Source organism: Epinephelus lanceolatus, chromosome 22 (genome assembly GCF_041903045.1).
Source record: "Epinephelus lanceolatus isolate andai-2023 chromosome 22, ASM4190304v1, whole genome shotgun sequence".
Taxonomy (NCBI): Eukaryota; Metazoa; Chordata; class Actinopteri; order Perciformes; family Serranidae; genus Epinephelus; species Epinephelus lanceolatus.
The window spans coordinates 16,985,351-17,228,448 of NC_135755.1; the positions used below are offsets into that span (position 1 = coordinate 16,985,351).

The 243,098-nt window shown below is 40.8% G+C and overlaps 14 protein-coding genes and 1 pseudogene across 27 annotated transcripts; 7 read left to right on the forward strand and 8 right to left on the reverse strand.

The window, feature by feature from the left end:
* Positions 1-487: 487 nt before the first annotated feature.
* LOC144459757 (macrophage mannose receptor 1-like) lies at positions 488-7,857 on the reverse strand. Of its 3 annotated transcripts, none has more exons than XM_078164356.1 (6): positions 4,309-7,857; positions 3,244-3,284; positions 2,791-2,980; positions 2,314-2,504; positions 1,709-2,041; positions 488-1,497 (listed from the first exon to the last, which is right to left on the reverse strand). In XM_078164356.1, the coding sequence occupies exons 2-6, from the start codon at positions 3,275-3,277 to the stop codon at positions 1,136-1,138; spliced, it is 1,110 nt and encodes a 369-aa protein (XP_078020482.1). In that variant the 5' UTR covers positions 3,278-3,284; positions 4,309-7,857; the 3' UTR covers positions 488-1,135. The 3 variants fall into 3 exon arrangements, with proteins under 3 accessions (XP_078020482.1, XP_078020483.1, XP_078020481.1); XM_078164357.1 differs by having other exon boundaries at positions 488-1,482; positions 3,244-3,313; XM_078164355.1 differs by having other exon boundaries at positions 3,244-3,313.
* A 151-nt stretch (positions 7,858-8,008) lies between these two features.
* LOC117246171 (cerebellin-1-like) lies at positions 8,009-11,279 on the reverse strand. Its single transcript, XM_033609929.2, has 3 exons — positions 10,860-11,279; positions 8,583-8,711; positions 8,009-8,416 (listed from the first exon to the last, which is right to left on the reverse strand). Exons 1-3 carry the CDS (start codon positions 11,227-11,229, stop codon positions 8,136-8,138), a joined length of 780 nt encoding a protein of 259 aa, XP_033465820.1. The 5' UTR covers positions 11,230-11,279; the 3' UTR covers positions 8,009-8,135.
* Positions 11,280-14,118: 2,839 nt separating this feature from the next.
* LOC117246155 (kelch-like protein 33) lies at positions 14,119-18,962 on the forward strand. The gene is made up of 4 exons (XM_033609907.2): positions 14,119-15,225; positions 15,318-16,266; positions 16,393-16,563; positions 18,083-18,962. The coding sequence occupies exons 1-4, from the start codon at positions 14,397-14,399 to the stop codon at positions 18,600-18,602; spliced, it is 2,469 nt and encodes an 822-aa protein (XP_033465798.2). The 5' UTR covers positions 14,119-14,396; the 3' UTR covers positions 18,603-18,962.
* Positions 18,963-20,660: 1,698 nt separating this feature from the next.
* On the reverse strand, positions 20,661-28,571 carry LOC117246162 (uncharacterized). The gene is made up of 5 exons (XM_033609915.2): positions 25,702-28,571; positions 25,405-25,563; positions 25,115-25,201; positions 23,202-23,342; positions 20,661-22,883 (listed from the first exon to the last, which is right to left on the reverse strand). Exons 1-5 carry the CDS (start codon positions 26,384-26,386, stop codon positions 22,615-22,617), a joined length of 1,341 nt encoding a protein of 446 aa, XP_033465806.1. The 5' UTR covers positions 26,387-28,571; the 3' UTR covers positions 20,661-22,614.
* A 1,396-nt stretch (positions 28,572-29,967) lies between these two features.
* On the forward strand, positions 29,968-34,077 carry LOC117246172 (cerebellin-1-like). The gene is made up of 4 exons (XM_033609930.2): positions 29,968-30,631; positions 30,736-30,801; positions 30,960-31,091; positions 33,531-34,077. The coding sequence occupies exons 1-4, from the start codon at positions 30,373-30,375 to the stop codon at positions 33,809-33,811; spliced, it is 738 nt and encodes a 245-aa protein (XP_033465821.1). The 5' UTR covers positions 29,968-30,372; the 3' UTR covers positions 33,812-34,077.
* Positions 34,078-35,742: 1,665 nt separating this feature from the next.
* On the reverse strand, positions 35,743-42,441 carry LOC117246154 (uncharacterized). The gene is made up of 4 exons (XM_033609906.2): positions 40,300-42,441; positions 38,322-39,249; positions 38,073-38,240; positions 35,743-36,421 (listed from the first exon to the last, which is right to left on the reverse strand). The coding sequence occupies exons 1-4, from the start codon at positions 42,158-42,160 to the stop codon at positions 35,899-35,901; spliced, it is 3,480 nt and encodes a 1,159-aa protein (XP_033465797.2). The 5' UTR covers positions 42,161-42,441; the 3' UTR covers positions 35,743-35,898.
* A 7,535-nt stretch (positions 42,442-49,976) lies between these two features.
* On the reverse strand, positions 49,977-61,958 carry LOC117246173 (uncharacterized). 2 transcript variants are annotated; one of them, XM_033609931.2, is made up of 7 exons: positions 61,705-61,953; positions 60,849-60,950; positions 57,685-57,774; positions 57,386-57,460; positions 53,913-53,983; positions 53,651-53,822; positions 49,977-51,430 (listed from the first exon to the last, which is right to left on the reverse strand). In XM_033609931.2, exons 2-7 carry the CDS (start codon positions 60,915-60,917, stop codon positions 51,218-51,220), a joined length of 690 nt encoding a protein of 229 aa, XP_033465822.1. In that variant the 5' UTR covers positions 60,918-60,950; positions 61,705-61,953; the 3' UTR covers positions 49,977-51,217. The 2 variants fall into 2 exon arrangements, with proteins under 2 accessions (XP_033465822.1, XP_033465823.1); XM_033609932.2 differs by lacking the exon at positions 57,685-57,774 and having other exon boundaries at positions 61,705-61,958.
* Positions 61,959-66,647: 4,689 nt separating this feature from the next.
* Positions 66,648-74,682, forward strand: LOC117246163 (FH1/FH2 domain-containing protein 1). Its single transcript, XM_078164385.1, has 9 exons — positions 66,648-67,623; positions 69,541-69,681; positions 69,872-70,054; positions 70,401-70,520; positions 70,615-70,776; positions 70,957-71,207; positions 73,935-74,157; positions 74,248-74,356; positions 74,436-74,682. Exons 1-9 carry the CDS (start codon positions 67,168-67,170, stop codon positions 74,462-74,464), a joined length of 1,674 nt encoding a protein of 557 aa, XP_078020511.1. The 5' UTR covers positions 66,648-67,167; the 3' UTR covers positions 74,465-74,682.
* A 3,046-nt stretch (positions 74,683-77,728) lies between these two features.
* hnrnpcb (heterogeneous nuclear ribonucleoprotein C b) lies at positions 77,729-98,897 on the forward strand. 5 transcript variants are annotated; one of them, XM_078164488.1, is made up of 10 exons: positions 77,729-78,578; positions 81,463-81,496; positions 91,107-91,160; positions 91,880-92,127; positions 93,440-93,512; positions 93,639-93,686; positions 95,237-95,400; positions 95,491-95,604; positions 97,671-97,807; positions 97,942-98,897. In XM_078164488.1, the coding sequence occupies exons 3-10, from the start codon at positions 91,156-91,158 to the stop codon at positions 98,038-98,040; spliced, it is 888 nt and encodes a 295-aa protein (XP_078020614.1). In that variant the 5' UTR covers positions 77,729-78,578; positions 81,463-81,496; positions 91,107-91,155; the 3' UTR covers positions 98,041-98,897. The 5 variants fall into 5 exon arrangements, with proteins under 5 accessions (XP_078020614.1, XP_033465817.1, XP_033465815.1 ...); XM_033609924.2 differs by having other exon boundaries at positions 77,763-77,898; XM_033609926.2 differs by lacking the exon at positions 91,107-91,160.
* Positions 98,898-132,966: 34,069 nt separating this feature from the next.
* On the forward strand, positions 132,967-191,135 carry ndrg2 (NDRG family member 2). Its single transcript, XM_033609921.2, has 16 exons — positions 132,967-133,280; positions 171,130-171,212; positions 176,801-176,842; positions 177,952-178,057; positions 178,165-178,285; positions 178,868-178,930; positions 180,826-180,886; positions 182,589-182,675; positions 182,915-182,971; positions 183,137-183,240; positions 183,328-183,366; positions 183,476-183,527; positions 183,689-183,736; positions 183,828-183,863; positions 187,909-187,960; positions 188,055-191,135. Exons 2-16 carry the CDS (start codon positions 171,141-171,143, stop codon positions 188,216-188,218), a joined length of 1,104 nt encoding a protein of 367 aa, XP_033465812.1. The 5' UTR covers positions 132,967-133,280; positions 171,130-171,140; the 3' UTR covers positions 188,219-191,135.
* A 2,607-nt stretch (positions 191,136-193,742) lies between these two features.
* On the forward strand, positions 193,743-211,072 carry LOC117245670 (C-type mannose receptor 2-like). 7 transcript variants are annotated; one of them, XM_078164450.1, is made up of 9 exons: positions 193,743-193,874; positions 194,143-194,184; positions 203,069-203,135; positions 206,375-206,540; positions 207,537-207,606; positions 207,849-208,235; positions 208,687-209,028; positions 209,532-209,600; positions 209,774-211,072. In XM_078164450.1, the coding sequence occupies exons 5-9, from the start codon at positions 207,573-207,575 to the stop codon at positions 210,133-210,135; spliced, it is 1,194 nt and encodes a 397-aa protein (XP_078020576.1). In that variant the 5' UTR covers positions 193,743-193,874; positions 194,143-194,184; positions 203,069-203,135; positions 206,375-206,540; positions 207,537-207,572; the 3' UTR covers positions 210,136-211,072. The 7 variants fall into 7 exon arrangements, with proteins under 7 accessions (XP_078020576.1, XP_078020580.1, XP_078020579.1 ...); XM_078164454.1 differs by having other exon boundaries at positions 209,789-211,072; XM_078164453.1 differs by having other exon boundaries at positions 207,566-207,606.
* Positions 195,542-199,688, reverse strand: LOC144459794 (uncharacterized). The gene has a single exon (XM_078164449.1). It carries the CDS (start codon positions 199,120-199,122, stop codon positions 195,619-195,621), a length of 3,504 nt encoding a protein of 1,167 aa, XP_078020575.1. The 5' UTR covers positions 199,123-199,688; the 3' UTR covers positions 195,542-195,618.
* Positions 211,073-211,674: 602 nt separating the features above from the next.
* On the reverse strand, positions 211,675-217,721 carry LOC144459675 (uncharacterized; annotated as a pseudogene).
* Positions 217,722-225,297: 7,576 nt separating this feature from the next.
* On the forward strand, positions 225,298-229,521 carry LOC144459769 (C-type mannose receptor 2-like). The gene is made up of 5 exons (XM_078164384.1): positions 225,298-225,505; positions 226,503-226,572; positions 226,830-227,219; positions 227,671-228,012; positions 228,223-229,521. Exons 2-5 carry the CDS (start codon positions 226,539-226,541, stop codon positions 228,582-228,584), a joined length of 1,128 nt encoding a protein of 375 aa, XP_078020510.1. The 5' UTR covers positions 225,298-225,505; positions 226,503-226,538; the 3' UTR covers positions 228,585-229,521.
* A 3,535-nt stretch (positions 229,522-233,056) lies between these two features.
* LOC144459676 (uncharacterized) lies at positions 233,057-237,296 on the reverse strand. The gene has a single exon (XM_078164108.1). The coding sequence runs from the start codon at positions 237,294-237,296 to the stop codon at positions 233,712-233,714; it is 3,585 nt and encodes a 1,194-aa protein (XP_078020234.1). The 3' UTR covers positions 233,057-233,711.
* Positions 237,297-243,098: the final 5,802 nt, after the last annotated feature.

Sequence of the window (243,098 nt, forward strand, 5' to 3'; positions counted from 1 at the left end):
AGCCACCAGATGGCGCTGTCTGTTCAGCAAAGGTTTGAAAGCACACTTCATTGCCAGTCCTTCAGCCTTTATCTTTAAACCAAGAGTGCCATATGGTGGGGTCAGAAACTAAAGAAATTGGTTTGTGAGGCTTCATTTGGCCATCACTAGGTGTATGGTATAATAATAATCATGAATTATACATATTATACACATTATAATGTGAACATCCAGAGTCTGCTGGGTCTCTTCTTGTAAAATAAACAACAGGAAGTGATTGTTTTATGAAACAAACATCATCAACAGCAGTTTGTTTAAAAGTGTTTTCTGATCTGATGCTGTTTTTGGCAGGACGACATCATTCTGTTACAAATCACTGTTAAAATACCAATCAGTTTTATAATGTAGTTAAAGTTCGGTTACGTTAAAGCACAAAAACAATGTTTAGGTAAAGAATAGTTTGGGTTAAATAAACTTTTGTTCAAGTTAAAAAAAGAGAGGACCACTCTGTCTTTTAACACTTTATTCAGCTTCAGAGAGAGAAATTATCTGTTTACATCAAACTCCAAAAATGTGATAATCAAAGACAAAGATTTTACATAATATAACCATCACCAGATCTTTATCAAAACCTGAAAATATAGTAAAATGTTCCATATTTGAATACATAAAGCAAAATCAAACCAGTACACTGTAGACTGGTGTATTCATTCCAGTTCCTACCATAAAGATGTCGACCATACACACTGTGAATTATACAGAAAACTAAATACAACCTCAAAAGATGAATTAAATATTCACACTTTAAGAGAAATAAAATATAACAACAAGCTCAGAAAATGACAAATATTGATAACTCAGGTGTTGTTGAATCAGAATAAAGAGACAGAAAAACCCATCACAGGGTCACATCCTCAGTAATCTGATGCTGCTTTGAAACTGACTTCAATGTAGCTACTTTCTCTCTATTTAAATCTGCTGTTAAAAAGTCTGCTGGTGATTTCACATCTCTCCCCCTCAGGTTGGGATTACTACATGTCCCAGAATGCCGTTCAACAAACACATGTTATAGTGTAAATGTTTCCAAAAGTAACACAGCACTGCAAACAAAGTGAGTAAATGAATCAAAGGCCTGCTAACAGTGAGTATAGAGGGTTTAGCACGTAGAACAGATGAAATTAAACTTCTCATTGTCATTCTTTTTGAACCACTTATGTTCTCCTCCTCTGTCCATGGCTCCAGACATGTCACAGTCATCCGCTGGTACACCTGTGACCCAGTTCTTATAAGTGACCATCTCTTCATTGACCCAGAACCAGAAACCCAGAGTGCAGGTGTAGCGCAGTCCCAGCCAGACGTAGGGACTGTTGGCCTTCTTGGCTTTCTCTTGGACCCATCGCTGCTCGTCAGGGTTGGTGATGGAGACCAGGTCACAGTGGTTCATTCTGCAGTACTTCAAGGCATCGTCCCAGGTCATGTTCTCCTTGATTAGGATCATTTTATCTGCCATGGAAGAAACTGAAAGTTTGTGGACACTTTAGTCGGACAGTTAAAGTAAATATACATCTGTTTTTATGAACCAAAAATAGATGTATATTTCCTTGAAGTGAGAATACAGACAGAATCCAAATGTGAAATCCTGTGTGGAATATATTAAAGGAATTCAACATACATACACAAATATGTAGCACAAAACAAATACTGTTAGACAGACTCTTGCAAAACTCACCACCATAGCAGAAGAAGGGTTTTGTTTTATTACACTCGTCGGAGCTCCATTTTCCATCCAGCAGAGTCACAGCACATTTCTTACTGCTGTCTTCATCTCTGAATAACTCCAGATCCCAGTATCTGAAAGAGAAACTGCTCCCATCTGACCACCTCCAGGAGTCTCTGAACAGGCCGATCCACACGTCTTGATTAGAGCCCATGTTCTTGAGGCCCTCTAACTGTTGGTCTCCACTGACCAGGTCAGTGTGATGTTCTCTGCAGTAGCTCTGAGCCTGTGGCCAGCTCATCTTGTCTTCAATCAGATGGAATGTCTTGTTGGATTGCTTCCTTTCTGTGGGATAAACAGACAAAACTTACATCACCATGTCTTAAGGAAATACACATTTTGTCAAGTGGTATAGTTTCATAAAAGACTGTTTGATAATTATTCTTATTATTATTATTACTAATTACCTGTGAAACATTAACTAATTTATTTGTATTCCAGTCAAGATATTGGCAGCATTTTGGCAAAATATGGTGGATAACTCAATATTATGAATAGCATTAGTATGTATATATGTGATTCAGTGAGTAGTTGGGTTATAAGAAACATATTCTCACCATCGTAGCAGATGAAGGCATGCTTATGCTCTGTACAGTGGAAGTCCAGCCATGAGTTATTATGTATACGCACACAGTTTTCAGGAGATTCCTGATCATTTGGTTCACCTGGAGCCCATTTTGTATTAGTAACATTGAACTCCACTCCTGGCAGAGACCAGTGCCACATCCTGTTGTCTTCTCCTGCGGTGCTGCAAGGAGGTTAAAAAGAGGACAAATCACAGTGTCATATCACGTCATATCATTGGCTACAACCCTCTGCAGTGAAATCTGGTCTGCACTTGTCAAAAGGCTCAGTAGCTGGCACACTATCATACAACATGGGGATGATTGGTTAGTTGCACTGAGGTGTCCACAGTCGGCCTTGAGTCACAATTGATCTTATATGAAGACACCAAAGATAAGGGTGAGAATTACAATTCTGCCATTATTGTAACACACACATCACAGTTCAGTTACACTGAGTATGTGTAATACCTGTAAAGCCCAATCCAGGCTCCATCTTGATTCTGTGCAGAGTCACGGAGTCTCTTCATGTCTGTCATGTCAGACACTGTGGCCAGGTCAGTGTGATGCTCTCTGCAGTACTGCTGGGCTTCAGTCCAGGTCTTTGTCTGGTTAACAAAGTGGTACTCATGGAGGTGACACATGAAGAAGGAACACTGACCTAATAACAGAGGAAATACTGCAGTGATGGAGCAGACAGCATTAAATCAACATCATGAGTACACAGCTACTACTTACTCCACGCCTCTTTATTCACTTAGATTTCTGAGTTTCTGGATGATTTGCTCTTTATTTCATGATAAGAATGAGCTTTAAGTGAAATCATTTCATGGCAGCAGCAGCAGCAGCAGCAGCAGCAGCAGCAGCAGCAGCAGCAGCAGCAGCAGCAGCACTGCTGTATATGTGATAAGATGATCCACTTACCCATCAGAAGGAGCAGAAACAGACTCCACTGCATCTTTGCTCTGTTAGATGAAACTGATATTTCAGTGTGCTGTGAACCAAACACAATGGATTTAACAAATATTGTCAGTAAAATAAAAAATAAACATTTTAACTCTTAACTGTGTGTCCATTAAAAACAAGAAATACACACACAAACAAAGGTCACCACCCCCTCCAGTTTATGAGGAAGCAGAATGATGTTTAGCAGCTAATATGCAAATTAGGATGAAACCTGCATGAACAGACTCACACTGTGAAACTGTCACTGTTTTACAGCTCATTAAAATTTCTTATTTGAATAAAACACAAATAATGTAATGCATCAGGCTGAGCCAATAACAAACAAACACCTGTACAGTATAGTGCGACGCAACAACCCTGCATATTGTTTATTATCATGCTCTGGTTTTCATATATTCACCTTACAATACACTGCTACTATCAAAAACATATTGTGTTTCAGGAGTGCGTGAGACACGATGACGTCACAGGTTCTTTAACCAGAATGAGAAACAAAATAGAGGATAATGCAGAATTAAATTGTTTACTGTTTCTTCAATATATAGATTTAACACCCAAAAGCATGCAGAAGAAGATACGTAGTGTTTTCTCAGCCCTGAGTCTGCAGAGCAGGCTGCATGCATCCCAAAAAAAGCTCCATAAACCAAATCCTGAGCCTGAGAGGTAAAACCCAGGGCAAGAAGACGTCCACTGGCCTCACAAAGCTTCACAGTATTGAAGCATTGTTGGATTTCTTTGCATTATAATGTCAGGTGTTCTTGTTATTGTGTCCACTCTTTGTAAAACACGCTGAACTTTGCATGAAATTAAAACTTTAAAATGATAAACTGTGATTATAAAACATGTCACAAATGAGCTGAGCTGTTTGCTAAATCTGGCAAATACAAAAAGACAAAGTGCAAATCTGATTTGATTTGAAATGATGTGAAATATATACTGAAAAAAAGACATTACTGTTCTGTCCACCTCTGCACACACACAATAAATAATATATCAAAGTGACACAACAGAATCATAACTTACATCTTCTGTCCTCCTCTCAGCCGCTTCACTCTGGTGTCTCTCCTTGTGTGCTGATGAAGACTAAAATGTCCCCCAGGTAGATGCTCTCTTTGAGCCGCCTTCACCTGACGTCAGCATTTGAATATCAAAATACTCAAGTCAAAAATGTCCAAAGTCCAGAAAGGATCTATTGATGACAACAAGACATTTACATGATGCACCAGGAAATAAAAAGAGGAACACAATTTCCTGTTTTCTGTCCAACGAGCAGAAAACAAGGTGTCATACCTAAATATCCACTAATAAGGAGAATAAACTGAACTCATGTTTGTTACTCTGAAAATACAGATTTTCTGTAAATGCATGTTTCTCAGTTATTTGCTTCAACAGTAATTTAATTTGTATGTGTTTCAATAGGTTTGTGGTGTCAAACTCAGCTTAAAGGAACAGTGTGTAAGACTTAGGGGGATTTAGTGGTGTCTAGCAGTGAGGATTGCAGATTCCAGAGCAGAGAATCAACCTAAAATCATGCTTCTTGTTAAAACAGGAGCAGAGAAACTTTCCATGACGAGGAGTACTTGAAAAGACAAGTACAAAGCCGTGGGTTCAGAGGTCACTGGTGAGTGAGTCAGTTACAGAGAAATGAGTGGACTCTATGCTGTGGTCAGTCTGCTGCCATCTGCTGGACATAATGAAGTACAACATGGGAAGCCATTCACACGTCCACGTCTACAAAACAATTTAGACTGGGATCAGAGGAGAGGTGGATGGGATGATCAAATTCATGTCTTACATATACTTAATTTACTTGCACATGCATTTTTTAAAAGTCGTCTCCCTAACCTGCCTTCATGGACAGCCAGGTAATGAGGGTGTTCGCCCTAAGCTGCGGCATTGTTTGTCATTGTTGCGAAATTAAACCACGATTCAAACCTCTGAGTACAGCCAGGCTAACAATAAAACACCAGTGAGCTTAACAACAAGTAACCTAGTCTGGCATAAAATCACACTGCCTCCCCCCAGCTCTCAGATTATCAGTTTTGGGTTTAACAACCGCCCCATGTGAGCGTAGACAGACACTGAATTACTTTACAACCTCAAACACACATTAAACACACATTAAACATGGCTTAACAGAGACAATTTCAAACACAAGTACACAAATCAGTTTCACTATAACTCGCAGCATTCACAGGCAAACACTTGTCTTTATCTGGATTTTCCCCACAAATACAACATGCTAATGTTTTAGCACAAGCCTATGGCATTTTACGTTGTATAAGTTAGCCTAGCAGCTAGTGGACTTTTCCTCTGCTCATATGAAGCCAGGGACAACAGCAACATTTAACAAAGGTAACGTTACAAAATTTGGCTCCATTACAACTCACAGGGTTCACTGACAAAACAACTGTCTTATACTAAACACGTTTTCCAAACAAATACAACATGCTAACGTTATATGCACAAACCTATGGCATTTTACATTGTATAAATTAGCCTTGTGCCTAGAGGACTTTTCCTCTACTCATATGAAGCCAGGGACAACAGCAACATTTAAAGGAGCTATATGTAAGAAATCTAAAGCAAATAGTCATAAAATCCTCCTAATATGTCACAGAGACTAAGGAATAATGTTCATATAACATACTGATCTCACCGACAACAATAGTACAGCCAGGATATTTGCATTTAAAAAACACTTTTACGGTCCGCAAATCATGTTTATGTTTTGAATTTGTGTTTTGGCCTGTTGCGCCACCCACCACCGTCTACCAGTCACGCAGTCAGTAGAATCTCAGCATCAGTTACAGTTACGACTGAGCTACAGCAGCACGGCAAGCAGCATTAGCAGTGTCCCGGTACATAGCATTAGCAGCCAGCTCCTCCTCAGCTGTATCCCGGCAGCAGCATTAGCAGCAGAGAAGCCGAACTTGCTCTTTTCCGCTGGAAAACCGAAGATCAAGGACGCGGCGACGCAGCCCTGCCACGGCAGCCAAATCAGTCTCCAGCGTGCCGCTGTCCAGCAACCTCGAATCTGTAGGGGAGGGGGGGCGGACACGACTCGCGGCAGTATTTTGAATTTGAGTGCAGTAACTGTTTTGGCCACATTCTTACATACAGCGCCTTTAACAAAACGTTACAAAATTTGGCTCTATTACAACTCACAAGGTTCACTGACAAAACAACTGTCTTATACTAAACATGTTTTCCAAACAAATATGGGTCCATGTCATTGGTCCGACAGCCCATTGGTCCGACATCACATTAGTCCGACGTCCCGTTGTTCCGATATGTGATTATACTAGGCTATACTGTATTTGTGTACCATAGAGGATCAGCAACGCAACAAAAGTAGGCTACTGGTCGAGATACAAGTGTCATAGAGAGAACAGAATGAAACACCATAACCTCCTGTTATTAACTCTGGGGTCGGGGTTGTGTGGGGAGCTCTCCGCGGTGCTGAACGGCTCCTGGCGGGCGTATTTCTACCTTGATGGTGCGCCACGACCGGCTCTGGGTCAGGTGGGAAAGGCTTGAGGTGAAGCAGGCTCACGGCTTATGTGTTTGTCACTTTCTTTTTCATTTTAACCCACACCATGATCTTTTCCTAACCCTAACCAAGTGGTTTTTGTGCCTAAACCTAACCAGACCTTAACCACAGGGCATCATGATGATTTCAGAACAACGAGACTTCGGAACAATGGGTTTAATATGGTCGGAACAATGGGATGTCGGACCAATGGGCTGTCGGACCAATGGGCAGACCCCACAAATATAACATGCTAACGTTATTAGCACAAGCCTATGGCATTTTACATTATATAAATTAGCCTAGTGATGAGCGGAGAGTTCCTCTGCTCATATGACGCTAGGATAAATCACACACAAGACTCAAAAAGCTATTTTGTGGAGGCTTTATTGTCTTAACAATTTATTGTTTCTTATCCATGAAATTAATGTAAATAAAAGCTTAGTTTAAAAAAAAAAAAAAAAATTGGCACAAACGTCCACTTGGCCTGAACAATGATCTAATTAGACGTTGATGGTTAAAGGTCGAAGTCACCATGGCCTTGTATCCGTCTCATTCTCATGAACACGATATCTCAAAAACACCTTGAGGGAATGTCTTCAAATTTGGCACAAACATTAGAAACACAGTGATGACTCGCTAAGAAGAAACTGGTTTTGTTGTCTGTTGGTCTGCAGTGATCTGCATATTAGCAGGCGTCTTGCCTAGGTGTCACGACATCCACCATCCCCTCTACGTCAGGATAACAAAGTCTCATACACTACCTCACATTAGAAACGTTGACCTATAGGTGAATGTAAGACTAACTTGTGCTGTGCTGCTCCTCAGCCTTTCTGGGCCTCAACCTAAGCTCCTCCTCCCCTGTTTTGCACCATTGACTAGGGACCAGTCGCCAATCAGACCATCTGGGGTATGTAAAGGCTGAGGAGCTGCTCATTTGGCTGCCATGTGTTGCCCTGCTGGTGTGTTGGTGGGCCACTTTGTAAAAACAGTCCAGAGCTCTTTGTGACTTTTGTATTGTACTTTTTTTCTGACAGTTAGTCAGCGCCGTGGTTTTGTTTGTATTCAGGGCTATTTTATTCATTATTTTGGCCTGGGCTCTCTCTGATATTCTTTTGTATGCTTTTTTATGCTACTGTCAATGTGTTTCAACATACGGCAGATCAGCTGAGTATAAAAAAGAAAACACAATAACATTCTCATCTTTATTTTATAAACAGAACATGAAGTGTTTACAGCCGCAGAAAGTCACATCACATTGTGTGATCTTTTCACCTCTATTAAAGGTTTGATCTGTATGAAATCACATTAATGCACCTCACACAGGGAAAATCAAAAATCCACTGAATGAGCAGTACCTTGATCCATTATCACTGATCTTATAATTTGCCCAAAGACGAACATTGACTTTGTCTCCAACATGTAGCTGCAAGATGGCACTGTTAGATCCAGGGATGGCCTTAGTTTGAGTAGAAGCATACCATGACACTATGTGGTTTCCATTTCGGTACAAACTTCCACCAGAGGCTCCATCATTTGCCCAGTTAAAGGAAGTGAAGGTGAAATAATAGACACCTCGCACTGGTGCCGTAAAATAACCTGCACCAACGACAAAATATAGTCATAATTAAATGAGTAACCAGGCAACAGGAAGAGATGGAGGGGAAAAGAATGAAAGATCACTTTAATACTTAGAGTTATCTCTGGTACTTTGGTACATCCAATCTAGAGGTGGTGGAATAGCAGAGGAAGACTGAGTACTGACCTGTGACTGGGCTGTAATGTCCTCCAATGTTGGACAGAACATTATCGTACACCAGACCATGATGAACATTTACAGGACCGATGGTGCCCTGTACTGGATGTGCAGCAGAAAATGCAACCCGATTCTGCCCTGAGAGATGTAAACATGAACACATCAGTATTCTGAAATTTGTCCTTTTATTTAATTCAGAAGTTCAAGATAAACGGCAAGATTCAGGGGGATTTAGCGGCATCAAGTGGTGAGGACTGCAGATTGCAAACAGCTGAAACTTCTGGTGAGAATTCCTTCAGAGTTCATTTTCCAGGGTTTTTTGTTGATTTAGCCGCAGAGGTATTTTCCTCTCCTGAACCGGGTGATTAAAACCTGTATAAGCAAAAGCGGTTTCACGCTACAAATCAGTGTTCCTCCTACCCTGTTGGGCTCATCAGAGACAGGCCGCTAGCCCAGCACCTGCTAAAGTATGCTCACATCTTTTTTTGATAACTTAAGATCCGGATATTACCCGCAGAGGTCTCCTCTCCAAAACAAACGGACCAGGTGAGTTAATCCAACCTGGTCTCGCTCCGAAGTCATCGAAATCCAGCGCTAAGGCAGTGACTTGCGGTGACAGACACTGACGAATAAAGCCATCCTTTAACGTCGGCATAATACTCGGCAGGACAAGAACAAAAGTTAAGGTGGCAGAAGTCCGAGTAGAGTGGGTGGTACGGGTGGTGGATGGGTCCAACAAACACTGACTTTCACCCAGGACAGCAGTGTTTGCATCCCATGAGATTACAAAGCCAGACCCTGTTCTTTTTTCTGAAACCTAACCATGTGCTGTTGTTGAAGGGAAAAAAATGTCAGTTTGGGGTGTTGCTTCAACATAGTGCTTTTGTTTTGAAAGAAATGGCAGTCTCCGTGGACAAAGACCGGCTCCCTATGTAGATGGAAACGGCTCATTCTAAGGTAAGGAAAACACAATGATTCTTTTTTTTCAGGTGATTATAGAGTTAAGAACATCATTGCATTTCTGCCAATATATCCCCCTAAATCTTACCCACTGTACCTTTAAGCCAGAGCTGTTCATGGGAAAGAAAAGGAAAGTGACCATGGACCTTTTCTTGGCAGTTGGTCTGACAGTGTTTAACCTTCCTATTGCATGCTGAACTGAACTTCCTGTTCCTTCATCTGGCCACATTTCCACTCCCCCAGCCCCCTCATTGCCATTCTCTACCTGTCCACCAGATGCCCTCAGACTTTCAACCTCACTCCCAAATCTGCCCTGCAGTAACCCCTTTCCTGCCACTCCCATCAGCCGGGGTACGTTCAGTCTCTTAGTGATCACCATTTTGCTTTGGTGTCTGGGTTGAACAGCATGTTTCTTGAAACAGTGTGAAACGGTGTGTAAGGGGCTTTTCTGTAGCCCACATTTTCTCTTGTTGGTGGGTGTGTTCGTGGTGTTACCCAATCAGCAACAACATGGATATGAATAAATGCCAAGTAGATCCTTATTGTACTTAGATTTCAGTGTTTCCCATGCCAACAAAGCCCTTTTGTAAATAAACTGAGTGAAACCCCAGCATACTATAAGGCAGTGCGCTTGCATAACAAAACCAGGTTTCAGCACACCACCTTTGAATCAACATTTTGCTACATTTTATCGGGGCTGAACGCAACCCTGATCTTCTCTCCCCACCTGCTCCCCATTTTCCTCATTCAGTCCATACCTGCCCCTTTTCACAAGTCAGTTGTCAGACTGCCCGTGTTGCTCCATGCCATGCCTTATAGAGCCACATGAACTCTGACACCTGTGAACCTAACTGCCTGCACCTCTTTCCTGCTCCCATTCCTGTCTAGCTGTGGACTCAGTTACTCCTGTTTGCACTTCTCTACCCATGCCAGTAAGCTCATCTACCTTCATTTAATCAATAAATCACTAAACTGGCCTGTTTTCACCAACTGTGAAACTTACGCATACAAAACTGTGAAATTGACGCATACAAGCAATGTTTGTATAGAAAAGGTGGAAATGCCTCTCAAAAGTGCCTCTCAAAAGAAAATTTTGCTTATGGCTATCAGGGGAGCTGCACCAAGCAAGAGTGTAAAAGAGAAGGTTGCTCATATTTTTAAGCGTAGATATGTTGCTATTATCTGATGTCATCAGAACACTGTTAAATCAATACATTCTTTTATTTTTTTTTTAAGTAATTATCTCAGCTTAGCTCATAACAGAATCATTTAGTCCTCAGCAGCAACTATGGCTTAGCGTAACCATTGTTTGGTATTTTTTATTACCTTGATCCACTGTACCGAGTTCAATCACCTTGCTGTCAAGTGCAGACAGCTTCCTCTCACTGGCCTCCAGCTTTTTGTTTGTCTCCTCCAGGGCTCTCACAGTAGCTGCAAGCCTTTCTTCCAGAGCCCCCAGCTCCTTCAGCACTGTGTAGATGGGTGGTTCACAGGTCAGCTGGGTTGTTGAGTTTTTTTTCAAAGTGGCTGGTGTCTCTAGCTCTTGGTTTAGATTTTGGAGAGCATCCTTCTCTACCCAAGTATCATTCAGGTCTTCATGTGTCAGCTCAGTGACTTGGGTCTCCGCTCCTCTGGTCTGACAATCAGATAGAGCGGCAAGCAAACACACAACCATCATCAGTGAAAGTCTCTCCATTCTTCAGCTTAGAAGGCACTCGAAATGACTGTTTACTGACAGCAAGAAGGAACGTATTTATAAGAAAGTCAAAGTCAAAGCTGCTGTAAAAACATCAGATAAGCTAATAAACTTTACCCTATTTCCTCATGGCATTTTGACAGTTGTTTATTACAGGTCAATCATCAGTCAACATCAATGTGAAAGTCCTTGATTTGTGTTGTTGTTGTCCAGTATCATGTGCCCTAACTCCGGATTGAAAGTTAATCTCAATTTCCTTCTTGATAAATAAAGTGCATGCCAGAAGTCTGTTGACACAAGCCAGGTTTCTATCCAAATTTAGTGCAAATTTTAACCAAGTTTCTTGAAAATTGGCACAAGAAAATCCCAATGACTGCATGTTTCCATGAGGTCACGCATATAAAGAAACACTTGGTGTTTGAACCATTAAACCTGTTTTTTTTCCACTCTCTGGTAGCTATTAAAAGCTAGAGGGAGAAGATTTAGGGATGTGTTTTTGTGTGTATGGTGGAGGTGGTGGTGGTGGGGACATTCAGGGTACATTGAATGTCAGTAGTAATTGTAGCACCATTAAAAAAAACAACTACGGGAGGAAGATAGAGGATCAGCTGCAGCAGAACAATGTCAGCGGAGTCTGGGAGGGCCTCAAACCATCACTGGTCTTAAGGATTCAAACTCCCAGCCTGTAGGGGACCAGAAGTGGGTAAATAATCTGACTGTATTCTTTATCAGATTTGATCAAACATCAGCTCTATGCAGAGGCTATCCCCTAGCCTACAGATGTGGCCTAGGCCGTTCTGAGCATCTTTCGCTCTGCAGTTACACCTCCAAAACACTAGTCGGCTGCAGGGTTTCTGTGAAGTGCTGTAACGTTTAGTTGATTCAAAACACACATTAAACACACATTAAACATGGCTTAATAGCGACAATTTCAAACACAAGTTCACGAATCAGCTTCACTATAACTCGCAGCATTCACAGAAAAAGCATTTGTCTTTTGCTGGACACATTTTCCCCACAAATACAACATGCTAATGTTTTTTTACATTTTACATTGTATAAATTAGCCTAGCAGCTAGTGGAGTTTCCTCTACTCACATAAAACCAGGGACAACAGCAACATTTAACAAAGGTAATGTTACAAAATTTGACTCCATTACAGCTCACAAGGTTCACGACAAAACAACTGTCTTATACTAAACACGTTTTCCATACAAAAATAGGATGCTAACATTATTAGCACAAGCCTATGGCATTTTACATTGTATAAATTAGCCTAGCAACAAGTTGAGATTTCCTCTACTCATATAAAGCCAGGATAAATCACACACAAGACTTAAAATGCTGTTTTTGTGGAGGCTTTATTGTCTTCGCAATTTATTGTTTCTTATCTGTGAAATTAAAGTAAATTAAAGTTTTGTTTCCACTGAGGGAAATGGTTTCAGCTTGCCAAAACAGACAGAAGGTCTGCTTCACCATGATGCGTAGTTAAGTTTCTGGGGGGGTGCACGTCAGGCTACGGCGTAGGGTACAGTGAGGTTCTACATTGACACAAAGGGTAGGTACGGTGTCGATTTGATGCAAACGTATAAATTCTGCCTTAGCTTTCACAGGTGCATCACTATTAGGTGAGCAAAGTCATCCAGTGGGCCTGATTAGACCCTTTGGCCAACCAGGTCTGGCCCCCCCAGCCAAATGTTTGACACCCCTGTTCTAAACCATCAGTCAGACAATCAGACTTTCGCTTTAATGTATTTTGCTTCTTTTTGCTGCCTTCTCATTATATTACTTTGTTTTTATACTCTTTCCTTATCATATTGCTCCTTGTTTTGTACAGTTTACTTATTACACCAACCTGCATTTTTCTTTTTTATCTAATGTTAAGCTTATCTTGGAGCATACAAGGTGTCCCATGGCCATGGAGTGGGAAGAGTAATAAAGTGAGAGTAATGAGGAAGAGATGAAACAAGTCAAGTACACAGAGATCACACCAGAGGGTCACTACAAAGTTTCTACTTTAGGTGTGACAGGCGTGACAGGCGTGACAGTGTGACGCCTAACACAACAGCCTTGGCTTCTAGTGTGACAATGTGACGGCAGTGCTTTCTAAACAATAAAAATGGCATTAATGTGGCAAAAATAGTCATTTATAATCCCTGTTACATTGCAGCTGATCTTGTCCTCTGCTCTGACATAAGAAGCTAGCAGACCTTACTGTTTTCCTAATTTGTGGACATTTTCGGCTGCTGTACTTCTTTGAGTTAGCTGTTAAATGCTATCAGCTGTTTTTTAAATCTCTCAACAGTGGGCTGGACACACAATATGTTGTCAGAACTTTACACCCTTCCTGTCTATGGCCCTGTCCTGCCAGCAATCCCTTTTACACAGCAGCGCTCTGCTACCTCCACTGCCGGCTTATAGGTGAGACAACTCTGTCCTCCCATTGCACGACTGTATCTTTTATGCAGAATGGAAAGGTGGCACAACAGCGTGAAATTCCTGCCTTAAAGAGGCAGTGGTAAAAGGGCTTATAAACTACTAGATCCTCTTTTTTTCTTATACTAAAAAATACAATACACTCTAACAGAATTGGCACAGTTTACATAGCATTCAGAGTTGTGCACCTCACGTGACTAAAACGTGACCCTTGACAATTAGCAATAATCATTAACAGAATCTACAGCATAGGCATTTCGTTGTCATAAAATAACTTTAACATTAACCAGTTTCCGTCTGGCTTCTTGAGTTGTTTGTTTTTCAGGACTTTTTATTTAACTTCTGCTATTAACAATTAAAGTTATACTAGGCACATAAAGGGGAAATATTAACTGGCTCTTTATTGACTCAGACATTGAAGTTCATTTCTATTTTCTTCCTTGATGAGCATTGTATTGGAGTGAGTGCCAAGGTTCAGTTGAAACTGAGTCTCTCTGACCCAGTTGCTATGAATAGCTGCTTGTTTATGCAGCGAGGAAAGTTGGGTCTGAGAAATAGAGAGGATCTGAGAGGGCAAGAAAGATCTCTGAGGGCAGAAAAAGTAAACATAAGAGAGAAGAAATTTCATCAAGACAACAGCATTAGGTTTTGTTTTGGATGTCATAAGTAATTCTCTTTGAACCTACAGTGGCCTCTCTCTGGTATTTATAAAGTTAAACCTAGCCACTGACATGGAGTTTACCAGGCATTACCTGCCACTGGAATGGGAAGAGCGATGGAGGAGAGAGAAGGAGAGGAGGAAAAGAGTGATTGAAGAAAGTGGTGAAGAAGGGATAGAACAGGACAAACGCGAACTGAGGAGGATCGTTGCTTACAATGACTCCAGGATGGGGCTGACGAGTGGGAGGAGTAAAAAGGAGGGGTCACAGGTCAGGATGAGTGGTAGCGGTCAGGAAAGAATTGGGGAGCATATAAAAGAGGAGGCAACTGGGGATGAGGAACTTTGTAATAATATCCACACATACCACAGCGAAACCTATCCCAAAGAGGTATTTGTGGCCCTGAAGGAATTCCGGGATTCATCTGTTCTCACAGACCTGACCCTGGCCACCGATAATGGGAACACCTTTGACGTACACTCCCCTATCCTTGCAGCTGTCAGCTCCTTCATTCGAGAGAGGCTGAGGGATGGAAATGGACAACAATCAGACGATAATGAGGAAGCAGGAGTCCAAAGGCAGTTAGTGTCTCTGGGTCCTGAGGTTGATCATGTAGGGCTACAGGCAGTTGTGGAGTTTGCCTACACTGGAGCTGTATTGTCTTTGAACAAAAGCAGCATGGCCTCGATTATGGCTGCCGCTCAAGCACTGGGAGTACCCAGAGTGCTGGATCTCTGCAACAAAGAGGAGAGCATGAAGGAAGGTGGAAATCCTAAGAAGGAAGAGCAAAAGATTTCTGCTCTAGAACAGATGAAGATTACTCTTCAGTCCATTAAACAGTTGTGGGCAGACAGAGTTGGGTGTGATGTGGTTTTGGATACAGATGGAGCTTTATTCCATGGTAAGTACACATCCTTATGACTGCAATCTTTAAGTATCTTGATAATTATTTGATAGTAGTCAAAATACGAAATTTTGGTTGTCTCTCTCCAGTCCACAGAGTTATTCTGGCGGCAAGCAGTGACTACTTCCGTGGTATGTTCACCTCGGGGATGAGGGAATCCCGACAGACCTGTGTTGCCCTTCCTTTTCTGGTAGCTTCTGAATTAGAGGTTCTGATTGACTGCTCCTACAGTGGGACCCTTTGGCTTAGCTGGGACTGTGTCTTCGAGATAACCTGCACGGCCCTCCAGCTTCAGTTCCAGCCTGCCCTCTCACTTTGCCTTGACTTCATGCAAAAGGAAATGGAGGCAAGCTCCTGCCTGGATGTGATATCATTTGCGGAAGCCTACGAGATGTCAGAGTTGCTTGAGGAAGCCAATGACTTTGTACTGAGAAACTTCTGGGATGTTTCAGCCACGTTGAAGTTTCAGGACCTGCCAGCAGAGAAGCTTCTAGACATCCTCCGCAGTGATGGTCTGTGTGTGCCCTCAGAGTTGGCTGTATTTCGAGCTGTAATCTCCTGGATTGAGGCTGATCCTGAGGAGAGATTGGACCAGGCAGGCATACTGATGACCGGAGTCCGGTTCCCTCTCATGACCTTTCGAGAGTTCAGGGAGGTAAGGGCCATTAACCTGCGCATGGAGTGCTTTGGAAACAGAGAGGTGGAACTCTACGGTTCAGCACTCAAGGAATTTGGTTTCAGCCTTCCAAAAACCGAGGATCTGTGCCGTATTCGGCGTCCCAAAGATGCTCTGGTTGTGGTTGGGGGAGACCATTTGAGCCCAGATGGCGGTCAGCGTTCACCAAGCAAGGAACTATGGTTTGCAAACTCTCTACGCAGTGGTACAGGTTTGGTGAAGGAGATAGAGTGGAGGAGGCTGGGTGAGATACCAGACAATCCAAAGTTCAGGCACGGCGTAGCATCAATGCTGGGAAGGTTGTATGTTGTTGGAGGATGTTACTTCTACACCAAGGATGACGTGATGAAGTCTGCCTACAGGTAAAAAAAAAAACGGGGCGCAAATTTCGTCCTGTCATTTTAAAAAAACCTAGATTGTCACACAGGTCCACAACTGTGGTCTCACCTTCTCTATCTTTACCTTTACCTTTATCTCACAAATTCTAGTTATGATCCCTTGAAGAACAGCTGGAAGAGACTTGCTGACATGCATGAGTTTAGAAGCAACTTCTCAGTGGTGGTACACGAGGAGCGTCTTTATGCCATTGGTGGAGATAAAGAGATCAACACCAACGTAGACAGTGTGGAGATGTACAACCCAGACACTGACTCCTGGAGGTAAAATTGGTGATGTAACACTTGAAGTCGACTACTCGACACAGTATCAACCCTCGAAAGCATAAGTTTTGGGGCAAGATGTATCAATGCCCAGCTTAACTGTGCTCTAAATCACACATATGAAGGATTTGTCATATGCCTGATATCAGTAAAAATTGTCATCCCAGTGTCTTCAGTTTGCCATTGCTTCCACTCTAACTGATCTCTGTGGGGGACTGAGATTCGATTTGTCCCAACCAGTCAGTAGAAATCAACATATCTGCCTGAATCTAACGTCATTCCAAGTCCACACTGATGCATAGCCATGCCAACATACCGGTTTTGCTGGGGTTTTAGGAGTGGAGCAGAGTGAAGTAGATGCAAACTATGATTCAGGGCGATATTGAGAAGACGTGCCTGGTAGGGCAGCGTCTATATTGTCTATAGCAGTAGCCGTTGTTGCCATTGTTACCTTGGCAAACCTTGACAACAGCTTGACTACCCTGTCCATGATGCTAATTGGCTAGTTGTTAATCCCCCTGCGGTGCTCAATGTGTTGACTGATGTCATGATGCCACATATATCAGTCAACTGGTGGAGTGGGTGAATTCATAGGTGTGGACCAATATAATTTCGTTAAAACTATGACAAAAAAACTTTTATTGCATGACAAAGACGAAGATGTTGAGGAGGTAAAAGATAGAGCTTGATAATAAAAACTATGATGAAATGTATGTTTAATTTTTGTTGACAAGACGGGATGAAAAGATTAATGGTGAACTGTCGGACATTCAAAATGAGTCGAGAGGAGAACTGAATGATAGATCATTTTATTAAACATTAAAAAAAACCTTTAAAACCCTTTAACGTTCTGCTCAGCTGTCTGATAAAGCACATTTTGAGTCACTATATCTTAATGAAAAATGTGTTGAACTTCACTCAACCTGATTGGGCTATCTCTACAGTTCGGATTAGATATGTAATGATATTGCGCTAAAAAAATCCAAGAGACATTGCTGTGTCTTTGAACAGTATGCCTTTTTAGTTCGCCTCCTTCAGCAAGTTAGTTGGATTTATTTTTTCGAGGTATCATACACTCAGAGGTCTTACTGAACAGATTTATGTAACTTTATATAAAAAAGTCAAGGATCAAATAATTAAAAATAAAAGCACCACCAAACAGTTAATTTGTCCTTATATGGTAAAGGTAGTGAAGCTAGGATTTTTTTTTGCTTCCAAGACAGAGCATTTCTGGTCTAAATGCTGTCGCACTACAAAATAAAAAAAAACTCCCAACGGTCACACTGAGGCTGACTGAATTATACTATTCCACCAAACAGTATAACAGTATAAGGTTTCATAATAAATTATTTAGTCAAATGTCAGTGATTAGTCTGATAGATGTTTAAAGTCTGGCTTCCAAACTGCCCATCCTGTCTAGTCTAGTTTGGACTGAAGATTCAGGGACATAAATGCCAGATTGATTTGTGTTACCCTTTCACTACATTCCCATCTGACGCCTTGTATGTCATATTCTCAGCTTTGTCCAGCCCCTGGACCAGGCTCTGAGTGGCTATGCTGTAACTGTCATAGACGGAGGATTCTTCATCTCTGGAGGATTCAATTGTAAGTATGTGTGTCTGGTTTCCATGTTCCTACACCACCCAGAGAGAGGAACCACCTACCTGGCAGACATGACCCATGACCGGGCCCAGCACTGCATGGAGCCCCTGCGAGGCCATCTGTACGTCGCTGGAGGTGTGTGTAACCTGAGGAAGTTTTACACTGACCAATTAGCCTGTGAGGTGTATGATCCTGTGGCAGATTCCTGGACTGCTTTCACCTCGCTGCCTGTCCCCCATGTGGGTGCAGCCTCAGCCGTCCTGGAGGGGAAGGTCTATGTACTGGGAGGATACTGCCAGGAAGATTACAGTGAGTCTGGACTGGTCCATCGGTTGGATCCTAGCACACAGCGATGGGAGAACATGGGTAAAGTGCCTGGGCCTGTTACAGACATACGGGCCTGTTTGCTCCGACTGCCCCAACACTTAAGGCTGTAGTAACAGTCTGGTCAAAATGATTATCTTTAGAAACTGACAGATATTTTTGATGTGATGTGCTCCCAAAATTCAATGTATTATCAGTGTGTGGTTCAGCTAAAAAACCTGTTGTATTGTCAGAGATGTGGTATAAATGACAAAAATCTACGTCCAGAATGACTATTTTGTAAATAGATATATTTTTTGTCTCTACATCTTTTTGAAAAATATAGTTGGAGTAGGATCAAGTGTACAATCCTAACATAATATTACTCAAATAATTTAACTATAACCCACAATTACCATGTGACAATATGATGTTATGAATCTCTGCATGTACCTTATTTTTGAGTGACAAAATTAAAATTTAATGCATGTGTATGAATCAGAGTTAAATATAATTAGTGACTGCATAGACATAACGTTTTTTATATATATATATATATATATATATATATATATATATATATATACAGTACAGGCCAAAAGTTTGGACACACCTTCTCATTCAATGCGTTTTCTTTATTTTCATGACTATTTACATTGTAGATTCTCACTGAAGGCATCAAAACTATGAATGAACACATGTGGAGTTATGTACTTAACAAAAAAAGGTGAAATAACTGAAAACATGTTTTATATTCTAGTTTCTTCAAAATAGCCACCCTTTGCTCTGATTACTGCTTTGCACACTCTTGGCATTCTCTCCATGAGCTTCAAGAGGTAGTCACCTGAAATGGTTTCCACTTCACAGGTGTGCCTTATCAGGGTTAATTAGTGGAATTTCTTGCTTTATCAATGGGGTTGGGACCATCAGTTGTGTTGTGCAGAAGTCAGGTTAATACATAGCCGACAGCCCTATTGGACAACTGTTAAAATTCATATTATGGCAAGAACCAATCAGCTAACTAAAGAAAAACGAGTGGCCATCATTACTTTAAGAAATGAAGGTCAGTCAGTCCGGAAAATTGCAAAAACTTTAAATGTGTCCCCAAGTGGAGTCACAAAAACCATCAAGCGCTACAACGAAACTGGCACACATGAGGACCGACCCAGGAAAGGAAGACCAAGAGTCACCTCTGCTTCTGAGGATAAGTTCATCCGAGTCACCAGCCTCAGAAATCGCAAGTTAACAGCAGCTCAGATCAGAGACCAGATGAATGCCACACAGAGTTCTAGCAGCAGACCCATCTCTAGAACAACTGTTAAGAGGAGACTGCGTGAATCAGGCCTTCATGGTCAAATAGCTGCTAGGAAACCACTGCTAAGGAGAGGCAACAAGCAGAAGAGATTTCTTTGGGCCAAGAAACACAAGGAATGGACATTAGACCAGTGGAAATCTGTGCTTTGGTCTGATGAGTCCAAATTTGAGATCTTTGGTTCTAACCGCCGTGTCTTTGTGAGATGCAGAAAAGGTGAACGGATGGATTCCACATGCCTGGTTCCCACTGTGAAGCATGGAGGAGGAGGTGTGATGGTGTGGGGGTGTTTTGCTGGTGACACTGTTGGGGATTTATTCAAAATTGAAGGCACACTGAACCAGCATGGCTACCACAGCATCCTGCAGCGACATGCCATCCCATCCGGTTTGCGTTTAGTTGGACGATCATTTATTTTTCAACAGGACAATGACCCCAAACACACCTCCAGGCTATGTAAGGGCTATTTGACCAAGAAGGAGAGTGATGGAGTGCTGCGGCAGATGACCTGGCCTCCACAGTCACCGGACCTGAACCCAATCCAGATGGTTTGGGGTGAGCTGGACCGCAGAGTGAAGGCAAAGGGGCCAACAAGTGCTAAACACCTCTGGGAACTCCTTCAAGACTGTTGGAAAACCATTTCAGGTGACTACCTCTTGAAGCTCATGGAGAGAATGCCAAGAGTGTGCAAAGCAGTAATCAGAGCAAAGGGTGGCTATTTTGAAGAAACTAGAATATAAAACATGTTTTCAGTTATTTCACCTTTTTTTGTTAAGTACATAACTCCACATGTGTTCATTCATAGTTTTGATGCCTTCAGTGAGAATCTACAATGTAAATAGTCAAACGCATTGAATGAGAAGGTGTGTCCAAACTTTTGGCCTGTACTGTATATATACACATATATATATAGACATATGTATGTCTATATATATATATATATATATATATATATATATATGTGTGTGTGTGTGTGTGTGTGTATATTTTTAAAAAAATCACAATGTTACAGACCTTTTAAATTGTTGGTGTTTAATGCAGAATCAGAATCATTAGCAAAAGAATTTAAAGAACCCAGAATTTACAAAGGAGCTGATAATGATACATTTTACACACCGTGTGAAATGCAGTCATAACATACAGTCAGTGCCTTTTAAGGGTTACTGATGATTGTTGAGAGTAAATCATTCTTATATGAATTTTAAAAAATATTTCTAACCATAAGTGATAACTGTTTGTCTGATGCATCAAGCACTAAAACAAATAATCACTGCTGTTAGTTAATCATTTACATGACATAACATTCTTATTTTTTTTATTTTATTTGTTATGCATTTATTTTTAGTTTCCACAAGGTATCTCAACAGTTGATATCAGTCTCAGGATGATGAATTGCTCAAAAGAACAAGAAAAAAAATAAATGAAAAGCATGATTCCCTAAATAAAAACATAGATTCTTGGGGGTTTGGAATGTAAATTTCTATGATGTTGGGAAGACAAGGTTTACTTGCCTAAAGCTAATCTACGTAACTTTATTTGCCTAAAGCTAACATGGGTAACTTTACTTGCCAAAGCTAACATTTTATTTGCCTAAAGCTAATGTACATAACTTTATCTGCCTAAAGCTAACATATGTGACTTTACTTGCCCAAACCCAATGAACATAACTTTACTTGCCTAAAGCTAACCTCCATAACTTTATTTGCCTAAAGCTAACATGCGTAACTTTGTTTGCCTAAATTTAAGGTACGTAACTTTATTTGCCTAAAGCTAATGTACGTGACTTCACATGCCCAATCCCAATGAACATAACTTTACTTGCCTAAAGCTAACATACGTATGTGACTTTTCCCTTCTAAAGCTAATGTATGTAACTTTACTTGCCTAACCTACAAAACTTTACGTGCCAAAGCGAATATATGTAACTTTACTCTCCGAAGCCTAACCTGCATAACTTTATTTGCTTAAAGCTAACATACGTAACTTTCCTTACCAAAGCTAACGTAGGTAACTTTACTTGCCTAAAGCTAATACACATAACTTTAATTGCCTAAAGCTAACATGCATAACTTTACTTGTCTTCTTGCCTAAATGTAACCTACTAAACTTTGCTTGCCAAAGCTAATGTATGTAACTTTATTTGCCTGAAGCTAACCTACATAACTTTATTTGGCTAACGCTAACGTACATGAGCTTAACTTACTTGCCCAATCCCCATGAACATAACTTTACTTGCCAAAAGCTAACCTACATAACTTTATTTGCCTAAAGCTAACATGCGTAACTTTATTTGCCTAAAGCTAAGGTACGTAACTTCATTTGCCTAAAACTAATATATGTAACTTTACTTGCCTAAAGCTAACGTACATAACTTTACTTGCTAAAGCGAACGCACATAACTTTACTTGCCTATACCTAACCTATCTAACTTTATTGGACTAAACCTAACCTATGTAACTTTATTTTCCTAAAGCTAAGGTATGTAACTATATTTGCCTAAAGCTAACATACATAACTTTATTTGCCTAAAGCTAAGGTATGTAACTTTATTTGCTAAAGCAAACATATGTGACTTTACTTGCCCAAACCCAATATCCTTAACTTTACTTGCTTGAAGCTAGTGTATGTAAGTTCACTTGCCTAATCTAACCTACATAACTTTGCTTGTCAAAGTTAACTTAAGTAACATCACTTGCCTAACCCTAACATAGCCTAAAGCTAGCGTACATTATTTTCCTAATGTTAAATACGTGACTTTACATGCCCAAACCCAACGAATGTAACTTTACTTGCCGAAATAACCCACAGAAATTTACATTCTTTATCCTAAACATCTAAGATGTTGGGAAGATGAGGAATCCAGTGAAGACACTTGTATGTATTTTTCCACCGTCCCACAGGATGACATTGACGGTGTCTCTGACATTCAGTTCAAGGATTACTGTGTTGCTGGTGGTGTCGCTGGTATCTGGTCCTGTGAACTCCCACGTACTCACTTGGTATTGCCCGTTTTTCACCAGGATGGCTCCTGAAGTGTGGCTGTTGTAGCCAAAAGTCATGAATGAAAAGTGGTAAACTCCCTTCAGGGAAGCAGTGAAGATGCCTGTAGAAGAAGAAAATGCAAAGACTTAGAAGACAGGTATGAAAAAGCTTTTGCTGTCCTTGTTGAATGGATTTTTTTTTTCTAACCGATGAAAACTCAAATAACCACTTTCCTTTAAGTTAGAGAAGAAAATCATTATTTTTTTCTGGTTTTGTATGCTAAATATGAAGATAAAGCCTGCAGCTGGTTAGCTTATGGGCTAAAGACAAAAAACTGAGGAAAACAACTAGCCAGCCTCTGTCCAGAAGTAAAATGCCCACCTACCAGCACCTCTAAATGCCTTCAGGCTTCTGAAAGTAAACCAGTGTCAGAACATACCTGTTGTACCATTGTAAGCGTTGCCAATGTTGGTGAAGACTCTGTTAAAGATCAGAATTCTGCTAGTGCCAGCAGTGTAGGGTCCAGTGAACACATCATGAGATTCGATTACAGTGGCAGAAAATGCCACCTTGGCATTGACTAAAGAAAATAAAAGAATCAGTTTTACATACATTAGTGTGCGTATGGCATCGTGAACTAGCTCTCATTAGTTGTGGCACGTAATGCGTTAAAATAAAACGCCGGGCACTGTGGAAACAATGCCAATAGAAAGTCAATTGGTATCTTTTATTATGGAAGACACACAAATTCCCATAACGTTAATATATTACAAAAAGTAATGCACCACAATTCATGTATAATTCATAATGAACAAGCAATTCGTGTATAACCTGCGTAACTGTCAAGGCTGCAATCCCCTGACCAATGTGCTGACAGGGGTAAAGTAGTACAAACAGAGAAAGTCCATATCTAAAGGCATGAGAATTTCCCCTGGTAGACCAGTGTTTGGAACCATGTGAAATTTTGGTAGTTTTAAGGTATGTAATCACCATGGTTCTTTTCTTTAACCCAACCTATGTAAATTTACTTGCCTAAAGCTAACGTGTGTAATTTTTACTAGCCTAAAGCTAACGTATAACTTTACTTGCTTAATCTAACTTCCATAACTTTACTTGCCAAAGCTAACGTACATAACATTACTTGCTTTAAAGCTAACCTATGTAATTTTACTAGCCTAAAGCTAACGTGTGTAATTTTTACTAGCCTAAAGCTAACGTATAACTTTACTTGCTTAACCTAACTTCCATAACTTTACTTGCCAAAGCTAACGTACATAACATTACTTGCTTTAAAGCTAACCTATGTAATTTTACTAGCCTAAAGCTAACATCTGTCATTTTTACTAGCCTAAAGCTAACGTATAACTTTATTTGCCAAAGCTAACATACATAACATTAATTGCTTTAAAGCTAACCTACGCAACATTACTTGCCAAAGCTAACATACATAACATTATTTGCTTTAAAGCTAACCTATGCAACATTACTTGCCTAAAGCTAACGTACGTAACTTTTCTTCTCTATGCCTAACTTATGTAACTTGTCTAAACCTAACATGCGTAATTTAACTTGCCTAAACCTAACCTATGTAACTTTACTTGCTGAAGCTAAGGTATGTAACTTTACTTGCCCAAACCTATTATACATACTTTACTTGCCCAAACCTAACCAACTTTACTTGTCTAAATCTAATCTATGTAACTTTATTTGTCTGAACTTAACATGCGTAATTTAACTTGCCTATACCTAACCTATGTAAATTTACTTGCCAAACCTACATAACTCTACTTGCCTAAACCTTTCCAATGTAATTTTACTTGCCTGAACTTAACCTATGTTACTTTACTTGCCTAAAGCTAACATACATAACTAAATTTGCCTAAGCCTAACCTGCATAACTTCACATTAACATTTGTTTGTTAAATTGTTGTCGCTTGTTCTTTGTTATAACCATAGTTGTCTATTGTCTTTTATTATGTACTAATTGTGATATTTGGCTTATTAAAGTGTCCTTAGGTGACTTGAAAGGCACTTGTGAATAAAATGCGATAGTATTATGTGAATCTAAAAGTCAGCACTGACCTTTTTTAGTTTTTACAAACCTACATCCTTTATTGCATAAAGTTACATCACATACTTTTGTCACTTTACGGCATACTAATTGACAGTATGAAACTAATTCAGTTTTAGCTGAAATCACAATATTTTTAGTTTTGGTGCCTAATTCCAACCATGCCACCACCAATTTAACACAATACGTGCCACCACCATGTAATGCGTTGTTCATGTCATCATTCAGGTCATGGTCATTTCATGTATTTCTGTGAGATCACGTTGCACAGTTGCACTTACCTTCTGCTTTAATGCTGTTCACCTCAAGTTTGAGTTTACCTAGTTCACCAACTTTTTCTTCAGTTGACCCCAGTCTGTATTTTAATCCTATAAACAGAAGCAGTATTTTAAAAAGGTGTATTTTTTTACATACAGTTTTACATTCCACAGTTCTGGTAATAAAAACAGCAACACAATACATCTTTATTATCAGGATGCAAGTTGCAAAGCATTTATTAAGGGATTAGACTCTATCAGGAAGTAAGGATGTAATTAGGGCTTATGGGGTATTTGATAACTTTTACATGTACCTGCCGTGTCGTTCCTGAGAGTGTCAATTTCAGCCTTCTGCCGGGCCACTGTAGTTTTTTGTGTTTTCAGCTGTAAATCAACATTCCTCAATATAATTTCAGTTTCTTCCTTAAATTCATCAACTTCAGCCTTTTGGTCGTTCAGTTTTGCGCTGAAAGCTTGAATCAAAATTAAAGTCATTATCAGGACATCGTCACATCCAATTCATGAAAACAGTTTCATTAAATGTTGTCAGATCAGTTGGTAGCATTTAACATATTTGTTAAATGTTGGGATAATACTGATTTTAAAATTACCTGTACTGTTGTTTTGAAATTTCTCCACTTTAGCTTGCAGTTCCATCTCTGTGGCCTCCAGACGGGCTTTGACTTTGACTTCAAGCTCCAGGGCCGTTGAGTTAAGGTGGGAAAGTTCATTCTTATACAGATTCAGAAGTCTCTGTGTGTCACTAAACCTAGCCTCAGTTTCTGTCTCCAGATTTTCAAGCTTGGCTTTCTTCTCCCTTAACTGCCTTTCAGTTGTATGGAGTCTCTCTTCAATGTCACTTAAGTTTCCCTTCATTCTTTCCCCACGGTTGACCAGTTGTTGAATTTCTCTCTTCAGACTGACTATGCCAACTTGGTGTTTCTCCAGCTGTGTCTTTGCCTCTCTGAATTCCCTCTCAGTTTGTGACTTAATCTTTTCAAGTTCATTTACTGCACTTGAAAGGTTTGTCACTAATCTTTTGAGCGCACTGATGTTACTGTTTGCAGCCTCGAGCTGAAGTCTTGTCCTACCTTCCATGGCATCCATTCTTTGTTGCAGCATCATTTGTTTCTCTTCGAGTTTTGTCTGGACATCATCAAGGTGTAAAATGTTTTTGTAATTTGAGCAAAGAGTTGGTGTCTCTTGTATTTCCTCTGGATCACATCTCCTCCTGTGTGGGAGTTTGGAAGATGCAACTCCAAATAATGCAAGAAGGAAAACTGCCTTGGTGATCATTTTCAGAGAAAAGATCGGTTCTTTACTTAACAGTTCCTATGAGCTTGAGACAACGAGTCTCATGAGGCAGCACCTTTTACCTTTCATGGGACAGCCCATTTGTGATAAGCAGGGTGCGGCAAGAGTTTTCTTACATTTCGGGAATGTCCCTTGCCACTGAAAACAAACAACCAGGAAATGTCAGAAATTAAATCTGTTTGATTTTCTGTCTTGTGTAGTCTACTCTTACTCTGACATGTGACATGAACAGAAATCGAAATTTGTACAGGGTCCATTAGGAAACACATGTGTACTTCAGTGACGGAAATACAACGCAACATATAAGAAAAACTATCTTAGGATAATTTTTTTTAAGGCATTTCCTAAATTAAAAAGCTGCCCTCACAATAGGGGTTCCTGCACAAAAAATAGGGTGTGAAGCCGTGGTTTTAAGGCTTATTATCTTCAGTGGATCTCTGATTTCTTTTATGATGATCATTTTTAGGACCCTGACTGACCAAGGCGATGGTGGGCCCTTATGTCGGGCCGTTGGTGAGCATCTGATGCCCAAGTTATTGCGATGATTCTCACACCGTTGGCACTAGTTGGCCCTTGCTTTACTGTGGCTGATTCAGCACGTTGAATTGGTGTCAGAGACAATAGAGCCCATCTTTGAATGAAATCACTCTGATTGGCAGTTTAGGTCAGTGAATGATAAGAAATGTTAGGAAAGCATACAAACTACTAAAGTCAAGAGGGAGTGAGATCAAAACAAACTTTTTATATGAGGTAACATCATCTTTTTAGTCATTAAGCTTTTTAGCAGAAAGATTTCGTAATTGTTATTTATCGTTACAGTGTGCGGTAAATATCTTTTGCTCTTTCAACATCTGATTGTGTCATTATTGTGCTAACTAGCATCTTGAATTCATCCTGTCAGTCTTCCAGTTTTAGGGTGACCATATTTTGATTTCTAAAAAAGAGGACACTCGGCCGGCCACGACATAGCCTACTTAAATGATACTTGCAGTTTACTCAAAGATGCCTTATAATTTTAATATATTTAAAATTTATATGTATGGATAGAAAATTCAGTTATATTACAAAATAATATCTCTCAAAGACAGAAATTCAGATAGGCCTCTATAGGGGACACACACTAGAGTGTGGCGATCCGAGCCCGGCAGTAGGCTACCCGACAGGTCGGGCCGGGTTTGGTCAGAAAAGTAGCTATAAATTGTATTCGGGCTCGGGTTGGATTCGGTCAGCTTTCAGTGAAAATATAGTGTAACAATAAATAAAATCCTACTGTCTGTCCTGTTTATTGCTTGGGCACTGTTATTTACGTGACAACACCTGAACATAACACACACAGACACACATTGGCTGTTTGTTTCTACCTCTCTCCTGTCTGGAAGTCTCGGACCTCCAGCCGTCCGCCTCCGCCTTGATTAAACACTGAAAATAAAATAAAAGAGGGAGACAGGTTTTTCCTATTTTATCTTATTTTGTTTTATTTCTCCCTCTCCTCTCGCTGGAAGCGTCGGACCTCCCGCCTCCCGCTCCCGTCTCAAACACGGAGGTCTCCCTCTCCGCAGCTGAGCACCCACAGCGCACGCCCAGCCTGTTAAATAGCCTGTAACCACTGTGTGACACAAACTCAGTGCTTTGGTCATTAAATAATGTCGGGCTCGGTTCGGGTTCGGACAGAAATATGGTGCCCGTGCTGCACTCTAACACACACACACAAACACACGAAAAACCGGACATTATCATCAGTTTATAAAAAAACCCCGGACGCCCCGGACGGGACGTGAAAAGTGGACATGTCCGGGCAAAAGAGGACGTTTGGTCAGCCTATCCAGTTTCCCTTTTTGAATGAAGAATACAAAGTGCCACTGACTTGGCAGAAAAATACCAAACCATTAATTCATATATGTGTGGAACACTTCATTTGACACTTGTCATCCAGGTTGATAATCGTGATACGAACAGGTTAACAGTACAATCCAGTCCAGATAATGGAAATATTATACTGTGCCAATCACTGAGGTTTTTTATGAACAAGGAAAACATTGGATATCACATATGTCACATGTCATGTCAGCTGTAAAAATGATACAATAATGAAATGAAGAAAAACAATGGCTACATTTCATGTTGGAACAAAGATGCAGACTAGAAAAATGCTAATGACACTATACCATCCTGAGTTGGTATAGTAACACAGACCATTTCAACCAAGTGATGTCAAGTCAAACCTGCCTGTTCACTTGATGGGATTGATTAAAAGGACAGTTACCCCCAAAATAAAAAATACATATTTCTCTCTTACCTGTTGTGCTTTTATCAGTCCAGGTTGTTTTGTTGTGAGTTGCATAGTGCTGTAGATATCAGCCGTGGAGATGCCTCAACTACACCCGCCTACTGTGTCACTGCGCAGAAGTGTGCATCTACTCACGGACAGGAGACTCGTGCGCATGGCAGTGTAAGATGTAAACATTAATGGGGTCCTCCTTGGCTGAGCTGTAACATTATGCCAACGTTTACACTACACAAAATTTTTGTCCATTCTGACAGTCACTGTGTCAGATTGGGCGATACTGGAGTCATGAAATCGTTCTGTGACTTGGCCAACAGATGTGACACACTACACGATGGTCCATGACCAATCATCCCCGGTCGTCTTTCATGTTGTGCATGATGTCATCAGGTTATTCTTGTCCTATTTTTGTTATTATTACTATTATTTCAGTCACTGTGTCTGTTCATGTGCCAGCTGAAATGTTATTGTAGTAACATAAAAAGTGCCAGCAGATGGCAGGAGCTACATTTGAAGTACCGCATGCAAACTATGAAAATCACTGAATCCTCCACAAGAAGTTCCTGCAAATGTTTCACAAGAAAAACCTGTTAAGATAATAAAGGGATTCTCTCTACCTAAATTATATAGGGCTTTTAACTGCACAGATGAAGGAAGTGTTGAGTTTGACTTCACTTGGTTCTGACCCCTGGTCTCCTATGGGAAAGGGGGAGAGTTCTGTGTTTTGAGACCCACCCACTGCCCAGACTGATTCCTTATTGGGATCTCTTCCTTGTTTTTTCCTGTAAGTGCATAAGTCATGTATTTGTAGCCTTCCAAAATATATGGGTTATGCACAAATTATTGCCTCATGATTATGTGAGATATGTACAAATTTTGGTGCATTAGTTTTCATAGGAAAATATACGCACAGGGCATGAGAACAGCCTAATCTAGAATGATAAATTGCACTATACGGGCAAGAGTAAAAATGTGTATCTTTGATTTGGGGGTTAACTGTCCCTTTAAGTGACACTCTGTTGATACAGCTTATTTTGAATCGGGAAGACTCTGACTAGTCTAAAACACACCAAAGTCCTTTATCCTTTTAAAAATGTTGTTCTGAAACATTCTAAAATAAGTTATATGTGTTTTTAAAATATGATAAATACATACATGCCTTTTACACCATAGGACATCACATATACTCATGCATGCACATCTTTCTTTGCTTAAAGCAACACTGCCCTCTGCTGCTTTGCAGAGATACAGTACAAAGAAAACTGTAATTTGTCAGTCACTTGCTTTTTTTGTTTCATCATTTGCTTCTTGAGGCTCAAGTCGATGCCAAAATTTGAACGCTGCATAACAAAGTCTCCAAACTGAGCTATACAGTTATTTACATGGGTTATTGCACTTTGGAATATCAAACAGTTTGGCATACAGTCCTTTGCAATAGTTTATATGATATCTGTTGATATATACGTCACTTTCCACATATATATTTTACTGGCAAACACACTCACAAAATCCTCCCAGTAGGCATGTTGGGACACGACTAGAACTGGGGTCCCTGAGGGCCTCAACACTGCTTACTCACTGACTTCCGAGGACCTTTCTCAGTGAAGAGACCTGCTGAGGAGAAATCACCCTCCACAAACTGCAGGAAAATATCTAAGAGACTACAAACTTAAAGAGTGAAGAAATGGAGTTCGGGGCTTTGTTTCTGCTGTCCCTCATGGGACTCCTGTTTGTGGAGCCAGGGTTTGGACAGCGAGGTGACGTGGATGTTGCTAAGTGGATGACTGATAAAGTGGAATTAATGAAGAACTTGGAGGACAAACTTAGACATGTAGAGAGACGGCAGAATAACATTGAAGCTTTGGAGGCCAGGCTCAATGCGACTGTAGACAAGCTGATGAGACAGAACGCTGAAGTGGATCAACTGAAGAAAGAGAATGAAGGTACAAGATTCATGATGAGGAATTAGAACTGCACATATTCCACCAAATTTTGTGTAGTACCTTTGTAAACTGTCATTCATTGTTATTTTTTTAAACTTGTACAGGCCTGAAAATGAGACTGAATGCCACGGAGGAAGAGATTGATAAGCTGAAACAGAATATTCCTAAAGGTAAGATGATCAGACTTTAAGTACTTAAGTTTGTATTTGCAGAGTTCAAAATTTACAGCAAAATATAATGCGATGTTGTGAGAAATTATTCTGAATATTGTCATTGATTTACATCTCTCATGTTTATATTTACAGTCTCTCCATGTAACTCTCCACAGGTGCTCCTCAGATTGCATTCTCGGCCTCTTTGGCAAACTTCGGGGAGATTTACAGAGGACCCTGCACAGACAAGGCCCTCATTTTCAAAAGGGTCTTCTCAAACTCTGGCAATGGTTATGACCAAAACACAGGTACTTTGCAGTTTTGGATTGTGTGTGAGCTTGAAGATAATCAGCTTTTATTTTGAACAAATTTTTAAGGGTATGCCTTAGAAATACTGCTTGGTCAGAATCAGAATTATTTTAAAGCAGATTGTTTTTAAGATAAAATAACTGTTTTTCTCTGGATAAAGCCTGCTTGTAGACACTAAATGTCCTTAGGCTGTAAAACTCTCATCTGCTCCTGGTATTTCAGACAAGAGCAAACAAAGGGAAGAATTTGCTGATACTGTTTGGCTCAGTTCTCCAGCTTTTTCTTGTGCATGTTTTTCTTTTATATTAACAACTGATTACAAGTGTAATGGGAAATGGTTCGTTCTTAGAGATGGAGTGTGTAGGATTGAGGGGCAGAAATGGTCTATAATATCCTCCTGAGACCCACTACATTTTGAGTTTACTTGAACTTATACTTAATTCTATTTAACTTAGACCTGTTGTCCTCGTTCACGGACACTTTTTTTGTGCCATCTAGTGGTAGTAAGAGCAAAATACACTAATCCATGTAAAAACAAGATGGCAGCCATCTCTGCCAATTCAGTCTGGCTACAAACTTGACCAATTTTGGCAACAGTAACCCTAAGAGACTAATAATTAGGAAATACTCATTTGAGGACATTGGGACTTATTGTCATCTCATTTGAGGACATTGGGACTTAATTATCGTTGACAACATTATTTTTTTTATACTTATCGGGTACTACTGATCTCAAATAGCCAGTAGAATTTTAAAATTCATACCAAAGAAAAGTTATGGTCTCAGGAGGATATTTATAACTATATTTTTATTACACTATATTCACTTGAAAATAAGAGTTATTGTGGTTTTGTTACCTTAGAATGAGTCGTTTATATCGATATACAGGGCGGGTTCTCTGCCATGTTGTTCTACAGTAGTCCAGAACGGCTGACTAGAGTGAACAGTGCAGAACACTTGGGCGACAGACGCTCACAGATGGCCTGATGCAAGCCAGCCATTGGCTTTATGTGTCAGGGCCCTCAGTGATGGACGTAATTTTATTAGTAATAAAATCTCTATCACTTGGGCCATTTATTGTCTCCACCCAGAAAGGTTTCTCTCTAGAGTAGCACTGCCTCTGTGAACATTTAGAGAAATAACACTCAAATGTAAAAAAAAAACAAACCTGGCAGCAATTTGTTCAAATGGGTGAATATAACTCTTCATGTCGTAAAATTACTTGTGGTGTACCCCAGGGGTCAGTATTGGGACCAGTATTGTTTCTACAATACATTAATGAAGTAGAGTATTAATATTATGTAGTATTAATGACATTGTAGAGCTCCAAAAACATTCAAATTTGTTCTGTTTGCGGATGATACCAATATTTTATGCTTTGGAGAGGATTTAAAGCTGCTTTTGATGGAGATCACAACAGAAATTAATTAATTGAAAAGATGGTTTGACAAAAACAAACTGTCTAAGTTTGACAAAAAACAAAATGATGTTATTTGTAAATCAAAATAATTGATATGCAAGGGCAAATTAAGATAGATGATGTTAATATAGAAAAGGTGTGTGAAAATAAATTTCTGGGAGTGATAGTGGATCACAAAGTCAGCCGGAAACCTCAAATACGTCACAGTTAATCAAAGTTGGCAAGGAGCATTGCAGTTATGGGAAAATCAAGACACATACTGCACCATAAATCACTATTTATCACTCACTCACTCATTTTACCGTATTTTAATTACAGTGTGAAGGCCTGGGGTAACACCTATAAAAGCAATTACACATATTACAAAAAAAGCCATTAGGATTGTATGTAATGTTGGATATAATAGGAGCAAACAAAAACACTGTTTTTAAAGTCAAATATATTTAAATTTGAGTACAAATAATGTACAAAGCAAGAAATAATCTACTTCCAGGCAATATTTTAAAACTGTTTTGTGACTGGGAGGGGGGATATAATTTAAGAGGAAAATTAAATCTAAAAATTACATTGTCTTCGTACAACTCTGAAAAGTATGCGTGATTCAGTGTGTGGGGTGGATTTATGGAATGGGTTAGATGAGGAGTTAAAGGGAAGCACGACTATAAAAGATGTATAGACAGTTTTTTTTTGAGGAGGTACGCAGACAAAGAGGGGTGATGGGTTGGTTTATTTATTCATCCAGGCTTGGTTGAGATGGGGTTTGTATATTTAATATCTAAGACAGTTGTTTATTCATCTATATTAATGGTTGTAAATAAGTTTGGGATAGGACAATTTCCTTTTGTAAATGAGACATGAATACTGAGAAGGGGGTAAGATTATATAAGTGATTATATAAGTGTGCACTTCTTCCTTCTCCTTTTCGAGCATGTCTGTTGATGTTTGTTTTGATTTTACATTTTGTTGTGCTCGAAATAAAGTCATTAATTAATTCATTCATGTACATGCTCTGTTGCAGGAATCTTCACAGCACCAGTGAACGGTCTCTACTTCTTCAGCTTCAGTACCTATGGCTACAACACTCACGACATGGGGGCCATTTTAATGAAAAATGGTGATCGGCAAATTTCAACCTATGATAAACCCTCAGCTGACGGCTCAGACAGTAGTAGTAATGCTGTCGTTCTGCAGTTGTTCGCGGGTGATAAGGTGTATATGGAACTGTGGGATAACGGCAGAGTGTTTGACAACCTGAACGGACACACAACCTTCAGTGGTTTTCTTGTCTTCCCTGTGTAAATGATTAGAAACTATGTGTTGCATTGTGTTTTTAAACTGAAGAGAGATGCAGGTCCAGCAGTCGTGACATCTGTGATATCACTGTCTTTATATAGTGGCATTGCCCCAAAGCATATGCTGACAAGAAAATTACACAGTATCCTGGTTGATTTTTATCAAACTTTTATCAAAAAATCTCCACACGTTTTTCATTTTCAAGTAAATTTCAATGACAATGTGGGTGCATGAACTTTCTTCAGAACAATAAACCCAAGATAAACTTCTTACATGGTCTTACTTCCTGTTTCAGGTGACTAAACACAGCTTTCTGTACCCTCTGCAGCGACAAAAGTGTTCACCATCCTCACACTAAAATTTTGACAACAAGGGGGAGTAGCTGCATCTTGTGTTCACAGTTTATTACTGCAGTTAGTCATCCCAAGACTAACTAAAACATGAACAATTTCATTACAGCACCTTTTGGACACCAAAAATAGATAGCCTACCTTTTGCATGCCTTAAAAAAATACTTCACCCACAAACTGACCATTTGTATATCAGTTACTAAATCTGTGTTACCTTGAATTCAACTTTCTTCTTCTTGCATTCCTCCACTGTGAACGGAGAAAAGGTGAACATTCTTCACGAAGTAAGCGAGGGTCACGCTTAACAACAGAAGAACCTTTTTAAAAAAATGATTTAACAAACTTTCACACAACTTGTGCAGTATAATCCAAGTCTCATTTATGCAGTCGAAAGCTCTGGACTTCTCAAACACATGCATTTGCATAAAACATTACAATTTAAACACAATTGTACAAATGGTCTCAGAAGAAGGTTTGTAGTTTTTCTGTTGTTAAACATGGTCCCAAATGACTCCAGTTCATGAAGAATGTTCACCTTTTTTAAATTCTTCATTCATTAGAGGCATATGAGAAAAACAATGTTTTCTCAACTAATTCAAGGTAAAGCGGCAAGTTACTCCTGGACTCCTGCTCCTGGAGGGAAGATGTGTGTGTTTTAATTAAATTAAAATCTTGTGATTATCATCATTTACTCAGACATTTCCCAAGACTGGTCGGATGCTTCAACTTAATGTGTTTCAAATTCGTTGCCACTGTGGCTAATGTTCAGACTTGTTTTTTTAGACGCAGTGGGCATGATTTGCAAATAAATTAGAGATTTTTTTCTGTTGGTAGCTGCTTTGTCTGAAGTGCCATTAGCACTAGGAATGCCAATGTTCTGTCACAATGCTGGTTGCTGTTAGTACTCGAGTTCTGTAAACAAAGCATTGTTAACCGTTGCAAGAGTGAACAACGCTCACGTTCAAGTTCATAAGTTGCAAACTGTTAAATTCAGTTTACTGTTTACCAGTGGTGTAGTGGCAGTTAATGAGGTGAGTCTACGTCTAGATGGGTAGACTATCAAGGATGAAATGAATGAACTCTCCTATATAATCCAGTGGCTTTTTGGCTGGGAGGTGGGTATACTGTAAACCCCATGTGCCTGCATATACCCTCCACTACACCATTGCTGTTTACGTAAATTATTTTAGCACATTCATGCACAACACTTCCAATGTCTTACAATCAGAAATGTGATGGCGAACACGGCAGAGATGCTCGCGTGTCTTATAATCAGAAATGTGATGGCAAACACAGCGGAGATGCTCACGTCTTATAATCCGAATTGTGATGGCAAACACAGCAGAGATTCTCGCGTGTCTTATAATTGGAATTGTGATGGCCAAGACAGCAGAGATGCTTGCGTGTCTTATAATTGAAATTGTTATGGTAAACACAGCAGAGATGCTCGCATGTCTTACAATCGGAAATGTGATGGCAAACACGGCAGAGATGCTTGCGTGTCTTATAATCAGTAATGTGATGGCAAACACAGCAGAGATGCTCAGCGTCTTATGATTGGTAATGTGATGGCAAACACAACAGAGATGCTCGCATGTCTTTTAATCCAAATTGTGATGGCAAACACAGCAGAGTTGCTCGCATGTCTTGTCATCGGAAATGTGATGACCAACACAGCAGAGATGCTCGCATGTCTTATAATTGGAATTGTGATGGCAAACACACCAGAGATGCTCACGTGTCTTATAATCTGAAATGTGATGGCAAATGCAGCAGAGATGCTCGTATGTCATTGTTCGGCCCCGGCATCTTGCCCATGTTCTCCCATTTCTGTGTGGTGGGATCATAACGATGGACCAGCTTAGTGTCACTGTAGTCCTCCTGGCTGTATCCACCCAGCACATAAAACTTTCCTTCCAAAACCACACTTCCTGCTCCTACATGTGGCACTGGCAGAGATGTGAAGGCCGTCCAGGAGTCGGCCACTGGATTGTACACCTCACAAGCCAGCTGGTCAACAACATTTATGTCAACACCAGTGGTGATTCCCCCTGCTACATAAAGACATCCACTCAGGGTCTCCATGCAGTGTCGAGCTCGAGGTTTAGCCATGTTTGCCAGATAAGTGCTTCCTGTTTCTGGGTGGTACAGAAACATGGATGCAAGATGTTGGTTGTTGTTGCTCAGCCCTCCTGAGACAAAGATCTGCCCTTGTAAAACCTTTGCTACATGGGCGGCTAGAGGCAGATCCAAAGGCCACACGAAGCTGAAAGAGAAGACACATTTTTAAATATCTTAAGGTGAGATGATTGACTATTTATCACAAATAAGTGAATTAGGTTATAATAGCCGGGCTATGAACCGAAAACAGTATGACTGGACATTACTATCTAGCTGGTAACCAAAAAGCTGGTGAATGAGCCTGTGAATCAGCTAATGCAAGTTCTACCTCAACTAACGCTACACTCCATAAAGCTGTAGTGTTGGAAATTTCCCAAAATGCTTTACATATATTTTGGAGAGCAATATCTTGGATCTGTTTTGACAACTAAAATATCAGGGCTAGAAAAAGCTGTTCTCGTTCCAAAGTCATCAGAAATCGCCGCTTTGTCAGTCACCTTTCACGTATGTATATCACACGCTAGATATCTTTCTACATCAGTTGTTTATCTGGGAAGCCGCAACCAACACCAAGACATCAACAAAAGTACACGGTTATGTTTAGGAAAAATCCTCATGGTTTGCCTCTACATTAATTCAGGCCTATTATACCGCTGTGAAAGGTGGTCTTTTGCATTGGTGTCTGACGTCAAACTCACTGACAAATAGGCAGTATTTGACAACTTTGGAATGAAAGTGGGCTGGCTGGAGCCTCTGAATCAGATTGCCATAGCTCCAAATGCCTGCATTCCCCATGGTACTCCTCAGCTGTATGTGACTGTATTACTAATAAGGTTGGTTTGAGGGCATAGTGAAACACTCGTGAAATTAACATTGGTAAATATTCACCTCCCATTTACTTCCATTCCATTTAAGTGAAGGAGCTAATAAAACACGCGCTTCTGTTGGCAAAGTAAAGACACATCTCTGTATTGCATGATGTTCAACTTTGGTGAACTTGGACCAGTTAAGTTACAGCCTCAACCAACAGCAAAAAAGTATGTGTGAAGGAGACATTGATTGTTGCCCTGTCTAACCATATTGCACCACATGAGAGATGCTGCCTGGCTGGCAGTGAGTTGGGAGACAGGAACGTAAGAAAATGGAAAATGCACCAATAGCATCATATTTTGCAATATTTATTAGCAAGCCAACTAACAAGCTCACTCTCTATATGTGTCACATCTGGCATCATCCACATTCAGTGCGAATACTGCTTCAGTAGGCAGTAGTCACACACCTGCATTCGCTCATATGGGACTGTACTGTAGCCACCCTTTGAACAAAATTATCTTGCGGTTCACATTTCGAGTTCTTGAATTTTGCTGTCCTTACATCACTAGGACACACTCAACCTATTCCAACCTCCACCAGCCTAGAACCACCAGCTAGCCTTTACTAATTTCTAGCTAGAACTTAGTAGTTGTCCTCAGTCTTCCCCTGCCAAAATCTTCTTGACTTCTGTTGTCATGTAATAGCAGTATTACAGATCCCTTCTGTTTTGCAATATAAGATTTCTCAACAAAATTCAGCAGACTCAATTTCACTGTTTCTGATTTAATGTTTACGTAATGTGATGTTTTTAGCAAGCAAATCACTGCCTACAAAGCATAGAGATGTTAGCAAGTCACATCTACTTAATATGGTACAAGCTACCATGTTGCTTGGTAGATCAATTTTAGGGAAATTTTATCCAGACTATACCCTTGATGGGTGTAGAAGTTTGTTTTGATGAACAAATAACACTTCCAACGTACCTCCAAGAGTTTTCAGTGGGGCAGTATCGTTCCACACTCTCTCTATACTCGGGGTCACAATATCCACCGATGGCATATATGTTTCCATCCAGCACAACCACGGAGAAAGAACCTCTCTTCTCCTGCATGTTAGCCAAACTCTCCCAGCTATTTTGAAGGGGATCATACCTAGGGATGTGGTCAAATGAGCAAAGATCAGTATACAGGCATTTAAATTTCTTTAAAACTGTAAGTCATTACCTCTCTCACCTATAAACAGAATTCAAGGTGTCGTGGATGCCATAATACTTCTTGCCTCCAATCACATATAGTTGTCCGTTGAGGACAGCCACCTCATGATTGAACCTCTCTGCCTCTGGCATATCTCCCAACTTCCTCCACTCCATGGCCTTTTTCACCCCTCCATGGTTCCTTAGGGAATTCCCAAACCAGAGTTCTCTGCTGATGCTGCGCTTACACAGGTCTTCAGAGATCTGTTCACCTCCAATCAAGACCAGACTCTCTTTTGGCAGATAAATCCGGCACTGAGTCTTACTGGAACAGAAATCCTTAAAAACTGCTTGATAGAGCTCTGCCAGACTATGATCAGACCACATGGGTAAAGATTGAACCTCTTTGAATTCCTTGAACGTCATAATCGGAAAGTGGATGGTTTTCATTAGGTCTTTAGCAAGATTCATCCTTACTTGGGGCCTTGCTTGGATCCATGTCACCACTGCTTTGAACACAACAAGCTCAGATGGAACACAGAGTGAGTGACTGTTCAGGTACTTTAGGAGCTGTTTGGCTGGCAGGTCTTTGAACTTTGGGATGCATGCAACCTTTTGGAATTGCCTCAGGACAAAATCATCTGCAATTTCAAGAAGCTGCTCCATCTCGTAGGCCTCAGCAAAAGATGCAACATCCAGGCAGGAGTGAGGATTTATTTCTTGATGCAGGAAGTCAAGGCACAAGGAGAGGGCAGGTTGGTACTGGAGCTGAAGAGTGGTGCTGGTGAGCTCGAAGACATACTTCCAGCTGAGGGGGAGAGCCCCGCTGTAGGAGCACTCAATCAGAACCTCCAGCTCTGAAGCCAAAAGGAAGGGAAGGGTCACGCAGGACTGATTGGACTCTTTCATCCCCAAGGTGAACATGCCACGGAAGTAGTCACTGCACACTGCCAGAATGACTCTGTGGACTAAAAGGAGGAAAGTACAGTATAAACCAGATGTAAGAACAAGTGGTTGTTTTGCAAGTCACAAGTAATTCTTAAGTCTTTGCATGCAACTCCCAGTTCAAGTCCCCAGTTAAGACAGGCAAGTCCCCAGTCCTGAATTTTGAGTTTTGAGTCCTAAACAAGTCATAATGAGGTCTTCATTAAATCTAATGCCCATTTTCAAAAATCATGAATGCTTTTAAAAACAGGTGTCACAGAACTTAATCATAAATTGGTTTGAGGGAAGGTATCAAGTATTTTGAAGTCAAAAGGCTTAAGTCCAAGTGAAGTCGCGTATCATTGGTGTTAAAGTCCAAGTTGAGTTGCAAGGCTTTTTTGATTTTGTCGAGTCCAGACTGAAGTCATCAAATTTTTGACTTGAGTCTGACTCAAGTCCATGTCATGTGACATGAGTCCACCTCTGGTATAAACCCACTGTAATCCTAACTAACATGAACAGGACTCCATGGGATTCTATTTGTTTGAGTTAAGTATATCATGAAAGATGTTTCTGGTAGACATCATTAATAAGATTACTATTGGAACTCTTCAAAACAAAAAAAAAACTTCTTTTTTTTAATCAGATTTGGTGAAAGTTTGCAGGAAGAACAAAAATCAGAACAACAGAATTTTGCTCGTACAACTCAATTTGAGAGTTTGAGAGATTACCACATAATGGCATTATCTCCACCAAAACCAAAGGCTAAGACTTATGGCCATATGTTCCATATTTGTGAGAAGTCTTTTTGGGGTTTATGAAATATCACGCCAGATCAGAAAACATAGCCTCGGCAGAAGTAAGAAATCCTGTAATGTGACCCAAGATGCTAGAGCTATAAATGAATATTCCTCAAAAGTAGCTTGCTCTTGACAGGGACAGGGAGGCATTTACAGCAGTTTTAAGTTTAATTTAGAAACCCTATCACTTGACAGGACTATCAGTTGGCAACCAGCAAATGAAGGATCGTGGCCTCTAAAGCAGCTGCTATTATACTTCTGCATAAATGTACAACTCATTGGTGGTCTACTCACCATGAAGCGATCCTCCGAGAGCTTCCAGAATGACATCACAGCCCACTCTGTCCGCCCACAGCTGTTTGATTGACTGAAGACTTATCGTCATTTGATCTGCAGCCGAGATCCTTTCCTCTTTCTTCTGCCCTCCAGTTTTTTCGGGCACCTCCTCTTCCTCCTCGCAGAGATCCAGCACCCTGGGGGCGCCCAACATTTGAGCCGCTGCCTTTATCTGGTGCAAAGTGTTCATGTTCAAACATGGTATGTGTCCAGTGTAGGCAAAATCCACAACTGCCTTTAATCCAACATGATCCACCTCTGGACCGAGAGACACTGACCACCAGTGGACTCCAGAACTTGTATCTTTCCTTTCATCAACTCTATCCTTGCATCTGTGTTTATTGCTTGGAATAATGCTTTCTCGGATGTGGGAGCTGACAGCAGCCAGGACAGGGGAGTGTACATGGAAACTCCTCCCATCCTCCGTTGTCAAAGTAAGGTCAGTGAGAAGGGAGGAGTCCCTGAACTCTGTCAAGGTGCGGAATACATCCCTGCAATAATCTTCCTTGCAGTAGATCTTAACCAAATTGTTCTCACCTGCTTCTTCGTCTGTTGAATGTTCTGCATCCTCCTCATCTGTAGACTCTTCCTCTTCCTGTTGAAGCTTTTCGTGATCAACATGAAGCTCTTCTTCTTGAGTTGCCAGAGATTTAGTTTCTTTCTCATCTGTCAACTTCTGGCTTTCATCTTCAACTTTTTTTTCCTCAGAAGTCAATGCTTCCAGGATGCTGTTTTCATTTCTGCATGACTTATCATCAGTATCTTCCAGTTCCTCAAGATATTGTTTTTCAGCAGCTCTCTCTTCATTATTCATTCTGTCAAAGATGTAGAATTCATCCTCCGATCCCGTCAAGTCAGAGTCTTCATAATCGGATTCCACTGAATCAGACACGTTTCCGGTTTCATTGACTGTATTTGGTTCTCGGCTTGCACCTTCTTGGTTTTGCCAAATGTTTTCATCCTCAGTTCTTCTCATATGTGCTCTGAATGGTTCTGCAAGGTGATATTGTCCAGTTTGCTCCTGTTCCTGATGCTCCTCTTCCCCGTCATCTTCCTCCTCGACCTGCTCTCCTCCCCTCACCTGCCTTTCCGAAACCACTTCATCCTCTACCTCATCTTCTCCTTCTTCCTCTCCTCCTTCAAGTTCCTCAGCTTCCTCCCTCTCCCTATGAAACTCCTTTTCTTTATCCTCCTCCTCTTCCTCGATTTCTTCTGCTCCTGTCACATCCTGTTCCTCCACTTTCTCCACCTCCCCATTCTCTATGACCTCCCTTTCCACCACACTCTCCTCTTCCCCCAGATCCTCTGATTCCTCCCTCACCACACCATTTTCTTCTTCTTTCTCTTCTTCCTCCACGTCTACCCTTTCATCTGCTTCAATCACCTCCCTGTCATCCTCATCATCTTCTTTAACCCCCTTCTCTATCTCATTTTCTTCCTCTTTTTCTTCTTCCTCCACATCTACCCTTCCACCTGCTTCTGTCACCTCCATGTTGCCCACCCCATCTTCCCTAACCCCCCCACCTACGTCATTTTCTCCCCCATCCTCCATCTCCTCTGCTCCCCTCATCACTATCCCTTCTTCTTCCTTTTCCTCACCTTGGCTCACTTTTTCTTCCTCACTGCTTGTGCCCTCTGCTTCCTCTTCCTCCATATCATCCTCCTCATCTTCCTCCTCAATGCACACATGCACTTTAGCCCAAAGACTCACCCTCACCCTCGCCCTCACCCTCTCCCTCCATCTCCTCCTCCTCTTCTCCAGCATCTGTGTCTTCCACTCATCCCAGCCCGGGAGGCACAGGTTAGCTACTCCTGCCATACTGTCCAATGTCACTCTAATGTGTCCTAATCCCTTTAATGCCTCAAAACATTTGCACCCCTCGGAGCCAAAAGATTGCAGATCACTTACTTTTTGCACGGGTAATGAGGAAGAATGCACAAAGAAAATGATGTATGTCCAGAGGTAATCCACACTTGGATGCTGCTGTTATTGTTGCAAGCCACTTCACCTCTTTACCCCTCTGCAGACACCAGCTGTGTTGTCTGTTTGTTTGGCTCCTGCCTCTCGCTCCTCCTGCATGTGTTGCATGTGTGAGAGTGGTATGTAACCCACGAATCCTCTTATAACCTAAGAAGTTTCTATATTCAGTACTCTATCACGAGGTAAAAGAAAATTCTAGACTTTTGGGATGTCAGCCTGAGACCTAACAAAATTTTCTAACAGATTGATATACTAAATCTATCATATTGTAAAGTGTCAGACTTTTTTTTATTTCACTACATAGTTTTGTTCCTGTGTTTGTTTCCTCAATTTGTACTTTTTAAAACCATTTATCATCATTTATCACAGAATAGTTACAGGCCATGCAGTTTATCTTGTGGTATTTTTCTATTCATTTCACTTTACAGTCTATCTCTCTAGTAATCAGTTCTTAACTGTATTCTTAAAAATACTTCTCCCAAGCAAGCAATAAAAAGGGAATGATCTAGAGCCAGAGGCAGCTGGATTTGTGTCCAAGAAAACTCGGGGGGCTTGGCATCTTTAATTCTGGACCATATGACCGTGAGATCAGTATTAAATGCCTTAGGGGGCATCAGTGGTATCACATTGCTCCTCCACGTCCAAACACAGTGGAATCTGGGTCAAGGATCAAGACATATGTGGAGAAGGAGGACACCAAAACAAAACAATGGCATTTACACCTGTCGCTTTTGTGTTGACAGCGAAAGCTGGCAGCTGTCACCTTGACTTGAAATGTAGTTATGCAGGTCATACGTACAGTAGCTGCCAGTGGATCCTCAAAAATATACTCTCTCCTTGTACTGTACCACTTTGCTAGAATGTCTTTGAGTTCATCAGCTGTCTTTTTTTGTCAGTTGTTTATTGTTTATATTATATGGTGGAAATGCAGTGTTGCAGTCACGTATGTGGTACAATACAAGAAAATAATCTGACATTTCTCTGCTCCCTCATTGGAAGATTAGCATTTTATTGCCCGGGAACAGTCTACAGTCTACATGTCAAGTATCCTTGAGCAAGATACTGAATCCCAAATTGCTCCTGATGGCTGTTCCATCGGTGTGTGAGAGTGTGAAAAACTGAGTAGTAGGTGGCACCTTGCATAGTAGCCTCGGCCACCAGTGTACAAATGTGTGTGTGAATGGGTGAATGTGCAGGTCCATTTACCATAGTACTGGACTTGCAAATACTAGTAGCTTAGTTAAGTAAGGCTGATACTGACTAACAGTTATAATGTCATCGTAATTATTATCACCATCATTACTATTAATTGCAGCCCTGCAAGACAATGTACATGAATTTAGGACAAGCACAAACCAAAAACATGCTGAAATAGAAAGAAAAAAAAGAAATAATGAAAAATTAATAACACTTACCTTCTTTCCATTTCATTTGCTCCAATCCCACCAGTTTGCCAGCCAGGAATCCAATGAGCGTTACGGACATAAACCAGGAATTAAATACATATGCCAATTTCCTCCATCATCCATGATGATTTCCGCAGAAATATTCGTGAGGATACATAAAATACATATATATAGATACATGCAAACTCATCAAAGGAAATACAGAACACATAGTTTACATAAGATATATGTATAACACTCCAAGCAGGTAAGAAAGTAGCAAATAAACAGCACAGCTTAGAAACAAGAATAACCGCAGACAGTTATATCAAAGCATCAATCTTTTCCAGAGTCTCTGACCAACAAATGGTATTGTATGTCTAAGCATAATGTAGACATGCTGTAGAAAGCTCTAGCTGTGCAATATCTCTCACGCCATTCCCTCAGCGACGGCGTATGTGGAGATTTCCAGCGGCAAACTACCATCTTTTTAGCAGTGCCTGCCATTTATATTTAGCTGTAAAGAAGAATAGCAAGCGCTGTGAGTGAAGGATGGCTTTTCTATTGATATCAGACAAACTGCTTGAAATGTTTTTCCAAAAACTATTCTCTGGGCACTGCCAAATTATGTAAAAAAAAAAAAAAAAAGGACCAGTTATATTGCCTGGGCAAAAGTCGCAGTATGGATTAGTTCTAAGTTTCATGTGTAATCTTCGATGTTAAAGAAAAGGATCAGTGAATAAGTTTATAATGAATCATTTGATGGTTTGGATACCTAGATACCTGACATTCAACCAGCATTGTCTCATCGCATTGTGTGCAGATGAACGTTGTTTCACTTCCCTCAGAGATCCCGGCCCGTCCAGTGGCAGAGGTCCAGCACAGCAGCACAGGGACAAAGCCAAACACCATTCATCTGCACACACTGCGATGCCACACAGCTGGTTCGATATGAGCAAAGTTTCCCTTTATATTCATTGTCTTCTGTGGCGATCAGCAGTGATGTGGTGGTTCACTTTTACACTGTGATCTGTAGCCTATAGTTCGGCTTTAGCTTCTAACTATCTTTGTCTTTTAACCTGTTGTTGCTGCTGAGTCATTTTGACATCCTGGATATATCCTTCAAGCACAGACTGTAGCGAAAGGTCAGTTTCAATGTCAGGCTAGAACTAACAGAGTCAAATGCGTAAAATGCACAAAAAAATGCAAACCTTGGTTCTGACTTTAAGCTGTGGAAAAAACCCCAAGAAACAACTCTGAGATCTGTCACCAGGCTATGCTTGAAGTGGGCAGCTGTTTGCTCCAAAAAGTCAATGTTCCCCCGCTGAGGATCTTGTCTGCTTAACGTTGGTAAATGCTCCAAAATAAGAACCCTTTAATATCAGCACAGAATTTCTATTGAAATGCTTTGAAGTTGAAGCACTGTGAGTGGGTGAGCTGGAAATGAAACTGGTGGGCACACCTCGCTTTTAAATACACTCCTACCTGAGGACACAGTGACTCTGCTCTTTTCATAGCTGTTCACATGTGAGACACACATACATGCACTGTACTGTACACACACACTGAGAGGTTTAAACATGCAGACAAGTGACTCAGGTTTTTATTTAATCCTATGCTGAAAGAGAGGTTGAATGGATTTGAATAAATTAAGAGCTTAAGCTAAATCTTTCACATTTTGAGACATTCTGCAGTAAAGCATTAACATGCTGTGAAGTGCCACTTAACAAACTGATGAGATTTCCAGTAACAAAGTAAACATGTTTGTTTAACGCCACATTCACATCCTGAGTTTGTAACACACAGCAGATGTTCAGATTTTGCTGTATTCACGTTACCCGCAGTGAGTGTTTCGCTCTGGGCAGCAGCTCACAATCTACTTATGAAAAGTCTGTTTCCTCTGCAGTCCTGATTGTTACCATGACGACGCACGCAGTGAGAGGAGGAGTGAAGAGCGCTAACCTCGTTATGGGACCCTCCCCCTCAGGCCCTTTCCTCAAGAGCAGCAAACACTGCTGGGACAAGAGGCCTAGACGCATTCCTCTTTATATCATTCTCCTCAATAGCAACAGAAGTAGACGAAGAACTGTCTTCACATTTTTTAAAGCTGTAGGAACAGTTTTATTCTGAAATGAAAGCAACAGTACGAAATGGTTTCACATTTTGGGAAATATGCTTATTCACTTTTTTGCCCAGTGGCGCCCCCAAGGTGGGGCCGTGGCCACCCTGACAAAATCCCCCTCCATCAGGGCAGAAATAATTGGATGTTGACATTATTGTGTTTAAGAAGCTGAGGCACATTCATTTTTTTAATCAGCACACTCCCAGAAACGCCTGCAGGTCCTCCTTTACCAGTTCAGTCACGCATATCAGAACTTCAACCTAACCATTAGCTTGAAGAAAACCAAGACCATGGGACAGGGCACTGAACCCCCCCCCGCCCCCCCTTCCATCACCATTAACAGTTACACACTGGAAGCTGTGAGCAGCTTTATCTACCTTGGGTCTACCATTACCAACAACCTGTCACTTGACACAGAAGTCAGCAGCCAAATCGGAAAAGCAGCCTCTACTTTTGGGAAACTTACATCTAGAGTATGGCACCAAGAGCGGAGGTTAAATTCTTTCCATCTGCACTGCCTGAGACACATACTGGGCATCACCTGGCAGGACAGGATCACAGATACAGCTGTCCTAGAGAGGGCACAGCTCCCAACCATGCTCTCTCATTCTGAGGCAAAGGCGTCTTCGCTGGCTGGGTCATGTCCGCCGGATGCATGATGGTTGCATGCCAAAAGACATACTGTACGCAGAGCTAACATCTGGCAAAAGGCCAATTGGCTGTCCTCTGCTTCGGTATAAGGATGTCTGCAAAAAGGACCTCAAATCCTTCAACATCAATCCTGCCACCTGGGAAGATGCCGCTACAGACCGTCGTCTATGGTATCAGGCACTCCGCACTGGACTGCAGACCCATGAAACAACCTTGTCTCAACAACAAGAAACAAAAAGAAAGTTGAGAAAGCAGCAAGTCACTATCACGTCCTCAACATCACAGAATCCGGCCTACACTCGTGACATCTGTAGCCGGGTCTGCCACTCTCGAATTGGCCTTCACAGCCACAGAAGACGCTGTGTCCAAACCTAACTCCCAGGCACAAGAAATCTATGGTCTTACGACACCGCGATGCCGATGAGGTAGTGGTATCTTGTGAAACTAGACAACCTAAGGCATCCATTGGTACCAACTGGTACATATGCTATGTCGGCAAAGCTTGTCGGAGAGGGGGCTAAATAACGCTTCAAAGTTCGGCAAACTTTTAGCGAGGGAACTGGCATGGCTATTTTCAAAGGGCTCCCTTCAACTCTCACTTGAAGATATCTGACTAAATATGGGCTCTGTGAGTACCCACAAACCCCCTTAGACTTGAGAAGGCCCCAGTAAATGTTGGAGCCAACATGGCTGTTTGTTTTTTGGAAAGACTTTTATATTTTGTGGTGACTAGTATGCCATGCCACAAGGGGACAGTTAACATGTTGGTGATGGGTCATGTCACACAATCAAGTGATAAATAGACACAGGTGTGTGGGCTCATTGTGTGTGGACCATGGGAGATGTAATGTTTCTTACCACAAAACGGCAGACTGTAGACTTACACTGTACAATTGGATTCAAATTTGCACAAGTACTAACCCAACTACAGTAAACTACAGTAAACTACAGTCTGCAATCCGACACAGCACAACGAAAGAAGCAAGCAAAGGATTAACTTAAGGTATGTGCGCAAAATACATTGTAGTGTTTCATTCACAACAGTGGCTTTTGGTATTGGGCCCATTAGTCACAAGACTTGCAATCAGTGTACTGCTTCAAATTCAAGCTGTATATCTGTCTTTTTTTGGATTGTTGTGGAACTCAAAATGTTAACTGCACCAGTAGTCTTCGCACATCAGAAAATTAGTAACATTAGTAAACGACACGATGGTGCAGTGGTTAGCATTGTCGCCTCACAGCAAGAGGGTTCCTGATCCGAACCCCGGGTGGGAGTTTCAAACCCCAAGGTGTGGGAGCCCTTTTGTGCGGAGCTTACATGTTCTCCCCATGTCAGTGTGGGTTTTTTTCTGGGTGCTCCGGCTTCCTCCCACAGTCCAAAGACATGCAGGTTAACTGGTGACTCTAAATTGTCCGTAGGTGTGAATGTGAGTGTGAATGGTTGTCTGTCTCTATGTGTCAGCCCTGTGATAATCTGGTGACATGTCCAGGGTGCACCCTGCCTCTCGCCCAATGTCAGCTGGGATAGGCTCCAGCCATAGTTCCATGACATAATTTTCAACTAGCCTACATACTTCAGCAGCATAAGCAAATCCCTGAAAGTCAAGATTTTCAGTGGCCTCTTCTGGTCACCCCTGCGAAAAATCCTGTTCCACTGTTTATGCTAAAGGTTAGGTATGGAGATCAACACCCCTCTCATGTCTTTTTAGGTAAAATGAAGCTACAGCCAGCAGCTGGTTAGCCTAGCTTAGAATAAAGACTGTAAACAGGGGGAAACAGTAAGCCTGGCTCTGTCAAATGGTAATAAAATCAGCCTACTACCACTCCTAAAGCTCGCCAATTAACACTTAATGTCTCGCTTTTTTTTTCTTTAAAAAAACCTGTTCAAAATAGACTAAATCAACATGACATCGCACTACATCAGTAATTACTTCCAGGTAGACAACAGGCAATTGATTTCAACTGCAGGTGTTACCAGCTCACCCAGCTTCAGTTTCCTGTCAAAAACACAAGGCAAATGTTTACTTTTTTTAGATGGCCATAAACTAACTACTAGAGGCTGCGTTTGTGCAGCACTTTAATTTTATTTACTTGATTTCATTTTATGAATGTGACCTGGGGTTTTATGCCTGGAAGTTATTTTAAACTAGAATTACCACCTTGCATTTCTATGCCTCTGCGAACCCGTCAAGTTTCTCTTACAGTTTACATCCATGTCTGTGAAAACATGGATGCTACACAAACATCTTCCCCCCAGCAGTACAAAAGATCTATACAGTCAGCACAGTTTAAAGGTGGGCACCCAAGATTAGTGTCACCAATTTAGTAACCATTCAAATGTCTCCCCTTCCGTTCCTGAGTTGTGATGTTCAAGTAATGGCAAAAAGCTGTTTTTTGCATAACATTATGATGTCACAGTGAAGTTTACCTTTGACCTTTTGGATATATAATGTCATCACTTATGTGAAACATTGTCATATTTAGCATATGAATTCCAATTATGGCAAAAACATGTTTTGTGAGGTCACAGTGACCTTGACCTATGACCACCAAAGTTTCAATCAGTTCATTCTTTAGTCCAAGTGGACGTTTGTGCAAAATATAAGATAATTCCCTCAAGGCATTCTTGTTGATGGTGACCTTGACCTTTGACTGCCAAATTCTAATCAGTTCATTGTTTGAGTCCAAATGGACATTTGTGCCGAATTAAAAAAAAAAAAAAAATCCATTAAGGTGTTCTTATGATAATGTGTTTATGAGAATGAGACAGATGCAAGGTCACGGTGACCTTGACCACTGACTGCCAAATTCGAATCACTTCATTGTTCAGTCTAAATGGACGTTTGTGCCAAATCCAAAGAAATTGATATATGATATTATGTTCGGAAGAATGGGTTGGACGGACAAACCCAAAAACATAATGCCTCTGGCAACAGCTATCCCCAGCGCTGAAGCATAACAAACATTGTGATTTGGTCTGTAATGAAGTATAAAAACAAGTTGTGGTATTATGTACCAGCTGATGCACCATGACGTTGCCACGCAACCAACAGAGACTCCAGGCAGTCACAGTCCCCGACTAAGAAATTAACAGTGTCTCAATTCAGGGTCTGCAGCCTTCGAAGGCTGCATTTGAAGACCAACTGAAGACATCGGTGCGACCAAGGCCGTCCCATTTCAAAAGCTCCTTCAAATGCGGCTAGCTTACTCCTTCTTCCATCAAGTGCAGCTGGTTGCTAGGTAACAGGAATGCCAACGGGTCAGGGCGAGAACAGCTAGTGATGCAACAGGAAAATTCTCCGCAGACCAGACCGTTTCATTCCAGAGACGATCAGTTTGGCTGATGCGGTCCTGTAAGATCGTGGCCGACTCTGACCACGAAGGCCGTGTCCTCCAAAGGTTGCAGCCCCTGAATTGAGACATAGCTATAGTCCCGTACATTACCCACCACAAATCTACAGCTCGCTGTTATATACACAAAGAAAGCTTTTTTTTTTTCTTGTCAAAATACAGTCTAGTTTATTGAACTGCTATTGCCCATTGAAACACAAAGGTGAAAACAGACATGGAGATCAAATTTAAAACAGGCAATACAACAGGCTGGAAGATAAAAATTAAAATTTTTTTTTTACAGTACAACATGGTCTTAATTGGGAATGAATATTTCTCTACAAGGATGCAAGCAACTCCAGGGTGATGTGAAAAAAAAAATCATCACAACTTTAAAAACATACAAAAACAAAGTAACATTAAACATACAGTACAGAAAAGCCACATCTTTTTTTTCAGTTATTTCAGCTTGGAATAACTAGTGTGACTGATTGTCAAGCTCACTTTTTTTCTTAATTAACATTATAGATAAAACATAAATATCATCAAACATCATAATAATCAACTGTAAGACTGTTTTAAGTGTTTAAATTGCTTTAACATAATAAATTACCACTAAAGCTTGTTTTATTGTGAGGTCGGCTTATTTTACTAAAATCATACACGTGTGCAGCCAGGAAGAAAAAGACAGTCTGCAACAAGTAAATTAATACATGTAATCCACTCATTAAACCAACAGATGCACTGCAGATCATGAGCTATATCAGATCTCTTCTGCTATTGCTTTTTAAATTGGGTCATGATCTATTTTAGAATCATAACTCCCTGCAATCCAAAGAGAAAAGGGAAGGGGCCAAGGAGGTGATGACAGTGCCAGAGAATCTGGAGACTTCTTTTTAACAGCAGTTAAGATGCCGCGGTAGGAACAGGAGAATTGCATAGTTCAGCAGCATCATCTTATTTGAATTTTACGACGGAGCCGGTTATTTCCCTTTTTGAATGTACCTGTGCAGCCCTGAAACCTTTCCCCCGCGTATCACTCCTGCGGCTCGTTAGAATAAGGAGCGAGACGAGAGGGCTATTTATACAAACGAGGGGGTGAGAAAGTGAGAAGGTGAGATTTCATGAGGCAAAAGCGTGCGCTGAGTTGATGTTGTTTCCATCATGAACAGATTCTGGATGGATCACCAGGTGCATAATTAAAGTATCTGAAGCGTTGCTGATTTTAATGAAGCCAAAATGAAAAGGTGTTTGAAATCTGTATATTCTGGGAGGAAAAGCATTAAAATATGGAGGGTCACATCTATACGTTTATACCCTGTATAAAGCACCATATTTATGTTTCCATTTTGTGCTATGGTGGAACTGTTTGTCATGAAGCTGTTCCCCTCAAACAGAAATGCTGGGTCAAGCGCTGGCCCACGGTAAAAGGAAAGACACAATAACAATGACGAGGGAGAGGGAGAGGGGCAGCAAAAGGAGGAGGATGAGAGGCAGAGAGAGGGAAGATGGCCACAGAGACATCAGACGTTTGGGGCCTTGTGGCAGCTCCACCGGACTCTTTTGTTTCTCCATGTTTGGCCGGCAGATGACCAGAGGCCTGACCTGTGATATGCTTTCCTGGAAGATGAAGAAGAAAGAGGTGAGTGTCGATATCATATGGACAAAACAACCTAGGACGTAATGTACATTTTACAAGTGAGAACGGTCAAAAATGTGTTTTTGTGATAGTCAAACAAGCCGCAAACTAGAGCTTTGATCTCTGCATGAACCCAAATGGGCCTGACAGGACTCACAAGGTTCAGGCCGGGCTGTAACTTCTCAAAATTCCCCTGAATCGAGTCAGTTTTTTTTCCAGTAAATGCATACATTACGCTGCGTTCACAAAGAATCAGGCAAAATCGAATGGCAGTTTAGCGGATGAGAACTGTAATGGTAAACAACACTGCCATCCAAAGTTAAAATTAAGGATGCAGGATACTGGATTTTTTTGCTGATATTCGATATTCTGATACATAACAACTCAACTGATACCAAAATCAATATGTCCACTTTTTTCCCCACTTATTTTTAATGATTGTCAAGTCTCTTCTGTCGGGAAATTCTGTCATTCGTTCTTTCATTTTCCATAACCGCTTATCCTGTTAAGGGTCATGGGTTTGCTGGAGCCTATCCCAGCTGACACTGGGCAAGAGGCAGGGTTCACCCTGGACAGGTCACCAGACAGGGCTGACACATAGAGACAGACAACCATTCACGCTCACATTCACACCTACGGACAATTTAGAGTCACCAGTTAACCTGCATGTCTTTGGACTGTGGGAGGAAGCTGGAGTACACTGAGAAAACCCACGCTGACATGGGGAGAACATGCAAACTCTGTACAGAACCGCCGAACCCCAGGGTGGGGGAAATTAACATCATGCTATACATGTATAATCTTACTGTGGCGGCCCACTAACAGATGGGGACATGAAATAGAATGTAATTCGATGTAAGTAATATTCATTCATGAGGCAAAATAAGAATAAATTGGGCGATTCTGATAAATTTAAAGCCGATATTGGCCGATAATGAAGAATTACCAATATTATCAGCATGCTGGCCGATTCTGGTATTTCATTTTAAGGCCAATATCAGCCGATACCAATGTCGTGCCAATATTATTCATCCCTAGTTAAAATATTTTAACATTTTTCTAGCCATGCACCGATTTATCAGCCACACATCAGTATATTTGCAAATATTTGCCTTGTATTTATCGCAGTCATATCAGTTTTGTGCAGGCTAAATGGCAGGGGTCGAAACTAAACGTGTTCTGTCATCCCATGGAGAGTAGAAAACATGTTTGGGATGAACAGAGACAAAAGGACGCAATAAACTGGATATCGATGAGTCAGGGGACGCACCCTGTTATTTCCCCGATAATGCTACATTGTGAACAAGTACATGTTGACATCAGCAGGAGGAGAGCTAGTTAACGTTAGCTGTTAGCAGCCAGCAGCTGGCGGAAGTTGCACTGGGTTACATTTTGATATGTTCAAGGGCTGTTCAGTAGAAATGAGTATTGGGCGACGGTAAATTATTAAGTTCTCATGATGTGTTCAATGTCATCTTGTAAAATGTAGTTTTTGGTGAGAAACTCGGATAAATACAGCTGTTTGAAGGAGAAATGTGTTGAGGTTTTCATAACGAGACGGAATTATGGCATATACAGTGAAATATTTTTTAATGTAAAGTTAATTCTAATTCAAAGGTAGTGTAATGAAGGGCTGAATGACTTTATGAACAGCTCTGTTGGGCTTTTTATATAATAATTACCAACAAACACAAACACACAAACGACAGAAAGCATCTGTATCGGCTATTGGCCAAATTGTTATTTTAAAAATTGGTATCAGTATCGGCCCAAAATTTCCAAAATCAGTACATCCGTACTTTCTGCCACCCTCTGGGACAGAATTCAGAACCGGATGTTACGCAGCTCCCTCATACAAGAAGAAACACTGGCGATCTAGGCTGGGTCATGATTTCTGTGAAGAGACATTGCTGTTGAGTTTTTCAGATCTATTTTTTTGGTGTCTCGAGCACCACGAGCCGAGTGCCATCGAGTTCCATATATATTGGCGAGAAGGCAGACATCTCTACAGCCGATATCTCAAACATTGGCAACTCACACCAAAACAATCTATATCGATAAACAGCACTACGGGAATGACGGAAAATACCTATTTTTGATTTTAGGGTTAACTGTCCCTTTAACTGTTCTAAACCACAGCTAAGAAAGTCCGACATTACGTACAACGTATGCTAATTAGACTTCACATTGCTGTTGTCTACCTCCAGTATGGTCCTGCTGTGTGCTCTGTCAGGACTGAGCCTGAGGTTCCAGCGATGTGATCTGTGGCTTCGCCCGCCGTCGTCCTCGCTCTCCGTGGTGTCTTGCCGCGCTACCCGCGGACGCTTGCGTCTCCGGGAGCTGATTCGCTGGAGAGAACCTGGCTCCTGGAGTCTGAACCGATCAGGTTAAAAGCACAAGGTCAGAGAACTACAAGCAAAAATATACTGTGTGTGAATATATACGTGTATGTGCACATCACACCTGCAGTCTGTATCCTCTATATCAGCATCTGCATCGCTCTCCCCCTGAGGGTCAGACAGTACACACTCCTCCTGCAGAGGAATGACACACGTCAGACGAATATATTATATGCTACAAGCTGTTACTTTGGGTTAAGCATGACAAATATTTTCTTTCTGAGCCTCCACATTACTGTATGGGGGCTTTTATTTTGTAGTCGCTGGATGAAACACCAGCGAGCCCTTAGTGAATCATCATTACTATTTGTACACCAAAAACAACAACACTTGATCATGGCATTTTGTCTGCGTGCGTGTTCTCGCGCGTCACTTTTTATCATCACCATTGTTATTATTATGAATCCGCTGACACCTCTACACATGACTAATGAGTTTGCACCTCATCTGGTGGTTGCTTCCTACTGGTTTTAGCTCACATGCAAATACTAAGACTGATATCTATGATCTGATCATCAAAAAAATGCATCGAAAGCTGGCATTGATAGTGTGCTCAGATGCGTAGTCTCGCTTTCTTTTTTTTTAATCAGTTTATAGATTTAAATAATAATTTTGCCAGTATACTGTATTTCATTAAGGCAAAGTCGACTGACTGCTTGTGTTTAATTTACATTTAAGAAGTCTGACTCAACTGAACAAGGCAGTTAACATTTAACATTTATATTCCTCAAAATAAGGCACTGAGAAAAGTAGTAGGTAGCGTAGGTAGTTGGTTTACATACTGAAATTCTACATTAAATGACGCCCACCTATACTGACAGTTGCAGTGCATTATGGTACTTTACATATCTACTAGGCTTAAGCATTGCATTGTGGGATTCTTAGCAAAAAGCTGTGTATATGCTGTGAACACTACATTTTTCGTCTATAAAAATAAATGAGAGCATGATATTAAGTATAATTTTTACCCCTTCCCATTTATTTAAGTAAAGGGATAGATTGACATTTCAGCAAATATGCTTATTCTGTTACCCAGAGGATGGTTAGCTAATAGCTTAGCACAAAGACCAAAAACAAGGGGAAACAGCTACCCTGGCTCTCAGAAGGAAAAAACAAATCTGCCTGCTAACAGCACCTCTGAAGCTCACTCTTTAACACATTGTATCGCCACTGTTTAGCTTGTTTTAAAGGAATACTTCACCCACAAAATGACCATTTGTGTATCAGTTATTCACCAGGTAATATGCTGAATTTGAGAAGAAAACTTGAACCCTTTTTAGATAGGAGTTGTGCAAATTTGCAGGAAAGCCCAATCAGTCTTCTTTCACCATTGGCAGTATAAAAACAAAATCGGGGAGTGCAGCAAAATGCCACCTGCCTACTTTTGTTTATACAGAATGCGCCTTTTTCGGGGCAATGGGGGGCGTGAGCAAGTAACAAAACCTGTAGCTCTGCGTGTGACACAAACAGCCTTGCTCCGAGGTACGCCGCGGCTAGTCAGTCATATTGTCCTTCACTGTCCCCATCACTTGACAGTTAATAGCCTCTTCGTTTGCGAGGGGAAGGAGGGTGCGCAATTCCTTGTCTCCCCAGTTGCTCATCTTCACAGTGTCTGTCAGGTTTGTGTTTCCCTCTTGCTTCTAATTCCTGCTATCAGCTGTTTCCTGTTTATCCACCGCCAGTGGGTCACACGTGCTGCGTCATCAACAGCTCCTCCCACAAGTCATCAACAGCCCCTCTCGTGGCGGAAGGGCGCCTCGTTCTTTTTAAACCAAAAAGGTTCCGCCAATATGACTACCCTACGAGGTGGAAAATTGGGCACCTTGGATCAACTCGGCAATCTGCCTCTGTGTGTCTAAACGGCCCAACATTCGCTGAAAATCTGGCAGTGTAAAAGGGGTTATGGTCTTTTTCACATGCCTCCACGATGAACGAAGAATCCAAAAACTGAGAAAATTCTTGACAACAACAGCAAAACTATATCAAAACATCGATTTATGAACTCTCCAACAACCTGTGCAAGATAACGCAAGTCTCATTTATCCAGTCGTATGCTCAGTTTTTCTCAAACACATGCATTTTTACTAAATGTTACTATTTAAAACACTTCCACTTCCATTTCTACTTTAAACAGTCTCAGGCATGGATGAGTAGCACATGTGTGCGTTTGAACTCTGCTCAATGGACTGCACAAGCAGAGTTCAAAGGCACACGCTTGCACAGGTGCGCTACTTGTTCCCAAAGGTTTTCCATCAAAATTAGCATGTGTGCTGTTTTTTAAATGCGGGAAACCCCGCTAGAAATGGATGACAGTCTTTTTTTCCCATTGCCAGTTGACCAGAGCTTTATACATGGCTCTGCAGCAGACTAATATGCCTTTCTGTTGCTTTTTTTCCTTTTTCTGGTGTGTCACATTGGACATTATGGACGGGCCAGAGAACAGGTTAGTAAACAGTTGAAAGCAGCATGGAGGCCAGTGAAAATGTTATGGTGTTTACTTTCTAATGACTCTTACTTATTCAGTATCTCAAACTCAGTGCAGTTTAAACGATGTATGAGTGCTGCTTGGACGGAGATGGATGTATTGTGTGGCAGCACGTCATTGCATCAAAGGGCTGAAATTAGTGTATCCACCTGGGCCTGATAAATACCGATGACCTCTGCTTTCTGAGTCATTTGTCCCGCAAGTTAATGCCAATTATAACCTTCCCTTTTAAATACAAAAGCTGAATGATAGTAGGTATTAGTGGGTTTTTTGTGTAGGGGTTTTGGTTGGTTTTAGCCAAAGTGCATGTCAATGTGAAGTGCTGAACATACGACTGGATAAATGAGACTTGGATTATACTGCACGAGTTGTGTGAGAGTTTGTAAACGGATGTTTATACTCAAATCCATTAGGAAAAAAATTCTGTTTTTGGATTCTTCGTTCATCGCAGAAGCTTGCGTGAAAAACAAAGTATTCTTCACAAATTTAACATAACACACGTTGAGTAATTGATAGACAAATGATATTTTTGTGGGGAAAGTATTCCTTTAAAACCAAATTGTAAAAATGGCACATAATGGTTTTACAGGGGATTACAGTATATAAAAACTAAAGTCTCCTCCTCATAAACAGCTGTAAGCGTGACATTGATTTTGTAATCTCACACTTGCACCAGCATAGAATCCAAAATGTTGAACTATCCCTTCAAATAAAACAGTGGAAAAAACACATCAAAAGTTTCCTAACAATTCTGTTTCAATATGGCTTCCGTGTACGATGTTGCGTCCTCTGAGGAACATAAATTATGTCAGTACTGTCAGTTTCAAAATATCTCTCTCGGTTTTGGCCGACATGTACTAAACACTGGTATTCGTCACGTGTGCCTCACATGCTGCAACCTTTAAAACAGGCATGCAAAACCACAGCTGTCTGCTAAAACAAAGGCAACATAAAATCTTCTGACACATGCAGGTCAAACTGTTCACATGACTGACGTAAATTGTTGCGCCCACATGCCTGTCATAAAGAAACACACACATGTCACATATTACCTCTGTGCCGTATCCTTCAGAGTACCTGGTTATTATTACCCTGTTTTTTCCACAGTGTTCACACAGCAGTGTGTCCTGAGAACAGAAAGTAAGGAAAGTATAATTGATTTAAAGAGATACAACGATCTGAAAACATCATGGACATTTTCTTTATAACCCGCAGTAAAGAACACGCAGACAGCAGCAGAGAGATAGAGGTCAGCAGGACATTAAAGGCATGTATTTAGAGCACGATTACGGATGAAGGAACACTCTGAGCGACGGCCGCAGACACTTAAGTGGGAAGCCTGAGCACTCACCGGCGTAGGCGTGTGTGCTTCTGAATAAAGTGTACAGGGACCGGCCTCGCACAGACACACTACATCTACCTCTCCACAACTCGCCCCCATCTGAGACAGAGACACAAAGACAGAGAGGATAACAACTGTGATCTGTTGGCCTGTGCGAAGCTCCTCGTGCCTTTCATCGTTAGCCAGCAGCATATTAACAAAGTAAGTTAAAGGAAAGGAGGGAAGCTTTGATGGACACAAACTTATACAATGTACAACAGTAGAAAGAACATGGAGATATTATCACATATCATCAGCAAAAGTTTTCATTTTGTGCATCCCAATCGGTGGCTCAGTGATGCGATTTCTGGCTTTTAACCTTTTCCACCTACTCGCATTTTAAACTGCTCAGAAGTGGAGGAGTTGACTGGCATTGCCAGGCATTAGAGTTATGAGGGCTGATAAATCCATGTGATTCAGTCAAAAAGCATCAGAGCTATTATCAAACACACAGTTCACTAGATGTTACAGGGTATGTTGTATTGTCGTTAGATTACTTGTGTTTAAAGGGTACCTTCGGTATTTTTAAAGCTGGACTGTATTTTCCCTTTTTTGAGTTTTTAAGTGACTGATGGGAAGATCAGTTTTTTTATTCGTCCAGTATTGAGCAAGACTGAAACAAACTGCGATGTAACCACTCGGGGCATTTGAGCACAGTCACTTTACGTCCACTAAAAGTCTGTTTTTGTCACTGTCAGGCTCAGACTGTTTTTATAAGTGTCTGACAACATTATGGAGATATCCCTACAGAGACAGACCTTTTTATTAAAGTGTAAGATCATTTTTGTTTAAACAGAAACAGCCCTGATATCGAAATCGGCACACCCACCAGACTCCATTTAAATAAACAGTAATTTAAGCGTGTATAGAGGCAGCTTATTTTCACATCTAACTGTGTGAATTAAGGGTTTATTTTGACCAAACTAGGGTTGATGATTGTTGGATCAGGGGAACAAAGAACCAGGACAGCCTTTGTGAGTTTTACTTTGTTTCTGTCAAGTTTCAATGAAGTGAGTTTTGATGATAAAACAACTGTTTATTTAAATGGAGTCTGGTGGGTTTGGCGATAGCGATTTCGGGGCTGTCTCTGGTTAAACAAAAAGGCTCTAACTCTTTAAAGGGATACTAAAATGAACTGTGGAAAACTGACGTCTGTATAACCAGTCCCTGGATCTCCCTGCTTCCCTCCTAGCGAAACTCCAGCAGATGACCCAGATGACACAAAGTTTAGCTGGCTGACCCATACCACCGCCGTGGACACAAACAGTGTGTCTCAAATCACATACTTCTGTACTAAACACTTAATATTTTGAGTGCGCTAAGTGCGTTCACACTACATCAGGCATGTCCAAAGTCTGGCCCGCAGAACAATTTTAATTGGCCCTCGGCTTGACTTTCAAAAGATACCATATGTGGCCCTTTATACAATAATGAGCAAGATCACTTCGCATTTTTACCTTTCACCTCACAATGATAGGACTATCATACAGTTTGTAGACAAGCATCAAGTAGTAATTAATCAATAAAAGATAAAAATGGTTGCATTTGTCTCACTTTTTTTTTTAAAACCCATTTGATGCGAGAATCAGTTGGCCCCCAGGTATTTTCACATTATTTTATCTGGCCCCCATTCAAAAAAGTTTGGACACCCCTGCACTACATAGTACAGGAAAATGCAGTGTACTACAGGTGCACTAAAAATGGTCCAAAAGTTGAGTGTGGAATGATGGACACTTCTTACCGTCAACGGTCGCTGTCACAAAATTCTCAACTTGTGACATGGCAGCCGGGGACAACAAGAAGCCTGTTAGCTATACATGTTTTTTGCCCTAATAACTGTTGTCCAATAGAAGCCGCGTAGACAACGTTTGTTGGGTCTGTAATGATTTGGCGAACAACAAAGCGAGTGCTAATGTTAGCTTGACAGTGCTGACGTTAGCTTGATATCAAGCTAGCTAGCTAACTTGCTCCAAGCTATGGCAGCACATTTTAAGTTTTAATTTTAAGTTTGGTTTATGTGTGGGCGGAGATAGCGGTCAAATGTTGGCCATAATGCTCCACCGTCCATTTGCAATTTGCTGTTTAAAAAGAAGACGAAGAAGAGGCGGTCACGGTCAAGCGTCACCTGCAAAACGGCAATGTGACGGCAGGTTTTTGAGACACCACGCAAAAAGTACGTAGTGTACATAGTGTACTACATTGATGGTTAACTGAACGGAAGTATGTGATTTGAGACATAAACAAAAATCACGGAAGCAGATCAAGAGACAGGCCCGCCCCCTTATTCTCTCTTTCAAACTCGGACCAAAATCCAGTAACCGTAAAACTAGGCAGCATGGATCAAATATGAATCAAGCATATGTTACTGCACTGCCTTTTTCTCACCTAAAATGTTTTTAGAAACATATTTTAGTGCACTGTTTAGCTGTAATAGCGAGAGTTTGTGAACAGGAAGTGGGTGCCAAACTGTTTCGGCGCTAATCAAATGTAAACCAAGATTCTGTAACTGTTTTCAGAGACATTTATTTGCGATTGTTTGTTACCAGCTAGCCACGATTACGCTGAACAGACAAGTTTGCGTTACGTCACCTACCAGCGGAAGCTTTGGTTAGTCCGGTGTGGGGCAGTGCATTCTGGTAGTTGTAGGTTTTCTATCTCTTGAGCAAAGGTGAATGTCACAGCCCTTTTTCTCAGTTTTCTCCAGCCATGTAGCAACAATTTCATATCCACCAGTGAAATACCTCTTTAACAAAAAGGTCTATCTCTGTAGGGACACTCTCCAAAGACAAAATAACAAGCTGAGCCTGTCAGTGGCAAAATGAAGCACTTTTAGTGGACGTAAATCAACGGTGCACAAATGCCCATTAATTATATGTTACAGCCTTTATTTGCGGCTGCTGGCTGCAGCGTTCTCACTTTACACCAGACCAATTTCACAAATCGTTTCCATTCGTCTCTTAGACACAAATACATGAAAAAGTAGGGTCCGGGTTTAAAAACAACAAACTTACCCTTTAATTCTTAAGTGGTAACTTTGTCTAATTTCCAGGCCACAAACTGTGACTCTAAGCCTGCTTTTCTCTCACATACAGACTCTCAGAGTGCAGGTAACAGATATAAATAAACGACCTCACCTCACAGTCATTGTCAGACGTCTCTCCGGAGGAAAAGAGGCCGTGGGAGTCAGATTCCCTCCGCAGCATGACCTCCGACCTGGCTCACGCACTCACATAGACCTGCCGCAGAGAAAATAGCTCGGTCACGTTAATCAAGGGTTTTGTTGAAGTGTTTTTTCCTGTTTGATGTTGAGGATTTGAGATTTAGGAAGGCTTGGTTATTGTTTTATAAATGCTGTGAACATTTTAGTAAAAAAAAAAAAAAAGTGACAGTAGTGAACAGCTGTGACGAGCCAATCATATTGTAGGTATTGTTTTGCTAAATTCTGTTGTCCCAGTTAATGTTATTAATGTAATTTTACCACTCTTTGACAAGGCGCTCTTTGTAAAGGGTTCATACATGTGTTAATTTATAAAATTTGTCATCTGAATTCAGTTTTCATTGATGAAAACATGAATAAAAATAGGTTAGGTGTGGGTTTATTTATTCCTACAATTCCCATATGGCTGTGCCAGTATACTGAAGCATCATTTATTTTCTTTTTTTCCTAAAGTAAGTAAATAAATATTGTTTTTTAGTGTGTGTTACAGCGGTGTCCAGATGATGCTGTCTTTACGCAAGCAGCCTCACTGTAACATCTGCTCAGCAGTCAGTGTCCGCACTCCCATTACGTAATAACCAACGACAGTCAATGTTAGAGCCGGACAACTTTTAACATTATGATGTGAAGGGAATAGACGTTATTAAAATTAAGAGCTCGCGCTTACTTCTGGTATTCAAAGGCAGTGAATGATCCCCACATGCGCACATGTATGGATAACATAACTCTTAATAATGAGCGGTAATAAAATAGAGCAGAGTAACCCATATTACCTCAGACGCATCCTGTCCAGGAACATGGAATAAACCCATAAGAAGTGACTGGAGGTGTGTGTTTAGAGGATGAGCAGCAGGACGCGGTGACGCTTGTCATTGTGGCGCGGGGAAGCCATGAGCTCGCGCTGCTTGTGGATGTTTGACATTGTAGCAAATCCTCCGTGTGATGTCGAGCGGTGACAGGCAGCTACGGTCCGGGAAGCGCGCGCTCACCGGGGTGCCGAGTGTTCCCAAAGCAACGCGGGAGCGCGGAAAGCGACAGGAGGGACTTCCGGTCGGTACTTTCGGAATAAAAGAGAGTATTGAAGAAAGTCAAACAACAGGTAGGGGCTTGAACCAGGGGCCTGTAGGGTGGGGGGCCCTTGAAAAAATATACAGGGTGCCATCTCGGAACTATAGTCTAGAAAACTGCAGTCATTCAAGTTTTTTTCAATATTAAAAATACACCATTACATATTTAGGGGATCAAGGTAAATTCAGGGCTCCAAATTCGGGGCCATTATGTCACAGCATCAGACAAAAAAGTGCTTCTGAACATGATATTTTCATGTAATTTATGTCTAAACATGCGTTTTTCACTATGTTCTTTCACATATAACCATCAGATATGACCTCTCCGAAATGTATACATGCACTTAGAGAGTATCCGTACCCCCAAATGATTTTTTTAATCCAAACAAAGTCAGTAAAACTAGGTTATAAAGCATATTATCATTCAATTTTCTGCACATATAAATTTGTTTCAATCATTTTTTTCAATTTTATTTATAAAGCCCAATATCACAAATCACAGTTTGCCTCACAGGGCTTTACAGCATACAACATCACTCTGACCTTTGGACCCTCCTCCCAAAAAATGGTAGAAACCTCAGGAAGAGCAACTGAGGATTGCTGCTTCTTTTGCAAACCGCTTTGCAACCCGCCTCCACCCCAGCTCCTCATGCTGTGTCTGACTTATAAATGTCATTTCTGTTTGTCGTTGATGCTGCTCTGTTCTGTTCCCAGGGGGTCTTTGCTGCTGCTCCCCCTGCCTTACTGTGCGTTCCCACCAAAAGATTCATGAGCGTCATAAGCAGCCAGCAGCCATTCATTTTCAATGAACACTCACGATGAAGAGCGTCACTCGCGCCGGCTGCAACGAGCGACTGCGAGCAGCGCGATGCCAGCAACCTGAGCCCTGAGCGTCAAGCTGAAGTTGAGAGAAGCTGAACTTTATGCAAATGAGCAGCGCCGCCGAAGCAGCAGCGAGCAGCAGCCAGTTGCAGACCGTGAATATTCTCAAGGCGGGACAGTGAAAGAAAGAAAGAAAGAGATCTTCTGCAGCACAGCTTGAAAGCCCCGTCCCCTTCAGCCTTCTGCAAGCCCTGCCAGAGCTGCCAGGCACGCGATGCCAGCGACCTGAGCGACCGCTGGCGATTTTGAATCTTTTGGTGTGAATGCACAGTTAGGCTTTCCATGTAGGCGCATGGAAGGGCAGGGAGGTTTGTGCTCGCTGCCATAGACTTTCCACATAGGTGCATGGAAGAGGCTTTCTGCGTAGGGATTGTTTGTCCATCTAGAGATAAAGAGTTTGTCATGATACCAATCTAGAATTTGCCACCTTGGTACCAGTGAGTGAAAATTCTGACCTGGGGCGATAAAACCTGATCACCACTGATTTCCCGCAGTGTTTTCGACCGTAACTAATAGATGTTTCCACTATTGCTCCGTATGTGTTTCCCATCCCATCTAAGATGTACAGGATGTCAGGACGGCGCCTGGCGGCGTCAGGGGGAAACGTGGAGGGACAAGGACGAAAGTTAAGGTGGTGAAAGTTCAACTGCGGTGGGCAGGAGGGGCAACTTTCACTCAGGAGAGCAATGTTAATGTCCTGGAAGATTAAACAGACAAATCCTGTTCTTTTTTTCTAAACCTAACCATGTGCGTTTGTTGTTGAAGGAAAAAAAAAACGTCAGATCATGGTGTTGTACCGATGTAGTATGTTGATTTTGAAAGAGACTGTAAATTTCCTGTGAAAATAGAAGTGTATTTTGAAAGAAGACAATGCATGTAACAGGCAGAACTTGACACGGTGTCCCAGAATGTCAGCAACCAACGCACCCAGGGTACCTTGCACGTTGTATCTGGACGTGTATGTATATGACGAGGTCGGAGTGAGAATGTGTTGGCTTCCATTTTCTGTATATTTCTATTTTGTTTTAGTAGGGTTTTTATGATAACCTTGATATTCAGGTAGAGACACCACCATGTTTTCTTTGGCTCCATAACAAAACAAATTCAAAGATGAATTGAGTAGGCAAAAGTCAAAGTAAGTCAGTATTTACATCATATACATACAGTATATTGCACATATATTGCATCATGTATGCATTTCTTTGATGTTTTTGGCAAAATAAAATGGATTCTGACACAAAACAATGCAAATTCAATACAGTGCTTTCTTTTAAAATCAACACATTCTCACTCCGACCACGTCACATATTGACATTTGGTCATGAGCTTTCCACGTCCAGATATGATATGCAAGGTACCCTGGCTGCGTTGGTTGCTGACGTTCTGGGACACCGTGTCAAGCTCTACCTGTTACATACATTGTCTTCTTTGAAGATACACTTCCTTTTTCATTGGAAATTCAACATTTACATACAGTCTCTTTCAAATTAAATGCACTACATCAGTACAACACAGCAAATTGATCTTTTTTTTTTTTCCTTCAACAACAAAAACACGTGGCTAGGTTCAGGAAAAAGAATAGGGTTTGGCTTTATGATCTTATGGGACATGAACACCGCTCTCTCGGGTGAAAGTTGGTGTTTGTTGAACCCATCCACCACCTTTCCTGCCGCCCCAGTTGGAATTTTTGTCGCCTTAACTTTGGTCCTTGTCCCCCCTGATGCCGTGAGTGCCGTCAAACTGTAGCCGCAACCGGCCACGAATCTTCTGACAACGCAAGTCACTGTTCAAGCGCCAGATTTCGACAACTTCGGAGTGAGACTGGGCTCCCAAAATACATTTTCACAACACCTTTTATCCATATATGGTTATAAAGTCATGGGGCAAATGTAAATGCACCTCGGGCAAGTGAGGTACAGTTGGATATCAACTGAAGGTCAACAGCAACAAAAACAAATCATTTTGTCACCATTATAGCACTGGATTAATCTGGACAAAACTGGGCTGCTTTCATGACCTTTAGGAGCATATCATGTTAGTTGATACTGTATTTTAGTGGTGCATATTCACAAAACTTCACTCACAACTACCTACTTTCAGAATACCTTCCCTTGTTTTCTGTCCTCTTCTACCTCTGGCAGGGTTCTCACCCCTCTATCATGATCTGAAAGTGGTTTTATGAACCCAACAATCATCAGGTCCAAAGGAGAGAGCCCACTTACATACCTTCACCACTCACAACTGCCAATGCATTGTTGCAGTGAATGTGTGGTGTATAGCAGTGTGGTACACTGGTATGTAATTGTCTTTCAGGAAAATGAGATGTTTAGTTGCTTGGAGAAAGATGGTGCAGAAGTTGCGTTGAATCTGAGATCGGCTCCCTGTGGCCAGTGTGACATATATACATCTTATTCAAAAGGATTTATAAGTCAGTTCAAAATGACCTTTACATGACAAAATCCAAGTGGTGGTTCCTGACCTTCACAACTTAAAACCCGTTAATATTCTCAAAGCAAACTGGGAATGGAATGGCCCTGGTTTTTATCATGCGCTGTCAAGGCCCTGAGAGAGCTGAGCTACATTCATGGTAGGACAGATGAAAAGAGATGCACACATTCAACCACTACCACACAAACACACAAATTCCCAGGCCACTCTCATCAAAGGAAATTACCCGGAAATGTCTGTCCCCATGGGAAATCTGTCTGTTTCAGTAACTGCGCCACATCATAACCAAAATACTGTCCAGCTAGGAGAGTTCAGATAGAGTCTAGTGAGTGGATCTCGGTCAAATCCAGTTCAATCTTTATTTCCATGTATGTAAACACATATGGATTATCCTTAGTCAGTAGATTAGAAAGTTAGAGAGCAAAATTAGATGCCAAAAAACAGCATTTGCATTCTTAATCCTCAATTGCAGCAGTCTTGTAAACCATGTTGATAAATAAACGTTAAAAAAGGCCTTATGCTCTCCAAATAGAGCTCATTTTGGCCTAAATGTCCCATGAGCCTCGAACCACCGTTACACAGCAGGGCTACTTAACAAGATAAAGTGTAATTAGGGGCGACCTAATGGCCGAGGGAGGGATCCTCATTATGGCTACATGTCGACCATGCAAATGACCTCTGTGAACATACTAACTGAATTCTGCACTCAGCAAACACTTTCTCACAATGTTTCTGATTGTAATTAGTTTCACCCAGTTACGCTGTGAAGCACACTAATGTTTTATTAAAGAATATTTCTTCCTTTTTAAGATGTTGTTGATGTTACTCGGGCACAGCACTCTGCCTGCATAATGACCCATATAGGGCCATGTGCGTCAACGAATACACTCAAACTTTATTACTTATCATCGAGAGCTTTTTGCATGTATGCTGATGTGTCATCCATAAAGTTGAATGTAATAAAAAAAAGGATGCATGGCAAAATTTGGTTAGTCGTGCTCTTTTATGCGTTCGCAGGGGAGAAGAGGAGGGAAGTAACAGATCTTCAGAAGCAGATAGAGAGGTTTGTGTATACACAAGTAGCAATACAAACAGGAGATGCAGCCTCGATAAGGAAATTAAGGGAAAGGGTGCAACTCAAATAAACTGAGTGCGATGCACCAACAGACCAATCCAACTCTCTCTCTTCTCTCTTTTGCTTTCTAAAACTCACTCACTGTCACTTAGAAAACAGGCAGGGAGAGAGATGACAGTAAAAGGATAGCTGCAGAGGCCCGTCGTTTTGATAATCTGGAAGAAACACAAAGGCGTTCCTTGGATTTTCTCATCAGAACTGGACGCAGGACTAAACACAACCCGTCAAAGCTCACATGAATTATTTCTCTTTCACTGAGGTCACAGTGGATTTTTTGGATCAAAGCATCAAGCTCGGCTTGTTGTTTTCAGATCTGACGGACAAACGCTGCACCCGAGGCAATTGCAGGTTACGGTGCTGTGAGAACACCCACAGGTGGTTCGAAGATTGTGATTTGGTTGTGCGAGTTATGCGCTCTTGTGGTGAGGCAAGTGAGGCTGAGCATCCACAGACATTCAGAGTGCAAAGGGGTTTGCTGACTGCACAGTGAGAAGAAGAGACGACGAAGAAATCATGTGGAACATAAGGACGGAAGCAAATATGCGCTTAATCTGATCTGATCCAAAAAAGGCCTTGTTTTTATCTAATATGAGGAAGGACAGTGCTTTTTTCTCAAGCACAAAAAAGAAATTAAAACCTGCTTTGTTAAGGTAATGCTACTGAACATCAACAGAACCTGTTTTTAAGACATCTCTGAAGGACAAATGAAGGAATCAGACCAAATTAAGGATATCCCCCTGACCTGGGACTTTGACCAGTCCTGGGGTTCATTCCTCAAACCAGCTGCTCGTCTTTGCCTCAACACCTTGGACTTCTCAGACCTCTGGGACGAGGAAGACAGTACAGAGGACGAGGCAACCACTGCATCCAGTGACTCATCAACATGTCTCGGAGGCCCTCCAGCACCCCCTCCTCTTCCCCCTCCACTTGCCCCACCTTTGCCCTTAGTCTCCAGTAAAGGTGCAGCTATCAAATGCCGCACCTTGAAGCTCCATTGGAGGGAACTGCCGAGTTTAGCTCCCCTTCCCAGGATGACCCGCTTCGGGACTCAGACTATTTGGGCCAGACTTGAGCCAGTCCATTTGGATACAAACCGGCTGGAGTACCTGTTTGAGACTAAGGGCAGTAGCACCACTTTTAATGTGGCTTCTGGGAAGCAGGTAAGACTGATGACACGTGATGATGCCTCAGGATTATAGCAAACAAAAAACATGTTCTGCTTGTAGGGGATGTAGGTTTTACCTCAGTCAGTCCTTAGCTGCAACCACCAGGGCTGAAAAATGAAGGTAAAGTGCCAAAAACTGCAGTTACTCAAATGGCCACTTGAGGCTGGCTCCAAAAGTGAGTCAGTCCCTGGTAATCCTCATGTTAAAATGGCCAACTTTATAGCTGAAATAGACCTGTTTACAACCTGGTACAAAATAGATTTTGGTCACTATAGCTACTTTCTCCATTCATGACAACTGTACAGGGGCACATTTTTATATAACTCACCCATTTAAATCTTATTAGTCTTTAAAGTTACACATATTTATGGGTGGGGACGCTTTGAGTGACAGGCAGTCTGGGAGGCATCGCTACAGTCTGACTCGCATCCATCTGACCAACGCTCTTCCACAGCTCCACCCTCTAAGGTTAAGGTTGTTAAGGTACCATGCCTGGTCAGTTGTTGGAATGTAGAGCTTCAAATACATAAAGACAGTTGTGGAAATTTTTAGAAATCTGATATTCAGATATTCCTCTGTAGGCTAAAAGCAACCCTAACATGCACTTACAAACTATGTATGTATAGTGTATTGTAGGGATGGAAGATACTGGATTTTTGCCAATCGCTTCTAAAGCCAAACCTTGTTCTATTTTCCTAAACCCAACCACGTGCGTTAGTTGTTGGAGGAAAAAAAGTCAGTTCGCATTGTTGTACTGACGTAGTGAGTTTATTTTGAAAGAGACTGTATGTAAACAGTAACTTTCCTATGAAAACAGAATAACAGGCAGAACTTGACAAGACGTTCCCAGGACATCAACAACCAACGCACCCAGGGTACCTTTCATGTCATATCTGGACATGGAAAGTCCATGACCAAACGTTGATATGTGATGACGTCGAGTGAGAATGTGTTGTTTTGTAACTGTGGGTTCGAGGTCACTGTTCAATTTTCAACATGTCTGTGCAAAAACTAAACTGTGCTTTGTTCATTTTGTAACTGTATGAATTTTCCTTGCTCCATACTCCAAGCTAGAAATGTCCTTGTCATCTGTACGAACAGTCTGTCACACCTCATTGACCTGTGTAAAATGCTACAACAATAGAGTCCCAATGTCCACACATGAGATGATAATAAAGCCCCGACAATTACCTCCTAACTAACAGCATCTTAGCTTGTTACTGTTGCTAAAATTGGTCGAACGTGTGTGCAATATCAAACTACAAACATTATAAAACATAAATAAACAAGTTTTAACCATAAAGTGTGATCAGGTTTTGGACCTTGTCCACTTCTGTGTCGGGATCGGCTGCAGACTGACTTGGCAGAGATGGCTGCCATCTTGTTTTACATGGATTAGTGTATTGTGCTCTTACTACCACTAGCACAAAAAAGTCCACAAACAAGGACAACAGGTCAAAGTTAAGCAGAATTAATTACATGGTGCAGCAAAGCCAAACTGTGATGTCCTAGAATAAGGGCAATATTATCATGCCTACTCTTATTGTGATGGCCCACTGGCAGATCCTGACATAAAATACAGTACTTTTCAAAATGTACATTTTCACTGGGCAAACGACCAACTTAGGTTACATATAAAACGTGCCATGTTTATTTTTATGTAACATTTTCAAACAAAACTGTACATTCATCCTACTTTAACAGGCTTGGATGATTCTCTCCCAGAGATGGTCCTGACAAGAGCCACTATCAGGGCAAATTTTGACTAATTAAAGTCCCATAATTAAAACCTCATCTGATACCTATATTTAATATGAAAGACTTTACTTGTCCATACCGACGACATGCTGATAATATTGTGCATCCCTATTAATTAGACAGTCTCGTATCATTCTCTATTTCCCGACACAGAAGCAGACGTCAGTCTCAGTGCTGGGGATGAAGCGGAGTAACATCGTAACCATCGCAATGAGCAGCCTGCCCCCTCCCCGCCTCCTCCCTCCTGCTATCTACAGCATGGACAGCAGTGTGTTGGACAGAGAGGACGTTCAGGTACAGCAGAGGTCGTGTCCTCCAGAATTTGAGCTTCAGTGTTTGCTTTGCTTTTGTTGGATTGGCAATTTGTTGCCCTTATTGTGTCTTTATTATGGGAAAATGAAACCGGAGCAGGATGCAGATAAGGAAAGAAAGTACGAGTCATGCAGTATGATTTCATCGCTGTCCACTTTGTCTTCTGAAACAGCGACTTCAATCACTAATGCCAACAGAGGAGGAACTGTGTCTGATCAAGGAGGCCAAGGCCCAGAACCCTCACTCCACTCTGGCCCCAGCCGAGCTCTGCCTGCTCACCTTGGGGGAGATCCCACATCTGAACACGAGGCTCCAACTGTGGGCCTTTGCTCTGGACTACGACTCCTTAGAGAGGGTGAGTGAAAGTGGGATGAACATGTGATGGAAGGCAGTTTTGCCACTGAAAATATATTCATCAACAGCATTTCGTAAAGACAGACGTCAGCAAATGTAATTCTGTACACACGTCAGGGGGACACTGCTAAGCGTGACTACCGTGGTGCCACCTACACAAGCTACATCATCCACAGTATCCTGTGATTGACAAGTAATCCCTATAGGCGTGCAGTAAAAAATACCCAACCGTGATGACTTCCACTCACCAAATGTCACCAGACTAAAAATAAAACGTGGATTTGATGGCTCACCTACTCTGTATGAATCACTATATTGTCCTCTAAATGCGTCCCTCCTCGTGACAGGAAATTGCTGAGCCTCTCTTCCATCTGAAGTTGGCCATGGAACAGCTCGCAGCCAGCCAGACCTTTAGATGTATTCTAGCAACGGTGTTAGCGATTGGTAACTTTCTCAATGGATGTAAGGTGAGTGATCCCAGTCTTTATTCCTTTGATTTCCTAGTGAGTCATTTTTTTTTCATCCCCACCAAATTCTCACAACACATTTTATTGTGCCAAGGCCCGTGGTTTCGAGCTGAGTTACCTGGGGAAGCTGTCCTACGTGAGGGATACACACACTCGCCAGCCCCTGCTGCACCACGTCTGTGTGCTGCTGCTGCAGCTCTACCCACAATCGTCTGACCTCTACTCTGACATCACTGCTGTAACTAAAGCTGGCAAGGTGTGTGTGTTTGTTTCCTAACGGTGTGTGTTACATTGCAGTTGATTTTGAGGGAGGATTATTTGGATATAATCCAATTTCAAACAGACCATAAAGTATGCCAGTTTATTCAAAATGATTCTAAATAACAATCAACTGTGACTTTACTTCAAACTTTCCGTCTCTTTCTCTTCTTTACAGTTCGACTACTCCCTAGTCCAGTCCAACCTCACTCAGCTGGAGGCCCTGTGCAAAGCATCATGGGAGCAGCTAAAGATTTTGGACAAGGCAGAGGATAAGAAGAAAGGAGGAAAGTTGGAGAAGAGGAGAGGAGGAGGAAATGAGGCTTTGGCCCCAGAGGGCTCAATTCGTCACCGGCTGCCGCAGATTTTAAAAGAGTGCGAGGAGAAGCTGAAGGTCCTGAGAGCCGTTAATCGTCGGGTTATCAACAGGTGTGCTAAGTGCTCCATGACGTTGTGCTTTAAAGGAACTCTGATACTTTTTAACACTGACCCTCTTTTCCCATGTTTTCGTGTCTGAGTGACTTGTGGGAACAAGAGTTTTTGAAATGCAGCAAGACACTCTCCAAAGTAACCACTCTGGGCAGTTGCGGCCCTTCCATTTGCATCCTCTAATGCCCATTTTTCACCAAGCTATACGGCAAAGTTCAGTTCAGTTCGGTACGCATTTTTTTCCATTTCCACTGTGAAAAGTTGTGGATGGTACCAATGGAACCATTCTGTATCATCCCCATGTTTGGTCCCCCCTCTGTTGGGGTACCTAGCACACAGATCTGGTACTAAAAGGTGGAGCTGTGAACACTGCAGTCCAATGATTGGTCAATAGAGGACGGTCACTCTGCTCAGGGCTGAGTTGTGGCTGGTTTTGTAACCTCTGTTCATACCGTGGAGAATTTTATTATTAAACTGTAACTATAAAAATAAAGGATGTTTTGGTGCTGAAAAAAATACTTAATTCACTGGGCTGACTGCCGGCAACTTTTTAAGGTGGAATGTTTACTTGTAATGTTACTTAGTGTCTGAGTTGATGACATGAATCCATCAGCACACCTTAAATTTCAAAACTGTTTACAGCTTGAAATGGGAGACTGTCACTGATAAATCTAAATGTATATAAGTTTGCTTTTGCAATCCTGCTCACCATCTTAACACGCTTCTCAAATTTTAATTGTAAATCTAATATGATTTGGAAACAAAACTGACCAAAACAAGCAAAAGCTACGAGAAAATGCTTAATTTCTCTGTAGGGATCCTTTTCTTAGCTGCAAAAAATGGTGGTTACATTGCAGCCTGTTTTGCTCTCGCTCAATACTGGACCATTTTCAAAAAATGTTGTTCCCATGAAAAAATGCCAGAGCCTTCAGCTATCAGGCCCCTCTCCTGTGGAATCATCTTCCTGTTACGGTCCGGGAGGCAGACACCGTCTCCACATTTAAGACTAGACTTAAGACTTTCCTCTTTGATAAAGCTTATAGTTAGGGCTGGCTCAGGCTTGCCCTGTACCAGCCCCTAGTTAGGCTGACTTAGGCCTAGTGTGCCGGAGGACCCCCCTATAATACACCAGGCACCTTCTCTCCTTCTCTCTCGTATCCCATTACTGCATCTTGCTAACTCGGCCATTCTGGATGTCACTAATTCGGCTTCTTCTCCGGAGCCTTTGTGCTCCACTGTCTCTCAGATTAACTCATATCGCAGCGGTGCCTGGACAGCGTGACGTGTGTGGTTGTGCTGCTGCCGTGGTCCTGCCAGATGCCTCCTGCTGCTGCTGCCATCATTAGTCATTAGTCATACTTCTACTGTTATTATACACATATGACTATTGTCACACATGTATACTGCCAGATATTAATATATACTTTCAACATATTGTACCACAGTAGCCAGAACTATAACTATAATATTATTACTTTCATTAATGTTGCTGTAAGCTACTGTCATTACCTGCATATCTCTCTCTCTCTCTCTCTCTCTGTCTCTGTCTCTGTCTCTTTCTGTGTCATAGGGATTACTTGCACGTCTGTCCGTCCTGGAAGAGGGATCCCTCCTCAGTTGCTCTTCCTGAGGTTTCTACTGTTTTTTTTCCCCCGTTAAAGGGGTTTTTTTGGGGAGTTTTTCCTTATCCGCTGTGAGGGTCCAAAGGACAGAGGGATGTCGTATACTGTAAAGCCCTGTGAGGCAAATTGTGATTTGTGATATTGGGCTTTATAAATAAAACTGATTGATTGATTGATTGATGAGTCACTTAGGGTGCTTTGAGACCTAGAGTTGTCTTGCTTTGGTCTGAATCAGGCACTTTTTTTTGCAAAGCTGCATAATTGCCTAGAGTTGGTTCGTGTTCTCACGGCAGCATTTACAAGCGGACCAGATCAAATGCCTTGTGTGAGAAAGCTGCTCTTGATTGGTCAGAATTTCCATGCGGGAAAAATCCAGGAAGTAAACAAAACGTTGAAGAAGAGTACACTTGCAAGATAAATGTGACACTTTCTAATGTCACAATGGAGGGACAACTACGCAGGTTGATTTTAGCACTGGTCATTGTGGACTATATCGCTGTCATTGTTCATTTTAGTCAAACCATACAGTTTGAAAACGAGACGCGGCTCCAACTAGAAAACAATGTTTTGATGCATTGGATGTGCTGAATGTGCATATTAAGGCAGTACAGGAGGAGGTGCACATTAATAATCCTCCAGGACTGTAACATGCTCATGTTTAACCCAAACACTGTGTCATGTGACTGCAGTTGGTTCAGATCGAGTTCACTACAAACAAACCGCACCAGAGTTCGTTTGTAACCGGACCGAGATCACCTCTTGAAGAAGGTCTCGGTCTGGTTGTTTTGCTGCACATCTGAGTGTGATTGCTGTGTTCACACCTGCCCAAACGAACTGCACTTAGGGGGCAAAGGATCTTGATTTCGATTGAACCGCACCAAACAGGGCAGGTGTGAAAGCACCCTTAGACACTAAAACATGGGGAAATAGGGTCAAGGTTGAAAAAGTACCCTTTCAAGTTAAAATTGTATTCATACCTTGTGTCCAGTTGCTACCGTGGTGTCTTGAGACTGAGGGCAAAAGTTGTCCTTCATATTGTTGCTGTAATGAAGTTCTTATTATGGAGTAAACCTAAACGTTTTCCTCTCCATTGTTTCTCCTCCAGGTTCCACTCTTTCCTCTTATTCCTAGGCTACTCCCGAGCCATGGTGAGAGACACCAAAGCAGAGGACTTCTGTAAAACCATCAGTAACTTTTCTCTGGAGTACAGGACCACGCGGCAGGTCATTCTCATGCAGAGAGAGAGGGAAAAGCAGAGAAGTGGAACAGAAAGCCCCGGCCCTAACACTCCTGCTGCCAGGAGGAAACGCCAGCAAACCCCAACACAGGTTTTTATTTCAGATGTTCTGAAAGTGAAGCACTTTTGTTGAAAAAATGACCAACTGGTTTTGTTAACCTGCTATCTGTCGATGCACCAGGAAAATGAGGAGCAGTGTAGGCTGGAGGAAGTGCTGTCAACACCTGACTCAACCTCGAGACTGGACGTCACTCTGCCTCGAAACCGCAGGAGGATGACTGACATCAAAGGTACTTTATATTCTCTGTTTTTCTTCTTCTCTTAACTATCAAATGTGTCATACTGAACCCACGTTTGTTTACTTCTCAGGTCCATTCTCACAGAAAATGAAGTGGTGACTCTGCTGATATTCTCTTTTTAAAAGCCATTCAGTCGCTGGTGTGTTAGGAGAAAAATGTTTCTGATCGTTATTTATGACATTTTTGTTAAAAGTCACATTTTTGCAGCACAACGTTGTTTAGCAGTAGGAAAACGGAGAGAGATTTCACATGCCATTTAATTGTTACCAATCCTGTTTGAGTTTTAAAGTAAAGATGCATTAAAATGGTAAAAAATATCAATGCATTTGTGTCTGTGTGCTCTCATGAAACAATGAAATGAACAATAAAACAACAGAATAAAATGTGTAAAATCTAAATTAAAATATCAAGGGCATAGGCATAAGCATTTTGCCACAATAAAGGCTGTTATGATGAAAAAAGGTCAGTTCAGTCAGGACCGCTTTAGTCAAAGAAAACTTTATTTCCATTTGCAGTATTTTTATTTTATTTTATTTGGCGGTATGGCTCTGTTCTGGGGCCTCTTTACCTTTCCTCGGGCCTATGCAGAAAACCTCTTCCATGCCCCTATGTGGAAAGCCTTGGTACCACAGTGGCAAATTCTAGATTGGTATCATGACAAACTCTTTATCTCTAGATTGACAAACAATCCCTACACAGAAAGCCTCTTCCATGCACCTACGTGGAAAGCCTATGGCAGAGAAAGCAGCAGCAAAGACCCCCCAGGAACAGAACAGAGCAGCATCAATGACAAACAGAAATGACATTGATAAGTCAGACACAGCATGAAAAGGAGGAGCTGGGGTGGAGGCTGGTTGCAAAGCAGCTTGCAGAGGAAGCAGCAACAGTAGGCAGGCCAGAGCAGTTTAAATAGGGCGCCCTGAATGAGATTCACCAATTGGTTAAAGATAAAGGAACAAGCAGAACTTGACTTGGTGTCCCAGAACGTTAACAAGCAACGCACCCAGGGTACCTTTCACATCGTATCTGGACATGGAAGGTCTGTGACCAAACGTCAATATGTTACAAGGTCGGAGTGAGATTGTGTTGACAGAAAAGAATCTCCTGCAGCCTTCTGCAGGTCAATTTTTAAAGGGTTAACTAAGGTGGAATTTATACTTCTGCATGGAATTGACACCGTACCTATGCCGTAGGCTCTGCATCAGCGCAGAGGCTAACGTACACCTCCCCACAAATGTAACAGCACGTCGTAGTGACACAGACCTCCTGTCTATTTTTGTAAGCTGAAACCATTTCCCTCAGTGGAAACAAAGCTTTTATTTACTTTAATTTCACAGATAAGAAACAAATATAAACCTAAATTGTGAAGACAATAAAGCCTCCACAAAAATAACATTTTGAGTCTTGTGTGTGATTTATCCTGGCTTCATATGAGCAGAGGAAAACTCTACTCCGCGCTAGGCTAATTTATACAATGTAAAATGCCATAGACTTGTGCTCAAAAGTTAGCATGTTTAGTATAAAGGTGCTGACACACCAAACCGATATCAAAGAACTAGCGGCGACAAAAGCCAACTGTTGCGTCATCTACGTCGCCTCACGTCGCCTCACGTCGCCTCACGTCGCCCTGTGTCAGTTGCATTTGAACACACAACAAAGATACATCCAACGGCCAAGTAGCACGTACGTTCTGCGCTTGCGTGAAAGGAAATAACGCAAAAAGGAAACCGGAAGTCCGAGGAATGCATGTGATAAACAAAGTAGCAGAGCGACAGAGTGGTACATCCTGTCAGCTGAGGGGTTTCCTATCTGTGCAGCCGAGCACCTCCACAGACTATTACATCCAGACGGTCCCGGTGTTTCCTCCGTAGGCTCCACTTCTTTCAGCTGCCCGACAAACCCGCTGCTTCTTCCCACATAACCTGCATAACAAACCAGGGCTCGGTGCTCCGGTTGGATCCAATTGGAGAGCCGGGGCTAGCTGGGAAGCTAGCGGAGGCTAACTGGCTGTGCTTCCCTCCGGTCATGCTGCGGCTAACGCTCCGCTAGCCTCACAGCTAGCCGCGGTTTGTTATTCAAGTTAAAGTGGGAAGAAGCAGCGGGTCTGTCGGGCAGCTGAGTGAAGTGGAGCCTGAGGAGGAAGCACCGGTTAGCCCTGGTTTCACTACAAGCAGATTCACTCGCTACAGGGGTGAGGAAATAAAATCTGAACAGCCAGTCAGAGTGATCTCTCTCACTGACTAGCTCCACCGGCGATTCAACATGCTCAATTGGTCGAAAAGCCGCCAACGCCGAAGTGCCGACGGTGTGAGACACCGCAAAAACTAGGGAAACAGACGCTCACTGACGGCCCGACTTTGACCGACGGCCAACCGTCAGCTTGGTGTGTCAGGGCCTTAAGACAGTTTTGTCAGTGAACCTTGTGAGCTGTAGTAGAGCTGAATTTTGTACCATTACTGTTGTTAAATGTTGCTGTTGTCCCTGGCTTAATATGAGTAGAGGTCCACTAGCTGCTAGGCTAACTTATACAATGTAAAATGCCATAGGCTTGTGCTAACAACATTAGCATGTTGTATTTGTGGGGAAAATGTGTCCAGATAAAGACAAGTGCTTTGTCTGTGAATGCTGCGAGTTATAGTGAAGCTGATTTGTGTACTTGTGTTTGAAATTGTCTCTATTAAGCCATGTTTAATGTGTGTTTAATGTGTGTTTTGAATCACCTACACTTCATAGTACTTCACAGAAACCCCGCTGTCAACTAGTGTTTTGAAGGTGTAACTGCAGAGTGACACAGACACACCACCACACAAGTATAAATGCTGACAATGGCGCAGGCTGTCTGCCACACAAGTATAAATCCCCCTTAAGCTGTTTATTTTTGTTGATTTGTCATATGTATTTTATTATTAATATTTTAATATGTGTTTTATTTTATTATTTTGGGGGGCTGCAAGGGAAGCTTGCCCAGGGCACCCAATGTGTTAGATCCGGCACTGTTACTACATCACGTTTCATTAGTTCATTGTTACAGTCTATTGTACTGCATTGCTACACCACACTGTAGTCCTTCCTGTTGCCGTATACCACCAGCTGCTGCTCACGAGCGTCAAAGCACGCGCTCGGACGCAGCGTGTGTACATCATGACATATGTGTACAAAATAATACACCATGGATATCAACTTTTCAAAGCTGGGAGGAAAAAAGGAAAAGAGTGTCGCGCTCGAAGTGTGGGCAGTCTGTCAGATAAACCAATCGGGTCCAGAATACGTGTGTCGTCATTCGTTAAGCCTGACTGACAAGCGCGTGAACCAATCCCTGAAGGGTACATCCACACAGGCGGTTTAGCTGTCCAATCAGAAACCGGGACGCCGCAGTGGGCGGTCTCTTTCTTCTGTTGTGTGTTTGAGTCGACGCCATTTCGTGTCCACTGGTTTCAAGGTGATACAATCAGCCTGCAGAGCCGTTTACGGATCTTTACCTACTCAAGTAAAAACAGCGTTGACTTTTACTCATTTTTAGTGTTAAACTCCTGGTGAGTATTTTTAACCGAGAGATTTTTTCCCCCCCCTATATTTTTTTTTATTTTTTTCTCGACTTTGAACCTCTTTGGGACCTTTTTGTTTTTATTTTTAATGCATTTTTCCTGGCTGGTATTCCTGAGACTGTGTTGGCTTTAGTGGCGTACATTTTGTGTTGGCATATTGAGCTGCGCAGAAACTAGTTTTAAGTAGCTTCCACGGCAAGATTTTTGCTTTTGTTTTTCGAATGAGACATTTCAAAAAAAAAAAAAAAACAACTCCATTTTTCAGGGCTGCTGTGTTGCCTCGGTTGTTTATCTGAGTGTGGTGATATTTCCGAGGAGAGAAATATGGAAGATTGTTCCAGTCTTTTCTGGACTGTGTTCAAAACGGGTCGCCCTTTTTCTGGAAACGTGTTTTTAAGAGGTTTTTTAAGCTCGTCCTGTGTTTTGCCTCCACCTGTAACTTGATGTGCAGTCGTTGACATTGACTCATGATGCGTGTTTTTCCTGTTTTCTTTGTGATTTTGGCAGTGCTGAGACAGTATATTTTCTGCAGCGAATCTCTCAGGAGTGATGTAATTTTTCAGGCAAGATGTTTTTTCCCTCAATGACAAGTGGGGGCGTTTTTTTTTAAAAGGAACATTAACACCTGGGATTGCTGTAGCATTGGTGTGGCAGGATTTGTGCATTTGGTAATTCTGATATAATCATTTATTTGCAGATGTAGAAACTCATTCATTCAGTCGCAGTGTGTTCTGAGCTGTGGAGCTGCTTATAGACCCAGGAAGGAGGCCTGCAGAGGGGCCTGCCATGAGCTGAAGTCAGGCCTACACCTCTACATTGTTTGTTCCTGTCTTGAGTTTAACACTTTGCAGCTTTATGACTGAGCTATACATGTCTGTGAAAACTTATCATCTAATCTGCAACAAAGGTTTACAGCAGGAAGGCAGGTTAGGTTACTCAGAGGTGACCAAGGCCCCCTAAAAAGTGCAAGATCCCTGTTTACCCCCTGACTGTACCCCACCCCCCTTTGGCCCCAAGTGTGTCCTCTGTAAGTGTCCTTGAGCATGTGTCCCTCCAGGCTACAGGGGCGCTGTTCTGCAGATGACCCTTTACTCTGGCCCCGGTGAGGAGGGAAGATTTGGGGTGGGCACAAATTCTCCTCAGGCTGATAAGGCTCTGATTGAAGCTGACACTAGCATCTGATATTTACCATGTTACAGGCGATTTATTAAGTCCATTCCATTCCCTCTTTTTTTGTGCATGACCATTTGAATTCCCTGTTTTCCTGAATTCCTAGCCATGCTAGCACATATCACCTGAGCAGGCAGACACCAAGCGTGGCACTGTTGGCACCGTGCTCAATTGCACACTCTACGTGTGATTATTAGGGCTGTTATTTTTAAAGGTAAAATCAAACATGCAATTTAAACACCACTGTCTGGAGCAGTTGCGGCATTGGGTGGGTAAAGAAACCAGAACAGTGTCATAAACAAGTATTAATTGCACCATTTATAAATCTGTCCCTCCAGGATCTCACAGCAAAAAAAAAAAAAAAATCGAATTTGCGGCCAGTTTTGTCAAAAATTGCGATAAAAATTGCAGCATTTTTATGTGACTTTTTTTGCGGGAAATTGTGGCTAATGACAAAAAGAGAAAAAAACTGATTTCTTTTTCAATTACTTCCTCCAAAAAAATAAGTCATGTAATCACTTGCTATAATAATTAGAGATGTACCGATACCACTTTTTCCTTCCCGATACCAATTCCCACCCCTGAACCTTAGGTCTCTGCTGATACTGAGTACTGATCTGATACCAGCGCGTAAAATAAAAATGGATGGGATATGAATTGTTGTATGTCTCAACTCTTAAAACTCTGTGTAAAATATTAAGAAATAAATACGTAATAGTAGAACGAATGCCATAAAACTTTTTATATTATTATTATCCAGTGCTGACACAGATCAAGACACAGGTTAAAGTGCAGCCACACAGTTTGGTAAAAAAAGACATTTTAAAGGCTACAGTAGAATGCTTTTTAAACTCCGCTCCGTTTCGTTTGCCTGTAGCGTGCGTACGCGTAATGACATGAGGCATTACATGGTAGCGGATTGGTCATAGGCTGTACTCGCCAATATCACATTTTAGGCAGTATCGGAGGCATTTCCAATACTGGTATCGGTACAACTCTAATAATAATCATACTGAATATTACACAAACAGCTGCAAATATTTTTTTTATATTTCTCTTCTTGAGTTTTATTTAATTAGTTTGAAAACACCAATAATGTTGCATAAAATCCTGAGTGAATATTGTAGCTCTCAAACCAGACAATGTGACAGTAAAACAACATGTAAGCTACATCTGTGAACATAACATTTTAATACATCCAGCACATATTGTATGCATTTAAACAAAATGCAAATTCTTATGTCAAAACAGAGTGTTCCTCCATACTGCATTGCCATTAGTGCATTTGATGATGTGTCCGATGACGTTTCAAATGACAACTTCCGGTCGGCCGGAAAACGCAAGAAAAATCGCAGGACTTTTGAAAAATTGTAAGCCCCCGCAAATATTGCGGACTTTCGTTGAATTTGCGTTACTTATTGCGATCGTGATTTTCTGGAGGGAGTGATAAATCACGCGAGGTATTTGTTCCTGAAAAAGCAACCAAAGATAGGTGTAGATATTTGAGGGGTGGATGGGCACGTCCCCCTTGATATTTAGAACAAAAACATGCAAGTAGTGGGGGACATTTATGCCAGAAGTTGGTGCAAAAAATGCAGGAAATTAAGTGTAAGATGTTCAAAATTGTCTAGCAGAAGACCATTAACCCCCACACATGTTTGTGTCCCTGCTCTCCACCCCTCCAAATGTTAAAATGAAACCTACACCCTTGCAACCAAGTTCAGTTTTGTAGTAATCTTTGGGTGGTGGCTTTGTCGAAAAGATTTATGTGCATTTAATTGATTTTTTTAAAAAAAAATATATAAATATAAATATATATGTATGTTTCAACTTTGAATCAATTGAGACAAATTTCATTTTATAAAAGTTCAGTTCATTAAGTAGATCGACATATTTTTCTGAAAACTGAACACTGATTATGAAGGTTTTAACTGCGTGAGTTAGTACATAGAATTTGATTTGAGATAATGTATTTTAAACGAAGGAATACTTTGCATATCTATTGTCAAACAGGTGCGTATGAGAGTTACGAGAAGAATACAATTTGTAGAAAAGACTCCCGTACATGTCTAACTTGCAAAAATGATGATTTCAATGCTGCTGCGACGTTTGACTAGCTGATCGTCAGGCTAAGCAGCTGAGCCTTAAATCTGACCCCTGTGAGGGGCATTTAAATCATTATTTTGCATGTTAGACAGTGTGTGGGAGTCTATTCTACAAGTTAAATGTGCTGGTGACATTAAGGGCATTATCATTTGGCTTTTTTTTTTTTTTTTTAAACTTAATGTCCATACGTTGCCCTCCATGCTTGTGATAACAATACTTTCATTTTTAGAATGGCCTCTTTTCTAATATTACGTTTTTTGTTTCCCCCCTGTTTAGTTTTTGAAGCCACTTTTTTGAACGGCGGCAAATCGTAAGTTGGTCTCAACCTTTTTCTTTTTTTTTCTTTTTTTTTTTTTGGTTTTAAATATTTTTTTTTTGGTTTATTTTTCACCTCAACTTTTGCATCACTATTTTTTTTATATATTCCACTTCAGTTTTCACCCCTTTGTGATTCAGCCCATCTCTCCCTCCCCTTTTTAATCCCTAGAGCAAGTAGCATGTAGTGTTTTTTTTTTTTTTTTTTTTGGTCTTTTTGTGCTGTGAAAGTAGAAAATCAACTGCTTAATTTGCAAACTGTCTGACACTAGCAGCCTCTCACATCAGCTGTTCCCAGTTTATGATAATCACATGCGCACTGCTCAGCGTTGATTATGAGAGGCCCCCATTTGGAGCTAATTGCTGAATAACACTCCCCCAGCTCCCTCCTGCACCCAGTCTTTGGGTTCAGTACTGGCACTGACAAAGGCAAAGATAAGTCCTGGTTTTTACTGCCTTTGCTTTGTAATTTGATCTTTTATTGTTGTTATTTTTTGTCTTTTTTTGAGTGTGCATGTCATTCTGCGGAGTCAAATCTGGTCCATTACCCACACACACAAAAATACACACTCTTGAAAACAGTGATGTCATCATTTTCACCCCCAATAGTAGGACTGTATTCATTCAAACAAGCATGCCTGCAGAATACCATGAGTAACTAACACATTCGGTAATCACTAATACTTCATGTATGTGATCTTTTTGTACACTTATTAATCAAACCTTATTAATGTCCTGAGAAACAGTTTTGACGTAGCATCTCTCACATCCTTCATCAGTTACCCAGAGCCCTTAAAACCACATTAAATCTCAGTCTAAAGTGCCGTATCATAGGCAAATGGACTTACTTAAGCCTCTTGGATGGGAGGTGAAACGTCTTCAAGAAACTCCAGCAAGTCCAGTTGCCTACGGTCTAGCATTCTTACCACGACCATGACTGAGAATCACCAAGTTAAATCTCAAAAGGTTAATTTTACATTCCTATTTATCGTCTCCTCCATTTTTACTTCCCAAATCTACAAAGCACACGCACACAGACAACATGCACATCTGTACAAACTGCTCTCTTGTCATTTTGTCTTGTCTGTCCATGAACATGAGTCCCGAGAGCTGCGGTCGCAGTGTCATTCACAGTGGAAGCACAAACATCAAACCAACACTCACACATGTAACAGACAGCTTCAGACTCTACATTTCCTGTTTATATCTCCCAGAAGTCTCAGCTGCAGGCCATCACACAATGAAGCCCAAATGAGGCAGATGATAGGAACAATTACTACATGTTACCATGTCATGTCATTCAGATCCACACTGCCATGAATGAACTCTTAAAACATGAGGGGGCACAGGAAGCATTTAGCCCCTAGTATAAGAGCCCCGCAGTAAACACCACCTCTGTGAAGCCTGTGTTCAGAGCATTGAGATCAGTCAATTGAAGGAAGTTGCCTTATAACTAAGAAATAAACATGGTGAAGGTCTAACTGTCATTATAGCTGATTACACTGCAACGTGGGCACTGTGAGTGTGTCAAGAACTTTTTTTAAAAAGTAAAATTAGCAATGTATGCACATAAAAACCCTGCATTCAGAACTTTCCTTAAGTAAAAGTACAAAAGTATCAGTATTAAAATGTACTTAAAGTACCAAAAGTACTCTATGCAGAATGGCCACTTTCTCAATAATATATATTCTGAATTCTAATTATTGATGCATTAACCCTTCGAGACCTGGAGCGACATCACTTTTCTTGTGATGCTTTCAGGCGCTTTTTGCAAGTATGTAAACATTTGAACCCTGAGTGAATTTGTGTGATGTCTTTCAAAAACAGGCAGTGAGCAACTTGGTAAGAAATGTCCCTTTTAAACTGCAAAAAAGAAAAGTTAATAAAAATTATTGAAAAGGAAGGAAAAAAGAAAGCTAGAGAAAAAATATGTCTATTATTATCATTACATTTTTAAATTATGTTACAAAATGACAATTTTAGGCACTCTTTCCAGGTCATTTCTTTGTTTTTTTATTTATTTATTTTTTACTAATTTTCTTGTTTTTAATTTTCTCCTTTTACTAATTTCTCTCTATTTTTTGATTCATTTCTTTTGTTGCTCATTGCCTTCTTCACTTGTTCATAAAAAAAATAAAGCCAGTTTGCCCAGGTTTCAAAGGGTTAATGTGTACATTACTTTAATGTTGAAGCTGGTAAAGGGTGGAGCTAATTACTTCATGATTATATAAAATAATTACTTTATAAACTGCTGGATACCTTAACCTATAATAATATATCACATTTAATAACATAAATCTGCAAAGTAACCAGTGCCTAAAGCCGTCTAATAAAAGTAGTGCGGCAAAGTACAATTGCCCCTAAAATGTAAAAGAAGGGAAGTATAAAATAGCATAAAGTGGAAGTACTTGAGTAAATGTACTTAGTTTCTTGCACCACTGGGTACTGTAACTTTATTGTGTATCTAATTGAGATATGCAGGCAGCTGACACAGGCACTCTCATATCATGTTAGCTTGCACGTCCCAAAACGAAACAGGAAGCTAACAGGCAGAACAGGACCAGTGTTACAAGTAGATTATTGTAAGATTGATCTTCACTGAGCAGTGGCTGAACATGATGTTGAATCAACACTTTTAAAGCCCAAACTAAAACCAAGAAAAAAAAAGAAAAAAAAAAAAAAATCAGGGTGTCTATAGATATAACTAAGTCAAATTAAAGGCTTTTTGAGACCTTTTCAACACCACCGTATATGAAATTAAAAATGACAACAATTTGGTGAGTTAAATGTGTTTAATGTAAAGAAAAAATCTCATTGCTGCCATAAATGCTATGTATTACAATATTCAGAGAAATAACACAAATTATTTCTTCAATCTGTCAGACCGGAGAAATTTTCATGGTAATGTGACATAAAATATTTAAGACCCATTGAATTTTAATTTAAGACAATTTAGGTCTTGTACGGCTTTATATTAAGAAAACTTCATTTAAGACTTTATAAGGCCTTATTTTAAGAAAACTTAATTTAAGACAATTTAAGACTTTTAAGGCCTTATTTTAAGAAAACTTAATTTGAAACTTTTAAGGCCTTATGTTAAGAAAACCTAATTCAAGACAATTTAAGACTTTTTAAGGACTTACATTAAGAAAACTTAATTTAAGACAATTTAAGACTTTTAAGGCCTTATATTAAGAAAACTTAACTTGTGTGTGACCTATGAGCCAAGTTGATTCTCATGGATTTATTTTTCAATTCACACTGTTTCATATGTCTTTGAAATAAAAAGAGAGAACTTTATCTCTGTATTAATATTGGTATATCTCTGAGCTTTTTGACATACCGGAGTTCAAAGACCCTTGATAATGTGTCTGCATCAAATGCACGGCACACACACCTTTTTAAGGCCATGTGCTGAGAAAACTTAATTTAAGACAATTTAAGACTTTTAAGGCCTTACATTAAGAAAACTTAATTTAAGACGATGTAAGACTTTTAAGGCCTTATATTAATAAAACTTAATTTAAGACAATTTAAGACTTTTTTAAGGTCATATGGTGAAAAACCTTAATTTAAGACAATTTAAGACTTTTAAGGCCTTATATTAGGAAAAACTTAATTTAAGACAAATAAAGACTTTTTAAGGCCTTATATAAACAAAAGTTAATTTAAGACAATTTAAGACTTTAAAAGGCATATGCCAAGAAAACTAAATTTAAGACAAAGATTTTTAAGGCCTTATATTAGGAAAACCTAATTTAAGACAGTTTAATACTTGTAAATGCCATATGCTGAGAAAACTTAATGTAAGACAATTGAAGACTTTTGAAGGCCTTAAATTAAGAAAAATAAATGTAAGACTTTTTAAGGCCTTATATTAAGACAACTTAAATTAAGATAATTTAAAACTTTTTAAGACCTTATATTTAAAAAAAACTTTTCATGGTAATGTGACATAAAATATTTAAGACCATCAAATTTTAATTTAAGACAAATTAAGACTTTTTGAAGCCATATGCTGAGAAAACTTAATCTAAGACAATTTAAGACTTTTAAGGCCTTATATTAAGAAGACTTAATTGAAGACTTTTTAAGGCCTTATGTCAAGAAAACTTGATTTAAGACAATTTAAGACTTTTAATTCCTTATACTAAGAAAACTTAATTTGAGACTTTTAAGGCTTTACATTAAGAAAATTTAATCAAGACTATTGAGAACTTTTAAAGGCCTTATATTATGAAAACTTAATTCAAGACAAATTAAGACTTTTTAAGGCCTTATATTAAGAAAAAATATTTTAAGACAATTTAAGACTTTTAAAGCCTTTTATTAAGAAAACTTAATTTAAGACTAAAACTCTCAAGGCCTTTTATTAAGAAAACTTATTTTAATACAATTAAAGACTTTTAAGGCTTTATATTAAGAAAACTTGTGTGTGACCCATGAGCCAATTTGATTCTCATGGATTTATTTTTCAATTTGCACTGTTTGAGGTGTCTTTGAAATAGAAAGATAAACAGTGAGCTTTAACTCTGTATTAATATTGGTATATCTCTGAGCTTTTGACACACTGGAGTTCAAAGACCTTTGATAATATGTCCTCATCAAGTGCACGGCACACACACCTGCACATTAGCACATACACACCCACACATGCGCTCAAGTAATAAAGTAAGTATCAAGTAATAAAAATATTTGTGCATCTTGCAACACACTGCCGCCACCATGTCCCGCACACGATTCCACGCCCTGAGCCATAACTGTGGTTTGACGACCGGCTAACTCGACCAGCACGTCAAAGTCAACACCCCAACAAGCTGGCGGCCTTTCACAGCATCTGGGAGAAGTGGGTGACCCGCCTCCTTCTATTATTCAACCCGGGGGGAGGATGTATGTGTCGGCGAGCAGCTTGTCCTGTTTTAAGGCCGCTGGTCCTTCTGGCAGTACATCCCGAGCAAACCGGCAAAAAACACGGGATAAAAGTATAGGTCGCCTGTGACGTCGGAACATCCTATGCCTGGAGGATGCAGGTATGCACCAGGAGAGCTGCTGGGGCTCCCCCAGAAGTCAAGCAGTGGAAACGGGTTGTCCTGGAGTTGACAGAGGGGCTCCAGGGCAAAACTGTAACCACTTTTTTACATCTTTTGAGCTGGCGGAGGAGCTGCTGAAAAGAAAACTTGTGGGCACCAGCCGCCGCAATAAACTTGAGCTGCCCCAGCGCCTATTAAAAGTCAGGAGGAGAGCGGTATTCTCCATCTTTGACCACCACAGCGGTGTCCTACATTGCTGCACGCAAACGAAATGTGCTGCTACTCAGCACCAAACACTGCAAGCCAGCGTCGAGCGAGGCCAAGCACCAGAAACCAGTGGTCATTGTGGACTACAACCGCTGCAAAGGAGGTGTCGACAACCTGGATAAGGTATGTGGTATGTCCCATCAATTTCAAATCGATTAACTGAATTTATATTTGTCTGAGATATTTGGGGCTGTATTATTCAGTTTTCTTTTTTGCATTTATAGGCCATGAAGATTAAATATGTATTTATGTATTCTGAGGAATAGCCTAATTTTTGTAGCCTATTCAGTCATTTATTTTTCTTTGGTCTTTTTCGCTTTTAGGTTGTCGGCACCTACAGCTGCAGAAGAAGGACCTATCGGTGGCCACTGGTTCTGTTTTATAATATGCTGGATGTCTCATCATTTGGACAGCCGTCGATCCTAGTGATGGCCAAATGAGGCCTCATGAACCACTGTCTTTATTTTCTGAAGCCACCAGATGGCGCTGTGTGTTCAACAAAGGTTTGAACATTGCAAGTCCTTCAGCCTTTAAACCAAGAGCACCATCTCGTGGGATCAGAAAATAAAGAAAGTGGTTCATGTGGCCATCATTAGTCGATCCCTCCTGGATTTTTTTATTTTTTTATTTTTTTTAATAAATTTTGGTGTTGATCTAAGTGAACTTGTATTTTACTTTATTTCTGGAGCAAAATAAGATAATTAGAAGGTAAATACTTTCATACTACATAAAAAAAAATATTGCTAACAATTGACATATCACAGACTGTTAGAATGAAATTTAAAAAATAAATCCGCTCAGCATTTATTATATGCGAAATAATCTATTTCATTTTTTTTATATACAAAACATGCTTTCTGTAAAGAAAATGACATGGTTTAAATTCTGAATATGAACAAATATTTGATAGTTATCATCAGGACTAAAGTTGGTTAAAAGATTTAAGCAAAAAAAGTGAAAAAAAAAAGTATAATATTTTACAGCTTTTTAAGGAGTGGGACCATATTTGGCCACAAGGGTAATGAGAGTAACAAATTTTAAAAAAAATCTGACACTGCACAAAAAATAAAAATGCATCAAAATCTGTGTTGTTGTTAATGACACATCCCAGCCTGCAATAATCCCCTCCAAAAAAATTCCACTCAGCATTTATTATATGGGAAATAATTCATTTTATATGTTTTTTCATATCAAAATGAGCAAATATTTGATAGGTATCATCAGGACTGAAGTTGGTTACAAGATTTAAGCAAAAAAAAAAAGTGGAAAAAATATTGATATATGATATTTTTATAGCTTGTAGCATTGACCACAAGGGTAATGAGAGTATCAATTTTTATAAGAGACTTTTTGAGGCCATATTTTGAGAAAATTTAAGACATTTGAAGACATTTTAAGGATCCGTAGACACCCTGATTATGGGCATTGCCATTTTTTCATCTTCAGGGCCATTACATGTAAAATGTTCCTGTTATTTTGTCCACTTAGTGCGTCAGTATGAATAAATTCTCCGATACATATTTTTTTCCTTAGTCCGATGGCTTGTGCTTGGCACCAGTCTCCGTCAAGAAAGTCACTTGCTTATCTATAAACCCTTTATATTCCCCTTTGAACCCCAAAAATGCCACAAAGAATCAGAAACACTTGCCGAGCAGCCTGTGATTACCACCCCCCCCCCCCCCCCCCCCCCCCCCCCCCCCCCCAACACACCCGGTGTTGTCGACACCCTGTCAGCTTGCCAAGCAATAGAAACATGCCGGCCAAATCATGTAGAGGAGAGCATTAAGCTTTGGCCAGACAGCCTGCTGCAAACCATGTAATCCCCTGCTAGTAGCCAGCAGCCAGAGAGGGAGAGGCTGCTGCTGGGCTACAGTTGAGCCCGGCTGGCAGCAGTGCCGAGCTTTGGCAGGTGAGATACAGCTGAAGTGGTTGAAAATAAGACGAACAGCTCGCAGGATGGAGAGGGAATTTGCAACAAAACATGATAGGCACACCAAAGGTCAGAGTGTTCGCTCATGATGCTGAAAAACAATCCTATAAAGTTTATGAAATATAAAGGAAGCGAGTTCATCTACAGGAGGTGGACAGAATAACAGAAACAACTTACAGTAAGACCCTGGAAAACATATTTCAACCCTGAGGCTGCATAATGGTCATTCATCATGCCACGAAGAGCAAAGAATGAATCAAAATTTTGAGTCAGTGCTAGTGAAGATCTACTTTAAAGGGCTGTAATTCTTTATCAGTTTATACATGCATTCAGGATTTTCTGAGACTCCCCCCTCCCCCTGCAGTGTTACATAACTTTGCAGTGTTTGCAGCTAATGCAACAGCAGCAACAATCTGGCCTCTCTACTGGCATTAAAGCTGACATACTTTACACTGCTGATTGTATGACACACTTGTGTGACTTGCTTTGATAGTTGAGCAGCAGAGAGGAGTTTCAAAAAGCATGATGATAGTTGACGAACAAAAGACTGGTGTGGTAAAGGAAGACTGGGATTACAAACCAAAATTTGTACTGATTAAAACGTCTCTTAGCAAAGACTACAGAGCCCCCAAAAGGTGATTTTTTTTCAACCTTGTTTGCAGAGGTTACTTGTCTTGTGGGAACAAGATTTTTATCTTGTGGAAACAAGATATTTTGTGGGAACAAGTTATTATACACACAAGGTAATTACCTTGTACGCATATGGTAATTATCTTGTGGGAAGAAGATAACTTATGGGAACAAAATAATTGTATTGTGTGCACAAGGTATTTTGTGGGAACAAGTTATATCCTATACTCACAAGTTAATTATCTCGTATGCATATGGTAGTTATCTTGTGGGAACAAATCATTTATCTTGTGGGAATAACTTATTTTTCTTGTGTGAACAAGTTATTATCTTATACGCACAAGTTAATTAGTCTTGTACGCATATGATAACTATCTTGTGGGAACAAAACAATTATAGTGTGTGCACGAGTTATTATCTTGTGGGAACAAGTTAATTACTTTGTGGAAACAAGGTGATTTGTGGGAACAAGGTATAATCTTATATGCACTAGTTAATTAACTTGTATGCCTATGATAATTATCTTTGTGAGAACAAGATTATTATCTCGTGTGTACAAGTTATTATCTTGTGAGAACAAGTTAATACCTTTGTGAAAACAAGAAGATTTGTGGGAACAAGTTACTATCTAATATGCACTAGTTAATTATCTTGTATGCATAAGTTAATCACCTTGTGGGAACAACTTACTTATCTTGTGCCAGCAAGATAGCTTGTGGGAACAGAAAAATTATCTTGTGGAAACAAGATATTTTGTGAGAACAAGTTCTCTTATACGCACAAGTTAATTATCTTGTTTGCATTTGATAAAAATCTTGTGGGAACAGCTGATTTATCTTGTGCACACAAGATGACTTGTGGGAATGAGATAATCATCTTGTGGGAATAACTTATTTTTCTTGTGCCCACAAGTTATTATCTTGTGAGAACATGATATTATTTTGTGGGAACAAGTTATTATCTTATACACATAAAATTATCTTGTGGGAACAACTGATTTATCTTGTGTAATTATATTGTTCACACGTTATTATCTTGTGGGAGCAAGTTCTTCATTTTGTGCAAACAAGATAACAAAGGGAACAAAATAATTATTGTGTGCAAAGTCGTGATCTTGTGGGAACAAGTTGATTGACTTGTGGGAACTACTCATTTATTTTGTGCGTACAAGATAAAAACTTGTGATAACTAGATAATTATCATGTGGGAACAGTTCATTTGTCTCATGCGCACAAGAGACCCTCACCGGCACTGACTCAAACAAACTCAAAGGGATCAAGATAAAAAGTGTGACATCACACCAGTCGGCTCATGAGCTATCACAGAATATTAATACAAGCTTCCTGCTGTGTGATTATGTTCAGGTGTTGTAGTTTGTGACGAGCTTCAGTAAGTGGTGTTTACTGCAGGGAGTGTCACATTTCACCCTCTGAAGAGGTGAAAACAACTTCAGTATATAAACACGTTTGTTTTAAGCAGCTTTCTCACAATGCAATATCTTGTTTTGTCATAACAAACAAACATTTATCCCACAGGTTTTTTTTTTGTTTTGGTTTTTTTGGCTGCCTCCATTTTTTAGAAACATTTTACCTCCTGACCAACCCCTCTTCCGTTTTTGAGCCCATCTTGGGTTTTGCCAAAAAAAATATTCCAAGAAAACCAAACTTTTTGGAGGTGTAGTAGATGTCCGCCCACAGTCACTGACTCCATCTCTCATAGTTCCTCGACGACCCTCTTCTCTCCAACAGACACAGACAGACAGGCAGGCAGACCTCCACCGACCCGAATACAGGCACAATGGAGTGAGTGCTGGCTGCTTCATGACCCGATCACATTGTGTATTCTGCTGTCTCATATCCACTATAGTGGCTTCTGTCTCCCTTTTAAAAGTGCAAAAACACATTTAGATGTGTGAGTGTGACAAAAGTACCCCTCTTTGCTGAAACCCACCTCTTATTGTAGGAAATAGAAAGTAGCACCTTGAATTTTCCATGTGTATGTCAATGCTGACGATGCCCTTTTGTTAATGTAAAGATTGGTCCATGTGGCCATCAGTAAGTGAGCATCAAAGGTCTTAATGCTTAAACGATAAGTCGATTAATTGATAACGTAATTGCTGCTTTTCTGTGTTTTACATGACTGTAAATTTGATATATTTTTGTTTTGTTGTACAAAATAAGCAGTTTGAAGATGTCACCTGTGGCCCTGCAAAATTATGATGGGCATTTTCTATCAACAGTAACAGCCCTCTGCAACTTTCACCCACTTCAAGTCCACTTTTCTTCAAAGTTTTGACACATGCTAAGAGTTTAAGCACAGTAGTTAAAGCCCCGCTCCTAAAGCGCTTCAACACTCACAACTCACATTGTACTTGGTGCAGAGATAATCTAAAAATCATAATGCAAGACAAAAACAAATCTAACATCTCACTCTACTCTTTTTCTCTACCCATCCTCCACCTCTCTCCGCCTGTCCCCCTGTTCCTTGTGTCTCGTCGGTCATCGTCCTCCGCCGCCGCCAGCCTCATGGCCAGCAGCAACGTGACCAACAAGACTGACCCTCGCTCCCTCAACTCCCGCGTCTTCATCGGCAACCTCAACACCCTCCTGGTCACCAAGGCCGACGTGGAGGCCATCTTCTCCAAGTACGGCAAGGTCGTCGGCTGCTCCGTCCACAAGGGCTACGCCTTTGTCCAGTACGCCAATGAGAGGAACGCCAGGGCCGCTGTGGCCGGCGAGGACGGCCGCATGATCGTGGGACAGGTGCTAGGTGAGTTGGAGAGGGGGAGATGGGTAATAAAGGAATGGAGATACAGAGTCAAGAAAGACAGTACTGTGTGTTGTCACAATACTGGAATATCTTACTTTGATACAATACATTCAAGAATAGTGATTTTTGATACCATGGAGACAATTGGCATGAAATTAGATTTATTAAAAAATATGAATATAACAAGGCTCTAATGTTCCAGCAGGATAACGCACCATGTCACAAAGCTCAAATCATCTCAAACTGGTTTCTTGAACATGACAATGAGTTCACTGTATTCCAATGGCCTCAACAGTCATCAGATCTCAATCCAATAGAGCACCTTTGGGATGTGGTGGAACGGGAGATACACATCATGGATGTGCAGCCGACAAATCTGCAGCAACTGTGTGATGCTATCATGTCAATATGGACCAAATCTCTGAGGAATGTTTCCAGGACCTTGCTGAATCTATGACACCAAGAATTATGGCAGCTCTGAAGGCAAAAGGGGTCCCACCTGGTACTAGCAAGGTGTACCTAATAAAGTGGCCGGTGAGGGTATAGTGTTTGCGTGAAAAAAAAAAAGTCTGAGGTTAAATGTGTACAAGGGTGCAGTGCTATTTGTGTAAGAAGAATATTTGGTTGCCTGGCAACCTCATGGTGTCAGCAAGACTCCAGGAAGTTACTGTGCCAGTGTTTCACTACCCCATCACCACAGTTAAACATGGAAATAATTCACAGCACATGCTTTTAAAACTTTATTTCCTGTACCTGCTTGTTTAAAATCAAAGTCAGTGCTGGAGCTTATCCCAGCATGCACTGGGCAAAAACAAGGGAAGTGTCAAGGGAACCAGCCATGAATCTGTTTCTGGGTCACAAAACAGTCACAGAAACATATATTAAGTCTCACAGTTACAGTTTACACTCCTCAGTTCAGCTTCATATTCAAACACAGGACCTTTTCTCTGTTCTGAGACATCAACAGCTGAGCCACTGTGCTGCCCTCTAGTGCTACAAACCTGTAACTTACTATTTCAAAACATCAACATCTCCCACTTAAGTAAAGACAAGCAGCTGTTTTGTAGTCTTTATTTTCTGACCTGTCTGATGCTCAACGCAGGTCAAAACAAATGTGATTAATTATTTGCAAATACCACCTGGTAGGGCTAAAACCTGCGTTAGTCCTCCGAACCAAAATACCATCAGGTGAAGGGAAAGAGTGATAAAATGTGCTAATTGAAATTTCACACTCCACAACATATTTCTGGCTCTTTCTCACACTCCTGGAGACTCTAACACCTCCTTGACTCCACATTTTCTCCTCCCTCAGACATCAACCTGGCAGGCGAGCCGAAACCTCACAGATCGAAGACAGTGAAGCGTTCTGCAGGAGACATGTACAGGTGTGTACATGAGCAATTCCAGTAATTCTGCAGTCTGACAGCCTTTGGAGTGCAGAGTAAGAAAGGTGTAACTTCTTGTCAAAGATAAGTGCCTTTTGCTGGAGTCAATCTCTGCTCTTTCCACAGTTCATCTATCGATTTGGACTATGACTTTCAGAGAGATTACTATGACAGGTAAGCTGCTTATTCTTTAAAAGAATAATTGCTCCTGTTTGTATCCATATACCTGGTGTCCTTATTGTCCAGAGTGCATCACGTCCTCATTTTTATGGTTTACTTTCAAATATTCTTCATTTCTACACCTTCAACTTGTGGCTTGGACCAACTTAGGGTTTGCTCAGCAATGCCCTGTTTGAATTAAAGGGAAAATTGCTACCTTTCATGTGGATGTCTAATTCATATTGATGGTAAATATCGTTGATTGAAGCAATAATTCCTTGGTGCTTGCTGTACTGACAGAGAAAGCTGAGTTCGCAGCTACAAAATTCTTCCTGCATCCGGCGCCGTCATTGGATGTAGCAGCAAACTATAGGCTATTTCAGCTCGGACTGAGTAGCCAGGGATCGGGCTCAAGATGCCACTCAAAAACCAAACTTCCCTATTCTCTTTGCTTCTATTGCAAACTCGCTACATTTCCAACTACCAAAATGGCATACCAAAGAATGAGTGTGGAGGATAGATGAGGATACATTTGACAGTATGTTGGGTGACTTTGAGAATCAGCAGTATTCATTCAAGCCAGAGTATACGGCTGACGAAATGCAGCTGAGAGAGGCCCAGGCTGTGGATGCATGAGCCGTGTAAGAGGATATGGTTGGCTAGGACCCTCCAGGAACTGAGCTGCTGAAAGCAAACTCCAACTGGTGTTGCCTTTGCTCAAATTGCCCTCCGATGCCAACAGAAGCTGAGTCACTCTGCTGCAGTGAATGTCAGCGTGGACAGATTTGTTGGATGCTGTTGACGACACCAACCCCAGGAGAACCTGTGTGTGCGCTTTCCTGCTTTACTATGCGTAAAAGTTTTACTCCCCCCTGGACAGAGGTATGCTAGAGACCTTCTTTAGGCAGCAGGCTAAGCAAAGTATTCCAGACGTCCCTATCCCCAGCAACACTTTCCAGCTCTTCCTGGGGGACCCCAAGGCATTCCCAGGCCAGATGAGATATGTAATCCCTCCAGTCTGTTCTGGGTCTGCCCCAGGGCCTGCTACCAGCCTGGAACACCTCTAACAGGAGGCACCCAGGAGGCATTCTGATTAGATGCCCGAACAACCTCAACTGACCCCTTTTGGTGGCTCCACTCCGAGCCCTCCGAACTCCTTACCCTATCTCTAAGGCTGAGCCCAGCCACCCTGGGGACAGAGGGGGCAGAGGACGACTAAATGAGTATTTTGTCACCTGTGCTTTGGCCAACAACATAATAGCAACAGGCTACCAGGTTAGTAGTAGCTATGGGCGTAAGAGAAGAGTGCCCAACGTGTCTTGTACTTGTAGGCAATGTTGGCACAGATTCCGCAAGCAGGAGAACTCAGCTTTCTTGGTCATGCACTGACGAAATTCTTGCTTAAACTGACTACAGTTACCGTCAATACTGACTGGATATCTACATAAAAGGAGAATTTTCCTTTTAAAGTGTCAATGTGCAAATGCAAATATTAAACTAAACATTCTTGAAAAATCCACATTAGATTTTGACAGTGATACCACTTATGCACCTCTGTACCTCAGGATGTACTCCTACCAGTCCCGGGTGCCTCCTCCCCCTCCTCCCCTGTCCCGCGCCGTCATTCCCTCAAAGCGTCCGAGGGTCAGTCTGAGTGGAGGAGGGAGCCGACGAACCAAAACCAGCTTCTCCTCCTCCTCCAAGACCAGCCAGAGGACCTCCCGTACAAGTAGGTACCACAGTTAAGTCGGCTGTCCAGTGCTGCTCAAATCTGCATGAATGTCGTTGTGACTTTTTTCGACTGCACTTCCTTCCACAGTGAAGGTAGATGATCTGCAGACCATCAAGAGAGAGCTAACGCAGATCAAACACAAGGTGGACTACCTGCTGGAGAGCCTAGAGCGCATGGAAAAGGACCACAGCAAGAAGTCAGGTGGGCCTCAATGACTCGATAGTAACCCAAGGTTTATACCAGTGTGCAGAAATTAAATAAAAACAACGATGTGAATTAGGGCTGCATGATATATTGAGAATTTTCCTGCATTGCAATCTCAATATGCGTGATATAGATATCGCAAAACATTCCTTGAACTGTCATAAATAGTATATTTACATGTGCCATGCATTCACACATTGCATGTCAATATATTTGGCCAATCAGATGGAGCCATACTGCCCGAGATGCGAGGGAGTGACTGAGGACAACCAATACGTGTTGAAACGGTGTCGTTGGGTCCTACTAGTTTTGAAAGTATTTCTTATGCCACAGAAACCACTGAGAGCAAAACTTGTGTTTTAGATGCTGAAACTTGTGTGACAATGTCCATGATATCGGGACTCACTCAAATGACTACCTTTAGGTTCCTGCGGCCAGCGGTAGCCGTACCCGGAGGCATTATGTTTATGGGTTGTCCGTCTGTCCACCCATACGTATGTCTGTCCATCCGTCAGTCCCATTCTCTTGAATGCAATATCTCAAGACCGCCTTGAGGGAATTTCCTCAAATTTGGCACAAACGTTCACTCAGGGTGCTTTCACACCTGCCCTCTTTGGTTCGGTTCAATCGAACTCAAGTTCGTTTGCCCCCTAATTGCGCTTAATTTGGGCAGGTGTGAACACAGCGCTCACACTCAGGTGCGCACCAAAACAACTGGACTGAGACCTTCTTGAAGAGGTGGTCTCAGTCCGATTACAAATGACCTTCGGACCAAAGCAAGACAACTCTAGGTCTGAAAGCAGCCTTAAGGCCCATTTATGCTCCCTTTACGTACGAAAATGTATACGTCCGTTTCAAACGATGTTGCCGTCACTGCCCACATACTTCCATGCGCCCTTTACGTTGGCATGGATGTTAACCAATATATCCACTAGAAGGCAGCCCAGCGTCAAAAGTTTATGACAACAACAAACTCAAAAACAAACATGGCGATGACTGTGGAGGAGATATTGATAATGTACCTCTTGCATAAAAGACAAAAACAGAGGCAGCGTTGTAGGAGGCGGTGGTCGGTGAGGCTGTTAAATACATCGCGACTGGAGGACGGAGAATTCTTTTCTCTAGTACTGCCGATGAGAGAAACTGAATTGTTATTTCTTCTTCATGTCTCACTAGAGCTGCGTATCGGGTAGTGACAGCAAAACTGCCCCCACGGTTTCTGGTGGTACTGCTCCGTTTGGCCCGTATCCGTAAGCTTTATGGAAACGTGCAGAAATACAGACGAAATGAACGCGGAGCACGGACAGAAGGCTCCGTTCGTATCCATATTTAACGTTGAGCATAAATGGGCCTTTAGACTCAACGATGAACTAATTAGATTTGGTGGTCAAAGATCAATGTCACTGTGACCTTGCGCCTGTCTCATTCTCAAGAACACCTGAAGGGAATTTCTTTAAATTCGGCACAAACATCCACTTGGACTAAAGAATAAACTGATTAGAATTTGGTGGTCAAAGGTCAAAGGTCAAGGTCACTGTGACCTCACAAAACATATTTTTGGCCATAATTTAAGAATTCTTTTGCTAAGTATGACAAAACTTCACACAAATCTAAAATAATAAAATACAATAATGATGTGATGACATTTTATATCCAAAGGGTCAAAGGTCAGCTTCACTGTGACATCATAATTTTCTGTATAAGATACGTTTCTGGCCATTACTTACTGTCATAATTCAGGAACAAAAGGGTCATTTGGTCAGATACTGAATTGGTGTCTCCAATCTTGAAACTGTGCTGATATATAGATCTTCTGTGCTGCCGGGGGGAAGATGTGTGTGAAGCATCCATGTTTTCACAGACATGGATGTAAACTGTAAGACAAAAAAACACAATATTCAACAAGGCTATCGCATATTACATTTTCCTGATATCGTGCAGCCCTAATGTGGATGTTCTTAGTTAAATCAGAGAAGCGTTTTATAAATCAGCCCTGTGGTCACTATAAGAGTTTCCTTGCTTTATTTAACAAACGTTCCCGCTGTCTCCCTCCATGTACCTAGAGATGAAGAGCTGCAAACCAGAACCAGGTGAGGTGTCCCCCCTCAACTCCTCCACCTCCAGCAAGAAAGATGACAGCCTGAAACGGGGGCTGAATGACTCAGAGGAGGAGGGAGATCTGCTGGAGGACGAAGACGAGGTGAAGACGAGCGGGGATTTGTTTATTTAAGGCTCGCCATTAGAATGAGCGATGAGGAGAGGAAGGGAACTATTTACAAAAGCTAAGAGCTTGTGTCATAATTTTTTTTTTGTCCACTCTTTCTGCCTGTGCAGATGAAAAGCAGAGGGAGAGAGGAGGAAGAGGAGGAGGAGGAAGGCGAGCAGGAGGAAGGAGAGGATAACGGTGATAGCGCCAACGGAGACGAGTCCTAAACACTCCACAGAAATACACGCACATACACAACACGAATTGTGTATGATTGTATCTCCACACCAGACTTGTACACAGTGGTCATGTGCTCATATCTGCTGAACTGACTGGACATTTATATACAGTGTATTGTAGATATTCACACACTGACACACACACACATACACAAATTCATAAATATGTCAAGTACTTGTAATATGTCAAGAATTTTCCAAGTTTTCTTTTAAGACGCTAATTTGAGTTTTCCTTTTTTTCTGACATTCTTTTATTTGACTTTTATATGGACCTTTTATGCGATTGGATAAATGCAAACTAAGATGTGTTACATTCACACTGTTCAGTTGAGGATAAATGTAACACCTTATAACATTGTGTGTCTGAACTCAGGGCTATAAGCCACTCCAGTATGAAACGTTTAAGTAAGAATTTCTGTTATTATTTTTTTTAGATGACTGTGTTGACTTTATGCCAAAAAAGATTTGAGCTAATCAGTGGCTGAAAATGTTTCAAACTTTAAAAAGCTACTCCTGATCCAGCAGCTGTACAGCTACCTCCTAGCCAGCAGGTGGCAGTGCATCATAACAACCGGCCACACGAAACACCACGAGAACTTCACCTTCTGCTTGTGAGATAACATGAGCATGTATTAAAAAAACCTCATATCCAACTGCACAAAATGCTCAGATGAAATCCTTATTGCTCTGAAAATAGTTTTGTTTGTTGCCGAGGTGTTGCGACCTCAACTGATCTCGACTTGTGTAATGCAGTGCTACTCCATGTTTGTGTGTTTCTGTTGATGTTTTGTTTGTCATTCGACTGCACTGGTGAAAGTGAATAAAACATGTTTTCCAAGTTGGAATCTGTTTGAGCTTGTGTCACTGTCCACACGGATGCATTCAGGTGCACTGTGACAGGATGTCCACAGGTCCTTAATGGGTCTTAAAATGTCTGAAATTCAACTGTATAAATATCAGGCCCTAAAAGTCATTAAATAGCCTTAGATATGAATTTGTGAGGTCTCAGTTGCCACAACTGTGTAATTTCATTCATCCATATTTTGATTTCCTTTTGTCAAGATGAGTTCTGATGTTACAAATCTTCAAATCTTCATCTTTTTACCTCACACTTGCACGTGCCTTTTGCCAAAATGCAGATTGACGCAACTCATTCCTACACAGACCTACTCTGCATGGGACCATGGATATAATTGCACCTACAATACTTGAATATGAAAAAAACATGTATTTGTCCATGAATTAGTCTTAAATTTGGCTAAAAAATAATCTTAAAAAGCATTGAATTTAAGTGTCTGATACCTGTGGACACGTAGCTTTTAAGAGCAAAGCACTCAGGTTGAGGTGGGACTTCGATTTAAGTTATGACCTCGTCAAAAACTCATGTTGAGCTAGTTTTGCTTTTATTTTTCCATGTTTTTTAGATATATGTCTCTTAAATTTGTGTAAAAGTACTCTTGTTATCAACAGGTTTGTTGTATTTGTTAGAGGGCAAAAATCTAAAAGACAGACATCTCGAAATTAGTTTTCAAATTTGGCTTTGTTGGCCCCACAACAGCCCAAAAAAGTTATAATAATAAAAAGTTATAATAATAAGTTTTATTTACAGGGCACTTTTAATGGTACTCAGAAACAATTTACATTAATTGAAATCAATCATAAAATAGACTACAATAAATGTTAATGGAGCACAGGTCCCATAATGCTTTGGGAGACACAGGAAGTAAAGTAGAGTCAGTGGGCCACATCTTCAGCCCTGTGTTTTTGGTTATATTTTGGGTGTTTTTGGCAAATTAGCAACATTAAAAGCAAGCCGAATTGAGTATTAGCAGTTCTTGTATGAAAATATACCGAAAAATATAGGACAGCTGTCACTGACTTTATTTTATATTGAAGAAAACTTAAAAACGTGATGATTCTCAATGAAGTTACGGATCTTCAGGAGCGCCTATTTTCTACGATTTCTACCTGTTTATTCTGGACGGACAACGGATAAAATCACACCTCGTTTAAATGGTAAGTCATACTGAATCTAAAAATGTGTGTTTCATGTCTGTGTGTTCAGTTTTGACCAAGTTATGACTCCGAAAAAGACGATTACTTCTGGCGCAAAAGGTTTGCCGGAAGTCGTTTCCTGCGTGCCGCACAATTTGAAATTCGATGTCAAACTATGGAAAGCTTTGAAGTAAATGAGAAAATAATGATGTTTGTGTTTGTAATTTGGGTGCTCTGAACTTTTAAATTACTTGAACCTCGAATTAAAAAGATGTTATCTGTAAACTCTTATGCAGTCTGCAGTCTCAAAAGGAAAAACTGAAATCTGCTTGAACAAATAAAAAAGCATCTTCACCCACAATTTCATTACCGATGACCAAAGCTCGATCAATACACAGCTTCCTTATTAATAAACATTATCCTGCCAGGAGAGTGCTGAGGCCTTGTGGCTCAGTAATGAAGGCAACAACAGAGAGCTGGCAGGAATAAAGAGGAAGGAGGGATAACTAATCAATAAGCAGCCATCTTCAGGGTGAGCTGTGATTAAGGAGCGAACCACAGGCAGGCAGAGGGGGGATGGATAATGATGGAGGGGTGGATGGAGACTGGATGGGTGGATGAACAAGCCACAGATGACTGGAGACAGATGGAGGGAGTAGATGACAGATGGGGAGATGACAGGACGAGCGGAAAAGATTTTGTGGTGTGTGCTGGGGGGGGTGAGAGATGTGGAAATGGTGTGTAACAGTGAAAGTGAGTGATTGCAGAGCAGTGCCTTTTGTTTAAACCTCATCTAAGCACTGGCGGTTGTCTTTGTGCAACGATTTGTTGGATAGGAAATGTTTCATGGCTTGTCAGTGAAGATAGGAGTGCATGTTTAGGGTATTAGTGCTTGTTAGCATCACAGTTGAGGCTTTGATAGATTTACAAGTAGGGGAGAACAGGGCTGGTCGTCACACTTTTTACTTTCATTTGAACTAGGGACATCCGCTTCAGTTCATTTTGTTTTCAATAGACCGACAACCATTTACCGGAAATTGACAGGTTGATTTAAAAAAAGAAATGCCAGGAAATACAAGCGGCCTTCCTTTTAGCCTGGCGCTCCATTGGCTGGGTGAAATTTAGCGCCGCATTTCAAAGCGCTATCCATTTAGAGGTAGTGATGGCCAAATGAAGCCTCATGAATCACTTTCTTTATTTTCTGACCCCACCAGATGGCGCACGGTTTAAAGATAAAGACTGAAGGATTTGCAATGTTCAAACCTTTGTTGAACAGACAGCGCCATGTGGTGGCTTCAGAAAATAAAGACAGTGGTTCATGAGGCCTCATTTGGCCATCACTATTTAGAGGTGGTGAAATGTTAATTGTTTTGTAGTGTAAATCTCTTGCCTTTTCATTTGAATTTCTGTCAGACACCCTGCTAGCCACGGTAGTGCCGAAATATTGTGCCCACTGCCCACCCTCCGGTCGCCACTGGTTAGCCTTGGCTGCTCTGCACTGCACACTGTCCAGGTCGGGTGGGAGCTAGCTACTGGTGCCACATTCAGCAATTACTGCTGGTAAAGGGGACGGGGTTGCCACGGAGATATGTTGGCCACCCTCCGGTCTCACCTGATGTAGCCCCGGTGAGTAAGGGGCCTGTTTTTTGCGCCTTCGAATTAATTCTTTTCAATGTAGATGCACAGCAGGTGTGCTAAAACGCAAGGGCGATGCAGTCGTGGTGCCCACGCATTCCGGAGTGGCTGTTTTTCAGGACATGATGCCTGTGCCCTGAGATCCCCCTCCGTTCTTCTGTAAATATCAGTCTGTGGTAAATATAGAGAAGTTGAACATTTTGGCGCAGGGCTACCAGAGCTTTTCATCTGTCCCATGGATGATAGGCCTACACACTTATAAACAACGTCTGGAAGAAAATCAGTCTGCATTCAGGATTTTAGAAAAATAGGCTATACAATGCTTGTTAAGGTTGCTTAGCAACCTCGGACATAACCTGCCACCACGCTCTTGAAAGCTAGCACAAAAAGACCCAACAGAAGCACCCAGCCCCCGACCTCATGTTTTCCAGGTGGTTAAAGACGTGGCATGTGTACGGCCCCTAAGAGGCTTCATTTTGAGTCGCAAACCTCCTTTAGCGTAGTTCACTATATCAGCACCGCTACCCGTGATGACCATGCTAACAGAGCTAACAATGACTTACTCACCAGGGTGACCTGGGTGGGGGGGGTTCAGAGGGTGGGCATATTGTTTCCACAGCATCACTCCTGGGTTGGGACTGCTTAACTAGCAGTAATTGCCAAATGAGCTACCTAGGTTCCAGCATACCTGGGTGGTGCACATTGAAGTAAACTCAGGAATATCAGATTTAACCTACAGACCAACATGTGTAACCGGTCAGATATTCTCTGCAGTTAACCATTGACATCCCTACTTTGAACCCCTCAAAAACTGTACCTGCAATAGATACCCTGTCAATGTGTAACCATAGACTGTAAAAATAATGGGCGCAGCCACTGTGACGTTACCCATTAGTTTGTGGACACCCATTTTGAATCCTTGAGTATGACATTATGGCTGATGCCATCTTGGTTTTTGGAGCCAGAAATGACCATATTTGGACGAGAGGCATGGTAGGTATGACCTTACCTTCCTTTCACTTATTCTGTTTGAAAGACATGGACGGGGAGATCAACACCTCCGCCCGCTTGACACAAGCATACTCGGGTGTACTATAAGCGGAGCGGACTCCGCGAGGAATGTCCGCAGTCATTCGGGCTTTCATAGTCGAGCACACTTCCGCGTTGTAGTTTCCTGTAAAAATGTCCGTGAAAAATCCCTGCGATGTGAAAAATGCATGCCAAGCAGTCACTGGTGCGCGGAGCGGAGTCCGCGTGGTCGTAGTCTGAGCTTTGTGCGCGCAGGGCTTGCGGACGTCCGCTTTGAGTCTGCGCGGACCTCCGCGGAATCCGTTCCGCGTATGTTCTGCCTGAGTATGTTCGGGCCGAGCGGTGAACAAACCAAACAACATAATGTCAGGAGAAATTGAAAAGATATGCCGTCTATGTAAAGTCAACTTGCTAATTGAGGAGCCATTACATGTTCAAGAGTTTTATAAAGCTGCTCAAACGCCAAAGAGAGGCTATATATAAGTGAACGTTTCAGCAGCGATGCGTAATTTGACAAGCATCCCCAACTGTGATTTTTTGCTAGCAACCAAGCTAGTAAGCACATGTTGAAGCCTAGCTAAGAAAAAACTATCTAAGCTACAGTCGTCCCTGCATACTTTGTAATGGTTATAATTGTTCTATAAACAATTAACAATTGTTAAAGCCTTGATGAGAAACAAAGAAGAGCTGGATATATTTTGACATGAAGTAACCCCATAGGCAACCTCTGACCCCAATTCTGAGTTTAGTACTAACATTTTTTAACAGCACCCTCTAGGGAGCAGATCAAATGAATGTGACAACCAACCCATGTGACATGTCTTCGAGAAACTATGATCTAATAAACAGATTACATTCACGTTCAACAACGGGCCTGGAACACTGTCACTCTTTAATCCTCAGCGATCAGTGACAGCACTTTCAAAGAAGCCATCAAACAAATCTAAATCAGACGATGCTTTCAACCTTTGAAACATTCATTCACATCTTACAGGCTCTGCCGGATGATGTAACAATGTATGGCTGTAGCTAAATGAAATTAAAGTGAGGACAGTGCAGTGGGAGGTTAACACTGCCCAGTCCAGTAGAATCAATGGGACTCACACACATTTTTTCTCGCTTTCTGGCTTTGTCACATATTTTCACACGTATACATGCCCTGTTTTAGCACCCTTCCTGAGAGCAAAACATTCACTATCTAGTTTCTAAGTTGTATAAATATTGAAACATACACATTAGAGTTGTGGAAATTTTGCACACATAGCCTACATTCAAACACTGAGACGAGCAATGCAAGAATATGTTATTGTCCAATGAAAAATATGTATTGCAACCATGTGTCATGTATTGGATTATTAGAATTTCTCCTGCTTCTTAAGCTAAATAAACCATATAAAAATCCATTTAAAGGAATACTTCACCCCCCAAATGATTATCTGTTAGTTACTCACCCTGCGTTATGTTGAATTGGGGAATTTGTTTTTCTCTCACGTCTCCATGGTGAAGGAAAAATTCAATAAAAGTGAACATTCTTAATGACTTGAAGTAAAATTTACAAACTCTCACACAACTCGTGCAGTATAACCCATAGTCTCATTTGTCTAGTTGTATGCTCAGTACTTTGCAAACACTTGCGTTTTGACTAAAATTTAAACACTTCCACATAAATAGTATCACACATGGATGAGTAGCGTGCCTGGGCTGCTTATGGAAATGTTTTAAATATTATGGTTTTAGTTAAAATGCATGTCCTTTTTAATTAGATACATTTAAAATATTCAGTTATCCAGTTCTGAATTTGTTCTTTTTAAAATTATTATTCTCTAAAAAGCAATCTTAATATATTATGATGAAAACTCTGTCTGTGTGTGTCTGTTCCACGTTTTTCTCCTCACTGACTTGGTCAATCCATGTGAAATTTGGCACAGTGGTAGAGGGTCATGGGAGGCAGCAACCGATTGAAATTGCAAACTTTGAATGGGCATATCTCATGCCCCGTATGTCGTAGAGACATGAAACTTTGCACAGAGATGCCTCTCCTCATGAGGAACAAATTTGCCTCAAGAACCCATAACTTCCAGTTATATAGATTTTCCACCATTTTGAATTTTTTGAAAAACACTTAAAATGGATCTTTTCCTAGGAAGTTTGACCGATCTGCATGAAACTTGGTGAACATAATCTAGGGACCAATATCTAAAGTTCCCTCTTGGCAAAAGTTGGAAAACTTACTAAAACTGAGCATCGATAAGAGTAGTAGAATCGATAAAATCTTAACGATACCCATCTGTAGTTATACTGTGTGAGCTGTGTGAGAGTTTGTAAACATATTTTTGGTATAGTTTAGCTGTTGTTAATGCGAACCCCTGCGACTTCAATCCATGAAAAATGTTCATTCTTTTTTTTGGGTTCTTCGTTCTCAGTGAAGGGATGCGAGAAAAAAACAAGTTTTCCTCCTAAATTCAGTGTAACACAGGGTGAAAAACAGATGTACAAATGATCATTTTGGTGGTGAAGTGTTCCTTTAACTCCTAATAATGCAGCATCACATAGGTCTGTTTGTTCTGGACAGTGTCCAGTTAAGTGAGAGGTCACAGGTTTGATTCCAGTAATGACTGACAGCTGTCTGTGCAGTCAACTGTCCTACAGAGAAAGATCTTTGTAACTCCTCCATCTGTGTGTGCCTGATAGTCTCCTCTTTAGCAAACGTTATGTGATAATATGGCAGTGTTTCAAAAGTGACAGAATTAGACGTTTGAGCAGCTCTTTTTTCATGATATAGAGATGTCTGATGTGTTTGGAGGCTGGTAAAAACTAAAACGTACTTAAACAATTATTTTAAGGCTTCTGTAATGATTTAGCAAAAGCAGCATGCAGGTAAAACTCATTCAGCAACAAAACAGCAGGCGCCAACCTGAAATAGACTTTTCTCATGGCGCTCATTTTGTCACGGCAGGAAAAAGCTGTAATGACATTAATAATGGTTGTGTCCCATTTTGGTTTGCCAGATGCCATCTGTGTTCATGCCAGCTCAGCTGGCATAACTAAATGTAGTCGAGCCATTGATAATGTTATTAGTTACACCTTTGTGACTAATAACATTACTAATGGCCTCATTATGTGACAAGTCTAAATGTCCACCATGAGAGGAGTTTGTGAGAGCTAAAATAATTATTGCTCCGCCATCTATAGAGTTAAAGATATTGACATTTTTTAAAACTTTTCTGAATTTACAATAGGAGCCATATTATTTAAATCAACAAAAATGTACTATTACTATAGTTAGCTTAGCTTTGGATGCTAGGTGGATATTGTTACCCTTTGGACAGAGTCAGGCTAGCTGTTTCTCCCAGTTTCAAGCCTTTATGCTAAGCTAAGCTAACCAGCTGCTGGTTTTACCCAGTATTAACTCTACAGACATTAGAGTGGCATCAGTGTTTCTATCTTACTCCTGGCAAGACAGTGAATAGGCGTGCTATTCCTTTACAGTCTAGTTTCACCACAAAGCGTGTAACAGACCCATTGATACACTAGAGGATTGCATGGCAGTATCACACACTTCCTCATCTAGGCGTGAAAATGACTGTATGCTTCTAGTTGTATTTGTACGTTTTATTTCTATCATAGCGACATTTCTATTGTATGTTTACGAGCTGACTTGTCATTGGGAGGTGGAGGGGTTAGTGGCCAAGATGGCTGCCAAGCTGTAGACCACTGTTCGAGACCAACAAAAAACAATACCGGGTTTTTGGTGAGCCATCGCTGCTTTTCTAAATGTGATTGTGCCACCAAAATTAAATATTTTAAGCCAACATATGATTTTTTCCTAATTATAACCAAGTGGCTTTTGTGCCCAAACATAACCACATGCTAACTAGAGCATAGAAACCTAAAAAAAATGTAATGTTAACACATATTACGCTACATAATAATGTAAAAATGTAACATATCTGTGGTTTGCAGAAACCTAAAGTTTCCATATATCACACTACATAATAACGTAAAAATGTTAAATATCAGTGGTTTGCAGCAACGTAAAGTTTCCAAATATCACGCTACGTAATATTGTTAAAATGTTACATATCTGTGGTTTGCAGAAATGTAAAGTTTCTGCATATCACGCTATGTAATATCGTTAAAATGTTATATATCTGTGGTTTGCAGAAATGTAAAGTTTCCATGTATCACACTACATAATAACGTAAAAATGTTATATATCTGTGGTTTGCAGAAACGTACAATGTTGGCATTATTCTGGCGATTGGGTTACTGTCATTCACAGGTAATTTTCACATCCAGGCGGAGCAATATGTGACAGGAACACTATCCTCTAGTGGACCTGTAGGTCTATTACTCGCTTCGATGTGATACTGGATTTTCCTTTAATCAGTAGCAAATTCCATATTGATTTGGTGATTTGCAGGTAAAGGGATTTTCAAAGGTCATCCTAGCACAGGCTATTATTTACTTAAGTCACTGAACTCAACAGACTTATATTGGGGACAGACCTTTAATTCCTTTAACACAAAACTGTTGCTTGGCAAAGATGGGAAATACAATCCAATTGTTTATTTAAACCAGTGTGAATATTAGGCTTTGAATGAGTCAGTTAGACAGTAACTAGTGAATTAGTCAATAATGTGTTATGTTATGACACCTGTTTAACAGCACCAGGCATACCGACACAACACCACTCTATCCTTTTAAAACAAACTTCATAACTTGGCTTAATTTTCATAAAAACACTTTTGATTCCTTTGATAGGTGGACCCTTTCGGACTAAAGGAACATGAAAAACTTACCGATGGATCGAGGAATGGACACATATTCTGACTTTGACAGCTACAGAGGAAGGGAGTCACCACTTGTTTTTTCGTCATGCAGGTAAATCTGAATTAATTACAGTCTCCTCTGGTGCTCATGGTTTCAGTAAAATGAAATGAACCGAGCATTTCCATACTGACAAAAGTTTAAACATTTATATTTATATGGGAGAGAGTATCTTAGGGTCTATGACATAATAATTTTCTGGTGGACATTATTCTTGTGCATGTAATAAAGCCAGCATTTGAAGGTTTGTGTGCTGGGAAGAAGCCCTAATGATACACTAACGAGTTCCCAACACAGCTTTCAACCATCCAAACACTGCATGTAAAAATGAAAATGAACAGATTCAAATGATACACCAGGCGATTGAGGTGAGCAAGGGAGGAATGATAAAAGAGGTCAAGGCCGAGACTAAGTGAGAGGAAGAATAAAGCGAGGGATGAGGAGGGTGTGAGAGAGAAGAGGAGGGAGATAAAAGTGAAGAGCATTACAGGGCTGCAGCGAGGTCAAGAGGGAGGGAGGGGAGAGGTGACGAGGGGAGATGGAGCTGTAAGCCTTCGGCGTGATTTATCAGTGTCACTGGGAGCTCTTTGTGTGAATGAGAGAGACGGCGGAGACAGAAGGATTGTGAAACAAAAACACGATGAAAGAGACTCATAAAAGTAATTGGAGCCGAACTGTTCGAGTTAGACACAGGAAGGGAAAAGTTGGCTGCCTGCGGGTGCATTTCAGCTTGGTTTCAAACAAAACAGCCAACTGTAGGAGTGTGTGTGTGTGTAGATGCCTGCATAAAAGAAGCAACAATAACAAGAAGACATTTATATCTGTTTTAATGTCAGTTCACACCTAATTCCCTGTCCATTAACTTAATTACTGATGCAACTTAATTACAAAGATATCAGCCCTCATAACAACTTTGTTTTGGTTTGGAGGTGCTTCTATTAGTGGTATTTCTTTTTCTTCTCTTTCTCAAGTCATCTCTTGATGAATATTGATAAGGATGCAGCAGTGACGAATAGAAATGCTCATGTAAATACAGTGACTTGCTTGTTTTTAACTTGCATGTGGATCTTCTTGGCAGGCACTTCACTTTTGGTCACGCTCACGCAGCTTTACCCCCCACTCCAGCCGTTCGGAGATTTATTACATCTCCTGCCATGTTTTGAAATCAAGATATGTTGAGAAAGGTGTCTTTAAAAAAAAAAAAAAGCCTCTAGCAAGCATGTTTCCTCACTTTAAAACTGAAACCGATGTGATTAGGGTAAGGGAATCGTTGGGGTCTTTAAGGTCGTCATGGTCCCAACGATAAACATGTGGTCAAGGCTAGGGAGTGATCAGTGGTCATGCTTAAAAACAATGTGGGCTTGCAGTAGACAATGGGACAAACAGTAAAGTCTCCTTCTGAACCCATTTCTTCACAGGACTAGTAGTACCAGGGGACCAGTGTCTGAAATTAGGGGTGTGCCATATCATATCGTTCATGATTTGATATGAAATTCATATCGTGACACAGGCATTATTTTGACTTGTTGACATATTGACGTGATACTGTTACCCACGGCAACAACAAGCATGGCTGAAAGCAAAATTATTCCCGACTCAGCGGTGGTTCCAAAAAGAGGAGCAGCTTCAGTAGTGTGGAATAAGAGTATGATGTCCTGAATGTTTTATGAACAGCCCCGGACTTCTCTGACTCTTTTTGTGACTTACCACTCAGAGGGAACTCATTCAGCGGCTCCGCGGGCAGCAGCACCATGAGCACATGACTGTGCGATAGTTGTGGTATCATAACAGCCTGTCACAGGTTACAGTGTGATGAGTAGAGGAGAAATGGCAGAGCATAAACGTCCAGATGGAAAAAAAGAACTCAGTCATTTAGGATTTTACTAAAAGAAGGAAATCACCTGTTGATTTATATATATATAGATCCCAGAGGACTTTTTTTGTATTTGGGAGCTGTTTAAATGTGTAATTTGTGAAAGATTTTATTTAGTTGAACTATTAGTATTGTATGCAGAATCTGAATCTCACTCTAAAACTAAAGAAATTAGAGATTTTTGTTTAGTTTTACTGAATATTTGAAGGTAATCTGTAAAATTATATCACTTATTTTGTTGTTTGTACAAATTTGTCATATCGTCAATATGAAGGCCAAAAATACCTTGAAATATCATATTATTTTGGGGCCACATTGCCCACCCCTAATGTCCATTTGGACTGAAGAATAAAGTGATTAGAATTTGTTGGTCAAGGGTCACAGTGACCTTATTTTGAGATGTGTGCCTTGAGGGGTTCTTCAAATTTGGCACAAACGTTCACTTGGACTCAATGATGAAATTAGAGTTTGGTGGTCAAAGGTCAAGGTCACTGTGACCTTGCCTGTCTCATTCTTGTGAACCCAGTTTCAAGAACACCTGGAGAGAGTTTCTTCAAATTTAGCACAGACATTCGCTTGGACTCGATATTAAACTGATTAGATTTTGGTGGTCAGAGGTCAAGATCACTGTGACCTTGCATCTGTCTCTTTCTTGTGAACACAATATCTCAAGAAGGCCTTTAAGGAAATTCCTCAAATATGGAACAAACATCCACTTTGAGTCAAGGATGAACTAATCAGAATTTGTTGGTCAGAGGTCAAAGGTCACTGTGACCTCACTGTGACCTTTTGGCCATAACTCAAGAATTCAAATGACAAAATTTCACACAAATGTCTAATAGGATATAATGATGAAGTGATGACATTTAATAGCCAAAAGGTCAAACGTCAGCTTCACTGTGACATCAAAATGTTGTGCAAACACTTTTCTGGTGATTACTCAAGTCATATTTTAGGAACAGACGGGGAGACATTTGGTCAGATACTGAACTGGTGACTCTAATCTTGGGTGTCCACCTTGAAACTGTGCTGATATAGATCTTCTATATTTTCACAGAGATTAATGTAAACTGTGAGTGCAACTTAACTGTTCTTTGGAGGCCTACAACCGCAAAGCGGTAGTTCTAGGTCTTATCTTTCTGCAGTGCATACAGTATGTGAGAGCTCCTGTCAAATCATTTAACACGAACACGTTTGTGATGAAAGGAAAGTTCCTCTTTTTTGGTTCAGCCTGTTGTGGCTGCACTTTGCTGCACCTCATTTAGCCTCACAAAGAAGAGCCTGACTGTAACAGTGTGCGTTTCTTTGTGTGTGTGAGTGAGTGTGTGTTTTGAACAGTGTCGTGCAGTGGTCGCCCTGTGACTAGCCCCATTGCTGGTGTGAATATAAATGAGTGAGAATGAGGGATTCCACCAAACACAAAGGGGGAAGAGGAGAAGAAGAGGAGGAGGACGAGAGGAGGGATTGTTGCTTGGGGCTGTTTTGCCTCCTGCTTCTTTTTTCCCCCTTCGGCCATGTTCACCAAAGGGAGGAGAAGTTGGATTATCTCCCTCCCTCTCATTTCTCTCTCATGTCCCTGTCTCTGTCTTCCTTTATCTTGTTTTAATGTGTGCAACCTTTGAGCATCTCCTCTGTGTTTACTATTCTCCCTCTGTTTCTCTGTTTTATATGCCCTACATCCGTCCTTCCATTTTTCACCACACGTCACTGCTTTTTTAATATCTCTGTCCCTCCATCTACTTCCCTCTCCTACCTCTTTCCTTAACCATAAAACACTATGACTTTCACATCACCCTTGCTTCCGCCCCTCTCGCTGCGGAGCGATCGTTGTCTGATCTGACTATAGCCTCAGATTAGATCCGAACCTGCGGTGGTGATCAGCCCTCGGCGTCCCTGCTCCTCACAGATAATCTGCTTGTGTTCAGGAACACTAAAATCTGCCGGTACATCTGTTTTCCACCGTAATACAGTTATACATGTACACTGCACTGATGCTGCTGCTGGTGATTGTGAGCACTGTTTGGGGGGGGAAACATCTGTGGTACCAGTAGCAATATCATAATGTAAAAATACTGAATGAGAAGTGCAAATCCTGCATTCAGAATCTTACTTAAAGGCATAAAAAATAGGATCGCTGAAAGTTAAATGAGATGATTGATACCAATTTAAAATTACAGTAAGAGACAATCCGGGTACATCATCATCTATAATACGCTACTGTTAAAGCTTTCCAGCTGCCTTGCATTTCTTATTGACGTTTTTTAATTAACTTATTCATTAACAACACATTCTCACTTAAATACCTTCACTTGGTCAGTTCCCCTACGCATCAAACAGTGATGCTCTAGTCAATTTGGCGTTCAGGGAGATAAAAATGAGAGGAAGTATGTTTGTCGACTAAGGTAATGTAACGTGACATTGAGCTTTGTGACATGGTGCGTTATCCTGCTGGAAGTAGCCATCAGAAGATGGGTACACTTTGGTCATAAGGGATGGACACGGTCAGCAACAATACTCAGGTAGGCTGTGGTGTCTAAACCATGCTCAGTTGGTACTAAGAGGCCCAAAGTGTACCAAGAAAATATCCCCCACACCATAACACCACCAGCACCAGCCTGAACCGTTGATACAAGGCAGGATGGATCCATGCTTTCATGTTGTTTACACCAAATTCTGACCCTACCATCTGAATGTGGCAGCAGAAATCCAGACTCATCAGACCAGGCAACGTTTTTCCAATCTTCTATTGTCCAGTTTTGGTGAGCCTGTGTGAACTGTAGCCTCAGTTTCCTGTTGTTAGCTGACAGGAGTAGCACCTGGTGTGGTCTTCTGCTGCTGTAGCCCATCTGCTTCAAGGTTGGACGTGTTGTTGGTTCAGAGATGGGCTTCTGCAGACCTTGGTTGTAACCAGTGGTTATTTGACCTCCTGTTGCATTTCTATCATCTTGAGCCAGCCTGGCCATTCTCCTCTGACCTCTGGCATCAACAAGGCATTTTCACCCAGAGAACTGCTGCTCACTGGATATTTTCTCTTGTTCGGATCATCCTCTGTAAACCCTAGAGATGGTTGTGTGTGAAAATCCCAGTAGATCAGCAGTTTCTGACAGACCAGCCCATCTGGCACCAACAACCATGCCACGTTCAAAGTCACTTAAATCGGTGGTCAGTTTGAACTTCAGCAGGTCGTCTTGACCATGTCTACATGCCTAAATGCATTGAGCTGCTGCAACGTGATTGGCTGATTAGCTGTTTGTGTTAACGAGCATTTGAACAGGTCTATCTGATAAAGTCGCTGGTGAGTGTACATCGTGTGACACGCTACGACATACTACGTTACGTTGTTATAATGTTGACATTTGGTTTCACATGGGATGTAAACAGTGGTCTCCTGGATAAAAGTATTAAGAAACAATCCTAAATCCTAAATGTTTGTCTGTATGCTGGTTGTCTGACTGTAACTATTGTGGGCTCTCTTGAAAAAAAGATCTTTAATCGTTATTACCTGATTAAATAGAGTTACTAAATATAACCAATGTTCCAACAGCATTTAAAAGACAAACCTTATCGTCTGCCATCAGTATAAGCTTGCATTCAGGATCATTTCAGATTATTCCCGATGGTCATATGATTTGATGTCATGATGCAATTCAATAGATGCATGTGTAGTCCATACGTCATTTTATATTAGTAACTTTTCTCATATTGTAAGTAGTCCCTAAACCCAGTTTGCACTAGCAATGTCTTTGATATTTTTTGCTTACTTGTGTGAAATCACAGACTTCTGCGGTAAAAAACACTGCAAAAGAACCAAGATCAGCATTAAATCTGTCTTTCTTTGGTCCCACAGAGCCTCTCTGTCCATATGGTCCAAGCTTGTCTTCCCATTTTGTCATGTCGTCGAGGCCAGTGCTGCTTTCCAGCACATTAATATTCATCGATATAGCTTTAATCTGTTGAAATTGGGTTATTGGCAACACTTGATGATTCTGCTTCCTTGCTCCCTTTCCTCTCTCTATTTCTCTTTCCTGTTTAACTCTATTCCTGTGTGTTTGCCTCTGTATGATGGGGGGGAAAAAAGACTGAAGATAAGATAAATGTAAAAAAAAATGGGATTTGGAAAAAAGGGGGAGAGAAAGAACTGAGATGAAAAGAGGCTGAGAAATGAGTTGTATAAGAGAGGGAGGAAGGGCACGGAGAAAAATGAGAGACTGAGTGAAAGAGACAGCTGTGACGTCACAGCCACTTTAAGTAGGTCAGGTACGAAGTTGTGATGTCACTTTCACTGGAATCGACCCACTGGGCCAATCGCGTGAAGGGACACACCCCCTTTTTCCACTGCCACGGGAAAATAAAACTGCAACCTCCCCCCCTCCTTTTTCTGCAGCTGTCTCAAATCACAGACACAAACACATGCGTGCATTCCTGCTGCTATAAAGACCCACATTGACAGTAACAGTGGACTACTGTAATCCCCAAGGAGATGCAGCAACTTTTACTTGTTTTCCCCCTCTCCTTTTCCTCTCTTTCTTCTTCCCTCCCCCCCTCTGCTTCCTGTCACAAACATCAGCTCTCACCAAAGCCTCTTCAGATGATGCTAAAGAGGACGTCTGCGCCGCACGCTACTGTGCAGCTATTTCTGATGTGCTTTTGATTTTTAGCATCAAACAAATCCACTTGTCCCTCATCAAGACTAGGGATGCATTCAAGTTTGTGCATAGCAGTGTGTGTGTGTGTGTGTGTGTGCGTGTGTGTGTGTGCGTGTGTGAGAGAGAGAGTCTCAGAAGTGGCAGGCAGATTTTCACAGTCCCTAAAGCTTTGTTTACACTTGCACAAGGCACTGGCCTGAGTCTCCGTAGATGGCGCACAAGCTACAAGCATGCATGCGGTTGTACAGAAGGTTGCCATGTTGACTTTAATATTTATTATTGATACAAGTCAGGTATAATATTTCAGTTTGTCTTGTGTTCCTTAGCTGATGCAGTGAGGTAGCTGTCAGGTGCGCAGTGGCGCCATCACCACAGAACTTCCCGCATTGTGCTCCTTAGGTTGTTTGTTGGATGGTCAATACAACAACATACTGTCAACGTGTTGTTCTCTTTCGAGTGTACAGAAGGGAGTTCTTGTAATTTGTGTGCTAATTATGTTTACATATAAATGCCATTTAAGAGTTAACTTTTTGCCTAGGTTGAGGATCGTAGTTACTATACGTAACCTTAGTGCTATGAATATGTATGTTGCTTTGTATCAAGCCAGACGAACACCCTTTATTGCTAGTTATCAGGCGTGCCTCATGCTGTATATGTTAAGTTGTATGTCTGTGTCTTAGAGTAGTTTGACTACTGTTCATATAGTTGTCTTAAGACTTGTGTTGGCGCTATGAAGAATTAGCCTGGTAAGACCGTCATGATGATGTGAGCTCAGTATTCTGTTTTGCTTTTTAATATTTATTATTGATAAAAGTCAGATATAACATTTTAGTATTCCTTGCACCTTTGTGTTCTTTAGTCGATGCAGCGAGGTAGTTGTCAGGTGAGCAGGAACGCCATCACCACAGAACTTCCTGTAATTCCTGCATTGTGCTTCTTATGTATGTTACCACCTACTGACAAGGTGTTGTTCTCTTTACTGTGTGCGTCAATGAGTAGGTTCTTGTAAGTTCTTGTTATCTTCTTTAATTACATTTCCATATAAATGCCGTTTGAGGATGCAGTTGCTATACGTAACCTTAGTGCTATAAATATGTGTTGCTTTGTATTAAGCCAGCCGAACACCCTTTATTCTTAGTTATCAGGCGTGCCTCATTCTGTATAAGTTGTACGTCTGTGTCTTAGAGTAGTGTGACTACTGTTCATGTAGTTGTCTTGCGAGCGTTTAGACATGCAGAGCCGGATTGGCGAGTTGATCCGAGGTGCCCAATTTTCCGCCTCGTAGGGTAGTCATTAAAAAGACCAAGGCGGCCTTCCGCAATGGGAGGGGCTGTTGAAGACTTGTGGGAGGAGCTGTTGATGACGCCGCACATGCAAGACACCGGCGGTGGATAAACAGGAAACAACTGATAGCAGGAATTAGCGAGCAGCTAGTAGCAAGAGGGAAACGCAAACCTGACAGACACTGTAAAGATGAGCAACTGGGGAGACAAGGAATTGCGCGCCCTCCTTGCCCTCGCAAACGAAGAGGCCATTAACCGTCAGATGACGGGGACGGTGAAGAACGGGCCGACTTACGAGAGAATTGCCGAAGGACTGACTAGCTGTTTATGTCACACGCAGAGCTACACATTTTGTTACTTGCTCACGCCCCCCATTGCCCCGAAAAAGGCTCATTCTGTATAAACAAAAGTAGGCAGGTGGCATTTTGCCGCACTCCCTGATTTTGTTTTTATTCTGCCAATGCTGAAAAAAGACGGATTGGGCTTTCCTGCAAATTTGCACAATTCCTGTTTAAAAAGGACCTCTGTTTCGCTCTCTATGTCAGTCTGAACTCGGTGCCACCCCAAACACTTTCACCTCCTTCAGCCAGTCAGCATAACAAAACACCAGGGAACGTCTTCTTCATCACCAATGGGACCAGTTGATAATAGGGAAGGGGGAAATAATCAAAACATTGTAGTATCAGGATATTTTTGCGTGGCAATATTGTATTGATACACAACGCTAAGTATCGATTTTTTAATTATATAAATAATTAATAATAAAAAATACAATTTAAACGTTTTGTAGCCTACTTGAATAGTAAACTTATTTGCTTTTTTAGTCCATTAAATACAATTTGCTGCCATAAAAATGATTGAAGCAAGATAAACAAACTGAAAACTTTTTTTTTCTTATTAGTAAAACCAATGTTGATGCATTTTTCCTTTGGGACATAATTTGAGTTGGAAAAAAGTAATAGATCGCAATATATGTTGTCGCAATACTCTGCGTATTGCAGCATGTCAAGCAAATCAAAATAATATTGTATGGTATAAGTATTTTAGTATTGTGATAATATCATATCATGGGGCCTCTGGTGATTCCCAACCCTGGTTGATAAGTTTTTGGCAAATCCAGTCAAAAGAATTTCTCCCTCCAAGAAACTCTGCGAGTGCATAATCTTGTTTTTGTTTAATTGTTGTAAGTAACTCTATTTCGTCAATAACTTCACATAATAACTACTTATTGTTTACTCTATTAACGTTAAAGTTAGCGCTTGTTGCTGTGGGAGCTGCCATTACTATTTTACAAGCTGCGGCCTGAATTTTACGCCACACTCCCTGATTGGCTGCTTAGGTTGATAACTATGGTGCGGCTGGGCCCAATTGGACTTTAATTTCTGGAAAGTTTTTGGAGCGGCACAAAGTCCAGACTGATACAGAGAGTAAAACATCATAAGGATGGTCATACCAGGCCAACAGTGAATAGCTAGCTAAATGCATGCTAGCTGGACTGTTGATGATGATGATGTGCTGTAACATTACTTTAAATAGAATTGTACTCATTGCTTAAATTCATTGTTTATTGACGGAAAACCACACATATCGTCTGAATACAATCACATTGAAATATCTTTCATTCCACGCTCTGATTTTCATTTCCTGTGTGAAGTCCATGCCTGTGCTTGTGCTGCAGAAAGTGCATCCTGGCCTTGAGTAGGGCTCTGGCCGACACTTCAGATTGAAAGTGGTTATAAATATGACTGGTGCTTTATACAGTCCTACAGCAGTTATCTCATGTACAGTGTTATTCATTGCAGTACTCTCCAAAATGCCAGAGAGTGTACAAACAACATATTCTGTGGATAAGCAAGAAGTAGTAGGATGCCAACACCGATGTACTGCCAAACATTGCATTTGTGTACTCTTGATTATTACTGTTGCTTACCTCCAAGTTGAATTTATTTTATACTGCTTTGTTTTCCTTCTGGGTCACCTCTTTCCATGAGATTGTGTTTTTTAGCATGCACAGTGATCTCTCTGTGGCAAATGCCTCTTCTTTCCCCAGTGTGATGGGCTGTTTGTCCCTGTGGTCTCTCAGTGAAGAGTCGTAGAGATGTCTGTACAGGCGAACCTTCTCAGAGCCTTCGCAGTCAACGTGAAAGGGTTGATTACATCATCTTGTGGTGTGCAAACCTTGGGCCAGGGACACGAGAGGCTGAGGCATGAGAATAATGTGGATGATGAGAACACATGAGAAAAACCTTATATTACCAATAAATTGTACAGCGTTAAAGTACAGAGAAATGAGCAAAAAGATTTAAAAACAATACCATGAGTGGGACGCCTGTCAGAACGAGAACATCTTCAGTATTCTCAGATGAAAGAGGAAATGAGACAGTGACATTAACTGTAAACTTCATTATGCCTCTACCGCTGAGTTGATCGGTTTTTGGTATACAAAGCACGTTCACATTTTCACCTCAAATGCAAATGAATGGCAATTATGTGATTCATAAAGGTGCAATAATCACCGTGTTATTGTCAAAGTAATTGCACCACCTTGAAAGGCGTACTGTAAATAGATGAGAAGATGGTAGAGTAGAACGATTGCCAGCGTGCTTCCCAAACTTAAAACCACATTTCCGGTCTCAGAGAAAACATATGGTATCTACTGTGCTTCAGTCTCGCTTGAGGACATTTCACTCGGCTGTCTAAAATTGGAACTCTTCGGTTAGTTTACAAAAAAATGACACAAGATATAAGACATGGCCCAGGCTGAGAGCAGAGGTAGTGACGTGGGTTTCCAGTAGTGTCGACAAGTCCACTGTTGAAAAAAGCAAGACATGGATAATCGATCACAGATACAGGCCTTTACACAAATCAACATGTATTTGCGCAGCAAGTTGTAAGAGTATCATATGTGCAAGTGACATTTGTGACTTCAGAGAAAAAAAAACAGTTGCCTCATATTCTCACATTGGATCCCAGACCTGTTTTATAGCGTGCAATCCTGATAATCAAATTTAATGAGGCACTTGTAAGGCATCATAACTTTACAAGTGAGATCAAACGTGCACAATGATGTCATCGGAAACATTACACATACTGTATAAAATGTCTGGACATATGTGTGCATAGTTTTGTAAATGAAAACAAGGCGTGCACACAAACAGAAAATCACACAACTCGGAAAATCAACGTCACATTAGTAGTTCGCTGCAAATTCACGCTGTTACTTACAGCTGTACCTGTAGTTGTCACCAGCTTTGTATCAAAACAATCTGGGTTGTATGTGTTAATGAACTTCCCTCCATCTAACCAGTGCTGAGGTATCCCTCCTTGCCTTCTGGTGAAACTTCGCCCAACTGCGAGTTACGCTGGCTCTCGGGGTGTTGCTTGAGCTACAGGTTGTACTTTTGCATTTTTGTAAAGAGTGCTCCAGGGATGATGTGTTTTCTGTAGGCTGACGCGGAAGTTAACATCACCCTGGTTCTCGTGTCAAAAAGCCTGTGGAATTTTTCCATTGGATTTTAGATTATTGCCGAAAATAAGCTCTGTGGCAAATGTTTATGATACTTACACGTTTTGTTCAGCAAGATAATCTTCACAAATGAACACCACTGTCATGATTATTGAAGCCTAAATCCAGTCGCCAGAAGTAAAAAGCTAATGTTAAGCTTTAAACGAACTACACCATAGTCGCATGACTTAATGTCACCACCATAACAAGACTGTAAAGCCTTATGCAGTGCGTCTCGACGTGATGATGTCCTGTAGTCTCATTTAGCCACTTGTTAGCAGCTGCCTTTTTTTAAGACACATAAAAGCTTCAAAGTTCACGAGTGGGGTACTTACTGATGTATTTTATGTTGCAGAACAAAACGTGAAAATCTCTAAAGCTTGTGTTAACTACAGTCCTTATTTCAGACATCTAACAACAACCCATTCAAAAAAACACAAGGGAACCATGAGTCGTAAAATGCTAACTCGTTTCCGTGTTTCAGGACTCGGCACTCTGTTGCCCGCCACCCATGCTGCTACCATGGACACAAAGAGTATAGAAGCAGATCAAGAGTTACTGTATTGCCTATCTCTTGCCTATAGTGTTTTTCAAAACATATTTTAGTGCACTGTTTAGCTGTAATAGTGAGAGTCAGGAAGTGGGTGCCATACTGTTTTCTGCACAGTGAAAACAGATGCAGATAGATCAAATGGTAACACTAGGCAGCGCTGATCAAATATAAACTGAGATTCTGTTACTGAGGTGACTATTTCTCACTGCAAAGGTTTCCAGAAACATATTTTAGTGCACTGTTTAACTGTAATATGAGATTGTTTCTTGCCAGACATCCACACCAGCTGGAGCATTTATTGGTCTGGTGCGGTGCAGAGCATTCTGGTAGTTGAAGGTTTTTTCCCTCTTGAACAAAAGCGTCTTTTTCATCTGTTTTCTCTGGTTCTGTAGCACCAATTTAGAGTCAACAAAAGCACGAGGTTAGGTTTAGGAAAAAAGAACAGGGTTTGGCTTTATAATCTGACAGGATGCGAACATCGCTCTCCTGGGTGAAAGTCGGTCTTTGTTGGACCCATCCACCATCTCTCCTACCTGCCCAAATTGGACTATCGCCACCTTAACTTTTGTCCTTGTCCAATTGCCTTTAAACTATAATGGCAATCGGCGGCTTATCATGTCGACGTGAAAGGATGGCTTTTTTCTTCAGTGTCTGACACGGCAAGTCACTGCCCGAGCGCCGGATTATGACGACTCGGAATGAGACCGGGTTGAACAGCTCGGCACGGGTCAAGTGTGCACAGGAGTGTTTCTAGGATTTGAGGTAATTCGGGGCTCAACCCCAGCCTCCACCGGGGGGGCCGGAGGATCCTCTGCTGCTACTTTTTTTTTTGATAAACAAGCTCTATTTTGATGCTTTTTATGCACTCTGGCACCTCATTTACATTACAGTACAAAAAAAACTATCACTGTTTTATCAGTTTAATTGTAAATTGGAAAATGTTCAAGGGGCCACCCGACACACTATTATGAGCCAGATTTGGCCCGCGGGCTGTAAGTTGAGTATCACTGTTCCAGGGTAATAATAGAGTATGATGTCTGTAGCCTCTGCCGGTGTCAGTGGTGGACACAGTGTCCCCGTCCTATTACTATCAGGTCACAAGATCAATCAAAAACAGAAGAGCGTTCATCTGAGGAGCATGTGCCAAGTCAAAGTGTCCTTGAGCAACACACTGATTATCTTTCTGCTCACTGGCTGTGTTTGTGTCTATTTCCAGTTCAGTTACAAAGTGAGTAAATGAGTCTGTGAAGTGAATCTTCCTGTGTAATAAGGATTAGATCTGAAAATACAGTGCAACTTCCTGATTAGCCCATTAAAGCATGAAAAAAAAGAACATTTTTAATGTATTTGCTTTATGAACAGCTTTAATGCACCAAAGAGTTTTGCGTTTCTCTTAATCCTAAATCCTTCTGTTTAAGCTAAAACACGCAGTACAACAGTATGTTACTGCAATTACACTTAGTCACTCTGGCTAAGAGCATAATCTCAGCATCATCAGAGTATGGTGTGAGTACGGGTGCGGCCTCGCCTAAATGTGGGTCTGTAAATGTGGACTCTGTTAATCACTCTGGATAACTGTGTCAGCTCAGTGCCTGGAAAGGAAATGTTGTGTTGTAACGCGTCTGTGTTAGAGGATTGTGGAGTGACAGTGATGTGCAGCTAAAGGGTTCGGGATAGATACGAGAGGAAGAAGCGCGAATCCAGTGCACATAAAGCACCTCTGATGAGTAAAATCATTTAAAAATGTCAGTGTAGGTTTGCTAACTCATTCTGACTTTACTAGGCTGTTTTAAAAAAGTAAGGATTTTTTTGGGCAAAGTTCATGGTATTTTTATGGCCTTAAAAAGAAGATCAAAAGAGCAAAATGTTGCAAATATTGCATGAAAGGAACTTGTTAAGATACAGTGCAGAAATATGAAAATGTTAAAAAAAAAGTGCTTATGTTTACAGAAAATTTCTCCTCCAATCTATTTCTATCCTGTCTGCAGAACGTTGCATCGCCTGGCCGTGTGCACACTGTTATATGCATTTAGCATGAGTTAACTCATGATTTGGAAAACAGAAAGAAACCCAGACCGGCTTTGGATCATTAGCGTCAAGGTTTTTTCCCCTCTCTTATTTTCCTCTCCTTCAATCAGCATTAACCCTGTGTGCTGCTGCCAGCAGGAGGGCGGCTGTGGAGGGTAAAAGAGGGTAGGTGGGGTCACAAGGGCAACTGCGGTGATTAAAAAGAGCCTGGTTTAGCCAACGAGGGCCACCAGTAACCAACTGGAGCTGCAGCACATTATCCAGTCTGACTTGAAGTCATCGAGAGAGGAGGAGGAAACGGGGAGCGAGCGGGCAGCAGATCAAAGCAACTTTATTCACAAAGAGCTTTTTGCAAAACAACAACAGCAGAATGAGGACAAAAGCAACAGAAATGCTAAAGAGGAGCTGACATGGAGGATATGAAAGTTTAAAACTCCAGGCCCCCTGGGTCTGACCCAATAGGAGACAAAGACTGACAGCCAGCTGAATTTTGGGTCTTAACAAGGAACGATACAGACATTTGATTGGGCAACTAAAAGCTGAAAATCCAGAGGATCAAAGACCTTGACCTCAACGATCGTCCTCCCTGTCGCTTTGAAAGGAATATGAGAGATTTAAAAGACATGGCACCGGGCTAACAGCTTTCATCTTTGAGGCTGTCAAAGTTAACCTGAAAACAAGAGCACGGAGTGGAGCGGATGGTGAGGATGAGGATGAAGGTGTTCGTCACCCTCAGGCCGAGGGTGCTGCTGATTGTGGTGTGGAACAGGAGTACCGAATTCACCGATTTTGAACTGACAGTGATCGTGTGAAGACGACTGGAGACGAGTTAAATTTAAAGGAATTATTATTCAAGCCATTAAGTGTAGTTATGGTCAGTAATTACCTCTGTATGTAGCAGTTTTCATTGTTACTGGCGGGGTCCGCCACTCCTGACCTCAGCATTTATTAAAGCAATTAGACACATTATCACATCAGAGGTGTCACTCACAGTGAATAACATACACAGCTAGCTTAATGGCTCATGCTAGCTCCTTGGACCGTTGTACTATCTTTCAGCCAGTTGTTCTGGTTTTCTGGCCCCCAGCTTCACTGTTTTGGTTTGCGCTCACCAATCTTGTCAGAAATTATTTCGGACGCAGTGGAAAATTTCTTAAAACCCACTGGAAGCTACCTACCTAGGACCAAACGTTTAACAGCCGAAGTTAGCGACTAGCTGGTGAACACAGTGGAGCATTTAGCAGCTAAAGAAGCAGATTTTTCCCTCAGAAGTTGGTGGAAACCAAAACAGAGCAAAAAGTTGAGTAAACATTAAACCTACATTCACTTGTTCACCAGAAATATGACTCCAATGAAACGCTAATGTTGCTGTGTATTTGATCAAAAGGAAATTTATTGCTAACTATTTTGATAATTTTTTAACCATTTCAGTCATTTTTCAAGCAAAAATGTCAAACACTGGCTGCTTCTAGCTTCTAAAATGAGAAAATGTTTCACTTTTCTTTGTCATTTATGATAGTAAATGATGTATGATGTAGTAAATGTATGATAGTCTTTGTTTTTTCAAATCAACATTAGTAAAACAACAGTGGCTGTTTATTTCTTTATTTATACTGTGCATATTTCTTTTTTAAAATCTTTCTGGTACATTGTCCAAGGTGCTATGGCAAAACAGAAATGTGACTCATTTTTGTGAATGGACAACGAAGTACTTGATGATAACATACTGGTAGTCTGTGTTTGTTGTTGTTGTTTCTGGTGCATGCTCATTACACAAAGCAACAATAGGCATACTCAATTGGAAGAGATGACCTCATTGTTTCCCAAATGCTCTGTTTTACAATTCCACTTGGATTAAAAGTAACCAGAAATCCGCACCGCAGAATGTTTTTGTCAAAAATCTCAGTTTCAGTGACCTAAAATGATGAGTGCTACGAGAGGCCAAAATGTACTGGAAAATATCTATTTTTAAAATGATCACTTTAGGTGTAGATCAAGTGGCAACTTCCAGGGCTGACAAATGAAGAGCCAAAAACTGCAGTTCCCTGAATGGCCACTTGAGGCTGGCTCCAAAAGTGAGTCTGTCCCAATAGACCCTTATGTTAAAACACTACAGCAGAAATAAACATGTTCACAGCCTAGTACAAAATTAGTTTTGGTCTCTATAGCTAATTTCCACTTTCATGACAACTATACAGGGGGGTGAATTTTTACATAACTCACCCATTCACATTTTATTAAGCAATAAATATGTATTTAAGGGCAGGGTTGCTTGTGTAACAAACTGTCTGCAAGGCGTCACCACAGTCTATGAGTCAAATCTAGACATCGACTGATTCATCGGTTTTGTCGATTAATGGGCACTGATAGGACTTTATATAAACAATTGTTATTGGTGGAACGGGGCTCTGATAGTGGCCGATAGCTGTAACCTCCACTTGTCAAGTGGGTAAGGTCTCAAGGTTTTTGCTGTTTTTTTGATAACCATGCTCGGTATAAGCAAGTAATTATAGTTATATAGTTCATGCCCAAAGCTGTTCTTTGATTATCTGCTTAGCTCGATCTTTAAAAATTTTAATGCTGTTCTTACAATGTTCAAATCAAATCAATTCAATTTTTTATTCTGTGTCCCATCATTTATGAGCTGACCACATTTAAGTTCTTTGTAGACCTACGCAATACAAAGACAAGAAACTTTTCAGCTCTACTCACCAGTTTGGCCTCAGCCTACTCTCTTCCTAATAATCCAGCCACATAATTATCCATTGATTAATATCAGTTGATTCATTTTGACCCTCCTAAAGCTCCTCCTAAAACCAGCCCGGTTCCTCAGGCGCCGATTCCGAACTTTGGGGCTCGAGCAGCCACGGAAGATTCCAAGCACTCGTGTGCGCCAGGATACAGTCAGGGCCCATTGAAAGGAACTTCAGATTAACTGCTGATGTGTAGGCTTTGTTCCGCTTTGTCCTGCCATTCTGACTAGTCAATTACACCACCAAACCAAAGCACCTTTGGGAGAAAAAGGGTGCGATGCGACACTTTTAAAGCTAAAGGCTGGTGTTATCGGCCGATTAATTGGCTGTCGTCTTTTTCTTGCTCCATACTATTATTATTTCAGCCGGTAAAAATCCACTATCAGTCACCCTCTGGCTCAAAAAATCCAAGATGACAACAGACAAAATGTCAATGGGAGTTCACAAACCACTGAGTGACGTTACAGTAGCTATGTCCATTACTTCATACAGTTTGTTTCTGCAGCCACCAGATGGCAAATAAGGTCACAAGTGTCTTGGGGGTGGTATGAGTATTTCTAAAATCCTGAGCTGGAGGCAGAGTGGATGTCAAGAGATCGACTGAGCTGTAAATGAGGTGATAAATGTGTTGGAATGAATTCAATACAGCCACTGCTGGATTTATGCTGACATGAAACGTGACGGATCATTTTCCCGGCCCTGTGGTTCATTACATGACCGGCTACCTAAACCTCCCATGGCTCCATTTTTGAGGTTCAATTATGATTAAGCCCAAATCTCATCATTTTAATAGCACTATAGTGAATTACACCTCACAGGCTGGTATTTGATTTAGACATGGGGCGAAGTTGATTATAATGGAAGGGTGGGCGGCAGCTGCATCCTGCGCAAGGAGAAGTCCAAATGAGATAAAGTGTGTCTGGGTGCTCTGTAATTTTGAATGTTGGTTTTTCTTTGATTATTATATTGCCTGCAAAGCCAGTGAAACACTCTGTAATGTCACATCCTGCCCCAAATGTAGCTGTTGGCTTGTCTCCGCGGCCCAGGGGCCAGAACTTTATCAAAAACACAACAAAGGCATTTCCAGGCTGATTGTTCTGTGTGTCATGTGATCCATTTTGTTTTTGTTTGCTATTACAGTACGTGCATGACCACAGTTTACTCCTCCAAACCTTTTTATTGGCAGGAGCACAAAACAAAGCCCTCTGCGCCACTAAATGACATGTTTACACTTGAAGGTATTTGCCTGTTTGTTCCAGCGTTGACTGACTCCACGCCTGCCAAAAAATCCCCACAGACCACACACACACACACACACACACACACACTTTATTTTCAGGTCTGGTAGATATAATAGAGAAAGAGACTTTACATCAACCATTCAACCTGTCACAACCTCGGAGGCAGACATATTATTTGGCAGAGCACAGGTGCTCCATCACTGCCTTCTGCTGCGTCAGGGTAATTTCTCATACAGTAGCCTTGGCTCGGGACTGATTTAAAGTTTGAGGTTGTTTCAGGTCACACAGAGTTCAGGACGTCATGTATCTCGCCCTGCGGATCTCAGCTGTCCAGCGATGATAGCGCAGCACCCTTGTGGTTTTTGAGAAATGGGGCTGGAGGTAGACATCGGGAGGCAGAGCTGTCTATATTTAACATTTCATATCACTGGGATTTGAACACATTCTCTATTTGTTTATTGGCATCTTGTTTAGCTGAAGGCTAGTCTCCCAAGAGTCCATAGAATTACAGTGTAAACATATTCAAAACACTAAACTCGCCTGTATTCCATAGAAATGTAGTAATGGATTTTTAACACTTTTGGAAATATGCTGATTTGCTTTCTTGTCAAGAGTTAGCAGATGGTCCACCCCTAGGTGTAGATTTCAGGGGGTACGCAGGGGACATGTCCCCCTCAATAGCTAATAGCTGAGGAGTTTTACTTTGACCAAATTAAAGACATTTGCACCATAAATTGATGCAGAAACGGCACAAATTTGTGCATGAAAATTCACCAGAATGTAGGAAATTAAGTGTTTGATGCTCAAGATTTTTGGTCAGCACACCTCCCGAACCCCTTGTTCTATATGTGTCCCCCAATACTGAAATGAAACCTACGTTCTGTGTCCACTGTTTAACAGCTGGTCATGTGCTGGACTATTTCCAAATGGCGAATTGTGGTTATACTTGGAGTTTTGTACAGACTTGGGGTGCAGCTATCGATTCTTTTAGTAATCGAGTATTCTATCGGTTATTCTGTTGATCAGTCAGATAGGAAATACTGCATGTTTTCATTAAATTACTTTAGCTCTATTTAAGGGCAAGAGTAATATGTAAAAGAGAGAAAAAAAGAGACTAACATGATAACATGAATTAAGCTAAGTCTTTAACACAGCATTTTTTTCCCTTTGTGTCGCTATATTCACTAGCAAAATTTGGCTAATACACATGATACATCGCCCGGTAACGTTAGCCACCGCATTGATTTCTGCTATTGATCAGCCATTATAAAGCCATAACACACGTACGTTCTTTACATGTGTCATGAATCTCAGCTAGCAATCACTGATAGAGGTTAAATGCAATTAAACGTGATGTTAACGTACTTTGTTGTGTCGTGTTCTCGATGCGTACAGTGCAGTGGATGTATTCTACTTAGATGTTGTAGCATTTATGACGTGCTATTGTGGTATGCTAACTCCGTTTCCAATATACACTCAACTGTTTTTGTTATAACCTGTAATGATCCCACACACTACACTTTATATTGTTTTCTTTGGTGTGTCTCCTCTTTTTGTCTCTTGCTCTTTTCTTGTCCTTTATCGCAAACTGTGCTACATCCACGTTACATGCACGTTGTGCAACAGAAACAACCATCCATGCAAAACACAGCATGCTATATAGTTGTGCTGGATTTAATGAAGCCGATTTTTAGTAATCGAATTATTCGAGTCACTTGAGGAATCATTTCAGCCCTAGCACAGACTAAAGGGGCTGTATGCGAAATTCAGAGCTCATAAGTTGTCTGCACATGGTTCTCAACATGGTGGTGAATGAGCCCGTGGCTAGCAGCTAATGGTGCTAACTCCATAAACAGTGCTAAAGAACGGCAACGTGCTGGCAAAGTTAATGTTGTTATGCTGTGTTCACACCAAATGCAATGCGAATTTTAGCGCAAGTGTGAACGCTAGAATAGTTTGTGTTGACTCGCATCGTGCGCACGTGAAATTGCTGAACGTATGAATGAACTTCCGCCTGTAGGTCCTCTGTGTTATACATCCCCAGAGGATCTCAATGCTGATTGGCTATCGCGGCACAGATTGGTCGCTGAAGTTCAGATTTTTTCAACTCTCGTGAATAAGCGTATAAAAATCGCGCTATTTGATTAATTTGCGTATGTTGCGTCGCATCTATCGCGTCCAATGTGCCGCCCGGCAGGAAGTTGCGTCCAATCACGTCTTTACATTGACTTTACATGTAATTCACTTGCGCAGATTGTTTTATTCACGCCCAGTGTGAACACAACATTAACCAGGGGAAAGTGGAGGGATGGCGCTACTCATCCACGATTACGCCATCCAGATACCGGCAGTATCTGCCATATGAGAGCAGTGCAAAGTGAAGGCAATGAGCTCGCCAGTGAGATACAGTGTGCACCAACGACACCACAACAAACCACAGAGAAGCTCCAACTACCACAAACACAGAGCGACGTCATTCCCTGCTCAGGATGCCATTACTCCTTTATAGCTTTACATAGCAAATACTTGTGTGCTTCTATATCAATACTAATGTCGTATACAGAAACTTAAAACAGTCGTCGTTGGTTGCTTCAGACTGATGCTATGGTACCAAGTGATTCCATTTGGCAGCTTCATCTTTGTGTCTCAATGAAAAAACACCCAAGGTTATTTTTATAAAGAAAAAACTTTAACATAGTTCTTAAGTTTATATGAGTCTGTAGGAGATTCCTATGTATGAGATAGTGTGTCAGTGAGAACATTAAAACCATGATTGTTGCTGTGATTCTGTGAGGAGCTTTCTTTCCAGTCAAAATCATTGCCAAAATCTTTCATGCCTAACTGCTGAGGATGATGAGTCATGTCTACAACAGCTATCAGACAATCACAGCTTATGCTGGACCTCCAGTGTGGCTGCCAGAGGGTGTGTTACGTCACCTGAAAGCCCTTTAATCCAGCCGGGCTGCACAGCTGGTGGGCCAAGATAAGGAATGACCACTGATACATAACGTCAACCGTTGAAGCTGTCGCTGCAGTGCGTGTCTGCTAATTCTCTCCTGCGCATACCATTTCTGCTTTTAATGGAGCAAATAATCGAACAAATCGTTTTAACAGGAAAGAGTTGCTTCTCTAACCACTGACCTCGTACGTTCTTCTGAAAACTTTGAGCATATGTGAGAGGTTTAATCCACTGAAGCGCGGGGACATTCACACTGTATGTGTAGACTTGGACTGGATAGTGACACAGTTTAAATGTGCGTCAGTGTGCTCGGGTGGAACAAATATCTGGCTCTCCAAAGCATGACAGAGGCACGGGCTGGAGGATCATTATGTAAGGTGGTTAATTTTGGGCCCCAGAGAGATTTTAAACCGCCAACTATGATCCAGATAACATACTGAGGGTGGTTTATCCCAAATCGGACTGAAATTCTTTTCCACAGAAGATAGTTTGATGACTGGAAAAATTTGGAATTACTAGTTGTAGCTAAACAGCTTTCCTGCAATATCTTGATACTCCAAATAGTAATAGTATAATAATGTTTGGTTGGATTAAACGTCACTATAATCACTGCTTCATTATAAATCCCTAAAGGAATATTGCTCTGATTCTTTTTCCATTCTAAATGCAGCCAAGAAGCACATACAGCAAACAGTGTGGTCATCCTGTGGCAGTATGAACAAGAGTCTATGTGTGTCACTTGGGAAAACTATGACCTGACTTACATAGCTGCAGAGCTGATGAGTGATGTTTTGCTTCTCAGCAGCTCTGCTCTGGGTTTGGAGTACAGCGCGGCACAGTCTCAGAGTGGGATTACATGTGTCGTGTTTATTTTTCCCTCTGCTGCAATATAAAAGAGCTCATTATGTATCCCGGCATAGAGAACGGAATTATGCAAGTGCCTCGCGCTTAAAATGGAAGTGGTATCATCAAAGGCTGAGAGGGCTGGAGAAGAAAAAGAGAGGGGAAAGTTTTCCTCTGTTTATAGAAAGTGTTTATACATACTGAACTTCCTGCGTTCACCTTACGTCTCATTGTACAATAGGTTACATTCAACTTTCAACAACACATCAGATAAACCATTTATCATACCTTTGAATCCACGGTTAAGTAAGCAGTGAGGCTGTAAGGCTCAAGATCAGATTTCTTTTTCTTTGCCAGAGTGGGAGAGCAAGTTGGATATCAAACATATCAACAATTCAAATTCAATTTATTGCTTGTTGAGAGGAGAAAGATATTTATGCTCTTGTTTGAACTACACTGATATTTTGGGCTGTGTAATTGTCTGATTACACTTGATTAATATTATATTTCACCAAATATGCAGAAGAACTCCATTGCAAAAAAACCACTGAATTTCGCTCTCCATACAGAGTCGCATCAGAAAACCAGGTATACCAAACTCCACTTAAAAAGCACTGATTTACAGAGTCACGTCCGAAGAGTGGGTATACACAACTCCACTGAAAAAGACACTGATTTTAACTCTCCGTAAAGTCACATCAGAAGAGCAGGTATACCAAACTCCACTAAAAAAAAAACCAGTGATTTAGGCCCAATCCCATTTCTACCCCTTAAATCTTCCACTTGGTATTGAGTGCCCTCGTTTGCGAGATAACCCTTGATGAGGGAGGTGAGAAATATAAGGGTAGAGATCTTTCCCTACGAAACGAGACACCACTTCATGCAAATCGGTGTGGCCGATGTGCAGGCATACGTCACGCGTAGTAGCGACGCAAGATACCGGTAGTCATTCAGGTTTGAAAATGCCGGCTCCAGCGCTTGTGTTGTGGCATGTGCTATGTTTATTCTTCTCTGTCTGATGAATCAGAATGAATCAGCGCCTACAACGTCTTCTAGTTCTGATCGTTTTTTTTCGGGGAAGTCGATTTGTTTAAATATTTTGACGCTGTGTTCAACCGAGTTGCTGATGAGTTTATGCTAGTCCAACCATCTGTTGTTTGTATAGCCTACATTCCGATCGTACAATAACAAATTCTTTTCCAAAACTTGCCGACGTTGCTGACTTCGCAAGCTGTTTCATCTTCCACTTCGTTCAAAGTGTGGGTCTGGGCTCCCTTGGAATCTAGGGTGGATTTTAAGTCTTGGAAACCACTTCCACTACCTCAATTCTGTTTTGGGACACCACTAGCCAAAACGTGAACGCGCACAACCAAGTGCAAGTGGGTATTTCTAGGGGAAGTGTGGGTATTAGGACAGGCTCTTAAACTCTCCATACAGGGTCAGATGACGAGCACTGACACCAAACTCCATTGTGATAACACTCCATTATTAGGCAGTAGAATGACGAAATTTGTGCCATATAATGTCACACTTTCGTTGAATTCAATCTATTTCATTATCAATCCATCCATATTTGAGTATGCTGTCCATTTAGTAACCAACGGTGGATTAAAATATGAGCAAAGTGGTCCCAAAGGTTGCAGTTCGCTGTGAAGTTACAGAGTTTCTGTAAGCCAACATGGAAGTTAACGTCGCCCAGGTTACCGCGTCAAAAGCCTATAGGAATTTTCCACTGGATTACTGCAGAAAATAAACTCAGTGGCAAACAGGAGTTTATACTTACAAGCTTTGTTCAGCGGGATAACCTTCACAAAAATAACACCACTTTTAGAACTTTTCTTAGCGTAAATGCAATCAGCAGAAATAAAAAGCTAATGCTAGGCTAATAAACAACATCACGGTTACATGACTTCAAATTCTCCACCACAACAAGGCTTTAAATCTGTGTCTGGCGTGATAACATTCTGTAGTCTCATTTAGCCATTTGTGTCTTTTCCTAAACCCACCACATTAACTTTACTTACCTAAATCTAACCTCTCACTTTACGTTGAGTGCAGAACTTTATGAAAAGTAAGCTATTCGTGGTGTGCAAATTTTTAGGATCTCATACAAACTGTTGTATAAGGATATGTTGCATGGAAAAAAGGTCATTCACAAACATATTTTGTCATAGTTTTTCTTATCAAAATTAACACTTTCCCTGCCAGAGTATTGTTTTTAAGTTGCCAACCACCGGCAGCATTTTTGATCATATTCACTGATCTTTCAGGACCCACAGAATAATTTGTTCTATTATTATGTAAACAGTTTTTATATGAAACTTAAGAAGAGACCTTTCGTTTTTATGCACAAAAAATATTTTACTCTATCTTACTCCATTTCTTTTTTAACACTTGAATTTTGTGCATCTTCATAAAACAACAACATGTCGGACAAAAAGCTCAATATTCTCTTTGAGGTACAGCGGAACACGTCGCCACGTTGAGCAATCCTTCAGTGTGATGTTGTCTCCCTCTCCTCTGCGGCCGTCTTGTCCATGTCACCGTCACCGTCATGGCGACCCCGTTTTGTCCCACCAACCTCGTCTGCTTCTTCATCCAAATCGTATTGAGAATGTTGATCAAAGCACGAAGTGTCGGAGTCTGAGACCATCAACATGTCCACGGCTTGCACAACCGTAAACAGCATTTCTGAGCAATTTACAAGCTGCAGCATTTCCGTAAGCAATTTCTAGCAGATTTTCTTCTTTGTTTATTTAGAACATAGCAGTGCTGTTCTATTTCACAAGATGTGTAACAGCGCCCCCTATCTTATGATAGTGAAAACACGGATTGACAGAATATGTCGTCAACGGCAGGGAATCGTTGTGTCACAAATGACGGAAAATCTTGTCAGTGGCGGGGAAAGAGTGAATACTTTAACATGGCTGCAGTTTCCTAAATAAACTTGTTTTTAGTCAAACTATTATTTTAGCATGAGTACTTTTTTGGTTTCTGGGTCTGTGGGTGTACAACGAAGCTGCCATGTGTGGTCTATTGTTTGCAGTGAACTTAATGGGAATTTATAGGCACAATGCTCAGAGAATGGCAATTGGGGGGTGGGGGGGGGGGGGTGAAGTGGGGGTCCGACAGCTACTTTTAGCCCCAGGCCCCCTAAAAGTTTGATCCAGCCATGCTAAAAGTTGAATTGTCATTGCTCATAGAGTCATAGAGGGGGGGCGTCATTAACATTTTTCAGTTACAAGCTGGTGACAGACTCCTCCATGACACATTGAGACCTCCACCTCCCTTTCAGTGACCCTCTGGAGGAGACCCAGAGCCCAGGTTTGGACCACCAGGTGATGGACTCGTCCAAGTCGAAACGTCCCCCCTTCTTGTCCCCTCCGTGACCGCGCTTTGACTCCAGGTGTGTTTATTTACCTGCTGGCCCGGGCCCAGGCGGGAAAGCTCGCGCGTTCGGCTCACTTCCACAAGCTCCACAAGGGTGGACCGTACCATTATGAACGCTAGGAGGAGGGGGAGCCAGAAAGAGAAACACGCTATTATCTCCTGATATAGCTTCAGCATTTAGTCTGGTCCAAACCGGAGCTGTCACAGGGTGTATGAAATATAACCTCCACTTATTTTGGATTAAAATCAACTAGTTTAGTGGAGTTTGTTTTGGATTTATTGGCAGAGAACTTTCCCACCACCCCCTAAAACCCTCCATCGCTGCATCTTGCCTTTTGATTGACCGCTCCATATTTTTTTTTCTGCGTGCTGAATATTCCTCCTGCTGGAGAAAGGAGAAAAAACAACACAGGGGGGAAACTGAGGAAGAAGACACACAGCGGAAAATAAAGGACGTGGAGTTAAAAAAAAGAAAAAAAAAGAAAGTGAAATAACAGGAGATTAGCAGGAAGACTGGAGGAGCAGGTTGGAAAGAAAGCGAGAAGACACTGCGCAAGTGGAGAGCGAGACTTGCCTTTATAAGCCTGTCATTTCATTCTTATAGAAGTCGGTGCTTTTGTGTGAAGATTTTTTTTTTTTTCGTTCCTCATCTGCTGATTAAAAAGGTGAGTCCATCCCGTTGGTGCTCTGAGAGCAAGAAGTGTGTGTGTATGTGAGAGTGTTTGGAGTCTCCGTGTCCTCCTGGAGAAAGTCAGGGAGTAGCCTGTGCAGATTTTGTCATTGTTCATTCAACAGTCGCGCAACAAGGCAATGAAACCTGCAAAATATGTGTGTGTTCTGTTCTCGAGTGTTAGCTCTGTTGTAGGAATGTGCACGTATGCAACGTGAACCCTCCTGTTTAACACTGCATTATGCAAAACCCTCAAAGTAATCAGTGCCCCCTGTGTTTTCTTCCCTGATTGAATCCAGAAACACGCTGCTCGGTCCGCCTATCAACACACACACACACACACACACACACTCTGCAAGACATCAATATTTAAATGTGTGTTTGCATGCAGCAGATGCAGAACATTTCATTTTGCATGCATGTGATCCCGTTTGGAGTGTTTGTGTGACACACAGAGTGCGTGTTATTGACGCGCACATGTGGCACAGCCAGCGGCTCTTTGTTCCTCTCCCCTCCACCTCCCCCTCCTTATAATCACCGACCCAGGCATGACAGCTCAAAGGCATGCCTGGGTGTCCTGCACATAGAATATAGGCCAGTATTGACTCATGGCGCATGAACTTGGATCTTATATGAACATGACCCCCCTCTTCTTTCCTCCATCCCTCCATCCATCCCTGTCTTGTCTGTCAGCCAGCAGCATCATCATCCCTTTGTGGTGTTTTTAAAACAGGATGTTCCCACAGAGCTGCAGCAGCGGCGATATCACGGTTATATACTTATTTTGTGATCATGATATGGAGGCTGAGGTGGTGAGTCTGGGGCCGTTCAAGGGGAGGGGGCTGGCAGGGGGGTTGTTGTGGCACTTGGCGCGCCAGAGGAGGGGATATAATGTGTGTCAATGTCAAATGGAGGTGTGTCCCTTGAGTGTGTGTGTGTGTGTTCACTGGCCCTGTGCTGGCTCGGAACAAAAAACATACAAGGAGAGAATTAAAAAAAAACATGCAGCAAAACCCCTGAAAATACCCGTTTCATAAGAGTCTCCCTTATGGAATATCTTATAACCTGGCGCGCGAGGGGAAATATTTTGCTTCAGTGTGTCGTGCCAGACCAAGGACACACACACACACACACACACACACACACACACACACACACACACACACACACACACACAAAGTGAGAGGGCTCCACAGACAGGTTTTCACCGCGGTGCAAGCTGCGCACACGCACGTACGCACTCAAGCAAAGCTCGCGCGCAGATTCTGTGAGTCATACCGCATTTGGAGACTCGCGGCCTCACTGCTCTTTGAGTGAAGTGGAGCTCCTGCTGATAACGCGCGCGCACACACACACTCACATAGACACACGCATAGACACGGAGACAAGCCTCTCTTCTGAAGTAGACATTGTTCCAGGATTGTGCGTTCAGATGTACAAATGCACCAGGACGCACGCGCGCCACAGGCTCTATGTCAGAAATTACAGACTGTGCTGAGATGTAGAGATGCAGACACACACACACACACACACACACACACACACACACACACACACACACACACACGGACGCATACAGGGACACACACTCTCACAGAGTGTACAGTTTGTCTTTCTTTGTTGGAGATGCTGGTGGGTGTGGTGTTAGCAGCCCTGCATCCATAATTTTGTGGCTGTTTATTTCAGATGACTTTTCATCATCAGACCAGAGGGAGTGAGCACACACTGTAAAAACTTCACCCCTGATTAATACTGCGTTTTAGGAGGATATTAAAGGGTCAGTTCACCCAAATGTCAGCACACACCCACACACACACACACATGCTCATAGTTTGGGTTTTATCTGCTGATGATTTGAGATATTATCCCACTGCAGTGGAGGTGAATGGAATTTTATTTGTGCTGCTCAAAGCACTGAAGACTGATATCTGAAAATCTCATAACCGGTGTGTCTCTTCAAAAACTGTCATGGTTACTCACTGTGGACAGTTTTCTGGTGACTTTTAACAAAACAAAATGTCTAACGTAAACTTGTTCCGGACATGTGTTCTGAACTGAGAATAAACAAATCTCCAGTGTGCGTTATCTATTTGGATTTGGCGATCCATTTATTCTCAATAAAATAAACACATGCTCACCATAACACAGAAGGGTGACAGCATTGTCCATATGTAACCATAATTCCATTCACCAAATTCAGTTTTACACACCAATACGTCATACTTTTTGACATGCTTCCATAACAAAAACTTCCCGTTCCACACACCTGAGCCGTGAACTCTGACAGCTCTAGTATATTTATATTTACCTTGTGTTTAGATAAAATAAACAAAAACTACATTATGGCTCCAACTGTGACTACTTCTTGGGAGAAAGTAGTTCCTATACGTAAACTTTATTTGGTTATGCCAGTTTAAGGGTACAGTCACACGAGCTAATGCAGGTGAGTGACCTGCCAAGATCACTTGTCAAGATCATATTCATGGTGAATGTGGGCAGTGCCGGATCTGAGGCACACATAAAGCTAGCTTGTTAGCTAGTTTAAGCTATATTTTGCTTATAAGTTCTTATGTACATTTGAAATTTTCTTATGTTCCGTTCCACTCTATGAAAAAAAGAAAAAAAAAATCCCGGATACGGCAGCTGCCATCTTGTATTGGTGGTATCATTTGGACTCAGAGTTTGTGCATTAGCGATCTCTGTGGTATCAAGATCCCGCCCATACACTTACCCATACAGCAGTGTGAGAAAAACTACCTGAAATGACAGAAATCATGTTTGGGTAAAAATGTATTTGACCCACACGTTGACATTGTATCCATCTGCTTACATGGAGGGGGCGGAGTTTATGGCCTATACCACAGCCAGCCACCAGGGGCCAATCGAGATCTTTCGGTTTCACTTTTGGGGAGCTTTCGTGTCATCCATCTTTATTATACTTAGTCTTAAAATCTCTTGTTACAAATGTTGAAAATATAAGGCTTTAACATTTTGAATTTGTGGGGTCTTAACTACTACAACCATTTGATCTAATTTCATTTATCCAGTTTTAATTTCCTCTTGTGAAAATGAGTGAAGCCTTACTATGTAAAAGTCCATATTTCTAATGTTACAAATCTTTAAAAAACTATAAGACTGTCATTTTACTTCACACTTGCACTTACCTGTTGGCAAAATGTAGATTGACTTAACTCACGCTAATAACCATATTCCTACATAACACTTACCTCTGCACATATATCCTCTTGAGACCCTGTCTCCTCATTTGAGGACATCACATTTAGGGTTTACTTGACCTTATACTTCATTCTACTTGGCTTGGAGCCATTGACCTTGTTCGTGGACACTTTTTGTGCCATCTAGTGGTAGTAGGAGCACAATACACTAATCCATGTAGAAACAAGATGGCAGCCATCTCTGTCAAGTTAGTCTTCAGCTGATCCCGACACAAAAGAGGACAAGGTCCAAAACCTGATCACATTTTATGGTTGAAACTTGTTTATTTCTGGTTAATAATGTTTGTAGTTTGATATGGCAACACATTTGACCGATGTCAGCAACAGTAACATGCTGAGATGCTTGAGGACATTGAGACTTAATTATCGTTGACGATATTTAGTTTTTTAAACTTTCTGGGTCCTACTGATCCCAAATAGCTAGGCATAATGCATACCAAACAAATGCTCAGGTCTCAGGAGGATATACTACTTGCATGCAATGCTTGAATATGTACATGGACATGATTTGTCCAAAAATCTAAATTTGGTGAAAAGGTGTCTTGAACGGGTCCAAAAAAGTTCTAAACTTAACTGTCTGATACCTGTAGTCACCCTGTATACAGTCTATCCTCCTGAATATCATACAATATTGGATGGTTAGACATAGTCTGGGGCCGTTAGTGGCCGTTTTGGTAAGGAACCGGAACCAGGGCGAGTAAGACAGGATCTGGAATTCGATGGATGCGCCTTTCCGTCAAAATAAAAGCACCAAGCTAATAAAAATACGGTGAAACTTTAATTTAAAGAATATAATTTACAAGAAAAGCCCCAAGCCATTAAGTTAATTGATTTTCTTACACCCCTCATCACCCCAAATCGATGGTGCGCCAGAATTTAAAGTTTTACTTTGGTGAACACTTTTACTTTGGTGAATTTGGCATCCACTCTCTAGACCGGAACCAGAATCCAGACAAAATTCGGAGTGAATAGAAACCAGGCTCTTCACTATATGTGAAGACCCTGCTGACGCAAGGCTAGTTAGACATGGCAACAATCAGTGTCTCTTCCATGCATACTTCTTTGCGATTGGTTGAGGCTGGGACTTCGCCATTCAAGGTTCACCAAAGTTTAACTCCACACAAAGATGTGAATTTGCTTTGCCACTGGAAGCAAATGTTGAATTGAAGTGAACGGGGGGCAAATACAGGCCAATGTTAATTTCACCTGTGTGTGACTGTACCTTTCAGTGTGTCTTTTCTTTTCAACGGTCTTTACAGTGCAAACAAAATTCCATCCATCTCTGTTGTATTGGGCATGGAGGCAGATATGTCAGAGGCAGATATCTCACAACCACAGATAAGGCCAGAACTCTCTGCACAGCTAGATAACACTGTCCACAAGTGGAATGGGTGCGAGTCTAAACCACCCTGCCGTCTATAGAATAATATAGCACCACAAGGACCAGCTACAGCATTAAAACCCTGCTTATGCTTTAACAAATGAATAATGTAACTCTCTTAATGACCACTTTAACTTATAAACCTTAAGTGAGTTTCTGCTCTGGGGTGTATTTTCAAGTACATCTCTGACTGCTGGATTTAATTATTTTAAATAGATATTTTGACGTTATTATAGTGCTCATTTTACTTAATGATTATTTGAATTCTCCGGTTAACACTCAGCTACATCTCTGAAACTGACTAAACACGCAGATCTTCACAGTGTCTCGGGCTGATCGTGTCGGGAGGAAGACATGTTTGAAGACATAAAAGGCTTTCCTTCTAAATCTGTTCCAGCATCATAAATTACAAACCATGGGGTATTTATAGAGGTCAGGAGAACAGATTGCAGAATCAGTCTTGTGTAAGATGCCTGTTTTTTATTTGGCCTTAGTATTTCAACATAAAGGAAATATAAGAATGGATGCTGCTAGTTTCTCATCATTGTGAACTGAATTTCTTTGCGGTTTGCTGTTGATCAAACCTAATGAGCCATTGAACACAGGATTTGGTAATTATTTATTGACTTATTGATCTAATTTGTTGACCAAATAAGCAATAGATTGATCAATAATGCATCCCATAACAATAGAACTTTCAATGCAGTATAACGGCAACAGGATGTGGCAGTTGTACTTTATTATACTGCCAAAATGTCATTTTAAGACTTGGCACAAATTCATTTTTGGACCCATGGATGACATCTGTATACACTGTATGACTGCCAGAGGTTGCTAATTATCTCCCAGCAGATTCAGGTTGGAGTGAGGACACTGTAACTGTGAATGGGCCGGGCTGTCAAAATGTCACAGCTGTAATTTGTGCCGTTTTTTCCGGAGTCGTGGCATATGCATCTGTCAGGATGGAAAATAAACTCTTCAGCTGTAACAGTTGCCCTTTGGTCTGACGCCGCATCCCAGAGTGTTTGTGTTCTGGCCAGACTAATAATCCAAGATCAGCTTGTTGACATCATTAAACTGTGGCGGTTCAGTCTCTACTTGGTAGGAGCTTGCAGCCATTTCTGAGCCCACTGACGGAACAGAAACATTTGTGAAGTGATGACTCAGTAGCTTAAGTTTTGTGTTTGGCAGAAAGATGGTGATGGCCATGTTTGTTAACCCCCATGTTTCATTGTCCCTGCACCGCTGAATGTGTTGACATGGTGGCTATCGACCATCGTGACCTCATTACAGACTGGTTGTACCATCATTGGACATCGCCCGTGTTCATTTGGATTGTCAGTGACAGTTTGACCTTTTGCACTCCAGGTTCCTAACAGGGTGCCATGATTTGTGTAACACAAGGCATGATTTACAACATTTGTTTACACTGAAATTATAAATTATACATAGCCGAAAAGACAATTTTAAAGCTTGACGATGTAACGTTTGAAAGAGGAAATAACACAGTGTTTCGATTATAAAGTAAGAGGCTGTGGAGTGTACAGCCTGACTTGCAGGGGCGGCCTGAGAAATTTTTCATAGTGGTTGCCAGATAGGGCCACTGAATCGATATATCGATCAAGATCAATGGACCTTCACACCCCTAGTATATAGGTTAGTCGAAAACTGTCAATATGAAGAGTTAGGAAGGATTGGCATACTGATTTACCTCCTGTTTTACAGTTAATATTACTAATTATCTGATGTGCGTAGACATTTTCTTCCACAGCAATCCTGTTTTAATGTCTTATGTATTATGTATTTGTGTTAGGCGATTATTTGTTCTTTAAACAGGCTGATTGTCATTTCCCTTAAAAGGACAAATAGACAGCTGAAGTTTGGAGTACATGGATTGTAAGGAACAAACCTTTTTTGCCAACAAGTCTTCCCAAGATTAGGGCAGACTCGTGGGTACCCATAGAATCCATTTTCATTCAGACATGTTGAGGTGAGAGTTCAAGGGACCCCTTTTATGGCCATGCCAATTGTTCCTCTCACCAAAATTTAGCCAACTTTGGAGAGTTATATCGCCCCCTTGCCAAAAAGCTAGGATTACATGGTTGGTACCAATGGATAGTGATGGCCAAATGAAGCCTCATGAACCACTTTCTGTATTTTCTGACCCCACCAGATGGTGCTCTTGGTTTAAAGACAAAGACTTAAGTAGTGATGGCCAAATGAAGCTTAATGAACCAATTTCTTTATTTTCTGACCCCACCAGATAGCGCTCTTGGTTTAAAGACAAAGACTTAAGTAGTGATGGCCAAATGAAGCCTCATGAACCAATTTCTTTATTTTCTGACCCCACCAGATGGCACTCTTGGTTTAAAGATAGAGGCTGAAGGACTTGCAATGAAGTGTGCTTTCAAACCTTTGTTGAACAGACAGCGCCATCTGGTGGCTTCAGAAAATAAAGACAGTGGTTCATGAGGCCTCATTTGGCCATCACTAGACTTAAGGACTTGCAATGAAGTGTGCTTTCAAACCTTTGTTGAACAGACAGTGCCATCTAGTGGCGTCAGAAAATAAGGACAGTGGTTTGTGAGGCCTCATTTGGCCATCACTACCGATGGATGCTTTACGTTTTCAAGTTTCACAAGATACTTTTGTACTAGCATAAAAACTAAGCACCCCACAGCCTCTTAAAGACAGTAATATCAACCTTCAAGTATTTTCACCACTGCTTGCTTGGTCTGGCATGACCGTTAGCTTATTTTGGTTATTTTATTTTTGTGAAGTTAGCCAGTGTTAGCAAACTTAAGCTAGATATAGTTGTGTAACTGGCATCAAGGTCAGGGGGGTAATGTTACACCAACTGTCTGCTTTTTTCCTTTTAGTTTTTTGAAGCACTGTGTGCTGCTGAACAGTGCTAAATAAATAAAGTTTTTATTATTATCATAATGAGAATTATTTATGTTTTTTCACTACAGTAAAACAAGACGTACACACATACAAATATACGCACACAAGAGAATCATTTCCAAACATATAAAGTGGCCTATGAGGGGGGAATGAAAGTAAAGAGTGGAGAAAATGGCAATTCTAGCTGATTTAAAAATAGGAGAACTTATTGCACTTGCATTTCTGCCCCCTCCTTTAAAGCACAAATGTACCTCCTTTCAGCTGTTGGGGGAAACTTACTCGAGCGTATTCAGTCTGTCACCTTGCCTGTTGACTCATCCAATATTAACATTTACTCCCGCAGTGTTTGCTAATCCATCAGTGATGACCGCAGGGGAAAGACGATATGCTTGACCTGTTAGGGCTGTACAGTGGTGAGATATTAAAGTTCAAATCATAGTTTATTTCTGACCTTCAATGTTGGAGAAAGTGGATTTACATATGTAGAATCTTTTTCTAAATTGACACCTCTTGTTTAATGAATACTCATATGAAATTGAAGCATTTTATTGTTTGTTGTTCAAGTTATGAATCATCACTTGTAAAACAATGAAGTTTTGACAATGAAACAGTTTATTATATGAATATATTGACCGATGGAGTTAATTTCCTGACTTTAAATGAGCTGCAGTGATAAACTGACCAATATTCCACATGTTGTATTAACTTAGATAACACGGCTCTGAGGTCTGATAGCTGCTACGAAACAGAAGACACCGAAAACACTGTGGAAAGGTAGATGAATGTGTGGATATGCAGTAAACTAGGCCAGTAAACATCTATTATTGGAGGTGGATTCAGGTCCCAGAATATCAGGGAATCAAATGCTGTTGTCATCTTGACTGCTCAGAAATAGTGTGTGTCCTTATGTTGAGGTGTTGACGTTCAAATGATCTCCTGTCTAAGTGCACACCAGCTGTTGGGTTCATGCAGACCCGTCAATTTAGTGACATGAACGCTGTGTTTCAGTGTAGCGGCGGCACCAAGCCGCTGATTAAATGTGAGGTATTGTTGCATTAAGTGGACTGCATTACGATGTTTGATGGTGTCTCGGCGCTGATGGTGCTACGGAGCTGATGCTTATGTCTGTGGGTGTAATTGCCTCTTGAGAGTTAGAGTTTTGTTTACTGCTCAGTTTGAGTATTGCCGCTTGTTTATAGCAGAGGAGGGCTGATAGCCACTTTAATTAGCTTGCTATTGGAACAAACATGAACATTGATGATTTCAAGCAAATGAGGGGATAAAGTACCTTCTTAAAGCTGCAACAAGCAAGATGTTTACATTAAAAATGGATCAAATTACCATGTGTAACGTGAAAGGTGTTGCTCATGGTGACAAACCCAGCTCCATGAGGCAAGTTCACATCTTTTAGCTTGTTGTTTTTTTTTACACTTTCTGGCCCGCTGACTTGGCTCATATCAATCTTGTTTCCAGTCACATCAGACAGCTGATTTCAGAAAAAAAAAAAAGTCTCATAGAAAGCCAACGTACAGACGACAAACACATCGGTTAAGGGCTGACAATATTTGACCAGTTACACGTCGGTCTATAGGTTAATTTTGCTACTCTGCAGTTCACTGCACTCTCCACCAACTGGGTCTGGAGGCAGCTAGCTAGTAGCGCCACTCATTCAGTGATAACTGCTAATAACGGCATCCCGACCCAACACCAATGCTGTGGAAACATTGTGCCCATCTTCCAGTCTCCCCCAATTCACGCGGTAAGTAAGTGACTCAACGTCGAGCCGCTAACTTCCTTTGGTGTTGTTCACTATGTTATCACTGTTAGCTCTGTTAGTACAATTAGCAATGTCATCATGGCTAGTGGTGCTAACATAGTCAACAATGCTAAAGGAGATTTGTGGCTTAAAATGAAGCCATTACCTTACCGGGGCTATGTGTGGGGTGTCAGCGGAGGGTGGTGCCATGTTTTCGCAGTTCCGTTACCAGTGGTAATCACAGAATTAATGGCATTAATAGCTAGCTCCCATCTGACCTAGGTGAGAATTTGCAAATCCTAAAATAGCAAAGGAATGGCACACTTTACTCTGTCTTACTCTGCCTCTGATTGGCTTACCTTGACATTCTTGCCCTAACCATAACCAGTCCCATTTATCTTCCCTAAACCTAACCAATCCAAACACCAAAGGCAATGAGTACTAGCCAATAATAAGGAGCATAAGACAGGTCATTTCTTAGCTGTCCTAGGATTCGCAGTTTTGCAACACAGATAGTGAACAATGCAGAGTGGCCAAGGCTAACATCAGCTAACCAGTGGAGACCAATGGTGGCCAGTGGGTACTATGTTTTTGCATGTTAACGTGGCTAGCTAGCTGTCTATTAGCAAAAGTAACCGATACTTTCATCCCTACTCCAAATGAATGCTATTGTTGCTAGTTTGCTGGATGTGTAAATAGTTAACTATTTACTTACACTTTTGCCATATCAACTTTAACACAGATGTGTTTTTACTTTGTTGCAATGCCCCCAAGTGGCCAAAAAGATCTACGAATGCAGCTTTAACTACATTCAGTCTTTTATAACTCCATAGCTCCACAAACATATTGCTGTTTCTGTGTACCATCTGTCCAAAACTTGTAAGATCTTTTGAATTGGAACTGAAGATCATATGATGGCCAGTCAGACAGTTATTAGTGTAGAAGTATTTTTGGCAAATATTCACTGAATCAAGCTTTTCAAATGTGACTTTGTCATTTATGATAGTAAATTCAATATATTGATATTGAATATTGAGTTTTGCACTGTTGGTTGGACAAAACAAGTCATTTGAAGATGTCAGCCTGGACTTTAAGAAACTGTGATTGCCATGTTTTGCCATAATTCCTTACATTTAATAGACCAAATGATTATTTATTCATGAAAACAACTGTGAGTTTGAGCCTTACGTTTAATATAATTAGTTATATTTAATAAGAAGCCTAATCTTGTTAAATTAAATTGCACTGATGAAATGTCCATATGAAAAAAATCCCTCCTGTCTCTTATTTACATGCTCCAGTTGTATCCTGCATGGCCCATCTGAGTGCAGCTACTGTAACTAACATTGTGTAATGTTGCACTTCCCCCCGTGTTGGCACCAACAGAAACATTGATTCTTCTCTGTTGACAGTGGATTCAGCTCAGTGTGTTAAAACCCAGCCAATGTGACACCAGAGACCATCGAGAACGCAAAACAAACATTGAAATTTGTGCTCACGGGCTACTAAAAATGAATCGTTTGGATGGAAACCAAAGCACGCCGAGCACAGATGAAGCACTGCTTCTCACTCACACCTGCATCTTTGGCTGTGTTGGGGGGATTTTGCTCAGTTTTGTAGCTTATAAAGAAGTAAAAGAAGTGAAATGTGGTGCAGAGTCATTAAAATGTCCACTTGCGTATGGCACAACATTTTAGGCAGCCAAAACCACATCTAAAAGGGTTTTTTTAATTGCGTTTTGTCATTAATTGATCAGAAATTCAATTGTTTTTACAGAAATTAGGGCATAAATTCAGTCAGGACATAAAAGCACTAATGTTTAAACACTGCTTGTAGCTGAGGATAGGTCAGTTATTTTGATATCTGTTTGGAGTGGCGTACATTACAATGGGTTTGATAGCATGAGCTCAGATGTATTTTTACTGTGTGTACAGTGAAGAGAAGCACATTAGCTGATGACTGAGACAGTGTGGAACAACGTTGCTCACTGCGTAGGTGTCTGAGATCAGTCTAGTCTGAATAAATCCTGACCATGTGAGTAATGTTTTGTGTGTTTTTATGTGCTTCTTCATCTGAATTGTTATCATCAGAGTCTTGGCCAGTCGTAGTGTCTAGTGCATATTAGTCTGGGTGTTCATAAAAATATGGATTTTTTTTTTTATTTTTTATTTTTTTATACTTTGTGTAGGTGGACTAGAGCATAACGGCATCTGGGTCAGAGCATATGGATTTTATCCTGTGTAGGTGTATGAGATTACAGCAGTGTTCATACGCTAGCATCTAGGCCAGTGTGTGGAAGTGTGTGTGTGTGTTTGTGTTTGTGGGGGGGACCGCTCAGTCCTTTGCCCGATGGCTAGAGGCCAGATACAGATAGGCCAGGCCCCACAATGCCCTGTCTGTTCCCACGAGTCCAAACAGGCCTTCACAACAGCTTATTTATAGACAAATGCTTTGCCCAAAGTTCATTCATATTTCCCAGGTTGGATGTGCAGAGAAGAGTGTGTAGATGGATCCTCTTTTTTTTTTTGTTTGTTTGTTCTAAAACTCAAATGTGTGGTGCAAATGTTTCACTCTGTGACTGTGATTTTGAGTCGAAGCGACCTAAATGCGTCCAAATGTGCATCCAGTCTGGTGCCGTCAAAGGCGATAGTTCACAATGTGTGTGTGTGTGTGTGTGTGTGTGTGTGTGTTGTGTGATTGGCATTCCACGGCGCAGTTACATAATCGGGGCTGTTTGTCAATAGATCCACAGGCAGAGGAAGAGCTGAGCGGGGCAGAAAATAAACAGCAAAAACATGTTCGCGGGGGTAACATTCGACCCCCCTGCTGGTGCACACAGTATTCATGTGAAGTGTATTTATACAGAGTAGGCTTTCTGCGGTTGTGTCACAGATCTCCTAGCAACAGGGGCCGCCATCATGACGGAGGTCCACTGGGGAAAAAATAGCTGTAAGCTAGCAATGGATAAATATGGAACAACAGGAAAACAGCTACCAGCCCTCCGAAGAAAAACTTGCAGCAAATGCCCCCACACATGACATATGTTAACATTCAAATGATGTAGGAATTACGACGTGATATTGAAGCAGTGGCGCCTTGTTATTAAGAGATAAAGACACTGGGCTTCAACACAGGAGTCAACTGTTCACTTCCCATTTCTAACAACAGTCAATGATGGTAGTAGTCATAGTTTTCTGATCATAACCCAGTGATTACTGTAACCATCACAACAAGGGTCCCTTAACCTTGAAGAAGTAGGAAGTTTAAGACACACCACAATGTTTTTTCAAGCCTTAATGTCTATTTTAACCATTAGAGACCCACTGTATACCAATTATTGGACGGTCTCACTCCAAGTCTTTGAAATTCGTTGCTTGGGCAGTGACCTGCGGCATCCGAAACCAAAGAAAAAAGGCGTCGTTTAATGTCGGCATTATGCGCAGCAGGTTGTCGTATAGTTTAACGGTGGCATCAGGGGGAAATGTGGCGAAAAAGGATGAAAGTCATGGCGGCAAAAGTCCAAGTGGGGCTGGCGGGAGTGGTGGTGGATGGGTCCAACAAACACCAACTTTCAACCAGAAAAGCGGCGTTCATGTCCCGTAAGATTCTAATATCTTTAGGCTAAAGTTCAAGGGACCCCTTTGAAAATGGCCATGCCAGTATTATCCATGCCAAAATTTAGCCATAAATTTGAAGCACTATGACTACCTTCCTGACAAGCTAACATGACACGGTTGGTACCAATAGATACCCTAGGTTGTCTTGTTTGACATGATGCTGCTACTAGTGATGGCCAAATGAGGCCTCATGAACCACTGTCTTTATTTTCTGAAGCCACCAGATGGCGCTGTCTGTTCAACAAAGGCTTGAAAGCACAGTTCATGGCAAGTCCTTCAGCCTTTATCTTTAAACCACGAGCACCATGTGGTGGGGTCAGAAAATAAAGAAAGTGGTTCATGAGGCTTCATGTGACCATCACTAACTACTACCAGTACCTACCTTAAAAGAATGAGTGCGCCACAGATCGCCTGGGGTCCCGTGGATCTCTTAGGGTTAACCCAAATAAGAGTTCAGAAAAACTTGTATGTCAGTTTAAATGAAGTATTTTGTTTGTTTTATTTGTTGTTGGCGCAGGTGCAGATCTGTTTTGACATATCTGGCAATCATCTTTGTCGATTAGTCAATCATATCCCCAACTGCTTCAATGAGCAATAAATAATATCAGTCATTTTTAAGTAAAAATGTCAAACTTTCCTTGGTTACGGCTTCTCAAATGTGAGGATGTACTACTTTTTTGTGGTATTGTTAGCTGAATATCTTTTGGGTTTCAGAGTGCTGGTCTAATTCTTGGATTCTTGGTAGGGATGCCTAATAATATCGAAACGTCATCTGTATCAGCCAATATTGGCTTTAAAAAAGGAATTAGCAAACATGCTATTTCTTGTTTTGCACAATGAATGAACATTACATACACTGAAAAGTATTGTATTTCATGCCTCCATCTGCTGGTGGGCCATCACGATAAGAGCATAATATGATGTTAATTTCACTACAGAAGAGATTTCATGATCACTAACATTAGGTAGGGAAGAGTGGATACATCGGTATTGGTTATTATCAATTAATCAAGAAAATAACCCCTTTAATCAAGAAAGATAAAACAAAGAATTTTTGGTCACAGCGAACCAGTAGCAGTTTTAAAACGTGTGATGAATATTTTGTCCAACGATATTAAAACACACTAAAGTACTTTTTGCACCAGTGTCACCAGAGACAGACTGGATTAAAACTAAATTAATGATTGAATTTATAACAGAACATTTGAGTCTTAATCAGGAAGAGTGGAGCTCTGGATATCGACGCAACTTTAAGTAGAGTAACATTTCCTGTGTTTGTTGTACTGCAAACCATCATGAAGCTGCTATCAATGCAGCCACAATATAGTGTGTTTTGAACCTGGATATGAGCACACACACACACACACACACACACACCCAGAGGAACCATGTTTCCTAATATACGCACACATCTAAAGCAATTAGCCTTTTAATAACTCAACAGTAATCAAAGCAATTTGGTGCCTGCTGTAATAATAGCTTGTAATCATTCACTCCACATGGCTTCATTTGTATCTCCTCCATCTCAATCTGACACTGTAGCAGTGAGGAGATGGTTAATGTCCTTTTTAGCCTTGGAGTCCGGACATCTAATCTATTATTCATTAATACATATTTAATTTATCTGCATAATCAGCCACCAACACTGTAATCCCCCTCATTAGCTGAGCCCATAACAGCAACAGTTTGACACTATTTAGTAATGTTTAAGCAACAGCTTCTGCAGTAATGGAGTCACTCTTCTAATAATGTTTTAATGAAGCAGGATAACATTGTCCTCTCAGAACCATCAGCTTGCATCAGTTTGATTATAGAGACAGAGGAGGTGTAAACAAAGGGTGTGTATGGACCACTGATACTACACTGATCTTCATACGGTCCATTTAATTAATTTATCTTTTATTTATTTCATTTAAATTTATTATAACAGTACTTTATTTATCTTTATTATGATAGTAGCTACTGTATTTAACTGTATTGTACCTGTCGTTCATTTAATAATTTTGAATTCTAGTAGTCTACAGCACAAAATATTGCGGTATATATCGTGTATCACGATATAGCCAAAAAATATCATGATTATTATTTTTTAATCATATTGCCCAGCCCTACTATCAATTTATCATACAATACATGACCTTGGTTATTTTGTTGACCTCCATATTTCCTGTTGTGTTTACATCCGTTTGTTGACATGAGAATGTCACCCACATTTTAGTTAACGTAATGCCAGAGTAAACAGCAGGGTTTTCCAGACCATTACTTGTTTTGTCTCTCCACCCCCGCCTGCTTGCACGAGGTCAAAGGTAAATAAAACAACACTTCAAAGACAACACAGTGTAGCTTACCGGTAGCCTGCAGCTGCACTTTAGGACTTGAATAATTATCACATGGTGTAAAAATGCCAGAATTAGCCAAAAGGCTATTTTGGCTAAGATGTTACACAAGGCTACCTAAAATACAACAAAGCACAAAAAAGCAAGCCAAAAATCAGCACACAACAAAAACACACACAAAAAAAGAAAAAGAAAACGGGTGTACAGTTTAAAAAGCCTTTGAATACATCAACAAGAAATGGTTTTAACATTATTTTTTAATCACAAGAATGTTACGATCATCAAATTTGTGATTCAGTGCTAAAACCTGAGGCAGAATTAATACAATATAAAAGGACATACAATAAAAGTTATTTGCACTTTGAAACAGTGTTCTTGCATTATTATGCTATTATATTATTATACGAAATGTCAACAATATTGTTTATTACAGTTATTTCTGTGACAGTGTATGGTCCAACCAAAGCAGTTCTCATGACAGGCCTAACCAGCTCTAATACTACATTAGTCAATAATCCACAACAAGTATGTGGACACCCATATTTTGGCATAGAGCCTCCCTAAGTTTCAATTGAGGGGAATTTTTATGCTGCAGCTTCATGCTATTCTAGACAGTAGTGTTCTTCCATCTTTGTAGCAGCTGTTATAGGAAGAGGCTCTCCTTTTTTAACATGACAAAGCCCCCGAGCACAAAGCCAGGTCCATGAAGACATCGTTTTGTCAGTTTGGCGGGGAAGAATTTGATTGGCAGACACATTTGGATTGAAGTGGAACACCAACTGTGAGTCTGGTCTTATCACCAGACATCAGTGGTCGACCTCAGTGATGCTGACCATGTATTTGTGGCTATGTGGCATATTGTACTTCTTCTTACAGTTTTTTTTTTTTTACATTTCATAGATTAAAACATTTTAATTTGCCCTTGAGCAAAACACTTAACCCCCACCTGCTCAGCAGCCACATGTACAAGATTAAGGGCTTGAGCCGCTGATAAGAGTACGTGTGTCACAGAAACCTTTCTTGGGTAAATATGGTGAGGAAGTGCAGATAGTGTTCGCTAAATGTAACTTTCTGGTCTAAATATACACCTGAAATAGCACCGTACATGTGCATGTCATGCAGGTATTAATGTTTTATTGAAGCTGAGTGTTTTGGGAGCTGCTGCCATAAAAAAAAATGTTTGGCTGCAGCTGCAATCAGCTCGCCATCACAAGCCGTTTATCACTATCAGCTCTCAGCCAATGGCTCCCACGTATAAATTCACCCTAGCTTGAAGGTCAATTAGTGTATGTGTGTGTGCGATGGCATGGGTCTCCATGTGTCTGTGATCATGTGCTCGTCTAAAAAAATAACAATCGATTCAACCGTCTGAGCCTCTTTATGGTTGGTTTTTTTTTTTTTTTTTTTTGTTTACATGTAGCTGAATAAACTCTCACAGATGTGACCTGAACAAAATGCAGCGGCTGTCTGTTGTGCATGCACGTAATTAGTCAAGGTAATAACTGATTTCGCTTTATGCTTTACTCTCACAGCTATGGAGTGAACTGACTAAAAGCCTATCTGTCAGCCGCCATGAGACGTTAAGGGGCGAACGTTGCTGAAGGAGAGTTTGAATTTCATAGATAAGCAGAGAGAACAGGGCAGGCAACGAGAAGCACGTGCTTGTTCATTATCATCTGGACTACTTGTTCTTCTGTTCTGTGTTAGACTTCTTGGAAGTTACTGTTTGTACTCTACGTGGTTGAAATTACATTAAGTAAGACATTTATGTCATTAGTAACCTCACTTAGTTTGACTATAGGATGACATTTCAATTGTCTTTGAGGCCCAGTGTGTAGAATTTAGGAGGATATATTGGCAGAAATGGAATTAAATAAGTATGTTTTCTTTAGTGTATAATCACCTGAAGATAAGAATCGTCACCTTAGAATGAGCCGATATATTGACACAGGGAGTCCGCCGTCATGTTTCTGCAAACTCTGGCTCTATACAGGGCCACTCTCATTTTGTCATTTTCACATGGGCCACCGTAGTTCTCCTACACGCTCAACACACAGGAGAAGCTTCAGTTGCAACTTCAGCTGCTAGATACAACTTAATCCTACACACTAGACCTTTGGAATAAAAACAGACACTGGGAATAATGAGGAAGCCCTTCACAAGTTCTTTGAGTCAGTGGAAACGTCTTCAAACTGCTTGTCTCGTCAGACCAACAGTTCAAAACTTTACAATGATGATAATGTGCAAATCAGCACATTTGAAAAGCTGTAAACAGACAATATTTGGTGTTTTTGCTTTAAGTGGAACTGGAATTTAGATTCTTCTCACTTTTCTGTGAGGAAATATATACATATATGTAACTACTGCAGCTATTGTGCTCATTTTGCCATCTTCAAAAAATGTGCCCATCTTTTTGACATATTTGTAGACAAAGTGTCAAAACTTCGGTGCCGTGTTTATTCCGATGAAAATTACTTAGTGGTGCATGAAGCAAAAAATATGCTGCCGCTATAAAATGATCAGCACTGCTTCTGCATTGAATGGCCCATTGAGCAAGTTACTTCCAGTTTAGCGCACCGCTAACATGAATGGGAATAAAATGATTCAATCATGCAGCTCTTCTAAACTTTCCAAATTTTATCAGACCAAATGGATCAAATTTTGATAGTGAAATGAGCCATTTTGTGGGGTTGTGACGCTCAAAAAAAAAATGTATCCACTGAACCTGGTGCCTGGACAGCGTGACGTGTGTGGTTGTGCTGCTGCCGTGGTCCTGCCAGATGCCTCCTGCTGCTGCTGCCATCATTAGTCATTAGTCATACTTCTACTGTTATTATACACATATGACTATTGTCACACATGTATACTGCCAGATATTAATACATACTTTCAACATATTGTACCACAGTAGCCAGAACTATAACTATAATATTATTACTTTCAATAGTGTTGTTGTAAGCTACTGTCATTACCTGCAGGCAAATTGTGATTTGTGATATTGGGCTTTATAAATAAAATTGATTGATTGATTGATTGATTGATTTACAGACGTCACTTTACCAAGTCTTTTTGGCCATATAGCATCTTGTGACATGTGTAATTTGGCTACTATAAAAATTGGCTCCAAAGCCCAGCGTGCTTCCTCGAGACGTGACTTCAGGCCTCGGAGTGCTTGCTTCCCATGGCAATGGTTGAATGGCATTTGATTGGTAGGTTGGGTTAGGGTATTTCAGAGTAAGCCAATCAGAAGCAGGGTAAGGCAAAATAGGGTGGGTCATGCCAGTGATGGCCAAATGAAGCCTCATGAACCACTGTCTTTATTTTCTGACCCCACCACATGGTGCTCTTGGTTTAAAGATAAAAGCTGAAGGACTTGCAATAAAGTGTGCTTTCAAACCTTTGTTGAACACACAGCGCCATCTGGTGGCTTCAGAAAATAAAGACAGTGGTTCATGAGGCCTCATTTGGCCATCACCGTTCACCATAGCAGAAAAAAAGGCTGGTATTGTCACTAATAAATGATACTGCATAAAACTCACAAACTGATACCTGCTTACATCATGATCATTCTGAGGATGTGATGGATCACCTGCTCTTTTATGATTAGCCTCTGTCAGTGAGCACTCTCACCTTTCACTCAGACGGAGAGCCTGGATGTCTGAGTGGAGGTGAAATCATGATAGAGGGGATAATAGGTGGCCTGAAAAAGAAAAGGAGGACTGAGCTTAGCCGCCGAGTGATGGACGACAGAGGATTTGAGGAGACAAGAGGCCAAAGTGATCTGCTGAGAGACAGAGAGAGTAAACAGGCTTTTCTGAGCCGCTCTTTCATTTGTGTGTCTTTTTTTGGAGAGCCAAGGTGATCCACGTATGCCCATCCAACGCCGTGGGAAGCAGCACGGGAGATTTGAAGAGGGGGGCAGAGCGAGCAAAGGCTTGGCTCAGAGAGGAGACGAGGGGAGCTTTGGCTCCTCTCTGGGTCTCCATGGTGGCTGATGTTGTGCCTCTTTTCTCTCCAGGCATTTGTCGCTCATTTTTCTCTCTCGCGGACTGTGTTTTGTCCAGCAGACCTAGCAACAGACGTCGGCAGAAAAATCCTGATGTTCAGACTGACTGCAGCAGAGTGGATGTGTTTAGAAATGCACTGTAGCAGTTGGTGATGTGAGCTTTCATAAGACGCTACTCTCTAAGTGTTTAAGTGAGGTTTGTTCTCCAAGCACTTAACGTCTGTATGTAACTTTCAGAAAATCCTTCTTGACACCTCTTTCTGAGGCTGTTAACTACAGTCACCATAGCAGCGAGGGAGCACCTGCCACCGCCACAACAGTTACTGACGAAAGACTGACCCTTATTGAGCGACGTTATGTTGATAAAATAGCCTACTGGAAAATAAATTAGTCATATTTAGAATAACATTACTCTCTGTATGTTCCTTAATTTCATTAGGACCATTGACTCCATGATGCCAACAAGGTTGCCATTCGCAAATTACTTTATTAGCTGACGTTACAAAGAAACCTCGGCAGATCCAAGCAGCGTTGTTTTACAGCGAATGAGCTAACCTGAGCTTAGGTTACGATCGTTGGCCACCCAGCTAGCTTAGTTAGCTAGGCATTGATCTGGTGTTGGTTGCTCTACAGCTTATAAAATAATTTGCAAACCAACCCCAGGAGTCTGGATAAATAAGCTAATTTCATCCATTCAATAAAGTATTTTACTATGTTTGCTAGCCAGCAAGGGCACTAAAATTATGATATGGAACACAGACTTTTATAAATTTAGTGTTTATCAGGCCACAATAATTAGCTAGCGCACCCCACTGTCCTTCCTCTTCTCGACCACTGCTCAGAGGTTACCTCCCCCTTAAACAGGATTTATACTTGTGTATCAGTGCATCTCTATGCAGACCCTACATTGTAGCCTACGCTGCACTCTGTCACTCTGCAGTTACACCTCCAAAACACTAGTCGGCAGCAGGGTTTTTGAGAAGTGCTGTAAAGTTTAGTTGATTCAAAACACACATTAAACACACATTAAACATGGCTTAATAGAGACAATTTCAAACACAAGTACACAACTCAGCTTCACTGTAACGCGTAGCATTCACACACAAAGTATTTGTTTTGCTGATCAACATGCTAAAGTTTTTAGCACAAGTCTATGGCATTTTACATTGTATAAATTAGCCTAGCAGCTAGCAGACTTTTCCTCTGCTCATATAAAGCCAGGGACAACAGCAACATTTAACAAAGGTAACGTTACAAAATGTGGCTCCATTACAACTCACAAGGTTCACCGACAAAACAACTGTCTGATACTAAACACGTTTTCCAAACAAATATGACATGCTAATGTTAGTAGCACAAGCCTATGGCATTTTACATTGTATAAATTAGCCTCGCGACGAGCGGAGATTTCCTCTGCTCATATGAAGCCAGGATAAATCACACACAAGACTTAAAATGCTATTTTTGTGGAGGTTTTATTATGTATGCTATTTATTGTTTCTTTTCTGTGAAGTTAAAGTAAATCAAAGCTTTGTTTCCACTGAGGGAAATGGTTTCAGCTTACAAAAAGAGACAGGAGTTCTGCGTCGCTGCAATGTGTAGTTGCATTTCTGGGGAGGTGCACGTCAGGCTACGGCGTAGGTTACAGTGTAGGCTCTATGTTGACGCAGAGCCTACGCTTTTGGTATGGCGTCAATTCGACGCAGAAGCATAAATCCCACTTTAGGAACGCGGACAGCAGCTCCCGAAATTTTTAATTAATACTATGTAAACTCCACTTCTTAGCTAATGTTAGCTAAGGCCCGGGTCCTTTACGTAGAAGTCAGTCTACAGGTTGTTAGAGGCAACAGTGAATGTTTGGGAAGGTCTCAGTTTTAAGTTGCATTACAATCCATTCACCCATTGGTGAGATACAGTACCTTTATGCAAGTTATCATTACCTTTAAAGCCTCTGGCAGTCACGTACAGCATCACTCTGAAATGTGTACAGTTAGCTCTGCTATGTCTCATAGGATAAGATGAATCCTTATTGATCTCCTTTTGGAAATTAGATTATTGCAGCAGTAATTGAATAAGAAACAGAAGCATGGAGTCAATATGCAGTAATATACTGTAGAATATGAACATACTAACTTGCAGACACCAAGATCTGTGCTTGTAGACAGAGTGGATGGTCCTTACAGTAAGTTACAGTGCCTTAACAAGCACGCAGTAAAAATCTGGTCTTTCTGTTACAACTGTTCATTTCCATTTGTATTCTGTCATCCATACATCACAGTGCTGAATTGTAAAAAGAAATGTCAGCCTCAGCAGACCGTCTGCATGCCGACCCCAGGCTGAGCTGCACATCACTGCTCTGTGCATATAAAACTGACATAGCGGTACCCAGGTGTGACAGCGGTGAAGTACTGCAGACTAACACGATTTACTCCAGGACAGAGAACAGATTCGGTCCTGAGAGTGTTTATGGCCTCAACACCTGGGTCTCTCCACTGTGTGTATGTATGTGTGTGTGTGTCTGCAGGGCGATACATTTGTTAGACGGAGGTGATTACATGCTTGCATGTTTCACTGTGTAAAGTTAAAAGCAAAATTCCAAGTAGTGTGGAGATGCAGAAATACAGAAACCATTGATCTAACTTTCACTGTATTAGACATTTCTGGGCAAGAGAGAGTCAGATATGTGAAATCGGTGTTTATTCCTGTTGTCATGTTTAGCTGTGGCGTTTACAGATGTAGAGTCAGACATGGTGGTCCAACCTATCTGACATTTCTGCCATGCTCGTTTTATGTACTGTGTTGCTATGCTAGCATCTTTGATAAACCAAATTTATGTGCGTGGAAGCTGCAGCGTACTGCTGTGGATAGGGGATGCAGCCAAAGGTATTGAAGCCACCCTAAAAAGACCTACCTAAGAAAATCAATATCATTTTAAGTGAACACAATATTTGGAATATTTTTTTCACTTTACCTTACACATTAATCAATGGAGGCAGCGGTTGACCAGCAACTCCCATGTTCTGCAAAGTAAAATTACTGTTTTTTGTCAATGGCATCTGATGGCTTCAAGTAAACAGCTTCAGTTTCCTATTGGAAAGGGCTGTCTGACAGCAAGGTAAAGTGATGATGAGTCCTCTGAATTCTAAATAAAGTGTACACTTAAACTGATAGTTTTTTTAGGTGGCTAAAAACTAGTGATGGCCAAATGAAGCCTCATGAACCACTTTCTTTATTTTCTGACCCCACCAGATGGCACTCTTGGTTTAAAGATAAAGGCTGAAGGACTGGCAATGAAGTGTGCTTTCAAACCTTTGTTGAACAGACAGCGCCATCTGGTGGCTTCAGAAAATAAAGACAGTGCTTCATGAGGCCTCGTTTGGCCATCACTACTAAAAAAAAACAAAAAAACAATTCAGGCATTATTTGCTCAGCGCCATCTCATTTTGGGTAGGTGACATGGAGGTTTTCTAGCCAGTGTAGACTCGGATCGTGAATGACAATAAGTGTCGTACACGACAATCCATCGTTTTATCTCTTGTAGTTTGTCATAGTAGACGACAACAGATGCCACGTCTGAGATGCCGCACGACGTTCCAACAGAAAGTCTAGCATGTTTGATTTTCTTTTTGTTGTTCACGACTGCTCCCGTCACAGCCGTCACTTTGACCAACAGGAACACAGAGCGATCTGCTTGCTGCGGCAGACAACTGCATGACAACAACACCCCAGCCTTTTAGATATTTTCTCTAGGTATGTTACCACACAGAGTAAAAAGGGAAAAATGCTAGCATGAGTGAGCAACCCGGTGAGTTCTGCCATTAGCATCAAGCTAGCAAACAATGTTATTTCATCATAATGGAGGATATAAAGTAAGAACATTTAAAAATAGTGGCTTTTACTTATCACAACTGCAGAGGCTACCAGCTTCATTTGAAACAGGCGACATTATAAACAGGCCGTTATTCATTAATCCCTCTGTTTTTTTATATTTTTACTTTTTATCCGCTCCTGTTTGTCTTGATAGTTAATGCATCATGCCATCATTTTAAACTTAACACTTCCTGTATCTGTTTCAAATTAAAAGCTCCTTATAACTTCGGTTGAGAGAATCCCTCAGTTTTCTAAAAAGGCTTTTATTGCAACACATTTGCAGGAACTTGTTGTGAAGGATTCAGTGATTTGTATGTTTGTGTATGGTACTTCAAATGTAGCTCCTGTCATCTGGTGGTGCCTTTTATGTTACTACAACAACATTTCGGCTGGCACATGAACAGACACAGTCATTGAAATAATAGTAAAAGTAATGAAAATAGGACGAGAATAACCCGACGACATCACACACTTCATGAAGGACGACTAGGTACGTTTATTCGTGAACCAACATGTAGTTTATCACATCTGTTGGCAAAGTCACGACACGATTTTATGACTCCGCAATTGCCTAATCTGACGTAGTGACTGTCGGAACGGACAAAAATGTTGTGTAGTGTGAACCAGGCATAAAGCGTCACTTCGAATGATAATTTCAAATAAGGGTGGAAACACCAGAAATCCGCTGAAACACCTCTCTGGGCAACATAATATCCACGATGCCATGTATCTGACACTGTCTTCAGACTTACAGATAAATCAATTGCGTTGATGCTGAAAACTGGTGGAGGCCTACTGTTTTCCTGCAGAGAAAATTAATCAGGAGTCATTAAATCGATAATAAGCAGAATCGATAATGGCATCCGTATCAATAAAATCATATGAATTACAATCCCTATAAATAACAGCAGTCCTGTAACACAGTCACACTGGGAGCTGATGAAAGATAATATTGCCCGGGTCATACTAAAACCCAGGACCTGCCATCTACATGACACACACTGCAGCCCACTGAGCCACAACAACTGGTGAAATAATATAACGTCACTGACATTGAGGAGTCCACCACTCGGTCATGTTGCCTTGGACATCTCGTCACCAGGGTGTCCACATACTGAAGCAGCGGCGTGTCCCCTGAATGCCACGGGTTTAACCTTTCAGCATTTCAGCCTTCAGCCCACATTCTCAATATAGGTGACCTTAATGCTCAGTGCCCTACTTTAGCACACTGTTGATGTGTCTGGGTGTGTGTATCTGAGTATCTCGGCGCGTCTCTTTGTTCAGGGCTGCAAACACTGGTGGCAGCACAGACGGTGAGAGAGAGAGAGAGAGAGCAAATGAAAGAATGTGCCAGCAGAACTGTTTGCCCATTTTTCCTTTTCACTTGCTCGTCGGGTGGAGAAAAAGAAAGAGGGAGAGACAGAAAGGGGATGGCAGGAATGAGACAAAGAGCTGCAGTGAGACAGAGAATGAGGAGCGATGACTGGCAGAAACGGACAGAATGAAAAGTCAGCAGCGTGACAAAAGATGGACAGAAGGAGATGAGTGCAGAGCTGTGAGAAAGATTAGAATAAAGAGGAAGAGGGCAGATGGAGACAGAGGGAGAGGAAATTTTCCTTTTTGATAGCAGTGTGGTGTATCAGCTCCCGAACAACAATCTAGTGGTTGATTAAAGAAAAATAGAGTTGCAATTTGAAGTTAAAGCCCTTTTTAACTCTGTCTATGTTGACTTTATCTTGCAATTTTCCAGTCTGAGGCTAAAAACCAACAAATATCTTTTTCAAGACAAGCAAATCTTCTGATATCTCAAACTTTACTGGAAACAGATTGTGCTGGCACAAGTTGAAGATGCTCTTCCTGTTGCAGGGCTGGACTCTTTCATATATAGAAATGCATCGCTGTTGGCTGACTTCATCCCCGCAACAGCCATTTCAGCTCTGAGCAGTCTGGCCCTGCTGGAACGTGTATTCTGGTTATGTTACATATCAAAAGCAGCAGGGAAGGAAAGTGATGATATGTGCTGGCAGAAAGCGGATCACTGGAGCTATAGGGAGAGCTGACAACGTGGAGCAAATCTTCTTACGTGGTATATGTAATCTGATGTTGCATATTTATTGGATTTCATAGGTTTTCTGGAGGGAGGTTCGTCACATTGATGCAAAAACCCTCTACTGTAAGTCAGACATATAATACTGAGCAGTCGGCACCATGCTCCAAGTGGTATCGTTGGTATTGTTGGCATACAGGTATCAGTTTGGTGTGTGCAGGCAGGGAGTGTCGTCAGCAACTAGTTATGTACTGGATGTGGTACACATATATGCTGTAAAGGATTATCTTAGCAGCAGAGCATGGCTATAGTATAGTAAGCCTCGGGAGGCGTATCAGTTCGTCACCACCTGCACTGCTGATAGCAAGCTGACATTTACATGGTACTCTAATGAGTTTTGGTTGGACGGTGTTGGACTCTGGTCTCACTCCCAAGGTGTCAAATTACGCCACTTGGGCAGTGGTCCCAGTGTCACTGTACTGACACCAGGGGCAACCTTTGGCGTCCGTATGAGATGCACCAGGGTGTCAACGGACGTAGATTTAAGAGCAAGAAATTAGTGAGGCTGACCCAAAGCTCTGAAGCTTCAGTCGTTGCCATGGTAATTGATGTCCTAACCAGTGTTCAAATTAGGCTTGTGCCGGTTTGAAAATTTTCCAACCAGTTTGATTTAAAGCCAAATATCTAACCGAACCGATATATCGAATTATATTCCTAATTTTACACTGGGGGTCGCATTTGAGCTATTTTTCCCAATAAAAGCCCATTATAGGTGTAATGCGCTTCCAATCCACGAGGTGGCGGTAATGCTGTATTAACCGCCAATACACACAAGGTTACACAAGAAGAAGAAGACACAGAAGGACACCAAGGAACCTTCCTCCGACTCCGCTCTCTCAGTGGAGACACGGTGGTTGAGAGGGCCGAGCGAGAGGACATTCCTGTCGTAGTTCCAGCCCCCCAAATAGTACCAGGAACTTCTTCAGTGGAAATGGGTTACTAGGGCAACAAACTGAATGACTGCTGACTCCCTCGCACTTTCCCCCGCCCCCAGTGAAATTTGATGTCTCGCAGCAGCAGCAGACAGCTGAGCGGAGTGGAGCTGCGGAGGAAGCCTCTGAAACAAACTAAACAAAACACTTGTAGGCTCCTCCACTTCATTTATAAACAAACATAAACCTTATTAAGTTGTCATAATGCATGTTACAATGCAAGATAAGTTGAATATAGTCCCTTGACACGCCCCAGATGTGAAAAGCTTTCTTTTTTTTTTGCCTTTTTTTTTTTTTTCTCCTCCGGTTTATCCGGTTGACGTGAATTAAACCGTGTGGAGCTCTTAAACCGGACCGAACCGATTAAACCGGAAATCGGCACAAGCCTAGTTCAAATGCCTTTTTTTTTTTTTTTTTTTTTCTTTCATCAAACTGGTGGAGGAAACTAAAGGAGGTGGCGAACTATAGACCCTTTTAGGGCTGACGTCACAATGATGTCATTTATTAGCTGGAGGCAAGACACGACTCTCCACCACAGGGCTGTTGGCTACATAGAAGAGTCTTAAATGTTATCTTGTTGTTTTATTGGGAGCCAGAATAGAAGGAGTCATGGCTCAAAACTTAAATTTGATCACATACCAGACGCCACCGTCCCGTCAACAAAAACAAAGCCAACTATGGTTAAATGCGGTAAGACGGAAAGGACTAGACGGAGGCGGACATCAAAAATGCTCACATGTGCAGCGCACACTTCATATCAGGTTAGGGAAAAAGTATTTCCTGTTATTAGCTAACGTTAGCTTCGATAGCAAAACAAACTGGAGGAAACTGTTCAAGTGTCGTCCTCCTTTGTAAGATTGGCCTAGTAAACAATCACAAAGCTTCCCGTGACATCATCCATCCACTGAGTGAGAGCATACGGGTCGGCCAGTCTGGTACCATTGGTCAGTGTTTCCTTATTCAACGCTTGCAGTCCCGGAGAGTGAGTAAATTCGTAAACAAGCCACCGGAACTCGCCAGCTAGTGCTAGCTAATGTCTGTGGAGAATTGTTTTGCCTCCAGCTAAGCCCCACCCACCAAAAACTGTCACACTGTTTACTGACAGTAAAAGAGTCTGTTACCTAAGTAACACTGTGTGCAATAGTCCACCTTCCACCTTCTTTTCCCCTCTCTCTGACACTCTCTTTTTACACACACACACACACACACACACACACACACACACACACATACACAGTGGCGCTAAGTCCTACCAAAGTCGGGAGGGGTTTGGGTGGTTGATTAGTATATATGGATATGATCGATTACTGTTAACCCCTCCACCCCCTGGGTCCTGTCGCATCCCGTCGATGCTTCGAATATTTGCCAAAAGTTTCACTGAACCTTCAAAGCCCCAAAAATGGTGCCCTGGTCAGCCCTAGAAACAAAGCTTGGGTAATATCCATTTTTTTTGCACCTTCATTTTTGAAAAAGTCTTAGTAGAAAAGATTTTTCATTCATTTTTGCCAACTTGAAGTCTAATATCAGCCTAGTACCACTTTTTCCAGGCAATTAGCATCGTTTAATATGTTTTACTAGAAGTTGTCCTCACTAGCAGTCTGTTACTGATCTATTTAATAACCATCAAAAAGTCATGAGTTACAGTTTATAAACTTTTGGTGTAGGCTGCAGTGTAAAGTAGACTACCTTCACCATACAAGTACGAGTCTGATTTAAGCATCATCATCATCATCCAGCATCGGCCAATCCCGCTCTGACTTCTCAGTGAAACATCAACACACCCGCAGAGTTCAGAGTGGTTGTTGGCAGCCTGCATCCAGAGTAACTGTGCGGTGACAAGGATTGAGAGATGGAGTCAGCGTGACAGAGCAGGAGAGAGGAGGATGAGGAGAAAAAAAATGGGGTGGGGAGGGGAGGGAGGGAGGAGGAATGACAGGAAGGATTGACGAAAACATATTGTGACATGTTGGAACGAGACGGCCTGCTAACAGCGGCTGAAATGCCATTTCTCTGCATGAGTGTGAATGCGCGTAAAGTGGGGCTTGGATTAATTTAGCTGGGGCAATTATCCGACGCAGCCTGATATCTGAGACGTGGAACCTGTTCGGTGCAACAGATGAGCTGAACAACTGTTTTCTGACAGCTGTGATGTGGAAGTAGAGTTGAGGCGATTTTTTTTTTCTGTTCTCGGCTGACAACATGTTCTCTTCCCTGTGTTTCTTTTTTTTTTCAGTCTCCTTCCCTTCTTGCTCTTTATGCAAATCTGCCTTTTTCTCTCCATCTCTGTGTTTCTCTTTCCATGGTGACAGACGGTGCCTCCTGTGCAGTTTAGCAGTTATTACACGCTCTAAAACACAGGGATTCAGAGAGAGGCGGAGGCAGAGATAAAGAAAGATGGATGATGGAGGGAGTTAGGCCGATTAAAATGTTGCAGCATCAGGAAACTGTGTATGTGGAGGAGAGAGTGTGTATGTAGGGGAGGGAGAGCAGATTAAGTATAATGAGTGAGTTACAGGATATCTGTGACAGTGCTGCTGAGTATGTGATCTTTGTCATGTGGCTTTGTTGTCTATAATTTTGTCTGTCTGCAGCATTTGGCAGCAGATTATATAGCTTATCAGATCGTTGAGCACTGATGTTTCCTCAGTACTCAGTATGAGTGGTATTTATGTCTGTTATTACAATAAAGTCTGTCGAGTTAATTTAACTGTTCTTTTTTGTTTAAGTCTCAGTGACACAGAACTTAGAGCGTCTCAAGCTTTTGTAGTGTGACGTATTTCCCAGTGAATATTTGAGCAGTGTATCGTCACAAAAGGGATTCAAATTAAATCCTTAGCATTTGATTGGACTGCTGAAAAGTGGGCAGGTTTAGAGTTTATATGTGACTGTGACGGTGATGGTACGAAGAGAAATGGCAGAGCATAAAGGTCCAGGTGGAAAAAACACAACTCAGTCATTTAGGATTTTACTAATAGAGGGAAATCACCTGTTGATTTTTATATATATATGTAGATCCCAGGGGACATTTTTTTGTAATTGGGAGCTGTTTTAAAGTGTAATTTGTGGTAGATTTTATTTTATTGAAATCTTAATATTGTATACAGAATCTGAATTTCACTCTGAGTTACTGTTGTTGTTCACAAACTAAAGAAATTAGATATTTAGAATTGTTTAGAATTTACTGAATATTTGAAGGCAAACTGGTTAACATATAAAACCATATCACTTATTTTGTTGCAATTCTGTTTTCTTGAATAAATAATAAAAATCAGTTGTCATATCGCCAAGAATATCGTTATCGCAAAAATACTATTATTTTATTGTTATTCTTATATTATTTGTTTGTTTGTTTTTTTATTTTTTGCTAAGCAAGATAATCTGCACCATAGTCGCTTGAATTCAAAGTCACCACCACTACATGTGGACTAGCAAGTAGATGAAATGTCCCCAACAGCTTTTGTAATCACGTTAAGTCACTTTTTTAAGAAACGGAAAAGTTTCAAAATTACGAGTTAGGTATTTACTGGCGCATTTTATGTCATAGATCAAAACGTGAAAATCTCTTCGTTTAAACTATGGTGACAAACCCACCCATGTTCACCCAACTCTGTAGTTCACTTCATCATTTTAGCATCTTTAAGCTAATGTTTTGGTTTTAGTTTTTAAAGACTTACTGTGTTGTTTCAGTCTCACCACTTTTATTAATGTCGCCAAAAAATGATAAATTGACTACATGTTACCGACCGAGAGCTAAATAGCAGACAAAGTTAGCGACCAGCTAGCAAACTAAGTGGAGCATTTTGCAGCTTGAGAGCCAGATGAAGTTGGTGCAGACCAAAAATGGAGCTAAAAGAGATTGATTGTTGGAATTACAGTCCTAGAGTGATTAGACAAAAGACCCCAAATATCTACAACCTTTATGCTAACAAATGTTAAATATTTCCAGCTATTCAAATGTCAGGATTTTTCTTTGTTTTTTTATTATTGTAATTTGAACATATTTATGTTTTGGGCGACTGGTCAGACATTTTAGATTGAACTAGGAATTGGTTGATTGTTGTTGGTTTTTTTTCACACTTTAAATACTTTAAATACTGTTATAGTGTGTATTTTTTGTTTTGTTTTCTCATTGTATATTTTCTTACTGAAGCTGAGAGTCCCTCCTTAAAGAATTTCATTGTGTGAGTTCCTGCTGGTTCACAGGCTATATACAGATACGCTACTAAGATCCCGTTCCAGCCTAACTTTTCCTTCCAAACATCCAAATGGTGTCATACCAGAGACCTATTAATATACACAGAGGCGCATATAAACAACTTTATTTTGCAGTCACGCAAAGACATGCCAGACCTGTAAAAATAGTGGGGAGGGACTGTCGAACAACAATTTACAATATCAGAGAGAGACTGCACGGTCAGGTTCAAGGCCTCGTGTCAGCAAACAGCTGCACGAGCCTGCTGACGTGTCGTAAAGTGAAATATTTAAGTCCCACCAGCTCTGGATGTGCGACTGTTGCTCCTGAGCTTCCTCCTTTGTCATCCACTCCAGTCACCACCGATTTAATAACAGGTTTCCAGTACAAGTGCTTGCATCAGTGCCTGCCCCCTGCATATGCATTGGTGCATGTGTTAGATGCTGAAGGCATAAATGTGGAGCCTGCAAAGTCCTTGGCAAAGCCACAGTCCAGAAACAGGCTCGATAAGCCTGGTGGTTACAGAGGACACGGGGGGAGGGGATGTCAGGAAGAAACGACAGTCGGACTCTAAAGATTTAGTGTTTGTCTCATTTTTGTTGCCATTTGTAGTCGGAAGTGTGAATAATAGCTTTGTCAAACATCCTGAAATATTTAGGTTTATATAAATAATTACTAGGACTGCAACTGAAGATTATTTTCATTATTAATAGTTATTTGATCTGTAAAATGTCAGAGGTTTACAGAGCCAGACCAAAAAAAAGAAACCAGCAATACTGACATTTAAGAAGTTGCAATTTTTGCTTAGAAATTCAATTCAATTTAAAAGAACTTTGTTTATTTCGAAGGAAATTCTTGTGCCAGTTTTTGTCAATAACCTTTCTACCAATTGACCTTTCTCTAAGCCCCGCCCCTTTGTGATGATCCAACACGATGTCAGAGTAAACATGGAGCCCACACTGTAACTAACTGCACTCCCTGAAGAAATATTATCATATTTGGACAAATGAAACAGTGACTCCAGAGAGAAGCAGACAGAGGGGTCTACAGTGTGTGTTTGAAGGATATATCCAGGATGTCAAACTGACTCAGCAGCAACAACAGGTTAAAAAGACAAAGATAGTTAGAAGCTAAAGCCGAACTATAGGCTACAGATCACAGTGTAAAAGTGAACCACCACATCACTGCTGATCGCCACACAAGACAATGAATATAAAGGGAAACTTTGCTGATATTGAACCTGCTGTGTGGCATCGCAGTGTGTGCAGATGAACCATGTCCCTCCAGCGATGACACACAGCTGGTTCAATATCAGCAAAGTTTCCCTGCTTCCCTTCACTGATTCCTGTACAGCAGGGTCTGTGTTTGTTTCACTGTTATAACCATTACGAAGCAAAAGCAGCATGTGTATACATTCAGTAGGCTATATCTTCAGTAGCTAGCTAGCTAACCCTACACTTTTCAGGGTTTGATTTTGCTTTTGTGTGTTTATTGGCTCGGAAGACAACAAACTCATAATTAGGGATGTAAGAAAATATTGATACTATGGCGGTATTATATTTTGTGATACTGTATCAATTTTAAAATACTATAAATTTTTAATTGTTTACATTTTTTACTTAAAAAAGAAACCTGCATATACTTTTGTTAATTTATTTTTTAAAACGAAAATAGGCAAATGTTAATTCCTTTGCTCAGACTTTTTTAAAATGTGGTGTGGTCTTTACACTATCACAGTTTCCCTAAAAACAGATTTTAAAAAATCTTACAGTATCACAATATATCACAATTTAATAGCCGGATTCTTGCAAAATATCAATTGACAGAATATTTAATCTACAACAATTTAGATTATTTTGTTTTTCAGGCAAAAAGGTCAAACATTCACAGGCTCCAGCTTCTTAAATGTGATGATTTGCTTCTTTTTGTCTTTGTGTCATATAATTGTAAACTAATTATATTTGAGTTTTAAACTGTAACCTGAAGCCAGCACCTTGATCTACAGCCATGCTGCATTCAATCGATTAATTGATAATTAAAATAATAGTTAGTTGCCACTCTAAAAGATCAAATTTGGTGGATGTTGGCCCAAAGATCAGTTGATTACATTTTTGGTGTACTCTGGCTGCAGGATTTCCCACCATTAGACAATTAATTTTGCATTTGTTTATTATATTTAGGGAGAAAATCCAACATTTAGGACAAACAATATGACATATATGTGCTATTTTCTCTCAAAGCCGAACCTCAAAGCAGTCTGCCATCTCTAGAAGTTAGCAGAAGTTACAGAAGCAAGGAAATGCAGAAAAAAAAGATAAAATGATGCAGACAAATGGCCGAGAGAGACTCAAAAATGATAATACAATATGTGTAAGTCTCATAAATAGCTGTACTAAGAGGGAGGGCAGCAGAGATGGATGGCAAACAATGGGAGCTACGAGTCTGTGTGTGTGTCTGTGTGTATGTGTATTAGAGGGGGTGGGGGATGCTTTGGTGACTAATCATTTCCGTTTGAGACCCAGAGAGACACAGGCCCCCTGGGGCAGCAGTTCATGTTCTGATGAGTGCACACACGCACGTAAAGCACACACACTGACTCATCTGACGTAAGGCCGAATCTGCAGATGGAATACAGTCATCGGTTTATGGGAGCATGAATTGTGATGTCAGAAGGTCCCATATTTCAGCCTTAAATGTCAGCTCAGGCATAACGCTATGAGACACAATACACAACTGTGCCACAACATCGACCTGTGCTCGCTCATTTACTCTTAATATCCTCTTTTAGCCTTAAGGAATTCTTAAAAGTACTATACAGCTAATTAGTGGTTATCATAGCTAAGCTTTTACTTGGACTGACATTTCAACTTTCCATTTATGTCTCAAATAATTTCAGGTTGAGTATCTGTGTAGTAAGTGTCAGGGTGACTCCAAATACTGCTCTGATGGACAGACAGGTGCATTTCTGCACAAATAAATAAATCTTAACAGGTTGTGTTAAGTTGCATTCATTCTTCGACCACCATGGCTGTAAAAACAAACTATGCCACAGAGGCACCAAGAGGTGAAGCTGCACTTAGAAGGTATCCTCATACAACAGTTTATATAATATCTAACAAATAAGCGCCCCTCAAATGGCTACGTCAGGTTACACACTTGACATAAATTTACCTACTAAAGGCAAAGGTCCACAGGTTGGTTTCGGCAAGCAAAGTTATGTAGGTTAGGTTTAGAAAGAGAATCATGTTTGGCCATCATCACGTTACGTACTTAACATAAAGTTACACAAGTTAAATTCAGAAAAAGAAACGTACGTTTAAAATAAGTCAAATTTCACTTTGGTTCACATGAGAGACGGTAATCATTCTCTTGGGGGAAAGTCCTGTGTTTGTTTAACCCATCCACCACCCCAACTTGTCTCCTGGGATTTCTACTTGTGCATCTACATCGTAGCCTACACACGTCGCCTACACTGTTGTGAACATTTATACTTGTGGGGTGGTGTGTCTGCGTCACTCTGCAGTTATACCTCCAAAACACTAGTCAGTGGTGGGTTTCTGTGAAGTGCTGTTAAGTTTAATTGATTCAAAACACACATTAAACACACATTAAATACATGGCCTAATAGAGACAATTTTAAACACAAGTACACAAATCAGCTTCACTATAACTCTGGACACATTTCCCCCACAAAAACATGCTAATGTTATTAGCGCAGGCCTATGGCATTTTACATTGTATAAATTAGCCTAGCAGCTAGCAGACTTTTCCTTTATTCATATGAAGCCAGGGACAACAGCAACATTTAACAAAGGTAACGTTACAAAATTCGGCTCCATTACAACTCACCAACAAAGCAACTGTCTCATACCAAACACATTTTCCAAACAAATATAAAATGCTAACATTATTAGCACAAGCCTATGGCATTTTACATTGTATAGATTAGCTAAGCAACTAATGGGGATTTCCTCTGCGCATATGAAGCCAGGATAAATCACACACAAGACTTAAAATGCTGTTTTGTGGAGGCTTTATTGTCTTCACTAGTTATTGTTTCTTATCTATGAAATTAAAGTAAATCAAAGCTGGACAGGAGGTCTGTGTCGCTGTAATGGGTGTCCGTCAGGCTAAGGCATAGGCTTTACGTCGACACAGAGCCTAAGCCGTAGGTACGATGTCGATTCAATGCATAAGTATAAATCCCACACAGACCTCTGTCCTTACTCTTGTCAGCGTATTGGTCACATTATTGAGGACTTCATGATACAATGGTTTATATACGAATTCTGGTGCATTACTTTTCACAAGTATACGTACGAACATTGCATGAGAACAGCCTGACACTTAAAAATGTGCAGGCTGACATGTCTGCAGTTGTAACTGTTGAGATAGATACTTTTATCAGTCCCTGTTGGGAAATTGGTTTGGCATTTTGCACATCTCACAGTCACCACAGATATACCCATATCATAAAGGTCACTGACAGACAGACATACTAATGGACATAATGGATGTGCAGGTTCATGAACCCATACACATACCAGGAGGAGGGGGACAGGCAACACCATCGTTTGTGACCAGAATTGAGTGGTCAAAGTGCATAGGGCAGAGATACTCAACCCGCATTGTCCAGCGGCCACTTTTACAAAATGACAGGCGGTCAGGAGCCAGTCGTTGCAGCCATGGACATAAATTCAGGGGCGTTTCTAGGATTTGTGGACATCAGGAGCTGAGCCCAGACCTCTGTTGGGGGGCCAGGGCAACAGTTTAAATGAGGAGGGAAAATTGTGCTTCTGTTTACCAACAATGTTGTTTGCCTTCTTTATTGCTCTGTGTCTTTAGATGAGTTCCATACCTGGTAAAGTAATCTCTAATAGTTTACTGCAGGGTTCAACCTTAATGTTTTTTAATCGACTTCCCGAAAGTCCATTTTTACTTGCCCCTAGACAGCGCTGCTGCTACACACACGTGCATCTTGGCTGTGCATGGGGCATCAAGTGCTGGAGGGGGCACCAAAACAGCTAATGACAGTCGTAATCATAAGGATGAAGTATTTCGATTTAAGATAAGCACAAAGCAGTTATGGTTAGGGCGCCTACATGACCAGCAGTGGTCCTTCCCCTATACAAATTGTTTTATTTATCATAGGGCTGTCCCCAATATCATTAAGTGATAATTACCTGTGAATACTCAAAGCTTTGACAGGACACTTTGGGGTAAATCAACTACTCGATCCCAACCTAGCTTTATAGCACCTAGCAATGCCTCATGCTAGTGTGTGAAAGAGAGAGACAGAGAGTGATGGAGAGGGAGATGAAAGGTGTAAGGAACACTATTGCACACAATGTTTCTGTACGTTATTAATAACTCAGAACGCTGCAGGTCACAGCACTAGATGTAAATCAAGTGCTTCACTACAGTCGCCAGCCGTGGATAACAGTCTCTATTTCTTCTCACCTTGTCCTCATCGGGCTGCCAATGCAATTCTTTGAAGCAGGGTTCAATGACTGCGCTGCGCACTTTCCTCATATGTGTCTGACACTTGCCACCTCCTTTCAATTTCCTTGACCAGTTTACTAGTGAAAAATTAACAAAAAATAAAAGTCTGAATACTAATTTGGACGTAAATTACCACGGTTATGACTGAAGCTTTGAATCATTGAGGTTAGACCTATTTATATAGTGGTTATCAAATAACAATTTCACATGCCTTTGAAAAAGGCCCGTTTTATCAACACATTCTCACTCCGACCTCGTCACATATCGTCTTCTGGGATACTGTGTCAAGTTGTACCTGTTACATGTATTGTCTTCTTTCAAAATACACTTACGTTTTCACAGGAAATTTATCATTTACATACGGATTCTTTCAAGATAAGCGCAGTATGTCAGACGTTTTTTCCTCCAACAACTAACGCACGTGGTTAGGGTTTAGGAAAAAAGAACAGGGTTTGGCTTTAGAATCTTACGGGACGAGAACGCACTTGAGGGTGAAAGTCGGTGTTTGTTGGACCCATCTACCTTAACTTTAGTTCTTGTCCATCGTGTTTCCCCCTGATGCCGACAAGCGCCATTAAACTATAACGGCAGCCGGGCTTGTATCATGCTAATGTTAAAGGACGCCTTTTTTCGTTGGTGTCTGACGCCACAAGTCACTGCCCAAACACCGGAGTTTCGCCTACATCCTCCAACTAAACTCCTGTTCCCATTACAACTGAAGTGCTTGCTTGCACTTCAGCCCATAAACATTGGCTTTGCGTGCCGCTGTGCGCTTGCGAGTGCCCAATCTCCACTCCTTAGCTACTTCCATCATCAGCTCCAGGGATAAACAGTTTGCGCCACTTGACCCATTGGTCAAATGAGTCACTGGATTTACTAGCCTGGCGTGGCATTTTACTTGCCCTTATTGTTGAGCGCTGTAGTGGCTGTTGTTAGTTTTTCTGACAGTCTCAGTAGCATTGCAAAACCAGCCGATGATGCAGGAAGATAGAACACTTTCAATAAAAGCACAGTAAAACAGTTGGAGCATTTTGTTGTGGGCATTAAAAGATAGCAATTTCCCTAGAAAGTACTTTCTTTGTTGTGTCTCTGTGCTTTTACAAGGTCACTCCACGAGTCCCATTTAAACGTATAGCCGGGCACAATGCCATGGTACTTGTAATCTGTAACCGACTGTATTTGCTCCCCATTGATAAAAGTAGAGGTTAGAGGATTGCAGCCTTCGAACATCAAGTCAAGAACTGGCCCACGCTTCTCCTCTCCGTCCCCATGTTAAGGCTTCAGTTTGAATTCCCAGACCTGTGGAGAAATCAATGCAGCAGTGTCAATGAAATTAACTTCCCTCTACCTCTGTTAACTTCCCTCTACCTCTGTGAACAACCAGCTTTTGTGATGCCCTCGGGCGCAGCGGTAACACACACACTGTGGCTGTAAAGGTGTGAAAATAAGCAGCACGCTCGACTAACCTTGCTCAGATAAAAGTAATGTGACACAAAGTGTTTTTTCCTGTCACTTCATCCTGATCAGCCACTTGTTTGTCACAGGCGTTTCTCCCCCCAGGTGGTTCTCATTGCTATCATCCACCTCTCTTTTCCTGTGTCACTGTGTTTCACCCACCTTCATCTCTCTATCCTATATTCCTTACACCCATCCCTAAATGAGCCCATGTACTGATCCATCCCTTCTCTTCTCCTCTTGCTCTTTCTTTTTCGGCCCCATAATCCCTTTTTGCTCATCTCTGCCAGCACTAATTACTAATTAACTTTCATAAGGTCCCACAGCCCGAGCAAAGTCCCAGAGGAAAACAACTACATGGGGTATTTAATCACTCGGTGTATAGGTGCATACATGTGCTGACCTCTGCGTGTGTTTGGCTCACCTGTTCTCGCATCACAGTGTCAAGTGTTTGTGTGTAAGAATAAGAATATTCATCGTCACGGTGAGGAGGACAGAACAAGTGTAGAAGCTACAGACCGTCATGCTCTGCTCTCTTTTACCTGTACAGGAGGCAACACCATGACAACAGAGATGCAGGAGATCGCCATCACGGAGGAGAAGCCTTTACTCACGGGTCAGGCTGATGCCAAGGTCAGAGACGGCGGCGTGCACACGTACATACGAGAATATGTACACACATGTTGTACACACGGGCTGCATGCAAATACACACATGTAGGCTTAAATGTTTTCCAAGCATGGAGACACAGACACGCACACACTAATTTCTTGGTTGTCAGTGTGTAACCTACAAAATCTGAAACCACAGATTAACGGCAGAATCTGTGTGTGTGTGTGTGTGTGTCCCAGGAGACAGAAAAACAAGGCTCGGTTTGTGTCCTCGCTGTGCATGAATGCAAGCGCGCGCACTTTTGAGTCTGAGCGGAGCCTACATGTGACAACATGTGTTTCAAACACATGTGTGCACAGCCGTGTGTGTGTGCTTGTGTGTGTGTGTTTGTGGACAGCTGCAGCGCTGGCTCAGATCTGCCAGGTTGACGTCAAAGCCCCGAGGGAGCAAGAGCAGCTCCTCTGCTCTGCTGCGCTGATGTTGCCGCGCGGATGCAGCGTTGCAGAGCGGAGCGGTTTGTCTCTCACTGCTGACACCTGGTGGGTATATGGGGAAATAGCACTAAAAGATAGATTTCCAAAAGGAATAATGCAGAGACTGTCAACAACTCTCATTAGGACTGCTCTGATTCACCGGATGCAGACTGTGGCTATAAGCCTGTCACTTGCTGGTTATTTAAGCCTGTATTCTCCCCTTTGCCACTGGTAACAACAACAACATAACCTCTGAACTAAAAATGTACACGCTAAAAATGGAATGTTTCGATGAATATTTTGATCATGCAGTAAGGCATGTCCGCTTCATTCTGTCAGTAAATTGTCATAACGATCTACAGCGAATAAAATGACTTGTGATCGCACCCTGGAAAAGCCAGGCTCTGTCTCATAGGACTCTCATGCCTGATTTTGATCCGTTCTCTGACACAGCAAGTTGCCAGTGATGTTGACTTCACCTATGTATTCATCCATTTGACTTCACATGAGCTTCTGTGATATTGTCGTCATAATGTTTTGCAAGAGCCACAAACTGCTACGACATCAACTATGGTTTTTAAAAGGTCCAGTGAGCCCTTCCAGAGCTAAATTATAGTCAGGCTTCACCTCTAGGACAGGGATTACCAAATAAGGTTTGATTTTTCTATCAGTAAAAGTTGAATCACACAGCTGATATCGGCTCACTGTATTTTGTGGTGTTTTGTTTTGCAGAGATTTAGCTATTTTAATGACAATGCTTGCCTCCCGACATGCAAATCTTCCATCAAAACAAGCCCCCCTCACACTATTTTGCAAGGGCACAGTCACTACTTCTTGTGCTTAGAGCCACGCAAGACGATTGTAGTTGGTTCAAAGACATACAGACAAGTCACAAGGGTTTTTACCTTTACAGCAAATTGATAATGTGTGCTGTCAGACCTTCCTCTAGCGCTGACACAGCACTGTGGAGATAGGTCTGGCTTTATGAGACTATACTAAGACTAAAACTAGCAATACGTTTGTCAGTCTCTCAATAAATTCCGACTTCCCTACCCTGTCTGTGGCACTCAGCCCCAAGCCCACTGGTGCCTACTGAGGGTGTAAATATTGAATAACTGCTCACAAATACATTTAATTGTTATGCCTCCGCACCGGCGACAGCTGTAGCTAGAGGCATTATGTTTTAGGGTTATCCATATGCCCCATTCTTGTGAAAGCTATTTCACAAGAATGTCTTGAGGGATTTTTTTTTACATTTGGCACAAACGTCCACTTGGTCTCAACAATTAACTGATTAGGTTTTAGTGGTCAAAGGTCAAGGTCACTGTGACCTTGTCTGTCCCATTCATGAGAACACTATTTTAAGAACACCTCGAGGGAATAGACTAAACAATGAACTGATTAGGTCTATCGTCATTGGACGGATTGATCAGAGGTCGCAGGTCAAGGTCACTGTGACCTTGTGTCCATCTCATTCTCGTGAACACAATATCTCAAAAAGGCCTTAAGGAAATTTATTCACATTTGGCACAAACGTCAACATAGATCGACTCAGAGTCTACACCGTAGGTAGGAGTATAAATCCTGCATTAGTGTCAGGGTTCCTACGCAAGTATGGAAAGTATGGAAAAGTATGGAAATAAATTTGATCAATTTCCAGGTATTAAAAAGTATGGAAAATGAAAAATAAAGTATGGAAAAATATTTATGTTTCCAGACTATCACCACTGTTCTAAAATACTGTTTTCTAAAATAGAAAATTAGGTATTTCCAAAAATAATTTAATCAATCCGGATCGTGTTTTATGCCAGGCCAAGCACAGTTTGTGTGAGAGCAAACGTCTCAGAAAACATACCGCCCCTTTTACCTGATTGACAAGTGGTATGTCCAGTCCGCTGCCCCATGACCCTCCTCCAGCCCCCCAGGTATCAAGTTTCACTCCAACACTGCACCTTCGACAAGAAGACGAGTTTCACGTGGTTCACAATGGGTAGATGCAAGTTTTTGGATGGATGGCTTGACAATACCGTATATAAATACTGGTTGGCCAAGGATTCCCAATTCACACACAGAGCTAGATGCAAGCTTTGTGTGAAATCGTTTGACATTGCCAACATGGGGGAGAAGGCGATTCTGAGCCACATGAAAGGAAAAAACACCGACGTCTCGTTACTGCATCGCTTGCACCCAGAGTCCCAACCTTTTTGCCTCAGCCCAGACATTGACCTTACCTGAGTTTTTATTTACATGCCATTATGGTATTTGGCTACAATCACCTATTAAGAATAATTAAATATGATGTGAAATATGATACACTGATATATTTAATCAGATGTCACATATTCTCTGAAAAAAAAAAAAAAACGCAGAGAAGTCTGGAAATTAAAGTATGGAAAAGTATGGAATTTTGAAATTCCAAATGTGTAGGAACCCTGTAGTGTGATCAATACACTGCAGCTTTAATCCTTTAAGATATATCTTGATATTACACCAACTAAAATCCATAAAATATTGAATCTTATATCACAGTATTATTTTGGTTATGGTCCAGATCTACAACGGTGGAACACACTGTCCTTTATTGGAAATTAAAATGTGAAAATGTATCTATGAAACAAAACAGGAGCTTGTTTAACTATGAATCAGTGACAGTGACAAATACTCATAATATAGAGTGATTATTGTCGCCTGTAGCATCAGTTACAACATGACCCACAGGGGTGTGATGGTGATTGTGAGGAGGAAATGTAATGAAGACTGGGAGGTTCTAGGTTATATCCGAACCTCCATTGTTCACTGCGACATCCCGCCTCCACCCTCTCACGTCCAACATCCAGCCTCTGCCTCATGCTGAACTCCATGATCAAGAATAAGATTTATATTGATTAAACCAGTGACGTTTATAAACGCAGCCATGTGCCTCCTCCTCTCCATTCACCAAATCTCCAGGATGTCCATCTGCACATGCCCACCTCCACTTCAACTTCCCAGACTGCTAATTTCCTAAGAGCTTGTGATGCTAGTAATTCATTAGCGGGGAAAATGGATCCGATGTTGCAAATGAACACCCCATTTAAAGCTTCCCACTGACAGACTTCCTCCGTATAATCCCCAGTATTCCACAACCACCTGCTCCTCTGAAGAGATTCTCTGCTGCTTTAGTGGGAGCACAATGCCGCCCATCTTGCCTGTGTGGGTGGTAATTAGGGAGCAAGTCCTCGTTTAACATAAAGGGGCTGTGAAAAGACAAAAAGCTGAGAATATTCTCTCATATATGCTTTTTGTTTTCATTTATACACACTAAAAAGACAAAAAAAGAGGACAAAGGGACAGAATAGTCTATTTTTATGCTCATGTTTTACAGATTCTTGAAATATAACTATGAAAAGTGACTCAGATCACAAAATAAGAACCGTTTATGGAGACTTATGCAGGTAACATAGTTGTTAGGATAGCTGTTGATTTGAGTCCTTTTAAGAAAAAAAATGAAACAACTTGAATTAGTGCTGGACAATATGGAGAAAATGAAACATAAGGATTTACTGCTAAGTTCAGAAAATGACATAACTTTACTGTAACGCAGCCTTTAAAACCCGGAAAAGACAACACTTACGATATTACAATATCCAAAATCTAACAACATAATATCAGTATAATATCAACATATTGCCCAGACCTAACTTTAATCCTTTATGTTTAATAAATATGGATGTGATTTGATGTTTTGGGGAATTAATATACACTTACCAGCCACTTTATTAGGTACACCTTGCTAGTACCGGGTGGGACGCCCTTTGGCCTTCAGAGAACTCATTGTCATGTTCAAGAAACCAGTTTGAGATGATTTGAGCTTTGTGACATGGTGCGTTATCCTGCTGGAAGTAGCCATCAGAAGATGGGCACACTGTGGTCATAAAGGGATGGACACAGTCAGCAACAATACTCAGGTAGGCTGTGGTGTTTAAACCATGCTCAGTTGGTACTAAGGGGCCCAAAGTGTGCCAAGAAAATATCCCCCACACCATTACACCACCAGCACCAGCCTGAACCGTTGATACAAGGCAGGATGGATCCATGCTTTCATGTTGTTTACACCAAATTCTGACCCTACCATCTGAATGTGGCAGCAGAAATCCAGACTCATCAGACCAAGCAACGTTTTTCCAATCTTCTATTGTCCAGTTTTGGTGAGCCTGTGTGAAGTGTTGCCTCAGTTTCCTGTTGTTAGCTGACAGGAGTGGCACCTGGTGTGGTCTTCTGCTGCTGTAGCCCATCTGCTTCAAGGTTGGACGTGTTGGACAACCACCATGGACACCAACAACCATGCCACGTTCAAAATCACTTAAATCACTTTTCTTCCTCATTCTGATGCTCAGTTTGAACTTAAGCAGGTCGTCTTGACCATGTCTACATGCCTAAATGCATTGAGCTGCTGCCATGTGATTGGCTGGCTAGCTATTTGCATTAACAGCCAATTGAATGAGTGTACCTAATTAAGTAGTCGGTGAGTCTATTCTCTACTTGATTAGTCGATTAATTGATTAATCATCATATTTCATGCAAAAAAGCCAAACATTAGTTTCAGATTCACAAGTGCAAGGAGCTGCTTCTTGTCTTGTGATAGTTGACTGATTATCTCTTGGGTTTGAACTGTTAGTCAGACAAAACAAGAAATTGGGACTCAATCAAGAAAACAATCTGCAGATCAATCAATAATGAAACCTAGAAGTGTACTTGGAGAGCGCAGACCTCTGCCAAGGCTAAATGCTCTATCTCAGACTACTACAGTGAAAAATAATTTGTGTACCGGCCCCATGACTCAGATCCACTCTAAAATTAAATGGCCTCTCCTTTGGCCCATGCTACACCCTTTCACCAAATGTAATGAAAGTCAGGCCTTATTTTTTCCATAATCCTGTTGACAAACAGACAAACAAGCAAACTGCACAGAAAACATAACGTCCTTGGTGGAGGTAATAATCATTAGTTGCAGCCTTGGTTGTCGTCTCTCTTTTTCCTTGTGATGAATAAACAAAAAAATGAAGTGGCATCTCCCGTGGCATTTAAAGATATAAATATCCAACAATCATGTGTGCACCTTTTTCTAACAAGACTTTATTCCTTTATTTCTTACAGGATGCTGAGCTGGCTGCGAGGATACTCCTGGACCAAGGACAAGTAAGACTGAATACTTAAAGATTTTTTTACTGAAGAGGTCATGGGTGTGAAATACAAATAAAATATTAAATATAATCATTTCAGAACAATGTGATCAGTCAGGAATGAAAAACGCAAATTGCTTTAACAGAGGAAGAACATTCCTCATAGGGGTGCTAATGGTTCATAGTTTAATGATGATTCAGGTGTGTCACACTTCAGTACGTTTTCAATACTGCAAAAAAATAGAGGCCCCGAGAATCGTCCTTGATTTTTCAGTTTGTTTCAATGTGTGAAAACTAACATAAATTGAGCGTAGCGTTAATTCAGGCAGGACACAATGTCAAGCTCAGCTCACATCCTAGCTACATCAGCTGATCTCAAACAGCCCAGCCAACTGATGGAGCAGCTGACTGATGGAAGGGAGTCAGCTGACAGATCATATGATTCAACTATGCAACCAGTTGGCAAATCTCATTCAGAGCGCCCTATTTAAACTTCTCTGGCCTGCCTACTGTTGCTGCTTCCTCTGCAAGCTGCTTTGCAACCCGCCTCCACCCCAGCTCCTCCTTTTCATGCTGTGTCTGACTTATCAATGTCATTTCTGTTTGTCACTGATGCTGCTCTGTTCTGTTCCCGGGGGGTCTTTGCTGCTGCTCTCCTGCCTTAGGCTTTCCATGTAAGCGCATGGAAGGGCAGGGAGGTTTACTGCCTTAATGAGTTCCTTGTTTGCACATGGAAGGGCAGAGAGGAGTGCTCTCTCCACCTTAGGCTTCCCTTGTAGGTGCATGGAAGGGCAGGGAGGAGGGTTCTCTTTGCCTCGAGCTTTCCATGTAGGCGTGTGGGAGGGCAGAGAAGCCCCAGAACAGAGCCATACTGCCAAATATAATACTACAAATGGAAATAAAGTTTTCTTTGACTAAAGTGTTCCTGACTAAACTATGATTAAAGAAGTCAGTTTTTACAGTCGGACACTTGAATGTCTGGATGTTGTTTTAGGAATAAAAACAACAAGGAATAAAAAAAATCTTGGGGGATTTTACTTTGATAAAGGTAAAAAAATATCTGCAAGCTCACTCCAGAAATGTCAAAATCACACTTAGAGTTTGTTGTTGTCTCTTGCTCTCCAGGAGCACAATATTGAGACCCCACATGGTGTTCTGCACGTGACCCTCCACGGCACACGAACCACCCGCAGGCCTGCCATCCTCACCTTCCACGATGTGGGTCTGGACAGTGAGTAGCTCGCTCTTTGTCTCTCTTGCCTTTTTTTTGTTCCTGAACTCTTCAGCTTTTCCCTCATTGATGACTTTTACGTCTGATTCCTCTTTTCTCTCTGTCAGATAAGAGCTGCTTCTCCCCTCTTTTCAAGTTTGATGAGATGCAGGAGATTGTCAAGAACTTTACCCTGATTCACGTCGATGCTCCGGGGCAGGAGGAGGGGGCTGCTCCCTACCCCACAGGGTACGAACTTTATTGTTATGTATATTGACGTACTGGTTTTCCCTCAGTCCTGCCGTAACCTCGTTTTCTTTTTTTTTTAAGTAAACTTCTCAGAAACGGAAACAATCTTCTGTGGCCGGATTAAACCTAATCTCTTCCAAAAATACTTCACGTCTCTCACATCTCCCTCCTCCGCGGTCTCTAATACGCTCTTGTCAGAGGTTTAAAGAAAATCCGTCCTTTTCTCTCTTTATGCACTCCTCATTTCTTCCCCCCCTGCACTTCTCTAGCACTTCTCCTCCCTGTGTGATTATTTTACGAGCTCAGTAGGATTTTGTTTTGTGCATTGTCAGAGCATCTCGGCTGTGACCTTTAACTCCTGCTGGTGATGCTTGAAATCAAAGCTTATTCTCTTTCTGATCTTGTTTTTAATCTTTGTGGATGAAATTGTCAGCTGCTACATGTGTTTTAGAAAATAAAATCTTTCATCATCATGTGATCTGAGTAATTTCCAATCATGTTTGTGCACTAACAATAACAAAATGTTGGTGTTCTCATATTATGATGGTTCATTAAACTGAGATCATTTGTTTCCTGGTACAGTTACCAGTATCCCTCCATGGACACCGTAGCAGAGATGATTCCCTCCGTCCTGCAGTTTTTCAAGTGAGTTAACAATAATTATTTTTACATAGGAACACAATCATAATTTTATTTGGCTCATGCACACTGAAGGGGATTGTGCATGAGGTATACATGCATCCATTTTAACTGATTCTCCTTGTCATGTGTTATCATTATACAGCTATACTTTTAAGTCTGGTTTTCTGGTTGTTGCTGTTGTGCTGCTTGAACTCACAGTTGGGTCAGAAATCAGAATCAGGAACAGTCAAGTAACGTAAACAGAAGTTTTTAAAAAATTGCCCCCCAAAAAAATTAGGGTTTGTCTATTGGAACTAAGTCCTACATTTCCCTTTAGAAACAACTGCTCTGACTTCACACAGAAGACACTTGTCTTGCTTAATAAACCTCTGAAAGTCGACTTCCTCGTTTGCACGATCCTGTTTAATAAGAACCATGATAGCTAGAATATTCATTGTTTTTGCAGCAGAAGACTAAGCCTTTTGTCTTCCCCATCATCACATCATGACTAGGGCTGGGTTAAAATAATCAATCCATGCAATTCAAATTGATCTTCATTCCAAGGACCTGATATCGATTCATAATATCCAAAATCACTCATTAAATATGCGCTTTTTCCTATGGATGCATGAAGCTTTAACCCTGTTAATGTCGCTGGTAGTAAACTACTGACATTTTAGATATATTTTGACTTTGTTGTTTTAATATTACTGTTGCTGCTGTAGAAAGAACATTTAGTCATAGAATATTCAGTTTGAATCCTGCTCTGAATTTGTTGTTTTTTAAATAATCCCATGTAAAATTTACAGTATTAGCTCTCTGAGAATCTCTTTCACATACTAGCAAAAATTTATGTTGTATCTAAAATATCCGCGATCAAATCACATCTAATTACATCTTATCAAATCAAATTGGAAATCAAATCAATGGGAACCTTGTGAATCAATATCAAATCGATTCAGGATATCATTGGCGATACCCAGCCCTATTGATGACGTTACGTTACTTCACCTTTCCTTGCCTTACGTGCTGTGTAAATGTGGTATTTGCCATAATTCTGCCAGTATTTCCCCATAATGGCAGCAGGAGATCATTGTTTGCGTCATCTTGTATATATTAATGTAAAATAAAAACCATACTAGCTGCAACTTTTTTTTGCAGCAGCAGAAAGCTAAGGCTTCTGCCTTCCATGTCATCACAGTGTCCGCTCATAATGTCATCATTGTGCTACATTACGTGTTGTGCAAACCCAAGTAAAAATGAGTGGTGGCGTCAGAGAAATGAATGATGTATCTATCACAACACCTTTGCACTATGCTCATAAAAATGAGCATATCTAAAAAACTAATTAATCTACACAGTTCAAATAACCTATGGAGTGTTAAAAAAATATTTTGTTTATGTTTCTACATTTAAAAAATCTTTTTATTTTGTAAAATCTGATGAAAAAACAGAATTTTGCATTTTTTAATGACACAGTTTCAATACTCTTACCAATTATTCTGGTTCTTCATAACCTTTGAGATTAGGTTTTACAGATTGTGCCAGAGTGCGCTTCAGCATTCGGAATGAGTATTTCTGAACGCACCACTGACATCATCTTCCTCCATTGTCTAAAACAAGCCTAGCTAGTGCTAGCTAACGTCTGCAGAGAATTGTTTCGCCTCCAGCTAAGCCCCGCCCACTAAAAACATTGTACTGTTTACTAACAGTAAAAGGGTCTAAATATATGAAAGAAAATGAGTAAAGTATAATCCCCTTCAATATAGCCCTGCACACCTCTCCATGCAGCTCCATATACTTAATTTTAGAGTGAAACATTTGCCTTTAAAATGTGAGTAATGTATGGTTTTAGTGCACTGTATGTTTGAACATATATATTCTATATGTAATAATAACCTGGTCTGTCCCTCTGTCAGCTTCCGCACTGTAATCGGAGTGGGTGTGGGAGTGGGAGCATACGTCCTCTCCAAGTTCACAGTGAGTGTCATCTTTTGTTTTAAGCTTTTGTGTTCCGACAGCAGCTAATAATACTACACATTGTTTTATTCTGCAAGCAATACGGAATTAACACTCGCAGTCACTTTTAGACTTGTGAAATTTTAAAGGGGGCATTAAAGGTGCAGTGTGATCATGTGCAAGACATGGTGATAATTGTAGTTTAAAACATTCAAAAGATAAACTAACATCAACAGAAAGTGAAGAAGTAACAGTTTGGAGGTTATGTCAAAGGTGTCTTTGTATTGTGTTGCAGAGATATTTACTCAAATTTTGTGTTCTTTAACCCTGTTGGTAGTTGATTTATAGTTGTGTGCAGGCATTTATACGTGTGTGGTAGTGTGTCTGTATTGCACTGCAGTTACACCTCTAAAATGCTGGCATCGGCGATGGGGTTTCTATGCCACTGTGTTTAGGTTCTGTCTAGTGCAGTAAAGTTTGATTGATTCAAAATACACCTTAAACACATAAATCATTGTTTAAGAGCAACAATATGAAACAAAACAACAAAATTAGGCTTCAATATAACTCACAAAGTCACAGACAAAAAACTTGTCTTTTGCTAGACACATTTTCCCCACAAATACAACATGCTAATGTTTTTAGCACAAGCCTATGGCATTTTACATTGTATAAATTAGTCCAGCAGCTAGCGGACTTTTCTTCTTCTCATATAAAGCCAGGGACAGCAGCAACATTTAACAAAGGTAACGTTACAAAATTAAGCTTCATTTTAACTCACAAAGTTCACAGACAAAACACGTGTCTCCTGCTAGACACATTTTCCCCACAAATACAAAATGCTAATGTTTTTAGCACAAGCCTATGGCATTTCACATTGTATAAATTAGTCTAGCGGCCAGCAAACTTTTCCTCCACTCATATGAAGCCAGGAAAAACATCAACCTTTAACAACATTAACAAAATTCGGCTCTTCGGGTCTATTTTTGTAAGCTGAAACCATTTCCCTCAGTGGAAACAAAGCTTTGATTTACTTCAACTTCACAGATAAATACAAAAAATTGTAAAGACAATAAAGCCTCCACAAAAATAGTGTTTTAAGTCTTGTGTGTGATTTATCTTGGCTCCATATGAGTGGAGGAAATCTCCACTGGTCGCTAGGCTAATTTATACAATGTAAAATGCCATAGGCTTGTACTAATAGCGTTAGCATGTTATATTTGTTTGGAAAACGTGTTTAGTGTAAGACAGTTGTTTTGTCAGTGAACCTTGTGAGCTGTGATGGAGCTGAATTTTGTAATGTTACTTTTGTTAAATGTTGCTGTTGTGCCTGACTTTATATGAGTAGAGGAAAAGTCCGCTAGCTGCTAGGCTAATTTATAAACTGTAAAATGCCATAGGCTTGTCCTAAAAACATTAGCATGTTGTATTTGTGGGGAAAATGTGTCCAGATAAAGACAAGTCTTTGTCTGTGAATGGTGCGAGTTATAGTGAAGCTGATTTGTGTACTTGTGTTTGAAACTGTCTCTATTAAGCCATGATTAATGTGTGTTTAATGTGTGTTTTGAATCAACTAAACTTTACAGCACTTCACAGAAACCCTGCCACCGACTAGTGTTCTGTACACAGTTCTGATTACTGAAATAATCTGAAAACATTCTGTGTTGTGATGCTTTTCTCATCATCTCACCATCTGTCTCTCTGCCGCTTCCTCTCTCCTCAGCTTGCGAACCCAGATTCAGTTGAAGGTCTGGTTCTGATCAACATCGACACTAACGCCCGAGGATGGATAGACTGGGCTGCTCAGAAGGTCCGTTTTGTCTCCTTTCTTCCAGGACTGCATTGTGTTGTACACAGAAACGTGGTATTTTAATGTAGTTAGCACTGATGCGACTTCCCCATCAATTTAAGTTTAGCTGTGGATATGAAATTACACAACTGTGTGCATGGTCTGCGTCTCAGAGTAGTATTGATTATGTCATTGTTTATCGTATTAAGCTTACTAAATGATGAACCATCTTATTGATTTCTCTTCTTCTCCGTCTGTAGCTCAGCTCCGTGACGTCCTCCTTCACAGAGCAGATCCTGTGCCACCTTTTCAGTCAGGTATGAGGACAATCATGCAAAATGTGTTTTAAAATACGCCGAAAACGCAACATAATTTTCACAAATAGCTTTGGTTTGCTGCAAAAAAATCCAACCTTCAGTTATTTTGTATCATTTTGTGAGAGTTTTGCATTGCAGTCGAAGAAAAGGTCTGTTTTCTTGCAGGAGGAGCTGTCATCAAACACAGAGCTAGTGCAGTCCCACAGAGAGCGCATCTCCAAAGCTTCTAATCTGGTCAACATAGAGCTCTTATGGAAGACTTACAACAGGTAAACACACCCACAGACATCATTACATAAAGGCAAACAGACTCCACATCAAACAACAGCAAACATAATTTTCTCTTTTCCCTCCAGTCGCAGAGACTTGAGCATCGACCGCAACAACACCTTTAAGTAAATAACCTCGAAGCTTTCATCTATACACTTTATCTGTGGTTTGATTTTTTTGTTTTAATACAAACAAAAATGCCTCCCATCTGAACTCTATTTCTGTCATCTTCAGGTGTCCAGTAATGTTGGTGGTGGGTGATCAGGCTCCCTATGAGGACGCTGCTGTGAGTGTTTCGGTCTTCTTATGTCTGAAATGTCTCCGAATGAGGACTTGGCATGTTTTATGTATTCTTATATTTTCTGTTTCACATCAACACAAAGGGTACAAAGGGTTGAGTCTTGTTTGATGGCAGAGGTTTACTGTTTTTCCCTCTCTGACCACTAGGTGGAATGCAACAGCAAAATGGACCCAACAACAACCTCATTCCTAAAGGTAACTAAAGCTCATGTCTTTCTTTTTTAATCTTTCTCTCATGTTACCTACTCTTTCACTCTGACTTACGTCTTCTCTCGCTCCTCCACAGATGGCTGATGCTGGTGGTCTCCCTCAGCTGACCCAGGTAACAACAAACTGACAGCTGCAACAAGCTGTCATGTTAAATTGGCCATCACAATGTGGGCTGTCAACAGAGAAAATAATGCTACCACTCTAAATTATGCACCATGTTTGCCCAAATTAATGCATGAATTGATTAATTGAAAAATAAGAAAGAAACACATAGCATGATCTGAAACAGAAGCACCACGCCAGGAATAAAGTCTTAACCTACCACTAAAGTAATATCCCCAGTTCCCTATCTCCAAAACAACAAAAAAAAAGAAACCACTCAGGAAAAACTGCAGATTTTTCTGATTTAGCAGAAATTACGAGTGTTTTAGTTTTTTAGAGAAGCTATGTAAAACATCTGTGATTTACATAGTTGTGACAACAGCGTCTGGATATTAACAGTAGCCACAGTATGAGCGCGGTGCAGAGTAGCAGCACTTCGCTAGCCAATGGGATACACACATGCTAACATATACAAACAGCTGGACCGTCTACCACGACAAAGAACAGAGAAGCTTGAATTACAACACACACAGAGAAGTAGCTTGACTCAGGCCCAATCCCAATACCCCCCCTTGTCCACTACCCCTTAGCCCTTGGCCCTAGCCCTAGCCCTTGCCCACTACCCCTTGGCCCTCAAAATGAAGCAGCAATCTTTCCCTAGGAATTGGGACACCACTCACTATGTCACCAGGTCGGTTACGTTCACGCATATGTAACTATTTTAAACAGGAAGCTGAGAGCCATCTACATTTCTAACCAGCATCTACAGTGGGGTCTCCGGTTGAGTTCATCCTACCGATTGCGTTTGCCGCATTCATCATGCTTCGTTTGATGAACGACAGACGACAGGGGACTTCTGCTAGCTAGCTAACCAGCTAACATTACGAGGCAACATAGTTATACTAGCTGGCCTGTTATCGTAATGTGAAAAGTCCAACAATTTTGCAGAACAGGACGGATGACAGATGCCAGATAGTGTGAGCTAGCTAGCTAGCTAACAAGCAACCTGACGCCGGTAATGTTAGCTATGTATGAACTTTTTTCCCATCTCTTGCTCAGTGGTAGCCATGGCAATGTCTAACCCTCGCCGGCAAGTCAGCATCTGAAATCCCTCACTCCTAAGGGCTAGTTTCATACCCACTACCCCTCGTTATGCCCCCTACCCCTACACGCAAAAAGGAATTGGGACACCACTACCCCTCGCGGGAATGCGCAAATGTAGGGGTAGGGTATTGGGATAGGCCCTGATGGACTAAGAGTCTCATCCTACTCTCCAATGTGCAATGTGTGAGCTCAGTCCTGCGTGTTCTTTAATGAAGCAATAGGAGAAGATATTCGGTCTCAGTTAATGTAGTTTATTAAGCAGTAAAGGAATAAAATTACAGAGCTCTGGGTCTCAACTTCACATCCCTGACGAACAACAAGGGTGTGTCAGTTCACGAAGTCTGACCTCCTGTCCTTTCCCTGACCCAGTATATTTGAGCGTAACAGACTGTCATTGTGCACGCAAGGCACTGTCCTCTTCTCATTGGCAGTTCCACTTCCTTCTTCACCACACCACGCCCCTGCCTCGTGTTAATCTGACTCCTTCCCGCTGGCGGTGGGGGCGTGGTTCCTGTTTTGAAAGACAAGAGAACAACACAACTCCCTACACGTGCTGTACCTTACTATCTGTACATCACTTTCTATTCTTTTTACCATATATGAAACTAATTATCTAAGCATTGCGGTATGTGCTCCTCAGACTTCATGTCTCTTCCTCTCCTGTACTTCTCCACTTCTGCAAAGCAAACACATTCAGATCAGCTGAAATCATCTCAGTATTCTCATTGTTCACACATCTAAAACTTATATAGTGAAACACAACTTATAGTAAAACACATAACATCATTCTATTCCCAACAGCCCTTAATGTTCTGCTTGGGATATCATTATTCCATGATATCTTTACACAGTAAATAGTTGTTTGCTGATATATTAATGCTCTGAAAGTTGTAAACAGGCCAGCACGGTGGCGTAGTGGTTACCACTGTCGCCTCACAGCAGCACTCCAGGTTCCTGGTTCAGTCCCAGGAGGGAGCCCTGTGCGGAGTTTGCATGTTCGCCCATGTCAGTGCGGGTTTTTCTCAGGGTGCTCCAGCTTCCTCCCACAGTCCAAAGACATGCAGGTTAAATGGTGACTCTAAATTGTCCGTAGGTGTGAATGTGAGTGTGAATGGTTGTCTGTCTTTATGTGTCAGCCCTGTGATAGTCTGGTGACCTGTCCAGGGTGTACCCTGCCTCTCGCCCAATGTCAGCTGGGATAGGCTCCAGCCCCCTGTGACCCTCAAGAGGATAAGCGGTTACGAAAATGGATTGATGAAAGTTGTAAACAGAACCTTTAAATTAAAAACGTCAACTTTGGCTCCATAGAGCCTCCATATACATATACAAAGTTGGATGACTTACTACTAATGTATAAAAATGAAGCCAAGGTATCCCAGATACCGCCGCTGCCATCTTACGCTGTTGATGTTATTTGGAGCCAGATGGTGCTTCTCAAAGTCAAGGATGCAGGACTCCTTCCTAGCATTCAGTGAACAGACATTGGGACAGGCAAGTGAGTGCTCAGGTTTGGGTCATTAAAGAGGCCCTGCCTTCGATTCTGGCAAATTGTGCACAAAGAATTTTAATACCCGCTGAGGATACACACATGAATCCTTGAAAATTCCCTGAACAAAGGACTTGGTCCTCCACAGAATTTGAAGGATCCTTGACATTGGAACAGTCCCTCAGTGGGATTTGATGACGTAGCCTCCTCAAAATTCAGCTGTTTAAGGATCTTTCCTTGACTCTGAGAAGCACCAGAGTCTACACATAAGTGATCTGTGTTGTATCAAGTTCCAGCCCATACACCCGTCTGTCCAATCGTTAGAAGGGCCATTGAGTGCGAGTACACTGATTGATTGGCACACACAGCTGTGAATAATGTCATCAAACCCCCTTTTTACAGTGTCAAATTACTAATTAAAACCAACCTTGTAAGACACATACTTGAACATACAGCAGCATGATGAAGAACTACGTAAAGTGACAGAAACTATCTTTCAGAGAAGTTTATTTGACGTGTATGTTGAGTTTTTAGTTTGGCCGATGTCCCATTCACTAACAAAGAGGGGGCAGGTTCAAATAAACACAAGAAATTTGTGCTCTAGAGAAAGGATCAGCGCTCAGTGAAGACCCTCCTAAGCCCTATGATAAGCTATTGTGGCAAGGCTTAAATATACAGACCAGTGAGCAGTGATAACTAACGCATCTTTGGGGTCATCAGGTGGGAACCTCCTTTCACCGGTGTTTCATCTAGTTGGTGCCACGACACCTCCAGGAGGCTAGACAGTGATCTCTGGCGTCCCAGAGACACTCCCCCAATGCCAGCTCTCACTGCTCCCCACACCGACCCAACAACCTCCTTTACCTTACCTATACTACCACAGAGGAGGTAGACCCAGGGAGAGTAGCCTAATTAAGGCAATAACACTCCCCCACTGGGTTAGGCTGTACAGTCTACCTCCCCAAGATGAGCCCTTAAAACAACCTCCTTTACCTTACATTACACATGGCTTTCTCAGCCCAGACAGCACTGCCACCTTCAACAAACCCAGGCTCCATTTATGCAAGCTCCAGGTAGTGACAGTGCCGATACTACCCATCCTAGCACATTCACCACACCCTATTTCACATGCTACATACCATAACTCCAATATAAGCTAAAGTTAAAGGAGATAGAGAAGATAAACTCACAGAATCAGCAAACACACTCACCTTGCAGCATGATCTCTAACAAAAGGGACTCAACTAGGCCACTCCCACACTTAAATAACCTTCCTCTTCCTGGATTTATGACCAATACTTGACCTACACTGCAGCCAGCTACCAGGGGCCGATTGTTGTCTATGTCTGTATATGGTCTATCATTGGCTGTCACATTGGCGCCACATTGCCCTGTTGTGTAGTTCAGGTAATCATTAGTGAATGCACAGAATGTAAAACGCCATGTGTCTTCTTTGTGTTTGCAGCCTGGGAAACTGACCGAGGCTTTCAAGTACTTCATCCAGGGAATGGGCTACAGTAAGTTCACTTGTTAGGTCTTTTCATAGGATGTGACAACGATGATGTTAGGTCATGTTTACATCGATTTCAAATTTTCTTTTTCTATCCACAGTGGCTTCATCATGCATGACCCGTCTGTCCCGCTCACGCACCACCTCCCTCTCCTCCTCCTACTCCATGGATGGGTCCCGCTCTCGCTCCCGCACCTTGTCCCAGGGCTCGCAGGGTGGCCAGATGCCGCCCAGCCCCTCCCAAACGATGGAGGTGTCTTGCTGAAGGGAGAAAACAAAAAAATGATAGGGAGAGAGAGCGAGAAAGAGAAGAGGGCAAAGGCGAAAGGAAGGGAAAGATGAAGCATGACGATAATGTAGGAACAAGATGAATGGGTTACTTATTTGTCACTAAACAACTCCCATCATTCCCCACAAGAGCAGAATAGGACTAGAGACAGGAGGAGGGAGGGAGGGAGAGAATTAGAGTGATTTCAGAACGAGATAGAAACCTGTCTTGTACATTTTGCACCACACTTAAGTCCAGTCCTTCTCCTCACATCCCCCTTCCAGCTTAAAACAAAGTGGACTGGGCTGTTCTACTATGAATATAGGAAGTATAGGTCAGAAGAGAATAACAAAATGGGGGGAGGTGGGGAAAGAGTGGCCACCAGTCCTCTCTCCCTCCCGCTATTGGAGCCTCTGTCAGCCAATAGAGCCCTTTAATTTAGATACGGAGGCCTATAGTCCACACACCTTGCGTTAACCAATAGTAATAATCCTGAAAACGGTATTGTTGTTGATGCTGATGATAATGTTGTTTGATTATGATATTGAAGCTAATGATGATGATAGAAAAAAAAGTAACTTTTTCTCTTTATTACGCAATGAGTTTAAAACGACATAGATTAAAAAAAAATACCATACTATAGCAGAGATACTTATAACAATGTGTGTCTACTACTTTTTAAGCTAGTTTTTATTGTGTTATTTTAATTTCTTTAATCGGATTTTATTTCCGCATTTGTAAACCTGCCTCAGCAAACAGCTGCCGCTGCTGATTGGTTGACCCGTTGTGCGGCAGCAGCCAATGAGAGCCATTATAGTGACTACTTCCTCCTTGATGTTGCCAGGTCCTTTATGTCTTCCATTTGCCCCGTCTATGAGTGACTGTTTTGTTTTTCCATTGGATTTGAGGAGGTGGGCAGGAAGGTTTTTTATTTTAAATTTTTTGTTTGTTTCCTTTTTTTTATGGACTTGGAAGTTGCATGCCTGGTATCAGCCCATGTGGATATTGACTGGATAATATTTTTCTTTTATATTCTGCTAATGAGTTGTGTGAGTTCGAGTGTGTGTGTGTGTGTGTGTGTGTACTGTTTTGTTTCCATGGAGCGTTTAGCAAACGTGGTCTGAAGGTAAGCATATAGGTGAGACTGAAGGTGTTAGCTCCAGCTAGCTAGCGCCCTATCGTTAACTAGTCGCACACTAAATAGTGCTTCCAATATCGCTGGCAATCTCGCACTGCGTCGCCTAGTATCCAGGCTTGCGTACTACCCAAACTGGGGTGCATAATATCGCTAAGTAGCATGCTAGCATGGATATTGCATTTCAGTGTTAGGCGTGGCCAGAAAGGGATCACTGTGTTTATCACCTGGGGTTGTAATCTTCTAGCCTTGCCCGTGCATGGATACCTCCTAACAAACCCAGCTAGCATACTTGAGTTTCTGTGCGACGTGAGGTAAAGTGAGCTCCTCTTTCGCAACTAGCGGCTTTATTCAAGCAGTGGGTTCAAGAGAATCATGTTGCGGTTGTTGCAATATATGTGTGTCCGAGGAAGTAAATGCGAGGTGTATGGAAGCGCTTGTGTCTTGTAAGCACAATTGATGCAGCAAAGAGGGTTAGGGTCCTTTAGAAAGGTTTAGTTATTTAGTTTTGAGACCAACAAATCGCCCCTGTGACTTATCAAGACAATGTACCAGCCCCTTCACTGCCAACACAAGAACAATGTTGCCACTGGGGCTGCACCTTTTGGTACAGCCTCAATCATACGAGGCAAAAGATTTAGTCTTTTGTTTTGAGACTAAAAATGAACAGCCAATATCTGCACCTTGAACCAATCTGGAATTGCAGCGTTCTTACTGCCAAAACTGAGAGCCCACTTAATCTAAACTCATCATAAAGCTTACCACTGCCCTACAACATGTAGCCATTGGACTGTCTGTACTTTTAAAAGGACCCCTATTTGGACCCAATCAAATATCCTTGAAGCGCATGTGCATTTGTAAGCGTGCCACCTGTGTGTGTGCATGCATTTGTGTTCTGATGCAGCGTTGCATCTGGTTATTCTTTTCTTTAATAAGCAGTATCATTTTTATAAGTCGGTTGGAGGTTCCTTTCACATGCTGTCTAGTGCTCCTTTCCCAAACATGTTTGATGAAGCAGAGACGGAGCAGTGATTTGGACAACAGTGACAGGGAAGTCAGTGGAAGGCCTCAGAGAGATGTTAATGATGGTAGTGACGATGATGATGAAGGCAATAATCTGTTCTCAGTCCCCTCTGGCTCATCACAATGTGCAGTTTACACCTCTTGCATTTATTAAGGAGAATCTTGATGATCAGATTTGTGCTATAATGCAAAATGTGATGTTTTAGGCACTTTTGTTGCTGTCCAGAGAGCTGAAGTGTAGAATGTAAACATTTGGCTCCCAGACTGAAATTAAAACTCAAATGATCGGGCATGGGAGCATCTACCAAATGAGAGATACCAGATAGAGCTTGATCAGTTAAATTGCCAAAAATGGAAAACGAGTGGAACTTATTTTCAGAGAGGTGAGCAGGGCTGTGTGATTGTAAATGCTTGTCCATTTTGTCTTTTGTCTCTTAATTTTTACTTTGATCACATTTTACTTCCCCCCTCTATGTTTTGAAATTCAAATTTTTTTTTTTTTTTTTTAATCTCTGTGAAGTGTTAGTTTACCGTCCCAATGTGCTCACAAGTTAGTTAACCGTGTGATAGTTCTTGTGTAACTTTTTTAGCATTAGCACTGATAAGGGAGAATAATATAATTAACAATGGAAAAAAAAAGATTAAAGGTAAAGAGAATACAATCAGTTTTATTTGTGTGGCTAATTTCTCTGTGTAACACAATGAACATCCTAAAAAAAAAAGCAAACTTAAATATTAATAAAAGCTTAAGCGAAATATCCTGACTCCTGCGTTGTATTTTCAAACAGGCTTGATGTGAAAATACTGTGTATGTGTGTAATTTCTGTTGATTTTCTCACTTTAAATACATCCACATTCCCATAATCTTGTAAAGTTAGGTCCTGTTTATACAACGATTTCAACCAAAAACTGTAACCTTTAGTTGCATTTTGGCTGATCGTTCAGAGAAACAATTCTGTTTTCAGCGGATCTTTTTTGTGTAAAAACTGTGTGCACTACAGAGACAGCTTCAATTTAGCTTCTGGCTAGTGATGGCCAAATGAAGCCTCATGAACCACTTTCTTTATTTTCTGACCCCACCAGATGGCGCTCTTGGTTTAAAGATAAAGGCTGAAGGACTGGCAATGAAGTGTGCTTTCAAACCTTTGTTGAACACACAGCGCCATCTGGTGGCTTCAGAAAATAAAGACAGTGGTTCATGAGGCCTCATTTGGCCATCACTGCTTCTGGCCATTGGTGGCAGCACTGAACATAATGCTACTGAGCAGCACTCTGGTTCAAGAGCAAAGAAAGAAATTGTGCGCCATCTTGGATTTCATTCATTCATTCATTCATTCATTCATTCATCTTCTAACCGCTTCATCCTCTTGAGGGTCGCGGGGGGGCTTTCATGTCCATGTCGTAATATACTGTGTGTTCCAATCCCCATACTACCATACTACATAGTATGCCAGGAAAATATTTAGTGTGTCTCATATTATGGGAAATGCAGCATGCCAAAAATACCTGGATGTTCTACTACATCTGGTCCAACTTTTACAGTCTGCAAGCCAGCATGCTTTTCTGGCTATTATGACCCACAATCCTCTGCACAGCGGACGATACATCACATCAACTGACCCGCAAACAGATGAGAGCTGATTGACAGCTGTCAGAAGTTGTAAGTAACTGATGACCAGTCAAATAGTAATAATAGGAATATTAATTGTTTAAGGGATCAAAATATTCATAAATATCACCAACAACATGACATGACTATAAAAATGACTGACAGAGAACTGCAGATGTAATTTCACTATTGCAAATATTATGTTAGAATCTAAAATCTGAGCAGTTATAACTTAAAAGGTAAACTACACACATCACAAAGTAACATCAGAGCTCACTGGATTGATAATCTCTGGCGAACTCGGTAAGTGGTGTTTGTTTCCTGTCCAGGGTAATGGATATGAAAGCAAGAGGGTCAAAGTTCAGGGTGTAATGTTATGAGTAAGCAGTATGTCCTGACTGTGCAACAGCACATACTTTTTAAGGGCAGCTGCAGTACATACTAAAAGTAAAAACAAAATGTAGGCAATTCAGAACACACCCAGTATTTGGGCACTGTCTTAGATGACAAATTGAATTTTGATGTGAACACTGACGGCATCTGAAAGAAGGCAAACCAACACCTGTTCTTTTTAAGGAGGCTGAAGAGTTTCAGGAGATCTATTCTGCTTTTATTGAGTCCGTTCTTAATTTTAACATTGTCTGTTGGTTTGGTAATCTGAGCCTTAAAAACAACAAGTTGGAAAAAAGTGCTCAAGTTGTGCTGAAAGATCACTGGTGTTACTTTAAATTACCTACGGCATCTGAGAGAGAGGGTCACCTCTAAAGTTCAGACTCTCTATATCCCCTCCATGTTGAGTTTCAGATGCTTCCATGACGGCAGAGGTTTTGTCTCCATAAATGCAGCACAAAGCGTTACAGATCGTTCTTTGTTCTGTCTACTATCGCTTATCTTAACCAGCAGTGACCCTTAGTGTCCATGATTTACCCCTGAGAGTGTGTGATACTGAATACTGTGTGTTGTGTATTGTACTGTCTTGTTGTACTCATGACTGCTGTCTGTATCTCTATTTGCCCCTCTGGGAAATTAAAGTTTTACCTTACCTTTAGTGATGGCCAAATGAAGCCTCGTGAACCACTTTCTTTATTTTCTGACCCCACCAGATGGCTTTCTCGGTTTAAAGATAAAGGCTGAAGGACTGGCAATGAAGTGTGCTTTCAAGCCTTTGTTGACCAGACAGCACCATCTGGTGGCTTCAGAAAATAAAGACAGTGGTTCATGAGGCCTCATTTGGCCATCGCTACTTACCTTAACCATAGATTATATATAAAGATGGACAACACGTCTCCTCTTACCTCCACTGTACAGAAGTGAGGCTAAAGTATTCTGGATACAGCCACTGCCATCTTGCTGTGGTGGCATCATTTGCAGCCAGAGTCTGTGCAGTAGGGATCTCAGTGGTATCAATTTTCCTGCCCATACACCTGTCCGGCCGATCGTGAGCAAAACCACTGAAGGCCGACTGGCTCACACAGTTGTGAATCATGTTGTAAATCCCCATTTTATAGCACTAAGTAACAAATGAAATCCAAACTTATCAGGAAAGCAAACACTTGAACACACAACAGTGTGATAAAAAACTACCTAAAATGACAGAAACCATCTTTTGGAAACATTTATTTGATGTGTAGTTTGAGGTTTTAGTTTAGCTCATGTCCCTTCTGCTAACATGGAGAGGACTGGCTTTATGACCTGTACTGCAGCCTGCCACCAGGGGGCGATGGAAAGTGTGGCTTCACTTTTGTGGAGCTGTCATGGCGTCCGTCTTTGTTTACAGTCTGTGCTTGTAATTAGGCAGCACATGGAAACCAAACATTGACACAAAGCCTTTATATCACTCTTGTGTCCCATTAGTGCACATTGTGAGGACATACTTCTTGAAACAGGTGGGTTCACTTGGCAAGCAGAACAAGACCTTAATAGGGCGAGCTTGTACTTAACCTTGTTAAAGGCGACAGTACTGTAGCTACAAAGTAATTGCTACTGAAGTTAGCACCAGGCTACAACACAGAATAACACCAAAAATAACAGTTACACAAAAAGAAAGGTTAAATACCACTGTGGGGGATGTGATTGATTATTGGCTTTCAATCAGGAGGAGCTTAATCTCTCAAGACATTTTTTTTATTTATTTATTTATTTATTTTTTTACAGATGGATTTCCAGATTGGGAGAAGGTTGACAACAAAAGTAAAGGTGCAACAAGTTATTTGTTTTTGGGGTAAATGTGATATGACTGAAATGTTACTAGTAATTCGTCACACCAGTGTACTTGTTAATGTTACATCAGTCACGTGTTAGTGCCCAGTACTGCTGTTAAATCCACAAACTTTAATTTTGCCCCGCAATTTCTTCTGGAAAACAGTCTTTGAATTGTGTGTTGAACACCAGTGAAAGACTTCTTCAAGTTCTTCTTTAACCCTGATTACATCTTTACCCTGTATATATTTTCCTTCACCATTTTACTTGCATAAAATTAACACTGTGACAAATACTCTAGTGTACTCTAATATTAATGAGACCCACAAAATTTTATGATACTGTCCCACAGCCAAACGTGTCTAGATGACTTCAGTCCCCAGAGTAGTCAGACTGCAGTACCACCTTATACCACACAGTGGCAGAAGTGTAATTATTATATTTAGTTCCTGCTCAACTGTTATGCAGAAGTGTATATGTGGTGTGTTCATATGAAGAATATTTCACTACCTCTAAAAGACTGTGTGAAAATAATAAATGGAGTTGTCTCTTAAATCTATAATTACTAGATGTATAAGTATGGATTCATAATATGTATTTCAAATGAACAGTCAACCAGTTTCTGTGATGATAGCTTGATTTTTATTATACAGAATCAAAATGTCTTTAAAATTGTAATTTAAAAAAGTCAGTTCTTAGTCCTTCAAAGTGAATTGAAAATAAAACTTAATTACTTCATTAATCCTTTAGTGTCAATCAACAATGACTTTGCAGCTACACATTTTACACAATGTTTCAGGTATATGTTCCAGAAAGGAAAATATTAAATACAGTATCACTGTAGTATCAGTATCACAACATTATTTTGTCATCGTCATTTGAATGAATAATAATAAAGAATCAAGGGAACAAGTACATGTATCTTTTAAACATCAAATAAAAACAAAATATCAGAGAAAAAAAAGATAACAAAACTGAAAAACCTCCTTCAAAACTGCACTATGTATATATGTATATACATGTGTGTAAAAAAAATTACAATAATATTAAGACTTATTTGATTGGTGTCATTGAAGTTCTCCATAATAGAGATGAATTTGCAATTGTTCGATTTAACTGACAACAGTTAATACAAAAATATAGCATATTATATTTACTGCCACAATAGAAACAGAGCCTGCATTACTTAGCATCAAAAATGCATTAACAACTGAAACTAGGGTCACATGGTTTTTAAAGGATGTGGAATTTCCCCAAAACAAAACAAAAAAAAAAGTAAAAGTCAAACAGATGAACTTAACCTGCAGCAAACTTGAAGTAGGCTGTGTTTCTTAGGTCCAGAGTGTTTGTGGTGAACAAGATTTCCTTACAACACCATCATCTCCTCTATTACTTCCTTGATTTGTTTTGCCTCAGTGCTGAATGCAGAGCTCAGCGTATGATCCTGAGTAGTGTCTTTGCTAAATATCTACCCAGAGAGATCTGTGCTTCTAAGGTATAAACATGAGGCAGGCCGAGAGATTCAAGACACCTAAGTTCACTGACAATGTCAAAGGAGGGCTGACTGATGAGCTGGAGCAACTTTAGAGGGTCTCTGGAGCGGATGTGAGTCAGTGATTGAGTCCAAAGGACCACCAAGGGCAGAAAATTCTCCAGTGGTACCATGAAGTAGACAAGAGTCTCCTCCACTTTGACACTCCCACCAGAGTCTCTGGCCCTGTGTGCTGTTTTAATGGCCTCATTTATGTTTGCCTTGAAAGACAACAACACTTGGTGTCTGGCTCTCATGTGACTGTCAAATCTGGTGTCTGAATCACTGCAGAGGTTGTTGACTTGTGTGGAGTATCTTTGAGTGACCTGAATTTGTTCACAGTAGAACTCAACAGACTTGAGTGCGTTTTGCAAATCTTCCAGAGCTTGATTGATGCAGTTTGGATCCTGATGCCTATTTTGTTGGGTTAATGATGCAAAAGCACGGTTGTAATATGCTATTGCTGCCCAACAGTGGTCCTCCTGTATGGCCTTAGTGTACATCTCGATACTCCCTGCAAGATTTCCCTTTTTGCGCAGATCATTGCCAAATGCAATGTAGTGGTGCAGGTTTGATGAGGGTGATTCTCTGTTTGTGAGTTTTTGCCTGGCTGTTTTCAGGTCTTCACCTAGTTTGTGTTTTAAGTCAATGATTGAATCGTCATTGAAGTTTGTGAGGAGCCACATACCCCAGAATTCATTCAGTGCAGACAAATCTGAATCTGCTGGCCTGTTGTTACTGCTTTTGTACACCTCATCTAGTGTTTCCAGGTACTGACTGAAGAGCTCTTCCTTCTTCTTTACTTTAGGGATGTCACACTCCAAGTAGTGAGCTAGTCTTTTAGCCACAAAGACATCTCTGGCCTTTTTCACCCTCTTCATCTTTGAATTTGAGATTTCAGTTAAGATACGTAAGAGCATTGAAGACATATCATTAGATTGCTTGTAACTGTGACTTCTTTTGTAAGACCTCATTTGCATCACAAAAAGATGTTGCAGGTTATTCGTCTTATTCTGTGTGTCCCTTGGAACCAGCCATTGGAGTAGTTCTGGGAGATGGCCGGAGCAGACAATGAGTTGAGCAGACCCGGGGGATCCTTGTCTGGCACTACGACCAAATGCCTGGACCTCCACACGAGCATTGTCAGGCAGGAAAGTTTGCACAACAAACAAACCTCCAGCTGATTTTATGTCATCAGACACTTTAAGGTCAGTCCCACGACCTGCAAGGTTTGTTGCTATGATAACATCTCCACCCTGAAGCTCTTTAAAGACTTCGGAATTGTCCATGTTGTTGCTTATATAAAGCTTCTTGTTTGAGACTTTATCTCCTAGAGTGTTGTGGAGAACCTTTGCTCGATTGATGGTCTCACAGATGACCAACACAGCCCTTTCATCCCTGTAAAGAGTAGGGTTGGTTTGTGCAGTGACAATGTTGCAGATTTTCTCAATCCATTCTTTTTCATCATCTACAATCACACCTTCTACCTCAAACAGCTTTCTGAGTTTGAATGAAGGTATCTGACAGGTCTCTAAACCTTTGTAGATTTTCTGCAAAGTCTCAGTCTCTGCTTGTTGGCCAAGAGTCCCAGAGATTCCAAAAATCTGATCTCCATACTTGAGAAACAACCCCACATTGGACATATAGTTTGTGATGGCTGTCATGTCAGTCAACTTGGACTCATGTTTCATTTCAAGAAACTGCTGTAGTCCATCTGACAATACTGTGAAGTTCTCAATAACACCTGTGCAGCTGTAGTCAACAGGAACTACCCCGTGTCTCTCGATGATATATTCATGGCCCTTTGTCATTTTTTGTGCTTTCAATGCATTTTGAATCCAAACCTTTAGGTTCGACTCGACAAGATCTGAAAGGAAGCCAGGGACATAGAGATGACATTTATCTTGGTTCAGGTCACATGGTGTAAAACACAGGACATCTTTTATTTCTGCTTCCACAGCTCTCTGTACACTCTCTGTATCAGAGTAAATGTACTGACACAAGCCTCCACTGATCAAAAGCAGAGGCACCCTCTGTCTTCCAGTCGTTTCTTTTTGTGGTTCCTTCTTCAGTTCCTCTATCACTCCATCATCATTCATGCAGTGCAGAGCAAACTGGCAAGATGGGAATCTCCCCTCTACTGTCTGAAAGAACTTTGCCAACTGGTGAGCAGTAACACCTGCAGTTTTTTCAGGTAAGAGACTTGAGTTCTTTCTCAGGTCCTTGACCGAACCTTTAGCCAGTATACCTGTGTCCTCAGCCATTTGAAGGATGGTGAACTCGTCAACATCTTTGCGCTTTATGTTTTCAAGCACAACTTGGTGAAATGGGTACTTTCGCCCCACAGTTGTCTCTGAGCCAATCTTGTTGTACTGATTAGCAGTGGCCCAAATGAAAGCCAAGAGTGGATTGAGATGTTGCAAAGCAGGCATATCGCTACTAAGATAGACCACATGGAGGCCCTTATCCAGCATCAAGGAATCAACTTCATCCACAATTGCACATTCAAATGTTCTTTGCCCAAATATGTCTTTTCTTTCAAATCGCTGGCCTAGCCAGTCTCCAGCAAACTTGTTAGCAGTACCATACACAACCTGACACTTATAGCACTTTTTTAAAATGTCTTCGTCTTGCTTGTCAGTGTTGCAGTTGACAGTGATTTTCAAAACTTCATAAAAGTTTCGCCATTCATTCAAATCTCTCTCTGCAAGAACTGGTGAACTAGTGATGATGTCTACCTTTTCTCCTCTCATAGCTCGAAAAGCTGCAAACATTGCCACAATACATGACTTGCCCTCTCCACTGTTGACCTGAATTAAGCGTCCTGTTTTGGAAAGAGCCATGATACACCAGCTCACCATCTGCGTCAGTCGGGGTCTGAAGTGAGTTTTTTCAGCTGCCTGACAAAGCTTCAGCAACACTTGTTTCAAGTCACTGTGCTGTGATCCATCATTGTGTGAAGTTAGACCTTTGTTGACTGATGACACAATGTCTCTCACATCATCTAAGAGCTTCTCATTAATTTGATTTAACTTTTGTTGACAGATTTCCTCGAGAATTTCATCCAGTTGCTTTTCTGGGTCATCGGCTAAACAGTTCTTGAGGTCTTCATCTGTCACAGTCTCGTCTCGGACCAGCTCAATAAGTGTCTTCTTTCTTGTCCGACATTTCCAACTCGGAGTGATGTAATTAATCTCTATACAGTGCAACATCTTCAACATCCACGAGAGGAGCTGTGATCGGTCAGCTGTTGCTGACTCAAAACGCTTCAGAAGAGCATTGAACAAGTCTGTGGCATCTGCTGGGCTCCATTTGATGTTTGTAACCAGTCCCTGCAGCTTGTCGAAAAGATGCTTTTCATTATTGTCAGAAGTCAACAAACTCTGAAACTGCCGTAAAGCCATATGTAAAGCTCTGAGATTGTTCAACAATTATGCAACTTCAGGATCAGATGTGTCAGATTCAGCCATTTTGTAGAAAAACTGTCAAATCTGGTCGAAACAGAAATGGAAAAAAATGGATTTTGAGATCCTGACTTTCAAATTGTACACAATTTCCAAAACATTCTTTACCTAAAACCTCAATATATAATATAATGTTGTGATAATGATACTAAATGCTGAACATTTTTTGGTGTGTACCGAGGTATTGTTCAAATGCACTGACATTTTTTTTAAATGCAACATTTTATTCCCATTTTTTCACAATTGTAAAAAAGATCTAAGTCTTTTTCATGCACTCAGAAGAGAAACATTTCTCTCAAAGTTTGGTTGCAAAGTCCGTGCTGGTGAGCACATTTATTTACCAAGATGAGGCATCGACTTGACAGGTGGAGCATATCGAGATGCTGGTTAAACAGCGTCACTACTATACAGGTGTGCCTTGGGATGGTCACAATAAACTCTAAAATGTGCAGTTTGGTCACACAACATGACGCAACAGATTCCCACTGACATGCTGATTGCAGGAATACGACATTTATTGCACGTCTGTCCGTCCTGGAAGAGGGATGTTGTATGCTGTAAAGCCCTCTGAGGCAAATTGTGATTTGTGACATTGGGCTTTATAAATAAAACTGAAAATTGAATTGAATGTCCACCAGAGTTGCCCATCAACTGAATTTTCTTGTCAGTGCTATACACCATCTCCAATGTTGTTTCTGTGAATTTGGCAGTACATCCAACCAGCCATACAACCACAGACCACATGTAACCACACAACCTAAGACCTAAATACACTGCCTGGCCAAAAAAAAAGTCGCCACCTGGATTTAACTAAGTAAATAGGTACGAGCCTCCTATTGGATAATTACTGCATGGGCGATTATCTTTCAGCTGGCAACAAGTTATTTAACCCCAACTGGTGCAATGAGTTGCTTCTCATTTCCTAAACAACCATGTCGAAAGACACATCCCGTGGTCGTGGAAAAGATGTTAGTCTGTTTGAGAAGGGTCAAATCATTGGCATGCATCAAGCAGAGAAAACATCTAAGGAGATTGCAGAAACTACTAAAATTGGGTTAAGAACTGTCCAACGCATTATTAAAAACTGGAAGGATAGTGGGGACCCATCGTCTTCGAGGAAGAAATGTGGCCGGAAAAAAATCCTCAATGATCGTGATCGGCGATCACTTAAACGTTTGGTGAGATCAAATCGAAGAAAAACAACAGTAGAACTCAGGGCTATGTTTAATAGTGAAAGTAAGAGCATTTCCACACGCACAATGCGAAGGGAACTCAAGGGATTGGGACTGAACAGCTGTGTAGCCTTAAGAAAACCACTGATCAGTGAGGCTAACCGGAAAAAAAGGCTTCAATTTGCTAGGGAGCATAAAGATTGGACTCTGGAGCAATGGAAGAAGGTCATGTGGTCTGATGAGTCCAGATTTACCCTGTTCCAGAGTGATGGGCGCATCAGGGTAAGAAGAGAGGCAGATGAAGTGATGCACCCATCATGCCTAGTGCCTACTGTACAAGCCTGTGGGGGCAGTGTATCTAGGGTCTTCACCTGCAAGATTGTCCTTACCAACTGGAGTGGGCAAATGGCAGATGGCATTGTTTGCTAATGCTAACGGTGTAAACAAAGTACCCCATTGTGGCGGTGGGGTTGTGCAGGGCTCTCAAGTTTTGATCTCAGTTCAGAGTGAGATTTTTGCTGGATGGTGGGTTGATGGGGGACAGGGCACCGATGTGGCAGGCCTTCGGTATGGTAGTTTATAGAGGATTCAAATTTCAAATAAGTCATCAACCATCTATATGCACTCATCGTTTAATGCCACTGGTATTTTTAAATTAACAATGAAAAAAAAAAAAACTGTGAGTGAATCCCATAAAAAAGTTGACATGTGGTCTTGTCAAACTGTCAGGTAACAGCTGATACTCCCTGAGATGAGCTCTCATTGTTTTCCTTTTGTGCAACAAGTAATTTCATTCAATAGGCTACAAAATCAAATGATGGGATGACTTATTGACATGTGATAAGGCACCACTGTCTTGTGTGTGCACCTTCTTCTCAACGTTGTTGCTGAAGTCAGATCATCTGTACCTTAACCTTACCCAGATACAGCAATGCTATTTTCTGATTGGCTGATGGGTAGCTGTGTCTTAGTTTTATTGGCTTGAGCGTGGCAAGCTCTTGTTGAGCTCTATGGTACCCACAGCGTCTTACAACACGTTCCACTGCATATACAACATCGTAACTTGGGTGTTATCATAACAATTTTTTTTATGCGTGAGAAATACCAGGTGTGGCGGGTGAGAGTGTGAAAAGGTTAAAATGCGCGTGTCGCACTCTCAAATGCTGGTTATGGTATGGGCTGGCATAAGCTACAGACAGCTAATACAAGTGCATTTTATTGATAGTAGGTTGAATGTAAAAGAAACCGTGATGAGATATGAAGACCCTGAGCCCCATTATCATGCCGTTCATCCACCACCATGACCGCAGGTTGCAGCATGATCATGCACCGCCCATGTTGCAAGGATCTGTGCACAATTCCAGTCCTTGCATGGCTGGCACACTCATGAGACATGTCATGGACAGAGCATGTTTGATATCCTCTGGATCGGCATGGAAGACAGTGCGCTCCAGTTCCCGCCATTAACTTCACACAGCCATTGAAGAGGAGTGGGCCAGCATTCAACAACCTGATCAACTCTATGTGACGGAGAGGTGTCGCACTGCGTGAAGCCAGTAGTGTCACACCAGATACTGACTGATTCTTTGACCAAAAAATGCATTTCTGTGGCATTTCAAGTCATGTGAAATCCTAATCAATGTTATTTTTTTTCAAGATAAGACTGCACATTTTAGAGCAACCGTTTATTGTGACCATATCAAGCCACACTGGCGTAGTACTCATGCTGTTTAATCAGTATCTTGACATGCCACACCTGTCAGGTGGATGGACTATCTTGGAAAAGTGCTTACGAACCTGAATTTTAACAAATTTGTGACCAAACTTTTAGAAAAAGAAGTCTCATGTGCATAAAAAGTCTCAGATCTGTGAATTAAACATGTGAAAAGGGGAGCAAAAACAAAAGTGTTGTGTTAAAATTTTTGTTCAGTCTGTCTGCAGGAGCACACATTTATATTGAACAGGTTCATTCACAATTGAGTTAGCAGTTTTTATTCTCTGCTATGTTATTACTCCAACAAGCAATTGCAAAGAAATTACAACTATTAATTGTAGTATGTAACTTAACTTAACTTAACTTAATGATAATGTAATACATTGTGGTAGTCTGATACTCACCTGTTAACAGGATGAACAAGACGAGAAGCGAAGTGCGTTGCAAGGACACCAGAGATCATCTGCAGCCTGTGCCCCGCAGATTCTTCTTTTATTTCTTTTGTTTGTTTTGCATTTTAACCAACCTGTTAGCCTCTGCCCCGAGGGACTTTCCTGCATCTTTTGATTTGTCAGTGTGACTTACTGTAAACCAAGTTATTTATTATAACTGTACTGCTTTTACACAGTGGTGTTACACAGACACCAGTGGTAGTCATCCAATCCAGTTAAAGTGAAGATGCATTTATTAATTTTGATATACGTATCAATAGTAGACAGACATACACAAAAAAAGAGACCAATCCTATATCATTAAGGGGAGACACAACAAGTGAATAAGGTAAACTCATATCTAATAGATATCAGCATTAAACTTCCCCAGTTTGATTACTTATATTAAGATATCTATATTTTTAAGACAAGTTTCCTTAAATGTTATGTTTAAAGATGCAAAAGAGACATTATCTAATCAAATATGCACTTTTTGCACACATTTCCATAACAGAAATCGGAACTAAAATAAACCTAAATGTGTATTTTGGATGTTTTCTTTCCACTAGCGTGAATGAAGCCATTTGTGGAAGCAACCTAGCCGAAAATCTCAACACTGACCAGTGCATTAAAAAGGTATGTTTTCATTTTGTCCTTTAAATATTCAAATTAAAGTTTATTTTCTTAAAACGCACTTGTTCACAATGACTAAAACAAACGTTTTTGTTAGGGATGCGCGATAATATCGGCACGTCATTGGTATCAACCGATATCGGCTTTAAAATTAAGTATCGGAATCGGCCAACGTACTGATGATATCGGTGCGTCATCGGTAACGGCTAATATCGGTTTTAAAATGAACTATTAGCATTGGCCAACATGCTGTTTTTATTTTGCACAATGAATGTATATTATATACATTTAAAAGCATTGTATTTCATGTCTCCATCTGCTGGTGGGCCGTCATGATAAGAGTATGCATGCATAATATGATGATAATGCCACTACAGAAGAGACTTGATGATCACTAAAATTAGGTGAGGAAAAAGTGGATATATCGATATCAGTATCATTTATCAGCCGAATAAGTTGTTATATATCTACAATATCGTGCATCCCTAGTTTTTGTAGATACAGCGGTATCACTTTGTAGGTGTCCCTGTTGCCCTAACCATCTCTGGTTGCTGAAGGGTGTGTCACCAGCAGCATGAGCCACACCAGAGGCCTGACTCTATGGAGCAGGATTTGGCTTTGTGAGGTAACTTCAGGACTAACTGTGGGTTTTCAATACTATGAAGATGGTTCACTTCTTACCAGGATAAATCAGCAAGTGTGATGACGTGACGTCACATAGGCGACATGTAGTCTTTCTCATTACGTTGTTTCCACAGCCTTTAACTGAAGAATCATACAATAAACTGTCAAACTCTTGAAAAACATGAAAAAATAATATTTAGACCCACACAAAACATTTGTGTAATCCAAGGCATTTAATGACTGGGACCAGAAAATAATAATTGTCTCTCCATTGACTCCCATTCATATTTTCAGAGCCTAGAGGTCCAATGGGGGTCTGCTGGAAGGGGCGTGGCTTACGAGCTCTATAGAACAAATAAACACACACTAATACTCACTGTGTGTTATTAACATAAAAGAATGAATGCACGTTATTTATCGCTGATTATTTAAAGAATGAAAAAAAAACAGCTCACAGAAAGACTGCGTGCTCTTATTTTGACATGCGGAAATGACATCATCAGCTGGGTGATCACGTGCTATCCGAAAATGGCCGAGTGATACGGGTGCATTTTTGTTCAGACCAGCGGAAAGTTTGTTTCAAAACTCTGTGTGTGTAAAAAGCAAATCCACACGCGTACAACTGAGATCCACAAATGTTTTTTCGATTCACAAATAAAAACCGAGTTCACAAATGCCTGTTTGAAAGTTGTAAATGTTAGGAAGATATTCACAAATGCTTTTCATTTATTTGCAAATTAATTTAATGTATTCACAGATATTTTTTTTTATTTGTGGAATGTGTTTGTGTATTTGCAGATCCGTTTTAAACTTGCAAAATATTTTTGTGAGTTTACAAATCTTTTTTTGTATTTGTGGAAGGTGTTTTATATTTACAGATTACACATTTACACACAAATTGTCCATCTGTTCACACACATAATTATGAAACAAATCTATCTCCATATCATCTAGTCAGAGGCCAAAAGCGCCACCTGGGGTCTGTCTGTTCACGTGCCTTCTTGTTTTAGGGCCTAAACCTAACCAAGCCTTAACTACAGAGTTGTCATGTCATAAAACTGACTGCTTTTTTAACAGTGATTTGTAATGGAATGACGTCGTCCCGCCAAAAACAGCATCAGATCTGTTGGATTTCGAATTCCAAACAATCTGCTGCTTGTTCCATAAATTGATCACCTCCTGTTGTTTATTTTACCAGGACAGCCCCAGCAGACACTGGGTGTTCACATCATTACATGGGAAAACCTTTAAAAAATGCATGTGCAAGTAAATTAAGTATATGTAAGACATGAATTTGATCATCCCATCCACCTCTCCTCTGATCCCAGTCTAAATTGTTTCGTAGACGTGGACATGTGAATGGCTTCCCATGTTGTACTTCATTATGTCCAGCAGATGGCAGCAGACTGACCACAGCATAGAGTCCACTCATTTCTCTGTAACTGACTCACTCACCAGTGACCTCTGACCCCACGGCTTTGTACATGTCTTTTCAAGTACTCCTCGTCATGGAAAAGTTCTCTGCTCCTGTTTAAACAAGAAGCATGATGAGTACAAGAAATAGTTTTTTTTTATAAAGGTCCAGGGTGTAGGATGTAGGGGGACATATTGGTAGAAATGGAAAATCATATAATAAGATGTTTTATTTAGTGTATAATCACCTGGAAATACAAATCATCATGTTTTTGTACCCTTAGAAGGGGCTATTTATATCTACATATTTTATATGTACATATTTTTTCAGTTTCAAATAACCTCCGTCCATTTGTTTTGGAGAGAAGGGGATCTCTGCGGATAATTTAGCTCTTGGTATAAATCCCCTGAACGTCTGCGTCTTAAGTTGCAGAAAAAACAAGATGAGCCCACATTAGCAGGAGCTCGGTGAGCAGCCTGTCCATCACGTGCCCAACAACATTAGAGAAACACTGATTTGTAATATAAAACTGCTTTAATCAGTGTTTTACTGGTTTTAATCACCTGTTGTGTTTGTTCTGGAGAGGAGGAGACCTCTGCGGATAATTCAGCTCACAGTAAAAACCTCCTGAACAATGAACACTGGAGGAATCCTGACCTGGAGAAGCTTTCTGCAATCTGCAATCCTCACTGCTAGACACCACTAAATCCCCCTAAGTCTGACACACTGTTCCTTTAAGCTGAGTTTGACACCACAAACCTATTGAAACACATACAAATTACATTACTGTTGAAGCAAATAACTGAGAAACATGCATTTACAGAATTTACAGTCAGTACAAGTAGTACCAGTACAAATATAGTGTACAGGCTAACCTAAAGACTTATTTATTGTCGTATAAATGGACTTTAGTTTCACTGTAAACTGATGGCATTGTTGACTTTGCCTGTGAGTGTGAATGAAAAGAAACAGAATAACAACAAAAATATGTTCAAATCATTGCTGGCATAACAATAATTATATTTCTGACAATGCAAAAAATCTATATTTTCAGAGTAACAAACATGAGTTCAGTTTATTCTCCTTATTAGTGGATATTTAGGTATGACACCTTGTTTTCTGCTCGTTGGACAGAAAACAGGAAAGTGTGTTCCTCTTTTTATTTCCTGGTGCATCATGTAAATGATGTTCTTGTCATCAATAGATCCTTTCTGGACTATGGACATTTTTGACTTCAGTATTTTGATATTCAAATGCTGACGTCAGGTGAAGGCGGCTCAAAGAGAGCATCTACCTGGGGGACATTTTAGTCTTCATCAGCACACAAGGAGAGACACCAGAGTGAAGCGGCTGAGAGGAGGACAGAAGATGTAAGTTATGATTCTGTTGTGTCACTTTGATATATTATTTATTGTGTGTGTGCAGAGGTGGACAGAACAGTAATGTCTTTTTTTCAGTATATATTTCACATCATTTCAAATCAAATCAGATTTGCACTTTGTCTTTTTGTATTTGCCAGATTTAGCAAACAGCTCAGCTCATTTGTGACATGTTTTATAATCACAGTTTATCATTTTAAAGTTTTAATTTCATGCCAAGTTCAGCGTGTTTTACAAAGAGTGGACACAATAACAAGAACACCTGACATTATAATGCAAAGAAATCCAACAATGCTTCAATACTGTGAAGCTTTGTGAGGCCAGTGGACGTCTTCTTGCCCTGGGTTTTACCTCTCAGCCTCAGGATTTGGTTTATGGAGCTTTTTTGGGATGCATGCAGCCTGCTCTGCAGACTCAGGGCTGAGAAAACACTACGTATCTTCTTCTGCATGCTTTTGGATGTTAAATCTATATATTGAAGAAACAGTAAACAATTTAATTCTGCATTATCCTCTATTTTGTTTCTCATTCTGGTTAAAGAACCTGTGACGTCATCGTGTCTCACCCACTCCTGAAACACAATATGTTTTTGATAGTAGCAGTGTATTGTAAGGTGAATATATGAAAACCAGAGCATGATAAACACCTCTACAGTATAGTGCGACACAATAACCCTGGCATATTGTTTATTGTTTGTTATTGGCTCAGCCTGATACATTACATTATTTGTGTTTTATTCAAGTAAGAAATTTTAATGAGCTGGAAAACAGTGACAGTTTCACAGTGTGAGTCTGTTCATGCAGGTTTCATCCTAATTTGCATATTAGCTGCTAAACATCATTCTGCTTCCTCATAAACTGGAGGGGGTGGTGACCTTTGTTTGTGTGTGTATTTCTTGTTTTTAATGGACACACAGTTAAGAGTTAAAATGTTTATTTTTTTATTTTACTGACAATATTTGTTAAATCCATTGTGTTTGGTTCACAGCACACTGAAATATCAGTTTCATCTAACAGAGCAAAGATGCAGTGGAGTCTGTTTCTGCTCCTTCTGATGGGTAAGTGGATCATCTTATCACATATACAGCAGTGCTGCTGCTGCTGCTGCTGCTGCTGCTGCTGCTGCTGCCATGAAATGATTTCACTTAAAGCTCATTCTTATCATGAAATAAAGAGCAAATCATCCAGAAACTCAGAAATCTAAGTGAATAAAGAGGCGTGGAGTAAGTAGTAGGTGTGTACTCATGATGTTGATTTAATGCTGTCTGCTCCATCACTGCAGTATTTCCTCTGTTATTAGGTCAGTGTTCCTTCTTCATGTGTCACCTCCATGAGTACCACTTTGTTAACCAGACAAAGACCTGGACTGAAGCCCAGCAGTACTGCAGAGAGCATCACACTGACCTGGCCACAGTGTCTAACATGACAGACATGGAGAGACTCCGTGACTCTGCACAGAATCAAGATGAAGCCTGGATTGGGCTTTACAGCGACCCTGAAAGAAATGAGAGAGGGATGTGGCACTGGCAGTGGTCTCTGCCAGGGCTGGAGTTCAATGATAGGGAGAGTAGATGGCATGAGGAAGAGCCGAATGATTTATACAGCCCTGAGAAATGTGTGCAGATGCACAATCACATATGGTGGGATGCCCCTTGTTCTTACAATCATAAATGTATCTGCTATGATGGTGAGAATATATAACTAATAATGTTATTATGTGTATACAGCAGATCATCCTGTCTAACAATAGTTTTCGTTGACATATACCTCCTCTTTTTGTGTGGGATTAAGTAGAAACTTGGCTGATAAGGTTAAAAAATTATTTATTTAAAAGTCAACTGGTGTTATTTTCTATTTATTTATTTACTTTTAAGTAACATTACTGGTAAGTGTGGTGATAAAATGTCTCTTTCTCTACATGCAGAAATGAATTCTAATCCAGTCCTACTTTTAATGATGTGATCCACCTTATTATATCACACACACTTTGATCTTGTAAACATGTGAACCTGCAGTGGATTCATTTGAATTTATCTCACGTTATTGTTTCACCTGTTTAAATAAGAAAAAAGGATTTTTATGAGATGAAATAACTTGTAAACAGTGTGTGTTTCTTAGTTTGTCTGTTTATCCCACAGAAAGGAAGCAATCCAACAAGACATTCCATCTGATTGAAGACAAGATGAGCTGGCCACAGGCTCAGAGCTACTGCAGAGAACATCACACTGACCTGGTCAGTGGAGACCAACAGTTAGAGGACGACGAATTCAAGAGAGAGTATAGGTCAAACGAGGTCGTGTGGATCGGCCTGTTCAGAGACTCCTGGAGGTGGTCAGATGGGAGCAGTTTCTCTTTCAGATACTGGGATCTGGAGTTATTCAGAGATGAAGACAGCAGTAAGAAATGTGCTGTGACTCTGCTGGATGGAAAATGGAGCTCCGACGAGTGTAATAAAACAAAACCCTTCTTCTGCTATGGTGGTGAGTTTTGCAAGAGTCTGTCTAACAGTATTTGTTTTGTGCTACATATTTGTGTATGTATGTTGAATTCCTTTAATATATTCCACACAGGATTTCACATTTGGATTCTGTCTGTATTCTCACTTCAAGGAAATATACATGTGTTTTTGGTTCACAATAAATGCTTTCTTTAACTGTCCGGCTAAAGTGTCCACAGACTGTCAGTTTCGGCACAGCGGCACAAAGCACTTACGGTGTGTGACATGTGACATGAAGAAGACATCTCAAATTCATATGTCCATGCTCAAAATAGAGGACGCGGGTTAATAGTGCTGATTGCAAAATGACAGAACTGTTTAAGAATGGATTAATCTGATATCAGTGTGTTGCTTAGATTGGAAGCTGTCATATATTTGCATTAAAGAAATGAATCAGCATCATAGCAACACTGTCATGTGACATTATCTAATAATATTACCCAGCAAAGCTTCACACCATGAACCATATATGAGCCTCTGTTTCAGAGCCAACCACAAAGAAAGGAACAACAGCAGGTCCCTCATCATCCACTGTTACTGAGGACAAGACACAAGGTGAGCTCATGAAGAAGCTGCTATGTTGAATTTCTTTAATATATTCCACACAGGATTTCACATTTGGATTCTGTCTGTATTCTCGCTTCAAGGAAATATACATCTGTTTTTGTGAACAAAAACAGATGTATATTTCCTTTAACTGTCCGGCTAAAGTGTCCACAAACTTTCAGTTTCTTCCATGACAGATAAAATGATCCTGATCAAGGAGAACATGACCTGGGACGATGCCTTGAAGTACTGCAGAATGAACCACTGTGACCTGGTCTCCATCACCAACCATGACGAGCAGCGATGGGTCCAAGAGAAAGCCAAGAAGGCCAACAGTCCCTACGTCTGGCTGGGACTGCGCTACACCTGCACTCTGGGTTTCTGGTTCTGGGTCAATGAAGAGATGGTCACCTATAAGAACTGGGTCACAGGTGTACCAGCGGATGACTGTGACATGTCTGGAGCCATGGACAGAGGAGGAGAACATAAGTGGTTCAAAAAGAATGACAATGAGAAGTTTAATTTCATCTGTTCTACGTGCTAAACCCTCTATACTCACTGTTAGCAGGCCTTTGATTCATTTACTCACTTTGTTTGCAGTGCTGTGTTACTTTTGGAAACATTTAAACTATAACATGTGTTTGTTGAACGGCATTCTGGGACATGTAGTAATCCCAACCTGAGGGGGAGAGATGTGAAATCACCAGCAGACTTTTTAACAGCAGATTTAAATAGAGAGAAAGTAGCTACATTGAAGTCAGTTTCAAAGCAGCATCAGATTACTGAGGATGTGACCCTGTAAGTAGTGATGGCCAAATGAGGCCTCATGAACCACTGTCTTTATTTTCTGAAGCCACCAGATGGCGCTGTGTGTTCAACAAAGGTTTGAACATTGCAAGTCCTTCAGCCTTTATCTTTAAACCAAGAGCACCATCTGGTGGGGTGAGAAAATAAAGAAATTGGTTCATGAGGCTTCATTTGGCCATCACTACTGTAATGGCACCTGAATTATCACTATTTGTTATTTTCTCGAGTTGTTGTTGTATTTTATTTCTCTTAAAGTGTGGGTGTTAGAAAGGCTTGAACTATACTGGGACTGTGAGAATACGGAGTAACGTCATATATCATATATCGGACGAGCGTCATATATCCACCAGCCTAAGACAGAGAAGTTAACTCTCAGTTACAATCGAGCTTTAATTCATCTTTTGAGGTTGTATTTAGTTTTCTGTATAATTCACAGTGTGTATGGTCGACATCTTTATGGTAGGAACTGGAATGAATACACCAGTCTACAGTGTACTGGTTTGATTTTGCTTTATGTATTCAAATATGGAACATTTTACTATATTTTCAGGTTTTGATAAAGATCTGGTGATGGTTATATTATGTAAAATCTTTGTCTTTGATTATCACATTTTTGGAGTTTGATGTAAACAGATAATTTCTCTCTCTGAAGCTGAATAAAGTGTTAAAAGACAGAGTGGTCCTCTCTTTTTTTAACTTGAACAAAAGCTTATTTAACCCAAACTATTCTTTACTTAAACATTGTTTTTGTGCTTTAACGTAACCGAACTTTAACTACATTATAAAACTGATTGGTATTTTAACAGTGATTTGTAACAGAATGATGTCGTCCTGCCAAAAACAGCATCAGATCAGAAAACACTTCTAAACAAACTGCTGTTCATGATGTTTGTTTCATAAAACAATCACTTCCTGTTGTTTATTTTACAAGAAGAGACCCAGCAGACTCTGGATGTTCACATTATAATGTGTATAATATGTATAATTCATGATTATTATTATACCATACACCTAGTGATGGCCAAATGAAGCCTCACAAACCAATTTCTTTAGTTTCTGACCCCACCATATGGCACTCTTGGTTTAAAGATAAAGCAGTTGCAATCAAGTGTGCTTTCAAACCTTTGTTGAACAGACAGCGCCATCTGGTGGCTTCAGAAAATAAAGACAGTGGTTCATGAGACTTCATTTAGCCATCACCACATACACCTCTCCCCTGATCCCAGTCTAAATTTCATCATGCTAAATTATGCTTCCTCGCCTCCTCTCTCCTCCCATGACCTGGAAATAGTTCGCTCTCAACACGTCTCCTCTTACCTCCACTGTACAGAAGTGAGGCTAAAGTATTCTGGATACAGCCACTGCCATCTTGCTGTGGTGGCATCATTTGCAGCCAGAGTCTGTGCAGTAGGGATTTCGGTGGTATCAAGTTTCCTGTCCATACACTTGTCCGGCCGATCGCGAGCAAAACCACTGAACGCGATCCCACTGACTGGCTCATACAGTTATGAATCATGTTGTAAATCCCCATTTTATAGCACTAAGTAACTAATGAAATCCAAACTTATTAGGAAAGCAAACACTTGAACACACAACAGTGTGATACAAACTACCTAAAATGACAGAAACCATCTTTTGGAAAAATGTATTTGATGTGTACTTTGAGGTTTTAGTTTAGCTCATGTCCCTTCTGGAGAGGGCTGGCTTTATGACCTGTACTGCAGCCTGCCACCAGGGGGCGATGGAAAGTTTGGCTTCACTTTTGTGGAGCTGTCACGTCGTCCATCTTTGTTTACAGTCTGTGGTTGTAATTAAGCAGCACATGGAAACAGTGGAAATTGAAAATGTAAAGACATACTCATATCTTTTAATTCCACCTGTGTTGAACAACAAACTTCTTCAAGTTCTTCTTTAACCCTGACTACATCTTTATCTATCTGTTCACATGAACAATATTTCACTATCTCTCAAAACTGTGTGAAAATAATAAATGGAGTTGTTTCTTAAATCTATAATTACTAGATGTGTAAGTATAGTTTTGTAATATGTATTTCAAATGAACAGTCAACCAGTTTCTGTGATGATAGCTTGATTTTTATTATACAGAATCAAAATGTCTTTAAAATTGTAATTTAAAAAAGTCAGTTTTTAGCTCTTCAAAAATGTAAACTTTAATTGAATTAAAAAAAAACTTAATTACTTCATTAATCCTTTTGTGTCAATCAACAATCAATCTGGAAATCCATCGGTAAAAAAAAATAATAATTTTTTTCTTCCTTTACCTCTGGAGGCACAGCCCGGAGTTTTTTTACTAATCGTAAGTGAAGGGGCCTCACTCCCTTCACTTCCGGCGGTGCCCCCAGAGAATCGCTGTGTTGTTTACAAATACTTCCCAGCAGAGTTTAGCTATATATCACATTTTTCACGTCACTATATCACCGTGTAGACTAATCTGATGTTTGTTAAGTCTATAAACACAATGACTGAATAAACGTTACTATTTCTGTGTGCACGTAATTAATATGGTTATCGTAGATTAGCTGGGCTAACCGTTAGCTGTTAACGTTAGCCGTTAGCGTTGTCTATAACCATAGACTGTATAAAAATAAGGTAATAACTCAATAAACGGTCCGTGAAAAAAATATTTTTTCCAGCGGATATCTTAGTTACAACATGATTGAGCTAGCAAAGCAGTTTTGTGTTGTTATGTGTGGTATTTATTCAGTTATGGGAAATCACGATGTCTAGAAAGCATCAGCTGACAGGGACAGTTAGCAAAGCTAACATCAGGACGTTATCTGTTAAAAGCCTCCCGTTGCCGGATACGACATGAAACTACTCCAGTTAGCTCAATCATGTTGTAACTAAGACATCCGCTGGAAAAAAGATTTTTTTCACGTTGACGAGACGGTATTAATGGAGTGGTCGCTATGGACGCTGAGCTTGCTGTTTCTGTAGGTACACATTTCCTGGGGACACCTGCACGTCTCGGCCATGCCCCCTCCATTGTGATTGGCTAAAGCGCAGCATGTTCAGACTCAAAGCCCCACCCCCCCAGTCGTCTTTCACACAGGGCTACTGACAGATTCTACAATGTAGATTGCAGAATCTGTCTTGAGAGATTAATCAACAATGACTTTGCAGCTACACATTTTACACAATGTTTCAGGTATATGTCCCAAAAAGTAAAACATTAAATACAGTATCACTGTAGTATCAGTATCACAACATTATTTTGTCATCGTCATTTGAATGAATAATAATAAAGAATCAAGGGAACAAGTACATGTATCTTTTAAACATCAAATAAAAACAAAATATAGGAAAAAATAGAGCAAAACTGGAAAACCTCCTTCAAAACTGCACTATGTATATATGCGTGTGTGTAAAAACATTTACAATAATATTAAGACTTATTTGATTGGTGTCATTGAAGTTCTCCATAATAGAGATTAATCTGCTATTGTTCGATTCAACTGACAACAGTTAATACAAAAATATAGCATATTATATTTACTGCCACTGTAGAAACAGAGCTTGCATTACTTAGCATCAAAAATATATTAACAACTGAAACTAGGATGAAACTTGCAAAAAAAAATTAAAGAAAGATGAAACTTAACCTGCAGCAAACTTGAAGTAGGCTGTGTTTCTTAGGTCCAGAGTGTTTGTGGTGAACAAGATTTCCTTACAACACCATCATCTCCTCTATTACTTCCTTGATTTGTTTTGCCTCAGCGCTGAATGCAGAGCTCAGCGTATGATCCTGAGTAGTGTCTTTGCTAAATATCTACCCAGAGAGATCTGTGCTTCTAAGGTATAAACATGAGTCAGGCCCATAGATTCAAGACACCTAAGTTCACTGACAATGTCAAAGGAGGGATGACTGATGAGCTGGAGCAACTTTAGAGGGTCTCTGGAGCAGATGTGAGTCAGGGATTGAGTCAAAAGGACTGCCAAGGACAGAAAATTCTCCAGTGGTACCATGAAGTAGACAAGAGTCTCCTCCACTTTGACACTCCCACCCAAGTCTCTGGCCCTGTGTGCTGTTTTAATGGCCTCATTTATGTTTGCCTTGAAAGACAACAACACTTGGTGTCTGGCTCTCATGTGACTGTCAAATCTGGTGTCTGAATCACTGCAGAGGTTGTTGACTTGTGTGGAGTATCTTTGAGTGACCTGAATTTGTTCACAGAAGAACTCAACAGACTTGAGTGCGTTTTGCAAATCTTCCAGAGCTTGATTGATGCAGTTTGGATCCTGATGCCTGTCCTTGGCTAAAGATGCAAAAGCACGGTTATAATATGCAACGGCTGCCCAACAGTGGTCCTCCTGTATGGCCTTAGTGTACATCTCGATACTCCCTGCAAGATTTCCCTTTTTGCGCAGATCATTGCCAAATGCAATGTAGTGGTGCAGGTTTGATGAGGGTGATTCTCTCTTTGTGAGTTTTTGCTTGGCTGTTTTCAGGTCTTTACCTAGTTTGTGTTTTAAGTCCATGATTGATTCGTTCTCATTGAAGTTTGTGAGGAGCCACATACCCCAGAATTCATTCAGTGCAGACAAATCTGAATCTGCTGGCCTGTTGTTACTGCTTTTGTACACCTCATCTAGTGTTTCCAGGTACTGACTGAAGAGCTCTTCCTTTTTCTGTATCTTTGGGATTTCACACTCCAAGTAGTGAGCTAGTGTTTTTTCCACAGAGTCATTTCTGGTGTCTTTAACTGTCTTTGTTTCTGAATCAGAGGTTTTTGTCAAAAACCTCAAAGATTCAGGTACTTTATCACTGGGGCTTTTTTGGTACGATCTGAGTTGCACTACAAAAAGATGTCGATAAACTAGCATGTCATTAGTTGTATTTTCCAGAAAAGATCGATGTTTGCCTAATAAAGCCAACAATTTGGATAATTCTGACAGATGGCTGGAGCAGACAATGAGTTGAGCAGACCCAGGAGATCCTTGTCTGGCAGTGCGACCAAATGCCTGGGCCTCCACACGAGCATTCTTTGGCAAGAAGGTCTGCACAACAAACAAACCTCCAGCTCTCTTTACCTGATCAGAGACCTGAAGGTCTGTCCCACGACCTGCAAGGTTTGTTGCTATGATGACGTCTCCTGCTTCAAGTTTCTTGGCAAAGATTGCAGTATTGTCCATGTTGTTGCTTATGTAAAGCTTCTTGTTTGAGACTTTATCTCCTAGAGTGTTGTGGAGAACCTTTGCTTGATTGATGGTCTCACAGATGACCAACGCAGCCCTTTCATCCCTGTAAAGAGTAGGGTTGGTTTGTGCAGTGACAATGTTGCAGATTTTCTCAATCCATTCTTTTTCATCATCTACAATCACACCTTCTACCTCAAACAGCTTTCTGCGTTTGAATGAAGGTATCTGACAGGTCTTTAAACCTTTGTAGATTTTCTGCAAAGTCTCAGTCTCTGCTTGTTGGCCAAGAGTCCCAGAGATTCCAAAAATCTGATCTCCATATTTTTGCAACAAGCCAACATTGGACATATAGTTTGTGATGGCTGTCATGTCACTCAGCTTGGACTTTGCATGTTTCATTTCAATGAACTGTTGTAGTCCATCTGTCCATTTCATGTTGTTTTCAACAACACCTGTGCAGCTGTAGTCAACAGGCACAATCCCATGTTCCTCAATGATATATTCATGGCCCATTGTCATGGTTTGTGCATAGAATGCATTTTCAATCCAAACCTTGAGTTTAGATTTGACCAGATCTGACAGAAAGCCTGGGACATAGAAGCGGCATTTATCTTGGTTCAGGTCACATGGTGTAAAATACAGGACATCTTTTATTTCTGCTTCCACAGCTCTCTGTACACTCTCTGTATCAGAGTAAATGTACTGACACAAGCCTCCACTGATCAAAAGCAGAGGCACCCTCTGTCTTCCAGTCGTTTCTTTTTGTGGTTCCTTCTTCAGTTCCTCTATCACTCCATCATCATTCATGCAGTGCAGAGCAAACTGGCAAGATGGGAATCTCCCCTCTACTGTCTGAAAGAACTTTGCCAACTGGTGAGCAGTAACACCTGCAGTTTTTTCAGGTAAGAGACTTGAGTTCTTTCTCAGGTCCTTGACTGAACCTTTTGCCAGTATACCTGTGTCCTCAGCCATTTGAAGGATGGTGAACTCGTCAACATCTTTGCGCTTTATGTTTTCAAGCACAACTTGGTGAAATGGGTACTTTCGCCCCACAGTTGTCTCTGAGCCAATCTTGTTGTACTGATTAGCAGTGGCCCAAATGAAAGCCAAGAGTGGATTGAGATGTTGCAAAGCAGGCATATCGCTACTAAGATAGACCACATGGAGGCCCTTATCCAGCATCAAGGAATCAACTTCATCCACAATTGCACATTCAAATGTTCTTTGCCCAAATATGTCCATTCTATTAAAGTGGTGACGAAGCCAGTCTCCAGCAAACTCTTCCACAGTACCATACACAACCTGACACTTATAGCACTTTTTTAAGTCTTTGGCTTGTTTGTCAGTGTTGCAGTCGACGCTGATTTTCAAAACTTCATAAAAGTCTTGCCATTCTTTCAAATCTCTCTTTGCGAGAACTGATGAGCTGGACATGATGTCTACCTTTTCTCCTCGCAAGGCTCAAAAAGCGGCAAACATTGCCACAATACATGACTTCCCCTCTCCAGTGCCAACTTGAATTAGCCGTCCTGTTTTGGAAAGAGCCATGATACACCAGCTCACCATCTGCGTCAGTCGGGGTCTGAAGTGAGTTTTTTCAGCTGCCTGACAAAGCTTCAGCAACACTTGTTTCAAGTCACTGTGCTGTGATCCATCATTGTGTGAAGTTAGACCTTTGTTGACTGATGACACAATGTCTCTCACATCATCTAAGAGCTTCTCATTAATTTGATTTAACTTTTGTTGACAGATTTCCTCGAGAATTTCATCCAGTTGCTTTTCTGGGTCATCGGCTAAACAGTTCTTGAGGTTTTCATCTGTCACAGTCTCGTCTCGGACCAGCTCAATAAGTGTCTTCTTTCTTGTCCGACATTTCCAACTCGGAGTGATGTAATAAATCTCTATGCAGTGCAACATCTTCAACATCCATGAGAGGAGCTGTGATCGGTCAGTTGTTGTTGACTCAAAACGCTTCAGAAGAGCATTGAACAAGTCTGTGGCATCTGCTGGGCTCCATTTGATGTTTGTAACCAGTCCCTGCAGCTTGTCGAAAAGATGCTTTTCATTATTGTCAGAAGTCAACAAACTCTGATTAATACATAAAGCTCTGAGTGTGTTCAACAAATCTGCGACTTCAGGATCAGATGTGTCAGATTCAGCCATTTTGTAGAAAAACTGTCAAATCTGGTCGAAACAGAAATGGAAAAAAATGGATTTTGAGATTCTGACTTTCAAATTGTACACAATTTCCAAAACATTCTTTACCTAAAACCTCAATATATAATATAATGTTGTGATAATGATACTAAATGCTGAACATTTTTTGGTGTGTACCGAGGTATTGTTCAAATGCGCTGACATTTTTTTTAAATGCAACATTTTATTCCCATTTTTTCACAATTGTAAAAAAGATCTAAGTCTTTTTCATGAACTCAGAGGAGAGACATTTCTCTCAAAGTTTGGTTGCAAAGTCCGTGCTGGTGAGCACATTTATTTACCAAGATGAGGCATCGACTTGACAGGTGGAGCATATCGAGATGCTGGTTAAACAGCGTCACTACTATACAGGTGTGCCTTGGGATGGTCACAATAAACTCTAAAATGTGCAGTTTGGTCACACAACATGACGCAACAGATTCCCACTGACATGCTGATTGCAGGAATACGACATTTATTGCACGTCTGTCCGTCCTGGAAGAGGGATGTTGTATGCTGTAAATCCCTCTGAGGCAAATTGTGATTTGTGACATTGGGCTTTATAAATAAAACTGAAAATTGAATTGAATGTCCACCAGAGTTGCCCATCAACTGAATTTTCTTGTCAGTGCTATACACCATCTCCAATGTTGTTTCTGTGAATTTGGCAGTACATCCAACCAGCCATACAACCACAGACCACATGTAACCACACAACCTAAGACCTAAATACACTGCCTGGCCAAAAAAAAAGTCGCCACCTGGATTTAACTAAGCAAATAGGTACGAGCCTCCTATTGGATAATTACTGCATGGGCGATTATCTTTCAGCTGGCAACAAGTTATTTAACCCCAACTGGTGCAATGAGTTGCTTCTCATTTCCTAAACAACCATGTCGAAAGACACATCCCGTGGTCGTGGAAAAGATGTTAGTCTGTTTGAGAAGGGTCAAATCATTGGCATGCATCAAGCAGAGAAAACATCTAAGGAGATTGCAGAAACTACTAAAATTGGGTTAAGAACTGTCCAACGCATTATTAAAAACTGGAAGGATAGTGGGGACCCATCGTCTTCGAGGAAGAAATGTGGCCGGAAAAAAATCCTCAATGATCGTGATCGGCGATCACTTAAACGTTTGGTGAGATCAAATCGAAGAAAAACAACAGTAGAACTCAGGGCTATGTTTAACAGTGAAAGTAAGAGCATTTCCACACGCACAATGCGAAGGGAACTCAAGGGATTGGGACTGAACAGCTGTGTAGCCTTAAGAAAACCACTGATCAGTGAGGCTAACCGGAAAAAAAGGCTTCAATTTGCTAGGGAGCATAAAGATTGGACTCTGGAGCAATGGAAGAAGGTCATGTGGTCTGATGAGTCCAGATTTACCCTGTTCCAGAGTGATGGGCGCATCAGGGTAAGAAGAGAGGCAGATGAAGTGATGCACCCATCATGCCTAGTGCCTACTGTACAAGCCTGTGGGGGCAGTGTTATGATCTGGGGTTGCTGCAGTTGGTCAGGTCTAGGTTCAGCAACAGTATGTGCTCAAAGAATGAGGTCAGCTGACTACCTGAATATACTGAATGACCAGGTTATTCCATCAATGGATTTTTTCTTCCCTGATGGCATGGGCATATTCCAAAATGACAATGCCAGGATTCATTGGGCTCAAATTGTGAAAGACTGGTTCAGGGAGCATGAGACATCATTTTCACACATGGATTGGCCACCACAGAGTCCAGACCTTAACCCCATTGAGAATCTTTGGGATGTGCTGGAGAAGGCTTTGCGCAGCGGTCAGACTCTACCATCATCAATGCAAGATCTTGGTGAAAAATTAATGCAACACTGGATGGAAATAAATCTTGTGACATTGCAGAAGCTTATCGAAACAATGCCACAGCGAATGCGTGCCATAATCAAAGCTAAAGGCGGTCCAACGAAATATTAGAGTGTATGACCTTTTTTTTTGGTGGTGACTTTTTTTTTGGCCAGGCAGTGTATCTAGGGTCTTCACCTGCAAGATTGTCCTTACCAACTGGAGTGGGCAAATGGCAGATGGCATTGTTTGCTAATGCTAACGGTGTAAACAAAGTACCCCATTATGGCGGTGGGGTTGTGCAGGGCTCTCAAGTTTTGATCTCAGTTCAGAGTGAGATTTTTGCTGGATGGTGGGTTGATGGGGGACAGGGCACCGATGTGGCAGGCCTTCGGTATGGTAGTTTATAGAGGATTCAAATTTCAAATAAGTCATCAACCATCTATATGCACTCATCGTTTAATGCCACTGGTATTTTTAAATTAACAATGAAAAAAAAAAAAACTGTGAGTGAATCCCATAAAAAAGTTGACATGTGGTCTTGTCAAACTGTCAGGTAACAGCTGATACTCCCTGAGATGAGCTCTCATTGTTTTCCTTTTGTGCAACAAGTAATTTCATTCAATAGGCTACAAAATCAAATGATGGGATGACTTATTGACATGTGATAAGGCACCACTGTCTTGTGTGTGCACCTTCTTCTCAACGTTGTTGCTGAAGTCAGATCATCTGTACCTTAACCTTACCCAGATACAGCAATGCTATTTTCTGATTGGCTGATGGGTAGCTGTGTCTTAGTTTTATTGGCTTGAGCGTGGCAAGCTCTTGTTGAGCTCTATGGTACCCACAGCGTCTTACAACACGTTCCACTGCATATACAACATCGTAACTTGGGTGTTATCATAACAATTTTTTTTATGCGTGAGAAATACCAGGTGTGGCGGGTGAGAGTGTGAAAAGGTTAAAATGCGCGTGTCGCACTCTCAAATGCTGGTTATGGTATGGGCTGGCATAAGCTACAGACAGCTAATACAAGTGCATTTTATTGATAGTAGGTTGAATGTAAAAGAAACCGTGATGAGATATGAAGACCCTGAGCCCCATTATCATGCCGTTCATCCACCACCATGACCGCAGGTTGCAGCATGATCATGCACCGCCCATGTTGCAAGGATCTGTGCACAATTCCAGTCCTTGCATGGCTGGCACACTCATGAGACATGTCATGGACAGAGCATTTTTGATATCCTCTGGATCGGCATGGAAGACAGTGCGCTCCAGTTCCCGCCATTAACTTCACACAGCCATTGAAGAGGAGTGGGCCAGCATTCAACAACCTGATCAACTCTATGTGACGGAGAGGTGTCGCACTGCGTAAAGCCAGTAGTGTCACACCAGATACTGACTGATTCTTTGACCAAAAAATGCATTTCTGTGGCATTTCAAGTCATGTGAAATCCTAATCAATGTTATTTTTTTTCAAGATAAGACTGCACATTTTAGAGCAACCGTTTATTGTGACCATATCAAGCCACACTGGCGTAGTACTCATGCTGTTTAATCAGTATCTTGACATGCCACACCTGTCAGGTGGATGGACTATCTTGGAAAAGTGCTTACGAACCTGAATTTTAACAAATTTGTGACCAAACTTTTAGAAAAAGAAGTCTCATGTGCATAAAAAGTCTCAGATCTGTAAATTAAACATGTGAAAAGGGGAGCAAAAACAAAAGTGTTGTGTTAAAATTTTTGTTCAGTCTGTCTGCAGGAGCACACATTTATATTGAACAGGTTCATTCACAATTGAGTTAGCAGTTTTTATTCTCTGCTATGTTATTACTCCAACAAGCAATTGCAAAGAAATTACAACTATTAATTGTAGTATGTAACTTAACTTAACTTAACTTAATGATAATGTAATACATTGTGGTAGTCTGATACTCACCTGTTAACAGGATGAACAAGACGAGAAGCGAAGTGCGTTGCAAGGACACCAGAGATCATCTGCAGCCTGTGCCCCGCAGATTCTTCTTTTATTTCTTTTGTTTGTTTTGCATTTTAACCAACCTGTTAGCCTCTGCCCCGAGGGACTTTCCTGCATCTTTTGATTTGTCAGTGTGACTTACTGTAAACCAAGTTATTTATTATAACTGTACTGCTTTTACACAGTGGTGTTACACAGACACCAGTGGTAGTCATCCAATCCAGTTAAAGTGAAGATGCATTTATTAATTTTGATATACGTATCAATAGTAGACAGACATACACAAAAAAAGAGACCAATCCTATATCATTAAGGGGAGACACAACAAGTGAATAAGGTAAACTCATATCTAATAGATATCAGCATTAAACTTCCCCAGTTTGATTACTTATATTAAGATATCTATATTTTTAAGACAAGTTTCCTTAAATGTTATGTTTAAAGATGCAAAAGAGACATTATCTAATCAAATATGCACTTTTTGCACACATTTCCATAACAGAAATCGGAACTAAAATAAACCTAAATGTGTATTTTGGATGTTTTCTTTCCACTAGCGTGAATGAAGCCATTTGTGGAAGCAACCTAGCCGAAAATCTCAACACTGACCAGTGCATTAAAAAGGTATGTTTTCATTTTGTCCTTTAAATATTCAAATTAAAGTTTATTTTCTTAAAACGCACTTGTTCACAATGACTAAAACAAACGTTTTTGTTAGGGATGCGCGATAATATCGGCACGTCATTGGTATCAACCGATATCGGCTTTAAAATTAAGTATCGGAATCGGCCAACGTACTGATGATATCGGTGCGTCATCGGTAACGGCTAATATCGGTTTTAAAATGAACTATTAGCATTGGCCAACATGCTGTTTTTATTTTGCACAATGAATGTATATTATATACATTTAAAAGCATTGTATTTCATGTCTCCATCTGCTGGTGGGCCGTCATGATAAGAGTATGCATGCATAATATGATGATAATGCCACTACAGAAGAGACTTGATGATCACTAAAATTAGGTGAGGAAAAAGTGGATATATCGATATCAGTATCATTTATCAGCCGAATAAGTTGTTATATATCTACAATATCGTGCATCCCTAGTTTTTGTAGATACAGCGGTATCACTTTGTAGGTGTCCCTGTTGCCCTAACCATCTCTGGTTGCTGAAGGGTGTGTCACCAGCAGCATGAGCCACACCAGAGGCCTGACTCTATGGAGCAGGATTTGGCTTTGTGAGGTAACTTCAGGACTAACTGTGGGTTTTCAATACTATGAAGATGGTTCACTTCTTACCAGGATAAATCAGCAAGTGTGATGACGTGACGTCACATAGGCGACATGTAGTCTTTCTCATTACGTTGTTTCCACAGCCTTTAACTGAAGAATCATACAATAAACTGTCAAACTCTTGAAAAACATGAAAAAATAATATTTAGACCCACACAAAACATTTGTGTAATCCAAGGCATTTAATGACTGGGACCAGAAAATAATAATTGTCTCTCCATTGACTCCCATTCATATTTTCAGAGCCTAGAGGTCCAATGGGGGTCTGCTGGAAGGGGCGTGGCTTACGAGCTCTATAGAACAAATAAACACACACTAATACTCACTGTGTGTTATTAACATAAAAGAATGAATGCACGTTATTTATCGCTGATTATTTAAAGAATGAAAAAAAAACAGCTCACAGAAAGACTGCGTGCTCTTATTTTGACATGCGGAAATGACGTCATCAGCTGGGTGATCACGTGCTATCCGAAAATGGCCGAGTGATACGGGTGCATTTTTGTTCAGACCAGCGGAAAGTTTGTTTCAAAACTCTGTGTGTGTAAAAAGCAAATCCACACGCGTACAACTGAGATCCACAAATGTTTTTTCGATTCACAAATAAAAACTGAGTTCACAAATGCCTGTTTGAAAGTTGTAAATGTTAGGAAGATATTCACAAATGCTTTTCATTTATTTGCAAATTAATTTAATGTATTCACAGATATTTTTTTTTATTTGTGGAATGTGTTTGTGTATTTGCAGATCTGTTTTAAACTTGCAAAATATTTTTGTGAGTTTACAAATCTTTTTTTGTATTTGTGGAAGGTGTTTTATATTTACAGATTACACATTTACACACAAATTGTCCATCTGTTCACACACATAATTATGAAACAAATCTATCACCATATCATCTAGTCAGAGGCCAAAAGCGCCACCTGGGGTCTGTCTGTTCACGTGCCTTCTTGTTTTAGGGCCTAAACCTAACCAAGCCTTAACTACAGAGTTGTCATGTCATAAAACTGACTGCTTTTTTAACAGTGATTTGTAATGGAATGACGTCGTCCCGCCAAAAACAGCATCAGATCTGTTGGATTTCGAATTCCAAACAATCTGCTGCTTGTGTCATAAATTGATCACCTCCTGTTGTTTATTTTACCAGGACAGCCCCAGCAGACACTGGGTGTTCACATCATTACATGGGAAAACCTTTAAAAAATGCATGTGCAAGTAAATTAAGTATATGTAAGACATGAATTTGATCATCCCATCCACCTCTCCTCTGATCCCAGTCTAAATTGTTTCATAGACGTGGACGTGTGAATGGCTTCCCATGTTGTACTTCATTATGTCCAGCAGATGGCAGCAGACTGACCACAGCATAGAGTCCACTCATTTCTCTGTAACTGACTCACTCACCAGTGACCTCTGACCCCACGGCTTTGTACATGTCTTTTCAAGTACTCCTCGTCATGGAAAGGTTAGGGGACATATTGGTAGAAATGGAAAATCATGTAATAAGATGTTTTATTTAGTGTATAATCACCTGGAAATACAAATCATCATGTTTTTGTACCCTTAGAAGGGGCTATTTATATCTACATATTTTACATGTACATATTTTTTCAGTTTCAAATAACCTCCGTCCATTTGTTTTGGAGAGAAGGGGATCTCTGCGGATAATTTAGCTCTTGGTATAAACCCCCTGAACGTCTGAGTCTTAAGTTGCAGAAAAAACAAGATGAGCCCACATTAGCAGGAGCTCGGTGAGCAGCCTGTCCATCACGTGCCCAACAACATTAGAGAAACACTGATTTGTAATATAAAACTGCTTTAATCAGTGTTTTACTGGTTTTAATCACCTGTTGTGTTTGTTCTGGAGAGGAGGAGACCTCTGCGGATAATTCAGCTCACAGTAAAAACCTCCTGAACAATGAACACTGGAGGAATCCTGACCTGGAGAAGCTTTCTGCAATCTGCAATCCTCACTGCTAGACACCACTAAATCCCCCTAAGTCTGACACACTGTTCCTTTAAGCTGAGTTTGACACCACAAACCTATTGAAACACATACAAATTAAATTACTGTTGAAGCAAATAACTGAGAAACATGCATTTACAGAATTTACAGTCAGTACAAGTAGTACCAGTACAAATATAGTGTACAGGCTAACCTAAAGACTTATTTATTGTCGTATAAATGGACTTTAGTTTCACTGTAAACTGATGGCATTGTTGACTTTGCCTGTGAGTGTGAATGAAAAGAAACAGAATAACAACAAAAATATGTTCAAATCATTGCTGGCATAACAATAATTATATTTCTGACAATGCAAAAAATCTATATTTTCAGAGTAACAAACATGAGTTCAGTTTATTCTTCTTATTAGTGGATATTTAGGTATGACACCTTGTTTTCTGCTCGTTGGACAGAAAACAGGAAAGTGTGTTCCACTTTTTATTTCCTGCTGCATCATGTAAATGATGTTCTTGTCATCAATAGATCCTTTCTGGACTTTGGACATTTTTGACTTCAGTATTTTAATATTCAAATGCTGACGTCAGGTGAAGGCGGCTCAAAGAGAGCATCTACCTGGGGGACATTTTAGTCTTCATCAGCACACAAGGAGAGACACCAGAGTGAAGCGGCTGAGAGGAGGACAGAAGATGTAAGTTATGATTCTGTTGTGTCACTTTGATATATTATTTATTGTGTGTGTGCAGAGGTGGACAGAACAGTAATGTCTTTTTTTCAGTATATATTTCACATCATTTCAAATCAAATCAGATTTGCACTTTGTCTTTTTGTATTTGCCAGATTTAGCAAACAGCTCAGCTCATTTGTGACATGTTTTATAATCACAGTTTATCATTTTAAAGTTTTAATTTCATGCAAAGTTCAGCGTGTTTTACAAAGAGTGGACACAATAACAAGAACACCTGACATTATAATGCAAAGAAATCCAACAATGCTTCAATACTGTGAAGCTTTGTGAGGCCAGTGGACGTCTTCTTGCCCTGGGTTTTACCTCTCAGGCTCAGGATTTGGTTTATGGAGCTTTTTTTGGGATGCATGCAGCCTGCTCTGCAGACTCAGGGCTGAGAAAACACTACGTATCTTCTTCTGCATGCTTTTGGGTGTTAAATCTATATATTGAAGAAACAGTAAACAATTTAATTCTGCATTATCCTCTATTTTGTTTCTCATTCTGGTTAAAGAACCCGTGACGTCATCGTGTCTCACCCACTCCTGAAACACAATATGTTTTTGATAGTAGCAGTGTATTGTAAGGTGAATATATGAAAACCAGAGCATGATAAACACCTCTACAGTATAGTGCGACACAATAACCCTGGCATATTGTTTATTGTTTGTTATTGGCTCAGCCTGATGCATTACATTATTTGTGTTTTATTCAAATAAGAAATTTTAATGAGCTGGAAAACAGTGACAGTTTCACAGTGTGAGTCTGTTCATGCAGGTTTCATCCTAATTTGCATATTAGCTGCTAAACATCATTCTGCTTCCTCATAAACTGGAGGGGGTGGTGACCTTTGTTTGTGTGTGTATTTCTTGATTTTAATGGACACACAGTTAAGAGTTAAAATGTTTATTTTTTTATTTTACTGACAATATTTGTTAAATCCATTGTGTTTGGTTCACAGCACACTGAAATATCAGTTTCATCTAACAGAGCAAAGATGCAGTGGAGTCTGTTTCTGCTCCTTCTGATGGGTAAGTGGATCATCTTATCACATATACAGCAGTGCTGCTGCTGCTGCTGCTGCTGCTGCTGCTGCTGCTGCTGCTGCTGCTGCTGCCATGAAATGATTTCACTTAAAGCTCATTCTTATCATGAAATAAAGAGCAAATCATCCAGAAACTCAGAAATCTAAGTGAATAAAGAGGCGTGGAGTAAGTAGTAGGTGTGTACTCATGATATTGATTTAATGCTGTCTGCTCCATCACTGCAGTATTTCCTCTGTTATTAGGTCAGTGTTCCTTCTTCATGTGTCACCTCCATGAGTACCACTTTGTTAACCAGACAAAGACCTGGACTGAAGCCCAGCAGTACTGCAGAGAGCATCACACTGACCTGGCCACAGTGTCTAACATGACAGACATGAAGAGACTCCGTGACTCTGCACAGAATCAAGATGGAGCCTGGATTGGGCTTTACAGCGACCCTGAAAGAAATGAGAGAGGGATGTGGCACTGGCAGTGGTCTCTGCCAGGGCTGGAGTTCAATGATAGTGAGAGTAGATGGCATGAGGGAGAGCCGAATGATTACGGTTCTAAAAATGAGAAATGTGTGCTGATGAAGAATCACAAATGGAATGATATCCCTTGTTCTTACAATCATAAATGTATCTGCTATGATGGTGAGAATATGTAACTAATAATGTTATTATGTGTATACAGCAGATCATCCTGTCTAACAATAGTTTTCGTTGACATATACCTCCTCTTTTTGTGTGGGATTAAGTAGAAACTTGGCTGATAAGGTTAAAAAATTATTTATTTAAAAGTCAACTGGTGTTATTTTCTATTTATTTATTTACTTTTAAGTAACATTACTGGTAAGTGTGGTGATAAAATGTCTCTTTCTCCACATGCAGAAATGAATTCTAATCCAGTCCTACTTTTAATGATGTGATCCACCTTATTATATCACACACACTTTGATCTTGTAAACATGTGAACCTGCAGTGGATTCATTTTAATTTATCTCACGTTATTGTTTCACCTGTTTAAATAAGAAAAAAGGATTTTTATGAGATGAAATAACTTGTAAACAGTGTGTGTTTCTTAGTTTGTCTGTTTATCCCACAGAAAGGAAGCAATCCAACAAGACATTCCATCTGATTGAAGACAAGATGAGCTGGCCACAGGCTCAGAGCTACTGCAGAGAACATCACACTGACCTGGTCAGTGGAGACCAACAGTTAGAGGACAACGAATTCAAGAGAGAGTATAGGTCAAACGAGGTCGTGTGGATCGGCCTGTTCAGAGACTCCTGGAGGTGGTCAGATGGGAGCAGTTTCTCTTTCAGATACTGGGATCTGGAGTTATTCAGAGATGAAGACAGCAGTAAGAAATGTGCTGTGACTCTGCTGGATGGAAAATGGAGCTCCGACGAGTGTAATAAAACAAAATCCTTCTTCTGCTATGATGGTGAGTTTTGCAAGAGTCTGTCTAACAGTATTTGTTTTGTGCTACATATTTGTGTATGTATGTTGAATTCCTTTAATATATTCCACACAGGATTTCACATTTGGATTCTGTCTGTATTCTCACTTCAAGGAAATATACATCTGTTTTTGTGAACAAAAACAGATGTATATTTCCTTTAACTGTCCGGCTAAAGTGTCCACAAACTTTCAGTTTCTTCCATGACAGATAAAATGATCCTGATCAAGGAGAACATGACCTGGGACGATGCCTTGAAGTACTGCAGAATGAACCACTGTGACCTGGTCTCCATCACCAACCATGACGAGCAGCGATGGGTCCAAGAGAAAGCCAAGAAGGCCAACAGTCCCTACGTCTGGCTGGGACTGCGCTACACCTGCACTCTGGGTTTCTGGTTCTGGGTCAATGAAGAGATGGTCACCTATAAGAACTGGGTCACAGGTGTACCAGCGGATGACTGTGACATGTCTGGAGCCATGGACAGAGGAGGAGAACATAAGTGGTTCAAAAAGAATGACAATGAGAAGTTTAATTTCATCTGTTCTACGTGCTAAACCCTCTATACTCACTGTTAGCAGGCCTTTGATTCATTTACTCACTTTGTTTGCAGTGCTGTGTTACTTTTGGAAACATTTAAACTATAACATGTGTTTGTTGAACGGCATTCTGGGACATGTAGTAATCCCAACCTGAGGGGGAGAGATGTGAAATCACCAGCAGACTTTTTAACAGCAGATTTAAATAGAGAGAAAGTAGCTACATTGAAGTCAGTTTCAAAGCAGCATCAGATTACTGAGGATGTGACCCTGTAAGTAGTGATGGCCAAATGAGGCCTCATGAACCACTGTCTTTATTTTCTGAAGCCACCAGATGGCGCTGTGTGTTCAACAAAGGTTTGAACATTGCAAGTCCTTCAGCCTTTATCTTTAAACCAAGAGCGCCATCTGGTGGGGTGAGAAAATAAAGAAATTGGTTCATGAGGCTTCATTTGGCCATCACTACTGTAATGGCACCTGAATTATCACTATTTGTTATTTTCTCGAGTTGTTGTTGTATTTTATTTCTCTTAAAGTGTGGGTGTTAGAAAGGCTTGAACTATACTGGGACTGTGAGAATACGGAGTAACGTCATATATCATATATCGGATGAGTGTCATATATCCACCAGCCTAAGACGGAGAAGTTAACTCTCAGTTACAATCGAGCTTTAATTCATCTTTTGAGGTTGTATTTAGTTTTCTGTATAATTCACAGTGTGTATGGTCGACATCTTTATGGTAGGAACTGGAATGAATACACCAGTCTACAGTGTACTGGTTTGATTTTGCTTTATGTATTCAAATATGGAACATTTTACTATATTTTCAGGTTTTGATAAAGATCTGGTGATGGTTATATTATGTAAAATCTTTGTCTTTGATTATCACATTTTTGGAGTTTGATGTAAACAGATAATTTCTCTCTCTGAAGCTGAATAAAGTGTTAAAAGACAGAGTGGTCCTCTCTTTTTTTAACTTGAACAAAAGCTTATTTAACCCAAACTATTCTTTACTTAAACATTGTTTTTGTGCTTTAACGTAACCGAACTTTAACTACATTATAAAACTGATTGGTATTTTAACAGTGATTTGTAACAGAATGATGTCGTCCTGCCAAAAACAGCATCAGATCAGAAAACACTTCTAAACAAACTGCTGTTGATGATGTTTGTTTCATAAAACAATCACTTCCTGTTGTTTATTTTACAAGAAGAGACCCAGCAGACTCTGGATGTTCACATTATAATGTGTATAATATGTATAATTCATGATTATTATTATACCATACACCTAGTGATGGCCAAATGAAGCCTCACAAACCAATTTCTTTAGTTTCTGACCCCACCATATGGCACTCTTGGTTTAAAGATAAAGCAGTTGCAATCAAGTGTGCTTTCAAACCTTTGTTGAACAGACAGCGCCATCTGGTGGCTTCAGAAAATAAAGACAGTGGTTCATGAGACTTCATTTAGCCATCACCACATACACCTCTCCCCTGATCCCAGTCTAAATTTCATCATGCTAAATTATGCTTCCTCGCCTCCTCTCTCCTCCCATGACCTGGAAATAGTTCCCTCTCAACACGTCTCCTCTTACCTCCACTGTACAGAAGTGAGGCTAAAGTATTCTGGATACAGCCACTGCCATCTTGCTGTGGTGGCATCATTTGCAGCCAGAGTCTGTGCAGTAGGGATTTCGGTGGTATCAAGTTTCCTGTCCATACACTTGTCCGGCCGATCGCGAGCAAAACCACTGAACGCGATCCCACTGACTGGCTCATACAGTTATGAATCATGTTGTAAATCCCCATTTTATAGCACTAAGTAACGAATGAAATCCAAACTTATTAGGAAAGCAAACACTTGAACACACAACAGTGTGATACAAACTACCTAAAATGACAGAAACCATCTTTTGGAAAAATGTATTTGATGTGTACTTTGAGGTTTTAGTTTAGCTCATGTCCCTTCTGGAGAGGGCTGGCTTTATGACCTGTACTGCAGCCTGCCACCAGGGGGCGATGGAAAGTTTGGCTTCACTTTTGTGGAGCTGTCACGTCGTCCATCTTTGTTTACAGTCTGTGGTTGTAATTAAGCAGCACATGGAAACAGTGGAAATTGAAAATGTAAAGACATACTCGTATCTTTTAATTCCACCTGTGTTGAACAACAGACTTCTTCAAGTTCTTCTTTAACCCTGACTACATCTTTACCCTGTATATATTTTCCTTCACTATTGTACTTGCATAAAATTTAACACTGTGACAAATACGCTAGTGCATTCCAATATCAATGAATCCCACAAAATTTCATGATACTGTCCCACAGCCAAACGTGTCTAGATGACTTCAGTCCCCAGAGTAGTCACACTGCAGTACCACATTATACCACACATTGGCACAGTGGCAGAAGTGTAACTATTGTTATCCTGCACGTTCTTCTTCTTCTTCTTCTTCTTCCGAGGAAATCATACTTCCCATACACGAAAAATCACCAAACTTTGCACAAAGGTCCAGTCCCATGCCAGAATGCCTCAGCTGCAAAAACAGGCCAATAGTCCTGATGGTGGCGCTACAGCAAGCCTCTAAAGTTCAAAATCAACCATATGTGCTACAGATTTGCAACTTTCACCAAAATGTAGCCCCAATACTGAAGAAACTTTTGTACATTTAAACCTATTGCAAATTATGAAGTCCATCACTCTGTTTTTTTCAAAAACTGTAAAACCTATTAAACGTATCTCCTCACACAATTTTTGCTCAATTGACACCAAACTTGCTACAGAGCATCTTCAGACTGTCCTACACAAACCACCCACACAGATTTTTGATTTATTAAAAATTGAGCCTACAGTGCATCAAAATGTTTGACTGTAAACGGTATTGTAAACATATACTTGCAAATTCTTGCTAAATACATTTTCAATGTTCATCAAAGTTTTACAGCATTTTGAATTTCGCTCTCATGCAAACAATTGGAGTCAGTGCAAAAATGGCATTTTTAAACATCAGTTTTTCACTTATGGAGCCAATAAATCATTGTTACAAACAAATTACCAACACCTCCATGCTGTCTAGATGCAATTTGTGTATTTTCGCATTTTTGTCTTAATAAGTGAATTTTTGACAGCTGTTTGAAATCTGCCTTTACACACTAACAGCTGCTGTCTTGCACACAGGTGACTGGCTTAGTCAATCTGTGAAGCTACATGTGACATTTCTGTTTGCCAGTTAGCTCAGTGAGATAGAGGGTGGTTCTTGGTGTTGAAGATTGTGAGTTCAAGCCTCAGCTCGTGCAACATTTCCATATGAGAAATCTATCCAAACTTTTCATAAAGGTCCGGTCCCATGCCAGATGTCCTCAACTGGAAACACAAGACAATAGTCCTGATGGTGGCGCTACAGCAAGCCTCTAAATTTCAAAACTTTGAAAATTCATAACAAATCAACCATATGTGCTACAGCTTTGGAAATTTCACTTTGAAATTTGCTTTTCCATGGCATGGATGGCTACTGTCTGGCACCCTGATGCTTGGCTTAGTCAATTTGTGAAGCCACACATGAACTGTCACTTGCCAGTTAGCTCAGTGAGATAGAAGACGGACCTCAGTCTCAGAAGTTGTGAGTTCAAGCCTCAGCTAAGGCAGAACGGACATTCTAATGTGAAAGTCCTATGTTCAGGCATCATGTTATGTGGATTAGAGACTACCAAGGTTAAAATAATTATGATCCAGGCAGTTTTGCAGTGAGACAAATACTCTTTATCAACACTTTTCCCTTTTATCCCTTGTTTCTTTTCCCTGTTTATTTGGCTTAGCTATCAGTCAATATGCAGAGTCTATCCAATAGCTACTTTTACATTTTAAAAAATGTTTTCATCTTTGTCACCATGGATAGTGTTTAGCTTTAAGCTAGATCAGGCCAGTTTGTTCATAATTGCTAGCAGTTAATGCTATTCTTACTTTCTTGTTCTTGAGTTTTTTCTTTCCTTTGTATATTATGAGTCTGATCACTTCAGCCACTCATCCACAATTTGAAGGGCATGCCATAATTATATGATGTAACTCCTATGTTGTGATATGCTTTGTTTTAGTGTGTGTGTTGCTCAGAATTGCCTAATTTTGCCTAAAATTGCCTGGCCCCGACCATTGCTGTGCAGCAGCTATAATTATATTTAGTTCCTGCTCAACCATCATGCAGAAGTCTCTATCTGTTCACATGAAGAATATTTCATATCTCTCAAAACTGTGTGAAAATAATAAATGGAGTTGTTTCTTAAATCTATAATTACTAGATGTGTAAGTATAGTTTTGTAATATGTATTTCAAATGAACAGTCAACCAGTTTCTGTGATGATAGCTTGATTTTTAATATACAGAATCAAAATGTCTTTAAAATTGTAATTTAAAAAAGTCAGTTTTTAGCTTTTCAAAAATGTAAATTTTAAGTGATTTTTTAAAAAAAAAAAAAAAAACTTAATTATTAAACTTAATTACTTCATTAATCCTTGTGTGTCAATCAACAATGACTTTGCAGCTACACATTTTACACAATGTTTCAGGTATATGTCCCAAAAAGTAAAACATTAAATACAGTATCACTGTAGTATCAGTATCACAACATTATTTTGTCATCGTCATTTGAATGAATAATAATAAAGAATCAAGGGAACAAGTACATGTATCTTTTAAACATCAAATAAAAACAAAATATAGGAAAAAATAGAGCAAAACTGGAAAACCTCCTTCAAAACTGCAGTATGTATATATGCGTGTGTGTAAAAACATTTACAATAATATTAAGACTTATTTGATTGGTGTCATTGAAGTTCTCCATAATAGAGATTAATCTGCTATTGTTCGATTCAACTGACAACAGTTAATACAAAAATATAGCATATTATATTTACTGCCACAGTAGAAACAGAGCCTGCATTACTTAGCATCAAAAATATATTAACAACTGAAACTAGGATGAAACTTGCAAAAAAAAATTAAAGAAAGATGAAACTTAACCTGCAGCAAACTTGAAGTAGGCTGTGTTTCTTAGGTCCAGAGTGTTTGTGGCGAACAAGATTTCCTTACAACACCATCATCTCCTCTATTACTTCCTTGATTTGTTTTGCCTCAGCGCTGAATGCAGAGCTCAGCGTATGATCCTGAGTAGTGTCTTTGCTAAATATCTACCCAGAGAGATCTGTGCTTCTAAGGTATAAACATGAGTCAGGCCCATAGATTCAAGACACCTAAGTTCACTGACAATGTCAAAGGAGGGATGACTGATGAGCTGGAGCAACTTTAGAGGGTCTCTGGAGCAGATGTGAGTCAGGGATTGAGTCAAAAGGACTGCCAAGGACAGAAAATTCTCCAGTGGTACCATGAAGTAGACAAGAGTCTCCTCCACTTTGACACTCCCACCCAAGTCTCTGGCCCTGTGTGCTGTTTTAATGGCCTCATTTATGTTTGCCTTGAAAGACAACAACACTTGGTGTCTGGCTCTCATGTGACTGTCAAATCTGGTGTCTGAATCACTGCAGAGGTTGTTGACTTGTGTGGAGTATCTTTGAGTGACCTGAATTTGTTCACAGTAGAACTCAACAGACTTGAGTGCGTTTTGCAAATCTTCCAGAGCTTGATTGATGCAGTTTGGATCCTGATGCCTGTCCTTGGCTAAAGATGCAAAAGCACGGTTATAATATGCAACTGCTGCCCAACAGTGGTCCTCCTGTATGGCCTTAGTGTACATCTCGATACTCCCTGCAAGATTTCCCTTTTTGCGCAGATCATTGCCAAATGCAATGTAGTGGTGCAGGTTTGATGAGGGTGATTCTCTCTTTGTGAGTTTTTGCTTGGCTGTTTTCAGGTCTTTACCTAGTTTGTGTTTTAAGTCCATGATTGATTCGTTCTCATTGAAGTTTGTGAGGAGCCACATACCCCAGAATTCATTCAGTGCAGACAAATCTGAATCTGCTGGCCTGTTGTTACTGCTTTTGTACACCTCATCTAGTGTTTCCAGGTACTGACTGAAGAGCTCTTCCTTTTTCTGTATCTTTGGGATTTCACACTCCAAGTAGCGAGCTAGCGTTTTTTCCACAGAGTCATTTCTGGTGTCTTTAACTGTCTTTGTTTCTGAATCAGAGGTTTTTGTCAAAATATTCAACACTGTCGAAGTCAAAGATTCAGATACTTTATCACTGGGGCTTTTTTGGTACGATCTGAGTTGCACTACAAAAAGATGTCGATAAACTAGCATGTCATTAGTTGTATTTTCCAGAAAAGATCGATGTTTGCCTAATAAAGCCAACAATTTGGATAATTCTGACAGATGGCTGGAGCAGACAATGAGTTGAGCAGACCCAGGAGATCCTTGTCTGGCAGTGCGACCAAATGCCTGGGCCTCCACACGAGCATTCTTTGGCAAGAAGGTCTGCACAACAAACAAACCTCCAGCTCTCTTTACCTGATCAGAGACCTGAAGGTCTGTCCCACGACCTGCAAGGTTTGTTGCTATGATGACGTCTCCTGCTTCAAGTTTCTTGGCAAAGATTGCAGTATTGTCCATGTTGTTGCTTATGTAAAGCTTCTTGTTTGAGACTTTATCTCCTAGAGTGTTGTGGAGAACCTTTGCTTGATTGATGGTCTCACAGATGACCAACGCAGCCCTTTCATCCCTGTAAAGAGTAGGGTTGGTTTGTGCAGTGACAATGTTGCAGATTTTCTCAATCCATTCTTTTTCATCATCTACAATCACACCTTCTACCTCAAACAGCTTTCTGCGTTTGAATGAAGGTATCTGACAGGTCTTGATGTCTTTGTAGATTTTCTGCAAAGTCTCAGTCTCTGCTTGTTGGCCAAGAGTCCCAGAGATTCCAAAAATCTGATCTCCATATTTTTGCAACAAGCCAACATTGGACATATAGTTTGTGATGGCTGTCATGTCACTCAGCTTGGACTTTGCATGTTTCATTTCAATGAACTGTTGTAGTCCATCTGTCCATTTCATGTTGTTTTCAACAACACCTGTGCAGCTGTAGTCAACAGGCACAATCCCATGTTCCTCAATGATATATTCATGGCCCATTGTCATGGTTTGTGCATAGAATGCATTTTCAATCCAAACCTTGAGTTTAGATTTGACCAGATCTGACAGAAAGCCTGGGACATAGAAGCGGCATTTATCTTGGTTCAGGTCACATGGTGTAAAATACAGGACATCTTTTATTTCTGCTTCCACAGCTCTCTGTACACTCTCTGTATCAGAGTAAATGTACTGACACAAGCCTCCACTGATCAAAAGCAGAGGCACCCTCTGTCTTCCAGTCGTTTCTTTTTGTGGTTCCTTCTTCAGTTCCTCTATCACTCCATCATCATTCATGCAGTGCAGAGCAAACTGGTAAGATGGGAATCTCCCCTCTACTGTCTGAAAGAACTTTGCCAACTGGTGAGCAGTAACACCTGCAGTTTTTTCAGGTAAGAGACTTGAGTTCTTTCTCAGGTCCTTGACCGAACCTTTTGCCAGTATACCTGTGTCCTCAGCCATTTGAAGGATGGTGAACTCGTCAACATCTTTGCGCTTTATGTTTTCAAGCACAACTTGGTGAAATGGGTACTTTCGCCCCACAGTTGTCTCTGAGCCAATCTTGTTGTACTGATTAGCAGTGGCCCAAATGAAAGCCAAGAGTGGATTGAGATGTTGCAAAGCAGGCATATCGCTACTAAGATAGACCACATGGAGGCCCTTATCCAGCATCAAGGAATCAACTTCATCCACAATTGCACATTCAAATGTTCTTTGCCCAAATATGTCCATTCTATTAAAGTGGTGACGAAGCCAGTCTCCAGCAAACTCTTCCACAGTACCATACACAACCTGACACTTATAGCACTTTTTTAAGTCTTTGGCTTGTTTGTCAGTGTTGCAGTCGACGCTGATTTTCAAAACTTCATAAAAGTCTTGCCATTCTTTCAAATCTCTCTTTGCGAGAACTGATGAGCTGGACATGATGTCTACCTTTTCTCCTCGCAAGGCTCGAAAAGCGGCAAACATTGCCACAATACATGACTTCCCCTCTCCAGTGCCAACTTGAATTAGCCGTCCTGTTTTGGAAAGAGCCATGATACACCAGCTCACCATCTGCGTCAGTCGGGGTCTGAAGTGAGTTTTTTCAGCTGCCTGACAAAGCTTCAGCAACACTTGTTTCAAGTCACTGTGCTGTGATCCATCATTGTGTGAAGTTAGACCTTTGTTGACTGATGACACAATGTCTCTCACATCATCTAAGAGCTTCTCATTAATTTGATTTAACTTTTGTTGACAGATTTCCTCGAGAATTTCATCCAGTTGCTTTTCTGGGTCATCGGCTAAACAGTTCTTGAGGTCTTCATCTGTCACAGTCTCGTCTCGGACCAGCTCAATAAGTGTCTTCTTTCTTGTCCGACATTTCCAACTCGGAGTGATGTAATTAATCTCTATACAGTGCAACATCTTCAACATCCACGAGAGGAGCTGTGATCGGTCAGTTGTTGCTGACTCAAAACGCTTCAGAAGAGCATTGAACAAGTCTGTGGCATCTGCTGGGCTCCATTTGATGTTTGTAACCAGTCCCTGCAGCTTGTCGAAAAGATGCTTTTCATTATTGTCAGAAGTCAACAAACTCTGATTAATACATAAAGCTCTGAGTGTGTTCAACAAATCTGCGACTTCAGGATCAGATGTGTCAGATTCAGCCATTTTGTAGAAAACTGTCAAATCTGGTCGAAACAGAAATGGAAAAAAATGGATTTTGAGATCCTGACTTTCAAATTGTACACAATTTCCAAAACATTCTTTACCTAAAACCTCAATATATAATATAATGTTGTGATAATGATACTAAATGCTGAACATTTTTTGGTGTGTACCGAGGTATTGTTCAAATGCACTGACATTTTTTTAGATGCAACATTTTATTCCCATTTTTTCACAATTGTAAAAAAGATCTAAGTCTTTTTCATGAACTCAGAGGAGAGACATTTCTCTCAAAGTTTGGTTGCAAAGTCCGTGCTGGTGAGCACATTTATTTACCAAGATGAGGCATCGACTTGACAGGTGGAGCATATCGAGATGCTGGTTAAACAGCGTCACTACTATACAGGTGTGCATTGGGATGGTCACAATAAAAGGCCACTCTAAAATGTGCAGTTTGGTCACACAACATGACGCAACAGATTCCCACTGACATGCTGATTGCAGGAATACGACATTTATTGCACGTCTGTCCGTCCTGGAAGAGGGATGTTGTATGCTGTAAAGCCCTCTGAGGCAAATTGTGATTTGTGACATTGGGCTTTATAAATAAAACTGAAAATTGAATTGAATGTCCACCAGAGTTGCCCATCAACTGAATTTTCTTGTCAGTGCTATACACCATCTCCAATGTTGTTTCTGTGAATTTGGCAGTACATCCAACCAGCCATACAACCACAGACCACATGTAACCACACAACCTAAGACCTAAATACACTGCCTGGCCAAAAAAAAAGTCGCCACCTGGATTTAACTAAGCAAATAGGTACGAGCCTCCTATTGGATAATTACTGCATGGGCGATTATCTTTCAGCTGGCAACAAGTTATTTAACCCCAACTGGTGCAATGAGTTGCTTCTCATTTCCTAAACAACCATGTCGAAAGACACATCCCGTGGTCGTGGAAAACATGTTAGTCTGTTTGAGAAGGGTCAAATCATTGGCATGCATCAAGCAGAGAAAACATCTAAGGAGATTGCAGAAACTACTAAAATTGGGTTAAGAACTGTCCAACGCATTATTAAAAACTGGAAGGATAGTGGGGACCCATCGTCTTCGAGGAAGAAATGTGGCCTGAAAAAAATCCTCAATGATCGTGATCGGCGATCACTTAAACGTTTGGTGAGATCAAATCGAAGAAAAACAACAGTAGAACTCAGGGCTATATTTAATAGTGAAAGTAAGAGCATTTCCACACGCACAATGCGAAGGGAACTCAAGGGATTGGGACTGAACAGCTGTGTAGCCTTAAGAAAACCACTAATCAGTGAGGCTAACCGGAAAAAAAGGCTTCAATTTGCTAGGGAGCATAAAGATTGGACTCTGGAGCAATGGAAGAAGGTCATGTGGTCTGATGAGTCCAGATTTACCCTGTTCCAGAGTGATGGGCGCATCAGGGTAAGAAGAGAGGCAGATGAAGTGATGCACCCATCATGCCTAGTGCCTACTGTACAAGCCTGTGGAGGCAGTGTTATGATCTGGGGTTGCTGCAGTTGGTCAGGTCTAGGTTCAGCAACAGTATGTGCTCAAAGAATGAGGTCAGCTGACTACCTGAATATACTGAATGACCAGGTTATTCCATCAATGGATTTTTTCTTCCCTGATGGCACGGGCATATTCCAAGATGACAATGCCAGGATTCATCGGGCTCAAATTGTGAAAGACTGGTTCAGGGAGCATGAGACATCATTTTCACACATGGATTGGCCACCACAGAGTCCAGACCTTAACCCCATTGAGAATCTTTGGGATGTGCTGGAGAAGGCTTTGCGCAGCGGTCAGACTCTACCATCATCAATGCAAGATCTTGGTGAAAAATTAATGCAACACTGGATGGAAATAAATCTTGTGACATTGCAGAAGCTTATTGAAACAATGCCACAGCGAATGCGTGCCGTAATCAAAGCTAAAGGCGGTCCAACGAAATATTAGAGTGTATGACCTTTTTTTTTGGTGGTGACTTTTTTTTTGGCCAGGCAGTGTATCTAGGGTCTTCACCTGCAAGATTGTCCTTACCAACTGGAGTGGGCAAATGGCAGATGGCATTGTTTGCTAATGCTAACGGTGTAAACAAAGTACCCCATTATGGCGGTGGGGTTGTGCAGGGCTCTCAAGTTTTGATCTCAGTTCAGAGTGAGATTTTTGCTGGATGGTGGGTTGATGGGGGACAGGGCACCGATGTGGCAGGCCTTCGGTATGGTAGTTTATAGAGGATTCAAATTTCAAATAAGTCATCAACCATCTATATGCACTCATCGTTTAATGCCACTGGTATTTTTAAATTAACAATGAAAAAAAAAAAAACTGTGAGTGAATCCCATAAAAAAGTTGACATGTGGTCTTGTCAAACTGTCAGGTAACAGCTGATACTCCCTGAGATGAGCTCTCATTGTTTTCCTTTTGTGCAACAAGTAATTTCATTCAATAGGCTACAAAATCAAATGATGGGATGACTTATTGACATGTGATAAGGCACCACTGTCTTGTGTGTGCACCTTCTTCTCAACGTTGTTGCTGAAGTCAGATCATCTGTACCTTAACCTTACCCAGATACAGCAATGCTATTTTCTGATTGGCTGATGGGTAGCTGTGTCTTAGTTTTATTGGCTTGAGCGTGGCAAGCTCTTGTTGAGCTCTATGGTACCCACAGCGTCTTACAACACGTTCCACTGCATATACAACATCGTAACTTGGGCGTTATCATAACAATTTTTTTTATGCGTGAGAAATACCAGGTGTGGCGGGTGAGAGTGTGAAAAGGTTAAAATGCGCGTGTCGCACTCTCAAATGCTGGTTATGGTATGGGCTGGCATAAGCTACAGACAGCTAATACAAGTGCATTTTATTGATAGTAGGTTGAATGTAAAAGAAACCGTGATGAGATATGAAGACCCTGAGCCCCATTATCATGCCGTTCATCCACCACCATGACCGCAGGTTGCAGCATGATCATGCACCGCCCATGTTGCAAGGATCTGTGCACAATTCCAGTCCTTGCATGGCTGGCACACTCATGAGACATGTCATGGACAGAGCATGTTTGATATCCTCTGGATCGGCATGGAAGACAGTGCGCTCCAGTTCCCGCCATTAACTTCACACAGCCATTGAAGAGGAGTGGGCCAGCATTCAACAACCTGATCAACTCTATGTGACGGAGAGGTGTCGCACTGCGTGAAGCCAGTAGTGTCACACCAGATACTGACTGATTCTTTGACCAAAAAATGCATTTCTGTGGCATTTCAAGTCATGTGAAATCCTAATCAATGTTATTTTTTTTCAAGATAAGACTGCACATTTTAGAGCAACCGTTTATTGTGACCATATCAAGCCACACTGGCGTAGTACTCATGCTGTTTAATCAGTATCTTGACATGCCACACCTGTCAGGTGGATGGACTATCTTGAAAAAGTGCTTACGAACCTGAATTTTAACAAATTTGTGACCAAACTTTTAGAAAAAGAAGTCTCATGTGCATAAAAAGTCTCAGATCTGTAAATTAAACATGTGAAAAGGGGAGCAAAAACAAAAGTGTTGTGTTAAAATTTTTGTTCAGTCTGTCTGCAGGAGCACACATTTATATTGAACAGGTTCATTCACAATTGAGTTAGCAGTTTTTATTCTCTGCTATGTTATTACTCCAACAAGCAATTGCAAAGAAATTACAACTATTAATTGTAGTATGTAACTTAACTTAACTTAACTTAATGATAATGTAATACATTGTGGTAGTCTGATACTCACCTGTTAACAGGATGAACAAGACGAGAAGCGAAGTGCATTGCAAGGACACCAGAGATCATCTGCAGCCTGTGCCCCGCAGATTCTTCTTTTATTTCTTTTGTTTGTTTTGCATTTTAACCAACCTGTTAGCCTCTGCCCCGAGGGACTTTCCTGCATCTTTTGATTTGTCAGTGTGACTTACTGTAAACCAAGTTATTTATTATAACTGTACTGCTTTTACACAGTGGTGTTACACAGACACCAGTGGTAGTCATCCAATCCAGTTAAAGTGAAGATGCATTTATTAATTTTGATATACGTATCAATAGTAGACAGACATACACAAAAAAAGAGACCAATCCTATATCATTAAGGGGAGACACAACAAGTGAATAAGGTAAACTCATATCTAATAGATATCAGCATTAAACTTCCCCAGTTTGATTACTTATATTAAGATATCTATATTTTTAAGACAAGTTTCCTTAAATGTTATGTTTAAAGATGCAAAAGAGACATTATCTAATCAAATATGCACTTTTTGCATACATTTCCATAACAGAAATCGGAACTAAAATAAACCTAAATGTGTATTTTGGATGTTTTCTTTCCACTAGCGTGAATGAAGCCATTTGTGGAAGCAACCTAGCCGAAAATCTCAACACTGACCAGTGCATTAAAAAGGTATGTTTTCATTTTGTCCTTTAAATATTCAAATTAAAGTTTATTTTCTTAAAACGCACTTGTTCACAATGACTAAAACAAACGTTTTTGTTAGGGATGCGCGATAATATCGGCACGTCATTGGTATCAACCGATATCGGCTTTAAAATTAAGTATCGGAATCGGCCAACGTACTGATGATATCGGTGCGTCATCGGTAACGGCTAATATCGGTTTTAAAATGAACTATTAGCATTGGCCAACATGCTGTTTTTATTTTGCACAATGAATGTATATTATATACATTTAAAAGCATTGTATTTCATGTCTCCATCTGCTGGTGGGCCGTCATGATAAGAGTATGCATGCATAATATGATGATAATGCCACTACAGAAGAGACTTGATGATCACTAAAATTAGGTGAGGAAAAAGTGGATATATCGATATCAGTATCATTTATCAGCCGAATAAGTTGTTATATATCTACAATATCGTGCATCCCTAGTTTTTGTAGATACAGCGGTATCACTTTGTAGGTGTCCCTGTTGCCCTAACCATCTCTGGTTGCTGAAGGGTGTGTCACCAGCAGCATGAGCCACACCAGAGGCCTGACTCTATGGAGCAGGATTTGGCTTTGTGAGGTAACTTCAGGACTAACTGTGGGTTTTCAATACTATGAAGATGGTTCACTTCTTACCAGGATAAATCAGCAAGTGTGATGACGTGACGTCACATAGGCGACATGTAGTCTTTCTCATTACGTTGTTTCCACAGCCTTTAACTGAAGAATCATACAATAAACTGTCAAACTCTTGAAAAACATGAAAAAATAATATTTAGACCCACACAAAACATTTGTGTAATCCAAGGCATTTAATGACTGGGACCAGAAAATAATAATTGTCTCTCCATTGACTCCCATTCATATTTTCAGAGCCTAGAGGTCCAATGGGGGTCTGCTGGAAGGGGCGTGGCTTACGAGCTCTATAGAACAAATAAACACACACTAATACTCACTGTGTGTTATTAACATAAAAGAATGAATGCACGTTATTTATCGCTGATTATTTAAAGAATGAAAAAAAAACAGCTCACAGAAAGACTGCGTGCTCTTATTTTGACATGCGGAAATGACGTCATCAGCTGGGTGATCACGTGCTATCCGAAAATGGCTGAGTGATACGGGTGCATTTTCGTTCAGACCAGCGGAAAGTTTGTTTCAAAACTCTGTGTGTGTAAAAAGCAAATCCACACACGTACAACTGAGATCCACAAATGTTTTTTCGATTCACAAATAAAAACCGAGTTCACAAATGCCTGTTTGAAAGTTGTAAATGTTAGGAAGATATTCACAAATGC

Bases quoted from the DNA above. Each gene is read 5' to 3' on its own strand.
- LOC144459769 (XM_078164384.1), top strand. From the start codon at position 226,539: ATGCAGTGGAGTCTGTTTCTGCTCCTTCTGATGG. The intron at 226,573-226,829 runs GTAAGTGGATCA...CTCTGTTATTAG, and splicing joins GTTTCTGCTCCTTCTGATGG to GTCAGTGTTCCTTCTTCATG. The intron at 227,220-227,670 runs GTGAGAATATGT...TTTATCCCACAG, and splicing joins TAAATGTATCTGCTATGATG to AAAGGAAGCAATCCAACAAG.
- LOC144459757 (XM_078164356.1), bottom strand. From the start codon at position 3,277: ATGCAGTGGAGTCTGTTTCTGCTCCTTCTGATGG. The intron at 2,505-2,790 runs GTATTACACATA...ACCTCCTTGCAG, and splicing joins GCCTGGATTGGGCTTTACAG to CACCGCAGGAGAAGACAACA. The intron at 1,498-1,708 runs GTGAGTTTTGCA...ACAAACTTTCAG, and splicing joins ACCCTTCTTCTGCTATGGTG to TTTCTTCCATGGCAGATAAA.
- LOC117246162 (XM_033609915.2), bottom strand. From the start codon at position 26,386: ATGATCACCAAGGCAGTTTTCCTTCTTGCATTATTTGGAGTTGCATCT. The intron at 23,343-25,114 runs GTAAGTGCAACT...TATTTTCTTTAG, and splicing joins GAACAGCATTAAAGCAGAAG to TCAATGCCAAGGTGGCATTT. The intron at 22,884-23,201 runs GTATGTTCTGAC...CTTCTTCTACAG, and splicing joins CGCTTACAATGGTACAACAG to GCATCTTCACTGCTTCCCTG.
- LOC144459794 (XM_078164449.1), bottom strand. From the start codon at position 199,122: ATGGCTTTACGGCAGTTTCAGAGTTTGTTGACTTCTGACAATAATGAA.
- LOC117246155 (XM_033609907.2), top strand. From the start codon at position 14,397: ATGGAGTTTACCAGGCATTACCTGCCACTGGAATGGGAAGAGCGATGG. The intron at 15,226-15,317 runs GTAAGTACACAT...GTCTCTCTCCAG, and splicing joins AGATGGAGCTTTATTCCATG to TCCACAGAGTTATTCTGGCG. The intron at 16,267-16,392 runs GTAAAAAAAAAA...CACAAATTCTAG, and splicing joins GTGATGAAGTCTGCCTACAG to TTATGATCCCTTGAAGAACA.
- LOC144459676 (XM_078164108.1), bottom strand. From the start codon at position 237,296: ATGGCTGAATCTGACACATCTGATCCTGAAGTCGCAGATTTGTTGAAC.
- LOC117246173 (XM_033609931.2), bottom strand. From the start codon at position 60,917: ATGCTGCGGAGGGAATCTGACTCCCACGGCCTCTTTTCCTCCGGAGAG. The intron at 57,461-57,684 runs GTGAGTGCTCAG...TTCTGTTCTCAG, and splicing joins AAGCACACACGCCTACGCCG to GACACACTGCTGTGTGAACA. The intron at 53,984-57,385 runs GTAATATGTGAC...ATTCCTCTGCAG, and splicing joins CTGAAGGATACGGCACAGAG to GAGGAGTGTGTACTGTCTGA.
- LOC117245670 (XM_078164450.1), top strand. From the start codon at position 207,573: ATGCAGTGGAGTCTGTTTCTGCTCCTTCTGATGG. The intron at 207,607-207,848 runs GTAAGTGGATCA...CTCTGTTATTAG, and splicing joins GTTTCTGCTCCTTCTGATGG to GTCAGTGTTCCTTCTTCATG. The intron at 208,236-208,686 runs GTGAGAATATAT...TTTATCCCACAG, and splicing joins TAAATGTATCTGCTATGATG to AAAGGAAGCAATCCAACAAG.
- ndrg2 (XM_033609921.2), top strand. From the start codon at position 171,141: ATGACAACAGAGATGCAGGAGATCGCCATCACGGAGGAGAAGCCTTTA. The intron at 178,286-178,867 runs GTACGAACTTTA...TTCCTGGTACAG, and splicing joins GCTGCTCCCTACCCCACAGG to TTACCAGTATCCCTCCATGG. The intron at 183,864-187,908 runs GTAACAACAAAC...TTGTGTTTGCAG, and splicing joins GTCTCCCTCAGCTGACCCAG to CCTGGGAAACTGACCGAGGC.
- LOC117246171 (XM_033609929.2), bottom strand. From the start codon at position 11,229: ATGGAGAGACTTTCACTGATGATGGTTGTGTGTTTGCTTGCCGCTCTA. The intron at 8,712-10,859 runs GTAATAAAAAAT...TACATCTCTCAG, and splicing joins ACTCGGTACAGTGGATCAAG to GGCAGAATCGGGTTGCATTT. The intron at 8,417-8,582 runs GTCAGTACTCAG...TCGTTGGTGCAG, and splicing joins ACATTACAGCCCAGTCACAG to GTTATTTTACGGCACCAGTG.
- LOC117246163 (XM_078164385.1), top strand. From the start codon at position 67,168: ATGAAGGAATCAGACCAAATTAAGGATATCCCCCTGACCTGGGACTTT. The intron at 71,208-73,934 runs GTGTGCTAAGTG...TTTCTCCTCCAG, and splicing joins AATCGTCGGGTTATCAACAG to GTTCCACTCTTTCCTCTTAT. The intron at 74,158-74,247 runs GTTTTTATTTCA...TCGATGCACCAG, and splicing joins GCCAGCAAACCCCAACACAG to GAAAATGAGGAGCAGTGTAG.
- hnrnpcb (XM_078164488.1), top strand. The intron at 93,513-93,638 runs GTGTGTACATGA...CTCTTTCCACAG, and splicing joins TCTGCAGGAGACATGTACAG to TTCATCTATCGATTTGGACT. The intron at 97,808-97,941 runs GTGAAGACGAGC...CTGCCTGTGCAG, and splicing joins TGCTGGAGGACGAAGACGAG to ATGAAAAGCAGAGGGAGAGA.
- LOC117246172 (XM_033609930.2), top strand. From the start codon at position 30,373: ATGGAGTTCGGGGCTTTGTTTCTGCTGTCCCTCATGGGACTCCTGTTT. The intron at 30,632-30,735 runs GTACAAGATTCA...AAACTTGTACAG, and splicing joins ACTGAAGAAAGAGAATGAAG to GCCTGAAAATGAGACTGAAT. The intron at 31,092-33,530 runs GTACTTTGCAGT...GCTCTGTTGCAG, and splicing joins TGGTTATGACCAAAACACAG to GAATCTTCACAGCACCAGTG.
- LOC117246154 (XM_033609906.2), bottom strand. From the start codon at position 42,160: ATGGCAGGAGTAGCTAACCTGTGCCTCCCGGGCTGGGATGAGTGGAAG. The intron at 39,250-40,299 runs GTGAGTAGACCA...TCCTCCTTTTAG, and splicing joins TCTCGGAGGATCGCTTCATG to TCCACAGAGTCATTCTGGCA. The intron at 36,422-38,072 runs GTACGTTGGAAG...CTTCTCTTTCAG, and splicing joins CCCACTGAAAACTCTTGGAG to CTTCGTGTGGCCTTTGGATC.